This window comes from Eurosta solidaginis, chromosome 1, assembly GCF_040869045.1.
Source record: "Eurosta solidaginis isolate ZX-2024a chromosome 1, ASM4086904v1, whole genome shotgun sequence".
NCBI lineage: Eukaryota > Metazoa > Arthropoda > Insecta > Diptera > Tephritidae > Eurosta > Eurosta solidaginis.
The window spans coordinates 108,413,074-108,701,431 of NC_090319.1; the positions used below are offsets into that span (position 1 = coordinate 108,413,074).

Genomic DNA, 288,358 nt, shown 5'->3' on the forward strand with positions numbered 1-288,358 from the left:
TACTATATCTATGGGTAGTAGATTCAGTATTACATTCATAGCCTCCGTTGGCGTGTTGCGGAGGGCTACGCTTATGCATAGTAGTGCAGATCTTTGCACCTTTTGAAGAGCAAGAACCGTCGAGGATTTATTCAGGGCGGGCCACCATACCGCCACCCCGTATAGCAATATTGGCCTAACTATGGCCGTGTATATCCAATGTACTATCATAGGGGACATACCCCATTTCCCCCTTTACATGTGTAGAGGGCAACCGTGGCCTTACGGACACGTTCCGTGGTGTTTTGTGTCCAGTTCAATTTCTTATCAAATGTGAGCCCTAGATAGTTTGCGGACTCACTTAATTTAAGCACTGTGTTTGCCAGCACTGGAGTTGAGAGACGTGGTATCTTATACCTCCTCGTAAAGAACACCAGCTCCGTTTTATTTGGGTTCACGCCCAGACCATTATCAACGGCCCATGCTTCGACCCTTCTTAATTCTTAATTTTTTTTTTTTTTTTTTATCATATCGCAGAGAGTTTGTGGAAACTTCCCACTTATCACCAAGGCAAGGTCGTCAGCATATTCTATAGCTTTACAGCCCCTCCCCTCCTCCATGTCCCTTACCAGCTGATTCACCGCCAATATCCACAGCAGAGGGGATAGGACTCCTCCTTGGGGAGTTCCCCTACTGATGAACCTGCTCACCGATACCCCTGCAAGTTCTGCCTGTACTACCCTGCATAGCAGAAATTGGTACACAAGACCCACCAGCTGAGATTCGATGCCCAGATCAGTCTGTACCTTAATGATTGAGTCGGGTTTAATGTTATTGAACGCTCCTTCTATGTCTAGGAAGGCTGCCAGGCAGTATTCCTTGAAGGAGAACGATCTCTCTATGCAGGATGTAATTTCGTGCAATGCCGTTTCCGTTGATTTACCCTTCATATAGGCGTGTTGTGTTTCAGAGAGTTGGTCATTCACTGCCTCCCTGATATATGTTTCCATCAGCCTCTCCATCACCTTTAATTGAAACGAAGATAGACTGATGGGTTTGAATTCCTTAGGCTTCGCGTGGCATGCCTTGCCTGCCTTAGGAATAAACACCATTTTAGATATTTTCCATATACGTGGGATGTGGTTTAGTGCTACGACACCTCCTATTATAGCATATAGCCAGGTAGTGCTGCAATCCAGTGACTGTTGCAGTTGTATAAGTGTAACTCCGTCCGGCCCTGGTGTTTTGAACGGTTCAAAAGATTGGATCATCAGGCCTTTGCAAGCATCCTGGGCCGTATTAACCGATCTGGAAAGTACTTTCCTGAGTCTACCCCCTTCAGACACTGTTTCCATGCTGCTACAGAAATCTCGCCAGGAGGATCTTTTGGCTTTCCTTAGCTCAAACTTATAGTTTCTAAGATGTTCTTTGTATACTTCCCAATGCTGCTCATCGCCATAGGCTTTAGCTGCATTGAAAGTGGTCCTACTTAACCTGCGAAGGTTTTCGATTTGTGAATTCCACCATGGTGGCTTGTTTTTACCCCTTTGAATTCTCTTGGGACAGACTTTATCTAGTGCCTTGCGGCATGCCCCCGTTTTGTTTTTGTAATAAAGGTTGGTTCAGTTCCCCTATTGCTTATGGTTAGTCTAGAGTTTAGGATGAAATCAAAAAGTAACTCACCCCTTTCGTTTTCGTTATTACTCACCCAGGTGGAGTGGTACGCGTTTACATCTCCTCCCAGTATCAGTACACCTGATGTAGCTTCCATCAGCTTTCTGACGGTCGATGGCGGCACCGTCTTCTCATGGACTAGATAAATTGATGATAGCCTGATTTGACCCATTCTCAAGCTCAGGCTGATCGTTGTTGTGTCTTCATCACTAAATTGAGGAAGAAACAAAACATTAAGCATATATAAGACATATATAAAGACTTTCGCACTAATTTAACAATTGGTTAAGTACCAATTTAAAAGTATTTTCAGAGTAGGAAAAATCCAAAACTAACGAATTTGAGAGCAAGTTAAACTCTTTAAGAGCTCTGGAAAGAGGAGAATTTGCAGCGTAATTAGTTCTTGCCAATCCCACAAAAAAATATGCATTATTTCTTAGGCATATATGTGGAATAGAAAGGAAAATACGTTCTAAAAGGTAGGGACAACCAACAGCCCCACGTATTAAATTATAAACAAATATTAGAGTGAGAAAAGTTCTCCTGCAGTTCAAAGTCTTAAGATTGATAAGCAAACATCTGGATTCATAGGAAGATCAAAATGAAGGGGACGTAGAGCGTACTTAGTAAATACTTTTTGAATTCTTTCAAGACGATAAATATGACAAGCATAAAACGGCCGCCAAATAAGTACGGCATATTTCAATTTCGAACGTACGAAAAGAAAATAAAAAGAAAACTTGGAATCAAAGACCACCCCAAGATCAGTGACCTCGGAAACAGTGCTTAGTTGCGCGCCCCCAATGTGGTAGGAAGTAGGAATGAGTAAACGGGATTTATAATAAGAGACATGATAGCATTTTTTAATATTTAACGCAAGTTTATTATTTTTGCACCAAGTAACTACATTATCTAGGCCCTTCTGAAGTTTAATTGAATCTGAGGGGCAAATAATCTTGTTGAAAATCTTCATATCATCTGCGTATAGCAGGAATTGCGAAGATTCAAAACAGCTGGCAATATCATTAATGAAAATCACAAAAAGAATAAGGCCCAGTATGCTTCCCTGGGGAACGCCTGAAGAAGCTATGAATGGAATGAGGTCGCACCATCAACTACCACGGTACAACTACGGTTGGAGAGATATGATTTAATCCATTTCAAAAAAACAGAATGAAACCAAAGCAATGTAATTTCGATAGTAGAATACTATGATTAACTTTATCGAAGGCGTTTGAAAAGTCGGTATACATGGTATCTACTTGGGCTCGATTAGTAAAAGCGTCGATGCAGTATTCCGAAAACACTGCCGAGTTAGACGTGGTTGATCTTCCCGACATGAAACCATGCTGCTCTACAGAGATTAGACGATTTATTGAGAAAATAATTTTTTCTTTTACAATACATTCGAAAATTTTTGAGACAGTAGATAATTTAGAGATCGGTCTGTAATTAACAATATTGTTTTTATTGCCAGTTTTGAAAATGGGAGTGATACACGTAATTTTCCATGCATCAGTGAACTCTCCTTGCGCGAGGGATTTATTAAAAAGCAGCCATAGAGGGTAGGCGATAGCAGAACTGTTTTTGAAAAGGAGAGACGACAAGCCATCAACATCAGTCTGTGATGACAATTTTACTTGGTGAATCCCCCTTTCAACATCGTCTGAAGTGAGCTCGAGACCACCAAAATTTAACATAGAATCAGCAGGAGGAAGCCAATTATTACTCACGCCAGAGTCTGGGTCAAAATTTGAACTAAAAAATCAGCGAAAAGATTCGCAGTATCTGATGAATAGTCTGGTTGCTTATCATTGAAGAACACAACGGAGAGAATACTTGAACAGGATTTTATAGACTTAACATAACGCCAGAAGGCTTTGGGATTCAATTTTAAATCTGCCTCAAAGTTATGCACATATTTCTTCTTCAAATCCTTGCTCAATGACTTAAATTCTTTTAAGTATTGCAAATACTTTTCTTTATGAGAAGACAAGTTTGAACTTCTAAATTTTTTATAAAACATGTTCCTTAAATTCTTAAGTTTTTTCAACTCCTTAGTAAACCAAGGAATTTTATAAGCCCTTTTTGGCTCTCGGGATGTTGTCATTACAGATAGCTCTTAAATTATTCTTAAATATATTGTTACGAATATTAGCAAAACTAAGAGGTGCTGCCATCTCTAAGCCGATGTTAAGCAGCGCCTTGCATGCACATCAATAGATCAATCATTATGTATCTACATAAACGAATCAATCATTATGTCTACACATATGTAGGTACACGCAGCTGAGAGCAACGCACAAGCACATGCAGATATCTTATCTGCAATGCTCCTAAAGGTATGCAATTGTGATTGGGGAAGTGTCGCTCACACATACAATCGCATGGGGTATGAGAGAAGCTATAAAGATTATACATCTGTAGTTTTAGCTGAGAAATTTATAACTAACTAAGTAAATTCTGGAAGCGCCTGGAAGATGCCACGAGGAAATCACAAAGTATAAAAGCATCAGCGGTAGAGGCGCTAAGGGCAGTTTCAGTTAAGCACGCAATAAGTCAGTTTCAGTAGAGCTATCAATCAGTTTGGTTATTAAGCAAGCTATTCGTTGCAAAGTATAAGTGTTATTGTGAAGTACTTTAATAAAGGCCATTTTTTCATTATTCAATATTGGAGTTATTTATTCAACAATTTAGCGATACGAACGTTAGCAGAAGATTGCAAATAAGGGGAATTGCAGTAAACTCGTTACAATTGGTGTCAGAAGAGGAACTGTTGAATAAATTACAGAGTTGCAAAGCACAACAAGGATATGGCGAAGTTAAGTGAATTAAGGATCCAGCAACTGAAAAAGGAGTTGGACGCCCGTGGATTGAATACAACCGGCAATAAACTCGAACTTCAGGCAAGACTATGAGAGGCAATGGAAGCAGAAGGAATTAACGTGGAAGAATATGACTTTCATCTTGATGGCGACGAGACAACAAAACAAAAATTGAGGAGAAAAACGAAACACCGCAGACAATGGCGAACACAGACTTGAACACAATATTAGCTGCAATATCTGCACAAACGTCGACAGTAACATCGAAAATTGAAGCACAAGAAACACGTATTTCAGAAATGTCGACACAAATAACATCCAAGATGGAAAAACAACTAGAATCGCAGGAGAACCATATAACAGCGAAGATTTAATCACAGGAGGCACGTATCTCAGAAATGTCGTCAGAAATAACATCTAAAATTGAAGCATAAGAGGCACGTATATCAGAAATGTCGACACAAATTTCAGCACAGGTATCATCGCAGATCTCTGCACAACTAGAATCGCGTATGGAAGAACGCAGTTTCAGGAAGGGTTCAGTGGTCGACAAGATAAAACGGAGGCCGAGATAGATGCTTTAAAAGATCGTATTCAGGAGTTACAATTGAACCGTCCAATAACGTCAACGTTTACTCTGAAGGTGAAATCCCCAACGTTTGATGGTTCTGCTCCTTTCCAGGTATTTAAGCTCCAATTTGAGAAGACGTCGGCAGCGATCAACTGGAATGCTGAAGATAAAGTTGCAGCTCTGTTCGTGGCATTGAAAGGGCCAGCAGCCGAAATCCTACGATTCCCGAAGGAGAGCGGAACAACTATGAAGCATTGATGGCCGCTGTCGAGAGCCGTTATGGAAGCGAGCATAGGAAACAGATATTCAAAATTGAGTTGCAAAACCGTGACCAAAGAGCGAATGAGACTTTGCAGGAGTTTGCCTCGGATGTTGAAAGATTGGCTCATCTCGCAAATGCGGACGCACCCGTGGAATACACCGAGAGGATAAAAATCCAGAGTTTTATAAATTGCATACGGGACGTGGAAACGAAGCGAGCTACATACGCAAACCCAAAGCTGAAATTTGTGAAACGGTATCACATGCATTGACTCAGGAAATTGCCTCACTATTGAGTAAACCAGCATATAAGGCTCATCGTGTGGAAGTAGAAAGGCTAGAGTGGGTAGAGGCAATATTGGAGGCGCTGAAAGGATCGCAAAAGCGCAGTGAAAGAGTTATCAATTGCTTCAAATGGGGAAGCCCGGTCACATTGCACGTCATATAAAAGATTAAAATGCAATAAAAAGATTTGTGGCCTTAATGAGTGAATTCTGAATGTCTCTTTATTCAAATATTTCAGCTTATTTATATTAAATTATTCTAAACATATTCTTACATACATATTTACATTTAAGCATACATACTTACATGCATATCTACCTAAAGCATACATACCTACATACCTACATACAACTCGATACAAAATATGTACCTACACATCTGTGTTGAGCTGTGACTTCTATGGGAAATTGCTAGAATTAAAATTTGTTTGGTTGTGTGTTGTACACACACCTGTATTAAATCGTGTGAATGGCTATGTCAGCAATAATTATCAAATGCATATGCATTATGTGTTGATGAATATTTAGACTATTTTTGTAGCAGGGTAGCATATTAGACTGATTTAAATATTTGGGATTAAATTGTTGGCTGTTTACACTACATCTTCCTTTTTTTAAAATGCTTATGCATTTGGAGAATGCTTATGCATTTGGAGAATGCATGGGTGTTCTATTTTTATAAATTAATTCTACTTTTGTATTTTATGTTTGTAGGTTGAACATTTTCTTATTCTACTAATTTAAGTCTATTTTTGTGTATTTTTAAATTGTTATTATTTATGATATTGCTATTCTCTATGTTACTGAGAAATTTTTGCTTATCCTCATTTCCTATTCTAGATGGGATTAAAGTGTCATTATTTTTATTATTAGTATTTTCTTTTTTATAGGGTATTAGAGTAAAATTATTATTTTCATCGATTTCTTCTGCCTTATAGGGTAAAATTAAAATAATTTTTCCTATTGATCTTTTTTTTTCTACAGGTTATTAATAAAATTATTTTCCTATCGGTATTTTATATTTTACAGGTTTATAGAATTATTTTTCCTATTGATGCTTTCTATTACACAGGTCATCAATAAAATTATTTTTCTTATTGACATTTTCTATTCCGCAGGTCATTAATAAAATTACTTTTCCTATTCTACAGGGTTATTAATAACATTATTTTCCTATCGGTATTTTCAATTCTACAGGGCCCTATATGTATGTCTACTATTTATTTATATATTTATCTAAATCCAAAAATCCTATAATCTAAATTTATGACCAAACAAAGTTTTTTGTATTGGTAGTCCGTTTCAAATTAAAATTGAAACGTATAGAATAAGGTAATGGTTACAGTCATCATTGGTTGAAAATTGACATTTATCTAAAAAGCGGGATCTTTGAGCGTATGATATACAGCAGATTGGGTAAATTCAGTTGCTGCTAGCGCAAGAAGTAGTTATATAGTGATAAGTGGTTAAACAAAAGGGTAAAGTGGATGCAAACATTTTTCATATCTCTCTTATACCATTTTTCATATTTTCCAGCAATATTTTTATTAGATCTTATGTGTCATGCGATTTTCCGGGTGGCCTTCACAGATGGGATCGTCATGATATTTATGAAGAATTTTTTTTTAATTTTTGTCGACATTTGTCACATGCAAAACTTCTGCGGTCAATGCAAATATTTGATCTTTGAGAACTTGGGTACCTATTTTTTTATTTTTAAATATGCTTACTCGAGTATTCATTACTCTTGACCAATTTGTCTCCTAAGGGACAACTGTCTTTTTCTCTTACAAGTCCTAGATTGCCGGCATTTTTAAGCCTGGTTGAATATTGTCCTAAGTCAATAACTTCCTCAACAATCTGGTTGCTTGTATTACGCTACAATTTTTCTATCCATTTGGATGAAAGCGAGCGTGACATGTCTAATTGCAAATTTATTTATTAAGCGCTTTATTTATAATAAGGTTCTCTTTGTGACTTTTTATTTTCTTCATTCTGGCTGGTTTTGAAGTATCCGATCTTGTGGTAATTTTAGGTATTTTGCATATTTCCACTTACGTAAGGTTTTTAGGCAAGCATTATGTTGCGAAAGGTTTGTGGTATAAATCTTCTACTTTGACAGCTACTGCTGTGAATTAGCAAATTCATGAACTTAGACAGTGCTAATGAAGCTGTCTTAATAAATTCTTCTATTGAGTGAGGCATTTTGCAGTGATTCATTTGTAATATTTACTGTCGAAATTGTGTTGAATTTAGGGGATTTAGGGTGCTAAATTTGAATATTATATCAATAGCACGATTCCGCAGGTTGAAACTGCTAGCCAAACATCTCAAATGTTTGGGTTAATTTTTGGCTCTGGTTCAGCTGGTGGTTTATATTCTATTCTATGATGTTTCAGAGTTTCTTTTTCCTACCTCGTAACCAGCTATGAGGTTAATTTTTGTCCACGAAGACATTTTAAAGAGATGATATGATTGAAAGAGAAAATTAAAGAGAAATTAGAAATGTATTCCCTTTTCTTTGGGGGTGGGGGAAAAATGCAAATTTATGCTTATTTCTTTGTTTTTTATGTTTATTATATTCAGCATCCAATTTTAGCTTTATTATTTTTTCCTTATTTAGTTAGCATTATATAAGTTATTATTTAAAAGGTTTATTTCTAAAAATGTTTGTTCTTAAGGAACAATTTGTTTATTTTAACTTTTTTGACATTTTTAAATTTTCTTACAAAATCTTCTGAATTTTTTTTTTCAGATGATGAATTGTTAAATACAGTTTACTTTTTCTTTTTTAACTATTAAAAATTAATTCCTATGCTATTTTCTTTTTTTTTCATTTTCTTTTCTCTTTTTGTATTTTGGTAAAACATCTTTAAACATTTCAAAAAAAAATTTTTTTTCACACCCTAATGTTTACATTGCTGGAAATTTATATTTAGTCTAACTAATTTGTCGAAAATTTGGTCAAATTGGCTATGAATTATATGTCCTCTTCTGGGAACATATCATAAAAATTAGGAAAAAAAAAAAGGTTTTTATAAGTAGCAGAAATTTTAATTTTTGCTTGTCAATAGGCAGCCGTTAGGTTGCCGAATATTTTTCCTGCTTAAAAATAATGTCTAAATTGTTAAAAGTAATTCAAAATTAAGCAGATTATACTTATTATGCATACTTATACTTATGCTGCCAGTCCTGTTGTTATACCACCTTATCACCGTTTATACCACCTTATCACCGTTTTGTCCCTTCCAAGGTAATATCAATATTTTTACTGGTCATATCCACTGCTCCTGCATCATTTCGATTATAAAGCCCGTAAATTATCATAAAAATTGCTAAATGGCGTCATTTTGGAGTGCTCCAAATTGGTCAAATCCACTGCTCCTGCATCAGTTCGATTACAAAGCCCATAAATTGCTAAATGGTGTCATTCTTGAGTGCTCCAAATTGGTCATATCCACTGCTCCTGCATCAGTTCGATTATAAAGCCCGTGAATTATCATAAAAATTGCTAAACACCATTTGCTTCTTTTACAAGGCTTAGGCTGTAATCAGCCGGTAAAATCCTTGCCAGCTATGAAATTAGGCTGAAAATTCAGCCAGTAGAATCTCCTGGCAGGATCGCCATATAAAAGATTAAAATGCAATAAAAAGAGTTGTGACCTTAATGAGTGAATTCTGAATGTCTCTTTATTCAAATATTTCAGCTTATTTATATTAAATTATTCTAAACATATTCTTACATACATATTAGCATACATACATTTAAGCACACATACTTACATGCATATCTACCTTAAGCATACATACCTACATACAAATCGATACAAAATATGTACATCTGTGTTGAGCTGTGACTTCTATGGGAAATGCAATGTCTGAAAATTTGCTAGAATTGAAATTTGTTTGGTTGTGTGTTGTACACACACCTGTATTAAATCGTGTGAATGGCTATGTCAGCAATAATTATCAAATGCATATTTATGTGTTGATGAACATCTAGACTATTTTTGTAGCAGGGTAGCATATTAGACTGATTTAAATATTTGGGATTAAATTGTTGGCTGTTTACACTACAGTCATTGCGATCTTGGTCCTGGTAGTTCCAACTTGGGTGGCCGTAAACGCAAAGCTGGAGGAGATGAGCAAGAGCGTGCCAGATGTAAAAATCGAGAGCTAGCTCCAACTATTGAATGTCCTGTGATATCTGTGTCGCAAATTTGAAGGAAATCAAGCAGTCTTACCGTCAGAGGGAATGTGGATTGCAAGGAGCGTGTACTAACTGTAGTTACGGGCGCATCTCATTCCTTGATTCGATCTGATTTAGTCAACAGGAGAGTAAACCCTTACCTGGAGCAAGGTTGCGTACGGTCACAGGCGAGTATAGCCAAGTCCAGAGAGAAGTGATATGTGAATTGGGAAGGTCATGGTTCTACACAAATTCGTTGTGGCGGAGATCGTTGATGAAGTCATATTGGGAGTTGACCATGACATCAGAATCGATATGCCAAGAAAGATTATGCGCGATGAGAACCAGGATGTGCCACTTAACTTCAGTTTGGAAGAAGGGTTCAGCAGTAATAGAGTGCTGGTGAAAGAGATCCTACAAAAACCGCAAAAGCCAAAGGCAGCAGATCGGGCAAGGGTTGATAGAACGAATGGGCCAAACAAATCAAAACCGAAGGTACCTGTGAGAGAAACACTGGCATTGAAAAACCCTAACGCACGTACTAAAACGAAGGAAAGAATTTCGCAGAAAGAATGCAAGGGTGGTTTCAAGCCAGGGCACACCACTGTTGTGAAGCGTCGGAACGATACTGATTATGCAAAGCAAATGGTCCAGCGCAAGCTCTACGAAATAGTTCATTAGCGAAAAAACAGAGTGTGAAGGAACGAACCAGGGTATTGAGTGGTACGATGAAACACAGGTACGATGAGAACAATAATTTGAAAGGTTTCTTGGCGGGAGATTTGGTACTGTTATACAACCCTCACCGGCGGAAAGGTGTTCGCTCCAAATTTTGGGGCTGTTTTGAAGGCCCGTACAAAGTTGTGAAGAAGATCAGTGACACCATCTACCGCATACAAACAATTGGGAAACCCGGAAGTAGAAGGGTGGTTCATTTGGAGATGCTAGCAGCGTTTATATCGAGATATTTGTCTGATGGGGACGATCAGACTTAGGTGGAGGGCAGTGTTATGAATATTAGCAAAACTAAGGGTTGCTGCCATCTCTAAGCCGATGCTTAGCAGCGCCTTGCATGCACATCAATAGATCAATCATTATGTATCTACATCAACGAATCAATCATTATGTCTACACATATGTAGGTACACGCAGCTGAGAGCAACGCACAAGCACATGCAGATATCTTATCTGCAATGCTCCTAAAGGTATGCAATTGTGATTGTGGAAGTGTCGCTCACACATACGAGCGCATGGGGTATGAGAGAAGCTATAAAGATTATACATCTGGAGTTGTAGCTGAGAAATTTATAACTAACTAAGTAAATTCTGGAAGCGCCTAGAAGATGCCACAAGGAAATCACAGAGTTAGAGCTATCAATCAGTTTGGTTATTAAGAAAGCTATTCGTTGCAAAGTATAAGTGTTATTGTGAAGTACTTTAATAAAGGCCATTTTTCCATTATTCAATATTGGAGTTATTTATTCAACAATTTAGCGATACGAACGTTAGCAGAAGATTGCAAATAAGGGGAATTGCAGTAAATTCGTTACAATATCAAAACAACCTGAGACTGCAACCCCAGTAAATAGCAGATCCCAGTCAATATAATCAATTGCCGTATTGACTACATCGACATCGTAATTTTTAAAGCAAAAGTTTGAAAAAGAGTCCTCACAATAAGTATTAAACTCATAAAACTCCAAATGAGGAACAAGCGGTACATGATGCAAACCAGGAGTAGACAAAGGGTCGAGGCACTCCTGGATGGAAAAATTTATATCGCTTAAAAAGATAAGGTCTTCTAATTCTATGAAACGTATTATAAAAACTGTTGACTTGACTAAGGTCACATTTTGAAAACCTGTCAATCAAGTATATTTCAGCAAAAGTATTAGAAGATTTTGGGTAGAGCCCAAGGCTACGGTTTATATTAGACCACTCTAATTTGCTAAGGTTGAAATCTCCGATTACGCAAACGTTTTCGTGATCAGATGCTAAGGCTACAATATTATCAACATGATTTTTGTAAAGCAAATCCCCACTAGTTGGCGGTATGTAAGAAGCACAAATTAATAGTTTAGAAGATCCATGTACTGTAATGCACAGCTGATCCAAGAGAGTATCTTGATTGGGTAGTCGCATCAATGTTCAACGATATTTTCGCTGAACAGCAATTAAGACGCCCCATCCTCTTGAGAGACCAGTTTTAGAAAAGTCACGATTTTTACGAAAAGCATAGTATAATTTCTCATCAAAAAACTCACTATCCAGGAAATTGTCATTTAACCACGACTCAACAAGAACAAAGATGTCGTAATCCACAGTATGAAGATAGTAAGACTTCGTCCTGAGGCCTGATACATTTTGATAATAGATTTTATGATCCTTAGGAGGAATAATATGCGTTTCAGCACTAACTACGGAACTTGACGAGGTGTCCCGTCCTTGCGAAAAGACCGGAACGGCCGAAATTGGACATTTGTAGGCCAGATACTAGCATTAACTACTTTATTATAGTAGCAGTGCGGTACGCCAAGTTTAAAGTTAACTTTAATTAGTTCTTTTAAGCTGTTATCTTTTTTGACAAGTGCATAAGACGACAAATTTTTTGTAAATTTCGGCGTGCTTTGAAATATACGCTACAATTTCTGCACTGGTCACATTTGGAGAGAATGATGATAGATGCAGCCATGCCAATCCGGGGGCAACAAGTAATTCTTGATTTTCACTATATCCAATCACAAGTGGCTTACTTAAGGTTATTTGTGAACTATGCACAGATTTCCTATTGGCTACTTTTTTAACAGAAGATGTAGCCGAATTCGCTACGTTAGCATTCTCTACCGTATTCAGTTGAGCGAAAGGATCAGGATAGACAGGCATAACTGAGGCAGCAGCAGAGATAGTCGGCTTCGACGTCAGTTTCGCTTGCGAGGAAGCAGAGGCCAAAAGCGAATACGCATTACCAAGAGAGCCGGCCACAGTAGCAAATGTTTGCATATTGTTACGAATATTAGCAAACTAATGGGTGCTGCTATCTCTAAGCCGATGCTAAACAGTGATATCATGCACATCCATAGATCAATCATTATGTATCTACATAAACGAAACAATAATTGCGTCTACACATGTGTACCATGTATGTATACGAGCAGCAGAGAATCAATGCACAAACACATGCATATATCTGAGATACTCCTGAAAGTATGCAATGAGAGAAGCTATAAAATCGTGCAATTGTAGTTACAGCTGAGAAGTTTGAGAGCTGATGGCATCTAGTAGATTCTGGAAATGGAAGCGCCTAGAAGATGCGAACGTTGAAATCAGAGAGTATAAAGGCAGCAAATGTAGAGGCGGTGGAATTCAGTTTGAGTTGAGCTATCAAGCAGTTATTGATTAAGCACGCAATCTGGCGGGCAATAGTAGAGTTTCATTTGAGCTGTCAATCTGTTTGGTTGTTAAGCAAGCTAGTTGCAAAGTATAAGTGTTATTGTGAAGTACTTTAATAAAGGCCATTTTTCCATTATTCAATATTGGAGTTATTTTTTCAACAGTTTAGTGATGCGAACGTAAGAAGCAAGTTGAAAATAAGGGGAGTTACAGTAAATTCGTTACAATATTATTATTTAGAGCAGCGACGCCGACAGCGGTATTAGCAGCAGAAGCGATTGTAGTGTTAGCTGTAGACGGCGAAAGCAAACTTTGCGTATTTGTACCAACAGAAATGTCACTATCCACTTAATATGCTTTGGTCGATCAACATTGTTTGTTTTGTTTTTTGAACCAACACTGGATTTTGATGTTTTCAAATTAGCACCAACATCAGCAGTATCACCAACAGCAGCAGTAGCTGGTTGAGGTGAGAAATTAGCATTTCTCGTTGAGACACTAGCAGAATTTTTACTGCCTTTAACCATCGAGCAAGTAACAATAGTTTTTTTTTGTTGTTATTTGCATTTACATCAGAAAACATCTCTCGCCCACACTCACAGACAATTATTTAAAGAAGTCACATTAATTATTTAAGTTTGATAAAGTTTCTGCAACTAATTCTTTACTTAATGAAAATCCCAAACACTGGGCAGCACAATTAGAGCACATTGACATTATTTTGAAATTTGTAGATATCAAAGTTTATTAAAAATTTGCCTCTAAATGGAGAGCAAAAAACACACGTCCGTTCGCTACAAACTCAAAGTGTGCACGGTAGCTCTATTTTCCAGTATTTATTTGTTTACTGTATTACAAAAGTATTAAATATTTACTGCTTAATTTTTCGTACAAAATTCCCCAACAAATTCGTTTTCTACAAAAATGTTTCTATATTCTTTTGGAGAACACAAAGTTACTTTAATGTTTTTGGCTAAACAATTCTAGTAGCCGCTTGTATAGTTAAAATATTTCTAAAATCTACTCCGATCATAGTAGAACTCACAGGCAGTTGTGTATGATAGACAACCCTCTAAAATATTGTAACGAATTTAGTGCAATTCCGCTTATTTGCAACCTCCTGCTAACGTTCGAATCACTAAACTGTAAATAACTCCAATATTCAATAATGCAAAATGGTATTAAATTACTTCACAATAACACTTCTACTTCTCAACAGATAGCGTGCTTAAATCAAACTGATTCCATGCCTCAGCTGGTGTTGATTTTATACTCTTCGGTTTCCTCGTTTGCATATTTCTAGGCGTTTCTAGAATTTACTATTTGTTTACCAGCTATAACTACAGATGCACTATTATAGCTTCTCGCATAGCCATATGCGCCGATGATTGCCTACATTTGGGAGTATCTCAGATATATGCATGTGCTTGTGCGTTTCTCTCCGCCGCTTGTATGGACATATGTGTAGACATAATGATTAATTTGTTTACGTACATACAAGTGTGGCAGCTTGCTTTATTGTTGTTGTGGCTTTATTTACTTAGTTTCAGATTAGTGATGTAAGTATCACTTAGTGTCACTAATATTCGTCACACTGCCCTCCACCTAAGTCTGATCGTCCCCATCAGACAAATCTCTCGATCTAACCGCTGCTAGCCTCTCTAAATGAACCACCCTACTATTTCGTGGTTTCCCAATTGTTTGTATGCGGTAGATGACTTCATTGATCCTCTTCACAACTCTGCACGGGCCTTCCCAACTGCCCCAAAATTTGGATGGAACACCTTTCCGCCAGTGAGGGTTGTATAACAGTACCAAATCTCCCTCCAAGAAACCTTCCGAATTGTCGTTCTTGTCAAACCTGTGTTTCATCTTTCTACTCAATACCCTGGTTCGTTCCCTCACACTCTGTTGTTTGGACAATGAACTACTTCGTAGAGCTTGCGCTTGACGGATTCACAACAGTAGTGTGCCCTGGCTTGAAACCACCGCTGCAGTCTTTCTGCGAAATTCTTTCCTTTGTTCTAGTGCGTCCATTTGGGTTTGTCAATACCAGTGTTTCTCTCGCAGGTATCTTTGAGTTTGCTTTGTTTGGCTCATTCGTTCCATCAACCTTTACCTTTGCCTTTCGTGGTCTTTGTCGACTCTTCTCCACCAATACTCGATTACTGCTGAACCCTTTTTCCAAACTGAAGTTAAGTAGCACATCCTGGATCTCATAGCGCATAATCCTTCTCTGCATATCGATTCTGCTGTCATGGTCAACTAAGAAGTCCACTCCCAATATGACTTCATCAACGATCTCCGCCACAACGAATTTGTGTAAAACCATGACCTTCCCAATTAAAACATCACAGATCACTTCTCCCTGGACTTGGTTACACTCGCCAGTAATCGTACGCAATCTTGCTCCAGGTAATGGCTTTACTCTCCTGTTGACCAAATCAAATCGGATAAAGGAATGAGATGCGCCCGTATCTACAGTCAGTACACTGAAAGAAAAAGACTGGTAAAATCAACTGAAATACGGGTCAATTCAACCGAAATTTCTGTTAATTTTTATCCATCGCAACAAGATGTTGAATCAACTGCGGCCAAATCGTTGATTCGTAATTAACCGTTTTAGTAGTCAACTGAACAAAAAAATTGTTGCGACAGCTTTGTACGAAAGTACCTATGTTGCCATATACATAAATAAATAAATAAATGTAAGGCGCGATAACCTCCCAAGAGATCTAAGGCCGAGCTTCTCTTCCAATTTGCGAAATGCTCCTATTGATTTTCCTTACAAATTGGCCGGACGTGACCTACATGTTTTATGCCGACTCCGAACGGCATCTGCAAGGCAGATGAGTTTTCACTGAGAGCTTTTCATGGCAGAAGTATACGTGGAGCGCTTGCCAAACACTGCCGAGGGGCGACCCCGCTTAGAAAAATTTTCTTCTAATTCAAAAACCTTATTTCTAAAATTTCGATATTGCTTTGCCCGGGGTGCGAACCCAGGGCATAAGGTGTGGCAGGCGGAGCACGCTACCATCACACCACGGTGGCACTTACTAACCGAACGTCAATTGGGTTACATCAAATATGCTGGCACACATTAAACATTATACACTTAATTATTTTGTTTTATTAAACGCACTTTCACCAAATTTTATATTTTATAATTTATTTAATGTTCAAACAAAAATTTTGCAACAAGAGGCGCAAATTTTGCATTTCGCTTGAAGGAGACGTTGCAAAATTGTACCCGATATATATGTCCCGGTATCTCATAATTTTTCCACAGTAAATTCAAAAAAGGGTTTTTTCGTTTTGTATTGATAACCGAAAAACTAGTTTTTTGTTGTTCTCCCATTTTGTGTGTTTTTTCGATTTGATGGTTTTCTTATTTTGGTGTTTTTTTTTTTAACAAGTGGCACCATCGTCATAAATACAAAGTAGAGATTCGCTCTCTGAGCTTAAAATTCTCTTTGAAATTTGCTCATGTATTGACAGTTGATCGCCGTTGAAATGACCTGTAAGATCAATTGTGTTACAGAAAAATCAGTTAAATTGACCAGGAATCTGTCAATTTTACAGAATTTTGTATGATTTAATCGGGGATTGCCCGTATTGCTTTTTTTAAATGTATGGAAACATTTATTTGAATCAATTTTTAATTTTATAATTTATTTAATAATTTGGGAAAAATTTAAACAACGTGACGTCAGGACGGACAAGGCGACAGCTGTTTCGATTATACCTTGTAAATCTCTTCAAAATTATTAAATAAATTTCCCAAATTATTAAATAAATTTACAGAATTTTGTTAACTTAAGAGCGACAATTTCTCTTCTGTTGAAATGACTAAACTAATTTGTTCGTTTGACAAAGAACTCGGTCGAATTAACCATAATTCGATCAATTTCACCGAATCTCCGTTAAGTCAAGAAAAACAGAACCGATTTTTTGATTTTACTAGCACCATTTCTTTCAGTGTACACGTTCCTTGCCATCCACATTCCCTCTGACAGCAAGACTGCTTGATTTCCTTCCAATTTGCGACACAGATATCACAGGACATTCAATAGCTGGAGCTAGCTCTCGATCTCTCAATTTTACTAGCTCTTGCTCATCCCCTCCAGCTTTGTTATTAAGACCACCCATGCTGTTGAAACCACTAGGATCAAGATCGCAATGACGTGCAATGTGACCGGGCTTCCCGCATTTGATAACTATTTCACTCCGCTTTTGCGATCCTTTCAGCGCCTCCAATATTGTGTTCACCCAGTCTGGCCTTTCTACCTCCACACGGCGTGCTTTGAACGCTGGCTTACACAGAAGCGATGCTGTTTCCTGAATCAGAGCATATGATACCGTTTCTGCAAATGTTGGCTTTGGGTTTGCGTATGTGGCTCGGTTCGTTTTGACGTCTCGTATGCCATTTATAAAGCTCTGAATTTTTACCCTTTCGGTGTATTCCACGGGTGCGTCGGCATTCGCCAAATGTGCAAGCCTTCGACATCTGACGCAAACTCCTGCAAAGTCTCATTAGCTTTTTGGTAGCAGTTTTGCAACTCTATTTGTTATATCTGCCTCCTGTGTTCGCTTTCGTGTTGCCCCTCTAGAGCGCTCATCAATATTTCGTAGTTGTTCCGCTCTCCCTCGGGAATAGTCTGTAGGATTTCAGCAGCAGATCCTTTCAATGCCTCGTATAGTACAGCAACTTTATCTTCAGCACTGCAGTTGTTCACTGCTGCGGTCTTATCAAACTGAAACTTAAACACCTGGAAAGGAACAGAGCCGTGAAAGAATGGCGTTTTTACCTTTGGATTACTCGCTGAAACTGCTGGGCGATTTAGTTGCAACTCTTGTATACGACCTCTTAATGTTTCAATCTCGGCATAAATTTTGTCTTCGAGTTATAAAATTGTTGTATCTTGCGCCTCCAACTTCGAGGAAATACGTCCTTCTTGCACTTCCAGTTGAGCAGAATTCTGCGATTATAACTGTGCTGAAATTTGCGCCGACAGTTCGGATATTTGTGCCTCTTGTGCTTCAATCTTAGATGTAATCTGTGTCGACATTTCTGAAATACGCGTTTCCTGTGCTTCCATCTTAGATGTTATACGTGTCTCCTGTGATTCCAGTTGAGATGCCATTGTCGATGTTTGAGCAGATATTGCAGCCAAAATCATGTTCAAGTCTGTGCTCGTAACTGTCTGTGATGTTTCGTTTTTTTCTTCAATTTTTGTTGTTGTCTCGTCCCCATCAGGATGAAAGACATCATCGTCCACATTAATTCCTTCCGACTCCATAGCGTCTCGTAGTCGTGCCTGAAGTTCAAGTTTATTGCCGGTTGTATTCAATCCACGGCTCTCCAACTCCTCCTTCAGTTGCTGGATCCTCAATTCACTCAATTTTTCCATGTCCAAGTTGTATTCAAAATCTTCGGAATTTATTTAACAATTCTTCCTCTGACAGCAATTGTTACGAATATTCAATTCCGCTTATTTGCAATCTTCTGCTAACGTTCGAATAACGAAACTGTTGAATAAATAACTCCAATATTCAATAATGCAAAATGGTCTTTATTAAATTACTTCACAATAACACTTCTACTTCTCAACAGATAGCGTGCTTAAACCAAACTGATTCCATGCCTCAGCTGATGTTGCTTTTATACTCTTCGGTTTCCTCGTTTGCATATTTCTAGGCGTTTCTAGAATTTACTATTTGTTTATCAGCTATAAACTCACCAGCTATAACTACAGATGCACCATTATAGCTTCTCGCATAGCCATATGCGCGTGAGTGATACTTCCACCGATGATTGCCTACTCTTGGGAGTATCTTAGATATATGCATGTGTTTGTGCGTTTCTCTCCGCTGCTTGTATGGACATATGTGTAGACATAATGATTAATTTGTTTACGTACATACAAGTGTGGCAGCTTGCTTTATTGTTGTTGTGGCTTTATTTACTTTGTTTCAGATTAGTGATGTGAGTATCACTTAGTGTCACTAATATTCGTCACATTATACATGCTCAACTTGTCAGAATAAGGGAAAACGTCAACGGGATAAGAACACCTGAATATTCATTTCATCATGCATGTTTTAAAGTTTACACTGGAAATTGCGTTAACATTAACATTTTGATTCTGTTTTCAATCAGTGTACGTTTTAAAGATTTTCACAGTTAGAGAATTCCTCCACCCCTGATCCGGATGGGTCCAATGAGATTTGATCGTGATCCATAGCTGGATGGCTCATTGGAACGCCCTAAACGACTACTCAACATTTGAATAGTTTATTATTAGCTGTGTTTTTTTTTCACGTCTATATACGTTTACGCTTAAACTTTATATGGAGTGCTAAGCGGCAAACTTTAAATACACCTCTGAAATCGCTACGCATAAAATTAGTACTACTAATAGGTAAATTCTGTAAGCTGTCTCTAGTCACTAATAGAGACATTTCGTGGTCAAATTTAGTTTTGAGACAATCTGGTATTCAGCAAACTGTCTCCCATCTCAAGTCTCAAAAAAACAGTCACTATTTTGTGAGGTGGTTTAAAGTCGGTCACAAAAACCAAAACATGGAGGAAGAAACGTATATTTTGTATCTAATTTTACAAAAACGTAAAAATGAGGAAAGGTAATAGTGTTAAAGCGTAAAAAATTTTTGTAATTAATAGTTTTTTATTGATAAACCATAGTTTACGAAAGTTTCGGTGAAACTAGTAACTTGTTTATGCTATTATTCATTGCCAAAACTTTTGTTTACAAAAACTATTAATTAAAAGCATTATTTATAAAAGTTCTGGTTATTTGCGATGTAGAAATTTCCGCAGGCTTAAGCTGGCTAGTTTGCGGGACACGGAAGACCCTTTTTTGCTGCAGGAAGAAACTTTCCAGAGGTTTTTGCGATTTCCCAAGACGCTGTGCTGGGAACTTATTCAAGAGTTAAAGCCGCATGACAACTATGTGCGGAACTCAAGAATTCCGTTTGAGATACGAGTAAGGAAAAAGCATTTATAAAACGTATGCACATCACTTAAAACTTTGTTTTTTTAAGTTTATTTCAGTGCTTTATTTCCTAGCCAATGGATCATACCAAAGCTGCGTAGGAAACAGCCATTTTGTAGCTGTTAGCCAAAAATGCTGAAATTAGTTTTCCAAACACGGCTGAGCATTACAACAGCATTAAAAGAGGGTAATTTGGGTTTAACATTTACAGGATTACCTTAATTCAAGCTTTTTTAGTTTTCATAGCAAATTTGGAATTAAAGGCGTAATAGGTGCTATTGACTGCACACATGTTGCCATAATTGCGCCGTCGTCTTCGACTGTTGGTGTAGTGCCTCACGATTACATGAACAGGAAGGGTTACTACAGCGTGAACGTTGAAGCTGTAAGTATACAAAATGCATGCTTCCATAAAAACACGTTGAAGTATTTACAGTTAAATAACGTTATTCATAGATTTGCGATGATGAGCTTATTTTCCGCCATGTTAACGCGCGATTTCCTGGCTCATGCCAGGACGCCGGTATATGGACGACATCGCCAGTACGTATTAAGCTCATAAGGGAGCATGTTGCGGGGTCCTTCACATGGCTCTTGGGGGACTCAGGCTACCCATTGGAACCGTGGCTGCTTACTCCAATAGGAACCCCTTCGTCAGACAATGAAGAACGGTATAACAAGGTACACGTCAAGGCAAGAAACCCAATAGAGCAAGCCTATGGGGTACTAAAGTCACGCTTTAGGTGGTTGTCCAAAGAGCGCGTTCTCAGGTACACCCACATAAATGCCGCTTTTATTATTTATACTTGTGCTATATTGCACAACGTTCTAATAAAACGTGGCATTACTCTGTCAGAGGATGTAATGGCAGAAAGCACAGCTCCTGGTGATGCAGGCACGGCCACTTCATTTGCATCGACGGAGTATTACGCCGAAGGTAGAAGGGCACGTCAGAGCTGCCTAAACGCTCTGGGGATGTAAGTCGTAGCCACTACCCAGTGGGAAAGTGGGTAATGTATTACCTCTTTCATCAATAAAAAGAAGCATGAAGCAGTATTCAATGAAAACATCTTTGAAAAAGCAAGCGAATGTATAAAATGTAATGTATGCTGTAAGGTTTATGTCATATGCATTACTTTCGTATGACATCGCTGTAGAAAAATTCATGCATATTTTCGTTCACAAAGTAATTTTTGGCAATGTAAGCTATGAACGAAAACAGGCATGAATTTTTCTACAGCGATGTCATACGAAAGTAATGCATATGACATAAACCTTACAGCATACATTACATTTTATAGATTCGCTTGCTTTTTCAAAGATATTTTCATTGATTACTGCTTCATGCTTCTTTTCATTGATGAAAAAGGTAATGCATTACTCAGTTTCCCACTGGGTGGCTTATAAGAATACATTTAAGAAAAAAAAGTTAGACGTAACAAATTTGGTATAGCTTACAAATTTGTATATTTTCAATGAAATATAAAAATAAAATGAAATGCTTTTGAAAACAGCTTTATTATTCATAGCTTTAAAGTTTAAACATTTCAATTCCATTTTTGATAAATATTATATTATATAATAAATAAAAATTATATTATTAAACACAGTCACTTATAGTTTTAATTGTCTTATTGCTTATTCAGGTTCCGAAGATGGTCTCACACTGTAGCCGAAATATTGACCGAATAAAATTAGAATATAAAATTTGTTTGTTTCAAAATATTGGCCTACAGCTCAACAAAAACTCAACAGGTTATTTCAATTCAATAGTAATATCTTAACTACATAAAGAAAACAAATGGATTCAAGCCTTTAAACATTTCATTTTGATAAAGGAAACATCGGATTTATCTACTATTATTTTTAGCGTAGATGTATGTAATACTTCTTTTATGTTGCTAAAAAGCACATAGTATATCAAAGTACAGAAATAGAAAAACAATACAATAACAAATTCACAACCGGTATATAAAATGACAGTTTTTAAAAAATCCTTGATGAAAAAAAATTGCTTACATATGATATCAAAAATACCTAAATGAATATAAAAATATTCAGGGAATTCATTTCAACTTATAAAAGCCACTTCATAGAAGTTTACACACTTTATACTGTTTATAAGCTTTACAAGGTTGTTCTACGCTTATATGAATCCGCTGATTTAAAAAACTGACAGTCGCTTACAATATTCAATGTATATGGATTGTCATGTTGTAATTTTGCTTATACTTCCTTCCGTTTCAGTTTTCATTTTTGTCTAAATTAATTGCAAGTTAATAGCCGTATAAATCTACGCTCGATATTTTTTTCAATTTAAAAAACATTTTGAACGTAAATTTATATGGCTATTAACTTGAAATTAATTAAGACACAAATGAAAATTGAAACGGAAGTATAGGCAAAATTAAAAAAATACGAGTGACCTTATAATTATGTAACGGCGTATAGAAATATTACGTATATTAAAAACAGAAATGGCTTCAAGCCTTACGATCATTAAAAAAAATAATAATAATTAGAGGTACTGAGCAGTCTTATATTTAATATACATGTGCAAGAGTGCTCATGTGATGATATACAAAATTTAAAACTATTTTATTCGTAACATACAGCATATCACGAAAATCTAATTCGCTTGAATATTTCGCTATTTTTTTATGAAAATATACGTAAAAATAAATTATAAATACAAAAAATTAAATAATAAATAAATAAAAAAGTTAAGCTTCAGGTAATTTGGTTAGCGGCGTAAGAATATTATTTTATTGTACTAGAATTCAATGAGCTACAAATCTACTTTTATTGTATTTTCAGGTACATTTTCATAAAAAATTTTGCGAAATTATTTAAAAAGAAGTAATTTTTGGTAATTTAACAAAAGTAATTACCGAAAATAAATATTGGCACACCCTATTTTTCAATTTTCACTAATTTCTTCTTCAGTAAAATTATTTTAAATAATTTTGTTAAAAACTGTGTATTAAGATTCAATACAAAAACTATAAACTTTGTTTTAAAATTGTTTAAAAAAAAAAAAATAAATGTAAGGCGCGATAACCTCCGAAGAGATCTAAGGCCGAGCTTCTCTTCCAATTTGCGTCGTGCTCCTCTTGATTTTTCCCTACAAATTGGCCGGACGGGACCTACATGTTTTATGCCGACTCCGAACGGCATCTGCAAGGCAGATGAGTTTTCACTGAGAGCTTTTCATGGCAGAAATACAATCGGAGCGCTTGCCAGACACTGCCGAGGGGCGACCCCGCTTAGAAAAATTTTCTTCTAATTGAAAAATCTTATTTCTAAAATTTTGATGTTGCTTTGCCCGGGAGTTGAACCCAGGGCATACGGTATGATAGGCGGAGCACGCTACCATCACACCACGGTGGCCAACTGGTTTGCCAAACTTTTTTCTCAGACTTTCTTAAACTTTTTTCTCAGAATTTTTTGGCGTATGTAGTTTTGCAGCCCATTTAATTTTTTTGTGTCTTAGAATTTAATGGGTTACAAAACTGCATACCCAAAAAATTTGGCGAATTTTGCAAACATTTTTTAAACAAAGTTTATAGTTTTTGCAATGAGTCTTAATATATAGCTTCTTAAAAAATTATTCAAAATAATTTTATTGAGGAAGAAATTAGTGAAAATTGCAAAAATAAGGTGTGACAAAATTTTTTTCGGCACTGTACACACAGTATTTTACGAAGAATATAATTTTCTATTTTGAACGTATTGGTGTGGACGGTTGGTATTTTCGTTCCAGTTTGATTATCGTCAATCCATTTCACTTCATCCCTAGTTGTTGATTTGGGATTGCGTAAGGGACAATACTGCATTGGCCATGTTGTTCATGGCAGCGCAAAACTCTGTCATGCAGTTCAGTGACTCTTGCCGAAATAGTTGTTCCGCTTCATTTCTTCGTTGAATACTTTCCATCATCTTAGAAAACATCTCTTCAGAAGTTGACGATGATTTGTTGCGGCGACGTGAAGTGGTCGGAGTCCCAACAATGGCGTCATGTACCTCACCCGGTGGACTAAAAGGGTGACATGATGGGGACGGGGTCTCAATAATGGGTGCATCGAACTCAACCGGTGGACTGAGAGGGTCGCATGTAATTACAATTTCAGTCTAAAAAAAATCAAAGAAGAATGTTAGTTTTTTATTCATATACATTTTATGGGAGTAAAGTCGTACCTCTGTACCAATAGTTGGTACGCCTGGTTCCCCAAGTACTACCGTCGTACCGATGGCATTTAATGCCCTTTGCTCACTCTGAGAAACATCTTCTTCTACCAACGGTCCTCCTCCCGTTACCAATCGATTGGCTTTGTTTTTCCTCGCCCTGGATCGCACCTGGTTTTTCCAATGATTAAGAGACTGAAATAAAAATGATTTGAATAGGACTAATTTTACTGTATATTTTAGGGGGTTTTTATATTTTTCAAGTTCTAAGCCTTCAATCGGCAGCATGTTAAAGTGCAGGAAGATTACATCACAATGGGGATTGTACGAGGCCACGAAATCAGGGAGCAGGGGCACGCCGCAGGGAGGGGAGCTATCACCTCTGCTACCCCAGCGGGATAGGGGGTCAGAATATACCCGCGGTAGGTACACGCATGAGTTACAGGAAAGTCTCCGGTAATTATATACGACAGAACTTAAGTGTTAAAACACGTCGGAAAAGGTATCAAAATATGCGTGTTGGAGACATGAACTCCAATTTGATTGAATTTTAAAAAATTTTCCTAATTATTCAATTATAATAATAATGAACTTAATATGAAAGAAACGAATTTACAATAAATTTAAACGTATATATGCATATCCTTACCTTAGAATAACTCACCTTGTAAAATTTAACTAAAACATTCACTTCTTAAAACCACATATGTACTTACCTTAAATTCCTTAAATCTACTTAAATCATTTTTCTAAAATACTTACCTATGCTAAGATACACACCCTTTGTTAAAATACCTAGATTTACTTAAATTAACTTACTTAACTCACCTTTTTCAAGCACCCTGAAAAATAAGAATTTACTTACTGTTTTCTGCATTTTTTATACTCTTTGTACATTTTCATATTAACATACATACATACATACATACTTACCGTTTTCCTGCTGCGCAGGAGACTTAGGAAATTTGCCAAATCAGTTCGTCTGTAACTATCGCCCGCTAACGTTTATGATTGTTCTCGAGTTAAAGAGTTATTTGAGTGCCGCTAAGAAAGTTTAGCTAGAGTTATTAAATAGTTTAAATAAAATATATATTAAAAATATATTAAATATTTTATTAAGTTAATTTAAGTAAATCTAGGTATTTTAACAAAGGGTGTGTATCTTAGCACAGGTAAGTATTTTAGAAAAATGATTTAAGTAGATTTAAGGAATTTAAGGTAAGTACATATGTGGTTTTAAGATGTGAATGTTTTAGTTAAATTTTACAAGGTGAGTTATTCTAAGGTAAGGATATGCATATATAAGTTTAAATTCATTGTAAATTCGTTTCTTTCATATTAAGTTCATTATTATTATAATTGAATAATTAGGGAAATTTTTTAAAATTCAATCAAATTGGAGTTCATGTCTCCAACATGGCGGCCGGCCTGCTCCGATGAAGGAAGCAGCAACTCCTGCATCTCTGCCAAGGTGGATACTGCTGTGCAGAACAGGGTTTTCAAGCGCCGCTGAGTGTCCTTGCGTCCTTCCCTCTTCTTTTTCGGCTTTGCAATGACCACTCGTCGACTAGTGGGTTTCTCCTTCGGTTTCGGTACATTGCGTCGGTTCTTCTGCTTCTTGGCAGGTTTATCTTGCTGCCGATGTAGCAGCGTGTGGTGTGCAAGGCCGCATTTGCGGCAACGGTCCAGGGAGTTGCATGCGCCCGTAACATGGGATGTTGCCAAACAATTGATACAATATTTATGAGCCCGCACCGACTCATAGCGTTCTTCAGGGGTCATAGCCATGAAGGCGTTGCAATAGCGCAAAGAGTGCTTTTGGCAACAGAGCCGACAAGTGCTGTAACTCTCGTAGCGTCTGTAATGAGAATAAAAAGAGAGAGAAATATTTTGTGAGGTGAGTAGGGGGCTAACGATAGGGTTTTATGGATATCCTAGATTTTATATGCCACGGTGAGATCGCTAGAGTGAGGGTAGAGATATTATTCTGCTGGGGGAAGTGCGCAAAGTTTTGCAATGGGTCGTGTATATATTCCGCTTTGAGTGCGGACATCTACAACTCGAACATTTTCGTCCGATCCGGGATGAAGACGAGTGACACGTCCGAGTCGCCACTCATTCGGGGGGAAAAGGTCATCTTTCACGACGACTAGATCACCTTCTTTGATGTTTGTCTGCTGAGTTTTCCATTTAGTACGCTTATGAAGTTCTTTGAGATATTCATTTTTCCAGCGCGTACTAAATTGATGGTGTAGAACTTGTAGTTTTTGCCATATGTTGATGAGCGAGAGGTTCTCGGAGTTGGGTTCGGGTAACGCGAGTAGTGGAGCACCACGGAGGAAATGTCCGGGAGTTAGAGCGAGTAAATCATTTGGATCTTGCGACATCGGAGCTAGCGGTCTAGAGTTGAGAACCGCTTCGATTCGAGTGAGTAGGGTAGTAAATTCTTCAAATGTGAATTTTTGACTGCCTGCAACTTTAAGGAAATGGGTTTTAAAGCTTTTAACTGCCGCTTCCCATAATCCGCCCATGTGAGGAGCATATGGTGGGATGAATTGCCAGGACAGTCCATGAGTAGCATATTTTTGAGCTATGTCAGTTGCGGCTTCCTTGAGAAAAGAAGAAAGCTCCTTTTGAATGACACGACTTGCTCCAATAAAGGTTTTACCATTGTCTGACATTATTTTGTGTGGGAGTCCACGACGACTAACAAAACGAGCAAATGCTGCTTTAAAAGCAGCGGTCGTCAGATCTGAGCAGACTTCCAGATGGACTGCTTTTGTTGAGAAACATACGAATACACAAACGTATGCCTTTGAGTAAGGGGCCTTCCGTAAGATTGATGTTTTAACGAGAAAAGGTTCAGCAAAGTCGATACCGGTCGTGTGAAATGGGAGAGAGTGCGGCCATTATTTGGGATTTAGCCTGTTGTTTGTAGATCGTGCATATCTTACAATGGAATATGCACTTCTTCACCTTTTGTTTGAGTCGAGGGATGTAGTATTCCTGTTGTATCATGCGGATCATCAGTTGTTTTTCGGCATGCAACAAGGTAGAGTGACTAAATTCTAAGAGTAAACAGCAAAACCGAGAGTTATCGGGAATTATAATGGGATAACGCTCGTTGTAACTAAGATTGGCTTTTGCGAGCCGACCATTCACCCGCATTATGCCTGATTCGTCGAGCATAGGGTTTAGAGGTAACAATGAACTCTTTTTGTGGAGTGGTTTGTTGGACTGTAGATCTGCAATTTCGGCAGAGAAGTATTTATGTTGCGTCAACAGGATCAAACGAACTTTCGCTTGATGAACTTCCTCTTGGGTTAGCGTGATCGTTTTCAAAGTATCAAGACCTTGTGCTCTGTGTATAAATCGGTACATATAAGCAACGACTCGTAGAGCTCTTGAGTAGGAAGAAAAGCGTTCGAGTAGATCAGGCACATCTACAGCATGAAATGCATGGGTGCGCTTTTGTTCCGGTGGAGTAGGGGTTTGTGTCACTGGTTTCGGCCAGGACGTTGGGGATTTGGCCAACCACTCTGGCCCCTTCCACCAAAGGGAGCAGAGTTAGGTGTGAGCGAATTTGTTTTATTAATTTTGTGAGTAGTACTGCTCCACAGAGTTCTAGACGAGGGAGGCTCACGGTTTTCACGGGAGCCACTTTGCTCTTTGCCACGAGTAGGTGAGTAGAAAACGTGTCCTTGCTATTCTGTACTCGCAGGTACACACAAGCGCAGAATGCTTTTTCAGATGCATCTGAGAATCCATGCATCTGAAAGGGTTTATTGGGTGAAAATTGAACCCATCGAGGTATTTTAATTTCATTTATCGCGGAGAGATTTTCGCGAAATATGTTCCATTTGTGGAAAGCGCTGGGTTTGACTTGTTCATCCCAGTCAGTTCCTTCTAACCAGAGTTGCTGGAGGAGAGTCTTGGCTAGTATCATTATTGGCGATAGCCATCCTGCCGGGTCAAACAATTTCGCAACCGCCGATAAAATTCGCGTCTTTGTGTTCGAGTTTTCTGCGGGCATAGGGTCGTAAGAGAAAGAGTCGTTTATAGCATTCCATTTTATGCCGATGGTCTTTGTTGAGCTGGCATCGTGAAATTTGAGGAAATCTGCATCTAGGAGATCAGATTCTGGGATGGATTCCAACAATTTTGGGTGATTTGCCGTTATTTTCTTGAGTGGAAAACCGGCTGATTTCAACGCTTCGATAACCTGGTGTAGAGAGTCGTGAGCGGACTGTATACTATGTTCGCCCGAAAGTATATCGTCTACGTAGGTTTCGTGTAGCAATATATCATAGGCGAGTGGGTGGGTGGGCTTTGTGTCTTCTGCGAGTTGGTGCAGAGTCCGTATCGCGAGATATGGGGCACAGTTGACGCCGAACGTCACTGTCTTTAATTTGAAGTCCTCCATCGGTAGCTGTGGAGATCTTCGGAAGAGAATTCTTTGAAAATTCTGATCTTCTTTATGAACGAGTATTTGGCGGTACATCTTTTCGATGTTGCCGTTAAATACGTACTTAAAAAATCTCCATTTGAGTAGGACGAGCATTAGGTCGTTTTGGAGTATGGGGCCTGTGTGCAACACATCGTTTAACGAGTTGCCAGAGTGGGTAGTTCTAGACGCGTTGAAAACAACGCGTACCTTTGTTGTTTTGCTGTCGGGTTTTAAGACAGCGTGGTGGGGGAGGTAGAACGACGAGTACTTTCCGTTCTCGATGACTTCGCGTGATGAAGTTGCCTCCATGTGGCCCATGGTGAGGTATTCCTCCAAAACTTCTGAGTATTTTTCTCTCAATTCTGGTCTTTTCTCCAAGGATCGCTCGACGCTGATGCATTGCTGCTGTGCTGCAATTCTCGAGTGTCCAAGGGCAAGGGTGTCGTCTGGGTTTTCAATAACTTGGGTGGAGAATGCGTTCACTTGTTCTTTAATAGGCCCGCTGAGTATCCACCCAAATATTGTATTTTGGGCTAACAAGGAACCACTTACGTTGGCTTGTAGCCCCTGGAGTATTATTTGGGGTGTGAGATCGCTACCTATAACCATGTCGATTCGCGAAGGGGTAAAACAGTTAGGGTCCGCGAGTGGCCATGTGGCAATTTCTTGCAAATCTATTTTTGACACTTTAATGCTGGGTAAGAAATGGGTCAGTTTAGGCAATAATATCGCTTGGGTGTTTATTTTTGTTTTGAGATCCGACGAGCAGAGTGTTATCTCGCAGATCTGGTCTGAGTTTTGAACTACCGATCCGCCCATTCCCGAGATCTTATAATGGGTTTTCTTGGTTGGTAGTTTCAAGAGCTTCTGGATTCGAGACGCTACAAATGTCTTTTCCGAGCCCTGATCTATTAGTGCACGGATCTTGTGGTGTTCGCCATTTGCTTTCACCGTGACTAAAGCTGTTGGTAAAAGAGTAGTTTCGCTACTACTCGCGAAGTGAGTTGAGGTTGAGTTTTTCTTAAAAGGGTTTTGAGTGGCTTGGGTTTGGCTGGCCTCTTTTGAGGTTGACGCCCTGTTCGGGTCTTCAGCTGGAGGTGGCAGACCTTGAGGGGTTATGTGCGTCCTGTTCCTCTGCTGCCTGGGTCTGCTGTCTGGGTGGGATTTTCCTTGGAAGTGGAGTAGCGAATGATGTCGTTTTTGGCAATACACGCATGTGAAATTGCTACCACAATCTCTTTCCAAGTGAGAGCAAGCTAAACAATTTGTGCAATAATTGTTTTCTTTTACGAATTTGCTTCGCTCTTGGGTTGAGAGATCTCTGAATTTTATACAGTTCATTAATGAGTGATTCAGATTGCAGAGTTTGCATGAGTGTTGCCTCTTTGAGTCCACATGGAATGTTTGCGTCTTATTCCTAAAGTTCGATGAGGTTTGGGGTGTTGAGGATCTGTGGGCGAAGCTAGAGTTGGGGTTACGGGTTTTGCTCGGCCTATACGTACCAAGTCTTTCTACTACTTCGTACCTTGTCGTGAGAAATTTGTCCATCTCCGACCAAAGTGGAAGTTCTTTCCTGGAGTCGAGTGATTGTTCCCACAGTGCCAGGGTTTCATCAGGTAATTTTGATGAGCATAAGAATACGAGAATGGGGTCCCAGTTATCAGTTGAGACATCGCTCGCATTTAGGGTCGAGATACAGTTATTTATGGTGGTTTGAATTTCTTGAATTCTTTCACCATTTTCAGAATAAACTGTGGGCATAATAAATAGAGGTCTTTCTTGTAGAAAATGGGGTGCCAATACCTCAGAGCCGTCCCGTGCTCGCCTCCATATCACATTTTAAAGGGTTCTTCAAATAGAGGATGAGGTGGCTCAGTAGAGCGAAGCCTCAGAGCCCCCAGTGCTCGCCCCCAAATTAAATAAATAAAAGGTGTACCGATGCTATACATCCTCCCATGACTTAAACACACCAATAACACTAAAACTACCCAACTTAATAAACTGAATCCCTTAAAATAAACACAAATAAATAAATAAAGGTGTACTGATGCTATGCATCCTCCCATGACTTAAATACACCAATAACACTAAAACTACCCAACTCAATAAATGGAATACATTAAATCAAAAACCCCATAAACTCAATACAGTCCATTAATAATAATAATTTATAAATTAAAAAAAAAGGAATGCTTGGTGGGAGTTGAACCCGCAACCCCGGGCGTTTTGTCGGGTACGTCAGCCACTGTGCCACGAATCATACGCTTACAAGCACATAAAATTACTCATTTATAACTCTTATTAAACTGCTCGCCCTCAATTGCCCAAAGCTTAGACATGGTCCTTCGAGCCGGATCACTGGCTCGTATGGAAGTTTCATTAGACGACTAAGCCGTCTAAGGGGGGAGTATGTTTAAGCGACTTAAACTATGAACATTTTTCGTTCGTTTGTTTCAGTAGCCATGGAGTGTGCTTGTAATTCTCAACTGGTTAGTGAAATATTCTAAAGACATAGTTTGAGTTTTTTAATTAAAATCGAGGTTCTTCGGATGGTGTGCTAATACATCAGAGCCCAGTGCTCGCCTCCATATCACACTTTGAAGGGGTTCTTCAAATAGAAGATGAGGTGGCTCATTAGAGCGAAACCTCAGAGTGCCCAACGCTCGCCCCAAATTAAATAAATAGAGGTTTTTCTTGTAGAATGCGTTTTGCCCTTGATGTTAATAGTCCGAAAGTGAAGATTCGTTTGTTTATTTCTGTCTAGAGATATTTGCAATGGAAGTTGACAATTTTCTGTCAATTCCAATTTTGTGTGAATTTCTTATTGGTGTCATCACACATAAGGATCTTTCGCATCAATTTTTTTTTGCCAATAACTTTTCACTAAAAGAAAAAATGGTAATAGTGCAGTTTACGGTACCCACCGAAATTTGGGCCAAAATTTTCGAGTGAGGTATCAGAAGACGCGTATTCACGTCTAGATCAAGAATCCGAAAGCGGAAGTTAACTTTTTTTACCCGTTCAAAAGATATTAACGAAAACCCAAAAAAATACCCCGGGTCCCTCCGAAACCGGGGGTGGGATCCATAGTATTTTTGCGCAGAACACCTTTCTGCGTTGGCGCCCTTCGGCCGCGCTTATAAAAAATAACCCTGGGCTACGCCATGCCAAGTCCGGGTGTGTGATATAACAGTGGCTACCGCCACGGTGATGCACAATTTTTTTGTGGGTATAAAGACAACAACAACCACATTAAAATCGCCAACTTCAACTGCAAATATTTCCGGACAGAGATAAAATTTTTCTTTGCCGCCTTCGGATTATTGTTCTCGATATTTATACGCGTCTTTTGATACCCCACTCGAAAATCTTGGCCCAACTTTAGGGTGGGTACCGTAAACTGCACTACTACCGAAAAAATTACTTCCGCTTTTTGATTAATGATATCGAGGTCAAAACACGCCTTTTGATACCCCTCTCAACATTTCCGGCCGTGCTTTAGCAGTTGCAAGCTGTATTATAAAATTAGCTACACGACATTCATAGGTTCATTTTATTTTTCACTATTTCATAATTATATAGCAACTTACCTCTTTCCATTTCGCCGGAGTTCGCGTCGGTCCCCTTAGTGCGTTAAGGTGCTCTGCCAATTCCGCCCACAGCTCCTCCATTCTCTTAGGATTCGTGGGGTCGTTTTTGTTTTGCCTTATACGGGGGTGGCTTTGGACAAAGGACAAATAGCAGTCTATTTGTTCCTTGCTTGTCCGATACTGTTTATCCATAACTGTAAAAGAATATATATTATTTATTTGCATAAAAATTAACAAAATGTAAACGTTTTACATTTGTTTACATTACTTACCATTTCCAGCCATTTTTTGCAGCACATAAAATTATAATGATACAATGCGAATAGTGATGCAAACCGGCTGTTATCGATTACTAATTTTCTGGCCCCATGGCATTCGTTCAATTCATCGATTCGGGCTAAACGTTTTTTAAACACACATTTCAATCGTGTTTGTGTACATGCTTATTACAAATCATATTCTTCAAGTTTTAAATAAATAATTTTGTTTATTACATGTGTTTGAAAACCTATTTTCATATGAAATCGATAAAAAATCATTTTGTTGTCATCTTCAATGTAAGATGCAAACAGCTGACTGTCTCAGTGTGTTCTCACCTCATATAATTGGTGAATTTCTTGTGATTTGGCCTTATAGAATACCAAGTCACAAAAATTGTCTCTAAAGAAAAATCTCAAATTTAGTGACTTGAGATGAGACTGAATTACAGAATCCAGCCATAAATTTCAATACGCATTATACTCAGATGTAACTGAAATATGTGTCCATGTTTCACTCTGTGCACTAATTCCATGTATTCTATGCGCGTCCACTATATATCACAACTGATTCAGCTAAATGTTATACACATAAATACAACAGAGGGTTGTGTCTCCGCTTTTCGGTACACCCTGTAGCTGTAGCTAGTTGTTTAACCACTGCCGCTAGATGGGTCTCCTAAGCATTATCTAAGCGAGGATAGGCGTTTTTTTCACGCGCAAACGAAACGTATACGCCGGTAAAAAAAACAAGGCTATTAACAAGCACATGTCCACCTTTGGCCAAAAATTACATTTTGAATGCAATGTATTCTTTTAATCAGCGCCTTTTTTTATTGATTTAATTTACATATACGATTATATAGGCGATGGAATTTTGCATTTATTTTTAAAGGGACTTGTCCTGTACTTGTGGCATTTTAATAATTAACACATTGTACCAAAAAATGTTCAACAACAAAAGTTTGACCTTGCTCTCATACGTTAGGTTAGGTTACTCCCTACTTCCGAAGAAGAATGTTTAGACCCCAGAGAGGCTAAACCAGCGCATTTGCCTGATGAAACGCAATATCTCGTTTATGTTTGCAAATTCAAGCTCCGCAAGGCACCCAAGGGAGTGTCTGTGGAGGCATCGGTACCTGGTTTTCGACAGTGCGGGACAGTGACACAGATAGTGCTCTACGCTTTCTATCTCCTCTTCGTACCTACAGCTGCGGCAGAAGTCATTTGTCTGAAGGCCCATATAGGCACCGTGAGTGCCCATGAGACAGTGACCTGTAAGAAGGCCCACTAGTGGGCTTATAGAGATACGGCTTAACAATATCACCGATTGCGATCTCGTTTCATCCAGTTTAGGCCAGATTTGCTTGGATATACTACATGTAGGTTCCATGGCCAATCTGGCGTTTGATTGATCCGTGAAAAGAGATCGCAGACAGTGTTTGCAGGTGTTTAGAGGGGGGCTGGCCCAACCTCTCATACGTACTTCTGAGTCTTTATTTCTCGAGTAAGAGAGAGTGAATTCAACATTAAGTTTTTTCGGAGCGAATTTTTGAGCACTTGGTGAATTTTTAGTCACGAACTGATAGTCCCAGTTTAGACGAAAGGGACATTGTGGATCAATACAAGTGAGTTGGCTTCATTCTCACAGGCACTCCGTAAAGTTGGGGTAACTGGAAAATCTAGGTTGCCATTGCTGTTTCGGTAGAAAACGGTCAATTAAGGTTCTGTGAAGGGACGTAAATCATTGAAACAGGGTTGTTGAAGTCACAAAGTATGGTACACAATGGAAAGGGAGACGGCTATTGACAAATCCGTACCAATTAGCTTGTTTACAAGCCAACCTAATATAAACGCACGCAAGTCATTTTCTGTCAAAAATGTCTCATGCACATACAACTTGTATGAGAGCAACTCAAATTGAATTTGCTGGGTGAAAACCTAACTCGATTTCCAATTTTTGTTCTGCGTGACATTTAGATTTGACGTTTGGGTTAGGGCAAAAAACGCCGGTTGTTTGCGTGCGCTAAAAAAACGCAGTGCTGTTTTATTAGGTTGGCTTGTTAGTCGAGCTCTCGCCCACTAATTGGGTGAAAAGAAATGTGTTGCTGACACAGTATTTTCCACATCGTGGTGATAGTTACCTATCATGCGATAGACATTGTGGATGCATAAGAAAACATTCAAAAACACCGTTCAAAGATCGAATATATACCCCACTTCAATATTCAAACATAATCGACGAATCATCTAATGAAATAAAATCAACTCTTCTGAATAACAATGACAAAATTTTGGATTTTATTAAGTTGAGGCCTAAATATAAAAAAAAAAAAATACCATTATCAACAGAAGGGACACGAATTATTATAGATCACCGAATACTCTTACTTCGAGATGGCTGATCGAGGCCTCACAGCATTTTAATGGAAACTACCTTTAAGCTAACTCGACACAATTCACGTGTTACAGATTTTCTTACAGAAAGGGCCTTTTCTTCTGGAATGGATCCATTCATTGAACGAAAATTAAGGGCATTTGAAAGGTAATCCAATACTATATTTCCCAAAATATAAGGAATTCTACGACATTATCGTTGCGTGGCCACCTTCAACCAGGTCGTCTGACTTAAATTATAAAAATTAGTTCAACCATTCTGCATCTTTAGCATTTTAAAAACACGTATTTTTTGTAGAAAATATATTTAAAGCATTATAATGACGTTTTTTTTAAAATAAATTACTTACTTATTATTAAAAGGCAAAGGCCAAAACACTCAAAAAGCCACCAAAAACGAGCGAAATTATTAAAAAAAACTGATTTCCTGTTATCTAAAACCTGCTATTAATAATAACTGAAAAGAAATATAAAGAAAATATTTGCAGTGCTTAGTGTGTCTGGTGAAAAATTTGGAAATGTGGACACGTGTCCTTTTAATAATAATCGATTCATTTGTTTTTGCTGAAAGTGCTCGGTGCTGATTAACTTTCTCTTGTTGGGTTTTCTCAAAAAAAAAAAAAAAAAAAAACAAAAAGACTAAAAAATATTTATAAAAATTTATCGTTTATATATGTATTATATTATTATAATCATAAATTATTACAAAAAAGTATTTAACTTAATAGTAAGATCCTTCGAAATCAGGATTAAGATGATTTGCAAAGATATTCTTGAATAAATTATATTCATTCAATATACAACCATACATACATACTCCTCTCCCCATATACATTTGTATATATATATATATGCTCAAATAAGAATATATTTACTTAAACATATGTAAGTAAAATGTATTGTCACAGAGGCAGTAAAAAAGAGAGTATACAAATACATATTTAAGTACATCTTATGCGAAAGAAAATATTTTTGGTCTTAATGCAGTTCGAATAATTAAATAGTAATTATTTTATTTTAAATGCGCAGATTTGGATTTGTGTAACGTATATATTTCAGTAGTGCATCGTTTTCTTCACACACGAACGGTTTTTTGTGATGGCAGGCGACGTCGTGCCAGTTTACACCATCGTTGTAAAACTGATTGAGCAAAGCAAGGCAGTTTTCGGGAGCACCGTTTTGTTTATATTCACGATTATCAGGTTGGGGCAGACCAATGCCACCGGTGGGTGACCAATCACCTTGGGAACGTTCACTTGTAGGGGCTAACTTTTGTAAGGTTGCGGTCCAGAACCAACCATTTATATTAGTAGGCTGCAAATCGGGGCGTTCACAGCCCTTGAAGTCACACAAACGACCGCTGGTCCAAATATATTTCACCTGTAATTAGAAAAAATCAAAGCATTACACGAATTGCAGTAGATATCGTATATATAAGAATTAGTCTTTGTTTGATTTTACTTTATTAAAAATCTGTGAAAATATTCGTCGGATTGTAAAAAAACCTCAACTTGTTGCCTGCACTTCAAATTATTTCAAAATGAGGAGGCGCCGCACAATGTTGCGAAGCGGCGAAAAGTTCATGGGTGGATTTTTTGATAAAACCTTACCAAACGCTGTGGGATATAGAGACTTGCGCGCTTTGAATAGTACTTCCACAAACCTGGAATTCGAGTCGATAGTTTTGGCCTCGTTTTAGCTCAAAAAAAGTAACAAAAACCAACTCAAACTCGGGTATTTTTCGTGAATGGAAATACTTACCTTAAATGAGTTTTTTAGTCTTTTTGGAAGTGTTCCCTACGTGTCAATCCTAATATTTTTGTTTATTCATCGATTAGGTGATGACTACCGTTACTTTCTAAAAGCACCAAAAACTAAATGCATTTTAATACTAAGTTGTTACCTTACAAAAGAATAATAAAGGAGCACCTAATACTATGTTCAAACAGAAAAATAAATTGAGGAAATTTCGATTTGAATTGAGTGCTGTTCATACAACTCGATTTAGCTTACACAATAGTAATTTGACAGCTGGTTGGCTCATCTCTACAGCAAGAGCATACCTTTGTTCAGACTGTCAAAATGTGCGTGTTGGTATTAGGCGAATGATATGGAATGAAAACATAAAACTTTGAAATTTTTGTGTGTTGTAAAAAATGTGTTCAATGTTTTGGTTTCATTTTGAGTTTGCCATCTTCTTTTGACAATCCCTACTCCAGTGAAATGAAAGACATAAGATCAGCTGATGAGATGAGCCAACCATATAGTTCAGCCATGCGTAAGTGACTTTTAAATATACTCGATAAACACACTTTAAAATGTTGCATTTGTAGTTTGAAACAATTTATTACGCAATTTTTTTTAAATTGGCAATTTATTATTACAATTTATTATATGACAAATTGCGTAATAAATTGCCCAAATAGTATAAATTGCCAATTTGGTGTGTGTGTGAACCTAGTATAAAGGCACAGCAGTTTTTTGATAATTTTTCGCAGGTATTGCTAACTCAAATTTAAGGGCATCATTCTGTATTGCGAACGAAAACCCAGACGAACGATTCGTCTCTCGACGATTTCCTTAAGCAATCATATTCTCTATCGCTTTCGTTAGACGTTTATGTTTCTTAAGTTATTTCAAAGGAAAACAAAAGCAATTGTCAGATGATATACATATAGCCATATCCAATTTATTTCATAAGATTATAAGCACCTTTTAAGTTTTTAAAAAATTGTATGTTATTTTGCTAAATTTTAGCAGGCCAGGAACTCTAAACTGGCTTGTTTACATTAAAATTTGAATGCATTTTAAAAAAAGAAATAGGAAATTCCAAATTTATTTAAATAAACCATGATGATATTAATAATATGATAAATATTTAGGTGCATTGTGGAAAACAAGTGTGATATCTTATCTGTCAACTGCCTCACAGGATGTTCAAGACGACTAATTTTTATCGTTTTGGCAGCGTTTTGACAAGATGTTCCATATGGCGGCGCATAGGGCCAGCTTTCATCAGCGATTGATAGAAAGAGATACAGAATGAGACAGCGATAGTCAATTAAAAATCAGGTGATCCGTTCTATTTGTAATTTAGACTTGTATGCAGAAGTTATCACACTTGTTCCACAAATCACGCACACAATTGCGCATTGCGCAAGTAAACAAAAGATCAGCTGTCTTTTATGGGCAATTTTTACGTAATTTTCCTTTAGCTCTTGTTTTTTTCTCTCTTTCTTTCATTCGCACAAGCAATCAAGTGTGACGTAGATGCGCAGGACGAAGCAATGTGAATGCGCTATCTTCTGTGTGTGATTTGTGCACTTGTTTTATCCACACTGTTTAGGCAAAGAGGATAAATACAATAAGAGGCGTCATTCGTTATTTTTTTGGCATTTACTCGATGTATACTGAGAGGTAGTCGCTACTTTTTTTTTGGGCGAGATGTTTATAAATGTCTTCTATACATTTTCGTGGAGTATTTGTGTTTATTTTTCGACTGTATTTAATTATTTAATTTAATTCTCTTCCCAAAAATCACAGTTGCACAAGGGGCCTACACGGCATGGATAAATGCGAGACAATTAAAAATGTCCCTCTCAGAAAACATTAGGCATCAATTTTTTCAATTTACAGCGAGATACTCGCCAAAAAATAACGAGTGACGGCTCTTATTGTATTTATCCTCTTTGGTTTAGGCAAAGAAGATAAATACAATAAGAGCCGTCACTCGTTATTTTTTTGTCATTTACTCGATGTATACTGAGAGGTAATCGCTACTTTTTTTTGGGCAAGATGTTTATAAATGTCTTCTATACATTTTCGTTGGGTATTTGTGTTTATTTTTCGACTGTATTTAATTAACTTATTTAATTCTCTTTCCAAAAATCACAGTTGCACAAGGGGCCTACACGGCATGGATAAATGCGAGACAATTAAAAATGTCCCTCTCAGAAAACATTCGGCATCAATTTTTTCAATTTCCAGCGAGATACTCGCCACAAAATAACGAGTGACGGCTCTTATTGTATTTATCCTCTTTGGTTTAGGTCACTGGAAACTGTACCAAGTAGCGCAACTAACAGCTGGTCGCTCAAAATTAGCACACACACACAAACATCACTAATGGCCATATTACGGAAATCTTTAGGGAAATTCAAATTAAATTTTTAAACAGACATAAAATGTTATAATTTTGGAATGTATAGCATCTAGGACACCTTAATTGCAGTAATTGAAGGAAAATTTTTGCTTATACTTAAGTATTTAATTATTTTTTCTAAATTTATCTTTAATATGATACAATGATCGAAGGTATATTGATCCAATGCAACTCTGCTCTTCCTACTGTTCTTCATTCCACTCCATTCGAGAGTCCTCTTTCACTGAATTCGAGTGCCTTCCACTCTATTCGCAACATAACCTCAATTTAAGCTGCCAAACTATATAGTAAACAATGGTTTAGGTGTTCTCATCCCGTTGACGTTTTCCCTTATTCTGGCAAGTTCGGCATGCATATTTTAGGGGACTGTCTATCATACAAAACTGCCTTTAAATTTTACTACGATCGGAGTAGATTTAACTATACTCTTAGAAATATTATAACTATAAAGCCGCTACTAGATTTGTTTAGCTAAAAAGATAAACGTTGCTTTTTGTTCCCTAAAAGAAAATGGAAACAATTTTTCAGAAAACACACTTTTTGCTGAATTTTGTACGAAAAATGAAGCAACCAAATTTAATACTTTTGTAATACAAGTAAATAGCGGAAAATCGAGCTACCGAGGTTGGCTATGCGGGATTTGGAGTCAACGCCTTCGAAAAATGTCCCTCCTTTGCAAGTCAACCTGTCGCTAAAATGTCTTTTATGACAATTCAAAATGGTCCTGGTAAGAGTGAAACAAATATTTGTGCATGAAAAGCTCATAGAATGATTGAATCCAAAAATCTGCTCATCCTAATCTTGCTGATGACCGTAGGGGTTACCGAAGCAATGTAAAACCGATTCGGGTCAAACTTTTCAAATATATAAATGTTGCTCCATGCGGGTCAGACAAAATGTGTTTTCGTCCCACTATGTTACGTGTTTTCTTTGTTTTTGTGACATCTCGCCATAGCTTATTCTCATATCTTCCGTTATTGTCAAGTAAGGATCAGCTGTTCTTGTCTTTTGTTATGATCGTTTAACATAATACAAACAGGCAAACAAACGATTTGTCTCTGACAAAACAAGCGTTAATGTTGCAATAGAAAATGAGGCCCTAAGACTCATTGTGGATAAGACAAGTGTGATAGATTCTGCGTAGACCTCAAAATTACAAATAGAACCGATAACTTGATTCATGGTGGTAAACAGTCAACACATTTTACCAAGCTTTCTCTGACGGTGCACATCTTTAAGCCCAATCAGGGATTCGCTTCCAAGTTGCGTACATGTGCCGATGCATTTGAGATCCATTAACGGGAATGGCGCCCGATAGGTTGATATCTGGATAGCAGACGCTGACACCATCGCCATCAAAAAGATGCAGACGGGAGTCTACTGCTATTGTCGGGAGTGGTCAATTGAGCGTCATAACCTTGGAAGCAACAATCAGTAAAGAGATATATGGCTGCAAACAAAGCTAAAAATTGTCAAGTGGTTATTTTGATAATTTAGCTGTTATGAAGAAATTTATTTTGCGTGGATATAATTTTGATCCCCAAACCAGTGTTGGACCCACTCAGGGTAATTTTTGAAACCACAGGTGAAGGTTGCTCATGCCGAAAGATGCGCGCAAAAGTATTATGGATTCAACCCGTAGTTCCGGAGCGATCCGGGCCATTTTTCGGTCTTTGCTATATCTTATGATAGATGTGTTTTTTTCGACATCTCCCTCGAAATTTTTAGACATGTATTAGCAGAAGACGGCCACCGTGGTGTGATGGTAGCGTGCTAGGCCTACCACACCGTATGCTCTGGGTTCACACCCCGGGCAAAATTTTAGAAATAAGGTTTTTCAATTAGAAGAAAATTTTTCTAAGCGGGGTCGCCCCTCGGCAGTGTTTTGCAAGCGCTCCGAGTGTATTTCTGCCATGAAAAGCTCTCAATGAAAACTCATCTGCTTTTCAGATGCCGTTCGGAGTCGGCATAAAACATGTAGGTCCCGTCCGGTCAATTTGTGGGAAAACCAAGAGGAGCACGACGCAAACTGGAAAAGAAGCTCGGCCTAAAATCTCTTCGGAGGTTATCGCGCCTTACATTTATTTATTTATTTTTATTAGCAGAAGACCACTAGGGTATGTTATTACCGTTAGTGTTACACCCAGTCACGTTAGCAGGAGAGGGTATGTAAAAACTGCGGATATCATGCGAAGGCTTCACTACCAAGCACTTTCATTCACGGTCGTGGACTAACATCCCCTCATGATATTATGATGGAGAACATTGTGAAGAGGACGCAAGAGCGCCTGCAATGCATATATATGCACATTATACATATGTATAAGTTGTAATTGGTGACTGCAATGCCAGAATCGAAGAATAATGCGTATTTAGCCTCGTTTTCAGAGTTTTCAGCCTCCACTAATAGGCCTCTTGCAATGCATTGATGTTGATTGTCTTTGTCGGTGCCCTAGACATGTTCTCATCCAGCATCATATTTAAACAAAAAAATGTCCACATGTCCGTCTCCGGGTACCAACAAAACCTACGAAGAAAGCTGTGAAAACATGTTTAAAACAATTGTTATCTAACTATCATTTAACGCCTCAAACAAAATTATTGTAAACAGAGTACGCCAGTAACCTCGTCCTAGAAATAACTGACGAGAGTAGACGCAAAGCTTTTTCAAAACGTTTGAACTGCGTAAAAAGGCGTTGCAATGTATTTTAAGACGTCCTTACAAGATAGTTCATCAAAAATTTTAGTATTGTAGCTTTACAATTTGCGGAGATAACACGTCATGTGAGTCTAAAAACCTTTCTTTTTTTTAGGGTGAGTGGGCGTAATCGTCAACTGAATTGCGTAAATTTTATCAAAATTTCTTTGAATTAGGAAGGGGCATAACAAATTTCATCACAGTTTCCTTAAACGTTTTCAAGATATCTCTACTGAAAGCCAATAAAAACCTGCCACCCCCACTTTTTTAGTTTTTTATGCAAATAGACTTAAATTACTTTTGAAATATCGAAGAATTATATTTATGGGATAAATTTGATATACAAAAAGGTGGCGCAGTTACATTCCGATTACACCTTTTTTGGTAGGAGCTTCACTTGTGGCCAGAATAAGTTGTATGGAAATTTACGATATCTTTATTTAAATGAATTTATTGCAAAAAGCACGTGAGTTGGTGGTACCGTCGGACAAGGTTAATTGCCTTCGCCCTATGGGTATCAGCTTTTTCAGGTATGAGATCGGAAAAAACACCAAGTGCCTTGGCTATCTCTTGATCAAAAAGCCAAAAACCAAAACTATGGCTGAGTGATGAATCATTGACAACATGATCGATGTCAGGCATACGGACTTTATAAGGTCCAAATATCGACTGCGACCATCATCTTGGGCATCAAATACTGAAAATCTATTTTTTCGCAAAAGCATGATTTGAAGGCTGATGGGAACAATGAACAAATATGCAATGAGAAAAGTTCGCGAATGACGAAAAGTTTAAAAAACGAAGAGCAGAGTGTAATTAAGTTATGGAGGTAACACTTTTTCTCATTGCTAGCAGCGAGGGAGATGGAACATATCGTAGTTAAAACTATTTTCCTATTTCCACCGAAAAAAATATTTATTGTTCATAATGATTTATTTTCTTTTCTTCTATTGGTAATCAAAAGAAATAATTTCTTAACTATAGATTGGTATCAAAAACCAACAGCCTCGGGGAGGCTTATAAACTTTCACTCACAACATGAAAAGAGAACAATTTTGAACACGGCCAACAACTTCGTCAGACGAGTTCTATCCATCAGCAACAATATTTATCACGATAAAAACTATCAAAAAGATTCTAGAAAACAACAACTTTCCCATAAAGTTAACATCGAAAATAATTCGTGATTATTATTCCCGACCCAGTGATGTAGGTAATAAAGAGACTAGAGATGCCAAAATTTACAAGTCTGCAACGTATGTCCCGAAATTATCGGAGAGAATAAAATATTCAAATATGTACAATAAAGAGAACGTGCGGTTAGCTTTCACGTATGACAACACCCTACGAAAAATTTTTAGCAACCTTAAAGATAAAATGTCAACACATGAAATATCGGATGTAGTTTACAAGATTCCTTGCAATGGCGACTGGTCCCACGTATGCGAGAAAGTATATGTGGGGACTACAAAAACAAAATTGAAGACAAGGATATCCGCACATAGATCTAATATAAAATTAAGGAACAATTTTTCAGACAACAAAATGGCTTTAACATCCCACTGCCAAGAAACAGGACATTATCCAGACTTTGACAATGTAACCACTTTAGAAGTAGAGAAAAATTATAACAAACGCTTCACTTTATAAATGCTTCATATAGTGGACACCCCTAATAATACGGGGATGAATTTGAAAATGGACATCGCGAATTGTTCTCACGTCTACCGCAACCTTATAAAAAAAACAACAAAAGCGTGTGATGCATTTTTACAGACCCGCATAAACATAAAAAGTTTTCGTCTTCGTTTCACAACAACACTGTAATGCCAAATATATATGTATGTATCGATGTACTATTCGCCGTCTAACAATTTGTTGTTTTATAGTTGTTGTTTACAATTACGGTTTTTCATTTGTTTACTCTGTTTCAAGCCAACCTAATAAAACCGCACCGCGTTTTTTTAGCGCACGCAAACAACTGGCGTTTTTTGCCCTAACCCAAATAAGCATGCGTTGCGACAATGTAAAGCATGTGTGTAAACGTCAAATCTAAATGTCACGCAGAACAAAAATTAGAAATCGAGTTAGGTTTTCACGCAGCAAATTCAATTTGAGTTGCTCTCATACAAGTTGTATGTGCATGAGACATTTTTGACAGAAAATGACTTGCGTGCGTTTGTATTAGGTTGGTTTGTTTGTTTAGATTTTTAATCGCTGTTTATTTTTATAATTGTTATGTTAAATGTTAGTGTTAAAAGCGATTTGAAGATGTAAGTGGTGTGGATGCATAAATGAATGTTTTTAATTTATTATTAAAATTACGTATTGTTTTTTGCAGTCAGTCCTGATGATGACTTCAGAGTGAAGTCGAAATATTGACAAATAATTAAAATAAACCAAATCAAATTAAAAAATTAAAATTGTTTCATTTAATCCGGCCTTGAGCTCAAAAACATAAAATATATTGTTCATAATAATTATAGAGCAACGTAAAAAATAAACGTTGACTTATAACATACTAGCGTACCCTTGCACGCTTCGCTAGGCGAAAAATTCAATGATTTGCTGAAAGGGAATAAAATTAATACGAAACAAAGGATATTCTTTGATACAATTTCATTCGAACTTTATTGCAACAATTTTTCGTAGACAACGCTTTTGGTTTTTCATCTTTCGCGTAAATGAATAATGAAAATTGTTGCTTCGATAACGTCACCCATTAGCTTCTTCACAGCGAGTCTGGTACCGTTGATCATGGCACCTCCAAAGACTGTTTGGCTTCCTCTTAGATCTGTCAAAGATTTCTTGCGTGCCATAGTACACTCGTCCCATACGATGAGCTTACATACTTTAAGAACTTTTGCCATTCCAGATGTTTTCGAAATATTACATGCTCGTGTTTCATTTACCTGCATATTCAAAATAAAAAAAAAATAATGCAGAATGTGCTGTGCGACCGCTTTCCAGTAATGTAGCCGCAATGCCGGAAGAAGCGAGAGCCAATGCAACGTTATTATCTGATGGAATTCTTGCTAATATCAATGAAATCAAAAAGGTCTTGCCTGTTCCCCCAGGAGCATCCAAGAAAAACAATCCACCAGTTCCATTGCTAACATTATTCATGATTGTAACATAAACATGTTGCTGTTGGTCTTTCAATTTCGTTAAATTTGATGTTACAAATGTGTTTAGTTCATTACAATCATAATGGTATTCATGCTCCAGTTCTCAATTGAACATATCATGCATTAGACGATTTGCTGCTGGCCATAGTGTACAAGTACAAGTGTGTTGACTTATCTGTCAAGCATTCTGACAGGCACTCGCTGGATTCGGAATGACAGCGAATTCAAAATGGATACCATTACCGAGTGCGCCGAATGATTGAAAAATTGAAAAAGTCGATACGATTGGTAGTCAAAAATGTTGTCGTTGAGACCAAAAATGCGACTCTAGACCTGAGATTTCCATCAGGTGAGCGAGGCTGTTTGTAGTTTTGACGTTTATCGCTTAGTGAACACACTTGTATAGGTACACTATGCTGCTGGCATGCCCAATTGTACTAACGATTTGTTTGACATCGACAAACAACTGTCGTAAATCCTTATCAATGTTTCATTGTAAATTTCCAATGTGAATTCCAACTCATACTATTTCGACGCATTTGGTTTAAAATATCATCTGCCATATAATCTTTGAAATTATTCCATAATTGCAATGGATTAGATGGGGAGCACATCGCAATTATTATCGAAAATAATGTTCGTATTTGATGTGAACTGGCTATTACAGTTGAAACAGCAAACGTATCTTCCCAATGTTTATCACCCTCCAACAAATTTAATTGTTGACATGCTTCACAATATATAGGGCACAATTCATCATTAATTGTTCTTAAAGCTTGGAATGATGTTTGGCCATGAACATCAATTAACAACAATCGCAAGTAAAAACACTCGGCATTATTTGGATGAACTGCATAAATGCGTCCTAATGCATCTGTTGAGAACACATTAGGATGACCTTGAACTGGTTTTCCTTGTTTTCGCCTTTGAAATGTTTTCCTGGATTTATCCCATGTGAAATATTGTGGCACTTCTGCATATATCAATGTTATTGCAAAATCGTCCGATTGACATAAATAAAAAGAGGCAGTCAAAGTTGTAGATGGTGCACTTTCAGGAGTACAATAAAGGCATTGGCCATTTTCAAGGTGAACCGCTAAATGAACGACTGTTGGATGTCTTTCGTGTATTGGGAATGAAAAAATTCGCCATATCGCTTCGTTACTGCTTATATAACGCCCCATTTGATATTTTTTAATCTCGTCGTTGTCATTTTGAACTACACCGAATACAGCCATATCGCTTCCTTTATTTACATATTTGCAAATGTATTTAATTGATTTAACGGAATTACAGTATTCCACGTTAATATGCGCTTTGAATGTTTTAGACAACAATGGACAATACGGAACAATCCAACCATTGTTAACTTCAACATTTTTATTTCCCATCTAAATTATCGTTGATTTACCATTGTCATCAGTGGATCGACGACGATATGCCGGATATCCATCGTCACCTGTGGTTGTCGCTTCGAACATTTCCCATCAATCATGCAAGGTCCATGTATCATGTTTTTTGTGACGACTTCGAACAAATCTGGTTCAATTGTTTGATCCGGTATTGCAGCTGATATCACACTATCAATTTGATCCGGTGTAATTTAATCAACCAACCAAATCAAAATGTGTGCGTGCGATAATCCCCGCTTTTGCCATTCAACGGAATACATATAACAACGCAACTCTCCAACCACTCTATGTTTGACAATAAAGTCCATAAGTGATTTTATTTTTAGTTTGAAAATACGTGCAGTTATGTCGTGTTGATCAATTGGGGATTGGCCAGGAAACAAATGGTCTTTGATTTCACTCCATTGCGGATTGCATGTAAAAGTAATAAACAGATCCACATTCACATTTCCATCGTTATTCACTGCATCCCGTAAGTGAATGTATTCCTCGGACCGTAACTTAGTCTGGTTGAATTTGATATAGTTTAAGCGCTCGGTCTCAATTTTTGCATACATACCCACGACAAATTGGTGGAACAATCTTCTGTATTTCAGAATATGAGATTCTTCATTTTCACGAATCATTAATCGATATGAATAATAATTCATAGCGCTAACTTTTTTATTCGTTTCTGCGCCTGGATTAAAGAAAATCACATTTGTAAGATTATTATCATAAGTGAATATTTTTGATGTGTAATCATCTTTGCTCACGATATGGGGGAATTTTGAATTTAAGATGTACACGTAAGATATAAGATGTAAGATATAAGATGTAAGGTATGGGTGTGTATGGGTATGTATATGGAGGATGGTATGGATATGTGATACTTCATTTTCACGAATCATTAATCGATACGAATAATAATTCACAGCGCTAACTTTTTTATTCGTTTCTGCGCCTGAATTAAAAAAATCACTTTTGGGAGATTGTTATTATCATATGTGAATATTGATACCAGTGTTGCCAGGTGATGAAAAAAAAAGAAGTTACATTGGCAAAAAAAAAGGTTAGAAAAAGCTAAATTTAGAAAAAAAAGCAGCTAAAAAAAGGCCAAACATTTTTTTGGTTAATTCATTAAATTTTTTTTTTATATTTTAGTTTACACATTTGAAAATAAAAACTTATAAAAATAACTTCTAGTTTCAAAACATATCACGCACATTTTCCTTGACTAGCACATGGAATTACTTTAAATGATTGCATATGTGTATATACAAAAAAAAATATTACAAACTAATTATTTATATAAAATATTCCCCGTCTGAAGAATCAGAAGAGCTTAGGTCAGCGTATAAAGTTTGGCTATTTACCATAGATATGAGATCATCGGTAATTTCAAAATCATTACAACATTTAGATAAGCGTTTTAACGAGCATCTAATATTAAGCAGCGCATTAAACATTTTAATTTTTAGTTTGTTCCTTAATTTAGTTTTAAGAATTTTCATGCCACTAAAAATTCTTTCAACCTCCGCGTTATTGAGTGGTAATACTAAAAAACTAAATATGAATTCGACAAGTTCTAAAAAAGGAGGTTCGTTTAATGCATTTTTATGTTCTCGGACTTCGGACCAAAATTCCATGGTGGAGTGTACAATTTTCCATTGTACAGTTATAAGTTTTCGCCACTGCAGCTCTATTAATGCTATTTGACTTGAAGAATAACTACACTTCTCTTTTTCAAAGTAAGAAAATACATCTGGCTTTGAAACTTTCAACGAATTTTCAGCAGAAAAAGAATTAATCTTTTGTAGAGAACTCATATTATTAGGTATTAGGTGTTCACAGCAACTATTGAAATTATTTTATTTTAGAAATTATTAAAAATACATTCGGAGTAAAAAAGGCTAGAAAAAAGTCACGGAGCTAAATCCAAAATTTCGAGGCTAAAGGCAAAAACAAAAGGCTAAATCTAGCCTCGAAAAGGCTAACCTGGCAACACTGATTGATACCTATAATGTTAAAACACACCTAAGGTTATCCTGATCCAATATGGGCAATATCTCGAGACCCTACACTCAAAGAAAAAATCGTTCTAAAACTAACGAAACACGTTCAAAATTAAGAACATTCGTTGACAAAAGTCTGTTAAGTACGTTTTTTCTTAACTCGTGACCGATGGGCTTGTTTTAAGAACGGTTTTTCCAAGCACACCGTTCGTATTTTATGACCAGTTTGGTATTTATGTGTGAGCCTTCTGTGCTCATTTCAAGCACTATTTGGGCTTGATTTAAGATTTTCCGTTCTCGCGCTTCGAGAACAATTTGTGGTCGATTTAACATTTTTAGGTCTCAATTCTTGAACGGTTTGGGCTTGACCTTTGGGGAGAGTGGGGAAAATAATTTTTTTTAGTAGCACCCATTCATTTATTTTTTTTTATTAATAAATAATTTGTTGCCATTAATAAAAAATATTAATAACAAAACAAATTATTATTAAAATTCCAAAAGGTTTGAAAAAACGAATAATATGTATTTTTTATATATTTCTCTTATCGAGAAATTTTTCTTATTTGATGATGTAATTTGAATATATATTTAAAACATTTCATAACAAGGTTGAGAATTATCTGTGCATATGTGAATGGAGCTGAACGAAAAATAAGATTTAAAAAATAGAATATAAAAAAATTTTTTAAAAAAACTTCAGAGTTTGACGGCCATCGAACTCGCGCCACACGATCGCAACCGCAACATCATAACCGCTGGGCCACTACAACTGCTTCATAGCTTGTGCCAAATGCTGCATTTAACATTGTAGTGCACACACACGAATTGTACCGTTTCTTTTTTCTTAAACTTAATTTAAGAACATTGTTCTCATTAATAGAATGTTTGTTCATATTTTAAGACCAGCCGTTCTCTTTTCAAGAAAATGGTTGTCAGTTCAAGAACAAGGTTGTTGTTTTGAGAACAGGTCGTTCGTTTTTCAAGAACAAAAAAGGAAGAACATAAAAAGCTTGAATTGAGTCCGGTGGTGCTGGATTTTAGAACGGTGTTTTTCTCTGAGTGTAGTCACCCAGATGTATGAAAATTACCCTCTTCTAAAGAACTCATCAACAGCTTTCATTTGATATCCATATTGTATAAACACATTCTAGGGGTATCTGGGTCCACGTTTTGGCCTATATCTCAAGACCCTAGTCACCCAGGGGAACGAAAAATTATCATGTACTAAAGCTCTCATCAACAGCTTTCATTTGATATCCATATTGTATAAACACATTCTTGGGGTACCCGGGTTCACACTTTTGCCCATATCTCGAGACCCTAGTCACCTAGGGGTACAAAAAGTACCCCATATTAAAGTACTTATCGGAAGCTTCCATTTGATACCCATATTATACAAACACATTGTAGGGTTATCCGGGTCCACGTTTTGACCTATATCTCAAGACCCTAGAAATTAAAAAAAATTTTTTTTGCTAAAAACCTTCCCCTATTTGATCCCTATAATATGAAAAAAGAACGAATAAAATTGGCCTCGTATCGGCCCCAAAAAATGGATAGGAACGAACATCATTTCATTTTTATATATGTATATAGATATGTATATATGTAATACCAAAGTGATTTTCACAAAGTGTGATTGACAGTTGAATATGATTCTCTGGTAAGGGATTATTATGTCAAACAAATGAATTAACCCTATGTAGTGTATCAAGCATTTTATCACTTCCGTTTTTTTTTTGTATTCTGTGTGAAAGCAAAATTTTTGACTAAAAAAATGTATATGGTAACTTCAAAAGTCGACTTAATAAAGCCAAACACGCAAACTACACCTGACGCCGATTGGTCGCACCAGGGGAATTGAAATCGATTTCAACCTGGTTTTTCCAGCGGCGGGGGGCCGCCTTCGTCTTGTTTTATAAACGGGTTCCGATAAAAATACTGTCTTAGCTGGAGCATCATCTTTCATTCGCATAACATGGCCTAGCCAGTGTAGCCGCTGTGTTTTAATTCCCTGAACTATGTCGATGTCTGCGTAAAGCCCGTACAGCTCATCATTAACTCCTCCTCAGTACTCGCCATCGCCAAGGCATAGAGGTCCGTAATTCTTTGGAAGATCTTTTCTGTCGAATATTCTCATAGCCACCTGAACTGATGTTGAAATGGTCCATGCTTCTGCACCATATAGAACGACGGGCACGATAGGTGATTAGTAGGACAAGATTTTCGTTTGCCAAGAGAGGAATTTACTTTTCAATTGCCTACCTAGTCCAAAGTAGCTTTTATGAAGATTAATGGATATGGGAGATTTAAATTTGCAAACTGTTAAGTCTACTATTTATGGTAATTTCCGTTAAAAAAAAAAACATAGAACTTTTTTTGCACCGAACACGAATTTTTCGTTGTTGTTGTATTAACAGTGCTTTGTAATAACAGCGAATTTTCTAGTATTGTGGATTTTATTAGACAAATGGAATAGAAGTGAATTGTGGCAAAATTAGTTTGCCTTTCATCTAAGTTAACTTAAATCATGCAAAGCTTAAACAGTCATTCAAATCACCGGTGGAACTCACTGCAATTTGAAAATCACAGTAGCGCATTTGGCATCGATTGTAAAATCACAGTTTTGCTCAACACAACTAATTCCTATTCATGTTTTCAGAAGAGTTAAGAAACGAACCCTAATTCAAAGTTTCTAGGTAAGTAATGTATATGAAACTAAAATGGCTGTATATTTAAAGCAAGAAGTATATATGCATATATGTAAGTTTGGCCATTTAAAAAGCTTACGCGGACTGACTTTACTTTAGTTATTGTTGCATACTGGGGAATATATTATAATATAATATATTATAATATAATATATTATAACCATAAAAGTGATGTTGACATCGAATTCGATAGCGAGTATGTTTGAACCACCATGAATATAAAAGGGAAATGTGAATAGAATTTATAATGCATACACAAATTTGTGACGTTTTCATTACCACGACCAGCCAAATGCATGAGAGAGCAATAGCTTTTTAGGCCTAAAGCTGTGAACAAAATGACAACTTCTCATAAGTCAAATAACAAAAAAAAAAACAAAAATGGGCATAAGACAACAAGCATAGTTGTGTACTCGAAATGAAATTTCGTAGCTGACGACACAAAATATGCTAAATCCATTCAACGAAATTAAAAAAAAAAACGACGGAGAGACTCAGTTCAATGAAATCGTTGAAATTTCAAAAAGTTTCCTTATTTTTAAAATGGCAGCTTCTCACAATTTTTTGGACTTATCAGATTTTATTTGAAGTAATTTTTAACGTTTCTGGACAACAAATATGCCCTTTTTTATAAACATGTGCAGGAATCGGTCCCCATTCCATCAGTATTCAAAGTCGTTTTGAATGAAAAGTGGAGTCAGCAGCTTTTATCGCGGCGTCGACGATATGTTGGTTACAATGGAAAATATTTCAGTCAACTCGGTGCAATGGAAAGTAGCGGAATAAAATTGTATATATGCAAAATAAATTTATCAATAAAATAAACGCAAAAATTGTAGCACATAAGTTCTTCATGTCGGCAATACGAAAATTAACTCTTTCAAAATGTTGAAAGCAAACAAACTCCTTCGGCCTATGGCTGACGAAAACTAGCAATTTCGTTTTGTGGGTGTCGAAATCCAGCAATTTTACTTTGAGGCTGACTGGTAAAAGTAAAAAACCCTTGGGATATTTTGGTTAACAACGAGGTTCTGATGTATAATCAGTGACATGTAATAGTGTCAATGGAACTACAGCGTTATCGATTACAGGACGAATAGGCTACCTGGTTCCGTATCTGCGCTTCGAAGGGGCTATTAGAGCCACAATAGAGGTGGGTGGTTGGCGAAAGGGTGCCCAATTGGCGGACGAGATGATAAACGTGTACAGCGATGGTTACAAAGTAGTGGAGGGAGTAGGGTGGGCGGTATATTGTGCTGATCCGGCAGAAGTAGTAGCCGTAACCAAAGCAGTAGAAACAGCTTAGACAGCTGCCGTATACACTTTTATATTGACAGCCAAGCAGCAAGGCGATATTCTCGCATAGCACGACATCTAAAAGTGTGTTAGAGTTGCAGGAAGTGCAGGTTGGAGGAGAAAACGATCGAGCACGCTTGCCAGGCTAAAACTCTACCTATTAGGAGTGATACAGTTGTTATATCTAGAGCCAGCAAGTGGAATAGGTCCTAGAAAGCTTCTAGAATTTGCCAAGAGGGCGGATGTATTTTATAACTTAGGTCCTGGTTTTTGATAAAGTTGTTCAGTTTGATCGTTAAATAAACTGCTGGTAACACTACGGATTAATTCAGCCTCTGTGAGGTCCTCATGGAGCAACTTAACCTAGCGTCAATTGACATTAGTTCTTTTTGGAAAGGGAAATGATGTCAATGATACAAACTCCAAACCTGAAAGAGAACTAATGTTAATTGACTTTAGGACGCAAAGAGGAGCTAGGAGTAATAAGAATGTGAATTGTGTTGCGGTTGTTAGACCGTTTAAAAAGTACTGTGGTTGGTGTATCTGGCGTTGAGTCGGTCAAATTTATATTTTATATTAAGATACGCTTTTAAGATTATTATTCGCACTAATCTCCAAAATTATTAAAAAACGAAGAAACGCCGCAAGCGAAAATATGGTATTAAAAATCGCGCGATTTTTAAATCCAAATTTTCTATTCATATTACGATACGATATCAATATATTTTTTGGAATTCATATTCGTATATATATTTATATTTATAATTCAATGGCAGAAGTTTAGTCACTAAATTGACAATTTTATAATTTAATTCAAGGATTAGATACATTTTCTCTATAGTAAGAAACAATACGTTACTTAAACAAAGAGCTGAGCATTGCAAAATCAAGATCTTGTGAGAGGGGCAAAGCTAAGGTTATTTTTTCTCAAAACTTCAATGTACATATAATGCATTATGAGGGCGTAGAAATCTATTAGGAACATGAAAATTTAACTGCCCAACAGACCAGTGTCATCTATGGTACCCGAGATAATATCATAAATAACCATTAAAAGTTGTACCTGGCGTCTGATATTAATTTCCAAAGCGGCGCCTTTTTTCAACTTTCGAAAAAATATATTAGTGTCATATCATAATATGCAATTCTTACTTTCACAAATCCTTTTCTCTTCAATATTTCTTTTTAAATTGCTAATACTTTTGCAGTATAATGATTTATATTTGATTTTTAGCTATATATAAATGAATACAGGGCGCGATAACCTACGAAGAGATTTTTTAGACCGAGCTTCTCTTCCAAATTAGCGTCTAGTGTTCCTTTTAATTTTTCCTACAAATTGGCGGGACGGGACCTTTAGGTTTCACGCCGACCTCGAACGGCATCTACAAGGCAGATGTGTTTTTACTGAGTTTCATAGTAGAAATACACTTGGAGATTTCGCCAAACAACTGCACCGCTTAGAAAAACACTGTTTTCTTTTTGAAAAAGCTAAGTTTATAAGTTTTTGATGCTGCTTTGTCTGGGGATGGAACCGAGGATCTTCGGTGCGGTAGGCGGAGAACGCCCCACGGCGAGATTTTTATTTGAAAACATGAATATTTGCTGCTTCATTTTGAATGAATTAAAAAAATTGTTTAGAAAAAAATATTAAGGAAATGTCAAAAAGTCACATGAAGAGAGTTGCCGTGTGTAAATGGAATGCGAACAACAAAAAAGAAATTGCCGATAGAGAGCAATAAAAATATTCGTTTATAAGCTCGGTCAAATGCTACTTTCGTTTTGTGAATATACAGTAAAATCTCGAAAAGTTAACCAAAAAAGACCCAAGAACTTTTTACTTCTCCAATTTGGAAAAATACAGTAATAAACATAATTTTATTGAATTATTATTATTTGGTTACTGCTTCGAAAATTTCATCATATTGTTTTATTATTAAAAGTTTTATAAATCGTAATTCAACTTTTTTATTTTTTTCCGGTTTCTTTCAAGTGCAGAAACTTTTAACCATGAGTAAACTTTTCATAGCGCTACGTGGTTGCTTAAGTTTGGTTATCCTAGCCAGGCGATTAATTTTCTTGAGGGTTGACTTTTGCGCGATTCAACTGTACTTACAAACTTACTCATACATTTTTACATAAATATGTATCGATAATTACAGTTAAATCATTTGTGACTTTGTTACATGAAATGTGCGTTAGCCTTATGGCTGAACCACAATGCGGTTGTTCATATGGATGCGTCCAAAGCAATCTTATGCATTCCAGTAACATCGCCACAATCAACAAATATGTTGCCTTTGTAAATATAAAAGAACTTCAGACTTGCCAATTGAGGTTTATTTTGCCTTGCCCATTCACATACAAAATAGCGCGAAGCACTGTTGTAAACATTCTCACTATACAAGAAAAATTTTTGCTAACATATGTATTTTGTGTTCTATACATTTTTTAAATTGCAGTTTTTAACTGTGAAAATTTTTAGAAAAGTATCAACATGTGGGAAAAATAATTTCACTTGCAAAGTGTGAAAGCACTCTTAGCCAAATGAAATGTCAAATTCTTCTTCATTTGCTTTGCTTGCGACAAAAGTTGAAAGATTGCTACTTTTTCATGGCACTAGTGTCGCAATCTACTCATAATGCATAAGATTGCGTTAAACGCATGTATATGAAAAACTGCTTATGTGACGAGGATTTTTCAACTGTTTCTAAACTAAAGTAACGTATCTATAAAAAACAGTGTTCGCTGAGAGCGCCCATTGTTTATCCGTTCATGTACATATATTGAGTTAATCGCAAAGTACCCTGCAAAAAACGTGATTAGTCTAGGATGAGTCCGGGATGAGGCGCAAAGGAGAATGCGACTAATGCCAGTTTGGATCTCTTTGTGTGCATTGAACTGTTTCCTTTTGTATGAGCATGCCCTATGAAGAGACTAATTTTACCCATTCATACCCGAATTTTAACGATAGGACTAATCCCCTTTGTACCCATATGAGAACGAAGGAAGTTTAATCTCTTTTCTCATCAAAAAGTGTTCGTTTTCGTATGGTAAGAGATTATGTCCATTTTAAAAGTAATATTAAAACTTGCAAAAAATTGTAAGATACATCTACATGTAAAAAAATTATTAAGTCGCCAAATCATTCCAAGAGATATGGGTCGACGATAATGGAACATATGGTCCAAGTCATTTAGGTTCGGTATAGGGCTCCGCATTTTTTTAAATAATTCGATTCAATCACCTAGAACCTTTTTTATTTAAATCACTTCGTTGCCCCTTTTATATGTTTCTTAAAATCGGCTACATTGAGTTTAACCGGACTAATCCCAACTGTACCCAAAAGGCACACGCGGGGATCAATTATGCCCCGATGTAGACAAAAGAGATCAATGGGAGACCGCTCTCTTTGGGAATAAGGCGCACTATTTTTTGCAGGGTATATACAAATATTTGTATGTATATCCAAATATTTGTTAAGCACTTTCTCTTAAGAGGCATACAGCGAATAGGCGACAAAAGCTTAGACAATAAAAAGTGTGATAAAAATGGTACTCAACTAAAGGGTCAACAAAAAATTGCGTTTTTTACTGCGGAAATGTGTAACTACAGGGGATGGCAAAATCATTACTAGTTTGTTCAATACTTTTTAAGTCAAAACTTACGCGTCAATCCGTAGGGAAAATTAAATATTTTGCTTTATAAAATATGTACAGAAATAAGTAAGGAAGGCTAAGTTCGGGTGTAACCGAACATTACATACTCAGCTGAGAGCTTAGCTGCGTTGATTTCGTAGGGCTTCGTAAATGGTTTATAAGTGGTTTTTAATTCCATATCACATACGTTTGGGAAATATCGACCAAATTGTAGACCAAGGGTGACGTTTTTTGGAACGATTTTCCTTCATCCTTTGTCAAATAAGGGAAAATCACCATGTAATAAAATGAACCCAGGGTAACCCTGAAATGTGTTTGTATGACATGGGTATCAAATGAAGGACATAAAAGAATATTTTAAAAGAAATGGGGCCTTAGTGCGTGATGGTAGCGTACTCCGCCTACCACACCGTATGCCCTGGGTTCGCACCCCGGGCAAAGCAACATCAAAATTTAGAAATAAGGTTTTTAAATTAGAAGAAAATTTGTCTAAGCGGGGTCGCCCCTCGGCAGTGTTTGGCAAGCGCTCCGGGTGTATTTCTGCCATGAAAAGCTCTCAGTGAAAACTCATCTGCCTTGCAGATGCCGTTCGGAGTCGGCATAAAATCATGTAGGTCCCGTCCGGCCAATTTGTAGGGAAAATGAAGAGGAGCACGACGCAAATTGGAAGAGAAGCTCGGCCTTAGATCTCTTCGGAGGTTATCGCGCCTTACATTTATTTTTTTATTTTTTAATGGGGCCTTAGTTCTATGGTTGGACGCCTTTTCGAGATATCGCCATAAAGGTGGACTAGGGGTGACTCTAGAATGTGTTTGTACTATATGGGTATAAAATGAAGGCATTAGAGAATATTTTTTAGTTGTATATGTGAAAGCGTTTTCAAAATATCGACCAAAATGTGGACCAAGGTGACCCAGAACATCATCTGTCGGGTACCGCTAATTTATTTATATATGTAATACCACGAACAGTATTCCTGCCATGATTCAAAGGGCTTTAGATTTCGCTCTGCAGAACTTTTTCATTTTCTTCTACTTAATATGATAGGTCTCCCGCTCATTTTACAAAGTTTTTCTAAAGTTATATTTTGCGTCAAAAAACCAATCCAATCACCATGTTTCATCCCTTTTTTCGTATCTGGTATAGAATTATGGCATTTTTTTTCATTTTTCGAAATTTTCGATATCGAAAAAGTGGGCGTGTTCATAGTCGGATTTCGCCCATTTTTAATACCAAGATAAAGTGAGTTCAGATAAGTACGTGAACTAAGTTTAGTAAAGACATACCCATTTTTGCTCAAGTTATCGTGTTAACGGCCGAGCCGAAGGACAGAAGGTCGACTGTGTATAAAAACTAGGCGTGGCTTCAACCAATTTCGCCCATTTTCACAAAAAACAGTTATTGTCATAAAAGCTATGGCCTCTATGCCCTTACCAAATTTCACAAGGATTGGTAAATTTTTGTTCGACTTATGGCATTAAAAGTATTTTAGACAAATTAAATGAAAAAGGGCGGGGCCGGCCATAGTTCTACAGGTGGACGCCTTTTCGAGATATCGCCATAAAGGTGGACCAGGGGCGACTCTAGAGTTTGTTTGTACAATATGGTGTCAAATGAAAGGTGTTAATGAGTATTTTAAAAGAGCGTAGGCCTTAGTTCTATAGGTGGACGCCTTTTCGAGATATCGCCATAAAGGTGGACCAGGGGCGACTCTAGAATTTGTTTGTACGATATGGTGTCAAATGAAAGATGGTTATGAGTATTTTAAAAGGGAGTGGGCCATAGTTCTACAGGTGGACGCCTTTTCGAGATATCGCCATAAAGGTGGACCAGGGGCGACTCTAGAGTTTGTTTGTACAATATGGTGTCAAATGAAAGGTGTTAATGAGTATTTTAAAAGAGCGTAGGCCTTAGTTCTATAGGTGGACGCCTTTTCGAGATATCGCCATAAAGGTGGACCAGGGGCGACTCTAGAATTTGTTTGTACGATATGGTGTCAAATGAAAGATGGTTATGAGTATTTTAAAAGGGAGTGGGCCATAGTTCTACAGGTGGACGCCTTTTCGAGATATCGCCATAAAGGTGGACCAGGGGCGACTCTAGAGTTTGTTTGTACAATATGGTGTCAAATGAAAGGTGTTAATGAGTATTTTAAAAGAGCGTAGGCCTTAGTTCTATAGGTGGACGCCTTTTCGAGATATCGCCATAAAGGTGGACCAGGGGCGACTCTAGAGTTTGTTTGTACGATATGGTGTCAAATGAAAGATGGTTATGAGTATTTTAAAAGGGCGTGGGCCTTAGTTCTACAGGTGGACGCCTTTTCGAGATATCGCCATAAAGGTGGACCAGGGGCGACTCTAGAGTTTGTTTGTACGATATGGTGTCAAATGAAAGACGGTTATGAGTATTTTAAAAGAGAGTGGGCCATAGTTCTACAGGTGGACGCCTTTTCGAGATATCGCCATAAAGGTGGACCAGGGGCGACTCTAGAATTTGTTTGTACGATATGGGTATCAAATGAAAGGTTTTTATGAGTATTTTAAAAGGCAGTGGGTCATAGTTCTATAGGTGGACGCCTCTTCGAGATATCGCCATAAAGGTGGACCAGGGGCGACTCTAGAATTTGTTTGTACGATATGCGTATCAAATGAAAGGTGTTAAAGAGTATTTTAAAAGGGAGTGGGCCTTAGTTCTATAGGTGGACGCCTTTTCGAGATATCGCCATAAAGGTGGATCATGGGTGACTCTAGAGTTTCTTTGTACGATATGATGTCAAATGAAAGGTGTTAATGAGTATTTTGAAAGGCCGTGGGCCTTAGTGCTGCAGGTGGACGTATTTTCGAGATATCGCCATAAAGGTGGACCAGGGACGACTCTAGAGATTGTTTGTACGATATGGTGTCAAATGAAACGTGTTAATGAGTATTTTAAAAGGGCGTGGGACTTAGTGCTACAGGTGGACGCCTTTTCGAGATATCGCCATAAAGGTGGCCCAGGGGCGACTCTAGAATTTGTTTGTAAGATATGGTGTCAAATGAAAGATGGTTATGAGTATTTTAAAAGGGAGTGGGCCATAGTTCTACAGGTGGACGCCTTTTCGAGATATCGCCATAAAGGTGGACCAGGGGCGACTCTAGAGTTTGTTTGTACGATATGGTGTCTAATGAAAGGTGTTAATGAGTATTTTAAAAGGGCGTGGGCCTTAGTTCTACAGGTGGACGCTTTTTCGAGATATCGCCATAAAGGTGGACCAGGGGCGACTCTAGAGTTTGTTTGTACGATATGGTGTCAAATGAAAGGTGTTAATGAGTATTTTAAAAGGGCGTGGGCCTTAGTGCTACAGGTGGACGCCTTTTCGAGATATCGCCATAAAGGTGGACCGGGGGCGACTCTAGAGTTTGTTTGTACGATATGGTGTCAAATGAAAGGTGTTAATGAGTATTTTAAAAGGGCGTGGGCCTTAGTTCTACAGGTGGACGCCTTTTCGAGATATCGCCATAAAGGTGGACCAGGGGCGACTCTAGAGTTTGTTTGTACGATATGGTGTCAAATGAAAGGTGTTAATGAGTATTTTAAAAGGGTGTGGGCCTTAGTGCTTCAGGTGGACGCCTTTTCGAGATATCGCCATAAAGGTGGACCAGGGGCGACTCTAGAGTCTGTTTGTACGATACGGTGTCAAATGAAAGATGGTTATGAGTATTTTAAAAGGGCGTGGGCCTTAGTTCTACAGGTGGACGCCTTTTCGAGATATCGCCATAAAGGTGGGCCAGGGGCGACTCTAGAGTTTGTTTGTACGATATGGTGTCAAATGAAAGGTGTTAATGAGTATTTTAAAAGGGTGTGGGCCTTAGTGCTTCAGGTGGACGCCTTTTCGAGATATCGCCATAAAGGTGGACCAGGGGCGACTCTAGAGTTTGTACGATATGGTGTCAAATGAAAGGTGTTAATGAGTATTTTAAAAGGGCGTGGGCCTTAGTGCTACAGGTGGACGCCTTTTCGAGGTATCGCCATAAAGGTGGACCAGGGGCGACTCTAGAGTTTGTACGATATGGTGTCAAATGAAAGGTGTTAATGAGTATTTTAAAAGGGCGTGGGCCTTAGTTCTACAGGTGGACGCCTTTTCGAGATATCGCCATAAAGGTGGACCAGGGGCGACTCTAGAATTTGTTTGTACGATATGGTGTCAAATGAAAGATGGTTATGAGTATTTTAAAAGGGCGTGGGCCTTAGTTCTACAGGTGGACGCCTTTTCGAGATATCGCCATAAAGGTGGACCAGGAGCGACTCTAGAGTTTGTTTGTACGATATGGTGTCAAATGAAAGGTGTTAATGAGTATTTTAAAAGGGTGTGGGCCTTAGTTCTACAGGTGGACGCCTTTTCGAGATATCGCCATAAAGGTGGACCAGGGGCGACTCTAGAATTTGTTTGTACGATATGGTGTCAAATGAAAGATGGTTATGAGTATTTTAAAAGGGCGTGGGCCTTAGTTCTACAGGTGGACGCCTTTTCGAGATATCGCCATAAAGGTGGACCAGGAGCGACTCTAGAGTTTGTTTGTACGATATGGTGTCAAATGAAAGGTGTTAATGAGTATTTTAAAAGGGTGTGGGCCTTAGTTCTACAGGTGGACGCCTTTTCGAGATATCGCCATAAAGGTGGCCCAGGGGCGACTCTAGAATTTGTTTGTAAGATATGGTGTCAAATGAAAGATGGTTATGAGTATTTTAAAAGGGAGTGGGCCATAGTTCTACAGGTGGACGCCTTTTCGAGATATCGCCATAAAGGTGGACCAGGGACGACTCTAGAATTTGTTTGTACGATATGGTGTCAAATGAAAGGTGTTAATGAGTATTTTAAAAGGGCGTGGGCCTTAGTTCTACAGGTGGACGCCTTTTCGAGATATCGCCATAAAGGTGGACCAGGGGCGACTCTAGAATTTGTTTGTACGATATGGTGTCAAATGAAAGATGGTTATGAGTATTTTAAAAGGGCGTGGGCCTTAGTTCTACAGGTGGACGCCTTTTCGAGATATCGCCATAAAGGTGGACCAGGAGCGACTCTAGAGTTTGTTTGTACGATATGGTGTCAAATGAAAGGTGTTAATGAGTATTTTAAAAGGGTGTGGGCCTTAGTGCTTCAGGTGGACGCCTTTTCGAGATATCGCCATAAAGGTGGACCAGGGGCGACTCTAGAGTTTGTACGATATGGTGTCAAATGAAAGGTGTTAATGAGTATTTTAAAAGGGCGTGGGCCTTAGTGCTACAGGTGGACGCCTTTTCGAGGTATCGCCATAAAGGTGGACCAGGGGCGACTCTAGAGTCTGTTTGTACGATACGGTGTCAAATGAAAGATGGTTATGAGTATTTTAAAAGGGCGTGGGCCTTAGTTCTACAGGTGGACGCCTTTTCGAGATATCGCCATAAAGGTGGGCCAGGGGCGACTCTAGAGTTTGTTTGTACGATATGGTGTCAAATGAAAGGTGTTAATGAGTATTTTAAAAGGGCGTGGGCCTTAGTTCTACAGGTGGACGCCTTTTCGAGATATCGCCATAAAGGTGGACCAGGGGTGACTCTAGAATTTGCTTGTACGATATGCGTATCAAATGAAAGGTGTTAAAGAGTATTTTAAAAGGGAGTGGGCCTTAGTTCTATAGGTGGACCCTTTTCGAGATATCGCCATAAAGGTGGATCAGGGGCGACTCTAGAGTTTGTTTGTATGATATGGTGTCAAATGAAAGGTGTTAATGAGTATTTTAAAAGGCCGTGGGCCTTAGTTCTACAGGTGGTCGCCATAAAGGTGGACCAGGGGCGACTCTAGAATTTGTTTGTACGATATGGTGTCAAATGAAAGGTGTTAATGAGTATTTTAAAAGGGAGTGGGCCATAGTTCTACAGGTGGACGCCTTTTCGAGATATCGCCATAAAGGTGGACCAGGGGCGACTCTAGAATTTGTTTGTACGATATGATGTCAAATGAAAGGTGTTAAAGAGTATTTTAAAAGGGAGTGGGCCATAGTTCTACAGGTGGACGCCTTTTGGAGATATCGCCATAAAGGTGGACCAGGGGCGACTCTAGAGTTTGTTTGTAGGATATGGTGTCAAATGAAAGGTGTTAATGAGTATTTTAAAAGGGCGTGGGCCTTAGTTCTTTAGGTGGACGCCTTTTCGAGATATCGCCATAAAGGTGGACCAGGGGTGACTCTAGAGTTTGTTTGTACGATATGGTGTCAAATGAAAGGTGTTAATGAGTATTTTAAAAGGGCGTGGGCCTTAGTTCTACAGGTGGACGCCTTTTCGAGATATCGCCATAAAGGTGGACCAGGGCGACTCTAGAGTTTGTTTGTACGATATGGCGTCAAATGAAAGGTGTTAATGAGTATTTTAAAAGGGCGTGGGCCTTAGTTCTACAGTGGACGCCTTTTCGAGATATCGCCATAAAGGTGGACCAGGGGCGACTATAGAGTTTGTTTGTACGATATGGTGTCAAATGAAATATGGTTATGAGTATTTTAAAAGGGAGTGGGCCATAGTTCTACAGGTGGACGCCTTTTCGAGATATCGCCATAAAGGTGGACCAGGGGCGACTCTAGAATTTGTTTGTACGATATGGTGTCAAATGAAAGATGGTTATGAGTATTTTAAAAGGGAGTGGGCCATAGTTCTACAGGTGGACGGCTTTTCGATATATCGCCATAAAGGTGGACCAGGGGCGACTCTAGAGTTTGTGTGTACGATATGATGTCAAATGAAAAATGGTTATGAGTATTCTAAAAGGACGTGGGTCTTAGTTCTACAGGTGGACGCCTTTTCGAGATATCGCCATAAAGGTGGACCAGGGGCGACTCTAGAGTTTGTTTGTACGATATGGTGTCAAATGAAAGGTGTTAATGAGTATTTTAAAAGGGCGTAGGCCTTAGTTCTATAGGTGGACGCCTTTTCGAGATATCGCCATAAAGGTGGACCAGGGGCGACTCTAGAATTTGTTTGTACGATATGGTGTCAAATGAAAGATGGTTATGAGTATTTTAAAAGGAAGTGGGCCATAGTTCTACAGGTGGACGCCTTTTCGATATATCGTCATAAAGGTGGACCAGGGGCGACTCTAGAGTTTGTTTGTGCGATATGGTGTCAAATGAAAGGTGTTAATGAGTATTTTAAAAGGGCGTGGGCCTTAGTGCTACACGTGGACGCCTTTTCGAGATATCGCCATAAATGTGGACAAGGGGTGACTCTAGAGTTTGTTTGTACGATATGGTGTCAAATGAAAGGTGTTAATGAGTATTTTAAAAGGGCGTGGGCCTTAGTGCTACAGGTGGACGCCTTTTCGAGATATCATCATAAAGGTGGACCAGGGGCGACTCTAGAGTTTGTTTGTACGATATGGTGTCAAATGAAAAATGGTTATGAGTATTTTAAAAGGGAGTGGGACATAGTTCTACAGGTGGACGCCTTTTCGAGATATCGCCATAAAGGTGGACCAGGGGCGACTCTAGAGTTTGTTTGTACGATATGGTGTCAAATGAAAGGTGTTAATGAGTATTTTAAAAGGGCGTGGGCCTTAGTGCTACAGGTGGACGCCTTTTCGAGATATCGCCATAAAGGTGGACCAGGGGCGACTCTAGAATTTGTTTGTACGATATGGTGCCAAATGAAAGGTGTTAATGAGTATTTTAAAAGGGCGTGGGCCTTAGTTGTACAGGTGGACGCCTTTTCGAGACATCGCCATAAAGGTGGACCAGGGGCGACTCTAGAGTTTGTTTGTACGTTATGGTGTCAAATGAAAGGTGTTAATGAGTATTTTAAAAGGGCGTGGGCCTTAGTGCTACAGGTGGACGCCTTTTCGAGATATCGCCATAAAGGTGGACCAGGGGCGACTCTAGAGTTTGTTTGTACGATATGGTGTCAAATGAAAGATGGTTATGAGTATTTTAAAAGGGAGTGGGCCATAGTTCTACAGGTGGACGCCTTTTCGAGATATCGCCATAAAGGTGGACCAGGGGCGACTCTAGAATTTGTTTGTACGATATGGTGTCAAATGAAAGGTGTTAATGAGTATTTTAAAAGGGCGTGGGCCTTAGTGCTACAGGTGGACGCCTTTTCGAGATATCGCCATAGAGGTGGACCAAGGGCGACTCTAGAGTTTGTTTGTACGATATGGTGTCAAATGAAAGGCGTTAATGAGTATTTTAAAAGGGCGTGGGCCTTAGTTCTATAGGTGGACGCCTTTTCGAGATATCGCCATAAAGGTGGACCAGGGGCGACTCTAGAATTTGTTTGTACGATATGATGTCAAATGAAAGGTGTTAATGAGTATTTTAAAAGGGAGTGGGCCATAGTTCTACAGGTGGACGCCTTTTGGAGATATCGCCATAAAGGTGGATCAGGGGCCACTCTAGAGTTTGTTTGTACGATATGGTGACAAATGAAAGGTGTTAATGAGTATTTTAAAAGGGGGTGGGCCTTAGTTCTTTAGGTGGATGCCTTTTCGAGATATAGCCATAAAGGTGGACCAGGGGTGACTCTAGATTTTGTTTGTACGATATGGTGTCAAATGAAAGGTGTTAATGAGTATTTTAAAAGGTCGTGGGCCTTAGTTCTACAGGTGGAAGCCTTTTCGAGATATCGCCATAAAGGTGGACCAGGGACGACTCTAGAGTTTGTTTGTACGATATGGTGTCAAATGAAAGGTGTTAATGAGTATTTTAAAAGGGCGTGGGCCTTAGTTCTACAGGTGGACGCCTTTCCGAGATATCGCCATAAAGGTGGACCAGGGGCGACTATAGAGTTTGTTTGTACGATATGGTGTCAAATGAAAGATGGTTATGAGTATTTTAAAAGGGAGTGGGCCATAGTTCTACAGGTGGACGCCTTTTCGAGATATCGCCATAAAGGTGGACCAGGGGCGACTCTAGAGTTTGTTTGTACGATATGGTGTCAAATGAAAGGTGTTAATGAGTATTTTAAAAGGGCGTAGGCCTTAGTTCTATAGGTGGACGCTTTTCGAGATATCGCTATAAAGGTGGACCAGGGGCGACTCTAGAATTTGTTTGTACGATATGGTGTCAAATGAAAGATGGTTATGAGTATTTTAAAAGGGAGTGGGCCATAGTTCGCCAGGTGGACGCCTTTTCGAGATATCGCCATAAAGATGGACCAGGGGCGACTCTAGAATTTGTTTGCACGATATGGTGTCAAGTGAAAGGTGTTAATGAGTATTTTAAAAGGGAGTGGGCCATAGTTCTACAGGTGGACGCCTTTTCGAGATATCGCCATAAAGGTGGACCAGGGGCGACTCTAGAATTTGTTTGTACGATATGGTGCCAAATGAAAGGTGTTAATGAGTATTTTAAAAGGGCGTGGGCCTTAGTTGTACAGGTGGAGGCCTTTTTGAGATATCGCCATAAAGGTGGACCAGGGGTGACTCTAGAATTTGCTTGTACGATATGCGTATCAAATGAAAGGTGTTAAAGAGTATTTTAAAAGAGAGTGGGCCTTAGTTCTATAGGTGGACGCCTTTTCGAGATATCGCCATAAAGGTGGATCAGGGGCGACTCTAGAGTTTGTTTGTATGATATGGTGTCAAATGAAAGATGTTAGTGAGTATTTTAAAAGGCCGTGGGCCTTAGTTCTACAGGTGGTCGCCTTTTCGAGATATCGCCATAAAGGTGGATCAGGGGCGACTCTAGAGTTTGTTTGTATGATATGGTGTCAAATGAAAGATGTTAATGAGTATTTTAAAAGGGCGTGGGCCTTAGTTGTACAGGTGGAGGCCTTTTTGAGATATCGCCATAAAGGTGGACCAGGGGTGACTCTAGAATTTGCTTGTACGATATGCGTATCAAATGAAAGGTGTTAAAGAGTATTTTAAAAGAGAGTGGGCCTTAGTTCTATAGGTGGACGCCATTTCGAGATATCGCCATAAAGGTGGATCAGGGGCGACTCTAGAATTTGTTTGTACGATATGGTGTCAAATGAAAGGTGTTAATGAGTATTTTAAAAGGGAGTGGGCCATAGTTCTACAGGTGGACGCCTTTTCGAGATATCGCCATAAAGGTGGACCAAGGGCGTCTCTAGAGTTTGTTTGTACGATATGGTGTCAAATGAAAGGCGTTAATGAGTATTTTAAAAGGGCGTGGGCCTTAGTTCTATTGGTGGTCGCCTTTTCGAGATATCGCCATAAAGGTGGACCAGGGGCGACTCTAGAATTTGTTTGTACGATATGATGTCAAATGAAAGGTGTTAATTAGTATTTTAAAAGGGCGTGGGCCTTAGTTCTTTAGGTGGACGCCTTTTCGAGATATTGCCATAAAGGTGGACCAGGGGTGACTCTAGAATTTGTTTGTACGATATGGTGTCAAATGAAAGGTGTTAATGAGTATTTTAAAAGGGCGTGGGCCTTAGTTCTACTGGTGGACGCCTTTTCGAGATATCGCCATAAAGGTGGACCAGGGGCGACTCTAGAATTTGTTTGTACGATATGGTGTCAAATGAAAGGTGTTAATGAGTATTTTAAAAAGGCGTGGGCCATAGTTCTACAGGTGGACGCCTTTTGGAGATATCGCCATAAAGGTGGACCAGGGGCGACTCTAGAGTTTGTTTGTACGATATGGTGTCAAATGAAAGGTGTTAATAAGTATTTTAAAAGGGCGTGGGCCTTAGTTTTTTAGGTGGACGCCTTTTCGAGATATCGCCATAAAGGTGGACCAGGGGTAACTCTAGAGTTTGTTTGTACGATATGGTGTCAAATGAAAGGTGTTAATGAGTATTTTAAAAGGGCGTGGGCCTTAGTTCTACAGGTGGACGCCTTTTCGAGATATCGCCATAAAGGTGGACCAGGGGCGACTCTAGAGTTTGTTTGTACGATATGGTGTCAAATGATAGATGGTTATGAGTATTTTAAAAGGGCGTGGGCCTTAGTTCTACAGGTGGACGCCTTTTCGAGATATCGCCATAAATGTGGACCAGGGGCGACTCTAGAGTTTGTTTGTACGATATGGTGTCAAATGAAAGATGGTTATGAGTATTTTAAAAGGGAGTGGGCCATAGTTCTACAGGTGGACGCCTTTTCGAGATATCGCCATAAAGGTGGACCAGGGGCGACTCTAGAATTTGTATGTACGATATGCTGTCAAACGAAAGATGGTTATGAGTATTTTAAAAGGGAGTGGGCAATAGTTCTACAGGTGGACGCCTTTTCGAGATATCGCCATAAAGGTGAACCAGGGGCGACTCTAGAATTTGCTTGTACGATATGGTGTCAAATGAAAGGTGTTAATGAGTATTTTAAAAGGGCGTGGGGCTTAGTTCTACAGGTGGACGCCTTTTCGAGATATCGCCATAAAGGTGGACCAGGGGTGACTCTAGAATTTGCTTGTACGATATGCGTATCAAATGAAAGGTGTTAAAGAGTATTTTAAAAGGGAGTGGGCCTTAGTTCTATAGGTGGACTCCTTTTCGAGATATCGCCATTAAGGTGGATCAGGGGCGACTCTAGAATTTGTTTGTATGATATGGTGTCAAATGAAAGGTGTTAATGAGTATTTTAAAAGGCCGTGGGCCTTAGTTTTACAGGTGGTCGCCTTTTCGAGATATCGCCATAAAGGTGGATCAGGGGCGACTCTAGAATTTGTTTGTACGATATGGTGTCAAACGAAAGGTGTTAATGAGTATTTTAAAAGGGAGTGGGCCATAGTTCTACAGGTGGACGCCTTTTCGAGATATCGCCATAAAGGTGGACCAAGGGCATCTCAAGAGTTTGTTTGTACGATATGGTGTCAACTAAAATGCGTTAATGAGTATATTAAAAGGGCGTGGGCCTTAGTTCTATTGGTGGTCGCCTTTTCGAGATATCGCCATAAAGGTGGACCAGGGGCGACTCTAGAATTTATTTGAACGATATGATGTCAAATGAAAGGTGTTAATGAGTATTTTAAAAGGGAGTGGGCCATAGTTCTACAGGTGGAAGCCTTTTGGAGATATCGCCATAAAGGTGGACCAGGGGCGACTCTAGAATTTGTTTGTACGATATGGTGTCAAATGAAAGGTGTTAATGAGTATTTTAAAAGGGCGTAGGCCTTAGATCTATAGGTGGACGCCTTTTCGAGATATCGCCATAAAGGTGGACCAGGGGCGACTCTAGAATTTGTTTGTACGATATGGTGTCAAATGAAAGATGGTTATGAGTATTTTAAAAGGGAGTGGGCCAGAGTTTGTTTGTACGATATGGTGTCAGATGAAAGGTGTTAATCAGTATTTTAAAAGGGCGTGGGCCTTAGTTCTTTAGGTGGACGCCTTTTCGAGATATCGCCATAAAGGTGGACCAGGGGTGACTCTAGAATTTGTTTGTACGATATGGTGTCAAATGAAAGGTGTTAATGAGTATTTTAAAAGGGCGTAGGCCTTAGATCTATAGGTGGACGCCTTTTCGAGATATCGCCATAAAGGTGGACCAGGGGCGACTCTAGAATTTGTTTGTACGATATGGTGTCAAATGAAAGATGGTTATGAGTATTTTAAAAGGGAGTGGGCCATAGTTCTACAGGTGGACGCCTTTTCGAGATATCGCCATAAAGGTGGACCAGGGGCGACTCTAGAGTTTGTTTGTACGATATGGTGTCAAATGAAAGGTGTTAACGAGTATTTTAAAAGGGCGTGGGCCTTAGTGCTACAGGTGGACGCCTTTTCGAGATATCGCCATAAAGGTGGACCAGGGGCGACTCTAGAGTTTGTTTGTACGATATGGTGTCAAATGAAAGATGGTTATGAGTATTTTAAAAGGGCGTGGGCGTTAGTTCTACAGGTGGACGCCTTTTAGAGATATCGCCATAAAGGTGGACCAGGGGCGACTCTAGAGTTTGTTTGTACGATATGGTGTCAAATGAAAGGTGTTAATGAGTATTTTAAAAGGGCGTAGGCCTTAGTTCTATAGGTGGGCGCCTTTTCGAGATATCGCTATAAAGGTGGACCAGGGGCGACTCTAGAATTTGTTTGTACGATATGGTGTCAAATGAAAGATGGTTATGAGTATTTTAAAAGGGAGTGGGCCATAGTTCGACAGGTGGACGCCTTTTCGAGATATCGCCATAAAGATGGACCAGGGGCGACTCTAGAGTTTGTTTGTACGATATGGTGTCAAGTGAAAGGTGTTAATGAGTATTTTAAAAGGGCGTGGGCCTTAGTTCTACTGGTGGACGCCTTTTCTAGAATTTGTTTGTACGATATGGTGTCAAACGAAAGGTGTTAATGAGTATTTTAAAAGGGCGTGGGCCTTAGTTCTTTAGGTGGACGCCTTTTCGAGATATCGCCATAAAGGTGGACCAGGGGTGACTCTAGAGTTTGTTTGTACGATATGGTGTCAAATGAAAGGTGTTAATGAGTATTTTAAAAGGGCGTGGGCCTTAGTTCTACTGGTGGACGCCTTTTCGAGATATCGCCATAAAGGTGGACCAGGGGCGACTCTAGAATTTGTTTGTACGATATGGTGTCAAATGAAAGGTGTTAATGAGTATTTTAAAAAGGCGTGGGCCATAGTTCTACAGGTGGACGCCTTTTGGAGATATCGCCATAAAGGTGGACCAGGGGCGACTCTAGAGTTTGTTTGTACGATATGGTGTCAAATGAAAGGTGTTAATAAGTATTTTAAAAGGGCGTGGGCCTTAGTTCTTTAGGTGGACGCCTTTTCGAGATATCGCCATAAAGGTGGACCAGGGGTAACTCTAGAGTTTGTTTGTACGATATGGTGTCAAATGAAAGGTGTTAATGAGTATTTTAAAAGGGCGTGGGCCTTAGTTCTACAGGTGGACGCCTTTTCGAGATATCGCCATAAAGGTGGACCAAGGGCGACTCTAGAGTTTGTTTGTACGATATGGTGTCAAATGAAAGATGGTTATGAGTATTTTAAAAGGGCGTGGGCCTTAGTTCTACAGGTAGACGCCTTTTCGAGATATCGCCATAAATGTGGACCAGGGGCGACTCTAGAATTTGTTTGTACGATATGGTGTCAAATGAAAGATGGTTATGAGTATTTTAAAAGGGAGTGGGCCATAGTTCTACAGGTGGACGCCTTTTCGAGATATCGCCATAAAGGTGGACCAGGGGCGACTCTAGAATTTGTATGTACGATATGCTGTCAAACGAAAGATGGTTATGAGTATTTTAAAAGGGAGTGGGCAATAGTTCTACAGGTGGAACCCTTTTCGAGATATCGCTATAAAGGTGGACCAGGGGCGACTCTAGAATTTGTATGTACGATATGCTGTCAAACGAAAGATGGTTATGAGTATTTTAAAAGGGAGTGGGCAATAGTTCTACAGGTGGACGCCTTTTCGAGATATCGCCATAAATGTGGACCAGGGGCGACTCTAGAATTTGTTTGTACGATATGGTGTCAAATGAAAGATGGTTATGAGTATTTTAAAAGGGAGTGGGCCATAGTTCTACAGGTGGACGCCTTTTCGAGATATCGCCATAAAGGTGGACCAGGGGCGACTCTAGAATTTGTTTGTACGATATGGTGTCAAATGAAAGATGGTTATGAGTATTTTAAAAGGGAGTGGGCCATAGTTCTACAGGTGGACGCCTTTTCGAGATATCGCCATAAAGGTGGACCAGGGGCGACTCTAGAATTTGTATGTACGATATGCTGTCAAACGAAAGATGGTTATGAGTATTTTAAAAGGGAGTGGGCAATAGTTCTACAGGTGGACGCCTTTTCGAGATATCGCCATAAAGGAGAACCAGGGGCGACTCTAGAGTTTGCTTGTACGATATGGTGTCAAATGAAAGGTGTTAATGAGTATTTTAAAAGGGCGTGGGCCTTAGTTCTACAGGTGGACGCCTTTTCGAGATATCGCCATAAAGGTGGACCAGGGGTGACTCTAGAATTTGCTTGTACGATATGCGTATCAAATGAAAGGTGTTAAAGAGTATTTTAAAAGGGAGTGGGCCTTAGTTCTATAGGTGGACGCCTTTTCGAGATATCGCCATAAAGGTGGATCAGGGGCCACTCTAGAGTTTGTTTGTATGATATGGTGTCAAATGAAAGGTGTTAATGAGTATTTTAAAAGGCCGTGGGCCTTAGTTTTACAGGTGGTCGCCTTTTCGAGATATCGCCATAAAGGTGGACCAGGGGCGACTCTAGAATTTGTTTGTACGATATGGTGTCAAACGAAAGGTGTTAATGAGTATTTTAAAAGGGAGTGGGCCATAGTTCTACAGGTGGACGCCTTTTCGAGATAACGCCATAAAGGTGGACCAGGGGCGTCTCAAGAGTTTGTTTGTACGATATGGTGTCAACTGAAAGGCGTTAATGAGTATATTAAAAGGGCGTGGGCCTTAGTTCTATTGGTGGTCGCCTTTTCGAGATATCGCCATAAAGGTGGACCAGGGGCGACTCTAGAATTTGTTTGTACGATATGATGTCAAATGAAAGGTGTTAATGAGTATTTTAAAAGGGAGTGGGCCATAGTTCTACAGGTGGACGCCTTTTGGAGATATCGCCATAAAGGTGGACCAGGGGCGACTCTAGAGTTTGTTTGTACGATATGGTGTCAAATGAAAGGTGTTAATGAGTATTTTAAAAGGGCGTGGGCCTTAGTTCTTTAGGTGGACGCCTTTTCGAGATATCGCTAAAAAGGTGGACCAGGGGTGACTCTAGAATTTGTTTGTACGATATGGTGTCAAATGAAAGGTGTTAATGAGTATTTTAAAAGGGCGTAGGCCTTAGATCTATAGGTGGACGCCTTTTCGAGATATCGCCATAAAGGTGGACCAGGGGCGACTCTAGAATTTGTTTGTACGATATGGTGTCAAATGAAAGATGGTTATGAGTATTCTAAAAGGGAGTGGGCCATAGTTCTACAGGTGGACGCCTTTTCGAGATATCGCCATAAAGGTGGACCAGGGGCGACTCTAGAGTTTGTTTGTACGATATGGTGTCAAATGAAAGGTGTTAATGAGTATTTTAAAAGGGCGTGGGCCTTAGTGCTACAGGTGGACGCCTTTTCGAGATATCGCCATAAAGGTGGACCAGGGGCGACTCTAGAGTTTGTTTGTACGATATGGTGTCAAATGAAAGATGGTTATGAGTATTTTAAAAGGGCGTGGGCGTTAGTTCTACAGGTGGACGCCTTTTCGAGATATCGCCATAAAGGTGGACCAGGGGCGACTCTAGAGTTTGTTTGTACGATATGGTGTCAAATGGAAGGTGTTAATGAGTATTTTAAAAGGGCGTAGGCCCTAGTTCTATAGGTGGACGCCTTTTCGAGATATCGCCATAAAGGTGGACCAGGGGCGACTCTAAAATTTGTTTGTACGATATGGTGTCAAATGAAAGATGGTTATGAGTATTTTAAAAGGGAGTGGGCCATAGTTCTACAGGTGGACGCCTTTTTGAGATATCGCCATAAAGGTGGACCAGGGCGACTCTAGAGTTTGTTTGTACGATATGGTGTCAAATGAAAGGTGTTAATGAGTATTTTAAAAGGGCGTGGGCCTTAGTGCTACAGGTGGACGCCTTTTCGAGAAGTCGCCATAAAGGTGGACCAGGGGTGACTCTAGAATTTGTTTGTACGATATGTCTAGAATTTGTTTGTAGGATATGGTGTCAAATGAAAGGTGTTAATGAGTATTTTAAAAGGGAGTGGGCCATAGTTCTACAGGTGGACGCCTTTTCGAGATATCGCCATAAAGGTGGACCAGGGGCGTCTCTAGAGTTTGTGTGTACGATATGGTGTCAAATGAAAGGTGTTAATGAGTATTTTAAAAGGGCGTGGGCCTTAGTTCTATAGGTGGACGCCTTTTCGAGATATCGCCATAAAGGTGGACCAGGGGCGACTCTAGAGTTTGTTTGTACGATATGGTGTCAAATGAAAGGTGTTAATGAATATTTTAAAAGGGAGTGGGCCATAGTTCTCACAGGTGGACGGCTTTTCGAGATATTGCCATAAAGGTGGACCAGGGGCGACTCTAGAATTTGTTTGTACGATATGGTGTCAAATGAAAGGTGTTAATGAGTATTTTAAAAGGGCATGGGCCTTAGTTCTATAGGTGGACGCCTTTTCAAGATATCGCCATAAAGGTGGACCAGGGGCGACTCTAGAATTTGTTTGTACGATATGGTGTCAAATGAAAGGTGTTAATGAGTATTTTAAAAGGGCATGGGCCTTAGTTCTATAGGTGGACGCCTTTTCGAGATATCGCCATAAAGGTGGACCAGGGGCGACTCAAGAATTTGTTTGTACGATATGGTGTCAAATGAAAGGTGTTAATGAGTATTTTAAAAGGGCATGGACCTTAGTTCTATAGGTGGACGCCTTTTCGAGATATCGCCATAAAGGTGGACCTGGGGCGACTCTAGAATTTGTTTGTACGATATGGTGTCAAATGAAAGGTGTTAATGAGTATTTTAAAAGGGCGTGGGCCTTAGTTCTACAAGTGCACGCCCTTTCGAGATATCGCCATAAAGGTGCACCAGGGCCGACTCTAGAATTTGTTTGTACGATATGTTGTCAAATGAAAGGTGTTAATGAGTATTTTAAAAGGCCGTGGGCCTTAGTTCTACAGGTGCACGCCTTTTCGAGATATCGCCATAAAGGTGGACCAGGGGCGACTCTAGAATTTGTTTGTACGATATGGTGTCAAATGAAAGGTGTTAATGAGTATTTTAAAAGCCCATGGGCCTTAGTTCTACAGGTGGACGCCTTTTCGAGATATCGCCATAAAGGTGGACCAGGGGTGACTCTAGAATTTGCTTGTACGATATGCGTATAAAATGAAAGGTGCTAAAGAGTATTTTAAAAGGGAGTGGGTCTTAGTTCTATAGGTGGACACCTTTTCGAGATATCGCCATAAAGGTGGACCAGGGGCGACTCTAGAATTTGTTTGTACGATATGGTGTCAAATGAAAGGTGTTAATGAGTATTTTAAAAGGGCATGGGCCTTAGTTCTATAGGTGGACGCCTTTTCGAGATATCGCCATAAAGGTGGACCAGGGGCGACTCAAGAATTTGTTTGTACGATATGGTGTCAAATGAAAGGTGTTAATGAGTATTTTAAAAGGGCATGGGCCTTAGTTCTATAGGTGGACGCCTTTTCGAGATATCGCCATAAAGGTGGACCAGAGGCGACTCTGGAATTTGTTTGTACGATATGGTGTCAAATGAAAGGTGTTAATGAGTATTTTAAAAGGGCATGGGCCTTAGTTCTATAGGTGGACGCCTTTTCGAGATATCGCCATAAAGGTGGACCAGGGGCGACTCTAGAATTTGTTTGTACGATATGGTGTCAAATGAAAGGTGTTAATGAGTATTCTAAAAGGGAGTGGGCCATAGTTCTACAGGTGGACGCCTTTTCGAGATATCACCATAAAGGTGGACCAGGGGCGACTCTAGAGTTTGTTTGTACGATATGGTGTCAAATGAAAGGTGTTAATGAGTATTTTAAAAGGGCGTGGGCCTTAGTTCTATAGGTGGACGCCTTTTCGAGATATCGCCATAAAGGTGGACGAGGGGGACTCTAGAATTTGTTTGTACGATATGGTGTCAAATGAAAGGTGTTAATGAGTATTTTAAAAGGGAGTGGGCCATAGTTCTCACAGGTGGACGCCTTTTCGAGATATCGCCATAAAGGTGGACCAGGGGCGACTCTAGAGTTTGTTTGTACGATATGGTGTCAAATGAAAGGTGTTAATGAGTATTTTAAAAGGGCGTGGGCCTTAGTTCTACAGGTGGACGCCTTTTCGAGATATCGCCATAAAGGTGGACCAGGGGTGACTCTAGAATTTGTTTGTACGATATCGGTATCAAATGAAAGGTGTTAATGAGTATTTTAAAAGGGAGTGGGCCATAGTTCTATAGGTGGACGCCTTTTCGAGATATCGCCATAAAGGTGGACCAGGGGCGACTCTAGAATTTGTTTGTACGATATGGTGTCAAATGAAAGGTGTTAATGAGTATTTTAAAAGGGAGTGGACCTTAGTTCTACAGGTGGACGCCTTTTCGAGATATCGCCATAGAGGTGGATCAGGGGCGACTCTAGAGTTTCTTTGTACGATATGGTGTCAAATGAAAGGTGTTAATGAGTATTTTAAAAGCCCGTGGGCCTTAGTTCTACAGGTGGACGCCTTTTCGAGATATCGCCATAAAGGTGGAACAGGGGTGACTCTAGAATTTGCTTGTACGATATGCGTATCAAATGAAAGGTGTTAATGAGTATTTTAAAAGGGAGTGGGCCATAGTTCTATAGGTGGACGCCTCTTCGAGATATCGCCATAAAGGTGGACCAGGGGCGACTCTAGAATTTGTTTGTAAGATATGGTGTCAAATGAAAGGTGTTAATGAGTATTTTAAAAGGGAGTGGGCCATAGTTCTACAGGTGGACGCCTTTTCGAGATATCGCCATAAAGGTGGGCCAGGGGCGACTCTAGAATTTGTTTGTACGATATGGTGTCAAATGAAAGGTGTTAATGAGTATTTTAAAAGGGCGTGGGCCTTAGTTCTATAGGTGGACGCCTTTTCGAGATATCGCCATAAAGATGGACCAGGGGCGACTCTTGAATTTGTTTGTACGATATGTCTAGAATTTGTTTGTACGATATGGTGTCAAATGAAAGGTGTTAATGAGTATTTTAAAAGGGAGTGGGCCATAGTTCTATAGGTGGACGCCTTTTCGAGATATCGCCATAAAGGTGGACCAGGGGCGACTCTAGAATTTGTTTGTACGATATGGTGTCAAATGAAAGGTGTTAATGAGTATTTTAAAAGGGAGTGGGCCATAGTTCCACAGGTGGACGCCTTTTCGAGATATCGCCATAAAGGTGGATCAGGGGCGACTCTAGAGTTTGTTTGTACGATATGGTGTCAAATGAAAGGTGTTAATGAGTATTTTAAAAGCCCATGGGCCTTAGTTCTACAGGTGGACGCCTTTTCGAGATATCGCCATAAAGGTGGACCAGGGGTGACTCTAGAATTTGCTTGTACGATATGCGTATAAAATGAAAGGTGTTAAAGAGTATTTTAAAAGGGAGTGGGTCTTAGTTCTATAGGTGGACACCTTTTCGAGATATCGCCCTAAAGGTGGATCAGGGGCGACTCTAGAGTTTGTTTGTATGATATGGTGTCAAATGAAAGGTGTTAATAAGTATTTTAAAAGGCCGTGGGCCTTATTTCTACAGGTGGACGCCTTTTCGAGATATCGCCATAAAGGTGGACCAGGGGCGACTCTAGAGTTTGTTTGTAGGATATGGTGTCAAATTAAAGGTGTTAATGAGTATTTTAAAAGGGCGTAGGCCTTAGTTCTATAGGCGGACGCCTTTTCGAGATATCGCCATAAAGGTGGACCAGGGCCGACTTTAGAATTTGTTTGTACGATATGGTGTCAAATGAAAGATGGTTATGAGTATTTTAAAAGAGAGTGGGCCATAGTTCTACAGGTGGACGCCTTTTCGAGATATCGCCATAAAGGTGGACCAGGGGCGACTCTAGAGTTTGTTTGTAGGATATGGTGTCAAATGAAAGGTGTTAATGAGTATTTTAAAAGGGCGTAGGCCTTAGTTCTATAGGCGGACGCCTTTTCGAGATATCGCCATAAAGGTGGACCAGGGGTGACTCTAGAATTTGTTTGTACGATATGTCTAGAATTTGTTTGTACGATATGCGTATAAAATGAAAGGTGTTAAAGAGTATTTTAAAAGGGAGTGGGTCTTAGTTCTATAGGTGGACACCTTTTCGAGATATCGCCATAAAGGTGGACCAGGGGCGACTCTAGAGTTTGTTTGTAGGATATGGTGTCAAATGAAAGGTGTTAATGAGTATTTTAAAAGGGCGTAGGCCTTAGTTCTATAGGCGGACGCCTTTTCGAGATATCGCCATAAAGGTGGACCAGGGGCGACTCTAGAGTTTGTTTGTACGATATGGTGTCAAATGAAAGGTGTTAATGAGTATTTTAAAAGGGCGTGGGCCTTAGTGCTACAGGTGGACGCCTTTTCGAGATGTCGCCATAAAGGTGGACCAGGGGTGACTCTAGAATTTGTTTGTACGATATGGTGTCAAATGAAAGGTGTTAATGAGTATTTTAAAAGGGCGTGGGCCTTAGTGCTACAGGTGGACGCCTTTTCGAGATGTCGCCATAAAGGTGGACCAGGGGTGACTCTAGAATTTGTTTGTACGATATGCATATAAAATGAAAGGTGTTAAAGAGTATTTTAAAAGGGAGTGGGTCTTAGTTCTATAGGTGGACACCTTTTCGAGATATCGCCATAAAGGTGGACCAGGGGCGACTCTAGAGTTTGTTTGTAGGATATGGTGTCAAATGAAAGGTGTTAATGAGTATTTTAAAAGGGCGTAGGCCTTAGTTCTATAGGCGGACGCCTTTTCGAGATATCGCCATAAAGGTGGACCAGGGGTGACTCTAGAATTTGCTTGTACGATATGCGTATAAAATGAAAGGTGTTAAAGAGTATTTTAAAAGGGAGTGGGTCTTAGTTCTATAGGTGGACACCTTTTCCAGATATCGCCCTAAAGGTGGACCAGGGGCGACTCTACAATTTGTTTGTACGATATGGTGTCAAATGAAAGATGGTTATGAGTATTTTAAAAGGGAGTGGGCCATAGTTCTACAGGTGGACGCCTTTTCGAGATATCGCCATAAAGGTGGACCAGGGGCGACTCTAGATTTTGTTTGTAGGATATGGTGTCAAATGAAAGGTGTTAATGAGTATTTTAAAAGGGCGTAGGCCTTAGTTCTATAGGCGGACGCCTTTTCGAGATATCGCCATAAAGGTGGACCAGGGGCGACTCTAGAATTTGTTTGTACGATATGGTGTCAAATGAAAGGTGTTAATGAGTATTTTAAAAGGGCGTAGGCCTTAGTTCTATAGGCGGACGCCTTTTCGAGATATCGCCATAAAGGTGGACCAGGGGCGACTCTAGAATTTGTTTGTACGATATGGTGTCAAATGAAAGGTGTTAATGAGTATTTTAAAAGGGCGTAGGCCTTAGTTCTATAGGCGGACGCCTTTTCGAGATATCGCCATAAAGGTGGACCAGGGGTGACTCTAGAATTTGTTTGTACGATATGTCTAGAATTTGTTTGTACGATATGCGTATAAAATGAAAGGTGTTAAAGAGTATTTTAAAAGGGAGTGGGTCTTAGTTCTATAGGTGGACACCTTTTCGAGATATCGCCATAAAGGTGGACCAGGGGCGACTCTAGAGTTTGTTTGTAGGATATGGTGTCAAATGAAAGGTGTTAATGAGTATTTTAAAAGGGCGTAGGCCTTAGTTCTATAGGCGGACGCCTTTTCGAGATATCGCCATAAAGGTGGACCAGGGGCGACTCTAGAGTTTGTTTGTAGGATATGGTGTCAAATGAAAGGTGTTAATGAGTATTTTAAAAGGGCGTAGGCCTTAGTTCTATAGGTGGACGCCTTTTCGAGATACCGCCATAAAGGTGGACCAGGGGTGACTCTAGAATTTGCTTGTACGATATGCGTATCATATGAAAGGTTTTAAAAAGTATTTTAAAAGGGAGTGGACCTTAGTTCTATAGGTCGACGCCTTTTCGAGATATCGCCCTAAAGGTGGATCAGGGGCGACTCTAGAGTTTGTTTGTATGATATGGTGTCAAATGAAAGGTGTTAATGAGTATTTTAAAAGGGCGTGGGCCTTAGTTCTATAGGTCGACGCCTTTTCGAGATATCGCCCTAAAGGTGGATCAGGGGCGACTCTAGAGTTTGTTTGTATGATATGGTGTCAAATGAAAGGTGTTAATGAGTATTTTAAAAGGGCGTGGGCCTTAGTTCTACAGGTGGACGCCTTTTCGAGATATCGCCATAAAGGTGGACCAGGGGTGACTCTAGAATTTGTTTGTACGATATGGTGTCAAATGAAAGATGTTAATGAGTATTTTAAAAGGAGTGGGCCATAGTTCTACAGGTGGACGCCTTTTCGAGATATCGCCATAAAGGTGGACCAGGGGTGACTCTAGAGTTTGTTTGTACGATATGCGTATCAAATGAAAGGTGTTAAAAAGTATTTTAAAAGGGAGTGGGCCTTAGTTCTATAGGTGGACGCCTTTTCGAGATATCGCCATAAAGGTGGATCAGGGGCGACTCTAGAGTTTGTTTGTACGATATGGGGTCAAATGAAAGGTGTTAGTGAGTATTTTAAAAGGCCGTGGGCCTTGGTTCTACAGGTGGACGCCTTTTCGAGATATCGCCATAAAGGTGGACCAGGGGTGACTCTAGAGTTTGTTTGTACGATATGGTGTCAAATGAAAGATGTTAATGAGTATTTTAAAAGGAGTGGGCCATAGTTCTACAGGTGGACGCCTTTTCGAGATATCGCCATAAAGGTGGACCAGGGGTGACTCTAGAGTTTGTTTGTACGATATGGTGTCAAATGAAAGATGTTAATGAGTATTTTAAAAGGAGTGGGCCATAGTTCTACAGGTGGACGCCTTTTCGAGATATCGCCATAAAGGTGGACCAGGGGCGACTCTAGAGTTTGTTTGTACGATATGCGTATCAAATGAAAGGTGTTAAAGAGTATTTTAAAAGGGAGTGGGCCTTAGTTCTATAGATGGACGCCTTTTCGAGATATCGCCATAAAGGTGGATCAGGGGTGACTCTAGAGTTTGTTTGTACGATATGGTGTCAAATGAAAGGTGTTAGTGAGTATTTTAAAAGGCCGTGGGCCTTGGTTCTACAGGTGGACGCCTTTTCGAAATATCGCCATAAAGGTGGACCAGGGGCGACTCTAGAGTTTGTTTGTACGATATGGTGTCAAATGAAAGATGTTAATGAGTATTTTAAAAAGGCGTGGGCCTTAGTTCTACAGGTGGGCGCCTTTTCGAGATATCGCCATAAAGGTGGACCAGGGGTGACTCTAGAGTTTGTTTGTACGATATGGTGTCAAATGAAAGATGTTAATGAGTATTTTAAAAGGAGTGGGCCATAGTTCTACAGGTGGACGCCTTTTCGAGATATCGCCATAAAGGTGGACCAGGGGCGACTCTAGAGTTTGTTTGTACGATATGCGTATCAAATGAAAGGTGTTAAAGAGTATTTTAAAAGGGAGTGGGCCTTAGTTCTATAGGTGGACGCCTTTTCGAGATATCGCCATAAAGGTGGATCAGGGGCGACTCTAGAATTTGTTTGTACGATATGGTGTCAAATAAAAGGTGTTAGTGAGTATTTTAAAAGGAGTGAGCCATAGTTCTACAGGTGGACGCCTTTTCGAGATATCGCCATAAAGGTGGACCAGGGGCGACTCTAGAATTTGTTTGTACTATATGGTGTCAAATGGAAGGTGTTAATGAGTATTTTAAAAGGGTGTGGGCCTCAGTTCTACAGGTGGACGCCTTTTCGAGATATCGCCATAAAGGTGGACCAGGGGTGACTCTAGAATTTGTTTGTACGATATGAGTATCAAATGAAAGGTGTTAAAGAGTATTTTAAAGGGAGTGGGCCTTAGTTCTATAGGTGGACGCCTTTTCGAGATATCGCCATAAAGGTGGACCAGGGGCGACTCTAGAGTTTGTTTGTACGATATGGTGTCAAATGAGAGGTGTTAATGAGTATTTGAAAAGGGCGTGGGCCTTAGTTCTACATGTTGACGCCTTTTCGAGATATCGCCATAAAGGTGGACCAGGGGTGACTCTAGAATTTGTTTGTACGATATGGGTATCAAATGAAAGGTGTTAATGAGTATTTTAAAAGGGAGTGGGCCATAGTTCTATAGGTGGACGCCTTTTCGAGATATCGCCATAAATGTGGACCAGGGGCGACTCTAGAATTTGTTTTTACGATATGGTGGCAAATGAAAGGTGTTAATGAGTATTTTAAAAGGGAGTGGGCCATAGTTCCACAGGAGGACGCCTTTTCGAGATATCGCCCTAAAGGTGGACCAGGGGTGACTCTAGAATTTGTTTGTACGATATGCGTATCAAATGAAAGGTGTTAAAGAGTATTTTATAAGGGAGTGGGCCTTAGTTCTATAGGTGGACGCCTTTTCGAGATATCGCCATAAAGGTGGATCAGGGGCGACTCTAGAGTTTGTTTGTACGATATGGTGTCAAATGAAAGGTGTTAATGAGTATTTTAAATGCCCGTGGGCCTTAGTTCTACAGGTGGACGCCTTTTCGAGATATCGCCATAAAGGTGGACCAGGGGTGACTCTAGAATTTGTTTGTACGATATGCGTATCAAATGAAAGGTGTTAAAGAGTATTTTAAAAGGGAGTGGGCCTTAGTTCTATAGGTGGACGCCTTTTCGAGATATCGCCATAAAGGTGGACCAGGTGCGACTCTAGAATTTTTTTGTACGATATGGTGTCAAATGAAAGGTGTTAATGAGTATTTTAAAAGGGCGTGGGCCTTAGTTCTACAGGTGGATGCCTTTTCGAGATATCGCCATAAAGGTGGACCAGGGGTGACTCTAGAATTTGTTTGTACGATATGGGTATCAAATGAAAGGTGTTAAAGAGTGTTTTAAAAGGGAGTGGGCCTTAGTTCTATAGGTGGACGCCTTTTCGAGATATCGCCATAAAGGTGGACCAGGGGTGACTCTAGAGTTTGTTTGTACGATATGGTGTCAAATGAAAGGTGTTAAAGAGTATCTTAAAAGGGAGTGGGCCATAGTTCTATAGGTGGACGCCTTTTCGAGATATCGCCATAAAGGTGGACCAGGGGCGACTCTAGAATTTGTTTGTACGATATGGTGTCAAATGAAAGGTGTTAATGAGTATTTTAAAAGGGAGTGGGCCATAGTTCCACAGGTGGACGCCTTTTCGAGATATCGCCCTAAAGGTGAACCAGGGGTGACTCTAGAATTTGTTTGTACGATATGGGTATCAAATGAAAGGTGTTAAAGAGTATTTTAAAAGGGAGTGGGCCTTAGTTCTATAGGTGGACGCCTTTTCGAGATATCGCCATAAAGGTGGACCAGGCGCGACTCTAGAATTTGTTTGTACGATATGGTGTCAAACGAAAGGTGTTAATGAGTATTTTAAAAGGGCGTGGGCCTTAGTTCTACAGGTGGATGCCTTTTCGAGATATCGCCATAAAGGTGGACCAGGGGTGACTCTAGAATTTGTTTGTACGATATGGGTATCAAATGAAAGGTGTTAAAGAGTATTTTAAAAGGGAGTGGGCCTTAGTTCTATAGGTTGACGCCTTTTCGAGATATCGCCATAAAGGTGGACCATTGGCGACTCTAGAATTTGTTTGTACGATATGGTGTCAAATGAAAGGTGTTAATGAGTATTTTAAAAGGGAGTGGGCCATAATTCCACAGGTGGACGCCTTTCCGAGATATCGCCCTAAAGGTGGACCAGGGGTGACTCTAGAATTTGTTTGTACGATATGCGTATCAAATGAAAGGTGTTAAAGAGTATTTTAAAAGGGAGTGGGCCTTAGTTCTATAGGTGGACACCTTTTCGAGATATCGCCATAAAGGTGGATCAGGGGCGACTCTAGAGTTTGTTTGTACGATATGGTGTCAAATGAAAGGTGTTAAAGAGTATTTTAAAAGGGAGTGGGCCATAGTTCTATAGGTGGACGCCTTTTCGAGATATCGCCATAAAGGTGGACCAGGGGCGACTCTAGAATTTGTTTGTACGATATGGTGTCAAATGAAAGGTGTTAATGAGTATTTTAAAAGGGAGTGGGCCATAGTTCCACAGGTGGACGCCTGTTCGAGATATCGCCCTAAAGGTGGACCAGGGGCGACTCTAGAGTTTGTTTGTACGATATGGTGTCAAATGAAAGGTGTTAATGAGTATTTTAAAAGGGCGTAGGCCTTAGTTCTATAGGCGGACGCCTTTTCGAGATATCGCCATAAAGGTGGACCAGGGGCGACTCTAGAATTTGTTTGTACGATATGGTGTCAAATGAAAGGTGTTAATGAGTATTTTAAAAGGGCGTAGGCCTTAGTTCTATAGGCGGACGCCTTTTCGAGATATCGCCATAAAGGTGGACCAGGGGCGACTCTAGAGTTTGTTTGTACGATATGGTGTCAAATGAAAGGTGTTAATGAGTATTTTAAAAGGGCGTGGGCCATAGTTCTACAGGTGGACGCCTTTTCGAGATATCGCCATAAAGGTGGACCAGGGGCGACTCTAGAGTTTGTTTGTACGATATGGTATCAAATGAAAGGTGTTAAAGAGTATTTTAAAAGGGAGTGGGCCATAGTTCTATAGGTGGACGCCTTTTCGAGATATCGCCATAAAGGTGGACCAGGGGCGACTCTAGAATTTGTTTGTACGATATGGTGTCAAATGAAAGGTGTTAATGAGTATTTTAAAAGGGAGTGGGCCATAGTTCCACAGGTGGACGCCTTTTCGAGATATCGCCCTAAAGGTGAACCAGGGGTGACTCTAGAATTTGTTTGTACGATATGAAAGGTCTTAAAGAGTATTTTAAAAGGGAGTGGGCCTTAGTTCTATAGGTGGACGCCTTTTCGAGATATCGCCATAAAGGTGGACCAGGGGTGACCCTAGAATTTGTTTGTACGATATGCGTATCAAATGAAAGGTGTTAAAGAGTATTTTAAAAGGGAGTGGGCCTTAGTTCTATAGGTGGACGCCTTTTCGAGATATCGCCATAAAGGTGGATCAGGGGCGACTCTAGAGTTTGTTTGTACGATATGGTGTCAAATGAAAGGTGTTAATGAGTATTTTAAAAGCCCGTGGGCCTTAGTTCTACAGGTGGACGCCTTTTCGAGATATCGCCATAAAGGTGGACCAGGGGTGACTCTAGAATTTGCTTGTACGATATGCGTATCATATGAAAGGTTTTAAAAAGTATTTTAAAAGGGAGTGGGCCTTAGTTCTATAGGTGGACGCCTTTTCGAGATATCGCCCTAAAGGTGGATCAGGGGCGACTCTAGAGTTTGTTTGTATGATATGGTGTCAAATGAAAGGTGTTAATGAGTATTTTAAAAGGGCGTGGGCCTTAGTTCTACAGGTGGACGCCTTTTCGAGATATCGCCATAAAGGTGGACCAGGGGCGACTCTAGAGTTTGTTTGTACGATATGGTGTCAAATGAAGAGTGTTAATGAGTATTTTAAAAAGACGTGGGCCTTAGTTCTACAGGTGGGCGCCTTTTCGAGATATCGCCATAAAGGTGGACCAGGGGTGACTCTAGAGTTTGTTTGTACGATATGGTGTCAAATGAAAGATGTTAATGAGTATTTTAAAAGGAGTGGGCCATAGTTCTACAGGTGGACGCCTTTTCGAGATATCGCCATAAAGGTGGACCAGGGGCGACTCTAGAGTTTGTTTGTACGATATGCGTATCAAATGAAAGGTGTTAAAGAGTATTTTAAAAGGGAGAGGGCCTTAGTTCTATAGGTGGACGCCTTTTCGAGATATCGCCATAAAGGTGGATCAGGGGCGACTCTAGAGTTTGTTTGTACGATATGGTGTCAAATGAAAGGTGTTAGTGAGTATTTTAAAAGGCCGTGGGCCTTGGTTCTACATGTGGACGCCTTTTCGAGATATCGCCATAAAGGTGGACCAGGGGCGACTCTAGAATTTGTTTGTACGATATGGTGTCAAATGAAAGGTGTTAATGAGTATTTTAAAAGGGAGTGAACCATAGTTCTACAGGTGGACGCCTTTTCGAGATATCGCCATAAAGGTGGACCAGGGGCGACTCTAGAATTTGTTTGTACGATATGGTGTCAAATGGAAGGTGTTAATAAGTATTTTAAAAGGGTGTGGGCCTTAGTTCTACAGGTGGACGCCTTTTAGAGATATCGCCATAAAGGTGGACCAGGGGTGACTCTAGAATTTGTTTGTACGATATGGGTATCAAATGAAAGGTGTTAAAGAGTATTTTAAAGGGAGTGGGCCTTAGTTCTATAGGTGGACGCCTTTTCGAGATATCGCCATAAAGGTGGACCAGGGGCGACTCTAGAGTTTGTTTGTACGATATGGTGTCAAATGAGAGGTGTTAATGAGTATTTTAAAAGGGCGTGGGCCTTAGTTCTACAGGTGGACGCCTTTTCGAGATATCGCCATAAAGGTGGACCAGGGGTGACTATAGAATTTGTTTGTACGATATGGGTATCAAATGAAAGGTGTTAATGAGTATTTTAAAAGGGAGTGGGCCATAGTTCTATAGGTGGACGCCTTTTCGAGATATCGCCATAAATGTGGACCAGGAGCGACTCTAGAATTTGTTTTTACGATATGGTGGCAAATGAAAGGTGTTAATGAGTATTTTAAAAGGGAGTGGGCCATAGTTCCACAGGTGGACGCCTTTTCGAGATATCGCCCTAAAGGTGGACCAGGGGTGACTCTAGAATTTGTTTGTACGATATGCGTATCAATTGAAAGGTGTTAAAGAGTATTTTATAAGGGAGTGGGCCTTAGTTCTATAGGTGGACGCCTTTTCGAGATATCGCCCTAAAGGTGGATCAGGGGCGACTCTAGAGTTTGTTTGTATGATATAGTGTCAAATGAAAGGTGTTAATGAGTATTTTAAAAGGGCGTGGGCCTTAGTTCTACAGGTGGACGCCTTTTCGAGATATCGCCATAAAGGTGGACCAGGGGCGACTCTAGAGTTTGTTTGTACGATATGGTGTCAAATGAAGAGTGTTAATGAGTATTTTAAAAAGACGTGGGCCTTAGTTCTACAGGTGGGCGCCTTTTCGAGATATCGCCATAAAGGTGGACCAGGGGTGACTCTAGAATTTGTTTGTACGATATGGTGTCAAATGAAAGATGTTAATGAGTATTTTAAAAGGAGTGGGCCATAGTTCTACAGGTGGACGCCTTTTCGAGATATCGCCATAAAGGTGGACCAGGGGCGACTCTAGAGTTTGTTTGTACGATATGCGTATCAAATGAAAGGTGTTAAAGAGTATTTTAAAAGGGAGTGGGCCTTAGTTCTATAGGTGGACGCCTTTTCGAGATATCGCCATAAAGGTGGATCAGGGGCGACTCTAGAGTTTGTTTGTACGATATGGTGTCAAATGAAAGGTGTTAGTGAGTATTTTAAAAGGCCGTGGGCCTTGGTTCTACATGTGGACGCCTTTTCGAGATATCGCCATAAAGGTGGACCAGGGGCGACTCTAGAATTTGTTTGTACGATATGGTGTCAAATGAAAGGTGTTAATGAGTATTTTAAAAGGGAGTGAGCCATAGTTCTACAGGTGGACGCCTTTTCGAGATATCGCCATAAAGGTGGACCAGGGGCGACTCTAGAGTTTGTTTGTACGATATGGTGTCAAATGAAAGGTGTTAGTGAGTATTTTAAAAGGCCGTGGGCCTTGGTTCTACATGTGGACGCCTTTTCGAGATATCGCCATAAAGGTGGACCAGGGGCGACTCTAGAGTTTGTTTGTACGATATGGTGTCAAATGAAAGGTGTTAGTGAGTATTTTAAAAGGCCGTGGGCCTTGGTTCTACATGTGGACGCCTTTTCGAGATATCGCCATAAAGGTGGACCAGGGGTGACTCTAGAATTTGTTTGTACGATATGGTGTCAAATGAAAGGTGTTAAAGAGTATTTTAAAAGGGAGTGGGCCTTAGTTCTATAGGTGGACGCCTTTTCGAGATATCGCCATAAAGGTGGATCAGGGGCGACTCTAGAGTTTGTTTGTACGATATGGTGTCAAATGAAAGGTGTTAGTGAGTATTTTAAAAGGCCGTGGGCCTTGGTTCTACATGTGGACGCCTTTTCGAGATATCGCCATAAAGGTGGACCAGGGGCGACTCTAGAATTTGTTTGTACTATATGGTGTCAAATGGAAGGTGTTAATGAGTATTTTAAAAGGGTGTGGGCCTCAGTTCTACAGGTGGACGCCTTTTCGAGATATCGCCATAAAGGTGGACCAGGGGTGACTCTAGAATTTGTTTGTACGATATGGGTATCAAATGAAAGGTGTTAAAGAGTATTTTAAAGGGAGTGGGCCTTAGTTCTATAGGTGGACGCCTTTTCGAGATAGCGCCATAAAGGTGGACCAGGGGCGACTCTAGAGTTTGTTTGTACGATATGGTGTCAAATGAGAGGTGTTAATGAGTATTTGAAAAGGGCGTGGGCCTTAGTTCTACATGTTGACGCCTTTTCGAGATATCGCCATAAAGGTGGACCAGGGGTGACTCTAGAATTTGTTTATACGATATGGGTATCAAATGAAAGGTGTTAATGAGTATTTTAAAAGGGAGTGGGCCATAGTTCTATAGGTGGACGCCTTTTCGAGATATCGCCATAAATGTGGACCAGGGGCGACTCTAGAATTTGTTTTTACGATATGGTGGCAAATGAAAGGTGTTAATGAGTATTTTAAAAGGGAGTGGGCCATAGTTCCACAGGAGGACGCCTTTTCGAGATATCGCCCTAAAGGTGGACCAGGGGTGACTCTAGAATTTGTTTGTACGATATGCGTATCAAATGAAAGGTGTTAAAGAGTATTTTATAAGGGAGTGGGCCTTAGTTCTATAGGTGGACGCCTTTTCGAGATATCGCCATAAAGGTGGATCAGGGGCGACTCTAGAGTTTGTTTGTACGATATGGTGTCAAATGAAAGGTGTTAATGAGTATTTTAAATGCCCGTGGGCCTTAGTTCTACAGGTGGACGCCTTTTCGAGATATCGCCATAAAGGTGGACCAGGGGTGACTCTAGAATTTGTTTGTACGATATGCGTATCAAATGAAAGGTGTTAAAGAGTATTTTAAAAGGGGTGGGCCTTAGTTCTATAGGTGGACGCCTTTTCGAGATATCCCATAAAGGTGGACCAGTTGCGACTCTAGAATTTTTTTGTACGATATGGTGTCAAATGAAAGGTGTTAATGAGTATTTTAAAAGGGCGTGGGCCTTAGTTCTACAGGTGGATGCCTTTTCGAGATATCGCCATAAAGGTGGACCAGGGGTGACTCTAGAATTTGTTTGTACGATATGGGTATCAAATGAAAGGTGTTACAGAGTGTTTTAAAAGGGAGTGGGCCTTAGTTCTATAGGTGGACGCCTTTTCGAGATATCGCCATAAAGGTGGACCAGGGGCGACTCTAGAGTTTGCTTGTACGATATGGTGTCAAATGAAAGGTGTTAAAGAGTATTTTAAAAGGGAGTGGGCCATAGTTCTATAGGTGGACGCCTTTTCGAGATATCGCCATAAAGGTGGATCAGGGGCGACTCTAGAGTTTGTTTGTACGATATGGTGTCAAATGAAAGGTGTTAATGAGTATTTTAAATGCCCGTGGGCCTTAGTTCTACAGGTGGACGCCTTTTCGAGATATCGCCATAAAGGTGGACCAGGGGTGACTCTAGAATTTGTTTGTAGGATATGGTGTCAAATGAAAGGTGTTAATGAGTATTTTAAAAGGGCGTAGGCCTTAGTTCTATAGGCGGACGCCTTTTCGAGATATCGCCATAAAGGTGGACAAGGGGTGACTCTAGAATTTGCTTGTACGATATGCGTATAAAATGAAAGGTGTTAAAGAGTATTTTAAAAGGGAGTGGGTCTTAGTTCTATAGGTGGACACCTTTTCGAGATATCGCCCTAAAGGTGGACCAGGGGCGACTCTACAATTTGTTTGTACGATATGGTGTCAAATGAAAGATGGTTATGAGTATTTTAAAAGGGAGTGGGCCATAGTTCTACAGGTGGACGCCTTTTCGAGATATCGCCATAAAGGTGGACCAGGGGCGACTCTAGAGTTTGTTTGTAGGATATGGTGTCAAATGAAAGGTGTTAATGAGTATTTTAAAAGGGCGTAGGCCTTAGTTCTATAGGCGGACGCCTTTTCGAGATATCGCCATAAAGGTGGACCAGGGGCGACTCTAGAATTTGTTTGTACGATATGGTGTCAAATGAAAGGTGTTAATGAGTATTTTAAAAGGGCGTAGGCCTTAGTTCTATAGGCGGACGCCTTTTCGAGATATCGCCATAAAGGTGGACCAGGGGCGACTCTAGAGTTTGTTTGTACGATATGGTGTCAAATGAAAGGTGTTAATGAGTATTTTAAAAGGGCGTGGGCCATAGTTCTACAGGTGGACGCCTTTTCGAGATATCGCCATAAAGGTGGACCAGGGGCGACTCTAGAGTTTGTTTGTACGATATGGTGTCAAATGAAAGGTGTTAAAGAGTATTTTAAAAGGGAGTGGACCATAGTTCTATAGGTGGACGCCTTTTCGAGATATCGCCATAAAGGTGGACCAGGGGCGACTCTAGAATTTGTTTGTACGATATGGTGTCAAATGAAAAGTGTTAATGAGTATTTTAAAAGGGAGTGGGCCATAGTTCCACAGGTGGACGCCTTTTCGAGATATCGCCCTAAAGGTGAACCAGGGGTGACTCTAGAATTTGTTTGTACGATATGAAAGGTCTTAAAGAATATTTTAAAAGGGAGTGGGCCTTAGTTCTATAGGTGGACGCCTTTTCGAGATATCGCCATAAAGGTGGACCAGGGGTGACTCTAGAATTTGTTTGTACGATATGCGTATCAAATGAAAGGTGTTAAAGAGTAGTTTAAAAGGGAGTGGGCCTTAGTTCTATAGGTGGACGCCTTTTCGAGATATCGCCATAAAGGTGGATCAGGGGCGACTCTAGAGTTTGTTTGTACGATATGGTGTCAAATGAAAGGTGTTAATGAGTATTTTAAAAGCCCGTGGGCCTTAGTTCTACAGGTGGACGCCTTTTCGAGATATCGCCATAAAGGTGGACCAGGGGTGACTCTAGAATTTGCTTGTACGATATGCGTATCATATGAAAGGTTTTAAAAAGTATTTTAAAAGGGAGTGGGCCTTAGTTCTATAGGTCGACGCCTTTTCGAGATATCGCCCTAAAGGTGGATCAGGGGCGACTCTAGAGTTTGTTTGTATGATATGGTGTCAAATGAAAGGTGTTAATGAGTATTTTAAAAGGGCGTGGGCCTTAGTTCTACAGGTGGACGCCTTTTCGAGATATCGCCATAAAGGTGGACCAGGGGCGACTCTAGAGTTTGTTTGTACGATATGGTGTCAAATGAAAGATGTTAATGAGTATTTTAAAAAGGCGTGGGCCTAGTTCTACAGGTGGGCGCCTTTTCGAGATATCGCCATAAAGGTGGACCAGGGGTGACTCTAGAATTTGTTTGTACGATATGGTGTCAAATGAAAGATGTTAATGAGTATTTTAAAAGGAGTGGGCCATAGTTCTACAGGTGGACGCCTTTTCGAGATATCGCCATAAAGGTGGACCAGGGGCGACTCTAGAGTTTGTTTGTACGATATGCGTATCAAATGAAAGGTGTTAAAGAGTATTTTAAAAGGGAGTGGGCCTTAGTTCTATAGGTGGACGCCTTTTCGAGATATCGCCATAAAGGTGGATCAGGGGCGACTCTAGAGTTTGTTTGTACGATATGGGGTCAAATGAAAGGTGTTAGTGAGTATTTTAAAAGGCCGTGGGCCTTGGTTCTACAGGTGGACGCCTTTTCGAGATATCGCCATAAAGGTGGACCAGGGGTGACTCTAGAGTTTGTTTGTACGATATGGTGTCAAATGAAAGATGTTAATGAGTATTTTAAAAGGAGTGGGCCATAGTTCTACAGGTGGACGCCTTTTCGAGATATCGCCATAAAGGTGGACCAGGGGTGACTCTAGAGTTTGTTTGTACGATATGGTGTCAAATGAAAGATGTTAATGAGTATTTTAAAAGGAGTGGGCCATAGTTCTACAGGTGGACGCCTTTTCGAGATATCGCCATAAAGGTGGACCAGGGGCGACTCTAGAGTTTGTTTGTACGATATGCGTATCAAATGAAAGGTGTTAAAGAGTATTTTAAAAGGGAGTGGGCCTTAGTTCTATAGATGGACGCCTTTTCGAGATATCGCCATAAAGGTGGATCAGGGGTGACTCTAGAGTTTGTTTGTACGATATGGTGTCAAATGAAAGGTGTTAGTGAGTATTTTAAATGCCCGTGGGCCTTAGTTCTACAGGTGGACGCCTTTTCGAGATATCGCCATAAAGGTGGACCAGGGGTGACTCTAGAATTTGTTTGTACGATATGCGTATCAAATGAAAGGTGTTAAAGAGTATTTTAAAAGGGAGTGGGCCTTAGTTCTATAGGTGGACGCCTTTTCGAGATATCGCCATAAAGGTGGACCAGGTGCGACTCTAGAATTTTTTTGTACGATATGGAGTCAAATGAAAGGTGTTAATGAGTATTTTAAAAGGGCGTGGGCCTTAGTTCTACAGGTGGATGCCTTTTCGAGATATCGCCATAAAGGTGGACCAGGGGTGACTCTAGAATTTGTTTGTACGATATGGGTATCAAATGAAAGGTGTTAAAGAGTGTTTTAAAAGGGAGTGGGCCTTAGTTCTATAGGTGGACGCCTTTTCGAGATATCGCCATAAAGGTGGAACAGGGGTGACTCTAGAATTTGTTTGTACGATATGGGTATCAAATGAAAGGTGTTAAAGAGTATTTTAAAGGGAGTGGGCCTTAGTTCTATAGGTGGACGCCTTTTCGAGATATCGCCATAAAGGTGGACCAGGGGCGACTCTAGAGTTTGTTTGTACGATATGGTGTCAAATGAAAGGTGTTAATGAGTATTTTAAAAGGGAGTGGGCCATAGTTCCACAGGAGGACGCCTTTTCGAGATATCGCCCTAAAGGTGGACCAGGGGTGACTCTAGAATTTGTTTGTACGATATGGGTATCAAATGAAAGGTGTTAATGAGTATTTTAAAAGGGAGTGGGCCATAGTTCTATAGGTGGACGCCTTTTCGAGATATCGCCATAAATGTGGACCAGGGGCGACTCTAGAATTTGTTTTTACGATATGGTGGCAAATGAAAGGTGTTAATGAGTATTTTAAAAGGGAGTGGGCCATAGTTCCACAGGAGGACGCCTTTTCGAGATATCGCCCTAAAGGTGGACCAGGGGTGACTCTAGAATTTGTTTGTACGATATGCGTATCAAATGAAAGGTGTTAAAGAGTATTTTATAAGGGAGTGGGCCTTAGTTCTATAGGTGGACGCCTTTTCGAGATATCGCCATAAATGTGGACCAGGGGCGACTCTAGAATTTGTTTTTACGATATGGTGGCAAATGAAAGGTGTTAATGAGTATTTTAAAAGGGAGTGGGCCATAGTTCCACAGGAGGACGCCTTTTCGAGATATCGCCCTAAAGGTGGACCAGGGGTGACTCTAGAATTTGTTTGTACGATATGCGTATCAAATGAAAGGTGTTAAAGAGTATTTTATAAGGGAGTGGGCCTTAGTTCTATAGGTGGACGCCTTTTCGAGATATCGCCATAAAGGTGGATCAGGGGCGACTCTAGAGTTTGTTTGTACGATATGGTGTCAAATGAAAGGTGTTAATGAGTATTTTAAATGCCCGTGGGCCTTAGTTCTACAGGTGGACGCCTTTTCGAGATATCGCCATAAAGGTGGACCAGGGGTGACTCTAGAATTTGTTTGTACGATATGGGTATCAAATGAAAGGTGTTAATGAGTATTTTAAAAGGGAGTGGGCCATAGTTCTATAGGTGGACGCCTTTTCGAGATATCGCCATAAATGTGGACCAGGGGCGACTCTAGAATTTGTTTTTACGATATGGTGGCAAATGAAAGGTGTTAATGAGTATTTTAAAAGGGAGTGGGCCATAGTTCCACAGGTGGACGCCTTTTCGAGATATCGCCCTAAAGGTGGACCAGGGGTGACTCTAGAATTTGTTTGTACGATATGGGTATCAAATGAAAGGTGTTAATGAGTATTTTAAAAGGGAGTGGGCCATAGTTCTATAGGTGGAGGCCTTTTCGAGATATCGCCATAAATGTGGACCAGGGGCGACTCTAGAATTTGTTTTTACGATATGGTGGCAAATGAAAGGTGTTAATGAGTATTTTAAAAGGGAGTGGGCCATAGTTCCACAGGAGGACGCCTTTTCGAGATATCGCCCTAAAGGTGGACCAGGGGTGACTCTAGAATTTGTTTGTACGATATGCGTATCAAATGAAAGGTGTTAAAGAGTATTTTATAAGGGAGTGGGCCATAGTTCTATAGGTGGATGCCTTTTCGAGATATCGCCATAAATGTGGACCAGGGGCGACTCTAGAATTTGTTTTTACGATATGGTGGCAAATGAAAGGTGTTAATGAGTATTTTAAAAGGGAGTGGGCCATAGTTCCACAGGAGGACGCCTTTTCGAGATATCGCCATAAAGGTGGATCAGGGGCGACTCTAGAGTTTGTTTGTACGATATGGTGTCAAATGAAAGGTGTTAATGAGTATTTTAAATGCCCGTGGGCCTTAGTTCTACAGGTGGACGCCTTTTCGAGATATCGCCATAAAGGTGGACCAGGGGTGACTCTAGAATTTGTTTGTACGATATGGGTATCAAATGAAAGGTGTTAATGAGTATTTTAAAAGGGAGTGGGCCATAGTTCTATAGGTGGACGCCTTTTCGAGATATCGCCATAAAGGTGGATCAGGGGCGACTCTAGAGTTTGTTTGTACGATATGGTGTCAAATGAAAGGTGTTAATGAGTATTTTAAATGCCCGTGGGCCTTAGTTCTACAGGTGGACGCCTTTTCGAGATATCGCCATAAAGGTGGACCAGGGGTGACTCTAGAATTTGTTTGTACGATATGCGTATCAAATGAAAGGTGTTAAAGAGTATTTTAAAAGGGAGTGGGCCTTAGTTCTATAGGTGGACGCCTTTTCGAGATATCGCCATAAAGGTGGACCAGGTGCGACTCTAGAATTTTTTTGTACGATATGGTGTCAAATGAAAGGTGTTAATGAGTATTTTAAAAGGGCGTGGGCCTTAGTTCTACAGGTGGATGCCTTTTCGAGATATCGCCATAAGGGTGGACCAGGGGTGACTCTAGAATTTGTTTGTACGATATGGGTATCAAATGAAAGGTGTTAAAGAGTGTTTTAAAAGGGAGTGGGCCTTAGTTCTATAGGTGGACGCCTTTTCGAGATATCGCCATAAAGGTGGACCAGGGGCGACTCTAGAGTTTGTTTGTACGATATGGTGTCAAATGAAAGGTGTTAAAGAGTATTTTAAAAGGGAGTGGGCCATAGTTCTATAGGTGGACGCCTTTTCGAGATATCGCCATAAAGGTGGACCAGGGGCGACTCTAGAATTTGTTTGCACGATATGGTGTCAAATGAAAGGTGTTAATGAGTATTTTAAAAGGGAGTGGGCCATAGTTCCACAGGTGGACGCCTTTTCGAGATATCGCCCTAAAGGTGAACCAGGGGTGACTCTAGAATTTGTTTGTACGATATGGGTATCAAATGAAAGGTGTTAAAGAGTATTTTAAAAGGGAGTGGGCCTTAGTTCTATAGGTGGACGCCTTTTCGAGATAAGGGGCGACTCTAGAGTTTGTTTGTACGATATGGTGTCAAATGAAAGGTGTTAATGAGTATTTTAAAAGGGCGTGGGCCATAGTTCTACAGGTGGACGCCTTTTCGAGATATCGCCATAAAGGTGGACCAGGGGCGACTCTAGAGTTTGTTTGTACGATATGGTATCAAATGAAAGGTGTTAAAGAGTATTTTAAAAGGGAGTGGGCCATAGTTCTATAGGTGGACGCCTTTTCGAGATATCGCCATAAAGGTGGACCAGGGGCGACTCTAGAATTTGTTTGTACGATATGGTGTCAAATGAAAGGTGTTAATGAGTATTTTAAAAGGGAGTGGGCCATAGTTCCACAGGTGGACGCCTTTTCGAGATATCGCCCTAAAGGTGAACCAGGGGTGACTCTAGAATTTGTTTGTACGATATGAAAGGTCTTAAAGAGTATTTTAAAAGGGAGTGGGTCTTAGTTCTATAGGTGGACGCCTTTTCGAGATATCGCCATAAAGGTGGACCAGGGGTGACCCTAGGTGGACGCCTTTTCGAGATATCGCCATAAAGGTGGATCAGGGGCGACTCTAGAGTTTGTTTGTACGATATGGTGTCAAATGAAAGGTGTTAATGAGTATTTTAAAAGCCCGTGGGCCTTAGTTCTACAGGTGGACGCCTTTTCGAGATATCGCCATAAAGGTGGACCAGGGGTGACTCTAGAATTTGCTTGTACGATATGCGTATCATATGAAAGGTTTTAAAAAGTATTTTAAAAGGGAGTGGGCCTTAGTTCTATAGGTGGACGCCTTTTCGAGATATCGCCCTAAAGGTGGATCAGGGGCGACTCTAGAGTTTGTTTGTATGATATGGTGTCAAATGAAAGGTGTTAATGAGTATTTTAAAAGGGCGTGGGCCTTAGTTCTACAGGTGGACGCCTTTTCGAGATATCGCCATAAAGGTGGACCAGGGGCGACTCTAGAGTTTGTTTGTACGATATGGTGTCAAATGAAGAGTGTTAATGAGTATTTTAAAAAGACGTGGGCCTTAGTTCTACAGGTGGGCGCCTTTTCGAGATATCGCCATAAAGGTGGACCAGGGGTGACTCTAGAGTTTGTTTGTACGATATGGTGTCAAATGAAAGATGTTAATGAGTATTTTAAAAGGAGTGGGCCATAGTTCTACAGGTGGACGCCTTTTCGAGATATCGCCATAAAGGTGGACCAGGGGCGACTCTAGAGTTTGTTTGTACGATATGCGTATCAAATGAAAGGTGTTAAAGAGTATTTTAAAAGGGAGTGGGCCTTAGTTCTATAGGTGGACGCCTTTTCGAGATATCGCCATAAAGGTGGATCAGGGGCGACTCTAGAGTTTGTTTGTACGATATGGTGTCAAATGAAAGGTGTTAGTGAGTATTTTAAAAGGCCGTGGGCCTTGGTTCTACATGTGGACGCCTTTTCGAGATATCGCCATAAAGGTGGACCAGGGGCGACTCTAGAATTTGTTTGTACGATATGGTGTCAAATGAAAGGTGTTAATGAGTATTTTAAAAGGGAGTGAGCCATAGTTCTACAGGTGGACGCCTTTTCGAGATATCGCCATAAAGGTGGACCAGGGGCGACTCTAGAATTTGTTTGTACGATATGGTGTCAAATGGAAGGTGTTAATGAGTATTTTAAAAGGGTGTGGGCCTTAGTTCTACAGGTGGACGCCTTTTAGAGATATCGCCATAAAGGTGGACCAGGGGTGACTCTAGAATTTGTTTGTACGATATGGGTATCAAATGAAAGGTGTTAAAGAGTATTTTAAAGGGAGTGGGCCTTAGTTCTATAGGTGGACGCCTTTTCGAGATATCGCCATAAAGGTGGACCAGGGGCGACTCTAGCGTTTGTTTGTACGATATGGTGTCAAATGAGAGGTGTTAATGAGTATTTTAAAAGGGCGTGGGCCTTAGTTCTACAGGTGGACGCCTTTTCGAGATATCGCCATAAAGGTGGACCAGGGGTGACTATAGAATTTGTTTGTACGATATGGGTATCAAATGAAAGGTGTTAATAAGTATTTTAAAAGGGAGTGGGCCATAGTTCTATAGGTGGACGCCTTTTCGAGATATCGCCATAAATGTGGACCAGGAGCGACTCTAGAATTTGTTTTTACGATATGGTGGCAAATGAAAGGTGTTAATGAGTATTTTAAAAGGGAGTGGGCCATAGTTCCACAGGTGGACGCCTTTTCGAGATATCGCCCTAAAGGTGGACCAGGGGTGACTCTAGAATTTGTTTGTACGATATGCGTATCAATTGAAAGGTGTTAAAGAGTATTTTATAAGGGAGTGGGCCTTAGTTCTATAGGTGGACGCCTTTTCGAGATATCGCCATAAAGGTGGATCAGGGGCGACTCTAGAGTTTGTTTGTACGATATGGTGTCAAATGAAAGGTGTTAATGAGTATTATAAATGCCCGTGGGCCTTAGTTCTACAGGTGGACGCCTTTTCGAGATATCGCCATAAAGGTGGACCAGGGGTGACTCTAGAATTTGTTTGTACGATATGCGTATCAAATGAAAGGTGTTAAAGAGTATTTTAAAAGGGAGTGGGCCTTAGTTCTATAGGTGGACGCCTTTTCGAGATATCGCCATAAAGGTGGACCAGGCGCGACTCTAGAATTTTTTTGTACGATATGGTGTCAAATGAAAGGTGTTAATGCGTATTTTAAAAGGGCGTGGGCCTTAGTTCTACAGGTGGATGCCTTTTCGAGATATCGCCATAAAGGTGGACCAGGGGTGACTCTAGAATTTGTTTGTACGATATGGGTATCAAATGAAAGGTGTTAAAGAGTGTTTTAAAAGGGAGTGGGCCTTAGTTCTATAGGTGGACGCCTTTTCGAGATATCGCCATAAAGGTGGACCAGGGGCGACTCTAGAGTTTGTTTGTACGATATGGTGTCAAATGAAAGGTGTTAAAGAGTATTTTAAAAGGGAGTGGGCCATAGTTCTATAGGTGGACGCCTTTTCGAGATATCGCCATAAAGGTGGACCAGGGGCGACTCTAGAATTTGTTTGTACGATATGGTGTCAAATGAAAGGTGTTTATGAGTATTTTAAAAGGGAGTGGGCCATAGTTCCACAGGTGGACGCCTTTTCGAGATATCGCCCTAAAGGTGAACCAGGGGTGACTCTAGAATTTGTTTGTACGATATGGGTATCAAATGAAAGGTGTTAAAGAGTATTTTAAAAGGGAGTGGGCCTTAGTTCTATAGGTGGACGCCTTTTCGAGATATCGCCATAAAGGTGGACCAGGCGCGACTCTAGAATTTGTTTGTACGATATGGTGTCAAATGAAAGGTGTTAATGAGTATTTTAAAAGGGCGTGGGCCTTAGTCCTACAGGTGGATGCCTTTTCGAGATATCGCCATAAAGGTGGACCAGGGGTGACTCTAGAATTTGTTTGTACGATATGGGTATCAAATGAAAGGTGTTAAAGAGTATTTTAAAAGGGAGTGGGCCTTAGTTCTATAGGTTGACGCCTTTTCGAGATATCGCCATAAAGGTGGACCATTGGCGACTCTAGAATTTGTTTGTACGATATGGTGTCAAATGAAAGGTGTTAATGAGTATTTTAAAAGGGAGTGGGCCATAATTCCACAGGTGGACGCCTTTCCGAGATATCGCCCTAAAGGTGGACCAGGGGTGACTCTAGAATTTGTTTGTACGATATGCGTATCAAATGAAAGGTGTTAAAGAGTATTTTAAAAGGGAGTGGGCCTTAGTTCTATAGGTGGACACCTTTTCGAGATATCGCCATAAAGGTGGATCAGGGGCGACTCTAGAGTTTGTTTGTACGATATGGTGTCAAATGAAAGGTGTTAAAGAGTATTTTAAAAGGGAGTGGGCCATAGTTCTATAGGTGGACGCCTTTTCGAGATATCGCCATAAAGGTGGACCAGGGGCGACTCTAGAATTTGTTTGTACGATATGGTGTCAAATGAAAGGTGTTAATGAGTATTTTAAAAGGGAGTGGGCCATAGTTCCACAGGTGGACGCCTTTTCGAGATATCGCCCTAAAGGTGGACCAGGGGCGACTCTAGAGTTTGTTTGTACGATATGGTGTCAAATGAAAGGTGTTAATGAGTATTTTAAAAGGGATTGGGCCATAGTTCCACAGGTGGACGCCTTTTCGAGATATCGCCATAAAGGTGGACCAGGGGCGACTCTAGAATTTGTTTGTACGATTATGGTGTCAAATGAAAGGTGTTAAAGAGTATTTTAAAAGGGAGTGGGCCATAGTTCTATAGGTGGACGCCTTTTCGAGATATCGTCATAAAGGTGGACCAGGGGCGACTCTAGAATTTGTTTGTACGATATGGTGTCAAATGAAAGGTGTTAATGAGTATTTTAAAAGGGAGAGGGCCATAGTTCCACAGGTGGACGCCTTTTCGAGATATCGCCATAAAGGTGGATCAGGGGCGACTCTAGAGTTTGTTTGTACGATATGGGTATCACATGAAAGGTGTTAATGAGTATTTTAAAAGGGAGTGGGCCATAGTTCTATAGGTGGACGCCTTTTCGAGATATCGCCATAACGTTGGACCAGGGGCGACTCTAGAATTTGTTTGTACGATATGGTGTCAAATGAAAGGTGTTAATGAGTATTTTAAAAGGGAGTGGGCCATAGTTCTATACGTGGACGCTTTTTCGAGATATCGCCTTAAAGGTGGATCAGGGGCGACTCTAGAGTTTGTTTGTACGATATGGTGTCAAATGAAAGGTGTTAATGAGTATTTTAAAAGGGAGTGGGCCATAGTTCCACAGGTGGACGCCTTTTCGAGATATCGCCCTAAAGGTGGACCAGGGGTGACTCTAGAATTTGTTTGTACGATATGCGTATCAATTGAAAGGTGTTAAAGAGTATTTTATAAGGGAGTGGGCCTTAGTTCTATAGGTGGACGCCTTTTCGAGATATCGCCATAAAGGTGGATCAGGGGCGACTCTAGAGTTTGTTTGTACGATATGGTGTCAAATGAAAGGTGTTAATGAGTATTTTAAATGCCCGTGGGCCTTAGTTCTACAGGTGGACGCCTTTTCGAGATATCGCCATAAAGGTGGACCAGGGGTGACTATAGAATTTGTTTGTACGATATGGGTATCAAATGAAAGGTGTTAATGAGTATTTTAAAAGGGAGTGGGCCATAGTTCTATAGGTGGACGCCTTTTCGAGATATCGCCATAAAGGTGGACCATTGGCGACTCTAGAATTTGTTTGTACGATATGGTGTCAAATGAAAGGTGTTAATGAGTATTTTAAAAGGGAGTGGGCCATAATTCCACAGGTGGACGCCTTTCCGAGATATCGCCCTAAAGGTGGACCAGGGGTGACTCTAGAATTTGTTTGTACGATATGCGTATCAATTGAAAGGTGTTAAAGAGTATTTTATAAGGGAGTGGGCCTTAGTTCTATAGGTGGACGCCTTTTCGAGATATCGCCATAAAGGTGGATCAGGGGCGACTCTAGAGTTTGTTTGTACGATATGGTGTCAAATGAAAGGTGTTAATGAGTATTTAAATGCCCGTGGGCCTTAGTTCTACAGGTGGACGCCTTTTCGAGATATCGCCATAAAGGTGGACCAGGGGTGACTCTAGAATTTGTTTGTACGATATGCGTATCAAATGAAAGGTGTTAAAGAGTATTTTAAAAGGGAGTGGGCCTTAGTTCTATAGGTGGACGCCTTTTCGATATATCGCCATAAAGGTGGACCAGGCGCGACTCTAGAATTTTTTTGTACGATATGGTGTCAAATGAAAGGTGTTAATGCGTATTTTAAAAGGGCGTGGGCCTTAGTTCTACAGGTGGATGCCTTTTCGAGATATCGCCATAAAGGTGGACCAGGGGTGACTCTAGAATTTGTTTGTACGATATGGGTATCAAATGAAAGGTGTTAAAGAGTGTTTTAAAAGGGAGTGGGCCTTAGTTCTATAGGTGGACGCCTTTTCGAGATATCGCCATAAAGGTGGACCAGGGGCGACTCTAGAGTTTGTTTGTACGATATGGTGTCAAATGAAAGGTGTTAAAGAGTATTTTAAAAGGGAGTGGGCCATAGTTCTATAGGTGGACGCCTTTTCGAGATATCGCCATAAAGGTGGACCAGGGGCGACTCTAGAATTTGTTTGTACGATATGGTGTCAAATGAAAGGTGTTTATGAGTATTTTAAAAGGGAGTGGGCCATAGTTCCACAGGTGGACGCCTTTTCGAGATATCGCCCTAAAGGTGAACCAGGGGTGACTCTAGAATTTGTTTGTACGATATGGGTATCAAATGAAAGGTGTTAAAGAGTATTTTAAAAGGGAGTGGGCCTTAGTTCTATAGGTGGACGCCTTTTCGAGATATCGCCATAAAGGTGGACCAGGCGCGACTCTAGAATTTGTTTGTACGATATGGTGTCAAATGAAAGGTGTTAATGAGTATTTTAAAAGGGCGTGGGCCTTAGTCCTACAGGTGGATGCCTTTTCGAGATATCGCCATAAAGGTGGACCAGGGGTGACTCTAGAATTTGTTTGTACGATATGGGTATCAAATGAAAGGTGTTAAAGAGTATTTTAAAAGGGAGTGGGCCTTAGTTCTATAGGTTGACGCCTTTTCGAGATATCGCCATAAAGGTGGACCATTGGCGACTCTAGAATTTGTTTGTACGATATGGTGTCAAATGAAAGGTGTTAATGAGTATTTTAAAAGGGAGTGGGCCATAATTCCACAGGTGGACGCCTTTCCGAGATATCGCCCTAAAGGTGGACCAGGGGTGACTCTAGAATTTGTTTGTACGATATGCGTATCAAATGAAAGGTGTTAAAGAGTATTTTAAAAGGGAGTGGGCCTTAGTTCTATAGGTGGACACCTTTTCGAGATATCGCCATAAAGGTGGATCAGGGGCGACTCTAGAGTTTGTTTGTACGATATGGTGTCAAATGAAAGGTGTTAAAGAGTATTTTAAAAGGGAGTGGGCCATAGTTCTATAGGTGGACGCCTTTTCGAGATATCGCCATAAAGGTGGACCAGGGGCGACTCTAGAATTTGTTTGTACGATATGGTGTCAAATGAAAGGTGTTAATGAGTATTTTAAAAGGGAGCGGGCCATAGTTCCACAGGTGGACGCCTTTTCGAGATATCGCCCTAAAGGTGGACCAGGGGCGACTCTAGAGTTTGTTTGTACGATATGGTGTCAAATGAAAGGTGTTAATGAGTATTTTAAAAGGGATTGGGCCATAGTTCCACAGGTGGACGCCTTTTCGAGATATCGCCATAAAGGTGGACCAGGGGCGACTCTAGAATTTGTTTGTACGATTATGGTGTCAAATGAAAGGTGTTAAAGAGTATTTTAAAAGGGAGTGGGCCATAGTTCTATAGGTGGACGCCTTTTCGAGATATCGCCATAAAGGTGGACCAGGGGCGACTCTAGAATTTGTTTGTACGATATGGTGTCAAATGAAAGGTGTTAATGAGTATTTTAAAAGGGAGAGGGCCATAGTTCCACAGGTGGACGCCTTTTCGAGATATCGCCATAAAGGTGGATCAGGGGCGACTCTAGAGTTTGTTTGTACGATATGGGTATCACATGAAAGGTGTTAATGAGTATTTTAAAAGGGAGTGGGCCATAGTTCTATAGGTGGACGCCTTTTCGAGATATCGCCATAACGTTGGACCAGGGGCGACTCTAGAATTTGTTTGTACGATATGGTGTCAAATGAAAGGTGTTAATGAGTATTTTAAAAGGGAGTGGGCCATAGTTCTATACGTGGACGCTTTTTCGAGATATCGCCATAAAGGTGGATCAGGGGCGACTCTAGAGTTTGTTTGTACGATATGGTGTCAAATGAAAGGTGTTAATGAGTATTTTAAAAGGGAGTGGGCCATAGTTCCACAGGTGGACGCCTTTTCGAGATATCGCCCTAAAGGTGGACCAGGGGTGACTCTAGAATTTGTTTGTACGATATGCGTATCAATTGAAAGGTGTTAAAGAGTATTTTATAAGGGAGTGGGCCTTAGTTCTATAGGTGGACGCCTTTTCGAGATATCGCCATAAAGGTGGATCAGGGGCGACTCTAGAGTTTGTTTGTACGATATGGTGTCAAATGAAAGGTGTTAATGAGTATTTTAAATGCCCGTGGGCCTTAGTTCTACAGGTGGACGCCTTTTCGAGATATCGCCATAAAGGTGGACCAGGGGTGACTATAGAATTTGTTTGTACGATATGGGTATCAAATGAAAGGTGTTAATGAGTATTTTAAAAGGGAGTGGGCCATAGTTCTATAGGTGGCCGCCTTTTCGAGATATCGCCATAAAGGTGGACCATTGGCGACTCTAGAATTTGTTTGTACGATATGGTGTCAAATGAAAGGTGTTAATGAGTATTTTAAAAGGGAGTGGGCCATAATTCCACAGGTGGACGCCTTTCCGAGATATCGCCCTAAAGGTGGACCAGGGGTGACTCTAGAATTTGTTTGTACGATATGCGTATCAATTGAAAGGTGTTAAAGAGTATTTTATAAGGGAGTGGGCCTTAGTTCTATAGGTGGACGCCTTTTCGAGATATCGCCATAAAGGTGGATCAGGGGCGACTCTAGAGTTTGTTTGTACGATATGGTGTCAAATGAAAGGTGTTAATGAGTATTTTAAATGCCCGTGGGCCTTAGTTCTACAGGTGGACGCCTTTTCGAGATATCGCCATAAAGGTGGACCAGGGGTGACTCTAGAATTTGTTTGTACGATATGCGTATCAAATGAAAGGTGTTAAAGAGTATTTTAAAAGGGAGTGGGCCTTAGTTCTATAGGTGGACGCCTTTTCGAGATATCGCCATAAAGGTGGACCAGGCGCGACTCTAGAATTTTTTTGTACGATATGGTGTCAAATGAAAGGTGTTAATGCGTATTTTAAAAGGGCGTGGGCCTTAGTTCTACAGGTGGATGCCTTTTCGAGATATCGCCATAAAGGTGGACCAGGGGTGACTCTAGAATTTGTTTGTACGATATGGGTATCAAATGAAAGGTGTTAAAGAGTGTTTTAAAAGGGAGTGGGCCTTAGTTCTATAGGTGGACGCCTTTTCGAGATATCGCCATAAAGGTGGACCAGGGGCGACTCTAGAGTTTGTTTGTACGATATGGTGTCAAATGAAAGGTGTTAAAGAGTATTTTAAAAGGGAGTGGGCCATAGTTCTATAGGTGGACGCCTTTTCGAGATATCGCCATAAAGGTGGACCAGGGGCGACTCTAGAATTTGTTTGTACGATATGGTGTCAAATGAAAGGTGTTTATGAGTATTTTAAAAGGGAGTGGGCCATAGTTCCACAGGTGGACGCCTTTTCGAGATATCGCCCTAAAGGTGAACCAGGGGTGACTCTAGAATTTGTTTGTACGATATGGGTATCAAATGAAAGGTGTTAAAGAGTATTTTAAAAGGGAGTGGGCCTTAGTTCTATAGGTGGACGCCTTTTCGAGATATCGCCATAAAGGTGGACCAGGCGCGACTCTAGAATTTGTTTGTACGATATGGTGTCAAATGAAAGGTGTTAATGAGTATTTTAAAAGGGCGTGGGCCTTAGTCCTACAGGTGGATGCCTTTTCGAGATATCGCCATAAAGGTGGACCAGGGGTGACTCTAGGATTTGTTTGTACGATATGGGTATCAAATGAAAGGTGTTAAAGAGTATTTTAAAAGGGAGTGGGCCTTAGTTCTATAGGTTGACGCCTTTTCGAGATATCGCCATAAAGGTGGACCATTGGCGACTCTAGAATTTGTTTGTACGATATGGTGTCAAATGAAAGGTGTTAATGAGTATTTTAAAAGGGAGTGGGCCATAATTCTACAGGTGGACGCCTTTCCGAGATATCGCCCTAAAGGTGGACCAGGGGTGACTCTAGAATTTGTTTGTACGATATGCGTATCAAATGAAAGGTGTTAAAGAGTATTTTAAAAGGGAGTGGGCCTTAGTTCTATAGGTGGACACCTTTTCGAGATATCGCCATAAAGGTGGATCAGGGGCGACTCTAGAGTTTGTTTGTACGATATGGTGTCAAATGAAAGGTGTTAAAGAGTATTTTAAAAGGGAGTGGGCCATAGTTCTATAGGTGGACGCCTTTTCGAGATATCGCCATAAAGGTGGACCAGGGGCGACTCTAGAATTTGTTTGTACGATATGGTGTCAAATGAAAGGTGTTAATGAGTATTTTAAAAGGGAGTGGGCCATAGTTCCACAGGTGGACGCCTTTTCGAGATATCGCCCTAAAGGTGGACCAGGGGCGACTCTAGAGTTTGTTTGTACGATATGGTGTCAAATGAAAGGTGTTAATGAGTATTTTAAAAGGGCGTGGGCCTTAGTCCTACAGGTGGATGCCTTTTCGAGATATCGCCATAAAGGTTGACCAGGGGCGACTCTAGAATTTGTTTGTACGATATGGTGTCAAATGAAAGGTGTTAATGAGTATTTTAAAAGGGAGAGGGCCATAGTTCCACAGGTGGACGCCTTTTCGAGATATCGCCATAAAGGTGGATCAGGGGCGACTCTAGAGTTTGTTTGTACGATATGGGTATCACATGAAAGGTGTTAATGAGTATTTTAAAAGGGAGTGGGCCATAGTTCTATAGGTGGACGCCTTTTCGAGATATCGCCATAACGTTGGACCAGGGGCGACTCTAGAATTTGTTTGTACGATATGGTGTCAAATGAAAGGTGTTAATGAGTATTTTAAAAGGGAGTGGGCCATAGTTCTATACGTGGACGCTTTTTCGAGATATCGCCATAAAGGTGGATCAGGGGCGACTCTAGAGTTTGTTTGTACGATATGGTGTCAAATGAAAGGTGTTAATGAGTATTTTAAAAGGGAGTGGGCCATAGTTCTATAGGTGGACGGCTTTCCGAGATATCGCCATAAAGGTGGGTCAGGGGCGACTCTAGAGTTTGTTTGTACGATATGGTGTCAAATGAAAGGTGTTAAAGAGTATTTTAAAAGGGAGTGGGCCATAGTTCTATAGGTGGACGCCTTTTCGAGATATCGCCATAAAGGTGGACCAGGGGCGACTCTAGAATTTGTTTGTACGATATGGTGTCAAATGAAAGGCGTTAATGAGTATTTTAAAAGGGAGTGGGCCATAGTTCCACAGGTGGACGCCCTTTCGAGATATCGCCCTAAAGGTGAACCAGGGGTGACTCTAGAATTTGTTTGTACGATATGCGTATCAAATGAAAGGTGTTAAAGAGTATTTTAAAAGGGAGTGGGCCTTAGTTCTATAGGTGGACGCCTTTTCGAGATATCGCCATAAAGGTGGACCAGGGGTGACTCTAGAATTTGTTTGTACGATATGCGTATCAAATGGAAGGTGTTAAAGAGTATTTTAAAAGGGAGTGGGCCTTAGTTCTATAGGTGGACGCCTTTTCGAGATATCGCCATAAAGGTGGATCAGGGGCGACTCTAGAGTTTGTTTGTACGATATGGTGTCAAATGAAAGGCGTTAATGAGTATTTTAAAAGCCCGTGGGCCTTAGTTCTACAGGTGGACGCCTTTTCGAGATATCGCCATAAAGGTGGACCAGGGGTGACTCTAGAATTTGCTTGTACGATATGCGTATCAAATGAAAGGTGTTAAAGAGTATTTTAAAAGGGAGTGGGCCTTAGTTCTATAGGTGGACGCCTTTTCGAGATATCGCCCTAAAGGTGGATCAGGGGCGACTCTAGAGTTTGTTTGTATGATATGGTGTCAAATGAAAGGTGTTAATGAGTATTTTAAAAGGCCGTGGGCCTTAGTTCTACAGGCGGTCGCCTTTTCGAGATATCGCCATAAAGGTGGACCAGGGGCGACTCTAGAATTTGTTTGTACGATATGGTGTCAAATGAAAGGTGTTAATGAGTATTTTAAAAGGGAGTGGGCCATAGTTCTACAGGTGGACGCCTTTTCGAGATATCGCCATAAAGGTGGACCAGGGGCGCCTCTAGAGATTGTTTGTACGATATGGTGTCAAATGAAAGGTGTTAATGAGTATTTTAAAAGGGCGTGGGCCTTAGTTCGACAGGTGGACGCCTTTTCGAGATATCGCCATAAAGGTGGACCAGGGGCGACTCTAGAGTTTGTTTGTACGATATGGTGTCAAATGAAGAGTGTTAATGAGTATTTTAAAAAGGCGTGGGCCTTAGTTCTACAGGTGGGCGCCTTTTGGAGATATCGCCATAAAGGTGGACCAGGGGTGACTCTAGAGTTTGTTTGTACGATATGGTGTCAAATGAAAGATGTTAATGAGTATTTTAAAAGGGAGTAGGCCATAGTTCTACAGGTGGACGCCTTTTCGAGATATCGCCATAAAGGTGGACCAGGGGCGACTCTAAAGTTTGTTTGTACGATATGCGTATCAAATGAAAGGTGTTAAAGAGTATTTTAAAAGGGAGTGGGCCTTAGTTCTATAGGTGGACGCCTTGTCGAGATATCGCCATAAAGGTGGATCAGGGGCGACTCTAGAGTTTGTTTGTACGATATGGTGTCAAATGAAAGGTGTTAATGAGTATTTTAAAAGGGAGTAGGCCATAGTTCTACAGGTGGACGCCTTTTCGAGATATCGCCATAAAGGTGGACCAGGGGCGACTCTAAAGTTTGTTTGTACGATATGCGTATCAAATGAAAGGTGTTAAAGAGTATTTTAAAAGGGAGTGGGCCTTAGTTCTATAGGTGGACGCCTTGTCGAGATATCGCCATAAAGGTGGATCAGGGGCGACTCTAGAGTTTGTTTGTACGATATGGTGTCAAATGAAAGGTGTTAGTGAGTATTTTAAAAGGCCGTGGGTCTTAGTTCTACAGGTGGACGCCTTTTCGAGATATCGTTATAAAGGTGGACCAGGGGCGACTCTAGAATTTGTTTGTACGATATGGTGTCAAATGAAATGTGTTAATGAGTATTTTAAAAGGGAGTGAGCCATAGTTCTACAGGTGGACGCCTTTTCGAGATATCGCCATAAAGGTGGACCAGGGGCGACTCTAGAGTTTGTTTGTACGATATGGTGTCAAATGAAGAGTGTTAATGAGTATTTTAAAAAGGCGTGGGCCTTAGTTCTACAGGTGGGCGCCTTTTGGAGATATCGCCATAAAGGTGGACCAGGGGCGACTCTAAAGTTTGTTTGTACGATATGCGTATCAAATGAAAGGTGTTAAAGAGTATTTTAAAAGGGAGTGGGCCTTAGTTCTATAGGTGGACGCCTTTTCGAGATATCGCCATAAAGGTGGACCAGGGGCGACTCTAGAGTTTGTTTGTACGATATGGTGTCAAATGAAGAGTGTTAATGAGTATTTTAAAAAGGCGTGGGCCTTAGTTCTACAGGTGGGCGCCTTTTGGAGATGTCGCCATAAAGGTGGACCAGGGGTGACTCTAGAGTTTGTTTGTACGATATGGTGTCAAATGAAAGATGTTAATGAGTATTTTAAAAGGGAGTAGGCCATAGTTCTACAGGTGGACGCCTTTTCGAGATATCGCCATAAAGGTGGACCAGGGGCGACTCTAAAGTTTGTTTGTACGATATGCGTATCAAATGAAAGGTGTTAAAGAGTATTTTAAAAGGGAGTGGGCCTTAGTTCTATAGGTGGACGCCTTGTCGAGATATCGCCATAAAGGTGGATCAGGGGCGACTCTAGAGTTTGTTTGTACGATATGGTGTCAAATGAAAGGTGTTAGTGAGTATTTTAAAAGGCCGTGGGTCTTAGTTCTACAGGTGGACGCCTTTTCGAGATATCGTTATAAAGGTGGACCAGGGGCGACTCTAGAATTTGTTTGTACGATATGGTGTCAAATGAAATGTGTTAATGAGTATTTTAAAAGGGAGTGAGCCATAGTTCTACAGGTGGACGCCTTTTCGAGATATCGCCATAATGGTGGACCAGGGGCGACTCTAGAATTTGTTTGTACGATATGGTGTCAAATGAAAGGTGTTAATGAGTATTTTAAAAGGGCGTGGGCCTTAGTTCTACAGGTGGACGCCTTTTCGAGATATCGCCATAAAGGTGGACCAGGGGTGACTCTAGAATTTGTTTGTACGATATGGGTATCAAATGAAAGGTGTTAAAGAGTATTTTAAAGGGAGTGGGCCTTAGTTCTATAGGTGGACGCCTTTTCGAGATATCGCCATAAAGGTGGACCAGGGGCGACTCTAGAGTTTGTTTGTACGATATGGTGTCAAATGAAAGGTGTTAATGAGTATTTTAAAAGGGCGTGGGCCTTAGTTCTACAGGTGGACGCCTTTTCGAGATATCGCCATAAAGGTGGACCAGGGGTGACTCTAGAATTTGTTTGTACGATATGGGTATCAAATGAAAGGTGTTAATGAGTATTTTAAAAGGGAGTGGGCCATAGTTCTATAGGTGGACGCCTTTTCGAGATATCGCCATAAAGGTGGACCAGGGGCGACTCTAGAATTTGTTTTTACGATATGGTGGCAAATGAAAGGTGTTAATGAGTATTTTAAAAGGGAGTGGGCCATAGTTCCACAGGTGGACGCCTTTTCGAGATATCGCCCTAAAGGTGGACCAGGGGTGACTCTAGAATTTGTTTGTACGATATGCGTATCAAATGAAAGGTGTTAAAGAGTATTTTAAAAGGGAGTGGGCCTTAGTTCTATAGGTGGACGCCTTTTCGAGATATCGCCATAAAGGTGGACCAGGGGTGACTCTAGAATTTGTTTGTACGATATGCGTATCAAATGAAAGGTGTTAAAGAGTATTTTAAAAGGGAGTGGGCCTTAGTTCTATAGGTGGACGCCTTTTCGAGTTATCGCCATAAAGGTGGACCAGGCGCGACTCTAGAATTTGTTTGTACGATATGGTGTCAAATGAAAGGTGTTAATGAGTATTTTAAAAGGGCGTGGGCCTTAGTTCTACAGGTGGACGCCTTTTCGAGATATCGCCATAAAGGTGGACCAGGGGTGACTCTAGAATTTGTTTGTACGATATGGGTATCAAATGAAAGGTGTTAAAGGGTATTTTAAAAGGGAGTGGGCCTTAGTTCTATAGGTGGACACGTTTTCGAGATATCGACATAAAGGTGGACCAGGGGCGACTCTAGAGTTTGCTTGTACGATATGGTGTCAAATGAAAGGTGTTAATGAGTATTTTAAAAGGGCGTGGGCCTTAGTTCTACAGATGGACGCCTTTTCGAGATATCGCCATAAAGGTGGATCAGGGGCGACTCTACAGTTTGTTTGTACGATATGGTGTCAAATGAAAGGTGTTAATGAGTATTTTAAAAGGGCGTGGGCCTTAGTTCTACAGGTGGACGCCTTTTCGAGATATCGCCATAAAGGTGGACCAGGGGCGACTCTAGAATTGGTTTTTCGATATGGTGGCAAATGAAAGGTGTTAATGAGTATTTTAAATGCCCGTGGGCCTTAGTTTTTCAGGTGGACGCCTTTTCGAGATATCGCCATAAAGGTGGACCAGGGGTGACTCTAGAATTTGTTTGTACGATATGGGTATCAAATGAAAGGTGTTAAAGGGTATTTTAAAAGGGAGTGGGCCTTAGTTCTATAGGTGGACACCTTTTCGAGATATCGACATAAAGGTGGACCAGGGGCGACTCTAGAGTTTGTTTGTACGATATGGTGTCAAATGAAAGGTGTTAATGAGTATTTTAAAAGGGCGTGGGCCTTAGTTCTACAGGTGGACGCCTTTTCGAGATATCGCCATAAAGGTGGACCAGGGGTGACTCTAGAAATTGTTTGTACGATATGGGTATCAAACGAAAGGTGATAATGAGTATTTTGAACGGGAGTGGTGGTAGTTGTATATGTGAAGGCGGTTTCGAGATATTGACCAAAATGTGGACCAGCGTGACCCAGAACATCATCTGCCTGGTACCGCTAATTTATTTATATATGTAATACCACGAACAGTATTCCTGCCAAGATTCCAAGAGCTTTTGATTTCGCCTTACAGAACTTTTTCATTTTCTTCTACTTAATATGGTAGGTGTCACACCCATTTTGCAAAGTTTTTTTCTAAAGTTATATTTTGCGTCAATAAACCAATCCAATTACCGTGTTTCATCCCTTTTTTCTAATTTGGTATAGAATTATGTTATTTTTTTTATTTTTCATAACTTTCGATATCGAAAAAGTGGGCGTGGTCATAGTCGGATTTCGGCCATTTTTTACACCAATACAAAGTGAGTTCAGATAAGTACGTGAACTGAGTTTAGTAAAGAGATATCGATTTTCGCTCAAGTTGTCGTGTTAACGGTCGAGCGGAAGGATAGACGGTCGACTGTGTATAAAAACTGGGCGTGGCTGCAACCGATTTCGCCCTTTTTCACAAAAAACAGTTATCGTTCTAGAGTCTAAGCCCCTACCAAATTTCACAAGGATTGGTAAATTTTTGTTCGAATTATGCCATTAAAAGTATCCTAAACAAATTAAATGAAAAAGAGCGGAGCCACGCCCATTTTGAAATTTTCTTTTATTTTTGTATTTTGTTGCACCGTATCATTACTGGAGTTGAATGTTGACATAATTGACTTATATAGTGTAAAGATATTAAATTTTTTGTTAAAATTTGACTTAAAAAAATTTTTTTTAAAAGTCGGCGTGGTCGTTCTCCGATTTTGCTAATTTTTATTAAGCATACAAATAGTAATAGGAGTAACGTTCGTGCCAAATTTCAACATGATATCTTCAACGACTGCTAAATTACAGATTGCAAAACTTTTAAATTAACTTCTTTTAAAAGTGGCCAGCGCCACTCCGATTATATAGAATTTTCCTAATTTTCTATTTGGCGTCATAAGTTCAACTCACCTACCAAGTTTCATCGCTTTATCCGTCTTTGGTATTGAATTATCGCACTTTTTCCGTTTTTCGATATTTTCGATATCGAAAAAGTGGGCGTGGTTATAGTCCGATATCGTTCATTTTAAATAGCGATTTGAGATGAGTGCCCAGGAACCTACATACCAAATTTCATCAACATACCCCAAAATTTACTCAAGTTATCGTGTTAACGGACAGACGGACGGACATGGCTCAATCAAATTTTTTTTCGATACTGATGATATGGAAGTCTATATCTATCTCGATTCATTTATACCTGTACAACCAACCGTTATCCAATCAAAGTTAATATACTCTGTGAGCTCTGCTCAACTGAGTATAAAAATATGTAGGTGCTTTGTGTGAGGATGCAAAGTTTCAGGTTTTTTGTGGTCTGCATGTAAAAACTATGACTACGAATCACGTATTTCAACAATATATGACGTAAACATAACTATTTGATGAAATTTGTTGAAATTTGATGCTTCTAGCCGTAAAAAACGGACAAAAATTACAGTTTATATGGGGTATATAATATATACCACCGATCTCTATGATATATGCTATATACGTAAATAATTGGTGAAATTTTAAGGTTGTAGCTATTAAAATGGGGCAGAAATTGCGCAAAGTTTCTTATCTGAACAATCGGTTGTATGAGATATATACTATATATACCACCGATCTCTATGATTTTTTCAGACAACAATATATGCTATATACGTAAGCATTTGGTGAAATTTGAAGCTTCTAGCTGTTAAAATGGGGCTGAAATGGCGAATATATATATATATACTATATATACCACCGTGGTGTGATGGTAGCGTGCTCCGCCTATCACACCGTATGCCCTGGGTTCAACTCCCGGGCAAAGCAACATCAAAATTTTAGAAATAAGGTTTTTCAATTAGAAGAAAATTTTTCTAAGCGGGGTCGCCCCTCGGCAGTGTTTGGCAAGCGCTCCGGGTGTATTTCTGCCATGAAAAGCTCTCAGTGAAAACTCATCTGCCATGCAGATGCCGTTCGGAGTCGGCATAAAACATGTAGGTCCCGTCCGGTCAATTTGTAGGGAAAATCAAGAGGAGCACGACGCAAATTGGAAGAGAAGCTCGGCCTTAGATCTCTTCGGAGGTTATCGCGCCTTAAATTTATTTTTTATTTTTATATATACCACCATATATATACTATATATACCACCGATCTTTATAATTTTTTCAGACAACAATACATGCTATATACGTAAGCACTCGTTGAAATTTGAAGCCTCTAGCTCTTAAAATAGGGCAGTAATTACGAAAAGTTTCTTATCTGTACAATCGGTTGTGGGGATATATACTATATATACGACCGATCTCATCAACCGATTTCATCAATTTCAATTTCAGACAACAATATGCGCAATATACGGAAGTACATGGTGAAGTTTGAAGCTTCAATCTTATAAATTGAGGAAGATATGACAAAAATCCTCTTTTTCTGAGAAATCGTTTGTATGGAGGATATATGATGTAGTGGTCCGATCTGGCCTGTTCCGACAAATATCTAATCGGACACCCAAATACACCCGCTCACCAAATTTTATCAAGATATCTCAAAAATTGAGGGACTAGTTTGCATACAAACAGACAGACGGATATGGCTAAATCAACTCAGCTCTTCTTCCTGATTATTTCGGTATACTTAACGGTGGGTCTATCAATTTTCCTTTAAGGACTTAAAATTTTGAAATTCGTGACGAAATTAATATATCATTTCATTTTCATGAAAGGTATAAAAAGGGATGAAACATGGTGATTGGATTGGATATAACTTTAGAAAAAACTTTGTAAAATGGGTGTGACACGTACCATATTAAGTAGAAGAAAATAAAAAAGGTTCTGCAGGGCGAAATCAAAAGCCCTTGGAATCATGACAGGAATACTGTTTGTGGTATTACATATGTATATAAATAAATTAGCGATACCCGACAGATGCTGTTCTTGGTCACCCTGGTCCATATTTTGGTCAATATCTCGAAAACGCCTTAACATATACAACTGAGGGCCACTCCCTTTTAAAACCCTCATTAACACCATATAGTACAAAGATATTATAGAGTCACTCCTGGTCCACGTTTATGGCGATATCTCGAAAAGGCGTCCACCTATAGAACTATGGACCACTCCCTTTTAAAATACTCTGTAATACGTTCCATTTGATACCCATGTCATGCAAACACTTTCCAGGGTTACCCTACCTAGGTTCATTTTCCTAAATGGTGATTTTCCCTTATTTTGTGTCCAAAGCTCTCAGCTGAGTATGTGATGTTCGGTTACACCAGAACTTAGTTTTCCTTACTTGTTGATTTAAACTATGAAAAGAATCTTAGGAAAATTTTTGATAATTTTTTTAACTCTCAAAAAGCATGCAACGTTTGTTTAGCCCATAAATTTTATAGCCACTGCTGAAATTAACCCTGGCTCTTAGTTACTAACTATTAGTGTAAAGATTTCCTATATTAGTTTCAATGACGATGTTTCAACTGTAACTGTCAGTCATTTCGCGCCAGGAAATGGGTGGAACTTTCCATGATAAAATATTGCAATCAAAACCAAACTGCATACCTGATTAAAAAATGGTTAAAACGTTCTAATTCAGAGTTGGTTACACATTAGGGTGGGTCGATTTGTATGGACAAAAGTTAACCGATATCGCGCCACCGATTCTTCGATAGGATTTGGGCTCAGGAAAAAAAGTTCCACTACGCATACCCAAAAAAATAATTTTCGAGCCTGCGAAATTTCATTTTTTTGACTTTTTTTTTGACCTACTAAAAAAATTTTTATTTGATTGTAAAATTTTCATAACGATATTTTTTATTTTTTTTAAAAACTGTTATCGACAACGTTTTTAGCTGGCATTTTTGGGTCGGACAGGGTATACATAAATCGACCCAGTCTTTTACACATATGAATTTGGCTAAAGTTAAGATATACATACAAATGTAAGTATTCGTCCAAATTTTAAGATTTTTTCCATAGCGGAAGGCAGAGCGTCTTCCAACGTTATTCGTGTCGAAACTTCAATTCCTTATAACTGTATGTCAGTGCACGGACTTTTAAAAGGAGAATGTTGGTAGACGAAAAATGAAAATAGTGGTAAAAGTTGGTACATTTTTTTTCAAAAAACAATAGCTACAGTTCATATTTGTACAAAACAATTCATAACTTATTGTACAACAAATAATGCCCATTTCAAGGAAATAACACGTTTAAAAAACATGTAAACAAAACGAAAAAATACATGTAAATTTGTATATACATAGCTTATGCCTATATGAGGCTTGCTTTTTTCCGGTATTTCGGGCTTGAAATACTGACGAAAATTTACCGAAACTTATAATAACAACAACAATTTTCCAATGTACCAAAAATACTGCCAAAAATAACCGACTTCGGCATGTTATCGTTTATTTAAAACTTTTTTTATTTTCGTTCAAAATTATTCACAAAAAACTGATGAAAATAGCGCAGGAAAATATTTGCGTGCTCAATTACTACATCTATTACATAAACAAATTTATTTCTTGTTTGAATTTGTGCACAAATTTTTCGAAATGGTTAGTGTCACCTCTTAAAGTTATTTGGGTGTGCTTGGCAATTAAATACGTTTGCCTAATGATCGCAGTATTTGGTTTCAATGCGAATTTATTGAAATGTTGGTAGATTGTTGGGCTTTGGTGGTAGAAGTGGTAGAAAATGAAAATGGGCAAAACAGTTGGTAGATCTACCAATAAAGTGGAAAAGTCCGTGCACCGCTGTATGTTTATCTTCCATATTCGCCTACTGCATATTCGAAAAATCCCATGATTTATAGCTCCTAGTTCTTATGAAATTTCTTTTATTTCCGCAATGCATAATATGCTTAGTAAATTTTCGATTTAATTGAATTGCAAAATTTTGCGTGCATTTTCACGTTCAATTTATTATGAGTACCAATATACCACACGTACATACACCAACATACTTACATACATATGTTTATATCCAGGTTTATTCAAGTTTATTCACAACATGAAAAATCAATTTTGCCCAACCGTGAATGCTTCATACATACATATTCATACATACATATGTATAAGACATTGTAAAAAGCTATTTGAGTATGTGAACAAGCTTTTGTATACAAATATATACATATACATATGTACACAAGTGCAACACCTCCTCGACAAATCACGCAGTTGCCCCTGTCCGAACTATAATAACCATTGCACATTTGAAGTGATGATTTTACTATATCCCTGCAAAAATCGCGAGTACTCCATGCATGCATGTATGGAGTTCTCGCTATGGACCAAGCGAGTGCTCCAAAATTAACCACAATTCATACAAAAAATATGGTCCAATTAACATTGCGATGTCCTAGGACTGGACTATATACTCCAGCTCCGCATTAGATCAGAGTAAAGCGGGAGTCATTGGTGCCGTATGTCGTATCAGCTGTTTATCGTTACGACGGTAAACCAAAAACCAATTGGTTGGCTACGATACGGTTACGACCTTAGCGGCACCAATAATCGATTGCATTGATTCTCATAAGGTTGGTCGAATCAGCTGTTATAAGGTTACCGATATGGTTACCGATAAAGCACCAATGTCTGCGGCTTAATCCATGGAGTACCCACAGTCCAATAAACATCGTGTAGTGATTACAATCGTTAAACACGAGCAATGATCGGCTTACAATATGTTCTGGTAGAAACATGAGTTGGTCCATTGCTGCATTACAGTGGAGTAAGTACTCCAGTGGACCACATGATCCAACGATTTTTGCAGGGATATTACACATGACACACACACACATTGAACTTTATAAAATGAAAATAAAATAAAATTCGGGTAACAAAGAATAAAACGCATGATCCGTAATCAGGATCGAAAACAAATGTGTCCGAACGAAAAATGTCCCTGAACAAAATAAATCAGAATTGAACATCTCATACTTTGCAGTTTTGTGATAGCCGAAAAAAAGGTGTAGATGTGAATGGCTCGAGAGCTTTCTTCGCCTGCACTCGACTCCATGGCACAATATGGGGCTATCTCCCAAAGTAGTATACTGGACATTTAATCCGGCACTGAATTTTGTAGTGTCCATTGTGGACAGAACTCATTGGAAAACAGGGAATCTATATACTGACCCTGACTCAGATGTCTGATTCATGGATGGATCGAAATTTGTTGATGGAAAAACGATTGCTGGCATCCATGAGTCTAACTTCAAGAAATTGATATGATTGGGATTCTTACTCACTAATTTTCGACAGAAATTCATACAATAGAAGTTTGCGGCAGAGAATGTCTACGAAAGAGCTTATTGTCGAGGAGTATCCTCATTATGTCCGACACCCAGGCAGCCTTACGTGCCTGGCAGTCTTACACAATAACTTCTAAACTATTGTATGACTCCAGTGGATTCCTAAATGATCTGGGAGCCAAAAACAAGGTGTTTCTTTAGGATGGGTACCCAGACATCAGGGACATGAAGGTAATGAACAGGCAGACTACCTTGCCGAGCAGGGTCCTTTGGAAACATCCTATGGGCCAGAGTCCTTATGTTGAGTAACAGAGGCACAGCCTAGGGAAATCATTAGTGATTGGGAAACAAAGCAGTTCAGATGACACTGGATTGGATTCCCAGGACAAAGGCAAGCCAAGTTGTTGATATTCCCAGCAAAAAGAGTATCTGCCAATCTAAGCAGCGAGGACGTACGAGCTATCACTGGGTACTATAGGATACCACCAAAGTAAGTTAAATCTATCCGATACACAAATATGTAGCTTGTGTTGGCTGGGGGATAAAATATAGGTTAACATTTTTGCAAATACGGCGCTCTGGCAAGGCAGAGTCTCTCCACATACAGTAATTGGCTGCAAGGTCAAGTACAATAGGTTTGAATGAAGGTCGATGTGCATCGAGGCCTAATAATAATAAAAGCCACAAAAAGACACCACGGATAAAAAACTGGAGTTAAATGATTGTCTTTCAATGCATGAAAAGCGTGAAGATGTCATATAAATCCTCTAGGAATCCTCTTTTATTGAGTTTTTTAGTTTCATTAAATATAAACTAATTTTCACAAAAAAGGCCATTGAAATTTATTCACGAGTGAAATTTTCTAAAGTGTATCACAATTTTTTGATGGTTGACCTTTTGAATTCTTTAAATATTTTTCGGTTGAAATGGATGAAAAATACATGATGTAATAATAAATTTGATGCCAGTCACATAAGTCACATGCCATTCATAGTCACTTTTCGGTAGCTCTATTTCTAGTATTTAATTGTATTACAAAAGTATTAAATTTTGATTGCTTCATTTTTCGTGCAAAATTCAGCAAAAAGTGTGTTTTCATTCAAACAATTTTCCATATTCTTTTGGGGAACACAAAGTTATGTTTATATTTTTGGCTAAACAATTCTAGTAGGGGCTTATATAGTTATAATATTTCTAAACGTATGTATGTATATAAAAATGATCCGATCGTAGTAGAATTTAAAGGCAGTTCTGTATGATAGACAAACCCTAAAATATGCATCTGAACTTGTCGGAATAAGGGAAAACGTCAACGGGATGAGAACACCTGAATATTCATTTCGTCATGGAAAAATATACCATCATTGTGGATAAAACATAAAAAAAATAAATGTAAGGCGCGATAACCTCCGAAGAGATCTAAGGCCGAGCTTCTCTTCCAATTTGCGTCGTGCTCCTCTTGATTTTCCCTAAAAATTGGCCGGACGGGACCTACATGTTTATGCCGACTCCGAACGGCATCTGCAAGGCAGATGAGTTTTCACTGAGAGCTTTTCATGGCAGAAATACACCCGGAGCGCTTGCCAAACACTGCCGAGGGGCGACCCCGCTTAGAAAAATTTTCTTCTAATTGAAAAACCTTATTTCTAAAATTTTGATGTTGTTTTGCCCGGGGTGTGAACCCAGGGCATACGGTGTGATAGGCGGAGCACGCTACCATCACACCACGGTGGCCGTCGTGGATAAAACAAGTGTGATATATTATCCGTCAACTGCCTGACAGGATGTTCAAGATTACTACTTTCTGGCCTTTTGGCAACGTTTTAACGGGATGTTCTATATGGCGGCCACGATAGTCAATTAAAGATCAGGTGATCGGTTATATTTGCAATTTTGACGTCTATGAATTGTTTTATCCACAATGCATCATTTTTTGTTAGAAAGGAGAACTAAATGTATTAAGATTAGAGAAAAATATAAAGAAATTGATGTTATAGAGAATACTGCTGTTTTAGTGTCTGGAAACCATACCGTTGGTGATCATATTGTAAACGGGTTTAACTCGTTATTTTAAAAATCAAACGAATATTAATAATGTTACCTATGAAAATATATATATATGTAAAAACCAGTGATTGAAAATGCTATGTTACTCTGGACTTTATGTTTTGCTATTGCTCCGGCTCTGAACATGAGCATAGAGAAGAGCCTTAGCATAAAAAGTGATAGCGTTTCTTATGCTCTGCTACGAGCTACATCGTGATTTAAAGCGGAATAAATCTTCTATACATTTTATAAAATAAAGTCTCGAAACCAAATTTGACAAGGAATGACGGAAAATCGTCCCAATATACATCGCTAAATATCGTTGTACGCCCATCACTGTAGGTACACAGAATGCTCACATTTGTAATATATATAATAGAGGCGTGGCAGTAAGCAACAATGTAGTAAAAAATCATAAAATTTTTGTTAACACAGCTATAACTCAAAAGCAGATGGATCGATTTTAATATTTCTTATTTGCAGTAAAGCTTTGAAGTTATAAACTTCTGCTTAAGGAAAAAATAAATGCAGATACCTTTATATATGAGCAAAATTGTTTAAAAAAAGTAACTTTTTTCAAAAAAATGCAATGCGTGTGTTTGTTCGCTGTGAACTGTGCGAGAAAACTAGCTTTGAGCGGGACATTCACAACATCACATTATGCGTCACATACATACATACTTAGCGTTCGCTAGCTAGGAGTACATTTATAGGTATGTTTGTATGTATTTTGGTATATGCTAATGTTTGTGTACTAAGGAGATTTAATCTATCTATCTCTAAATACATAAAGAAGGATGTACGTTTGTATGCAGCTTATGAACTATGAAACCACTGCTTCGATTTAGTGCAAAATTGCAGGGTCGCTTCACAGCAACGCGAAGAATGTTCCTGTGAAGTTTCTTCCCGGAAAGTGGACCAGGGACCGATCTATTTGAAAAAAATTATATTCACAGTTCGATTTGTCTGAAGTTTGGTATATAGGTAGCCCTTTGCCTAGATTAGTATTTACGAGAGTTTTTTTTATGGGAAATGGACCATTGAACGGCTGGTACTGGTATTGGGACTGCTACTGGGACTAGGACTGGGATTAAGACTGGGACTGAGACTTGGATTTGCGCTGGGACTGCAACGGGAAATGGACCTGGGACCGACTGGGACTGCGAGCGGGACTGGGACAAGGATCGGGACTTGCACTGGGACTAGGACTGGGACTGGTTCTGGGATTAGGAATTGGACTGCATCGGGACTGCGACTGGAACTGAAAGTTGGACTTGGGCTGGAAATAAGCGATAAGGAAGAATAAGAAGAACTAAGGAGAAGAGAAAAGAAGGAAGGAAAAAGAGATTGAGAAAGAGATAGAGTTGACGAAGGTAGACAGATAGGGGTAGATGGTTGGAAAAGAAGTGAGGGAAAAGACTGAGAAAGAGAAAGGTAGAAGGCGGAGTGAAAAAAAGGATAAGGAAAAGGGGGAGATAGGGAGAGTAAGGGGTAAACACTTCTTAAAACTTATACAGATAGACAAAAGTAAGGGCGGAACAACGTCTGCGATTCTGCTAGTAGTAGAATAAAAACTCCAGACGAAATGCTAGTTGAAATGGAGTGGTAGCAAGCAAAACATTTATTGCTTTTTGTTATGTTTTTGTTACTTGTTCTAACGATGACCCTTCAATTCGACAAATTCATTTTTCATGTTTACAAAGAAAATTGCATTCTTCTGAGGAAATAATTTCTATTACAATGAGGAAATTTATTATAACTAATCGAGCGCATTTGAGAGTTTTCCTTTGATGCACATTTTTAATTTTTACTTACATTTTCGTTTACAACGCGCTGTTTGATCCATTCGTTTTCTAGACTAGTTTCTAAAGATACTGAGTCCATGCACCGTCTTCGGCAGAAGTTTCTCGCTGTCAGCCAGTCCTCTTCTACACCTTTTAGTTGTGGATCTCGCCATGAGAAGAAGTAGCTGCAAAAAGAGAAGGAGAGTTAAATTAACAAACTGCGTTCGCTAAAAAATATAAGTAAATATCTTATTTGTGCTATGTAGTGTCTGTACGATATATTTCTAGCAACGATCAGGACATTGCTAACTTATTTGCAGGATTCAAATACAAATACTCAAAAGATACTTATAATTTATCTTCTGAATATCTGCAGGCATTTAACTCTGTAAGTAGTCGCAAGTAACATTATGGAAGTACTCAGTTTATATGAGATTCTTGGCGACCGTCCAGTTCAGCCTAACTTAACTTCAGCCAATTTGGAATCCTTACTTTTCATTTACAAAAAAGTGATACTAAGTAGTAACCTTTTTATTCCTGAAAATTTATCTAACAAAAATGTCGTTCTATGTGCATCACACTACAAGACTTCTTAAGCTTGATTACATATTTGTCTAACGGAAAATAGGTTTCATTCGGGGGGCTATTTTTTCAACCGATTAAACTGATATATATGCTCACACTTTGTCCGCTTACGAGGTGTTCGCGTTCGCCCAAGGAGGTTTTGATTGATTTGTTATGAAAGCAGGATTTCAGTAGAGGTTTTTCATCCCATTTTACAGCAAATAACTGTTCACGTTCGGCCAAGGAACAGCTAAGGACACATTTAGCGGTACTTCATTACACAGCAAATTATTCTTTGCATACATTCTTATGGATCAATTCACAACTAGCGCCACAGCACGAAGCGACGCGGCAATAAGCGACAATATGGATTAAAGCTGGTGCACAACAAATTTTCTAGTTTTAAATTGCTCTAAATGTAAGCATATGACATTTCACCGAATGAAGACAGTTTTGAAGGTTGGAGTGTATATCTACCTATTGCCCATGATCTGCATATTTCGTTTATTTCCAACAAAGCGTTGGGTCTTCTTCGATTTGCTAAAAGGTGGGCTACAAGTTTCGATGATCCGTACATTACTAAGATTCTATATACATCGTACACACACGGCATATTTCTTCTGGCTTTGGCTAAATGTGTTTGTGCCATTTCAACCATCGAGTTCACGGCAGACAAAGTTTTAAAGAAATTTTCGAGATACATATAATCTAACCAACTGTCTCCTTGCCCTGATGTCACGTTGTTTAAATTTTTCTCAAATTATTTAATGAATTAACAATAATTTGCTCTAAAAAAATGGGCTTTAAAAGCTGTAAAGGGGCACTTTTCGCTTAATGATACATAAAAATTTAAGTTTTAAGTTTTACAATTTTTTTTTATAACACATAACTGGGGTAAAGTATATCAACCGTTCCACTTAAAAGCTTCATCGTTTCGATTTGAATGAAATTTGGTGAAATTGCTGTGCTATATAGTAGTGTTAATTTCACTTAACTTCGCTCCTAAATTTTGGATGGTTGCGGAGATATAAGCGTCTGAATTCTCAATTTTTTTTTGTGGAAGCCTTGTTTCCATAAATCTTAAGTCGTGTAATTGGCTTTCTAAGAAGAAATGAATAAAACGGTTAGTATTTTTTCCATTCTTTTCAAATATAAATATAAAAAAATTTTTTAGAAAAATTTTAGTGAACATTTTATTAAAAAAAAAAATTTTTTTCAAAGAGGGGCATTTTTCATATTTTTATTTTTAATTAAAAACTTGATATTTTTCCTTTAAAATGATACCTGTTTTATTTTGGCACGCGAAAATTTCTTTAATACATTTTTATTTTAAATATATATAGTTCCAGCTAAAATTCACCCATAAATTTTATAATTAAAATTTTTTATTTTTTTGTCAAATTTGAACATTTTATGTATTTTTTTTTCTATCTTTAAATAAAAGCTTGATATTTTTCCTTTAAAATGATACCTATCTTGTTATGCTGCCCGAAAATTTCTTTGATACATTTTTTTTTTTAACATAGAGGTACAGATAAAAATTCACCCACATAATGCCATTATATTAATTTTATAATCACTTGAACACCTCTATATTATTCTGTGTATAAAACCATTTTATTTATTTCATTCTACAGGTTGTACTTACAGACTATTGCTAGTTTAGTGAATAAATTTAATCAAAAATTATACATACTGGCATTAAAATCTATTCAGTTCAAAGTCAATATAGTAGAGTTGTACATACTAATGTTTTTTTTTTTGTTTTTAGGAAATTCTTGGCTGCTAGTATGAAGGGAAAACCTTTTTACTTCAAGCTGTGTTGTAGAAGCAGGAATAAATGAATGAAATTTTTGTGTTCCAGGTATTGGTTCAACTGAATGAAAACGATCTTTTAATTCGTTGCCTGTTTTTGCATGACTCTCCTTAGAACTGAACAAAATCTCTGTTTGAAGTAAATTTCCTTTGACCCACTGATAAAAAGAATCGCAATTAAGAATTTTACTTTCCGGTGATATATTGATACAAATTGATACATTTATCTGTACCTCTATGTTAAAAAAAAAAAAAAATGTATCAAAGAAATTTTCGGGCAGCATAACAACATAGGTATCATTTTAAAGGAAAAATATCAAGCTTTTATTTAAGAATAGAAATAAAAATACGTAAAATGTGCAAACTTGAAAAAAAAAAAAATAAAAAATAAAAATTATAAAATTTATGGGTGAATTTTAGCTGGAACTATATATATTTAAAATAAAAATGTATTAAAGAAATTTTCGCGTGCCAAAATAAAACAGATATCATTTTAAAGGAAGAATATCAAGTTTTTGTTTAAAAATAAAAATAAAAATATGAAAAATGCCCCTCTTTGAAAAAAAATAAAAAAAAAAATTTTAATAAAATGTTTAATAAAATTTTTCTAAAAATTTTTTTTATATTTATATTCGAAAAGAATGGAAAAATTCTTTAGAAACCGTTTTATTCATTTCTTCTTAGAAAGCCAATTACACGACTTATTATTTATAGAGACAAGGCTTCCACAAGAAAAATTGAGAATTCAGACGCTTATATATCCGTAACCATCCAAAATTTAGGAGCGAACTTAAGTGAAATTAACACTACTACATAGCACAGCAATTTCACCAAATTTCATTCAAATCGAAGCGATGAAGCTTTTTAAGTGGAACGGTTGATATACTTTACCCCAACTATCAAATAAAAATTAAAACAAATAAAAGTGAGTATTTTTTTTTTAATATTGCTTTTAATGTATGAAAACATTTTTTTAAAGTAATTTGTTTTTCTTTTTTGGGATTCATTAAATACTTCTCTAAAAATTGAAGCAACGTGACATGAGGACGGACAAGGCGACAGCGGTTTCGATTATATCTTGTAAATCTTTTCAACGCCATTTCTCCCGGTAGCTAAATGTCGACATGCGCCCTTTTGACAATAAGTGATATTCACGAAAGCCTGCTTAACTGGTTATTATAATTTAAATTTTGTTAAAAACCATACGGAAGTCCCATGATCTTGGTAGGATAGCAAGACACCTCATTAGTATTTTTTAAATCATAAGGTAGCCCTTTCCCGATCTCCGATCTCACAAAATAACTTCACTTTAGAGTTTGCGAGCAAACTCAAACTCGTAGCTTGACATTCTCCACTTTTAAGGTGCAATTAATGTACTGCATTATTGAACCGCTCATTTGTATTCTGCTTTAGAACCGATACTTTCGGAATATAATATCATATTTTACGGCTTATAAAGACCTTAAATGCATGGGATTCAAGGGGTTGATAAGCGCAATACAAAGCTTTATATATATTCAAAGCTTCCGCAACCCAATTGTCAACCTCATCTACGCGAGGGGAATCCTGTTACAAATATGAACGTATCATACTCATATTTAGCAGGCGAGGCTCTGGCGACCCCAAGTTCCTAGGAGGTGGAGAGCGGGATGGCCTAGAAGGTTTCATGTAGTCATATAAATCGTTCCCGAGTTGGTCGGGCTAGTACCTTAATAGGGCTTTGTTACCGGAACATACCGGATCTATATCCGGCAAAGGACCATCAGCATGGATAACACTACCCAAAACCTTTTGGGAGTGTCTTTGTCGTTAATACAACAACAACAACAACAAGAACAACCTTAAATGCGTATTTTTAGACATAAATTTAGACTTTAATGGCATTTTACAAGGGCCCGTATTACGTCTTACGATCCGTGATCGAAACTAGTTTGATAAATTATAATAGCTATGAAATAGTGGATCGGATTAATGACATATGTGAACTAGCGATAAATAGTACTCTGTAGATCCATAACTTATTATATTTTTAAAAGTAGTTTAACAGTTGGATAGTTATCGTTTGAGTCAAAATAGCTTTTAGTCAATGATCGTGAAATATAATACGCGCCCAGTGTTTTTTTGCATCTTTTTGGCCTGACGTATGACAGAAATCTTTTCAAGCCTGTATATATTGGCAAATCTTGGTTTTCGACAGGCTCAGGTTCAATACCACAACAATTCTACAAATTTTCATCGAAATTGGAAATTTGTGTGGTACACCTTGGACATTTTACCCAATTTTTAAGAATGAGGAAAATCTTTCCTGGAAATATATATTTAAAATTGACATAAGTGTGAGTTTCAAATATTGTTTTCTTTTATTTAACTTTTTGGCTCTAAATAAAATTTGCTAAATTTGTTTGCAATTTTCTATACCTAGTAATTTTATTCATCATAGCTTTCATAAAACACAATTATTATTCACTGAGGCACAATTAAAATATATTTTTTTTTAACATATGGCTTATATGAATTCGTATATATTGCCATAAGATAACAAACAAGGCACAAATTATATCGCTGTTGTTTCAATTACTCACCCTTTGCCATCGGGTGTTTTGTCGTGAATAATCCTTTGAGCGCAAAGTTGTGGATTTGGCGGATCTAATATCCTCCCATTTGAAAATTGGGCAGAACTTAAACTGATTATACTAAGCACATAAATACTGGATACAGTAAACGATTTCATTTTAAGCACTTGCTATATTGAACTTTTTTTTAATAGTTTAAATAAATTTTTCCTATATAAAATTTGTTTTTTATTTTACACTTTCGTTTTCGTTACAAACAATCGCGACCAACACCACAGCGTACCAATCAATTGTTAATGTATGCGAAAGGCCGTAATTTTTAAAATGACACCAAAATGTATAAGCCACTCTGCTTTATATGCGAGCTAACAGCCACAAGAATTAGCAGTGGTATTGAGTGAGTATTTCTGTTGTGCGTAGTACGTTGGTCTGTCATAGTCAACTCTCCCCCAATCAACGTTGCCATAAGTGAAGATTTATTTTCAAAATGTAAATATTTTTGTATTTCTACATCGCAACGAAACTTCAAATTAAAATGTCTCATATTTCCAAAACTGGCACTGATTGTATCAAAAGATGTTTGGTTTCGGATACAAATAGACCTACAGGTCAATTCCTTTCCTTAATATTGTTACGAAGCAAAACTAAGGAGTGCTGCCGTCTCTAAGCCGATGCTAAGCAGTGACGTCAATGCACATCAATAATTCAATCATTATGTATCTACATAAACGAAACAATAACTACATCTACATCTCTGTACCATGTACGTATACGAGCAGCGGAGAGTCAATTCACTAACACATGCATATATCTGAGATACTCCTATAAGTATGCAATGAGAAAAACTATAAAATTGTGCAATTGTAGTTACAGCTGAGAAGTTTGAGAGCTACTGGACTAGTAGATTCTGGAAGCGCCTAGAAGATGTATAAAATTGTGCAATTGTAGTTACAGCTGAGAAGTTTGAGAGCTCATGGACAATGCTAGTAGATTCTAGAAGATGCGAACGAGGAAACCAGAGAGTATAAAAGGCCGCAGATGCAGAGGCGCTGGAATTTAGTTTGATTTGAGTTGTCAAGCAGTTACGACTAAGACGATATCTAGCGAGCAATAGCAGTATTATTTTGAAAGTCAGTTTCATGTAAGCTATCAGTTTGGTTATTAAGCTATTCGTTGTGAAGTATTTTAATAAAGGCCATTTTTCCATTATTCAATATCGGAGTTATTTATTCAACAGTTTAGCGATACGAACCTAGCAAAAGGGCAAATAAGAGGATTTGCAAGTAAATTCGTTACAATTGGTAGAAGAGGAATTGTTGAACAAATTCCGGAGGACAACAAGGACATGGCAAAGTTCAGTGAATTGAAGATCCAGCAACTGAAGAAGGAGTTGGAGAGCCGTAGATTGAATACAAGCGGCGTTAAACTCGAACTTCAGGCACGGCTACGACAGGCAATGGAAGCAGAAGGAATTGATGTGGACGAGTATGTCTTTTATCCTGATGGGGACGAGACAACAACAAACATTTAAAGGTAAAACGAAACATCGCAGACAATTACCAGCACAGACTTGAACATGATATTGGCTGCAATAACTGCTCAAACATCGACAGTAACATCCAAGATGGAAACACAGCTCGAAGAACAGAAGACATATATGGTATCACAATTGGAAGAACAGAAAACACACATGGCGTCACAAATTGCAGAACAATTTAAAGAACAAGAGGCACGCATAAAATTACAGCTCGAAGCACAAGAAGAACGTATCTCAACAAAGCTGGCGGCACAGGAGATGCGAACGGGGAAACCAGAGAGTATAAAAGGCCGCAGATGTAGAGGCGCTGGAATTCAGATTGATTTGAGTTGTCAAGCAGTTACGACTAAGACGATATCTAGCGAGCAATAGCAGTATTATTTTGAAAGTCAGTTTCATATAAGCTATCAGTTTGGTTATTAAGCTATTCGTTGCACAGTTTGAGTGATATTGTGAAGTATTTTAATAAAGGCCATTTTTCCATTATTCAATATTGGAGTTATTTATTCAACAGTTTAGCGATACGAACCTAGCAAAAGGGCAAAAAAGAGGATTTGCAAGTAAATTCGTTACAATATGTTATTCATTTCAAAGTTCAAGCATGTTGTATACTGAAGGAAAAGCCTTGGCTGTTGTGTCAATTTCGCTATTGATTGCGACGTGTTTGACGCGATATCTATTTGGAATGAACAAGTTATTAGTCGATATTTTTAAGGTATAGATCGACAGTCGCTGATCACTGACAACACCTGCCCGAATCACATTTTATTACAAAACTTAAATAATCGACAAATAATTTCCTGGCCGATACAATGACGATTAATCGGTCGGATACTCCTCAGCGGGTTAGGGAGATTATAACAGGCATGCTTAACTAACGAACCGATATCATTTCGTTACGATAATTAACGTTAATAAAAGAAACAAATTAACGTTAATTTGACGTTCTTAACGTTAATAAACGAAACGAAATGACTTTGTTTCGTTTATTACCGTTGATTATCGTAACGAAATGATATCGGTTCGTTGGTTAAGCATGCCTGGATTAGAATATACTCTTGGCAGGTATGCCTGTCGTAGGAGGTGACTAATATACCCAAAGAATTCAAGATATTGTGTAGCGCACCTTTTCAAGAGGTTGCAAGCGTAATTTATAGCTTCTCCAACCCAATTGTCAACGGCACCTACTCGTCTTGAATACTGTTTCGTCAGCTCTAGGGGCCACAAGATCATTATGGATCGATAACAATCCCGAAAACCTTCGGGGATTGTCATTATCGCAACAACAACAAGAACAACAATTGGTAGGACCCTACGTGCTGAGTATCTCTTTCCTGTTACTACAAGTGCTTTAACGTATTACCATATAACGAAACCCTACTTATTCTGGATCCATGTCGTGGCGTCTAGCCCCTCTGTTTTCTGAGATGTTCCCACTCATACGCCGCTTGAGTATATCGTTCTATACTGGCTTCATATTGTAAAATTTGCAGAACGCCCCATGAACTTCGTGCATATCTCCAAATACTTGTGACTCTAACAGAGTTCCACACATTCTCTTTTCTTACGCGCATTTAACTTGACTTGCAATTTGTGCAATTTGCCGGGTGAGTTCCTCTTGGCGTATATTTATAAATATAGTTGCGACTCATATTGTTTTCAGACTTTTTTAATATTTTCCTCTAAATTATCAGTTGGCAGCTGCTCTTCATGATCAAATCCACATAAGTGTTCTGCACCTTGGCTGCAATTTTTAAAATGTATTAAAATGTTTGGCTGTCGTTGTTTGGAAAAAGAGTCCAGGCCTACCATAAAGAACTTGCCATGATAAAGTCCCGGGAAATGTTCCATCGAAATTCTTTAGAAAAACGAAAATGAAAAGGTTCTCAGCAAATGCGAAAAATCGTCTACCTTGAAGATGAAGTTTGGAGTGGGTATAAAACATTTAAACCGAACATTATATACCCAGCTGTACACTTGAAGTGCTGTTGTTGTTTTGTGTGCTTAATAGTGTTACAGGGCTGCGCAATAATACATATACATATGGTTCTATTCTCAAATAAATTTTCTCATCGGCGTAAGAATGTCGCATCAAGTTATTATTATTATTAGTATTGTTGTTCGAAGATACAAAAGTTAGACAATTCGAAAGGATTCAGCCTATTACAAATCAGCAACGTAAGTGAATTGTAAACGTAGTACTATTTAAACATTTTAATAAGTTGGTATGAGATATAGTTTTTCTTTTAATAAAAGTGGGAAAAGGCCAATACAAAAGATATTCTTTGGGAACGACTAACTGAAGATTTTTGAGTTTAAAAAGATTTTCTTTATTTTTTAAATGAATATTTAAGTATATATGTTTGGCAACGCTGCCCACGAGTGATCGCTCACTCAATCGAGTGGCTGTTGAGATTTTCGTATGCAATGCTAAATATTTTTTGTAAACATTACATACATTAGATGCATATACGTATGTACATTAGGGCGATGTACTTTTTCGGAATAATTTTTAAGAAAAATTTTGTTGCATAGACGAACTTTACTCTCACGGTATTTTTCTGACCATATACAATTTTGTTTTAAGTTGGCGGTGCCACGCCAGAATCGTTGCGATATGATGTCGTATAAGACCGATCTCAACCTTGGATAAATCCTGCCTACAGCGATCTTCATCCGGTTCAGTTGTACTGATGCGGGCTAATGCCCCTATTACGGTTTACAACTTAGTTGTATTGTAATTAATGCCCCTATTACGGTTTACAACTCAACTCTCTTTCAGTTGAAATTTTGAAATTTGGTAATACAGGATACAACTCAACCTGTCGGTTGAAGTTGTCTAGTCTTACAACTTCTGTGGCATTAGATACCGTTTACAACTTTGTGTTGGTGTAGTTGTCAAAGACATCAAAATGTGACAACTGATTACTACCAGTTGCCTAAGAAAATTTTGAAGTTGTTTAAAAAAATATTATAAAAAAATGGAAAGCCGGTAATTAAACCTTTTAAAATTAATTTAAAAAAATTTATAATCGACAATTTTATACACAGTTATTGAAAAAACAAGGTTTTAACGAAGGATTACATTGAAAAACTTATTGGACTTTATGGAGCGACATCCCGCAAATGGACGAAGCAAGCCGCAGTTCGGTTGCAGCCAAAATAGGTGAAATTATCCGAACGTGAGTCTCATCGATACTACCCACTACAACTGGGAATCCTGTTTTAGAGTAAAATGCGAGTTTTTAAACGCTTTGTTCCTCTACATTCATTCAGGTTTTAATCCACTTCGCACAAATATGCTCCTCAATAATATCTAAAACCTCTATAAAAACTGTAGATGTTTTCCAGTCGAACGCTTCAATCATTTCCACAGCATTTTTTATAGCTTCCGTCAGCAAGGAATCAGAGTACAGCGCATAATTTTAAAATAGATGCACAGCCGTCCTTAGAATGCGTTTGCGGTAAAGGTCCTTAATCATACTTGCTTTTTTCCTGTATTTTGAGCTTGAAATACTGAGGAAATTTTACCGATACGTATCATTACAACAACACTTTTCCAATGTGCCAGTATTTTTCTGCCACAAAATAACCGACTTTGGCATGTTATCGTTTACTTAAAACTTTTTTATTTTCGTTCAAAATTATTCATAAAAAACTGATGAAAATATCACAGGAAAATATTTGCGAGCTCATTTACTACATTTTTTTATAAGAAACTTTTTTATTTTCGTTCAAAATTATTCATAAAAAACTGATGAAAATATCACAGGAAAATATTTGCGAGCTCATTTACTACATTTTTTTATAAAGAAATTTATTTCTTATTTGAATTTGTGCACAAATTTTTCAAAATAAAAACCGAATTTCAACAAAAAAATTGTCAGAAAAAAACGAAAGAAAAATCTAGTTCCATATGGGTGTTATTAAATACAAGGAACAAAATTACCTTCTACAAAGTAAAATTTTTTATAAAATCTTATTAATTTAACTAGAGGCTGAAATAAGGTCCGTCCGATACAATATTCTTTTATTAATATTTTATTGGAAATGCTTTGAATTTTTAATCCATTACGCTTGGCGGTTTTTATGTCGTTCATTATCGAGAACTACCTTTCTGCGGCTGCACTACTGTGAGGTAATATTGCTAAGGAGCACATTTATTCACTCCAATTTTCTTTTAGAAGACTTCTTTCAGTTCCCAATTTTATCCATCCTTTAAGAATATCGTTGGAAAATATCTTTTCTATTATTTTCTTATCATATAAAATTAATGATCGCCATTCGTTGTTAAGAATTTACATGGAAGTCTTGTGAAATGGAAAAGGTACTAGCCCGACCATCTCGGGAACGATTTGGTATGACCATATAAGAACTTCTAGGCCATACCGTCTTTCTGCCCCCTAGATCAATCAGGAATTCAGGTCGCCAGAGCCTCGGCTGTTAATGAGAAAGGATTCGCCACGGGTAGGTGAGGTTGACAATTGGGCTGGAGAAGCTATATATTGCGCTGGTAACCCCTTGAGTGGGTTGCGCTACACAACCCTTTGAAACAATTTGGTATTTTAGTCGCCTCTTACAACAGGCATACCTACCGCGGGTATATTCTAAGCCCCCTAATCCGCTGGGGTTGAACTTTTGTCGGCCTGTGTTATTTACGGCTTTTGAACAAAGCGAAGTATTTGAATAAATAAACCCTTTCGCTTTTTCAAATCAACACAATCACTTTCAATCACAAATATCGGATGATTAATTAACGAGGCTGCCGTGTTGTGGTGGTTGCGTGCTCCACCTTCCACACCTGAGTTCAAGCCCCGGGCAAAGTCGCATCGAAAATTTATAAATAAAATAATTGTAAAGTGCGATAACCTCTGAAGAGATTTAAGACCGAGCTTCTCTTCCAATTTGCGTCGTGCTCCTTTTAATTGTTCCTACACATTTGCGGGAAGGGACCTTAAGTTTTCACTGAGCAGCTTTTCATGGCAGAAATACACTCGGAGTGCTTGCCAAATCACTGCCGAGGGGCGACCTCGCTGAGAAAAACTTTCTTCTAATTGAAAAAACCTGTTTCTAAAATTTGTATGTTCCCTTGTCCGGGACGTGATCCTGGGCTTCGGTGTGGTAGGTGAAGCACGCTGCCATTTAAAATTTGGACAAGTTTTATAAATTGCGAAAAGTGGTTTGGCAATGTAAAGCTTCTTAGTGAAAATGCATCTACCTTGCAGATGCCGTTCGGAGTCGGCGCAAAACACTTAGGTCCCGTCTCGCCATTTTGTAGGAAATATTAAAAGGAGTACGACGCAAATTGGAAGAGAAGCTCGGCCTAAAGTCTCTTCGGTGGTTATGCCGACATGAATTTTTTTATATCTATTAACTTAATGTTTATTTGTAGTTTTAAAAAAATCAAAATTTCTTTTCTGAAAACTAGTATCTAAATTGTAAAGTGGTATTTATATGGTGAGTGTGCCCTCGGAGAATCCTATATCGGAACTTATGTTTCGGACACTATTCGATAAAAAATTTTATATAAAAAATATTTCAAATATAAAAAAAAATAAGTTGTCTTGCGAAATGACCGATCTTCCCTCTGAAACGCGCGTCAGTCTGGCACAACTTAGATCTGGATAATGTATCTTCAAATGACACCAACCGTCTTAGAAATTGCAACTGGAACCAACGCCTCAACACCCATGGCTGTTTGGTCCAACCCTTTTGAAAGTGCAACCTTCGTTGCACTACCACTTTGCAATTCGGAGGGCGAATAGTTATTTATTATAATTTTAATAATTGTTATTTTAGTGGATTGTGCGTTATTTTATTTGATTGTTCTAGAAGAAGAACAGAGAATGCCAAGCACCGGTTACACCTATGTACATTGTATTCATTGGGGGTGAGCCTTGACCCCGATTTGGTATAAAAACTTTAAACTTTGTCTATTTCACCAACTAGTTGAGAATTATAAGCGCACTCAATTGCTAATGAGGCAAAGGGAAGAAAAATTAATTCACTTAAGCAATGATGATGTGTGAGTCATCGCATTTATTGGATGGGACGATGCACTGCTACTACCACTACCCCACCAAAAGCCTGCCGGTAGTTGAACTCCTCTAACGCTATTAACTTCCGGGATATGATTTTTTGAGTGAAAGTCACTTAAATGCTTACTTGACTAATTTCTTCAGATCAAAGCGCAAGGCGGTACCGAAGAGTACATGATAACAGTTTATACATCGATTAGTTTGTGAAACATAAGTTAAAGGTTTCTCTCTGGAAGCACTCATGTCATTTAAATCCGGGAACTTTTTTCGACATCAAACTTCTTGCAAAAGGCAAATTCAGCAAGAACATTTTGCAAACAATTTTCCAAATCGTGTTATTTGGTTAGTAGGCTAGAAGTGTTTATGCATTGATGATCGTGACAAATTAAGTTAACTTTTTCATACTTCGTTAGTTCAACTCTTTAAATTTCCTAATTATTATCCTTTAAGTTTTTTAAATATATGGCCGTCCAAGAACTTGCTTCTTCGTTGTGTTAACTTAAGCCAATTGGTGACACCAAGTAGGGGCCCCCTCTTTCTCTGTTTACATAGGAGGGTTCCGATAAGGATACTTTTTTGGCCGGAGCAACATCTTTCATTCGCATAACATGACACAGCCTAAATGTACAAGAAACGGTGAAAGTTACCATTTTATATACTTACTATACGGTCCAAAACTCTTCCAATTGGAATAGAAGCTTGCACAGCTTCCTTTTAGACCAAAATCTACCTTGGTGCACGCGTATAAATAAACTTCCAAAACGCCTTCAAATATCCAACAGTCTAATATACATAATCATATTTGCATATGTGTACAAAATTATTGCTGCTTGGAGACGTGATGAGACTGCGCAAAATGTGCATAATATTGCGTCAAGCTATTGAATGGATTCGGTTACTCATATTTTAAGTGAGGCTAAAAAATATAATATTTACTGAGACGGCTAAAAAACTATTATCAAGAGAAAACGAAAAACTATAGAAAGAAAGACATTCAAAAGAGGGAAAAACGGCTAAGATTGTTTAAGACGTGATTGTTTAAGACGTGATTGTTGGCATATATTTGCTGTTGACCATTTCAATTTAGTTTGATGTCGATTAATGCATGTTGGTCTTTTTTTCATATTAAGTATTTTGAACTAGAAGAGGAGTTGAAAGATGAGTCCGTGTATAGAAGTTCACGCAAGGGGGCGAAGCTTTACCAACGCACCACCATTTGCACCTATTATTAACGCCATCCAAGAGACGCGTTGGACGGGACATGGAAATATTAGCATTTAAATGTATGATATTGGCTGGAGCCGTCATGGAGAACCGCATTTTCTTCGTCGGATTCGGTATAGGAGAGAGACGTTGTTGCGAAGCACTCTCATTCAAGTACATATGTGTGTGGATGCATGTCTCACCAATATCAGCATAAAGGCAACATTTTGTATTATGTCATTGAAATGCACCCATGCACCGCCAATGTAGAAGGACGAAGGAACAAAGCGTTGCCATTATATGAAAGTCGTGCTTGGCGACATCAACTCTGGGTGGGCAAAGAAGGTGTATTTGAACACACAATCGGAAAATTTAGCACCTCAGACCTCACTTAATGAATCGAGACCGATCAACTTCGGGAGCTCCCGCGACATAGTTAAATCCAGCAGCAGCTTTAAATCAAATACGAAACTGATCGGCGATGTTGCGGTAGGCGATCGGCATACCTAGATGCCCCAACATTGATTCGTATCACCACCTCGTTGCGGTCAAAATCGCTTACTGTCTCTGCGCAGCTGAAAGAAACTAGAAAGCTAGACGTTAAAAACTGCAATCGCGGAAAATGTTTCTGACATGTGAGTGATAGAAATTTAGTTTTATGAACGACGAGTTAAGCCAACTGTCAAATGAAACAATTATTCTTAATAATAAGGAATAGGACTTATTAAATTTTTCACACTTTACCACAGTGTACGGCCTTAAAAAAAATGATTCATCGGCGATGAAATATGAAAATAGTGGTAGAAGTTGGTCGAGTTTTTTGTAAGAAGACACAGCCATTTAAATAAAAACTGCACCATGGCTTTTGCTTAAAATTTTAGACCACCAAAACTACGGAGGTTTGCCGCTTTAAAAAAAAGATTGACAAAAAAAGCAAAACAAAACAAAAACTAAATACAACGAGCAATATATCTCCGAGAAAATTTAGGCCGAGATTTCCTTCCAATTGGCGGGACAGGACCTATGTACATGTTTTATGGCGACACCCAACGGCATCTCTAAGCAGTCGATTTTTGTCTGAGCAGCTTTTAATGGAAGAAATACACTCGGAGTGTTTGCCAAACAACAGCTGTGGGCGACACCGCTTTTTTATACTCAGTTGAGCAGAGCTCGCAGAGTATATTAACTTTGATTGGATAACGGTTGGTTGTACAGGTATAAAGGAATCATCAGTATCGAAAAAAAATTTGATTGAGCCATGTCCGTCCGTCCGTCCGCCCGTTAACACGATAACTTGAGTAAATTTTGAGGTATCTTGACGAAATTTGGTATGTAGGTTCCTGGGCACTCATCTCAGATCGCTATTTAAAATGAACGATATCGGACTATAACCACGCCCACTTTTTCGATATCGAAAATTTCGAAAAATCGAAAAAGTGCGGTAATTCATTACCAAAGACGGATAAAGCGATGAAATTTGGTAGGTGGGTTGAACTTATGACTCAGAATTGAAAATAAGTAAAATTTTTGACAATGGGCGTGGCACCGCCTACCTTTAAAAGAAGGTAATTTAGAAGTTTTGCAAACTGTAATTTGGCAGTCGTTGAAGATATCATTATGAAATTTGGCACGAACTTTACTTGTATTACTATATGTATGCTTAATAAAAATTAGCAAAATCGGAGGACGACCACGCCCACTTTAAAAAAATTTTTTTTTAAAGTGAAATTTTTACAAAAAATTTAATATCTTTACAGTATATAAGTAAATTATGTCAACATTCAACTCCAGTAATGATATGGTACAACAAAATACAAAAACAAAAGAAAATTTCAAAATGGGCGTGGTTCCGCCCTTTTTCATTTGATTTGTCTAGGATACATTTAATGCCATAAGTCGAACAAATATTTACCCATCCTTGTGAAATTTGGTAGGCGCTTAGATTCTAGGACGATAACTGTTTTCTGTGAAAAAGAGCGAAATCGGTTGAAGCCACGCCGAGTTTTTATACACAGTAGATCGTCTGTCCTTCCGCTCGACCGTCAACACGATAACTTGAGCAAAAATCGCTATATCTTTACTAAACTCAGTTCACATAATTATCTGAACACAATTTGTATTGGTGTAAAAAATGGCCGAAATCCGACTATGACGACGCCCACTTTTTCGATTTCGAAAATTACGAAAAATGAAAAAAATGCCATAATTCTATACCAAATACGAAAAAAGGGACGAAACATGGTAATTGCATTGGTTTATTGACGCAAAATATAACTTTAGAAAAAAACTTTGTAAAATGGGTGTGACACCTACCATATTAAGTAGAAGAAAATGAAAAAGTTCTGCAGGGCGAAATCGAAAGCCCTTGGAATCGTGGCAGGAATACTGTTCGTGGTATTACATATATAAATAAATTAGCGGTACCCGACAGATGATGTTCTGGGTCACCCTGGTCCACATTTTGGTCGAAATCTCGAAAACGCCTTCACATATACAACTACCACAACTCCCTTTTAAAATTCTTATTAATACCTTTAATTTGACACCCATATTGTACAAACACATTATAGAGTCACCCTTGGTCCACCTTTATGGCGATATATCGAAAAGGCGTCCACCTATAGAACTAAGGCCCACTCCCTTTTAAAATACTCATTAACACCTTTCATTTGATACCAATATCGTACAAACAAATTCTAAAGTCACCCCTGGTCCACCTTTATGGGGATATCTCGAAAAGGCGTCCACCTATAGAACTAAGGCCGACTCCCTTTTAAAACACTCATTAACAACTTTCATTTGACACCCATATTGTACAAACGCATTCTAGAGTCACCCCTGGTCCACCTTTATTGCGATACCTCGAAAAGGCGTCCACCTATAGAACTAAGCCCCACTCCCTTTTAAAACCCTCATTAACACCTTTCATTTGATACCCATATCGTAAACAAATTCTAAAGTCACCCCTGGTCCACCTTTATGGCGATATCCTGAAAAGGCGTCCACCTATAGAACTAAGCCCACTCCCTTTTAAAATACTCATTAACACCTTTCATTTGATACCCATATCGTAAACAAATTCTAAAGTCACCCCTGGTCCACCTTTATGGGGATATCTCGAAAAGGCGTCCACCTATAGAACTAAGGCCGACTCCCTTTTAAAACACTCATTAACAACTTTCATTTGACACCCATATTGTACAAACGCATTCTAGAGTCACCCCTGGTCCACCTTTATTGCGATACCTCGAAAAGGCGTCCACCTATAAAACTAAGCCCCACTCCCTTTTAAAACCCTCATTAACACCTTTCATTTGATACCAATATCGTACAAACAAATTCTAGTGTGACCCCTGGTCCATCTTTATGGCGATATCTCGAAAAGGCGTCCACCTATAGAACTAAGGCCCACTCCCTTTTAAAATAATCATTAACACCTTTCATTTGATACCCATATCGTACAAACAAATTCTAGTGTGACCCCTGGTCCACCTTTATGGCGATATTTCGAAAAAGCGTCCACCTATAAAACTAAGGCCCACTCCCTTTTAAAATACTCATTAACACCTTTCATTTGATACCCATATCGTACAAACAAATTCTAGTGTGACCCCTGGTCCACCTTTATGGCGATATCTCGAAAAGGCGTCCACCTATAGAACTAAGGCCAATCCCTTTTAAAACACTCATTAACAACTTTCATTTGATACCCATATCGTACAAACAAATTCTAGTGTGACCCCTGGTCCACCTTTATGGCGATATCTCGAAAAGCCGTCCGCCTATAGAACTAAGGCCCACTCCCTTTTAAAATACTCATTAACACCTTTCAATTGATACCCATATCGTACAAACAAATTCTAGAGTCACCACTGGTCCACCTCTATGGCGATATCTCGAAAAGCCGTTCGCCTATAGAACTAAGGCCCCCTCCCTTTTAAAATACTCATTAAACCTTTCGTTTGATACTCATATCGTACAAACAAATTCTAGTGTGACCCCTGGTCCACCTTTATGGCGATATCTCGAAAAGGCGTCCACCTATAGAACTAAGGCCCACGCCCTTTTAAAATACTCATTAACACCTTTCATTTGATACCCATATCGTACAAACAAATTCTAGAGTCACCCCTGGTCCACCTTTATGGAGATATCTCGAAAAGGCGTCCACCTACAGAACTAAGGCCCACGCCTTTTTAAAATATTCATTAACACCTTTCATTTGGTATCCATATCGTACAAACAACACATTCCAGGGTTACCCTAGGTTCATTTTCCTACATGGTGAATTTCCCTTATTTTGTCTCCATAGCTCTCAACTGAGTATGTAATGTTCGGGTACACCCGAACTTAGCCTTCCTTACTTGTTTTTAATTGAAAATGTTTCTTTTCCCAGGCCTTGATCCCAGGACCTTCGGTGTGTGTGTCACAGAATATGGTCAGTGCCTGCCCGACAATTGAAATTAAGGTACTGCAAATGATCAAAACTGCGAAATCAGCCTTATTAACATAGCACACATTGTCCGCCCAGGCATATTGTGACAAAGATTGAATCCCACCGAGAACCGAGTTATTGGATTTCGTTAGTGCGGCCTTAGGCTTGATAAATATATCACCGATCAGATTTTCACCAAGCGCCAATATTGGAAACAACTCGTGAAACATTAATTAAAGGGATGACGTAGCTTAACCCTTTCAAGGGGTTTCCAGCGCAATTTATAGCTTCTCCTCCGTTATTGTTAATCTCATTCTCCCTGTTTCTTTCCAGGCGAAGCTCTGGCAGTCCCATGTTTGTAAAGGAAGGTTCAAAGTGGTCATATGGGTACCTTAATGCAGCTATTTTTTGAAACTTACAGGATCAATATCCGGCGAAGAACCATCAACATCGATAATAATCCCCAAAACCTTCGATAGTTCAAAAAGTTCAAAAAGTCCGGCCTATATTCTCCTATGGAATAACAGAATAAAAGAAAATGATGGTTGTGACTTGGTGTTGTGGGATTTGATTGGTTTTCGTAGGGATTGCGTACTTATTTCTTATACAGGTTCACATACCAGAAAGTCTCGAACGCTTCCAAAACAACTAACTATACAAGAATCGTAGAGGTTCTCAAAAGAAAAGTAATCACTTTTAGGTGTTATGTGGGTAGATATCATATCATTTTTGACTCCCAAATTTTCAGTGGGAAATATCGATATCGCCGCCATAAAGTGAATTATAGATAGATGGATAGCAACATCAATATTTTTATACCTCCACGCTGCAAATGTCGCGTAGTGGGTTTAACATATTTTATTTATAGGACACAAATTGGAAGAGAAGCTTGGCCCTAGTCTCGTCGGAAATAAATTGCGTCAAGCGTTTATTTATTTTGTATTTACTTTCAACTCGGTAGTGGTTAAGGTGTTATTTGAGTGTTGAATACCTAATTGATTTGGAGTCACGCTATTAATACAAAAGTTTCTCTTAAAACTCTGTTTTTGTTTTTGTTGCGTTAGGCTCCTTTCCTGTTTGGGTTTCGGTGGTAAATATTTGAAACTAATTTACGTTGTGATGCTTATGCATTTTTTTACTGCCTTAGGCCGGATTTACATAACGGCTTTGGTCGCGTTCGTTTTAACGCCTTTACAGCGCCTTCAGATAACAATATAACTTTGCTCTTAGATTATCATGCAGATTTGCTAGTGATACAAAAACATACGTTGCTGTAAACGAAAAAAGGCATACAGAAAAAAAAAAAAAAACTGACATTATTAAATGCTAACCAAGATGCAAAATGGAGATTTTCTGTTGGGAATTCGGATTTTGAGGGTTTGCATTTTGGGGACTCGATTTTAGGGATACAGAGCCTAACCCGGTTTTGGCATCATATCGGAGCCATTTCATTTTAGGAATCGTCTCTAAACTATTTCGAGATAATTTTGAGATCATTGGTCATTGAATCGCAATATTTTGTGTTATAATTGGCGACTATTTCGAGACCGTTTCGAAACTTTTTCTGAACTGTTTCGGAATTATCTGATGGACTATTTCGGATTCGTTTTAGGATTATACTGTAACGAATTCTGGGAATTTCCTGATAATTATACACCTGCTAACGTTCGAGTCGCTCTACTTTCGGATAAATATCTCCAATATTCAGTATTGCAAAATGGTCTTTATTAGACTACTTTACAATTATACTTCACTAATAGCGTGAATAAATCAAACTGATTACCTACTCCTCAGCTTGCGCTGCATTTATACCCTCGTTTACATCGTTCGCCCATTTATCCTAAGGTCTAGACCTTTCACATACATACCTTCGAGAACAGTTGTATCTCATGCTTGGTTATTTAGCTATATACATGTATATCTGTAGTTTATGTTTTCCTTCTAGCTATATGCGTATGTAAGTGTAAGTTACTACTTCTGCTCTTAGCTGCCGGCTACATAAATGTATGTGAAATAATCTCTATGCTTCAAGCTGCGGGTTATGTGTATGGAATATTCTTCGTTGCCTTTTACATAAGTGTGGCTGCTTGCTTTAATGTATACATGTACATAACTGAGGCTACTTGCTGTTTTTGTTGTTGTGATTATTTACTAACAGCATAGTGATGCTTATATTCGTTGTAATACCACACAACTTACGTGATTGAATTTTCACTTTTACTTCAACGAAATTTCATATTTTATATTCTTTGTGTGGACGGACAAAATATGGTAATGCTACAAAATCAAAAAAAACTAAAACTTCTGACAGTAAGAAAAGATTGGCCCGGATACTTAAGTAAGGAAACCAAGTACCGTATAAAAATCAAGAACCGCAGAAATAGTAAAACTGTTTTCCTACAAAAATATTTGTAATAAACTTCATAAAATATTTATAACCGTAAAAAGAAAAACTGATTTTTTGATATGAGAGACGAAATGGTTGAATAAATTGTTTGATATATTATGTAAAAACTTATACATATTTTGGCTAAATTTAACTTGAAATATTTTTAATCTAGGAAACCTGCAGTCTCAACAGGTATGGACCAAAGGAATAAGGGCGTTAGAGGCGTTGGTTCCATATTGCTATGAAAAGGTGGATGGTGTTATGTGGGAACACGTTACAAACAGGATATATCGGGGATGATTCTAGATAACTAACAGTCAAACCGACTACTATATCCAGATCAGATCCGGGCAACTGTTGGTATATTAAGGATGCGTAAACGCTCATAATTATCACGAGATGTATTCTTATGTCTCCAGAACATAATCTACAAATCGAGGCAAGAATAGTCCCTTTAAATGAGAGAAATGAAATGCTGTACAATCAGTTTCTGCCAACTACACGGGCCCGTAAGGTATTTCTATCGACAGTAGACAGCTCCATTTTGTACCATACTTAGTGCGTTAACTAAGCGACAAACATCGAAATTAAAAACAGCCTGGCTCGCCTGATGATCATTCGAAGCCAGTCGCCGTACGAATTAATAGAAATTTTGTTTGTGTTAACAAACCTACTTGGACCCCAACATAAAAAGCATTAACAAATAAGCAAGAGCATATCTAGTGTTTCCTGGAGGCATTGTGAAAATGAGTTTTATTTTCAACCCGGTTAGCTTCCGATTTAAATTTTTATTTGGAACATAATTAAAATGGTATTAAAATAGTTGTTGACAACATAAAATGACAAAAAATAAATTATTAATCCGAATAAGTAAACATAAACCATGTGAAACAATAATCGTCTATAAACACAAACACGAAGCAGGACGTTTCTCATTCAACTCAAATATAATAAGATAAGTAAGCGCAATAAAATCTTCAAATTACATTTCTCGTGTACATTTTGGCCTTTACGATTTCTCCAAGCCGCGCCTTTCTTTATCTGAATCGTTTAGCAGGTGAACTTAACAAACACACAAAATATCATAACAAAAGACTTAAGACACAAACTACCCAGCGAAAACAGGCATACGCAATTGTAAGCAATAAGAAATGCTTGTTTCACTATTAACATATAAACCTTAGAATAAGGTAAATAAAGTACATATTACGCCTTATTTTAGGCTTATTGGCGCTACAAAGAACCTGTATCCCTAATGTAAATATGTAAAAGTAAAAAATAAATGTTGCCCAAATGTATATCTCCACTTAGATCTTTATTCGAGGTTTAGGCATTTGAAAGGATTAAACGTTAAATTTTGCGAGTTTTATGATACTAAATTGAATCTCGAAACGCAGAAGGTTTAAGTTAAATCTTCAATCATTTGTTCAATCACTACAATATTTCAGGTATGGAAACCTAAAAATCATATGTCATGTAATTTTTTGATGGGAAAATATATTAAGGTAGGAGTTGTTTTTATAGTCATGAGTGACAGATTTTTTTGAAGATTTTGAAGTATAGATTATTGAAATAACATTGCAAAATTGTTGGTAAATCAATCCATAGTGACTGGTGGGATATTTGACCCCGGAGTCTTATCAGTCATAAGCAACAATTATGCGATAAAAACGTATATAATAATGAAATTTCTCCTACTATATAGAGGAATAGCTATTTAATAAAATCCATTTGAAAAAAACCTAGATTATTTTTTCAGTTTATTGCAATTATCACTTAAATGGGTGTAACTTGTGGAACACCAAAAAATCCCTCTCTCATACCGCCGCCAAATTGCAGGAGGATCACTAAGCTTTTAAGGAATATTCCCTTCATAATACAAAATATATCAAACTTCATAACATTTTCATAAAGAATTAAACTGATTAGCTATGAATAAATAAAATGTAGTAAAAACAAGTAAGGAAGGTTAAGTTCGGGTGTAACCGAACATTACATACTCAGTTGAGAGCTATGGTGACAACACAAGGGAAAATAACCATGTAGGAAAATGAACCGAGGGTAATCCTGGAATGTGTTTGTATGACATGTGTATCAAATGAAAGGTATTAAAGAGAATTTTATGAGGGAGTGGGCCATAGTTCTATAAGTGGACGCCATTTAAGGATATCGCCACAAAGGTGGATCAGGGTTGACTCTAGAAAGTGTTTGTACGATATGAGTATCAAATTAAAGGAATTAATGAGGGTTTTAAAAGGGAGTGGTGGTAGTTGTATAGGTGGTCTCTTTTTCGAGATATCGGCATAAAGGGGGACCAGGGGTGACTCTAGAATTTGTTTGTACGATATGGGTATCAAATGAAAGGTGTTAATGAGTATTTTAAAAGGGCGTGGGGCTAAGTTCTATAGGTGGGCGCCTTTTCGAGATATCGCCATAAAGGTGGACCATGGGTGACTCTAGAATGTTTTTGTACGATATGGGTATCAAATTAAAGGTATTAATGAGGGTTTTAAAAGGGAGTGGTGGTAGTTGTATAGGTGGTCGCCTTTTCGAGATATCGGCATAAAGGTGGACCAGGGGTGACTCTAGAATTTGTTTGTAAAATATGGGTATCAAATGAAAGGTGTTAATGAGGGTTTTAAAAGGGAGTGGGGCTTAGTTCTATAGGTAGACGCCTTTTCGAGATATCGCCATAAAGGTGGACCATAGGTTACTCTAGAAAGTGTTTGTACGATATGGGTATCAAATTAAAGGTATTAATGAGGGTTTTAAAATGGAATGGTGGTAGTTGTATAGATGGTCGCCTTTTCGAGATATAGGCATAAAGGTGGACCAGGGGTGACTCTAGAATTTGTTTGTACGATATGGGTATCAAATGAAAGGTGTTAATGAGTATTTCAAAAGGGCCTGGGGTTTAGTTCTATAGGTGGACGCCTTTTCGAGATATCGCCATTAAGGTGGACCAGGGGTGTCTCTAGAATTTGTTTGTAAAATATGGGTATCAAATGAAAGGTGTTAATGAGGGTTTTTAAAGGGAGTGGGGCTTAGTTCTATAGGTAGACGCCTTTTCGAGATATCGCAATAAAGGTGGACCATGGGTTACTCTAGAATGTGTTTGTACGATATGGGTATCAAATTAAAGGTATTAATGAGGGTTTTAAAAGGGAGTGGTGGTAGTTGTATAGGTGGTCGCCTTTTCGAGATATAGGCATAAAGGTGGGCCAGGGGTGACTCTAGAATTTGTTTGTACAATATGGGTATCAAACGAAAGGTGTTAATGAGTATTTTAAAAGGGCGTGGGGCTTAGTTCTATAGGTAGACGCCTTTTCGAGATAACGCCATAAAGGTGGACCAGGGTTGACCCTAGAATTGGTTTGTACGATATGGGTATGAAATGAAAGGTGTTAATGAGTATTTTAAAAGGGAGTGATCCTTAGTTCCATAGGTGGACGCCGTTTCGGGATGTCGCCATAAAGGTGGACCAGGGGTGACTCTAGAATGCGTTTGCATAATATGGTTATCAAACGAAAGGTGTTAATGAGTATTTCAAAAGGGCGTGGGGCTTAGTTCTATAGGTAGACGCCTTTTCGAGATAACGCCATAAAGGTGGACCAGGGGTGACCCTAGAATTTGTTTGTACGATATGGGTATCAAATGAAAGGGGTTAATGAGATTTTAAAAGGGATTGGGCCTTAGTTCTATAGGTGGACGCCTTTTCGAGATATCGCCATAAAGGCGGACCAGGGGTGACTCTAGAATGCGTTTGCACAATATGGGTATTAAACGAAAGGTGTTAATGAGTATTTCAAAAGGGAGTGGGGTTTAGTTCTATAGGTGGACGCCTTTTCGAGATATCGCCATAAAGGTGGACGAGGGGTGACTCTAGAATATGTGTGTACGATATGGGTATCAAATTAAAGGTATTAATGAGGCTTTTAAAAGGGAGTGGTGGTAGTTTTATATCGACCAAAATGTGGACCAGGGTGACACAGAACATCATCTGTTGGACACCGCTAATTTATTTATATTTATAATACCACGAACAGTATTCCTGCGAAGATTTCAAGGGTTTTTTATTTCGCCCTGCAGAACTTTTTCTTTTCATTCTACTTAATATGGTATGTGTCACACCCATTTTACAAAGTTTTTTCCTAAAGTTATATTTTGCGTCAATAAACCTATTCAAATACCATGTTTCATCCCTTTTTTCGAATTTGGTATAGAATTATGGCATTTTTTTCGTTTTTGGTAATTTTCGATATCGGTAAAGTGGGCGTGGTTATGGTCGGATTTCGGCCATTTTTTATACCAATACAAAGTGAATTCAGTTTAGTGAACTGAACGTGAACTAAGTTTAGTAAAGATATATCGATTTTTGGTCAAGTTATCGTGTTAACGGCCGAGCGGAAGGACAGACGGTCGACTGTGTATAAAAACTGGGCGTGGCTTCAACCGATTTCGCCCTTTTTCACAGAAAACAGTTATCGTCCTAGAATCTAAGCCCTCACCAAATTTCACAAGGAGTGGTAAATTTTTGTTCCACTTACGGCATTAAAAGTATCCTAAACAAATTAAATGAAAAAGGGCGGAGCCACGCCCATTTTGAAATTTTCTTTTATTTTTGCATTTTGTTGCACCATATCACTACTGGAGTGGAATGTTGACATAATTTACTTATATACTGTAAAGATATTAAATTTTTTGTTAAAATTTGACTTTAAAAAAATCGTTCTCCGATTTTGCTAATAATTAATTAAGCATACATATAGTAATAGGAATACCGCTCCTGCCAAATTTCATCATTATATCTTCAACGAATGCCAAATTACAGCTTGCAAAAGTTTTAAATTACCTTCTTTTAAAAGTGGCGGTGCCACGCCCATTGTCCAAAATTTTACTAATTTTCTATTCTGCGTCAACAGTTCAACTCACCTACCAAGTTTCATCGCTTGATCCGTCTTTGGTAATGAATTATCCCACTTTTTAGGTTTTTTGAAATTTTCGATATTGAAAAAGTGGGCATGGTTATAGTCCGACATTGTTCATTTTAAATAGCGATCTGAGATGAGTGCTCAGGAACCTACATACCAAATTTCATCAAGATACCTCAAAATTTACTCAAGTTATCTTGTTAACGGACAGACGGACGGACGGACGGACATGGCTCAATAAAATTTTTTTTCGATCCTGATGATTTTGATATATGGAAGTCTATATCTATCTCGATTCCTTTATACCTGTACAACCAACTGTTATCCAATTAAAGTTAATATACTCTGTGAGCTCTGTTCAACTGAGTATAAAAACGTAGTTGTGCCTGGGGCACAGGCATTTGTGACTGACGGGACAAGTACAAAATGTGTACATGAAGTTGTTTATTAAGAAAACTTTAATATTCCATTAACCTCAGAAACATTATTATTTGTTAACTATAAATTAATTTAAATAAATAAAACAGCCAATAAAGAGAACATAAGAAAAGAATTCAGCATGCTGATAACATGATCTCAGCAACTAAGAGCGAAGAAGAAAGAGAAACAGTCAAAAATATATAAAATCCCAGCGGCGAAAGTATGCATTACGTAATCCAATACTTCTCCAACACTTGGAATTCAGTATGCAATACAGAATCAATTACAATCAATATTAATTTTCCATAAGCATGGCCGCTTTGTGGACAGAACTGATTACTTACATCATTACTGGAAATGGAGTAAGTAAACGATATCCGAACAATTTTCGGATGTTTATTACTCTAAGGCATACTTTTCTGAAATTGTAATCGGCATTGTAGAGAGGTCACCCACATAATGATACACCATTTCTAAAGAGTAAAGAACCTTGTAATACAGCCACTATACAAATTCGTGTACTTGTAATCGAAGTGGTAAAGTATAGTGAACACATTGCACATTATATTTATGCAATTGTAATCGGCATTGTAGAGAGGTCACCCACATAACGATACACAAATCTGAAATGGTAAGTGCTCTTGGAACAGAATCACTGTACAACTTAGTGTACAATTCAAAGGCAGGGTAACAGCAAAGTAAGTTATGTATTTTCATTCATACCATTTTTAAAATGTTTATTTTATTTAGTCATTTTAGAAATTATCAAATTTATGTGAAATATTTCAACAAAAAAGCTTCAAAAACTAAAGTAGCATCCACAAACCTAACCTACATACATATATACATACTCTTTCTTATAATTAATAAAAAAACTGAAATATTCTTTGAGAAAAAAACGTCAAAAAGATAAAAGAACAAACAAAAATACGAAGTCCATATTATGCACATATTTTTCTTATTACTATATCTTTACTAATTTGGTGACTTTTTATGTGTTCCCAGCACTTCCAATATTTTCCTAATTTTTATAATGTTTAAATGTATTGTCGTACTTTTGTTTTGCTAATCGACCCTTTTGCGTTTTGAGTGCTTGTCGAATAGTTTGTTTATATATGCGCTCATTGGTGCCATCAACTTTTAAAGCATCTGAAAATTAAACAAAAATTAGGACTTGATTTGCATATGTATATATGCTGGAACTCCACAATGCACACACTAAATAAGAAGAAACCTATTATTATAATATGTAAATCTAAGTAATTACCTGAAAAACTCTCTTAAATAGTTTAAATTTGTTTTTTATTATTTATTGGCTGAGGTTTTTTGCTTTTAAATTTTTTCACTACTATTTACAGCGCAAAATCTTCACACGAATAATCGACTGAAGCGTGCCACAAAACGATCTACATGTACATTGGACTGGGTCGAAACAAAAAGTTGCTAATGCCCGCCCCTAAATTTGAAGATTATGTTGAGAGGGTTTGGGAAAACATTTTTTTAAATTTTTTCTGATCCTTCGAAATACAGGCAAAACGGTTTTTTCGTTGTAACTTGGTTATTTGACGTCCGATTTTTAAAATTGATATATCATTATTTTGGCTTTGAGAAGCTTCACATTTCCGTTTAAGGTCCTTTTAAGCTATGAAGTCGTTTTCACATGATTAGGTCAGCTAACAAAATTTTACCCCCCTAATGTATGCTTTTTTCCTTACCAAACGAAAGTACTTAAAAATTCAAGAAAATGTTGCGTTGAAACCATATTACTAAAATAATAAACAAAGAAGTTATAGCACTTTCAATATTTATTGCAACTGTTATTTTACCTGATCCTTATTATACTTAGACCTGAAACTCATGATATTTTTGGAGGAAAAATTGCAGGGTTTGCATTGGAAAGTTAATAAAGATATGCCAAATATCATGAATAGGGGAAGTCAAAGTAAATGAGTGAGTCAAAGCTGTTGTTTCGTATTTATAATAATAACACTATGCGACAAAATCAACTTTTTTTCTGGGTATTGGACAAACCCACTTTTTCGTAGAGATTGAGGCTTAAGTTAACAAAGTACTATCTCCGTTTTTCGAACTTAGCCTCCAAAAAATAGATATCGGCTTACGAAGTTTGAAGTTCGAAATTCTACATTTCGTAATTTTATTTTATTTTTGTTAACGCGTTCAGAAAATTGAACAAGTAAAAATGTGGGCGTGGTCCGCCCTTTTCCCTTATTAGAAGGGCTGGATTCTTTTTTTGAGAAATGTAGTATAACAGCTGTTATAGGAGGTGAAAAGTCATGCTCTGACTTCTGAATACAGTCAGAGGCTAAGTTCGAAAACCGGAGATAGTACTTTGTTTACTTAAGCCTCAATCTCTACGAAAAAGTGGGTTTGTCCAGTACCCAGAAAAAAAAGTTGATTTTGTCGCATAGTGTTATTATTATAAATATGAAACAACAGGTTTGACTCACTTATTTACTTTGACTTCCCCTATTCATCATATTTGGCATATCTTTATTAACTTTCCAATGCAAACCCTGCAATTTTTCCTCCAAAAATATCATGAGTTTCAGTTTCATTTTTCCGAAACCCTCTCAACAAAATCTTCAAATTTAGGGGCAGACATTAGCAACTTTTTTTTTTGTATGGGGACCAATCCAGTCTAATGTACATATATATATAAATGTATGAACATACATATGTATGTATATATGTGTTTTATACGAAACTTCACGAAGTTTTAAAATCTATATTACGAAGAATGCATAGAAATGTCTTCATTACAAGTCAGCATACAATCTAAGTGAATGTAATACATTACTTGTAAGGGTTTCGTAATGCATAACGTGGAAGGATCGCAGACTCACTTCGCCGCTGGGATCAGCAGCTAAGAGGGAAGACGGCATTACTCACACAAACCCACTGTATAAATGAGCGAAGATGATATTACTCACCCATATACATTAGGATGGCCCTCATTTTCCAAAGTGCTCAGATTCTCGTTCTGTTCTGTTCCATCGAAATCTGTATTATAAAATTCACCCAAGGTCTTACAATTTCTTTCTAAGTCGTTATTTTCCCTGTTTAACAAATTTCCAACGTCTAAGAATTTCACATTCTGCGGAAAGACCAACATCTCTAGCCGATTCTCCGTGCATTTTTCGGCGCCTTCTTCACAGAGAGTGTCTCGAATTTTGGATAGTTCAGTCGCTGGTGATTTAAGATCATGATATGCTTCTCTAAAATTCATCCCCAGGATTTCCTAATCTGAGCTGCACACGATAAATCCTCCTTAAAGTTTCATACCAGAAATGAACTCATGTTATGAAACTAAAGTTTAGTATATTTTGCAACAGAATTGTAGTTTCGCTTCTGGTGTCACTTGTGGTATTAGTGTCCTCTGCTAATTGTTCTTCTTAAGTGTTCTACTACATTCTCTAGCCCATCGACGACAACGCTAACCGCTTGTATTCTGGCGCTCCATCGTGTTTCAGATTCACGTTTGACAGTTTTCTTTAAGGCATTTTTTAATAATTCGTAACTTTGAACATGAGCAAAAAAGATATATGCATTCAATTATTCCACAATCTGTCGCAAGTGTTCCGGATATATGCATGCATTTTTAGTATAGACAATTTTTTCCAGAAATCAGTTATAATAAAAATACAAATTATCCAGGAAGCTCTGCTTTGCGGAAAGTATGGCGCCCCCTGTGAGTAGCGCCCGGGGCAAAATACCCCGGGACCTACATGTTTTATGCTGACTGCGAACAGCATCTGTAAGGCAGATGAGTTTTCACTGAGGAGATTTTCATGGCAGAAATATACTCAGATTCCTTGCCAAATCACTGCCGAGGGGCGAACCCGCTAAGAAAAACTTTCTTCAAACAAAAATTGGTCAAATAATATAGAATTTGTAAAATAGAAGAGGTATCGACTTCTGCTTAATTTTGAGAATTATTTCCGTGACGGGTGCTGCTCATTTTCTTCCTTACAATGAATGAGGAAACATTTTTTTCATTTAGTCGATAGCTCTATTATTAATGGACTGATTTCTTAGATTGTAGTCATTTAAAAAAAGTACAGAATAAAAGACATACGAATTGCTTTGAAAAGATGTAAATCTTTATAATACAAAGAAATATTAAATTAAAACTCGTCCTTTTCAGGATTTCAATCCCCTTACGCAACCTCTAAATCTTTATAGATTGGCACAAGATTTTGTATACACTTGTCGTTGCGCTATTCGTGTTTTTCTAGGGGTTGAGATAGAAAATCTAAACACTGTTTTTTCTAGGGATTCAAGGGGTTGTGTAGCGCAATATATAGCTTCTCCAACCCAATTGTCAACCTCACCTTCGAGCGGCGAATCCCGTTTCACTAACAGACGAGGCTCTGGCGACTTCAAGCTCCTCAAGCAACTTGAAGGTGGGGAGGAGGGATGGTTTGAAGGTTTAATGTGGCCATATAAATCGTTCCCGAGATGGTCGGGCTAGTGCCTTAAGGGTGCTGTGTTACCGGAGCGTACCGGATCTGTATCCGAAAAAGGACATCACATCGATAACACTCTCCGAAGCCTTCGGGGAGTAACCTTACCGCTACAACAATAACAACAACTGCTTTCTCTCCATATAACAAAGGGCCAATATCCATACATGTATGTAGCATCTATGACATACATAAATGAGAAATATATAAGCAATTATTCGAGAAGGCTGTTCGCGAAAAGTCGAGACCCAAGGAGAAATTGGCGAATCAGTCAACTGAAAGTATAAAAGCAGCGCAGGCTAAGGAATACTTAGGTAAGATGCATACGAGGCGTAGCTTGATAGACGCGTACAAGATATTGAACAAAAAATTAAATTATTTCAGGTATATTCGTCCCCGAAACTAAAACAAAGGAGGTATACAAATTGTGTGCGTTCACTTGCTTTTGTAAATTATGAAACTCAACTTTACACTACCGCGGATTAGAGAAAAAAGTGATTTCTAGTTGCCAACACTTTTTAGCATTTTAATCGATTCAATAATATGTAACCAAACTATTTGGTGTTAAATACTCTTTTTAACTTCGGTACTATGCACTTTATGTACTTTTATTTACTAAAATAGCATTTTCTAACAAATTACACAAGTTTGCACACAAAAACATTTAAAAAAAACTTCTTGTTCTTCCTTTTTTCCAAGCGTACGTAGGCTTAGCGACCAACGTTGCTGTACATGAAGCTTTCATGCAGCTTACGCCCTGTGCAGCTCTCTATTCCAATAAATGTGTTCGACATATAGATTTTCTTTATGCTGTGTCTAATACGCGTTTCCCTCAGTCAATCAGTTTGATCTTAATTTGCTATAAGTGAAGTACGCAAGTAATTAATTGTGAAGTACTACTACTAAAGTAGTGTTATATGCAAATAAAGAAAATTTTGTTATACTAAATATTTGAGCTATTTATTCGACAGTTCAACGATTCGAACGAAAAAAATGTGCAGGATAACCAAGATTTTCCCAAAATTCGCTACAGTATTGTTACGGGTTTACAAAATTTATCCCTATATTGCCAATCGAATAAATCTCAAATAAAATTTATATAAGAAAAAATGATTCTTTATTAAAAACGAGCGAATTCAAAAAAGCGAATCGTCTTGCCCAAATCCTTCGGAATTGATTGCTTTATCATATCTCGTTTTCATTTTGTCACTTGTGATCTTTGTTCATTTTCTCACTTGATCGTGGATTCCATTCATTATTTCTCTTAGCTTTTTAACATAATCATTGCTTTCGTTGCTCGGTATGACACTTGAACTAAATTTGAAATCCGAAGGTAAACGAAAATTACTGCCAAAGATCACCGTTTCTGGAGTCTGACCGGTGGTGCCATGTACTGCAGAACGTCATGCTATTAGGAACAAAGGAATGTGACCATCCCAATCTCGCTGTTCTTTTTCCACCACTTCTCCCAAATTTTCTTCCAGTGTCCGGTTAAACCTTTCCACCATACCATCCGAGTAACAATAGGGGGCTGTTGTATGAGTTTTCTGAATTCCCAGAATATTGCACACTTCCTTAAATACAGCGGGCTCAAGATTTCTGGCCTGATCAAAATGCACCTGTAAAGGCACACCAAATCTAGATATCCAACTCCTCACAAAAACTTCTGCTACTGTTGTGGCTTCCTGTTTGGGAATCGGATAAATCTCCGGCCATTTACTTAAATAGGCACTTGGTCCCTTATGTAATTCATGAAGAAGGTCTTGTATTGGTACTTTTGGGACAACAATTAACCATTTGGAGCTTTGGCCGTCTTCACTTTACCATATTCGATAAAGGCAGCCAAATACTGATTTTTTCCTCACTTGAAGTGTCGGGTTTTCTCAGCAAGATCAAGAATACTACTCGCGATGTTGGCAAAGTATGGAACAAATCGACGATAATACGTGCACAATCCAAGGAAGCATCGAAGATGATGCTGTTAAAGTATAAATGATGCATTTATTATTTCCTTCAGCTATAAAATGATAGTGTCTATGTATATGGCAGCATGTTTAAATGCTTTGCCATCTCTTGCCAAGATTGGTCTGATTTTCTTAAATATTGCTGCATCAACAAACAAAATATGCATTCCACTGATATCTTTTTACAATAAGTACTCACAGCAGTCTTTACTCATAGCAGTCTTTGACATGTTTATAAAGACTCCATAAAAGGAATGTCTTCTTACGTGCATTTATGCACCAATACACACGCATACGCTTTAATTAAAACACACATACACGTATTTATATTAATATTTTATTTAATAATTAAAATGTATTTTTTAAAATTTGGTTATTAATTTGCATATCAGATGAACACGATTCTTTACATTCGAGCACATCAAAATCAAATTCCAAAAAACCCTCTCAAATTATTTTTTCACCTCGCCTACTATGCATTTGAAAAATCCAAATATTTTCAATTGCATACTAAGCTCAATACACACAAGTGCGCAAGGTGGAAGTGTATTATATCACCCTCCTTTCGAAAAGAAGGATGTGACAAAATGATCAGTTTTGTCACGTCATTCTTGCTTATTCAGCTGCAAGATTAATTGTTTTGAATGAACGAATATGCATTATTTACGGGTACCTTCCCTTCCTAAAATTCGATCATTCAGAACAATTTGTATTAAAACAAAAAAAAAAAAAAAACAAAAAAAAACCAGACTAACTTATTTATTAATTATTATTATTACTACTATGTTAATACTATATTAGGTTAATACTACATTAAGTAATTTACAAATAATTACTAACTTATATTCTAAACATTATGTTAATAATTCAAATATTAAATTCAATTTGTATTAGTAAACAATTTATTTATTTTTTTTTTTTTTTGAGTTTTTTAATTTTTATTAATCCAACAACTAAATTTTAGTCTATGCTAAAACTAAAATATAAAAATATTTATTTTATCTTATGTATTCTATTTTTATGTACTAATTTTTTTTTTTAATTTTGTTATCAAAAATTGTTACATTAACTCCATCAATTTTTGTTATAGTGTAGGGGCCCTGATATATGTTTGCATGTTTATCTCTAGGTTCTTTTTTTATTAGAACTCGATCATTTATATTAATAGTCAAAGGTTTTGTTGTGTTATCGTAAACATTTTTATTTCTAATTTTATGTTTATTAATTAATTCTTTTGCAAGCAGATGTGACTTTTGCATACGATATTTTACCTCTTTTGCATAATTTTCAACATTATAAATTGGATCTATATTTTGCTTCTTTAACTCATTTGGCAAAGTAACTTTTCTACCAAATACTAATTCAAAAGGTGTAAATAGATTATCGAAAACAGTACTTGTTGTTGTATTATGCAAAAATGTAAAATATTATGCAAAAATGAATCGTCAAGGTAAACTCTTAAATATTCGTTAAATACACGATGATTCCTTTCAATAGTACCAACAGTTTCATGATGATAAGGTGTTGAAAAATTATGCTCAATTTTCAAAAGTTTAGTCAATTCCGCAAAAATTTCATTTTTAAATTCTGTACCTAAATCTGATTTAATAGATTTCATTATTCCATAAATTAAAATAAAACTTTCAAAAATTGCAGATGCAACTGTTTTTGCACTCTTATCTGGAATAGCTATTGTAACTAAATATTTGCTCAAATCGCACATAATGGTAACTGCGAACTTATTCCCATTATTCGACTCAGGCAAAGGTCCTATCGTGTCTATAACTACTATATCAAAAGGCTTGCAAGGTGTTGGTGTAAGCACCATATTTTCTTTTGTTTTGGGCTTAACTTTGTTTAACAGGCATTTTTCACAATTTTTCACAAATTTAACAATATCGCGCGTCATATTTTTCCAAAAATATTTTGTACGTATTTTCGCGTATAACTTCTTATATCCACAATGACCACCTGATATTGGATCATTATGATAAACTGTCATAAGTTTTAATTTCGTGTCTTCATCAGTTACCGTCTCTACTGGCTCTGTCAATATAATTATTAAATGTTTTAAAATTTTATTCCCGGTTTCTTTAAAATTTGCAATAGTAAAATGATGAAAAATATTATCATCTTTCTGCCATTCAATATTCTTAATATTGTGATTGCCGGCATTATGTTCCAGCCTCAAAAGTAGCTCATCTAAATTCACTATTTTGTTAACAATCACAAAATTAAGTAGCTCGAGCTTTTTATGTTTTAAGTGCGCACATATTTCTATATTACTAATATCACCATTCTTATCATAATTTATATTCGACTTTATTCTCGGGATTTTATTTGAAAAATTATAAGCAAATTTGGCGTAAACTTGTAATGTTTCTGTCTGTATTTGTCGGTTATCGTTTTGTATCTGTATTTCCTCTTTTTGCTTTGTCATTGACCTTGTTTGTACTGCCAATATATGTTTAGTCGAATTTTTTAACTTATCTATAGTTATACGAGAAAGAGCATCTGCACCTACATTCGCTTTACCTTTTATATACTCTATAGTAAAATTATACTCAGATAACTCTAAACGTATTCTAGACAGTTTTGACGTAGGATCTTTCATATTAAATAAATAAACTAACGGCCGATGATCTGATCTCACTATGAAGTGTGTACCATAAACGTATGGCTGAAACTGCTTAACTGCAAAATATATTGCCAAAAGTTCTAATTCGATAATTGCTTTATTTTGTTCAGACTTGCTAAATGCTTTTGAAGCGAAACAAATTGGTAAATCGTTACCATTATGATCTTGACTCAATATCGCACCACACCCAATTTTCGAAGCATCAACTGTTATTAGAAATTCTTTAGTGAAATCTGGATATTGCAAAAGTTTTGGAGACATTAAACTTTTTCTTAGTTTCTCAAATGCCAGCTCGCACGAGGTATCCCAATTAAATTCAACATTTTTCCGACTCAAACGATTCAAAGGTGCCGCTAAACAAGCAAAATTAGGTATAAATCTCCTATAATAGTTTGCAAATGCAACAAATCTTCTAACTGCGTCTTTGTCACGCGGCTTAGGATACTTTTTAATTGCCTCTATTTTTGAATCATCAGGTAACAAACCCTTTGCTGAACATTTATGCCCCAAAAATGTTACCTCAGATCTAAGAAAATTACATTTATTAGGATTAAGCCGCAAATTAAACTTTCTGCATGTCTCAAAAACTTTCTCCAAATTTTTTAAATGATGGGTCTCACTACATCCAATGACTATAATATCGTCTATATACATAAAGGCTTGATTAGGTGCAATACCGGAAAATGCTATTGACATCATTCTTGAAAATGAGTTAGGAGCAACATTTAGTCCAAATGGTAAAACTTTCCAACGAAAAGATCCACGATCTGTACTAAATGATGTTATATCTCTCGAATCTTTATGTAATGGAATTTGATGGAAACCCGAAAAAAGATCCAAAGTCGAAAAATATTTAGCTCGACCAAGGTTATCCAAAATATCATCAACACGTGCCAAAGGAAATTTATCTGCAACAAGTTTTTTATTGACTGCTCTAAAGTCTACGCACATTCGACATGCTTTTTGTCCAGTTGGGTCGTTTTTCGGTACTAAAATCAATGGAATCTAAAATTGTTATTGTATCCGAAATTATTATTACCTCTAAAATTCCCGCGAAAACTATTAGATCTTATCGGACGTGAGCGATACGCTAACACCTGCCGCTCTTTTACCTCCTGTTCACGCTCAATAATCATTTTAGCAACAACATCCTTTGAATCCTTAAAAGTTGTTGATGCAAGGATAGACTTCACCATATCTGAACGACTGTTCAACCTACAAACAGTAACAGTTTGCTCAACCGCCATCTCATGAGCTTTTGCCTGTGTCATACCTTCGATGATCAAAGAGCGTTCTAGCGAATCAGAAAGATCTTCTACTTGTTTTGAAAAATCAGTAAAATTATTATTGTTTACCCTTAAGGCCGCAATTTTACCCGCAACAACCTTCGAGTTATCTGGCCTAATTCTGCTACGTAAAGCATCTTTAATCTGACTAATAGAATCTATTTGCGTTGGTAGAGCTTCGCGAGCTTTGCCTTCGAGTTTCGACTTTAAAAATGATATAAATGTAGTAGTTAAAGATACATCAGTTAAATCTTCTATTAAATCAATTTTATCTATAAACGAGGCAAGTGATAACGGATCACCGCTATAGTTTTCTCTAATAATCGAGGCACAAGTACTAATGAATGACCTCTTTTGCTCAAGAGTAGCCATGTTTAAATCGTTAAAATTTGAAATAGTATCAGAAGTAAAATAAGAATTAGAATTTGAAGTTAGGTCAAAATTAGAAATCGAACTAGAAGATGAAGTTTGCATAGAATGATTTGTGTTATCAAACCCTAAAAAGTCTTCAAATAAAGAATCTCTATCTGCACTAAATTCTATTCTAGCATTTGAAAATGTATGTGGACTATTTGAATCGCACATGTAAAAGAAAAACAAAACAAAAGCAAACTAAATTGAATATTGAATATGTAATAGTAAAAGAATTACCGTGTAATTTATCGTAATAAAATGAAATTTAAGCTTAGCTTACAAAATTTGGGGGAAAAAAAAAACATTGTTTCGGAGACATTAAAATTTTAATACTATATATATAAATAAATTTTTTTATATTACTGACGCATCGCTTTCAAGCCACATCTTTGAAAATTGTATCGCTTTATTTCAAAAGTAACATATTCATTTTACGCACACACTGCCTTATATAAAAAGCTTGTATTAAATTAGTAAAAATTTTACCACATGTGAATATAGGACAGTAGGGCAAAAGTAAATTTTCAAAAAGAAAAATTTAATAATTTGAATTCAATTATTTATTTCAATTATTTTGTTTTAATTTTGTCTTCAAAAACAAATAAAAACAAAAAGAAATATTTTAAAATTTTCATTAACACCAGCCCACTGTCATTAACACGTACACTTGTACATACATATGTTAATATATTTTAATATATTTAAAATAAAGTTTAGTAAAATGTTAATTATTATTATTATTATTTAAATTTTATTTCTTTTTTTTTAATTTTTTTTATTGTTAAATATTTAGATAAATTATATTAGTAATAGTTTGTATGTAAATATGTAATGAGTACATGTGTGTGGTGGTACTATAATAAATGTGCAAAAGTGTAAATAATATAAATTAAGAAAATTTTAGTTCAAGAAAAAAAAATTTATTTTATATTTGCTAAACTACATGTTTCGTACACTGTGCGCCATACCCAATTCTGCAATCATTATTAGTTCCGCTGTTGTTGTTGTAGTAGTGTATGATTTCCGCTCGTAATATATTGTTTCATTATTGCTAATATTCAGTGCTGACTTGTTCCATTCAATAGTTGACTACCCTGTTGCAGTTTAGTTGAGGGACATTATTGATTTCAGTAGCTTCCTTTTTCCAAAATTCTTCCACTAATTTTCACTTTCCGATTTCGTTTTGTTCCGCTCACGACTGTTTACTGAATATTTTTATGTTTCTTTGACATTTCCGTTCGCATTTAGTTCCTTTTCTTTTTATACCATTGTTAATATTAGTATTTCTCTCAGTTCCGCTTTTCGTTCACTTAATATATTAATATTAGTATTTCTCTATGTTCCTCTTTCGTTCACTTAATATGTTAATATTAGTATTTCTCTTCGTTCCGCTTTTCGTTTTGTTCTACTGTAAACAGTATTCACAGATTATTGTTACAGCTCAAAGATAATATTTTTTTTTATATACGAATATATATTTATATATTTAAGTTTTCTGAAACGTGGATATTAGTTCATATATTAGCTCTTATTAACTTATTTCTTTTGTAAAATCTTTATTTTCATAGATTTTTTTTTTTTTTTTTTTTGTAAGATTTAAATTTAATTTTGTATTTCGATAGTATAAAACTTTTTTTTTTAAATTTTTTTTTTTTGTCTTTTTTTTTATTACGTCACAACACATATACACATATAATTTGCATTAATTCATTTTCAATGCAATTCTTCAAACTTCATAACTTTTCTTATTGTAGGGCTCCGGCCCACGGTCGCCATATAAAGACTCCATAAAAGGAATGTCTTCTTACGTGCATTTATGCACCAATACACACGCATACGCTTTAATTAAAACACACATACACGTATATTTTATAACTATTTATATTAATATTTTATTTAATAATTAAAATGTATTTTTTAAAATTTGGTTATTAATTTGCATATCAGATGAACACGATTCTTTACATTCGAGCACATCAAAATCAAATTCCAAAAAACCCTCTCAAATTATTTTTTCACCTCGCCTACTATGCATTTGAAAAATCCAAATATTTTCAATTGCATACTAAGCTCAATACACACAAGTGCGCAAGGTGGAAGTGTATTATATGTTTAATTACTGCTTTTTTTGTCATAATAGCAGCCCTAAGAGTTATTTTTGTTATTGCTCCGAGAGTTAGTATTGTTGACACCCCCACTGAGTTGGGAGAGGCAGGTGGAGGAAGACTTGGCCTTCCTTGGTGCTCCCAATTGGCATCAGTTATCTCGAAGCAGGGATAGCTGATGTGACTTGTTACGAAACGACCAAAATTGCTTAGGCGGCTAAGCGCAAATCAATGATATGATGCCTGGAATATCCCTAATGTAAAATCCATCGGTAAATTTTATAAAATAGGAGACTAAATAAAGTTAAAAATTATGATTAAATAAACCGGCAACGTTGTCAGGTCATTAGAAAAGGGCGGACAGTATTCGTTGTTTGTTGTACAAAAGTCTAGAGATATGATAACAAAACATTAAAACAATTATTTTAATGTTAATGTAAATCTGTTATTTTAACAGTTTTCATTGGTATTCTTACGGTGACATTAACAATAGTTAGTTAACAGATCCTAGTTAGGCGTCCACCGTAGTGTTATGGTAGCTTGCTATGCCTATCACACGGAAAGCCTGGAAAAAGCATCAATACCTTCAGAAAAAAGTTTTATTTTTTATTTTTTTTTTTAACAGAGCTGTGGCCTACATTTTATGAAGTTATTTTTTTTTGATTTGGTTGTTGAAACACTCAATTCAGAATCAACAATTTGTGCGAAATTGATTCAACAGCTATTTGCAATGGATAAAAATTTACAGAAATAGCGGTTGAATTGCTCTGTAGTTCGGTTGATTTTACCAGCGTTTTTCTTTCAGTGTACATATAAAGTATGCTTACTGTTTACTAAAATATATGCGAGCTAGTGTTAAGCCCGACTATTTTATAATTTGTGAACTTAATTGGTGGCACTTTTATAAAACTAACGGTTTACATATTTGGGCCTACGCCCATTCTGCATTTTAAATAGTCTATTAGCGTACTCATGTAAAGTTGAGATAACGGTTTTTATTTATGTTTTGTTTGTTTTAATTACTACGACGGCACTAACATACGTTCGTTTAGGTGACCAAAGAAAACAAATGATTTTTGTTTTCGTTAAATTTCGTTTTATATATCTTATTTATGTGCACAGTCGCTTTATATTCAATACTAATCATATAAGTTATATTCCCGTCGATTCTCAAGGTATCATCTCTTCATTGCCGAGAAAAGTTAAAAGAGAAGCGAATGGTTCTCATAGATCAAATATTCTTCGCCAATTATTCTTATACTAAAGTTGCCCCGCTGCCCGATCCCGAATTTAATTATTAAAATAGTGGTGTTTTTTTCGGACCTAAGATAAAATTCATAAAACAAACCTCATCCTCTGTCAGAAGAAACCGTTCCATAGGCACCCAGGAATTCATGAATATTTCGACGATTGAGTAAATTATATCAATATTTAGGGCTCCACCTCGAAAACGCCTTATCTCAGATTTAGTTTAAAGAATGCCACACATCCTACAGGCTGCCAGATTACTACAGCGTCTTTCAGAAGGAAAGTATAGCCGTGAAGAAAGCAGCAGAAATTCTGAAGGAAGCGTGCTTAAGCTGCAGTCCCGTCAATATATGTATTGGTAATTAGGCGACGATTAAGACAATCATCTCACACAGTACTTCGTCAAGAAGTGTCTTGGAATGCAACGAAAAACCTCGCTCAGACCGGACCATACACTATACTGACTTCCTGGCCATAAAGGGGTAGAAGACCGATGAGTTGACAAAGGAGGGTGCACCACTCCCTGCACCTTGGGACGGCAGACGTGCCATTCCCTTTCGGAGAAATCAAAAGAAGACAGGAGTTGCAAATGATCCATCAAACTGGAAAAGCCTGGACAGAAGTGCGGGGCTCACAGGGTGGCTCATACCTCTGAAAAGAGAAGATTTCAGGCTCACGGTGATCATACTAACTGAATACTTCCTTCTGGCGTCAGTAACAACAGATATACGAAGTGCGAGCAGCAGGAAGAAACGGCTGAGCACGTTCTGTGTTCGTGTCCTGCACTCGTCAGGTCAAGGCTTCAGCTTGGTAGGAGGTTCTTTAAAATAATTCTGGTATAGGACGTTTTTCAAAAGTTTATTGGTTGAGATAGAACGTTTTTGAAACAACAGTGAATTAATTTTACTCTGGAAACCAGCGAATTTACGTTTGTGTTGGTCTGACCTATCATTAAAAATTTCTAAGACTTTCAATATTTTTAGTATTATTTAAGAATTCATGAGCTTAACACCGGCTTATAATAATTGAATAAATTGGAAAAAATTAATATAGAGCCAGAATGTCTCAATTGTGTTGTTAGTGTAGAAATGAGATAAACTGAATTAAGCAAGGAAACAAATACAAGCAGGATAGCTAGTGGCTAAGGCAACTGCAGTTTCACCGTGTGATTCGCGGTTCGAATCTCGGTGAAACCTTTGATAACATTACGAAATTAAAATGTTATTTAGAAGTGTTGAATCCAGCGAACTTTTGTTATTACCCTACCTAGTACCTACTTGGTAACAAAGGGAAATTTTTACTAAATTTATTCCGGTTTTTGCTATTTTAATGACAACCCATTAGCTTTTGAACACGCGCCTTCTTTTTGAATGAATCCGATTGGCATGCATGAATTGTAGTTGACAGCATCAGTGGCGTTTTGTTTGTTTTTGGTTTTACAATATCTCAGTTTCGTACAAGTTTTCGGTAATGAAAAAACATGAATAATTATATTATTTAAATTTTGTTGTTTATCTTATCGACATTGTTTCAGTTAAACAACTTTACAAGCGCATTTCATCGCAAAATTTTCTAAAGAGACTTAACGCCCTTCCGTTGATGAATTTTTATATTGCACATAGTATATACAAACGCATACACATATAATTGTGTCGCAGCTGAGCAAGTTGTATGATTGGGTGGCTCGAAAAGCGTTGTTTTCTTAAAGCTACGCTCTGAGATCATTGAACATACTCTTGCACCGAAATACCTAATCAAATTCTTGTATGCATGTAGTTAAACCCGTTTTTTCCTTTCCTGAAGATTTTTGATTTTGTCACTTACAAAGTTTTTCGAGCCACTCATTCGTATGTTTACTTGATTTTGTGAATTTAGGTGAAATTATTTTATAATATTTAGTTGGTGAAGAGCCACATGCTTATTGACCTTGGTAGGTAGACATGATAAATATTTTAAAATCCCGTTTTTACATAACTCCACAACAACAACAACAACATTGTGAATAGCCTAGATTGAAAGTGAATCTGAATTTGACATGGCAGTAAAAAATCTGTTCCGTGTGTACATATGAGTCGTTTATTTTGAAAGTGGTTTAAGTCCATTAAAAAAAAAAAAGAGTTAATGATAACAATAATCACAATCCTATATAATCTTTTTTTATAAACAATTTAAGTATAGTATCATTAAAACCGCTATGATTTTGGGGACTTGAAAATTAGTTAGCTAACAAAATCCAAAAAAAAAAAATTATTTTGAAACCGGTTTAAGTCCACTGAATTAAAATTTATTATTTAATATTTATTTAAAATTGATTATTTAATAATTTAGATATGGCATCTTTTGTGTTATAAAACTCCGAAAAAATGCATCACTGCACAGTACAGCAATAAAAAAAATTATAAGTTGGCATTTCTTGTAATTATAAATTTTAATATGTCTGATGAAGATTGCACTAGAACAACAGGTAACAAAAAAGAGTTTACTTATATATTTATAATTAAAATAACTTGTGTAATTATCGGTCATTATTTTCAATAGAAATCTACCCTGAGCAAAGAAATAAAAATTCAAGAATTTTGGATTCAGAAAGTGAAGATGATTTAGAAAACAATAATTCTAATAGTACTATAAAGAGAAAAAGAATCAGAAAATTACTTGTCATCAGATGATGATGGAGTGCCATGTGATTTCAGCACAAATTCTCTAAAAGAGAATGAAACACCAGAAAGAAATGGTGATATATTCGCAAAAAATTAAGAAAATCTTACAGGAATACAGGAAAGAAATATTACACTGTAGCTGGAAAAAAATATTCCAACACAAATACTGCCATTGTTCAAAGAATTGCATAAATCTTATTAATGTAGAAGAAATAAAAAATATTTTTGGTAACTTTTGGAAATTGGGGGATTTTAATAAACATATATGTTTAGATTGAGCTACAGATCAGCTTAATGTGTATTGGAAATGTTTCAGTATGTAAAAAATTCTTTATGAGTACTTTTAATATATCAGCAGACATATTTTACAATATAAAAATATTGGAAATGATTTGCGTGGACGTATGCCAGGATCTTCTAGGAAAATTCATGAAGAGGATAGAGAAGCCGTAACAAATCATATTAAATATTTTCCTCAATATGAATCTCATTACAAATGGTCTCATAATCCAAGAGAATTAAATGTTAATAAAATGTTTAGTCTATACCTGGAGGAGTGTAAACAAAAAAAAAAAATTTAAGCAATGTTAATGAGTGGACACATAGAACAATTTTTATACTCAGTTGAGCAGAGCTCACAGAGTATATTAACTTTGATTGGATAACGGTTGGTTGTACAGGTATAAAGGAATCGAGATAGATATAGACTTCCATATATCAAAATCATCAGTATCGAAAAAAAATTTGATTGAGCCATGTCCGTCCGTCCGTCCGTCCGTCCGTCTGTCCGTTAACACGATAACTTGAGTAAATTTTGAGGTATCTTGATGAAATTTAGTATGTAGATACCTGATATTATATATATATATTTGTCGATATCGAAAATTTCGAAAAACCGAAAAAATTCGATAATTCATTGCCAAAGGCGGATAAAGCGATGAAACTTGGTAGATGGGTTGACGTTATGACGCAGAATACAAAATTAGTAAGATTTTGGACAATGGGCGTGGCACCGCCCACTTTTACAAGAAGGTAATTTAAAAGTTTTGCAAGCTGTAATTTGGCAGTCGTTGAAGACATTATGATGAAATTTGGCAGGAACGTTACTACTTTTACTATATATGCGCTAAATATATATTAGAAAAAGTGGATGAAGAACACGCCCACTTTTTAAAAAAAAAAATTTTTTAAATCAAATTTTAACAAAAAATTTAATATCTTTACTGTATATAAGTAAATTAAGTCAAAATTCAACTCCAGTAATGATATGATGCAACAAAATAGAAAAATAAAAGAAAATTTCAAAATGGGCGTGGCTCCGCCCATTTTCATTTAGTTTGTCTATATGCCATAAGTCGAACAAAAATTTACCAATCCTTCTTAAATTTGGTAGGGGCATAGATTCTATGACGGTAACTGTTTTCTGTGAAAATGGGCGAAATCGGTGGAAGCCACGCCCAGTTTTTAAACACAGTCCACCGTCTGTCCTTCCGCTCGGCCGTTAACACAATAACTTGAGCAAAAACCGATATATCTTTACTAAAATTAGTCCACGTACTTATCTGAACTCACTTTATCTTGGTATAAAAAATGGCCGAAATCCGACCATAACCACGCCCACTTTACCGATATCGAAAATTACGAAAAATGAAAAAAATGCCATAATTCTATACCAAATACGAAAAAAGGGATGAAACATGGTAATTGGATTGGTTTATTGACGCAAAATATAACTTTGGAAAAAAACTTTGATACCCATATCGTACAAACATTCTAGAGTCACCCCTGGCCCACCCTAATGGCGATATCTCGAAAAGGCGCCCACCTATAGACCTAATGCCCACTCCCTCTTAAAATGCTCAGTAACACCTTTCGTTTGATACCCATATCGTACAAACACATTCTAGAGTCACCCCTGTCCCACCCTAATGGCGATATCTCGAAAAGGCGTCCACCTATAGACCTAATGCCCACTCCCTCTTAAAATGCCCAGTAACACCTTTAGTTTGATACCCATATCGTACAAACAAATTATAGAGTCAGCCCTGGTCCACCTTTATGGCGATATCCCTAAATGGCGTCCATCCATAGAAATATGGCCCACTCCCTCATAAAATACTCTTTAATACCTTCCATTTGATACACATGTCATACAACCACATTCCAGGGTTACCCTAGGCTCATTTTCCTACATGGTGATTTTCCTTATTTTGTCTCTATAGCTCTCAACTGAGTATGTAATGTTCGGTTACACCCGAACTTAGCCTTCCTTACTTGTTAAACCCGAATTTAATTTGCATTTTCATCAGCCACAAAAAGATACTTGCCAATAATGTGATCAATTGAATATTAAAATTAAAGCATCATGTAATACGGAAGAAAAGGGAAACCTGACGGAAGAGCATAATATTCATTTAAGATGTGCTGAATTGGCCAGAAAACCATTAAAAGAAGATAAAGATTTGGCACGAAATTATACAAATTTATATTTCACTTTTTCACTCGACTTAGAAAAGGCGTTACCTTTTCCAAAATTGTTTCCATCGCCTGTCACAAACGTAATATGTACACTTACAACCTAGGTTGTCATAATTTTCACGATAAGGAAGTTTATATGTATGCCTGCGATGAAACTGTGGCATCGAGAGGTTCTCAAGAAGTCGGATCTTAAAACACCTCCAAAAACTTAGAAATCATAAACATACCATAGCTTTCAGCGATATGTGCACTGGGCAGAGCAGGAATATAAATTTGACATTAACATGGTTAAAAATTGTGCAATTGGCAGAAAATAATGCAGATATTATTGATCAAAAGTTTTTACTATCAGGTCATTAATTTTCGCCAAATGATAGTGATTTTGGAGTGATAGACATGGATTTGAGGAAAAATAATTTAATGTATGTCCAACCGGATTACTATGAGACCTTAAAAAAATGTCGAAAGAGTAACAAATTTAAATTAAGTAAAATGAAACGTGAAGATTTTTTTTCTACAAATCCTCTGGAAGAAGCAATTCATAAAAGATTAAGAAAACTAAAAAGAATCTATGGAAATGGATAAAGAATTCAAAATACTTGATTTATTACCTTATTGGGGAAGACCAAGGAACTTCAACAAAATAAAATTAACACCATTATACAAAAATGTACGTCCCATTTCAACTCCTAAGTATAAGGGTATGATGGAGTTACTAAGGTATATACCGCCTACGCACCATGAATATTTTAACAACCCCACACATAATCTAAATGAGGAGAAATAATATGGCAAAATCTTTAATATTGTCCTTAATAAATAAGTGGATGTAAATTAAATTTTTTAATAAATGAATTAAATGAATTAATATTTATTTCTAAAATTATTATTTATTATTAATTGCATAAATAAAAATCTGTATCTAAATTGAAAACTTCATTATTTATTTTAAAGCTATTACATTGATCTACATCAAACACAAAATATTTACAATTTCTATTATTTAATTTCTTAAAAATAAGTGGACTTATTCCTTTTCACAAACAAAACAGTCATTTTATTAATTTTGAAAGTGATTTAAGTCCATTTTAGGTTCTGAAACACAGCTTATTATACTCAGCGTGCTTTGCACACAGAGCATATTAACTTTGATTTAATAACGGTTGATTGTACAGGTATAAGGGAATCGAGATAGATATAGACTTCCATATATCAAAATAATCAGTATCGAAAAAAAATTTGGTTGAGCCATGTCCGTCCGTCCGTCCGATGAAACTTGGTAGGTGGGTTGACCTTATGACACAGAATAGTAAAATTTTGGACAAAGGGCGTGACACCGCCCACTTTTAAAAGAAGGTAATTTAAAAGTTTTGCAAGCTGTAATTTGGCGTTGAAGATATTATGATGAAATTTGGCAGGAACGTTACTACTATTATTATATGTGTGCTGAATGAAAATTAGCAAAATCGGATGAAGAACACGCCCACAAAAAAACAAAATTTTAAAAGTCAAATTTTAACAAAAAATTGAATATCTTTACATTATATAAGTAAATTATGTCAAGATTCAACTCTAGTAATGATATGGTGCAACAAAATGCAAAAATAAAAGAAAATGTCAAAATGGGCGTAGCTCCGCCCTTTTTCATTTAATTTGTCTAGAATACTTTTAATGCCATAAGTCGAAAAAAATTTACCAATCCTTGTGAAATTTGGTAGGGCCATAGACTCTATGACGATAACTGTTTTCTGTGAAAATTGGCGAAATCGGTTGAAGCGACGCCCAGTTTTTATACACAGTCGACCGTCTGTCCTTCCGCTCGGTCGTTAACACGATAACTTGAGCAAAAATCGATATATCTTTACTAAACTTAGTTCCTGTACTTATCTAAACTGACTTTATCTTGGTATAAAAAATGGCCGAAATCTGACTATTACCACGCCCACTTTTTCGATATCGAAAATTACGAAAAATGAAAAAAATGCCATAATTCTATACCAAATACGAAAAAAGGGATGAAAAATGGTAACTGGATTGGTTTATTCACGCAAAATATAACTTTAGAAAAAACTTTGTAAAATGGGTGAAACCTACCATATTAAGTAGAAGAAAATGAAAAAGTTCTGCAGGGCGAAATCAAAAGCTCTTGGAATCTTGCCAGGAATACTGTTCGTGGTATTACATATATAAATAAATTAGCGGTGCCCGACAGACGATGTTCTGGGTCACCCTGGTGCACATTTTGGTCGATATCTCGAAAACGCCTCCACATATAAAACTAAGGGCCACTCCCTTTTAAATAATCATTAACACCTTTCATTTTATTCCCATATCGTACAACCCAACCCGGTTTCGCAGGGACCCAGGGCAATTTTTCGGTTTTTCGTTAATATCTTTTGAACCAGCTAAAATTTTTATTTTCCGCCTTGGGATTATTGTTGTCGAGGTCAATACGCATCGTTCGACACTTCTTGGGCGTGTATTAGCAGTCGAACTCTGTTTTAGACTATTACCCAAAATTTTAAAAGCTTGGATTTTTTCGTAAAAAAAATAAAGATAAGATGTTTAAAATAATTACGGTAATTCAAATTCTCATCACTTTTTCACAAGTTGGTATTCTCATTTCCTTTTCCAAGTAATCTGCCGCGAGTCGGATGCCGATTTCGGCATCAAAATATGTCTTCCACCTGTAGCAATCTTGTTTATTCTTTCGACCGGAAGGCGGGACAGGAGTATAAAACAATGTCTCGGTCACAGGCAAGTAGATCAGTCTCAGTTCATTGCAAGAGGTATTGTTCGTCCCTTCTGGCGTTGAAGTTGGCAAACACGACACGAATCCGAAACCAAGCCTGCTTTCGTTTGCTTGACCACTCCCATTGGTCATATTTACTTTATCGGGGCATGGAATCTCTGGATCTTGTAATGTTTTCATTGGAATGTGCTTTTACGAAGCAGATGCTCATAGGGCATAACGCGGCTTGACATGTAAAGTGTAACATCACACATTTGTATTGCTAGATGCCACTGGCCGCTGCTCAAGTTACCCAGATGCTGCCAACGAATTGCACAAGTGAAAGGCAATAAAAGGTTTTCCCCGTGGGTGAACTTCTGCATACGATCCCAACCTCATAGGAACTGTGAGTCGCCAGAATATCATCGCACCACTGGTTCGCTACTTAGTACTGATTAAAGGATGGAGCTATAAGACTTGCGACACATAATGTAGACGTCACCCAATTTGATGGTGGTGATAAACCAACAATGCCCAAAACAATAAGTAATGTCTCCACTCGGCTTATGAGCAATTATAGCAGCCCTGCCAGATCTACATTGACGGACACTTTCAATTCGCCCAAAAGAGATCAGCCTAACATGGACGACGCTGCGGTGATCGGGCAACCCAATTTTCCGGCTAACACCGAGCTCATGGCAGAATGCTCTACCCCCAACCCTCCCGTCCAGCCTAGATCCATCCGTAATCAGGTTTACCAGACTCTCGTCCATATTAATTCCCAACTTCATTCATCCCTTAATGAAATATGAGTGTTGAATGTAGACAGATATTGATCCGGCCCGCACCGGAAACTAGCAACATTAAGGTAATAGCCTCTCGAGAACGATTTGATATCACCGGGTTGAACCATAGGTTCGGTGATTTTAGTCGCCCCTTACGACAGACATGCCTACCACGTGAATATCCTAAGCCCCTTAGACCAATTAAAGAAGTTTCGAATTTAAAAAGAGCTCTCGGCGCTCTTAAAAAACGTCCGAGATATCGCAAGTGACTTTGGCTATGTAGCTGCTTATTTTACGACCAGCTTACTCTACTATGTGGAATAGCCGGCATATTAGGGGAGGAGTGTGGTCCTCATTTAGTTACCCCATACTGTATGCTGACTTAATCTTCTTGTGATTTATTTTGCGCTTCGGAACAAAAACTAAGCAAAAGATCTCAAGTTTGCGATATACACCCGAATTCAAGAACATTACGTCCAAGAAGCCTTTAAGGAAGGATAGTGAACTATTTTAAGTGATCGGTCTGTATGTCTTATGCAACCTTTGAACAGCATCTGCTAGGGCTGCTGAATTCTCTTTCAGAAACTTTTTATAGCAGAACTAGACGATTATTCAGAGAGCCTGCCAATAATATCATCTTATATATTATTTGTAATTGCTGTTTTTATGTACAGGTCCCTTTTTCGCTCTTATTTGGAATCCAAATCTATAAATAAAGTTTTGGTTGTAAAGATGGAGATTCGGGCTATTAGCGAGATTTGGCAATTTTGGTCGTAGTGCTTTTGTTTAGCTATATTTTATTAAAATAATTTGTTATAAATATACGATTGTGAGCACACAAAGAAATCTATTTGTACTATGGCAGTATTGTGAATATTTGCACTGCATTACCGGTAGTTGCTACCATACGCCAGATGGCAGCGCAAGCTGTAAGCTGTAAGCTGCTGTAAGTTTTAATTGATTGATAGAACAGATAATTTCTGTTGATATTTGATAAGAGACCTTTATATTGCCCTTCAAAAAACGCGAGTACTCCATAAATAGTGTAAGGAATACTCCTTTGGGAGTATAGGAGCGTTCCAAAACTAATCTGTATTCACACAAAAAATGTGCTCCAATTAACATTGCGATGTCCTAGGAGAGGAGTACGTGATCCCACTCTCGCTTTGTTTGTGAGTATTCCATAGAGTACATACGTGAGAGTACTTTCCAAAGTACTTTCACTGTAGTACTCCATGGAGCACCCACAGAGGATGATATGCCAAACTACTAAAGAGGAATTGTGTTGTCGGAAAGAATTATCGGAGTGAATTTAATTTAAAACAAGTAAGGAAGGTTAAGTTCGGGTGTAACCGAACATTACATACTCAGTTGAGAGCTATGGTGACCACATAAGGGAAAATAACCATGTAGGAAAATGAACCGAGGGAAACCCTGGAATGTGTTTGTATGACATGTGTATCAAATGAAAGGTATTAAAGAGTATTTTATGAGGGAGTGGGCCATAGTTCTATAGGTGAACGCCATTTACGGATATAGCCATAAAGGTGGACCAGGGGTGACTCTAGAATGCATTTGTACGATATGGGTATCAAATGAAAGGTGTTAATGAGTATTTTAAAAGGGAGTGGGCCTTAGTTCTATAGGCGGACGTCTTTTCGAGGTATCGCAATAAAGGTGGACCAGGGGTGACTCTAGACTTTGTTTGTACGATATGGGTATCAAATGAAAGGTGTTAATGAGTATTTTAAAAGGGCGTGGTGCTTAGTTCTATAGGCGGACGCCTTTTCGATATATCGTCATAAAGGTGGACCAGGGGTGACTCTAGAATGAGTTTGTACGATATGGGTATCAAATTAAAGGTATTAATGAGAGTTTTAAAAGGGAGTGGTGGTAGTTGTATATGTGAAGGCTTTTTCCAGATATCAACCAAAATGTGGACCAGGGTGACCTAGAACATCATCTGTTGGATACCGCTAATTTATTTATATATGTAATACCTGCCAAAATTTTAAGGGTTTTTTATTTCGCCCTGCAGAACTTTTTCATTTTCTTCTACTTAATATGGTAGGTGTCACAACCATTTTATAAAGTTGTTTCTAAAGTTATATTTCGCGTCAACAAAACAATCCAATTACCTTACCATGTTTCATCCCTTTTTTCGTATTTGGTATAGAATTATGGCATTTTTTCATTTTTCGTAATTTTCGATATCGAAAAAGTGGGCGTGGTCATAGTCGCATTTCGTTCATTTTTCATACCAATATAAAGTGAGTTCAAGTAAAGATAAGTTCATTAAAGATATGTCGATTTTTGCTCAAGTTATCGTGTTAACGGCCATGCGGAAGGACAGACGGACGACTGTGTATAAAAACTGGGCGTGGCATCAACCGATTTCGCCCATTTTCACAGAAAACAGTTAACGTCACAAAATCTATGCCCCTACCAAATTTCAAAAGGATTGGTTAATTTTTGTTCGACTTATGGCGTTAAAAGTATCCTAGACCAGTTAAATGAAAAAGGGCGGAGCCACGCCCATTTTAAAAATTGTATTTTATTTTTGTATTTTGTTGCACCATATCATTACTGGAGTTGAATGTTGACATAATTTACTTATATACTGTAAATATATTAAATTTTTTGTTAAAATTTGACTTTAAAAAAATTTTTTTTTAAAGTGGGCGTGGTCCTTCTCCGATTTTTCTAATTTTTATTAAGTGTACATATAGTAATAGGAGTAACGTTCCTGCCAAATTTCATCATGATATCTTCAACGGCTGCCAAATTACAGCTTGGAAAAATTTTAAATTACCTTCTTTTAAAAGTGGGCGGTGCCACGCCCATTGTCCAAACTTTTACTAATTTTCTATTCTGCGTCATAACTTCAACTCATCTACCAAGTTTCGTCGCTTTATCTGTCTTTTGTAATGAATTATCGCACTTTTTCGGTTTTTCGAAATTTTTGATATCGAAAAAGTGGGCGTGGTTATAGTCCGATATCGTTCATTTTAAATAGCGATCTGAGATGAGTGCTCAGGAACCTACGTACCAAATTTCATCAAGATACCTCAAAATGTACTCAAGTTATCGTGTTAACGGACGGACGGAGGGACGGACATGGCTTAATCAAATTTTTTTTCGATCCAGATTATTTTGATATATGGAAGTCTATATCTATCTCGATTCCTTTATATATGTACAACCAACCGTTATCCAATCAAACTTAATATACTCTGTGAGCTCTGCTCAACTGAGTGTAAAAATAAATACTCTTGTCAGTGTTTCACTTGCAAAGGATGGTTGCATCGGACAGGTTGCTCTGGGCTAGATTCCAAAATCCAGCGTCCTCGTAACTTTTATAAATATTTTGTGGCTCATGTTGTTCACAGCCTCATTACATTATGAGGAAATACGGCACCTGAGAACACAGCCGTATGAAGCTAAAAAACACAATCATGTCTTCAGTGAACTCCACAAACAGGCGTCGGACCTCTATGCCGGTGATTCCTGTACTCAAAGAACAAAACTAGAAGAGGGGGAACGCTCTCTCCCTAGGGAAAGGAGAGTAGTCACTCTAGCTCAACTTCGAGCTGGATAACGTAACAGGTTAAACTCTTACCTATCCAGAATCAACCCCGACATACAAAACATTGTCCTGCTTGTAATGTGTCCCCACATGACACCAACCATCTCTTTAACTGTATTGTGGAACCAACGCCTCTAACACTCCTCTCATTATGGTCCGCCCATGTTGAAACAGAAAGTTTCCTTGGACTCCCGTTAGAAGACATTGATGACAATTTGTGATCGGTCGCACCTATTGGATGGGACGAAGAACTGCTATAACAACAACAGCAGGCGGACAACCCATAAAGAGAGGCAGCAACTGCATGACCCATCGATCCCGAGCCGTTCCTGGCAGTTGGCTTACTCAATAAATGCCCCTAATAGTAGAAGGGAGGGAAAAGAGAGAACACTGGCGCAATATGCCAGGCCTGAGTCAATCTAAGTTACTGTTAGGGGGTTACAGCACAACTCGATATAGGGCATTAATAGGCTTCTCAAAAAGATAACCTAAGAATCCTAACGGCTATTCTTACAAGACACTGTAGACTGAACAGTCACATGCAAAAGCTGGGTATAATATCGAACTACACATACCGATTTTGTGATGGATCAGCAGACGGCGGACCATATCCTTCTAGATTGCGGCGCAATTTCAAGACGTAGGGCTAAGTTTATGGGCTCACCATGGCCAGAGCATTCCCACATTTAATCCCTCAAGCCAAGAACACTGCTGGGGTTCATCAAGGAAGTCGGCTAGGATGAGGTGCTGTGAAAGAGATGTGCAAGTCACTGTGCAATCCTCAATAAATTATCTATCTATCCACGTTCCGGTAACAAGCACCATTGTGGTACTAGCCCCACCATCTCGGGAACTATTGACATGACTACATTAAACCTTCTAGGGATTGAATATTAATAATGACCGCAATGCGAAAGTCTGCCAAAATGTACCATTCTCCATGGAATGCTCGATATATAACTTTCCACGTTTTCCACTGTTGATGTCCTCTGTTAACGCAATATAATGACAACTGCGACGCAGGAAAATGGAAAAAATCCTTAAGAGAGCGTGCTTAACGCGAACCATATCATGTTATGGCACACCTTTGGTGATGCATACAATCAGACATTTCTGCTTCTAATGCTTCTAGGATAGCAGCAGCAGCTCCCGGTGGCGCCACATAAATAACAGTTGCATGCCGATCAGTTGCCTTTTTGCTCTGGCTACCTATTCAATTTTAATTCACATTACATTATCTACTATTGCAATTTTTAGTCAATACAAATCAATATAAATTACCGAAGCAAATACTGGCAAACCAAGATGCGTAGTTCCCCCTTTTTTTATGGAAATACATCCAACCAGTTTGGTACCGTATTCCAAAGCATGTTGGTTGTAAAGTACCTTGTATCCTTGGCAAATGACACGTGAATCTGCATTTAATTGTAGATTTCCTTTGATTTTGGCATATTCTGAGCTGCATCGCAACCCGGCGGAGATGCTATCTATTAGAATAATATAACATTTTTTTATTATTTAAAAATGCACATACGTATGAATGAAAATCAGAAAGTAAAGGTAGTAGTGCAGTTTACGGTACCCACCCTAAAGTTGGGCCAAGATTTTCGAGTGAGGTATCAAAAGACGCGTATTAATCTCGAGAACAATAATCCGAAGGTGGAAAAGAAAAATTGTATCTCTGTCCGGAGATATTTGCAGTTGAATTTGGAGATTTTAATGTGGTTGTTGTTGTGTTCGTACCCACAAAAAAAAATTTTGCATCACCCTGGCGGTAGCCACGGTTATACCACACACCCGGACTTGGCATGGCGTAGCCCAGGGTTATATCTTATAAGCGCGGCCGAAGGCCGCCAACGCAGAAAGATGTTCTGCGCAAAAATACTATGGATCCCACCCCCGGTTTCGGAGGGACCCGCGGGTTCCCGGTTTTTCGTTAATATCTTTTGAACGGGTAAAAAAAGTTAACTTCTGCGGGTTCTTGATCTAAACGTGAATACGCGTCTTTTGATACCTCACTCGAAAATTTTGGCCCAAATTTCGGTGGGTACCGTACTGCACTATTACCAAAGTAAATAATGTTGTTGTTGTTGTAGCGATAAGGACACTCCCCGTTATCGACTTTGTTGGTCCTTTGCCGGATGCAGATCGGGTACGTTCCGGGAACAATTAAGGTACTAGCTCAACCATATCGGGAGCGATTTAATATGACATGAAACCTTGTAGGCCATCCCGTCGATTCTATACAACTTAATATGGTAACGATTTAAAAGACGGTGCACCACCTAATTTTTATCAAAAATTATCAAACGGGGAATCAAAAGACGCGCCTCGAGCTCCGTTTTTATTATTATTTGATATTTTTAAATTAGATGGTGCAGCGTCTTGTAAAACGTTACCCTTAATATTATTTTGGGCGAAGCCCGCCAACGCAAAAAGATGGTCTCTGCAACAAAATTTTTAATTTCCGTCACATGTCACAACTAAAAGCACAAGATATTTTTCGTTGTAAACAATGCTATTTTTTCTCCGTTTCAAAGTTTCCTGGAATAATTAATGAACTGTCATTTCGATGACAGCATGAAACGTCGATGTGTTAGTGGAGAGCGAAAAAAGCTTTGAATGTGTGGGTGAACTAGTTACCTCCGTCTTGTAGGGTAGCAGTTGTCTCATACAATTTTGCAGTTGTTTGGAAAAAAGGTAACGTTTTACAAGACGGTTCACCATCTAATTTTTAACAAAAATTTTCAAAGTTGGTATCAAAAGACACGTTTCGACCTCCGTTTTTAGAATCCGAAAGCAAAAATTAAAAATTTCATTTCTGTCCAAATTTTCACTTCGTTGTTGTATTTTGCCAAATTTTTTGTACACTTTAATGCAGAAAGGTGTTGGACCCACCCAGTGTTATTTTTACAAATCGCGGCCAAAGGCCGCCAACGCAAAAAGGTGTTCTGTGCAAAAAAAACTATGGATCGGGCCTCATATTTCGGACCCTCTCGGGCCATTTTATGGGTTTTTGTAAATATCTTTCAATAGAAATACAATTTTTAATTTCCGCTTTCGGATTCTTAAAACGGATGTCGAAACATGTCTTTTGATACCACCTCTTGATACTTTTTAAAAAAACTTTCTTGTAAAACGTTGTCGTAAAAAAATTTTAAAAAAATGTAAAGCGAGTAATTAAACCTTTTTTAAATTAATTTAAACAAACTTTATAATCAGCAATTTTGTACACATTTATAGAAAAAACGAATTTACATTGAACAAATTTTTAACCTTCTGGAGCGACATCCCGAAGTTGGACGAGGAAAGGTGCAGTTCGGATGCAGCCAAAATAGGTGCAATTATGCGAACGTGAGTCCCATCGATACTACCCTGGAAATCCTGTTTTATGCTATGTTCAAACAGAAAAATAAATTGAGGCAATATAAATTCAAATCGAGTGGTGTTCATACAACTCAATTTAGCTTACACAATAGTAATTTGATGGCCGGTTGGCTCATCTCTACAGCAACAACATACCTGTGTTCAGAATGTCAAAATGTGCGTGTTGGAATTAGGTGAATGGAATGGAATGAAAACATAAAACTTTAAAATTTTTGTGTGTTGTAAGATAATGTGTTCAATGTTTTGGTTTCATTTTGAGTTTGCCATCCTCTTTTGACAACTCCTACTCCAGTAAAATGAAAAAAATAATATCAGCTGATGAGATGAGCCAACCATATAGTTGAGCCATGCGCAGCTGACGTTTAAATCTACTCAATAAACACACTTTACAAGGTTGTATTTACAGTTTGAAACAATTTATTACGCAATTTTTTTTAAATTGGCAATTTGTTATTACAATTTATTATATGATAAATTGCGTAATAAATTGCCCAAATGGTATAAATTGCCAATATGGCGTGTGTTTGTACCTAGTATTAGAGTAAAATGCGGTTTTTGTAGGGCTTTGCTCTGGAGTCATGTGGGTTTTAATCCACTTCGCACAAATATGTTCCTCAATATCTCTCAATACCTCTTTATTAACTGTAGATGTTGTCCTGTCCAACATTAAAATCAATTCCACAGCATTTTTGATAGCTGCCGTCAGCAAGGAGTGTAGTTTTAAAGTAGGGTACAGCCCTCGAGCAATATTCTTCCTAATTTAACCGAAATTAACTTACAAATCTGCAAAATAATTTCATTAGAAGCTCATTATTTGTCACTTAAACGTTTTCTTACTTGGTGCGTGTAGTTCCAAGGGATTGGAGAATTTTCGTCGTTATAAAATAAATCTAATATTATTTAATTGATATCCATTTTCATATTAATAAAAAAATCACTTTTGCAAATGCTTGAATTTCCGCCACAAATTTGAGCAGTTGTTCATTTATCTGTCAAATCATCACTTTTTTAGGTTGGCAATATCAATTCAACTTCAACTGAAATAAGTTGCAATTCGTAATACCAAACAGGAGTTCACTTGTCTTAAAGTTGAGTTGTTTTAATTACAACGCACCTAAGTTGAGTTGTAAACCGTAATAGGGGCATTAATTTAATAAGACAATTTTTAGTTTTATTTTCATAACCTCAATTTATGGCTTCTTGCAAATATATCGATATGGAAAATCGAATAGCTGGTATTCATATATTTCAAATGGTATCTTAATGTTGCTCTCCACGGAGTTTGGACCCAGCTATTTCGGTGTGATAGGACACCACCACACGGCGCTACTTCCACCACTGGAATTTGGGGCGTGAGCAAAGTCCATTGATACCATGCATTTGTTGTTGTTGTAGCGATAAGATTACTCCCCGAAGACTTGGGGGAGTCTTATCGATGTTATGGTCCTTTGCCGGATACAGATCCGGTACGCTCCGGTAACATAGCACCATTAAGATGCTAGCCCGACCATCTCGGGAACGATTTATATGTCCACATTAAACCTTTAGGCCATTCCTCCCTCCCCTCTGCCAAGTTCCATGAGGAGCTTGGGTCGCCAGAGCCCCGTCTGTTAGTGAAACAGGATTCGCCGCGGATAGGGGAGGTTGACAATTGGGTTTGTAGAAGCTATATATTGCGCTGGCAACCTGAAGGGTTGCGCTACACAGCCCCTTGAATCTGGTATTTTAGTCGCCTCGTACGACAGGCATACCCACCACGGGTATATTCTGACCCCCCCTAACCCGCTGGCGTATACCCAGCATTTCACTGTTTGCCTTACAAAATGAAACACCCTAATGCATATATGTACTAGTGATGATACGAAAGTGAGTATATCGGAATCGGAATGGACTGGTGTTATGACTTGGGGAGCAAATGAAAGGGTGAATCAATTGGTTTTCCGCTGTCCTTGCACTATTCGCCATTATGGTCGATTTTCTATTCGACAGCCATAAAACCAGCAGAAATTATAATTTGGTACTTCTTACTCTAGTACTTAAGAGTATACACTGTAATCAAGTGACACTAAAAGAAGAAAGTTATATTTACTGATAAATAGATCGACCTCTATTATAACTTCTCTTATAAACTGAGCCGAAATCGGACCAGTCTTAATCAACCGGAAATTTTCCGAACCGAAGTTCCGTAGCATCCATAATACATACATATATACTTATTCGTACTTCGAACAGGGAACATATTTGCACTTGAAAATATGTATAGAAATACTAGCAGACCCGGCAGACGTTGTTCTGCCCTAAATTTGTATATCTGCATACCTTTTAATAAGCTTTTTCCGTCAAACACTCCCTCGCCCCTCTACACTTTTTCCTAATCTTTGTATTAACTCCTCCCTCCGTCTTTTTCGCTTCACCTATCACCATCTTCGTCTCATTCTATCTCTTTCTCAGTCTCCTTCTCTCTTTTCTCTTCTCTCAAGTTTTCCTCATTCTTCTTCATATCTTAATGCCAGTCCCATAGGGTGGTATGTATTTTGTTCCAGTCCCATTCCGAGTCTCAGTCCCAGTCCCACTCCGAGTCTCAGTCACAGTCCCAGTTCTAATCCCAGCCCCAGTCCGTCTCTGGTCTACTTCCCGGAAAAAAGCATCGGAAATACTAATATAGGCACATTTATATACCAAATTCAGGCAAATCGAATAGGACGTATGTAAATAGGTATGTAGGTATTATTAATTCATGCCTTTATTTCGGCTTCGCATGCATATTTATCAGTTTTGCCAGGTTGATGCGACTAAATCGAATATCACAATGAAAATTACTTAAAAGCTCTCAGCAACAGCTTTCATTTGATATCCAAAATACACACACTTTCTAGGGGTGCCCGGGTCCACGTTTTGGCCTATATCTCGAGACCCTAGTCACCAATAGGTATAAAAACTACCCTGTACTAAAGCACTCATCAACAGCTTTCATTTGATATCCATATTGTATAAACACTTTCTAGGGGTGCCCGGGCCCACGTTCTGGCCTATATCTCGAGACCCTAGTCACCGATAGGTATGAAAACTACCCTGTACTAAAGCACTAATCAACAGCTTTCATTTGATATCCATATTGTATAAACACATTCTAGGGGTGCCCGGGTCCAATTTTTGGTCTATATCTCGTGACCCTAGTCACCAATAGGTATGAAAACTACCCTGTAATAAAGCACTCATCAGCAGCTTTCATTTACAATCCATATTGTATAAACACATTCTAGGGGCGCCCGGGCCCACTTTTTGTCCTATTTCTCGAGACCCTAGTCACCAATATGTATCCTGGTCCACTTCCCGGAAGGAAAATTATCCGAAATTTTATTCTAGATATAACGCTATCTACATACCAAATTGCAGGCAAATCGAGCCATATATACGACAGTTTAGAATAAATCGGTCCCTGGTCCACTTCCCGAAAAAAAAACTTTTCACAAACACTCTCCGGGTTCCTATTAAGTTATCCTAAAAAATTTCATGGCAATCTTTCTATCCGTTCTCGAGTTATGGAGTGAATCAATATGTACACTTCTTTTTATATATACCATAGATTTTGTCGTATGTAAAAATCGTAGTTATTACACATTGCTCATTCCGTACATACCCGAGCAAGTAATATCCGCATTACCACACCAATTATGTATTCATTATCGCCTTGAATATTGTTATCGGTGTTTGCAGTCGCAAGTGCCTGCATAAACATGTGTATGCATCTGCCACAGTTTTTTGGGTAAAAAAGTTTTAAGAGGCATTGGATCACAAAATTTTCTTTGTTATAAACGACATTCGTAGACCTCTATCCAACCCCAAAGAAATATTTACCGAAAGCGATGCACAGATCCTTTATAGCGCCCTAAAGTTAGTTCGGATGTTTCGAAAACGTACTTTTTTTTTCCTAGTATACCCTGACTTTAAAGTGCATATAACAAATGATATGTTCATATTTTATAGTAGGTTAGGTTGTTTCTTATTAAATGTCCAAAATTGTGCTGAAAATCGCATTAAATCTTTCATAATTAATTTTCAACTTCACCACTCAGATAAGAGAAAATCTGTTTCAAATAAATTTATAAAGAAATAAGAGAACATTTTTTATAAGCGCTCGGACGTCCCGGCTTTTGACATTTTTACAACCTTGACTGCCAATGTTTTTCGTGTTTGTTTGATTAACCTTTAATATTTTCTATATGAGCCAAATAATCGGATCTATACTTAATGTAAATGCGGCTTGCGATTACCGCCCATAAAATTTTCGAAAAGTTTATTTGTTTGCTTTTGGCTAACACTTCTACGGAAACACCCATATGCAGTCCATGAAAGTTTGAAATTAAATCCCATGTGCAATCGAAAAAATTTTTCTGTCATGAGTTGTTTTCACAATATATATCAAGTTGTTCATGGTTCAGCATTTGCGTGTAAGGGCCGTATTCATACAGTGACACACAGTCACGACTAGGGCTGGGACTATCCGCATATTCGAATATCCGTTGACACGGATAAAATCCGGATGGCATGGATATCGTTTGTGAAGCTATCCGGATATCCGCATTTATCTTTTTGGATATCCAGTGAAAACAACAAATTGATGTACCATATATGTTTATTTAACATTAATCACAATACATTTGTGGAGCATTTAAATCAATTAACAGTGAATATAAACAAGTAAAGGTGTCTAAATTCGGGTGTAACCGAACTTTATATACTCAGCGTGAGTTTAAATTGTACATTTCATTGCAGATAAATTACTTTTCTACATAACACGTGGCACCGCCTATTTAAAAAAAATGTCTCCCCATTTCCTCTTACAATAAAACTTGATAAGTGAAATATCATTGATTCAAAACTATTTTTTGCTAAGTTATAGCTTATTATTCTAGTCTACGACTTGTTTTATATCTAAGTTGCCGTGGTCTTTAACGGATCCTGTCCATTTTTACTAGAAATATTTTCTGCTTTAAGGAAAATACGTGTACACAATTTTATTACGATATGTTAATTTTTCTTCGAGTTATGGCTCCCGAAACATAGAAAATTGCTTAGTCATAGCAGGCGGTGCCACCCCATTTTTTTTTTTAATTTGAAGTGTTTCCTATTTTTTGTTATAAATCCACTTGGGAAATGAAATACCATTGATATAAAGTTGTTTTGTTTTGCAAGGTATAGCTTATTTTATTCGGCCACGACGGTCTTTAACCGATTTTGTTAATTTTTCTTCAAAGCATTCCTTATAGGGCAACCTCTCTGCCGAATTTTATTACGATAGGTTTAACGATTTTTGATTTATGATTAATAATATTTGTAAAATTGATTTTATCATAAGTGGGCGGTGCCACGCCCGTTTTAAAATTCTCTATTCTCTTTCTAATTTTTAGCAAGTGTCTCAGTATCAGTCCACACGTCAAATTTCAACATTCTAGGTGTATTATTTACTAAATAATCAGTTTTTTGTATGTTTCCGAAATGTTATAAATATAAAAAGTGGGCGTGGTTATCATCCGATTTCACTCATTTTCAATACCAATCTATTCTGGGTCCAGATAAGCTCGTGTACCAAATTTGGTGAAGATATCTCAATCTTTGCTCAAGTTATCGTGTTAACGGACAGACGGACGGACGGACGTGGCTCAATACAATTTTTTTTCGATACTCATGATTTTGCTATATGAAAGTCTATATCTATCTCGATTCCTTTATACCTGTACAACCAACCGTTATCCAATCAAAGTTAAAACACTCTGTGTGTAAAGCACTCTGAGTATAAAAAGGCCCGTATTGAGAAATACATATGTAATATGATGTTTAACTATTTTCTCAATAATAATTTAGTAATCTACAAACATATTTTGTGAATAATTTTTCGATGTTTGCTTCGTTCAATTCTGATATGCAGATATTGAACTTTTATTCCAGTATCCGGACATACGGATATCCGGATTTTCCGTTTACGTATCCGGATATCCGGATAGCCGGATTTTTTGCTTAGCTATACGGTTATTCGAATATCCTGTTTATCCGGATAGTTGAAAAATCCGGATGCAGTTCACAGCCCTAGTCACTACACCTTTTTCAGTTTAAGTTCAGAAAATTACAATTCAAGTTCAGAAAGTTTGCCAGGATTTTTTTCCTTAATGTAACGGAAATAAAAGTATGTAAGATGGTAAATGTTAGCGCTAATAATTTTTTTCTGAACTTGAATTGTAATTTTCTGAACTTAAACTGGAAAAGGTGTACATATTTCCCCAGTCTCATAATTTGAAACAATCCGATAGGGAAAATAACTTAACTTCAATAACATTAAATAAATTACTACATAGATGGGCAGGAAGTTCGCTTTAAAAGTCCGGTTTGTGTTTGTTTAAGTGACTTAAACTATGAACATTTTTCGTTCGTTTGTTTCATTAGCCATTGAGTGTGCTTGTAAGTTTAAAATGTTTATCCCAAAGCGGGGTTTTTCAAAGCAAAACAAGGTGGCTCAACCCGCAGCCAATACATTGGAGCGACCAATGCTCGCCCCAATGAATAAATACAAGGTGTAACAGGTCCACTTATAATTTTCTGAATTTGAATTTTAATTTCCTGAACTTGAAATGCAATTTTCTGAACTTGAAATGAAAATTCTCAACTTGAATTGTAATTTTCTGAACTTGAATTGTAATCTGAACTTGAAGTCTCGAACATATGTTTTCTGAATTTAAATTGGAATATCTGAACTTCAGATGGAATTTTCTGAACTTGAATCGGAAATTCTGATCATAAATTGTAATTTTCTGAACTTGAATTGGAAATTCTGAACTTGAACTGTAATTGCAACTTGAATTGCAATTTTCTGAACTTGAATTGTAAATTTTTTAACTTAAACTGGAAAAGGTGTAGAGAATGTGTAAGTGTATGCGAAATTTTTGGTATTAATATGCTGTATGGACTAATAAAGAATGAGAGCGTAAGTATAGTCACTGCACGTGGTGGGGTAATAGCCTGCTCCGCCTACCACACTGTAGATCGTGGGTTCAACTCCCGGTCAAAGTAACATCGAAAATTTATAAAAAAAGTGTTTTCAATTAGAAAAAAGTTTTTCTAAGCGGGGTCGCCCTCCGGCAGTGATTTGGAAAACACTACGAGTGTATTTCTGCTTCTCAGTGAAAATTCATCTGCCGTTCGGAGTCGACATAAAACATGTAGGTACTGTCCCGCCAATTTGTAGGAAAATGAAAAGGAGCACGACCTAAAATCTCTTCGGAGGTTATCGCGCCTTGCATTTATTTATTTATTTAATTAATTTAAAATTTATTAAACTAAGTTAAATTAAGTTAATTTAAATAAAATGAAATTTAATTAAATCGATTTTAATGGACGAACTGTCCGTTTGTTATTAAAAGGATAGCTATATGTTTTTGGAAACTTATAGGTTCGTTATCGGAGCGTTAGCAAATTGTTATTGGTGTGTTATCGAAAAGTGATCGGTTTTTTTTATAAAAATGTATCGAGTTGCTATCAAAAATGTATATATATTTTTATCGAAGTGTTACCATTTTTTACCGGCTGGTTTTCGAGATGTTAATGTCGACTATGAAACGCATAACTGAAAATAAAATCGATGACCCACATATAACTCTTCGATAGCAAGCCGTTAAGATACAAATAAGATGGCAATGAACAAGCGATACAAATTCGATAGCAAGCTGATAATAAATCGAAGTCTTGAGCATATGTTTCGCTATCCATAAAAACACGATAGCTTGTCCATATCGTTTGTTCCCGAAGAGCAACCGACGGAGCTCTTATCAAAACGCTCTAAGTTAACTTAAACACATTGGCGCATAATCATAGTCAAAATAAAATAGATTTTAAATTTAATTGCAGCTTTTTGACATAATTTTCTATGAGATATCTGTCAAAAAAGCTGAAACTAAATTTAAAACCTATTTTATTTTGACTATGATTATGCGCCATTATATTTTTATATGTACACCTGTGTGTTTCCACATCGAACTTCACGAGTACTTGGTACTCACACCTTTTTTCGTTATGGCAAACAACAACATGAAATTCGACAGATTATTTTTAAAATCAAAACTATTGTAACAACGCTTACATAACTGTGCCAATTTGAACTAATTTAACGTAATTTAATTGTATTAAAATAGTGATATCCGCTGTGTTAGGTACTCTTTTCAGAATGTACCTTGACCGTCCATCTTAGTTGGTAGAAATCAGGCATCGGCAAAATCAAAATGCAGATGTGTTAGGTTAGGTTAGGTTGAACTAGCCCGTCCATGAGGACCTCACATAGACTGAATAAGTCCGTAGTGTCACCAGAAGTTTGTTTTAACGACGAAACTGAAAAACCCTATAAAAAACCAGGACTTATGTTATAAAATAACTCTGTCCTCTTGGCAAATACTAGAAGCTTCCTAGGATTTAAACCCACTTGCTGCTTCTAGATCTGACAGCTGTATCACTCCTAATAGCTGAAGTCTTAGCCTGGCAAGCGCAGGGCAAGAGCACAGCACGTGCTCGATCGTTTCCTCCTCCAGCCCGCACTTCCTAATCACTGACCAAGCCTAATTTAAAGGCATATGACGCCAGAAGACAGTATCCAGTTAGAATACCCGTCATGAGTCTACAGTCTTCTCTTTTTAATGATAGAAGCAACTTTGTTAGTCTAAGGTTGTAAGAACTGCACATAATCTTCGACAATTTACAGCCCCGCGCTTGAACCCACGCCTTTCCTGCTTGGTCGATCATGTGCACCTCTCGCCTTCCCTTAATTTCGCCCAGTCTAATTGGGACGTATACGGAGCAAGCTTCAAGAGATGCGCCCTTTTAATCTAATTGATCCGCTTTTTCATTCCCATCTATTCCCTTATGCGCTGGGACCCAATATAGATGTATGCTTCTCCCTGTCCCGATTCTCTCCAGGGACTGCTTACACTCTAACACGCATTTAGATGCTGTCGTATGCGAGATTATTGCCTTAATTGCTGCTTAACTGTCAATATAAAAGTTAACACGATTGCAGCTTGGGATATTTTCTTGCAGGGTTTCTACTGCTTTGGTTACGGCTAATATTTCCGCTTGGAAAACGCTACAGTAATCCGGCAGCCTGTAGGATCTGCTTATTTCCGGATCAGCACAGCATACCGCAGACCCTACTCCTTTCACTACTTTGGAACCATCTGTGTACACATATATCGCCTCGTCCGCCATTTGAGCACCCTTGCGCCAACCGTCCACCTCTATTGTGGCCTTAAGATCGCCCTTGAAGCGCAGATAAGGAATCAGGTAGTCTGTTCGTCTTGTGATTGATGACGCTATACTACTATGGCCGTATGGTCGGCGCTCAAGCTGCCCCGAGGCACCGAGCCTGGTTGCAGTTCTTTGCTACCAGGTCTACAGGTGGAATGTGCAGAATGGCATATAGTGCAGCTTGCGGGGTTGTTTTCAGGGCTCCCGCAATGCTAAGCATTGATAGTCTGAATACCCTCTCTAATATTTTGAGGTAGGTTGCTTTTTGTGTGGCTTTCCACCAAACAAGAACTCCATAGTATAGGATAGAGCTTACAATCGCTGTAAAAACCCAATGAGATAGAGAGGCCAATAAGCCCCACGTACACCCCAGCATTCTTTTACATGCATAAAGTGCCGTTGAAGCCTTCTTCACCCTCTCCTCCACGTTGAGCTTCCATGACAGCTTACTGCCTAGGATGATTCCTAGATACTTTGTGCAAGGTTTCTCCTGTAGGGTCGCCCCTCCTAACTTAGGCCTGATCCCATTTGGGACCTTGTACCTCTTTGAAAACAAGACCATATCCGTCTTATCTGCGTTGACTTTCAACCCGACATTTGATGCCCAGGTATGAATATACCGAAGCGCCCGATCCATCAAAGAGCTAATCGTTGGAAGGCACTTTCCACTTATGACAATTGCAACGTCATCCGCGTAAGCCGTAAGTTTTACGGGTCCCTCATCAAATCGCCTGAGCAGTTGGTTGACGACCAGCGTCCACAGCAGAGGTGATAGCACCCCTCCCTGCGGCGTTCCCCTGTCCACTGATTTCGTGGCCTCGTACAATCCCCATTGTGATGTAATCTTCCTGCAATTTAACATGCAGCCGATCCATCTGGTTAAGGCTGGATGTACTTTAATGTAATTAAGACCATCCATAATCGCTCATTTAGAGACATTATTGAACGCCCCGGCAATGTCTAAGAAGACTCCTGGAGCATATTCCTTATATTCCAGGGCTTTCTCTACGCTTATTACCACCCTATGCAATGCGATGTCTACCGACTTGCCTTTGGTGTACGCATGTTGTGTTGTGGAGAGCAGCTTTTCATCCACGTTGGAATTTATGTACACATCTATCAGCCTCTCAAAGGTTTTGAGCAGAAATGATATTCATCTAATGGGTCTATAATCTTTGGCATACACGTGACCGATCTTTCCCGCCTTTGGCATGAAATCTACACGAGCAGTTCTCCAAGAGTGCGGTACATGATTCAGTCTTATGCACCCATCGAATATTATTTTAAGCCATTCCACGACCGCCGTACTTGAAACTTGTAGCATGGCCGGGAATATACCATCTGGGCCCGGCGATTTAAACTTAGAAAACGTCTTCACTGCCCACTCGATCTTGGTATCGGTCACCAAGCCGGGCACTACCTGATCCGTGATCGAAGTGTGAGTGCTGTTTGCTGGCTCTTCTAAACCATCTCCCGATGGGAAATGCGTATCGAGAAGCACCTCAAGGGATTCCTCACTATTACGTGACCATTCCCCGTTCTCTTTCTTTTTTAGTCCCTGGACTATATTTCCCTTTGCTAGGACTTTTCTCAACCGTGCTGTTTCGGTGGAGCACTATATGTCTGTACAGAAACTTTTCCATGAGATTCTCTTCGGCCTAGAAATTAGCGCGGTATTTGCTAGCTTAAACAATTCTTTTACCTGTCTTCTTAGAATACTCAGCTCATTGCTCCACCATAGCGGCTTTGCTTTTCCTCTGAATCTTCTTAGAGGGCAAGCTTTGTTATACGCAGTCATAAGCGTCCTAGTTAGGAATTCATTAAACTCCTCCAGTTCTTCCACATTGGCAACCTCTTTGGGTTGTCCCAGTTTCGTTTCTACCTGTTTCTGGAATTTAGTCCAGTTTGTTGACCTAGGGTTTCTAAAGGTTCCTCCCTTCTCTATCCTCTTTAGGGGGATGCTGATGCTGATATACGCATGGTCGGAGAAGGATGGTCTATCAAGAACCATCCAATCATACCATGATATATCACGTTGGGAGCTCAGTGTAATATCCAAAACATTGCTGGATGTTGGATCAATGTATGTAGGGACTGTTCGGCCTGGGTGCGTCTGGAACCGGCAGTGGGTAGGCGCACACGGGTCGATCTTGGAGTGGATGGTTCGCTCAAAAGAAATAAATAAAAACACAGGAGGAATTCCTCGTTATAAAATAATACTTTAATTTAGAGTGATGCAATATAAGATATACAGTGTTGATACAATATTACCTTGGCGCTTTAAGTGACGATGGTGATCCTTGAGATGTGTGCTGGTTGGCGGTCGATCGAAAAAGAGACCGGTTATCCCGTTGAGGACAACCGCTAAGCCGCGAAAAAGTCCTCTGGTATTAAGGAGGGGAAAAAAAGCCACACACACAACAGCCCCCACATATACGTGCATGGGTGCTGACAACCCGCACACACACGTGCATGCGTATGAAACGCATGCATGTGCATGCATGCACACAAATGCGGCGTGAGTGTGGGTGGCTGGAAATATTATTAAAACGTTAGGGAGGGGCGCCGTCAATCAGATAAAAGTTAGGCATTGGGCCTAAACATGCCGCCCCCCTTGCGGTACGCAACCTCACAGTCCGCCAAGGATCACCGACCGTGAAGAAGAGAAAAAAAATAAAAAACTTATAATTAATTATATCTAACTTAACATAATGCCGGACAGTCCGCCGGCTTGGCGGCACGCAAAATGGTGGGAGCTTGGTTGCTGCTGCCTCGGTCATTCACCAATTTTCCCGTTATGGTGTAAGGCGTGAGCCAGGTTTGCCTAGAGCTAGGGATTGCGAAAAGAAGTAAGAAGATATACGTGTTCATATTTCTTGCCGTTTATTACCAATTCATTGGAAATTCTATGCTTGTGAATTTTGTATGAAGAAAATTCAAAAAAAAAGAACTTATTGTAATGATACAAGATTTTAAACGCACACCTCCATTGTGAATTCAATAAAAAATAAAAAAAGTGTAAAAATTCATGGATTTCGGTCGTTACCGAACATTTTCATGTTAGGCCTTGGTTGTGCCCGAGAGTACCCAACCGAAGATGGTACTCTGAGCCAGCAAAGGGCCAAACGTGGTGGGCAGAATCCCTGGTAGCATTATTTCGGCATATACGTCTGTCCCTAGTACGAGGCGGATCGGGGCAGATGAATAAAACTGTAGATCCGCCAGACGGAGATGTGCGTACGGGGATGCGATGGCGCTGTCGACGCTGGTCGTGGGGGCCATTCGCCGAAAATTGGACACGACCGCCGCATGGGTTGCAATTCGTTTATTTTGGCCGTGTCTTCCTCGTATGCGTAGTAGGCATCCTGCTTGTCCGCCAATGGTGCTGGTAGGGAGTTGGAGCTCCCGGGCTAGCTCATCTGCGATAACGGTGGTGGGGGAGCATCCGTCAATCTAGGCACGGACGAGGTGTAGCCGCCCCCCAGCTTCTATCTTCACGACCGCGGTGGGTGTGATCGCTACCGTTGGTATCATGGTGGCGGTGGCTGCTGAATGCTGGGCTACAAGCCCTGACCGGAAGGCGGACACGGTGGTGAGCTGCAGCGTGTTGCCTCCGTGGCTGCGATCTTGTGGCTGATGTCGTTGATGCAGGCGAAGAGGCCTTGTCTCCGCTCTGCGGTCGCGCGGATGTCGTCTCCGTTGGGGGTTCCTGGGTTGCCGGCGAAGAGACCGGGTCTCCGCTCGGCCGTTATATGTATGGCGCTGTGCTGTCGCTGTCCCTTGTTGGAGCCGCTTCCTCTCGTGCTGCAGAAGTGGTCGAAATGATTTGGCTGTAGATGGTATGGTCGGGCGAAGAGACCGCGTCTCCGCTCCGGTTCGGCTGGCATCTCGGTTTTGGTGTGGACGAAGAGGTCCAGTCTCCGTTCCAGCGTCCGACGCATATAACGATATGGAGTCGTCTATCCGCTCTCGGGGTGAATCTAGCTCCTCTTCCACTTGGACGCTCCATGGCTTGGAGCGGGCTTCTTGTAATAGCTGCTCCTCTTCGTCGATCGAGGCGATGTGCAGCATCGTGTGGTGCTTCTCGCCGCACCGTTTGCATCGCCCTTGGCTCGGGCACGCGTTAGAGCGGTGATCAGGTGCCAGACAATTTCCGCAGTAGCTTTCGCGAATGGTTACGTAGAGGCGCTCTTCTGGTCTTTTCGCCCGAAAGGCTGGGCACAAGCGGATAGGGTGTCGCTCAAGACACACTCGGCATTCCGACGAATAACGCGCTGCGTTCGTGGCAGCATTACGTTTTAAAGCGGCAAAACGACCCATTTTTCTGAAAGGAGTGAAATAGGTTTCAATGGGTCGGGTCATTGTCAAAGTGCAGGGGCGAGTGGTCCCTAATTGTATTGTTGAGATTTGGGATATTTTAGTAGCGCTTGCGTAGGGGGCAAACATCTGTAGCAGTATAAAAATATTTGTATTTGGCGCACATCATGTGCATGGCCTCTTTCAACCCACGTTATGTGCCTGGGTCTTTAGTGCCTTACTTTGTTTATTTTGTGTCACCCGGCAGCGTTTTAGTTGGCCACGTGCACACTAGTGCTGCAGAAAATGAGCATTTACGATTTTCGGTTCACACATTCTGGTGCCGAACCGGGTAGAAAGTGTATAGCGTGGGTTCTTTTGAGTCGCTGTTATTTGTGTTGTTGGTGCTAAAACCCAACAACTTCCCTGCCCGCCACAAAAAAAATGTTTGGACAGCACAATTGTATGCGATGTAAAGAAAAAAATAAAAAAATGTTCGTTTTGGATGAGGAGAATCATTTGTAGAATGTGTCATTTTTCTCTTTTTGTATTACCTTTCGGTAATTTATGAGAGTTGTTTATTCAATTTTTTTTCCAAGTACGCTTCTAGTCCGGTTTAATTGATGGCCTTTAGCAAATGGCACGGTTCCCGAAGGGTATTTGGCTCCGGTACCGATTTTTCGAAAACGGGTTCTTCGGTACCCGTTTGCATCATTTTATGCATCCCTAATATAATGTAGATTTAAAACTCGGCATGTATGTACATACGTTGGTATAAGTATATGGGCAGTCAGTGCCCATACTTTACCGCATTGGTAGTTTGACATACCTTTTTGGCCCATTTTTCATTTTCTACTACTACCGCTACCAAAACCTAGATTCTACCAATATTTCAGTATTTTCGCACTGAAAACGTATACTGTATACTGCGATAATTTTAAAGTATTGAATTGCAGAGCCCACCCAACTACCATTAGGGGGCGATACTGATCAAATCAATAAATTTTGAAAAAATTTGTGAAGAACTTAAACAGGAAATAAATTTTTGAGTGGAGAAATATAATGACTGAGTACGCGAATATTTTCTGCGCTATTTTTCTCAGTTTTTTTTTTTTGTTTCTTTTTGTGAATAATTTGAAGGAAAATAAAAAGTTTTACGTAAACGATAGCAAGCTGACCTTGGTTATTTGGCGGCAGTAATTTTGGTACCTTGGAAAATGGTTGTGGTAGGTAGACGTTTTGGGATGTGATTTATTTGTGATTTGTTTGTTTTACGATAAATTGGGAATTTTTTGGTACCAATATAAACCGTAGTTATCGTTTTCACGAAACTTCTACTACCATTTTCAGTGCCCCAACATTTTGCCTTTACAAAAGTCCATGCACTGGTAGATATTTACCAGCCGCAAAGACAAAAAAAATTGTGCACATTCATACACACCCGTGTATAGAATGTAAATTTCTCAGAATTGAAACAAACGGGACTAATCGAAAGAATTTTTCCGTTGTTTCATTATTTTTACTACGGCGCGTGGCCGTAGTACAATCGCTTGCTAATTTTTTAATTGAGTAGACGTGTTCCTGCTGTGGTGTAAATTTATCTCGCTTTCCGATCACACCAGTGTGATATTTGCGATATCTTTCAAGGTAAAACCTTTTGACAAGAGATTTCTTCGTTTATTTAATCACAGATCCGAAATTTGAAGATGCCTGAGCTACCGTGTTGGGTTGCTCCAAGTCGATACGCTGTAAAAATGGGCCAAAAACATGGCATAAGAAAACCAATTGTGGTTCAGTGCGTGCGCAAGGTTTCAGCTTCTCAGCGATATATTTTGTCATTGACGCTAACTTAAAGCCACCCATGTGATGGAAAATAGAATGCCCTACAGCCAATATTAGCGCATAAGTTTTGTCAATCATTGATTCGCATACAGTCTTAAAATTGAATAATTCGAAAGCCGAAAAACGGTAAGTCCATTTAATCATTTTGGGCGCATTTAGCGCTTCTTGTGTAAGATTTATTGGGGCTTTCCAAGCGGCCATCAAATGTGGTACCAACGGATAATCGATCCTAAATGGTGCAGCTAACGAATATTGCTGATACTTCTGATTTTCATATTGCGACATTCCACTCAGATTACCAATGCAAATATCTGCCAACCAAACTGCATTTACAATCGGTATATTCCACTCTTTGGCAGCGGTGTATTTATCACCTTCGGGTTTTTTTACAAATCAAAACTGTATTATGCTTCGATAAGTATGATGTGTATATGGCACCACATTCTTCTACCATTTGCTGTATGCGAAAGCTTTCTTCACCTTCAAATCCATGTGTTGAAATTATGTGTTTATCTAGAGGCTTCTGATATCCAAATTGACTGGGAAACGGTAGATGAAGTGCTTGCCATGGCGGCAGTAATTGTTTCTTAAAGCAAATATCACTCAACCAATATGCTGTTATGCAACGTTTGGAGTCGCGCAATGCTTGCATCACCACCCCATGACGTTGCGTACGACAGAGCACATGTGTAACGCGTTGACAATAAACGCGTTCAATATCACCACCAAATTGCCGTATCGTCTCCATCCAAATTGGCAATTCATTTGCATCGGTTTCATCATACTCCACAATATAAATGTACAGCCAACAAGGAAAAGGTCAGGTGGTAATTTTAAATTCGGATTGTGTCCGTAGAATTGCGGACGCGGTGGCAGCGGCATATTGGGGCGGCCTTGTATGAATCCAGCCTGTGTCATGACACCTTGAGGCGATTGTGTAGATTGAGGCTGGGGAACTTGTGCCACCGCAATTTGCCGCCGATCAGAGAGTTTATTTTATAGTAATTACATGGGTGAGATAGGATAACAAGTCTGCGTCATTACAGAACATTCGTCGCAAAACTTGGATATACCTGTTTATATATGTATATGTATGTATGATGGGATTTTACTTGTGCGTTAATCTAGCAATTTTAATGTTAATCGCACTGGCTGTTTTATTTTAATTTTATATTCAAAATAATATTATTCGGTTAAATTAATTTCATAATGAATTCAGTAATTAAGGATATATTAAAGATATAGTATATGTCTGTATTTATACATATTTGACACCTCCTTCAAATTTCTCAATTGCTCGCTAAATAAATTTTTATGCATCTGAAGATGTGTGTATCATTCGTTATGCCAATTATAAGCACTTAGTTCTTTTTAATAAATTTTGTTGCTATACATTGCAATATTTATGATAAATGGAACGACATGCTGCCTTCATTCGCGGCAACTTTAAGCTTTTCTCGCATCACTTCCTGACTTGAATAATCAGGCAATTTTAAATAATTTACACATGTCATCACTGATGGTAAATATTCGTTTGGATTTTGATTACCATCAAGTGTTTTGCGCACAATTGTTAGCTGTGGTGTTAAAGACTTAAAACCTCCAGTCGGTAGTCGGGGTGAGCCGGTCACAAATTGTAAAAAAAGACGCTGCTCGTCACGATTATATGAAGAGAGGATATCATATAGATATTGTATCGCCTGGGAATCTTGGGTAAACCCATGGTCAGTACGGCAACAGTCTTGAAGCATTTTAACGTCCAATCGTTGGTAGTTGCAAGCACCAGAACCACAAAAAACATTTTCCAACTCTTCAGGATAAAACATACGCAGACGTTGTGTCGGGAAAACCGAGTCAAATCCTTCTCGTAGCGCCTCAAATTGTTTCTGCACGCCTTCAACAAGGAACCACTACGTCACCAATGAGATGTACTGATGTAGATTGTGAATTGTTACTGGCGTATCACGACCACCACGGCATAGTTCTATATTTGCATAGCCTGGTAAAACGAAATCCAATCCAAGATCAGCTATGGGGCATCCATCCAAATCCAGCGATTCAATCTTTTCAGTCTTTTCCATTGCATCAAGTTTCGATTCGTTTAATATTTGATCGCGTTCAAGTACCACGTCCTGTAATCTTACCAATGTACTTTGCACTTCGGGTGCGACACGTGCCAAATCGGCTAAACCAACTGAATATTCTTCATTCAATAGCCAGCGGTAGAACGGTATTGAGAATGGTAGATCCAACATTCGACTATCCATAACAGCCTTAGCCATAAATTTTCCAAGGAATTTGAATTTTGCTTTGGCTTTTGATACTTGCGGCAATTTGGATGACTTGCCCAATGGCATGGGAAAGAGTCCGTGTGGAGTATTTACATATGCCATGGATGTGCTGGTCGTTATTGTCGCCACAGATGATACAATATCGCTAATTTCAGGTGGTGATCTATCACCTCTTTCGCGTGGCAGCTGTTGTGATAGTTGGGACTGATTTTGCTGGGTCTCGTGTTCCATTATCATGTTTAAAGCACTATCATTAGGAGCTGAAGTGATACCCACTTGATCCATATTTAATTGGCGCTGCTGATATTGCAGCTGTTGCTGATGATTGTGATGCAATATCATACCAGACTGTGGGGCATTACCAGCGACTACAACTTGATGTTGTATTATTTGCTGGGGATGCTGTTGTTGTTGAAGCGACTGTTCTGGTACTGGGGTGCCACCTGCTGCTACGACCATCGTCTGTTGCTGTTGTTGTATTTGTATTGCCCCACCATTGCTGTTACCCAAGCGACTATTCAACATGTTGGCCAGTGCAGTTTTTGTTTTCATATTCATTTGCTGTTGTTGAGTTTGTTGCAATACGCCCTGTTGTTGTGGATTATTGATTTGCTGCTGTGGCAGCTGTTGCTGCTGTTGTGGTGTTGGTTTGTCACCTTCAACAGAACCTTCTTTACCATCTTTAATTACTTTCGGCTTGTCTAAGTCAAGCAAAGTTTTGGCTGCAGATGGCTGTTGCGTCTTTTGGGGATTCAACGATTGCAAACCAGATGGTGTATCTGATAATATATGAAAATGTGAAGTGGGAGGTGGACCCATTGGTGTTGGACGTAATTCTGCATCGATTTGGTAATTTATAAGACCCCATTGTTCCAGGAATGCATGTACACGCATTATAGCGCATACATCACCAGCTAGGTTTCTGCGACAGGCGGTGCTGGTTAAGTATTCAGTTGGATTTAATCTGTAAGTATCAATCATAAAATTACGATAAGCCATATAAATTTCAGGAGGTTTTGATTTATTTTTGCCATTAAAAAATTCCGACATGGCACGTTTTTCAATAATATGGATAGAGTTGTAGTCAAACCAAGCCGAATATGAGGGTACAATAATGTGATGGGTTTGCTCGGTAACATTGTCTTCCATATCCTCTTTGGCAGAGGAAGAGAACTCTTGAGTATTACTGTTGTCACTAGTTTTACCAGTTTGTGAATTTTCACCATCGCCAGTGGAAAGCGCCGGAGCCGCGCTACCGCCTGTCATTTCATCATCTAAATCTGTCATAGTGCCACTTTTAATGGGTATCATATCATTGTCAGCACGTGATTTTCCTCCTGGTGCTGGACTAGCAGTTGACTGCATGGGCGCTGATTTTACAACCTCTTGAACATTCGGTTCTGCTGGTGGATCATCCATGTCACGTGTCAAATCTTCATCGTCATCTTCGTTACGCAATTTTTTATGCAATACGGCTGGCGAACGCTTACGTTTGCCAGGTTTCGAAGTGTTTGGTGATGGTGAACGACGTCGCTTTTGTTTACCTGTCGTAGTACCACTTACACCAGAAGAAACGCGTTTCTTTTCATCCGTTCCAAATGACATCATATCATCAACAGACATACGATGTTTATGTGTTTTCTTTTTGCCCATTTCATCGACTTCGTAATCCTCTTCGACCATCCATTCATTATATTGCTCCAAATCCAAAACCCAAGATGCCGAAACAAGCCAACGTTCTCCAGTTGAGTCTGGATTTTCGGGGACGAATTCGGGTAAATCAAAAGTATTTACTGCCCAAGAGTCGTATGATTCAGGAAAATAATACCAATGCAACATTACATGATTTCCGCGCTTAAAAACTGGTCGTGCATATTCATCTGGATGAGGATCAACCACCGGATATATAATGTGAGTAGCTTCATCCTCATCGAATACGATTTCTACACGTCTGGTAATTAGTATATCACGTAATCGTTGTGCTAAATCTTTGCTTACTTCTGGTCTGATGTAAATATAATGTATACGATAAAGATTTGCCTCAACCAACGCTTGTTCAATGTCAATCACCAATTGGATATTTGGATCTTTACGTGGTGGATTTTTACCAACGGAAAAATCAAATTTTTTTTCGCGTTGCTCGGCACGAAATCTAAACATTGTGCTGAAGATGATACATAGGCCACCGCCAGGCTTGAAATCCATAAATAAACGCATCGGGATTCGCGTTGCCGGCGGCTCCTGAGCATTTTTGCCCAACTTAGCCTCCACATATTGCAAAAATTGTATTAATAATTGTGCCAACGATTCTTTGGTTAAGTGCATCTGCGTTCTGTGGCAGACCCTGAGTCTGCGTTAGGGTTCTGGTGTCCTCGCTCGGGGTGAGTGAGTGAAATGGGGTTTGGTTGTGAAAATTAAAAATAAGTGTTTTGTGGCAGATGGGGATCTGCATTAGGGTGGTTGATTGGCCTCGGTGGGCGAGCGCTGGGTTTTGAAATTTTGAAAATTTTAAAAGGATTATGGGCCGAGTGCCTTTGCTTTCTGTGGCAGACCGAGGGTCTGCGTAAAGGCTTTTCTGGTATACTCGTTCTGGAATAACGAGTAAGTGGGATGGTTTTTTTTTTTAAATGAAAAAATAGAATTTTTTTTTTTTTTTTTTTGAACGGAGGGATGTGGAGGAACGGGGGGGATTGTTAAGCGAAGCTTTTGGTCCTCGCACAATCTATCTCCGTGGGAAGAAGGATCAGTTTGACCAAAGGTCGTCTGACTTGACCCTTCTCGGTTATGAGGTCGACTACACGTACTCGGTTATCTTCGCCGGGGTGTACGTTGACGACTCTGCCTAACCTCCATTCGTTGGGAGATAAGTTGTCCTCTTTGATGACAACTAGATCATCCACTTTAAGATTTTGCTTTGACTGTTTCCACTTCACTCGTTTTTGAAGTTCGGAAAGGTATTCAGTTTTCCAACGAAGGCAGAAGGTTTGATGGAGGGCCTTGAGCTTCTGCCATCTGTTTATTATGGAGGCCGGGCTTTCGTTCACATCCGGTTCTGGCGGCGCCAGAAGATGGCTGCCCGTTAGGAAATGTCCTGGGGTTAGTGGTTCCAGGTCCGTTGGGTCATTCGACCCCGGACTGAGAGGGCGCGAGTTGAGGCACGCCTCAATCCGGCACAAAAGTGTTTGGAACTCCTCCATAGTATATTTGTGGGGAGAAGCGATCTTTTTGAAGTGGCTTTTGAAGCTCTTCACTCCCGCTTCCCACAAGCCGCCCATATGTGGAGCGCCAGCGGGAATAAAATGCCAAGTTAATGCTTGATGGCTATACTTGGAGACTGTTTTGTCTCGGCTTTCTGCCAGGAAGGCTTTGAATTCCGATCGTAGAGATCTGGAAGCTCCGACAAAGTTCGTACCATTGTCGGAGTAGATGTTCTTCGGACATCCTCTTCTCGCGATAAAACGCGAAAAGGCCGCGAGGAAGCCTGGGGTACTAAGGTCACTAGTGGCTTCTAAATGGATGGCCTTAGTGGAAAAGCAGACAAAAAGGCATACGTAGCCTTTTGACAGTCGACATCCCCTACCGCGGTAGCTTTTGATGTCGAAAGGCCCTGCAAAGTCTACCCCGGTATTGGTGAACGCGCGGGTAAAAGTAGTCCGTTCGCAGGGAAGGGTCCCCATAAGTTGGGACTGTACCTGCTTTCGGTGAATAATGCAGGTTTTGCACTTGTGGATGATGGCTCTGATCATTGTCTTGACATTCGGTATCCAGTATTGGGTTCGGATAAGACGGAGCATGAGCTGGTTCTCGCCATGAAGGGAGTCATGATGAGCCATCATAACTGTAAGGCGAGACAGCCTACAATTGTACGGCAAGATGATCGGATGACGCTCATTGTATGACATGTCCTTTGAAGCCCCTAGCCGCCCCCCTGTTCTAATAATATCATCTTTGTCGATATATGGGTTGAGTGACAGTATTTCACTCTTTCGATCGATAGGTTCCCCATTTTTCAATTTTAAATATTCTGTCCCGTAAAATTGTTTCTGGCAGACTCGTATTAATGCTTGAGTCGTTGCCTTAATCTCATCGGCTGAGATTATGCACGACCTTTCGTGGAACATTGCTTTAGTTTTTGGGTGAGTTCGTTTATAAAATATCCTAACATAGGAAAGAACCTTTAAAGCCCTGGGTAAATTTGAAAAACGGTCGAGAATATCTACATGATCTACCCTTGTCGTGGCATATGTTTGTGCCCTCTTCTCCTCAACGGACGTTTTGTATTCGGTCTCTTGTGCTGGCCAGTGGGAATTGTCTTCTTGCAGCCAAGAAGGTCCCTGCCACCACAACGAATTGTTGGTCAACTCTGATGCAAGTAGTCCTCTGCTTCCTAGATCCGCTGGATTAGATTCCGAGTCCACGTGAAGCCAGTCCTTGCTACCGACCATATCGATGATCTTAGTGATTCGGTGTGCGACGAAGGTTGACCAGGAACAGGGCGGCTTTCTTATCCATGCGAGTACGATGGTTGAATCCGTCCAGAGGTGAACTTTTACGGGTCCCAAATGAATATTTCGGAATATTGATTCCATCATTTCTGCGAGAAGCACGGCGCCGCAGAGTTCTAAACGTGGTAGCGAGATGGTTTTCACGGGAGCTACTCTGGTTTTTGCTAAGAGTAAGTGAATGAAAAACTGATCGTCTCTTTTTACGCGCATGTATACCGCTGCCGCATATGCTTTCTCGGAAGCGTCACAGAAGCCGTGGATTTCTATGTCGTCTTCCGGTGAAAAATTTACCCACCGCGGTATCCTAATGTTATCTATTTCGCTATAGTGTTGGGTGAAATTTTCCCACCGTTCTAAGGTAGTTGGGGAGACAGGTTCATCCCACCCGGTGCCCTCTAACCAGATGTTCTGCATTAGTATTTTTGCTACTATGACCATTGGTGCAAGCCAGCCTAAAGGGTCGAAAAGTTTGGCTATAGCGGATAGGATTGCGCGTTTGGTGATGATCTCGCCATTCCTTAAAACTCCTGCGGTGAAGTAAAACATGTCTGAATGCGCGTTCCATCGTATTCCGAGTGCCTTCACCGAGCTAGCCTCTTCGAACGCTAGGAAGTCCTCGCTGAGTAGATCCGTTTTGGGGATGTCCTGAAGGATTTCCTCACAATTTGATGTCCACTTGCGCAATGGAAAGCCAGCTGAGTGTAATGCATCGCGAATCTCGTTTCTTGCTTTGATAGTTGACGCTATTGTATGCCCTCCCGATAAAACGTCGTCGACATACATACTTTCGCGTAGTATACCCGATGCTATTGGGTGGGTATTTTCTACATCATCAGCCAGTTGTAGAAGTGACCGTATCGCGAGGTAGGGGGCGCAGTTTACACCAAAGGTGACAGTCTTTAGTTCGTAAAGACTGATGGGTTCGTTGGGGGATGTTCGATGGACAATCCGTTGAAATTTGGTGTGATTTTCGTTCACCCAAATTTGCCTATACATCTTTTCGATGTCGCTATTAAAGACGAAGCGATACAGTCGCCAACGTAAAATTAAAATAGGCAAGTCTGCTTGGAGCACTGGACCTGGGTGGAGTATGTCGTTTAGACTAATTCCATTTGCCGTCGGACTTGACGCGTTGAAGACGACGCGCACCTTGGTAGTGGTACTTTCCGCCTTTACAACGGCGTGGTGGGGCAGGAAATAATTATCCGAATCGTCGGATGGTATATTATTCTTAATTTTTCTCATATGTCCAAGTGTTTCGTATTCTGACAACACCCGAACATACTCTTTTCCTAAATCTTGGTTTTTCAGTAATCGCCCCTCATTTCTGAAAAATTGTGAACATGCACGCTTTAGGGACGGTCCTAATTTAATATTCTCAGGGTAATCCTGCCTGAATGGTAGCGAAACTGTATATCTTCCACTTTCATCACGTTTTGTTGTGTCCTTAAATAATTGTTCACAATACCTTTCTTCTTCATTCAGCATTTTGTTTTTGGGAACATTTTCTACCTCCCAGAAAGCTTTTAATTGGTTGTCCAACGCAACCTCGTTGTAGAATGACATGATGCTCTTCGTTGGACTCGGTGCTTCGATGCGACCGGTTAGTATCCAACCGAACACTGTCTCTTGGGCCAAAAGTGTATTTAGTACATTCTTTTTCAGACCGCTCAGTATAATTTGGGGATATATGTCTCCTCCAAGTATGAGGTCTACGTCTTCGTTGATGTAGAACCTTTTATCTGCCAAAACCAAGTCTGGGAATGCCTGCATAGTCATGGCGTTGATATGGCAGGATGGAAGATTCCCAGTGAGTTTGGCTAGGACTAGAACGGGTGTAGTCAGGCTGAAGCAGGCATCCACTGGTGAACGTAATTCAATTTTGGATGCCTCTTTCACCTGAGCTGACACCGCATTTGTGATGCCTGAAACTTGGGCATGCATTTTTCTCGCTGGCAAATTGATTCTGCGTTTCAGTCTTTCAGTTATAAAGGAACATTCAGACCCTGAATCAATTAATGCCCGTGCGGAGAAGTCGGTACCATTATGGCGAATGTGTACGCGAGCAGTTCCTAATAGCACACCTGTGCTGGAATTCGTATGACAGGATGTCACATTTTTGTTCCCGTTTGAACCTGGTTTTTCTGATTCCTGTCTCGCTAATGCCTGTCTAGAAGTAGAGGGCCTATTATCGTAGGAGTGTTGGGGCGGGTTGTAGGTGGTGTTTTTCTGTAGGGTATCCGCATGCAGGAGCGTATGGTGACGAGAGTGGCACGTATTGCAGTTGTAGGAACTGGTGCATCTGGTCACTGTGTGTCCTGGGGATAGACAATTCAGACAACCACTCGTAGATTTTATGAATTTAATCCTTTCAGGAGGGGTTAACTCGCAAAAGCGTGAACAGTTGCGTAATCTGTGTTCAGGGGATTTACACATTTTACAAATTGATTTTATTGTTTGCTTGGATACTTTCGTTTGAAAAGCACCAAGTCTTTTCGTTGGGGTTTCTGACGATTGTCGCGACGCGTTTGGTTTTTGCACTTTCGCAGGGGCATGCCCTGTAAAACCAGACACTGTTTCAAGTGTCTGAAACCGATTAGACAGGAATTTATCCATATCCTCCCACTTGGATATGTCCATTTTATGGTCTATACTTTGCTCCCAAAGAGCCAGCGTGCTCTCTGGTAACTTGGTTGAGCATAGATAGGTCAGGATTGCGTCCCAATTGGAAGTGTCAATTTTGTGGCATTTGAGGGACGAAATACAATTATTTATATCATTTTGCAGCTTTTTTATTGAACTGCCACACTCACTTTCTACCTTTTTTAAGTTAAATAAAATTTGTAGTTGTGTGTTAACTAAGATACGTTTGTTTTCGTATCTTTCACACAAGTTTTTCCAGGCCATCTCGAAACCTTCATTTGTGAGAGGGCATTTTTTTACGATATCTTTTGCTTCGCCCTGCGTTTTGTTGTTGAGATGGAATAACTTTTCCACCCCTTTCAAACTAGAATTGTTTATATATATTGCCGTGAAAAGGTCGCGAAAAGTTGGCCAAGACAGATAATCCCCTTTAAAAACTTCCGTATCGCAAGCAGGGAGGCGAATTTTATGCCCATGAGGTTCTTGCTCAGGGTTGACGTTCTTTTCATCCTTCTTATATTTTTCTGCCTCAGCAGATATAGACGCTGAACATCGCACGTAGATTGCGTATGCTGCCTTTTGCTTCTTTCTGATCGCCATAACGTCATCCGCTGACACCTCATCAGATCCCAATAGCGAATCAAACGCAGACTTTACCTTCTTCCACAAGAGCCGCAACTCTTCCTGCTGTATTGCAAGGGTGTGTTTGCTATGGTCGCTCTCCGGAATAAGGCTGTAATCTTTATCAAACTCTGCGATTGATTCTGCTAAACGGATGTAGGTTTCCATTGTTTTATTTACGTTTATTAACGAGAAAATTTCCGATTAGAAAAATAGAACTCTTCTGAGTTAATATGCCTGCCCAGCCCTAAATAAAAACTATTGAACTTCGAGTTTATTATTTACTTTGTTTATTGCAGACTTTTTGTCTTGGTAGCGACAACAAAAAGGGTTTATTTTATGGACTTTTTGTCACAGCAGCGACAACAAAAAAAGGGACCACTCGCCACCTCCACAAATAATGGGTGTATTTTTGAGAAAGTGAAAAAATGCGTGCAATATACGAAACTAAGCGCAAGAAAAAAGTGTAAAAAGTGTTTAAAAAGTGAAGTGAGCACCGGATTAATTAAATTAAATTGAACTTGATTTCGTGTTTGTGATGTGCAAATAAACAACAACAAAAACCTATTTAGTATGGTGCGGAAAGTGAGGTTAGGTTACCCTCTTCCTTGTGTTGTGTCTGGAAAACCTTACCACTGGTGGGGGGATAGACCAGATAATCACAAGGACTGAAATAAATTAACAAATCAAGTGGTGCCCACTAAGTAATTTCACTTTTTACACTTCTTCTCGATTTCAATATTTCGCGCACAACACAGGTGTTTTCTTTATTTTTCTTCAATAACACTTAAAAAAAAAATGGCAAGAAATATAACACTTACTTCTCTTTGTGCTGTGGCTCCGGTATTTGTATAATATAATATAATCCCACTTTTCTCGCTGTTGTGTTTGGCAAATAAATCCTTTGATGAGTTTTTGTGGCAATTCGCAAGTTTTGTAGTAGGCAAAATCCTTCGGCAAAAGTTTTTGAGGTTGATAAATTGTGCTGTGTTGTGGACTGTATAACAAAGAGGCGCTTTTAGTTCCTGGTGAGGAGGACCAATGTTCGGCCTGGGTGCGTCTGGAACCGGCAGTGGGTAGGCGCACACGGGTCGATCTTGGAGTGGATGGTTCGCTCAAAAGAAATAAATAAAAACACAGGAGGAATTCCTCGTTATAAAATAATACTTTAATTTAGAGTGATGCAATATAAGATATACAGTGTTGATACAATATTACCTTGGCGCTTTAAGTGACGATGGTGATCCTTGAGATGTGTGCTGGTTGGCGGTCGATCGAAAAAGAGACCGGTTATCCCGTTGAGGACAACCGCTAAGCCGCGAAAAAGTCCTCTGGTATTAAGGAGGGGAAAAAAAGCCACACACACAACAGCCCCCACATATACGTGCATGGGTGCTGACAACCCGCACACACACGTGCATGCGTATGAAACGCATGCATGTGCATGCATGCACACAAGTGCGGCGTGAGTGTGGGTGGCTGGAAATATTATTAAAACGTTAGGGAGGGGCGCCGTCAATCAGATAAAAGTTAGGCATTGGGCCTAAACAGGGACATTTCCCCTGTTGGCTATCTGCAAATTGGTTTGCAGGATGTAACAAAATAGAGATTCACCTCTCTCGTTCGTATCTGATCCTCCCCACGCATTGTGGTGCGCATTTGCATCCGCGCCTATCACCAACCGCTCTTCGTCCTGTACTAGCCTCTTCCACTCCATCGGTGGAACCTCCGCAGCATGGGCCATGTAGCAGGATGCCAGGATAAGGCCTGCTTATTCCTCTGCTCAACGGCCACCACTACGAGGTCCTCAGTAGTGTAATTAGGCAGCATATATGAATGCAGCTGTTTCCTTACCATTACTACAGCTCGCACCCGTCCTTCCGTTTGCGCATAGTATACGCCAAATCCGCGCGCGCTAAGTCCAGAAACCTTTCCTCACGATGAGAGCCACGGCCCTGGATAAGCGCCACATCAAACGAACCCTCCTCAAGGGTTAGGAGGAGTTCGCTCGACGCCACTTTACTGTCTTGGAGGTTTATCTATAGGACTCGAAGCACCATCCCCTCCAGCACCTTCGTCGTGACGTCGTCGTCCTCCCCTTGCCCTTTGTGTTTAGAGTGTTCGAAGCTTCCTTCAGCCTCTTGTAACTTTTGTGCCGGGTGTTCCTCTGTGCGACTCACAGCACTATCTTGCTGTTGGTCCTCTTCTAACACATTCGTGGTGACGTCGGCTACCTCCACCTGTCTTTTTTCCCTTAGGCCTTTGAGATCGTTTTCGACTTCGCCCACTTCCAGCGTGTTAGGATTTTTATCCTCGGGACTTCTTTTCCTGAGTTGCATATAAATTTTGCCTGTACCGAAGGACCTTTTTCCAAGCTGCGTGTACAATATATCCTGTGTGTATCCTCCGACTTCATCACGCATGGTATCCATACCTTAACTTTTGGTACCGTGGGGATTTGCGCTTTATCCACCACCTCAAACCGCGCGTTCGTGCCTTGCCTTTGGAGGTTTGGAACCACTTCAGTCAGCCACCGCAAGCTCGCGATGTTGTCGCACGCTATCATCTTCACACCATTATACCATTCCCCCGAATCAAAGGTTGGAAGGGGCTTAGTTGGTTGTTCCCGCATCATCTTAAGCATTAAGCTAATTAGTTCGCTTCCTACAGATCTCCACCTTTCAGTAGTCATCTGTCCGAAAGGACTGCTACGATCAACCAGCGCCATAGTCAGTGACTGCTTTGCCACATCACTCGTTTTCTCGGGAAAAGCCAGAGTCTTAGTGTTAACTCCCTTTGGCACCTCTGAGAAAACTAGACTCTTAGCCTTAACTCCCTTTAGCACCTCCGAGAAAGCCGGAGTCTTAGCGTTATCCCCCTTTGGCTATCTCCTACTTCCGTAGTTGGAACTTCCCTCGGACTCGCAGCTTTCGAGTTAGTTGCTACCTCGCTATTGGGGCACATCTGTCTTACAGCTTTGGGCCTACTTGTCTTGTCTATGCGACTGCCCTGCCTCGCGGCTCTGGGACTGGGTCCTTTCTGCCTCTTGAAAGCAGGCTTGTCGCCTTCCGCCGAACATTGCCTTTTCATTCTGCCATTCGACGCTTCTTCCTCCTCGTACCGGTTGCACAACCGAGGGTTTCTAGCAGCAAACCTTTTGAACTGCCTTCGGCCTACTTCTACCGCCTCATGGGCACATTCCAAGCGCTCGATTTCCTCTTCTGTTGGGTCCACCACTGCTCCCAAGGGTTGTACAATTCTTAGTACTGCACGGTACTTCGAGAGTGCTCTTTGCTCCGTACCCTTCTCCACTCTTCTACTCCTTTTTCATTTGTGTGCTTCTCCAAAACGGAGTTCATTGAATCAGCACTACTCTCGCTCACCGAGGCCGACGCATCACTTAATGCGTATTCGACGTCCTTGGCTTGCGACTCAGTCCTCCTCTCATCATCCTCCTTATTACAGTTTGGTAATGAGTCCTTCGTCTTGGTCGTACGACCACCTGCCCGACAAGGCGGGCTCAGCGGTCTAGTATTATATACGGGGAAAGAACCGTCAGCCACAGCAGCGCCCCTTACTGTGGTAAGGCCATCAATACTTCCAGAGGTGGCCCGCTATCGGGAAGGCTCTTTTCGAATACAGCCGAATTTTTTCCCCTGTCTGCAAATCGTCCAATACGGTCCGCATAACACCCTGGATTAGGGGGGTTGGCAGTTCTTGGTCACCGACATCCCGCCGCCCTCCTATGAGGCGAAACGGCGTAGATGCCAGTCCTAAACAGCTCCGCCTCATAGTCGGGCGCTATGGAGATCGGCTAAGCCCTCACACCAACGACAAGCTGCCTAACCTAGTGAGGGTATATGTGTTAGTGAGAGCGCAATAATCGCGCACATCACTTCATGCATCGGGTTTTCGGTAGTTCATTCGCTTATTAGCAAGCAACAAGAAAGATTGTTTGTTATTATATTTTTAATGTGTACAATGGCAAGAAAAAGGTTTATACAATTAAATAGTGGCACATAATCATAGTCAAAATAAAATAGTGAAACGGATATTAGCATCACTAAATTATCCCATCACTAAGGCGATGCTAAGGCCATGCCAAGCAGTATTTACGTTAATAATTAAATCAAGTATACATATATATAAGGCAGCCCAGAGAGATGTCACACACAGATGCATTTACTTATATGCCTATGTGCGCAAACTACAAACATTCACATCAATAATTCAATCTTTATGTATCTACATAAGCGAATAAATAATTGCGTCTACACATATGTACGTATACGAGCAGCGGAGCGGCAATGCACAAACACGTGCATATATCTTATCTGAGTTGTCACAAGAGAGAGCAATAATTTGTGCACGTAGTTGTGGCTGGCAATTTGTAGCCGAAACAACTAGTAAGTTCTGGAAATCGAAGAGCCTAGAAGTATGCAGCGTAAACTATAAAAGCGGGGCAAGCGAGTAAGAAGTAATTCAGTTTGATTTGAGTTGTCAAGCAGTTTGATTAAGACGATATCTAGCGAGCAATAGCAGTGTTATTTTGAATAGTAGAGTTTCATTGAGCTATCAATCAGTGTGGTTATTAAGCAAGCTATTCGTTGCACAGTTTGTTATTGTGAAGTACTTTAATAAAGGCCATTTTGCATTATTACAAATTGGAGTTATTTATTCAACAGTTTAGTGATTCGAACTTAGCAGAGGATTGCAAATAAGAGGATTTACAAGCAAATTCGTTACAATTGTTGCCAGAAGAGGAATTGTTGAATAAATTCCAAAGGACAACAAGGACATGGCAAAGTTCGGTGAATTGAAGATCCAGCAACTAAAGAAGGAGTTGGAGACCCGTGGATTGAATACAAGCGGCGTTAAACTTGAACTTCAGGCACGGCTACGAGAGGCAATGGAAGCAGAAGGAATTGATGTGGAAGAGCATGTCTTTCATCTTGCTAGCGAGGAGACAACAAAAATTGAAGAGAAAAACGAAACATCGCAGACGGTTACCAGTACAGACTTGAACATGATTTTAGCTGCAATATCTGCTCAAACATCGATAGTGTCATCTCAACTGGCAGAACAGCAAAACGAATATAGGGATCGCAGGAGAACCGAATAACATCGAAGATTGAAGCACAACTTGAAGAACAGAAGACGTATATGGTATCCCAACTGGAGTCGCAGGAAACCCGTATAACATCCAAGATGGAAACGCAATTGGACGAACAGAAGACATATATGGCATCCCAACTGGAATCGCAGGAGACACGCATAACATCAAAGATGGAAGAACAAGAAGAGCGCTTATCATTACAGGTGGCACAAATGTCTTCACAGTTAGAAGCACAGGAAGCAAGGGTAACATCAAAGCTGGAAGCGCAGGATGCAAAAATCGCTCAATTTCAGGCAGAAGTCGATGATTTGAAGGGTCGTATGGAGCAGTTACAATTAAATCGTCCAGCAGTTTCAGCGAGTAATCCAAAGGTAAAAACACCATCCTTTGACGGTTCTGTTCCTTTCCAGGTTTTTAAGCTACAGTTTGAGAAGAGCGCAGAAGTGAACAACTGGAATGTGGAAGATAAAGTTGCCGCGCTCTTCGTAGCATTGAAAGGACTAGCTGCCGAAATCTTACAGACTATTCCAGAGTACGAACGGAACAGTTATGACGCATTGATGGCTGCTGTAGAACGACGTTATGGAAGCGAGCATAGAAAACAGATATTCCAAATTGAGTTGCAAAACCGCTACCAAAAAGCAAATGAGACATTGCAGGAGTTTGCTTGAGATGTTTAAAGGTTGGCCCATCTCGCAAATGCGGACGCACCCGTGGAATACACCGAGAGGGTAAAAATCCAGAGTTTTATAAATGGCATACGAGACGTAGAAACGAAGCGAGCTACATACGCGAACCCAAAACTGACATTTGCTGAAACGGTATCACATGCATTGACTCAGGAAACTGCCTCCCTATTAAGTAAACCAGCATATAAGGCTCATCGTGTAGAAGTAGAAAGGCCAGAATGGGTAGACACAATTTTGGAAGCACTGAAGGGATCACAACAGAAAAATGCCGGAGTTTTTAAATGTTTCAAGTGCGGCAACCTAGGTCATATTGCACGACATTGCAGCACCGGTCCCAATAGCTCCAACAATGTGGGTGGCCGTAAACGCAGAGCTGAAGGAGATGAGCAAATCTCCAAGTCCACTCAATCGTTAAACTAAAGCGAGTCAGCCGCAAGGGGCGACAGCTGGCTCCCTCAATTGAATGCCCCATATTCTCTATCTCACAAATTGGAAGAAGGTCAAACAATCTTACTGTCGGAGCACATGTGGATGGAAAGGAACGTTTACTGACTGTAGATACGGGTGCATCTCATTCCATCATTCGAGCGGATTTAGTCAACAAGAAGATAACACCATTGCATGGAGCAAGATTGCGTACAGCCACTGGAGAAGACAGCACGGTTCTAGGAGAAGTATCATGTGAAGTCGCAATTGGGAACGTCACGGTAGTACACAATTTTATAGTGGCAGAGATTGTTGATGAAATCATAATTGGAGTGGACTTCTTAATCGACCAGGGCATCAAGATCGACATGCAAAGCAAGACGATGCGATATAAGAACATGGATGTACCACTTAATTACGGCTACGAGAGAGGCTACAGCAGTAAACGAGTGCTGGTGGAAGAGAGTCAGCGAATACTACCAAAATCCGAAGCAGTCATCTGGGCAAAGGTTGATGGAGATTGTGGGAGAAACAAATTGTGGGTTGTCGAAGCAGCAAACAAATCAGCACTGAACATACCTGTAGGAAAAACCCTGGCTATGACAAAACAAGATGGACGTGTTCCAGTAAGAGTACTCAATGAGTTCAAGTCACCACTCAAACTGACTAAAGGAGCTATTTTGGGAAGATGCCAAGAGGCTGAAGTAGTTATTAACTGTGAACAGCTCCAGGAACACGTTTCAGCTAGTAATACTAATCTTTCAAATGACATCACGGCATGGACGCAGGGGCTACAGGAAGCATATCAGAGTAAGGCAAAACAGCTGCTCCTAAAGTACGCGAACATATTTGACCAGGATGGTTCTAAACCAGACCGCACCAACGTTGTGAAACATCAAATTGACACTGGAGATGCGAGGCCGATCCGTCAAGCTCCACGTAGTGTTCCACTGGCGAAGCGGGAAGTTGTGAGTCAAATCATACAAGAAATGAGCGACAGCTGCGTCATCGGACCATCAGCTAGTCCATGGAGCTCACCGGTAGTACTTGTAAAGAAGAAGGATGGAAAAATGAGGTTTTGCGTGGACTACCGGAAGTTGAATGACGTAACGAAAAAGGATAGCTACCCATTGCCAAGAATTGACGACACTCTGGACTCGCTATCTGGTACGAAATGGTTTTCCACGCTGGACTTGAAAAGCGGCTACTGGCAAGTGGAAGTGAAGGAGGAAGATAAAGAGAAAACAGCCTTCAGTGTCGGTGATGGTCTTTGGCTATTTACAGTGATGCCTTTTGGACTTTGTAATGCACCAGCTACTTTTGAGAGACTCATGAACCAGGTACTGAAAGGACTACATTGAAAAACATGCTTGGTTTACCTGGACGACATCATCATATTGGGCAAGAATTTTGATGAACATCTTAAGAACTTGGAGGAAGTTTTCCAAAGAATAGCTGGCGCTGGTCTGAAGTTAAGTCCCAAAAAGTGTGCGCTGTTTAAAAATGAAGTAAATTATTTGGGTCACAAGGTAACGACAGAGGGCATCTGCACTGCGAACGAAAAGATAGAGGCTGTAAAGGATTGGCCAAGACCACAGAACCTACATGAATTAAGAAGTTTCCTTGGGCTGTGCACATATTACCGCCGATTTGTACCAAATTTTTCCAGCGTAGCCCATAGCCTCCATGAGCTTACAAGAAAAAATAAAGCTTTTGAATGGAAGAAGGAGCAAGAAGTGGCTTTCCAAACATTGAAGGAGCGTTTGTGCACTGCCCCAATGTTAGCATATCCGATTCCAGGGGCACCATTTATTCTAGATACAGATGCGAGTGGATATGCTATAGGAGGTGTTTTATCACAATTGGTCGATGGACAGGAGAAGGTAGTTGCATATTACAGCCGTTCAATTGGAAAACCAGAGAGGAACTATTGCGTTACACGGAGAGAGCTGTTGGCATTGGTAGAGTGCATTAAACATTTTCACAAATACCTCTACGGCCAGCGATTCCGTGTCAGGACAGATCACACAGCGTTGAAATGGCTTCTGCAGTTCCGTAATCCGGAAGGACAATTGGCACGGTGGATCGAGCGACTACAAATCTATGACTTTTCCATTGAGCATCCAAAAGGTAGTACCCATGGAAATGCTGATGCAATGTCACGAAGACCATGTAGTCTGGAATGCAAGCACTGCTCAAAGGCCGAGGCTAAAGAAGACATTATAGATGTCCGGCTAATGAATATAACGTGTACGGATGAATGGGACAAGGAACAACTAAGAAAGTGTCAGCTAGAGGATACAGATCTATCACATGTTATGCAAGGGCTCGAACGAAACGAAAGACCAAGCAGAGAGGAGATGTCAGCAGAAAGTCCCATTGCGAAGTCATATTGGGCACAGTGGAAGAGTTTAGAATTGATATCCGGTTGCTTGCATCGAGTATGGGAGAGTGAGGACGGTCAATGCAAGAAGAAAATGATAGTTGTTCCCAGGAAGAGGATTCCTGACATGCTCAGCGAGCTGCACAATGGTCCAAGTGGAGGTCATCTTGGAATCACGAAGACACTCGAGAAAATTAAGCAGAGATTCTATTGGGTTGGTTGCCGTCAGTCGGTCACCGAGTGGATTGCTAACTGCGAGGTATGTAATAGAGCGAAAGGGCCGAAAACCCGAAGTCATGGCCAGATGAAGCAGTATATTTCAGGTGCACCATTTGAAAGGATCGCCATGGATGTCGCAGGTCCATTTCCTACTAGCAACCGCGGAAACAAATACGTACTGGTGGTTATGGATTATTTCAGCAAATGGCCAGAGGTATACCCAATCAAAAACCAAGAAGCAGAAACAGTGGCAGAAGTGGTTAAAAACGAAGGGGTTGCAAGGTATGGTGTACCAATGGAGTTACATTCTGACCAAGACAGGAATTTTGAATCAGCTGTGTTCCAAGAAATGTGCAAGAAGTTGGGCATTCGAAAAACACGGACAACTGCATTGCATCCTCAGTCCGATGGTATGGTGGAACGCTTCAATAGAACATTGGAGGAGCATTTAAGGAAAGTAGTAAACAAGTACCATAAGGACTGGGATAGACACATATCGTTATTTTTGATGGCCTACCGATCGGCAGTACATGACACAACGGCCCAAACTCCCGCAAAGGGAATTTTTGGCAATGACCTTCGACTGCCAGCTGATTTGAAGTATGGGATAGATGCCGATGCTGAATGCAAAGATTATGAGTGACAAGATGAAAGCGAGGTACGATAAAGCAATTAATTCGGAAGGGTTTCAGGAAGGAGATTTGGTGCTGCTATACAACCCACAACGAAAAAAAGGTTTGTCCCCGAAATTGCAGTGTAACTGGGAAGGCCCATACAAAGTTGTAAAACGGATCAACGATGTAGTGTACCGCATACAAACCATTGGCAAACCACGAACCAAAATGTAAGTGGTTCATTTGGAGAGGCTAGCAGCGGTTAAATCGAGAGATTTGTCTAATCGGGACGATCAGACTTAGGTGGAGGGAAGTGTTACGAATATTAGCAAAACTATGGAGTGCTGCCGTCTCTAAGCCGATGCTAAGCAGTGACGTGAATGCACATCAATAATTCAATCATTATGTATCTACATAAACAAAACAATAACTACATCTACATCTATGTACCATGTACGTATACGAGCAGCGGAGAGTTAATGCACTAACACATGCATATATCTGAGATAATCCTATAAGTATGCAATGAGAAAAACTATAAAATTGTGCAATTGTAGTTACAGCTGAGAAGTTTGAGAGCTCATGGACAATGCTAGTAGATTCTAGAAGATGCGAACGGGGAAACCAGAGAGTATAAAAGGCCGCAGATGTAGAGGCGCTGGAATTCAGATTGATTTAAGTTGTCAAGCAGTTACGACTAAGACGATATCTAGCGAGCAATAGCAGTATTATTTTGAAAGTCAGTTTCATGTAAGCTATCAGTTTGGTTATTAAGCTATTCGTTGCACAGTTTGAGTGATATTGTGAAGTATTTTAATAAAGGCCATTTTTCCATTATTCAATATTGGAGTTATTTATTCAACAGTTTAGCGATACGAACCTAGCAAAAGGGCAAAAAAGAGGATTTGCAAGTAAATTCGTTACAATATGTTATTCATTTCAAAGTTCAAGCATGTTGTATACTGAAGGAAAAGCCTTGGCTGTTGTGTCAATTTCGCTATTGATTGCGACGTGTTTGACGCGATATCTATTTGGAATGAACAAGTTATTAGTCGATATTTTTAAGGTATAGATCGACAGTCGCTGATCACTGACAACACCTGCCCGAATCACATTTTATTACAAAACTTAAATAATCGACAAATAATTTCCTGGCCGATACAATGACGATTAATCGGTTGGATACTCCTCAGCGGGTTAGGGAGATTATAACAGGCATGCTTAACCAACGAACCGATATCATTTCGTTACGATAATTAACGTTAATAAAAGAAACAAATTAACGTTAATAAACGAAACGAAATGACTTTGTTTCGTTTATTACCGTTGATTATCGTAACGAAATGATATCGGTTCGTTGGTTAAGCATGCCTGGATTAGAATATACTCGTGGCAGGTATGCTTGTCGTAGGAGGTGACTAATATACCCAAAGAATTCAAGATATTGTGTAGCGCACCTTTTCAAGAGGTTGCAAGCGTAATTTATAGCTTCTCCAACCCAATTGTCAACGGCACCTACTCGTCTTGAATACTGTTTCGTCAGCTCTAGGGGCCACAAGATCATTATGGATCGATAACAATCCCGAAAACCTTCGGGGATTGTCATTATCGCAACAACAACAAGAACAACAATTGGTAGGACCCTACGTGCTGAGTATCTCTTTCCTGTTACTACAAGTGCTTTAACGTATTACCATATAACGAAACCCTACTTATTCTGGGTCCATGTCGTGGCGTCTAGCCCCTCTGTTTTCTGAGATGTTCCCACTCATACGCCGCTTGAGTATATCGTTCTATACTGGCTTCATATTGTAAAATTTGCAGAACGCCCCATGAACTTCGTGCATATCTCCAAATACTTGTGACTCTAACAGAGTTCCACACATTCTCTTTTCTTACGCGCATTTAACTTGACTTGCAATTTGTGCAATTTGCCGGGTGAGTTCCTCTTGGCGTATATTTATAAATATAGTTGCGACTCATATTGTTTTCAGACTTTTTTAATATTTTCCTCTAAATTATCAGTTGGCAGCTGCTCTTCATGATCAAATCCACATAAGTGTTCTGCACCTTGGCTGCAATTTTTAAAATGTATTAAAATTTTTGGCTGTAGTTGTTTGGAAAAAGAGTCCAGGCCTACCATAAAGAACTTGCCATGATAAAGTCCCGGGAAATGTTCCATCGAAATTCTTTAGAAAAACGAAAATGAAAAGGTTCTCAGCAAATGCGAAAAATCGTCTACCTTGAAGATGAAGTTTGGAGTGGGTATAAAACATTTAAACCGAACATTATATACCCAGCTGTACACTTGAAGTGCTGTTGTTGTTTTGTGTGCTTAATAGTGTTACAGGGCTGCGCAATAATACATATACATATGGTTCTATTCTCAAATAAATTTTCTCATCGGCGTAAGAATGTCGCATCAAGTTATTATTATTATTAGTATTGTTGTTCGAAGATACAAAAGTTAGACAATTCGAAAGGATTCAGCCTATTACAAATCAACAACGTAAGTGAATTGTAAACGTAGTACTATTTAAACATTTTAATAAGTTGGTATGAGATATAGTTTTTCTTTTAATAAAAGTGGGAAAAGGCCAATATAAAAGATATTCTTTGGGAACGACTAACTGAAGATTTTTGAGTTTAAAAAGATTTTCTTTATTTTTTAAATGAATATTTAAGTATATATGTTTGGCAACGCTGCCCACGAGTGATCGCTCACTCAATCGAGTGGCTGTTGAGATTTTCGTATGCAATGCTAAATATTTTTTGTAAACATTACATACATTAGATGCATATACGTATGTACATTAGGGCGATGTACTTTTTCGGAATAATTTTTAAGAAAAATTTTGTTGCATAGACGAACTTTACTCTCACGGTATTTTTCTGACCATATACAATTTTGTTTTAAGTTGGCGGTGCCACGCCAGAATCGTTGCGATATGGTGTCGTATAAGACCGATCTCAACCTTGGATAAATCCTGCCTACAGCGATCTTCATCCGGTTCAGTTGTACTGATGCGGGATAATGCCCCTATTACGGTTTACAACTTAGGCGTCCACCTATATAACTAAGCCCCACTCCCTTTTAAAACCCTCATTAACACGATATCTCGAAAAGCCGTCCGCCTATAGAACTAAGGCCCACTCCCTTTTAAAATACTCATTAACACCTTTCAATTGATACCCATATCGTACAAACAAATTCTAGAGTCACCCCTGGTCCACGTTTATGGCGATATCTCGAAAAGGCGACATATAGAACTAAGGCCCACTCCTTTTTAAAATACTCATTAACACCTTTCATTTGATACCCATATCGTACAAACAAATTCTAGAGTCACTCCTGGTTCACGTTTATGGCGATATCTCGAAAAGGCATCCACACATAGAACTAAGGCCCACTCCTTTTTAAAATACTCATTAACACCTTTCACTTGATACCCATATAGTACAAACAAATTCTAGAGTCACCCCTGGTTCACGTTTATGGCGATATCTCGAAAAGGCGTCCACACATAGAACTAAGGCCCACTCCTTTTTAAAATACTCATTAACACTTTTCATTTGATATCAATATCGTACCAACAAATTCTAGAGTCGCCCCTGGTCCACCTTTATGACGATATTTCGAAAAGGCGTCCACCTATAGAACTAAGGCCCACGCCCTTTTAAAATACTCATTAACACCTTTCATTTGATACCCATATTGTACAAACGCATTCTAGAGTCACCCCTGGTCCACTTTTATAACGATATTCCGAAAAGGCGTCCACCTATAGAACTAAGGCCCACTCCCTTTTAAAACACTTATTAACACCTTTCGTTTGATACCCATATTGTACAAACGCATTGTAGAGTCAACTCTGATCCACTTTTATAACGATATTCCGAAAAGGCGTCCACCTATAGAACTAAGGCCCACTCCCTTTCAAAATACTCATTAACACCTTTCATTTGATACTCATATCGTACAAACAAATTCTAGAGTCACCCCTGGTCCACCTCTATGGCGATATCTCGAAAAGGCGTCCACCTATAGAACTAAGGCCCACTCCCTTTTAAAATACTCATTAACACCTTTCATTTGATACCCATATTGTACAAACGCATTCTAGAGTCACCCCTGCTCCACCTTTATGGCGATATCTCGAAAAGGTGTCCACCCATAGAACTAAGGCCCGCTCCCTTTTAAAATACTCATTAGCGCCTTTCGTTTAATACCCATATTGTACAAACGCATTCTAGATTCACCCCTGGTCCACCTTTATGGCGATATCTCGAAAAGAAGTCCATCTATAGAACTAAGGCCCACTCCCTTTTAAAATACTCATTAACACCTTTCATTTGATACCCTTATCGTACAAACAAATTCTATAGTCACCCCTGGTCCACCTTTATGACGATATCTCGGAAAGGCGTCCACCTATAGAATTAAGGCCCACACCCTTTTAAAATACTTATAAACACCTTTGATTTGATACCCATATCATACAAACAAATTCTAGAGTCAGCCCTGGTCCACCTTTATGGCGATATCCCTAAATGGCGCACACCTATAGAACCATAGCCCTCTTAAAATACTCTTTAATACCATCCATTTGATACACATGTCATGCAGACACATTCCAGGGTTACCCTAGGTTCATTTTCCTACATGGTGATTTTCCCTTACTTTGTCTCCATAGCTCTCAACTGAGTATGTAATGTTCGGTTACACCCGAACTTAGCCTTCCTTACTTGTTGCTTGCTAATAACATTCAGCAACATAACGAGCTACGAACACGATCGATGTTACTGCGCCAAATGCTCAGCGACAACTAAACTAAAGGCTCCATTACTGATACTTAGCATATACTTGACTTGACTTGGCGTAAACTTGGCAACTTAGCCACGATTATACTCCACTTGGCGCATAAAATCTGGCATCATAATCAGCGTTGAAATTTATTTTTAAATAAATGTCAATTTGTATGACAAAATGTCAAAATGAAATGGAAACAAACAAATGGCATCTCAAAATGTAAACGTCACTTAGAACTTACATAGAAAATCAAAATTCAACAGACTTCTAAGTTAAGTTAAGTCTTGAGTAATCAGAAACATGCAATGTTAATTTAACAGAACTGTAAGTGACAGTTCGCAAGCCAAGTCAAGTCTATGCTAAGTATCAGTAATGGAGCCTTAAAGCTGTAGTCATTGGTGCCGTTTGTCGTATCGCTGTAGTCGTATCCCTAACGTAATCAGCTGTTTATCGTTACGACCTTAGCGGCACCAATAACCGATTGTGTTGATTCCCATAAGGTTGGTCGAATCAGCTGTTATAAAGTTACCGATATGGTTACCGATAAAGCACCAATGTCTGCAGCTTAGAGAGAACAAGAATAGGTGTGAATTGAGTCTGCACAATTGTGCTATTATTTGCCGATATCTGGTATAAATTGAAAAAAAAAAATGTGTAAACAATTATAAACTACGTTTATAATCACAAAAGGTTCCTGTTTATCGTCCTATTCCTGTTTTGAAAAATTCATGAGCTTTCAATAATGTATCGAACTTTTTCAGTCGTTGAATTTAGGCCTAGCTTCTCTTCCAATTTGGGTCGTGCTCCTCTTAGTTTGATGAGTTAGAATGAGTTTTCGCTGAGAAGCTTTTCATGACAGAAGTACACTCGGAGTGTTTGCCAGAAGATCACTGCCGACTTAGAACAACATTTTTCTAATGAAAAAAAAAAAAAAACTTATTTCTTAACTCTTGCGTTTGCTTCGCCTGGGACGGCCACATAAGATGTACATAATTATACGGATATGAATTTGCTACGTCATGGCTAATACGCAACATCAAAAACCACAGTTTATGTTTTCTAGATTGAATAGCAAATCAGCAACTGTCAATAAAAAACAATTTATGAAAAGAAAAATTTTTAAATGAAAAAAGTTGTTCACAATCCTTAGCTTATATTTGCTATTGCAAGGTTTCCAATACACAATGCACAAAATTCAGAACTGCCATAATATTTACAGCAAGAAAAAAAGCATAAATCCAAACAGACGCAGTGATAGTCTAGCGGTTAGCTGCCACCAATTAGAACTCCGAGACCTCGAGTACGAATAAAAGTCAGAGGAAGAAACGAGTTGCTTAATTTCCATTAATACAAATTATATTGAAAAGTGACTTTGACAAGACGGCTATCTATCTTTTATCAGTTTTCCAATAAATAATAGGATAATATTGTGACGAATATTAGTATCACTAAGCGATACTACCATCACTAATCCGATACTAAGCAATATGTACGTAAACAAATCAATCATCATCTACACAAATACATACAAGGCAATAGAGAGATGCTAATAAATACTCATAAACACATGTAATCATCAGCCGAAGTAGTACTCACATATACACACGCATATGCCTATGCGAGAGACTATAAACTACAAATACACATGCATATAGCTGACAACCAAGTAGATGATTCTAGAAGGAGAAACGTCAAGACATTTGGAGGAATATGCGGACAAGGCAACAGAGAGTATAAAAGCAGAGCAAGCAGAGTGGTCAGATACAGTTTGATTTAAGCACGCTATTGGTTGTGAAGTATAAGTGTTATTTTGAAGTACCCTCAAAGTAGTCTAATAAAGACCAATTTGCATTATTGAATATTGGAGTTATTTATTCAACAGTTTAGCGATTCGAACGTTAGCAGAAGGTGGAAAAAGCGGAATTTCTCTAAATTCGTTACAATAGAATAAAAGAATAACACTAAAATGTAAATTTTAAGCTCGTCTTGAGCTCAAAGAAATTTACCAATACATATTGTATTTTAGGTTGAATAAATTGTTTCTGATAATACCGAAATTTCAATGACTTTTACAAAACATTAGCTTAGAAATGAAATTAAAAAATGCAAAATTTTATTTGTTTGTATTGTTTCAATCACTTCAGAGAGTTAAGCTCTCAACTAAAACGTATGAGTTTTCTATCATTAAACTTCACGATTTTGTGAAAACTGCGATAAAATCCGATCAGCAGATTTCAAGTTTAACGTATTCAATTTATTAAATTTTGATGAGCTCGAGGTTGTTTAAAAAATTTAAACACAGTTTAAATGTTTGTATTTCTAATTTTATTTGGTCGATATTTCGATCTCATTCTGAGATCATCTTCAGGAAACAATTGACACATAAAGAAACTTTTATGTTTATTGGGTTGGCGGAGTACCATCTAAATACGTTCATATATAAATATATGGATGTATATGAGTAGGTAATTAGACTTCACGAATATTTACAATTTATATTTGCATACGTACATACATATGAGGGTAGATAGTGCAAATATTTATTTTAGAGAAAGTGACAAAGTACCTATAGTAACCGCTTTTTTCATTGCTGAAATTATGGAATGCAGAGGCTTCTTTAATGCCATTCGGCGCTTTCAGCAAACACAACTGTTTATCAGTCGTTGAGTGACAACTCGAATATTTTTTATCCACTCCACGGTTTGGATTTTATGTCAAATTCCTGAGCATAGTACCTCACTATAGCAAGCGCCTTGTCGTTGGTGTGAGGTCTTAGCCGAACTCCATAGCAGCCCCCTAATAATGCTGAGCAGTTTAGGGCCTGCATCTACGCCGTTTCGTTTCATAGGAGGATTGCAGCCAGGGGGTTTTTTCGGCTGCATTTGAACGGAGCCTTCTCGAAACCGGACCGCTTAGGGCAATAAAGCTGGCTTTACCGCAGCAATGGGCGCTAATCCTCGGGCAGGTGGTCGTACGACCAAGATGAACTCCAAACCTTCAAAACAAAGTAAGGATAAGAAGGAAAAGGTGATGGCGTCGCAAGCCGACAAAAACTTTGCTACGAGCAATCCTAACGCTAACGCTGAGACTTCGGTTTTCACCGAGAAGAAGATGAATGAAGTAGTGAAGCAGTCCCTGATTGTGGCACTACTAGATTGCAGCAACTCCAATGGGCAGATGTCAACCGAAATGTGGAGATCCGTAGAATGGGAGCTGATTAGTAACATGATGAGATGTACTAGTAACGCGACTTTAAAATGGCTGCAGAGAGTTTCTCCAGCCCTTCAAAAATAAGTAGGCGCAAGGGTGATGTAGTGGATAGAGCACTGATCCCACGATACCAAAGGCCGAGGTTTAGATACCCCGAGTGATGAAGGTGGAAGACGCGCTTAACATGCTGCGGCGTCAAAACACAAATATACTAACACGGGATTGGAAAATACTTCATGCATCTCCGCCAGTGGAGGGGGCCAGTACTGCATCCTCCAAATTAGTAAGGAATTGTAGGATGTGTTGCACTCACAGCTTGGGAAAATGCCGTGGGGCGCAGGTAGTATTTATATGCGCCTTAAATGCGTGGCAATTATGTGCTCCAAGATAAGCCTAAAAACAAAGGGGAATGCACGGAGGGGCGGGCAGCATTATGTACTTTTTATGTGCTCAATAGTTCCAAAAAGAAATTTTTTTGACAACTTTTATTATTTTAAAAATATTTTTATTTGCGCTCAAATATTATAATTTATTAAATTTTGATGAGCTCGAGGCAGTGACAACTTTTAATGTTTTTGGAAGTGTAAAACCTAAGCTATATAAATCAACACAATTATAAATAAAATTGAATAATGAATAAAATAATTAAAAAAAAAATTTAGTTAAACGGTTTTATTGAAAACAATACTTACATTAAGTAGTAATAATACTAAAAGCTATGTAAACAAGTAAGGAAGGCTAAGTTCGGGTTTAACCGAACATTACAAACTCAGTTGAGAGCTGTGGAGACAAAGTAAGGGAAAATCACAATGTTGTAAAAAGAACCTAGGGTAACCCTGGAATGTGTTTGTATGACATGTGTATCAAATGGAAGGTATTTAAGAGAATTTTAAGAGGAAGTGGGCCATAGTTCTATAGATGGACGCCATTTAGGGATATCGCCATAAAGGTGGACCAGGCCTGACTCTAGAATTTGTTTGTACGATATGGGTATCAAATGAAATGTGTTAATGATAATTTTAAAAGGGAGTGGGCCCAAGTTCTATAGGTGGGCACCTTTTCGAGATATCGCCATAAAGGTGGACCAGGGGTGACTCTAGAATTTATTTTGTACGATATGGGTATCAAATGAAAGGTATTAATGAGTATTTTAAAAGGGCGTGGGCCTAAGTTCTATAGATGGACGCCGTTTCAAGATATCGCCATAAAGATGGACCAGGAGTGACTCTAGAATTTGTTTGTACGATATGAGTATCAAATGAAAGGTGTTAATGAGTATTTTAAGAGGACGTGGGCCTTAGTTCTATATGTGGACGCCTTTTCGAGATATCGCCATAAAGGTGGACCAGGGGTGACTCTAGAATTTGTTTGTACTATATGAGTATCAAATGAAAGGTGTTAATGAGTATTTTGAAAGGGAGTGGGCCTTAGTTCTATAGGTGGACGCCTTTTCGGAATATCGTTATAAAAGTGGATCAGGGTTGACTCTAGAATGCGTTTGTACAATATGAGTATCAAACGAAAGGTGTTAATAAGTGTTTTAAAAGGGAGTGGGCCTTAGTTCTATAGGTGGACGCCTTTTCGGAATATCGTTATAAAAGTGGACCAGGGTTGACTCTGGAATGCGTTTGTACAATATGGGTATCAAACGAAAGGTGTTAATAAATGTTTTAAAAGGGAGTGGGCCTTAGTTCTATAGGTGGACGCCTTTTCGGAATATCGTTATAAAAGTGGACCAGGGGTGACTCTAGAATGCGTTTGTACAATATGGGTATCAAATGAAAGGTGTTAATGAGTATTTTAAAAGGGCGTGGGCCTTAGTTCTATAGGTGGACGCCTTTTCGAAATATCGTCATAAAGGTGGACCAGGGGCGACTCTAGAATTTGTTTGTACGATATTGATATCAAATGAAAAGTGTTAATGCGTATTTTAAAAAGGAGTGGGCCTTAGTTCTATGTGTGGACGCCTTTTCGAGATATCGCCATAAACGTGAACCAGGGGTGACTCTAGAATTTGTTTGTACTATATGGGTATCAAGTGAAAGGTGTTAATGAGTATTTTAAAAAGGAGTGGGCCTTAGTTCTATGTGTGGACGCCTTTTCGAGATATCGCCATAAACGTGAACCAGGAGTGACTCTAGAATTTGTTTGTACGATATGGGTATCAAATGAAAGGTGTTAATGAGTATTTTAAAAAGGAGTGGGCCTTAGTTCTATATGTCGCCTTTTCGAGATATGGCCATAAACGTGGACCAGGGGTGACTCTAGAATTTGTTTGTACTATATGGGTATCAAATGAAAGGTGTTAATGAGTATTTTAAAAGGAAGTGGGCCTTAGTTCTATAGGTGGACGCCTTTTCGGAATATCGTTATAAAAGTGGACCAGGGTTGACTCTGGAATGCGTTTGTACAATATGGGTATCAAACGAAAGGTGTTAATAAGTGTTTTAAAAGGGAGTGGGCCTTAGTTCTATAGGTGGACGCCTTTTCGGAATATCGTTATAAAAGTGGACCAGGGGTGACTCTAGAATGCGTTTGTGCAATATGGGTATCAAATGAAAGGTGTTAATGAGTATTTTAAAAGGGCGTGGGCCTTAGTTCTATAGGTGGACGCCTTTTCGAAATATCGTCATAAAGGTGGACCAGGGGCGACTCTAGAATTTGTTTGTACGATATTGATATCAAATGAAAAGTGTTAATGAGTATTTTAAAAAGGAGTTGGCCTTAGTTCTATGTGTGGACGCCTTTTCGAGATATCGCCATAAACGTGAACCATGGGTGACTCTAGAATTTGTTTGTACTATATGGGTATCAAGTGAAAGGTGTTAATGAGTATTTTAAAAGGGAGTGGGCCTTAGTTCTATAGGTGGATGCCTTTTCGAGATATCGCCATAAACGTGGACCAGGGGTGACTCTAGAATTTGTTTGTACGATATGGGTAGCGAATGAAAGGTGTTAATGAGTATTTTAAAAAGGAGTGGGCCTTAGTTCTATATGTGGACGCCTTTTCGAAATATCGCCATAAACGTGGACCAGTAGCGGAATTCACTAACTTATAACGATGCGATATGTCGAGATTTTAATTGACGATTTTGTCGCTTGCCTTATCGATTGTGCTATTCACTAACTTAGTTTTAACGAATCGAAATAAATTACATTTAAATTTCGTTTTAATAGTAGAAAGGTGGCAGCACACCTTAACGAAACCTAAAAAGCACAAAAGTAGTGCCAAAAATAAATCAATTCCGCATACTAACTGCTTTTAAAAGTTTTTACATATTTTAACAAATGGTAAGTAAATGCGGTATTAATTTTTTTTCTCTGTTGATATCGCAGTTATTCTTGTACCCCTTAATTGACCATCAAGTTTAGAAATAATATCATGAGCCAAGTCTAGGGATAGTCGGTACAGCTTTAGAAACTCATTTGCATTCAAGTGGAATGGGTCATCTACTTCTCTATGAACCACTGGCGATGGACTTAGTAATTCTTCATTTTGTGATAAAACGTACGCCAAGTACTCAAATGCCATTTGATTTATAAATAAAGCAGCTTTTCGTGTTTGAAAGTATTTAATTAAAGTTCCGATTTTCTTTTTTAACTAAAATTGCCAGAAATATTAATATCGTGATTTTTAACGCAGCCAATTTACTTGCCGTTTATTTAACGACACAGCTGATCGTCGATAAACGAATATCGATACAAAATAGTTCTGAATAACAAAATCGTTATAGGTATCGATTCGCAAATAAAGCGATGGCAAATGTCGTTAAAAAGTTAGTTCCACTACAGGGGTGACTCTAGAATTTGTTTGTACGATATGGGTATCAAATGAAAGATGTTAATGAGTATTTTAAAAGGGTGTGGGCCTTAGTTCTATAGGTGGACGCCTTTTCGAAATATCGCCATAAAGGTGGGCCAGGGGTGACTCTAGAATTTGTTTGTACGATATGGGTATCAAATGAAAGGTGTTAATGAGTATTTTAGAAGGGCGTGGGCCTTAGTTCTATAGGTGGACGCCTTTTCGAAATATCGCCATAAAGGTGGACCAGGGGTGACTCTAGAATGTGTTTGTACGATATGGGTATCAAATTAAAGGTACTAATGAGGGTTTTAAAAGGGAGTGGTCCTTAGTTGTATATGTGAAGGCGTTTTCGAGATATCGACCAAAATGTGGACCAGGGTGATCCAGAACATCATCTGTCGGGTACCGCTAATTTATTTATATATGTAATACCACGAACAGTATTCCTTCCAAGATTCCAAGGGCTTTTGATTTCGCCCTGCAAAACTTTTTCATTTTCTTCTACTTAATATGGTAGGTGTCACATCCATTTTACCAAGTTTTTATCTAAAGTTATATTTTGCGTTAATAGACCAATACAATTACCATGTTTCATCCCTTTTTTCATATTAGGTATATAATTATGGCATTTTTTTCATTTTTCGTAATTTTCGATATCGAAATTCGGCCATTTTTTACACCAATACAAAGTGAGTTCAGATAAGTACGTGAACTGAGTTTAGTAAAGATATATCGATTTTTGCTCAAGTTATCGTGTTAACGGCCGAGCGGAAGGACAGGCGGTGGACTGTGTATAAAAACTGGGCGTGGCTTCAACCGATTTCGCCCTTTTTCACAGAAAACAGTTATCGTCCTAGAATCTTAGCCTCTACCAAATTGCACAAGGATTGGTAAATTTTTGTTCGACTTATGCCATTTAAAGTATCCTAGACAAATTAAATGAAAAAGGGCGGAGCCACTCCCATTTTGAAATTTTCTTTTATTTTTGTATTTTGTTGCACCATATCATTACTGGAGTTGAATGTTGACATAATTTACTTATATACTGTAAAGATATTAACTTTTCTTTTAAAATTTGAATTTAAAAAAAAATTTTTTAAAAAGTGGTCGTGGTCGTTATCCGATTTTGCTAATTTTTATTAAGCAGACATATAGTAATAAGAGTAACGTTCCTGCCAAATTTCATCATGATATCTTCAACGACTGCCAAATTACAGCTGGCAAATCTTCTAAATTACCTTCGTTTAAAAGTGGGCGGTGCCACGCCCATTGTCCAAAATTTTACTAGTTTTCTATTCCGCGTCATAAGTTCAACTCACTTACCAAGTTTCATCGCTGAATCCATATTTGGTAATGAATTATCGCACTTTTTCAATTTTTCGAAATTTTCGATATCGAAAAAGTGGGCGTGGTTATTGTCCGATATCGTTCATTTTAAATAGCGATCTGAGATGAGTGCCCAGGAACCTACATACCAAATTTCATCAAGATGCCTAAAAATTTACTCAAGTTATCGTGTTAACGGACAGACGGACGGACGGACATGGCTCAATCGAATTTTTTTTCGATACTGATGATTTTGATATATGGAAGTCTATATCTATCTCGATTCCTTTATACCTGTACAACCAACCGTTATCCAATCAAAGTTAATATACTCTGTGAGCTCTGCTCAACTGAGTATAAAAATAATTACGTAGGTCCTAGGTACAAGTCATAACACTCCTCATCAATCTAGGGAGGTGATCAGACAATTAAATAAAAGCGTTGGCCGCGTCAAATTTCTATTGATAGTCATAAGTAAGACCAACTGAACCTTAATCAGGTTATTCTACGCCTTTTAGATAGGCATCTGAATTCCTCTTCTCTGCAGTACTATATTTACGCTTTCGTGAGATGTGTTGTCAAAGGCACCCTCGGTATCAAGGAAAGCGCAAAGCACTGTTTCCTCTGCTTCGAACGCCCTTTGTATTTCAGATGATAATTGGTACAGAGCTGTGACCGTGGACCTGTTCGCTCTGTAGGCGTGTTGGCTATGATGTAGGGGCCAGCTCTTGAGGGCGTTCGACTGATTTCTTGGTCTATTATCTTTTCCATTGCCTTCAAGACAAAGGACGTTAGACTTATTGATCTAGGGACTTTGCGTGTTTACTTTATTATTACTCACATTAAGGCCCCTCACCTGTCCCTTGTATGCCCAAGGTCCTGTAGGAAGGCGATGCCCTCGTCGTAACCCGACAACCCGCTCTCACTGTCGTGTAAATATACACAAGCATCAATTTTGACAATACCTGCTCATGTACCTACAAACTATAAATACAGGACAAACGAAAATCGACACTGATGATGGCACAACGCCGAAACCGGTTTGCCTCGAAACCAAATTTGACAAGGGATGAAGGAAAATCGTCCCAATATACATCATTTATCCACCCTGTCGGAAAATCAACAAAACAATATAAGTGGTAATAAGCATAGAGAAAGCCCTGGAATACAAGCAATATCCTCTAGGTGTCTTCTTAGACATTGCCGTGGCTTTCAACAGTGTTTCTAAATGGGCGATTATGGATGGTCTTTATTACATTATAGTACATCCAGCCTTAACCAGATGGATCGGCTGCATGTTAAATTGCAGGAAGATTACATCACAATGGGGATTGTACGAGGCCACTAAAATAGTGTACAGGGGCACGCCGCAGGGAGGGGTGCTATCACCTCTGCTGTGGACGCTGGTCATACACCAACTGCTCAGGCGATTCGTCGAGGAACCCGTAAAACTAAAACTTACGGCTTACGCAGATGACGTTGCAATTGTCATAAGTGGAAAGTGCCTTCCAACGATTAGCTCTTTGATGGATCGGGCGCTTCGGGATGTTCATACCTAGGCATCTAATGTCGGGTTGAAAGCCAACGCGGAGAAGACGGATATGATCTTGTTTACAAAGAGGTACAAGGTCCCGAATTGGACCGGGCCTAAATTAAGAGGGGTGACCCTACAGGAGAAACCTTACACAAAATATCTAGGAATCATCCTAGACAGTAAGCTGTTATGGAAGCACAAGGTGGAGAAGAGGATGCCTCAACGGCACTTTGTGCATGTAAAAGAATGCTGGGGTGTACGTGGGCTTATCGCCCTCTCTTTCACATTGGGTTTTTACAGCGATTGTAAACCCTATTCTATAATATGGAGTTCTTGTTTGGTGGTAAGTCACACAAAAAACAAGTAAGAACGGGACTGTCTTCGGCTGTGCCGAAGACTTCATACCTTTCATGAATGGGGCTGAACAATAATCTTATCCCGTTCGTAATCTCCGAATAATCGGATGTATAAGATAAGAAATATATAGTGAACAGATCTACATACCTTAACGATTTTTAAGATAAATATAAAATAAAAAACGGGTAGGTACTTTGTGTGAGGATGCAAAGTTTCAGGTTTTTTGTGGTCTGCGTGTAAAAACTATGACTACGAATCACGTATTTCAAAAATATATGACGAAAACGTAACTATTTGATGAAATTTGATGAATTTTGAAGATTCTAGCCGTAAAAAAGGGGTCAAAATGACAGTTTATATGAAGTATATAATATATATACGACCGATCTCTATGATTTTTTCAGACAACAATATATGCTATATACGTAAGCATTTTGTGAAATTTGAAGCTTCTAACTGTTAAAACGGGGCAGAAATTGCGCAAAGTTTCTTATCTGAACAATCGGTTGTATGAGATATATACTATGTGTACCACCGATCTCAATGATTTTTTCAGACATCAATATATGCTATACACGTAAACAGTTGGTGAAATTTGAAGCTTCTAGCTGTTAAAATGGGGCCGAAATCGTAAAAAAAATATATATATACTATATATATATACTATATATACCATCATATATATATTATATATATCACCGATCTCTATGATTTTTTGACACAACAATACATACTATATACGTAAGCAATCGGTGAAATTTGAAGCTTATAACTGTTAAAATGGGGAAGAAATTGCGCAAAGTTTCTTATCTGAACAATCGGTTGTATGGGATATATACTATATATACCACCGGTATCTATGATTTTCTCAGACAACAATATATGCTATACACGTAAGCATTTGGTGAAATTTGAACATATCTAAACGATTTTTAAGATAAATATAAAATAAAAAATAGGTAGGTAATCTGTGTGAGGATGCAAAGCTTCACGTTTTTTGTGGTCTGCATGTAAAAACTATGGCTACGAATCACGTATTTCAAAAATATATGACGTAAACGTAACTATTTGATGAAATTTGATGAATCTTGAAGCTTCTAGCCGTAAAAAAGGGGTCAATATGACAGTTTATATGAAGTATATAATATATATACCACCGATCTCTATGATTTTTTCAGACAACAATATATGCTATATACGAAAGCATTTTGTGAAATTTGAAGCTTCTAACTGTTAAAACGGGGCAGAAATTGCGCAAAGTTTCTTATCTGAACAATCGGTTGTATGAGATATATACTATATATATCACCGATCTCAATGATTTTTTCAGACATCAATATATGCTATACACGTAAGCAGTTGGTGAAATTTGAAGCTTCTAGCTGTTAAAATGGGGTAGAAATTGCGAAAAGTTTCTTATCTGAACAATCGGTTGTATGAGATATATACTATATATACAACCGATCTCTATGATTTTTTCGGACAACAATATATGCTATATACGTAAGCAATCGGTGAAATTTGAAGCTTATAGCTGTTAAAATGGGGTAGAAATTGCGAAAAGTTTCTTATCTGAACAATCGGTTGTATGAGATATATACTATATATACAACCGATCTCTATGATTTTTTCAGACAACAATATATGCTATATAAGTAAATATTCGGTGAAATTTGAAGCTTCTATCTGTTAAAATGGGGCTAAAATTTGCGAAAATATATATACTATATATATATATACTATATATATATACTATATATACCACCATATATATACTATATATACCACCGATCTTTATGATTTTTTCAGACAACAATATATGCTATATACGTAAGCATTCGCTGAAATTTGAAGCCTCTAGCTCTTAAAATAGGGCAGTAATTACGAAAAGTTCCTTATCTGAACAATCGGTTGTGGGGGATATATACTATATATACGACCGATCTCATACATTTTTTCAGGCAACAATATGTTCAATATACGAAAGTATATGGTGAAGTTTGAAGCTTCAATCTGTTAAATTGGGTAAGATATTACAAAAATCCTCTTTTTCTGAAAAATCGGTTGTATGGAGGATATATGCTATAGTGGTCCGATCCGGTCGGTTCCGACAAATGTCTAATCGGACACCCAAATACACCTGCTCACCAACTTTTATCAAGATATCTCAAAAATTGAGGGACTAGTTTGCATACAAACAGACAGACGGACAGACGGACAGACGGACAGACGGACAGACGGACAGACGGACATGGCTAAAACAACTCAGCTCTTCAACCTGATTATTTCGGTATACTTAATGGTGGGTCTATCTATTTTCCTTTAAGGACTTACAATTTTCGGTTTCGTGACGAAATTAATATACCATTTCATTTTCATGAAAGGTATAACAACCTACCTTCAAAAATTAGAGGGGGCATGCAGACTATCAATGCTTAGCATTACAGGAGCCTTGAAAACGACCCCGACGGCTGCACTGTATGCCATTCTGCACATTCCACCTGTAGACCTGGTAGCAAAGAACATAGCGTTAACAACTGTAACCAGGCTCAGTGCTTGAGCGCCGACCATACGGCCACAGTAGTATAGCGTCCTCAATCACAAAACGAACAGACTACCTGATTCCTTATCTGCGCTTCGAGGGAGATCTTAAGGTCACAATAGAGGTGGACGGTTGGTGCAAGGGTGCTCAAATGGCGGACGAGGTGATACATGTGTACACAGATGGTTCCAAAGTAGTAGAAGGAGTGGAGTCTGCGGTATACTGTGCTGATCTGAAAATAAACAGATCCTACAGACTGCCGGATTACTGTAGAGGTGCACATGTTCGACCAAGCGGGAAAGACGTGGGCTCAAGCGCGGGACTGTAAAGTGTCGAAGATTATGTGTAGGTCTTACAAACTTAGACTAGCAAACTTGTTTCTTGTTTGACTCTAGAATTTGTTTGTACGATATGGGTATCAAATAAAAGGTGTTAATGAGTATTTTAAAAGGGCGTGGGCCTTAGTTCTATAGGTGGACGCCTTTTCGAAATATCGCCATAAAGGTGGGCCAGGGGTGACTCTAGAATTTGTTTGTACGATATGGGTATCAAATGAAAGGTGTTAATGAGTATTTTAAAAGGGCGTGGGCCTTAGTTCTATAGGTGGACGCCTTTTCGAAATATCGCCATAAAGGTGGGCCAGGGGTGACTCTAGAATTTGTTTGTACGATATGGGTATCAAATGAAAGGTGTTAGTGAGTATTTTAAAAGGGCGTGGGCCTTAGTTCTATGGGTGGACGCCTTTTCGAAATATCGCCATAAAGGTGGGCCAGGGGTGACTCTAGAATTTGTTTGTACAATATGGGTATCAAACGAAAGGTGTTAATGAGTATTTTAAAAGGACGTGGGGCTTAGTTCTATAGGTGGGCGCCTTTTTGAGATATCGCCATAAAGGTGGACCAGGGGTGACTCTAGAATGTGTTTGTACGATATGGGTATCAAATTAAAGGTATTAATGAGGGTTTTAAAAGGGAGTGGGGGTAGTTGTATAGGTGGTCGCCTTTTCGAGATATCGGCATAAAGGTGGACCAGGGGTGACTCTAGGATGCGTTTGTACAATATGGGTATCAAACGAAAGGTGTTAATGAGTATTTTAAAAGGACGTGGGGCTTAGTTCTATAGGTGGGCGCCTTTTTGAGATATCACCATAAAGGTGGACCAGGGGTGACTCTAGAATGTGTTTGTACGATATGGGTATCAAATTAAAGGTATTAATGAGGGTTTTAAAAGGGAGTGGGGGTAGTTATATAGGTGGTCGCCTTTTCGAGATATCGGCATAAAGGTGGGCCAGGGGTGACTCTAGAATGTATTTAGTTCTATAAGTGGACGCCTTTTCGAGATATCGCCATAAAGGTGGACCAGGGGTGACTCTAGAATATGTTTGTACGATATGGGTATCAAATTAAAGGTATTAATGAGGGTTTTAAAAGGGAGTGGTGGTAGTTGTATAGGTGGTCGCAATTTTCGAGATATCGGCATAAAGGTGGACCAGGGGTGACTCTAGAATGTATTTAGTTCTATAAGTGGACGCCTTTTCGAGATATCGCCATAAAGGTGGACCAGGGGTGACTCTAGAATGCGTATGTACAATATGGGTATCAAACGAAAGGTGTTAGTGAGTATTTTAAAAGGGCGTGGGGCTTAGTTCTATAGGTGGACACCTTTTCGAGATATCGCCATAAAGGTGGACTAGGGGTGACTCTAGAATATGTTTGTACGATATGGGTATCAAATTAAAGGTATTAATGAGGGGATTTAAAAGGGAGTTTTGGTAATTGTATAGGTGGTCGTCTTTTCCAGATATCGGCATAAAGGTGGACCAGGGGTGACTCTAGGATGCGTTTGTGCAATATGGGTATCAAACGAAAGGTGTTAATGAGTATTTTAAAAGGACGTGGGGCTTAGTTCTATAGGTGGGCGCCTTTTTGAGATATCGCCATAAAGGTGGACCAGGGGTGACTCTAGAATGTGTTTGTACGATATGGGTATCAAATTAAAGGTATTAATGAGGGTTTTAAAAGGGAGTGGGGTAGTTGTATAGGTGGTCGCCTTTTCGAGATATCGGCATAAAGGTGGACCAGGGGTGACTCTAGAATGTATTTGTACAATATGGGTATCAAACGAAAGGTGTTAATGAGTATTTTAAAAGGGAGTGGGCCTTAGTTCTATAGGTGGACGCCTTTTCGAGATATCGCCATAAAGGTGGACTAGGGGTGACTCTAGAATATGTTTGTACGATATGGGTATCAAACGAAAGGTGTTAATGAGTATTTTAAAAGGACGTGGGGCTTAGTTCTATAGGTGGCGCCTTTTTGAGATATCGCCATAAAGGTGGACCAGGGGTGACTCTAGAATGTGTTTGTACGATATGGGTATCAAATTAAAGGTATTAATGATGGTTTTAAAAGGGAGTGGGGGTAGTTGTATATGTGGTCGCCTTTTCGAGATATCGGCACAAAGGTGGACCAGGGGTGACTCTAGAATGTATTTGTACAATATGGGTATCAAACGAAAGGTGTTAATGAGTATTTTAACAGGGAGTGGGCCTTAGTTCTATAGGTGGACGCCTTTTCGAGATATTGCCATAAAGGTGGACCAGGGGTGACTCTATAATGTGTTTGTACAATATGGGTATCAAACGAAAGGTGTTAATGAGTATTTTAAAAGGGCGTGGGGCTTAGTTCTATAAGTGGACGCCTTTTCGAGATATCGCCATAAAGGTGGACCAGGGGTGACTCTGGAATATGTTTGTACGATATGGGTATCAAATTAAAGGTATTAATGAGGGTTTTAAAAGGGAGTGTGGTAGTTGTATAGGTGGTCGTCTTTTCGAGATATCGGCATAAAGGTGGACCAGGGGTGACTCTAGGATGCGTTTGTATAATATGGGTATCAAACGAAAGGTGTTAATGAGTATTTTAAAAGGACGTGGGGCTTAGTTCTATAGGTGCAATATGGGTATCAAACGAAAGGTGTTAATGAGTATTTTAAAAGGGAGTGGGCCTTAGTTCTATAGGGGACGCCTTTTCCAGATATCGCCATAAAGGTGGACCAGGGGTGACTCTATAATGTGTTTGTACAATATGGGTATCAAACGAAAGGTGTTAATGAGTATTTTGAAATGGCGTGTGGCTTAGTTCTATAAGTGGACGCCTTTTCGAGATAACGCCATAAAGGTGGACCAGGGGTGACTCTAGAATATGTTTATACGATACGGGTATCAAATTAAAGGCATTAATGAGGGTTTTAAAAGGAATGGTGGTAGTTGTATAGGTGGTCGCCTTTTCGAGATATCGGCAAAAGGGTGGACCAGGGGTGACTCTAGAATTTGTTTGTACGATACGGGTATCAAATGAAAGGTGTTAATGAGTATTTTAAAAGGGGTGATCCTTAGTTTTGTAGGTGGACGCCGTTTCGTGATATCGCTATAAAGGTGGACAAGGGGTGACTCTAGAATTTGTTTGTACGATATGGCTATCAAATGAAAGGTGTAAATGAGTATTTTAAAAGGGGGTGATCCTTAGTTTTATAGGTGGAAGCCGCTTCGAGATATCGCCATAAAGGTGGACCGGGGGTGACTCTAGAATTTATTTGTACGATATGGGTATCAAATGAAAAGTGTTAATGAGTATTTTAAAAGGGGGTGATCCTTAGTTTTATAGGTGGACGCCGTTTCGAGATATCGCCATAAAGGTGGACCAGGGGTGACTCTAGAATTTGCTTGTACGAAATGGGTATCAAATTAAAGGTATTAATGAGGGTTTTGGAAGGGAATGGTGGTAGTTGTATAGGTGGTCGCCTTTTCGAGATATCGCCATAAAGGTGGACCAGGGGTGACTCTGAATGTGTTTATACGATATGGGTATCAAATTAAAGGTATTAATGAAGGTTTTAAAAGGAGTGGTGGTAGTTGTATAGGTGGTCGCGTTTTCGAGATATCAGCAAAAGGGTAGACCAGGGGTGACTCTAGAATTTGTTTGTACGATATGGGTATCAAATGAAAGGTGTTAATGAGTATTTTAAAAGGGGGTGATCCTTAGTTTTATAGGTGGACGCCGTTTCGAGATATCGCCATAAAGGTGGACCAGGGGTGACTCTAGAATTTGTTTGTACGATATGGGTATCAAATTAAAGGTATTAATGAGGGTTTTGGAAGGGAATGGTGGTAGTTGTATAGGTGGTCGCCTTTACGAGATATCGCCATAAAGGTGGACCAGGGGTGACTCTAGAATGTGTTTATACGATATAGGTATCAAATTAAAGGTATTAATGAGGGTGTTAAAAGGAGTGGTGGTAGTTGTATAGGTGGTCGCCTTTTCGAGATATCGGCAAAAGGGTGGACCAGGGGTGACTCTAGAATTTGTTTGTACGATATGGGTATCAAATTAAAGGTGTTAATGAGTATTTTAAAAGGGGGTGATCCTTAGTTTTATAGGTGGACGCCGTTTCGAGATATCGCCATAAAGGTGGACCAGGGGTGACTCTAGAATTTGTTTGTACGATATGGGTATCAAATGAAAGGTGTTAATGAGTATTTTAAAAGGGGGTGATCCTTAGTTTTATAGGTGGACGCCGTTTCGAGATATCGCCATAAAGGTGGACCAGGGGTGACTCTAGAATTTGTTTGTACGATATGGGTATCAAATTAAAGGTATTAATGAGGGTTTTGGAAGGGAATGGTGGTAGTTGTATAGGTGGACGCCTTTCGATATATCGCCATAGAGGTGGACCAGGAGTGACTCTAGAATGTGTTAGTAAGATATGGGTATCAAATTAAAGGTATTAATGAGGCTTTTAAAAGGGAGTGGTGGTAGTTGTATATGTGAAGGCGTTTTCCAGATATTGACCAAAATGTGGACCAGGGTGACCCAGAACATCATCTGTTGGATACCGCTAATTTATTTATATATATTATACCACGAACAGTATTCCTGCCAAGATTTCAACGGTTTTTTATTTCGCCCTGCAGAACTTTTTCATTTCATTCTACTTAATATGGTAAGTGTGACACCCATTTTACAAAGTTTTTTTCTAAAGTTATATTTTGCGTCAATAAACCGATCCAAATACCATGTTTCATCCCTTTTTTCGTATTTGGTATAGAATTATGGAATTTTTTCGTTTTTGGTAATTTTCGATATCGAAAAAGTGGGCGTGGTCGTAGTCCGATTTCGGCCATTTTTTTTCACCAATACAAAGTGAGTTCAGATAAGTAAGTGAACTGAGTTTAGTAAAGATATATCGATTTTTGCTCAAGTTATCGTGTTAACGGCCGAGCGGAAGGACAGACGGTCGACTGTGTATAAAAACTCGGCGTGGCTTCAACCGATTTCGCCCTTTTTCACAGGAATAAGTTATCGTCCCAGAAGCTAAGCCCCTACCAAATTTCACTAGATTTGGTAAATTTTTGTTCGACTTATGGCATTAAAAGTACCCTAAACAAATTAAATGAAAAAAGGCGGAGCCACGCCCGTTTTGAAATTTTCATTTATTTTTGCATTTTGTTGCACCATATCACTACTGGAGTGGAATGTTGACATAATTTACTTATATACTGTAAAGATATTAAATTTTTTGTTAAAATTTGACTTTAAAAAAATCGTTCTCCGATTTTGCTAATAATTAATTAAGCATACATATAGTAATAGGAATACCGCTCCTGCCAAATTTCATCATTATATCTTCAACGAATGCCAAATTACAGCTTGCAAAAGTTTTAAATTACCTTCTTTTAAAAGTGGCGGTGCCACGCCCATTGTCCAAAATTTTACTAATTTTCTATTCTGCGTCAACAGTTCAACTCACCTACCAAGTTTCATCGCTTTATCCGTCTTTGGTAATGAATTATCCCACTTTTTAGGTTTTTTGAAATTGTTCATTTTAAATAGCGATATGAGATGAGTGCTCAGAAACCTGCATACCAAATTTTATCAAGATAGCTTAAAATTTACTCCAGTTATCGTGTTAACGGACGGACGGACATGGCTCAATCAAATTTTTTTTCGATCCTGATGATTTTGATATATCGAAGCCTATATCTATCTCGATTCCTTTATACCTGTATAACCAACCGTTATCCAATCAAAGTTAATATACTCTGTGAGCTCTGCTCAACTGAGTATAAAAAGAGAGGACTGAGACTCATGACGGGCATTCTGACTGGACACTGCCTTCTGGCGTCACATGCCTTTAAATTAGGCTTGGTCAGTGATAGGAAATGTAGGAAGTGCGGGTTGAAGGAGGAAACGATCGAGCACGTTCTGTGCTCGTGCCCTGCGCTTGTCAGGCTAAGACTCCAGCTATTAGGAGTGATACAGCTGTCAGATCTAGAAGCAGGAAGTGTTTTAGGTCCTAAGAAGCTTCTAGTATTTGCCTTGAGGACGGAGTTATTTTATAACATAGGTCCTGGGTTTTTATATGGTTTTTCAGTTTGGTCGTCAAAACAAACTTCTGGTAACATGGACCTGCCTGTTCAACCTAACCTTTACCGAAGTAATGGTTTGAATTAGTGAATAACTCATATTCATAATCCTGAAATGAATACCGTTTTTCTTTACCCCACAAAAAATGCAGACCCAACTTTCGGTGCGCCCAATAAACTACACAATTACTTTAGATTTCCAACTTTTATTATAAACTGTGTGCGAAGCTAGTATAGTAATAAAAGTTTACTGCCACCTCTTACAATGATTAACAAAAATTATACTTTTTAGTTTTAATTAGTTAGACTGGGTCAATTTATTAACCAATATCGCGCCATCGATTTTTCGATAGGATTTGGGCTCAGGAAAAAAAGTTCCACTAAGCATACCCAAAAAATAATTATCGAGCCTGCGAAATTTCATTTTTTTTTTTACTTTTTTCGACTTTGATTTTTAAGGTTTTTCGACCCACCCTAATGTGGTTTCCTTTTAAAACAAATTGATTTGGACTTGAATAGTTTTCTATAATGTTTCCTTGTTTCAATATCTTCATTTCATTCAAAACGAACTCCTTTTGTTTAAAGCTAAATGGGATTTAGTTCCTTTTTTCTCATATTTCTTTCACCGTTTTTTAATATGTAAACTAAACTATATTCAAAAAGTTTGTAGTATTTGGAAGTTTTACAGTTTGCTAAAAAGGGATTTTTGTAATCTGAAACACACTTTCAAGGGTATTTTTTGCATTCATTTTTATAATTTTTTTTAAATCAAGAAAAAGTGAAAAATACTGCACAATATAAGGAAAACGGAAACCGAACTTTCGGTGACGCACTATGAATTGGTATGGAACTCAGAATGTTGCACATTTGAGTCAAGCACTTTTTTATATGTCACGGTAGCTGCCGGTGGAATTCAAAGTCTTAACTGCTTTCGATTAGTGTAGGTACTTATACATATGTATGAATGTCTTCTATTTAGTACGTGCAAATCCATCTCATTGACTTATGATTGACTTCACGAATATATTTATTAATGCTAAACACAGAATTTTTAATTATTTATAAAAGTTTTTTATAAAATACATACGTATGCATATTTAATAGCTACGGTAGGTTTGAATCACAAGTTCGGCATATACGCAAAAAAAGTTTAATCATATAATGATATAATATTTCCTTTCCATTCATAGAATTTAAAATTGGTCGTGCCAGTACACCAAATGGTACACAAGGTTCCAAAACAATTAAGTAATTATGCGTTCAAAGACAACATGTGAATTTAACACATTGTGAATTTAACTTAGATAAGTATTGGCTTACCTGATACATAATTCCTCAAAATTTGTCATCATTAATTGGCGTCTAACCATCGCCTAGGTGGCCGATGCGTAACACCAATTGGGAACCCGAATACTAATTATTCCTCGACATGCCTCTTTCAACAGAGTGAAGGTCTGCTTTCAAATACGAGTTTCAATAGGAATAACTTCTGGACAGAAACGTATTCTTTTCATAGTCATAACACTACCTAGCCAGCGAAGGTTTTGGGCTTTCATTCGTTGCGGTAAACTCATACAACTCATCATTAAACCTTTATCAGTACACACTACTAACATCACGAACATAATCACAATTCCTCCGGAAAACTTTTCTCTTGAATACTTCTAAGGCCACCCCATCTCCTCTCTACACCGCCCATGATTTTGTTGCTTGTTCGTGAAGAAAAATGTTCCCTCCAAAACTTCAGCATACTCTTTTTCAGATCGCCACTATCAATCCTACAGGAATCTGCGCCGTCCTTGAAACCTTTCTTCATATTCCGGATTTTACGGATCAGCCAGCATTTGAAGCTCCTGATAGAACACATTTATTACAAAAAATTATTAAAAATCACTGTATTCTTTATCCAAATAATTTTTTTTACTCTGCAATTAAATGTGCACAATATTTTGGTTGAAAAGTTTAAAATTTTGATGAAAAATCTGTGGGGGCTAAAAAGGGGGTATGGTAAGTCCTAACGCATTTAAAACTACAGCTGTTTTTCAGTAGTTGATTAAGCTAAGCTTAAACTAAGTTTGCTTAAACTCCAGTCAAATCTAACTCCAGTTAAGTTACGGAGTAGTTTTTCAATCACAGTTTAGGCCTCCTTTTGAGCCGCCTTTTTTGTAAGACGACATTGGCTTTTTATTATCTAGATAATTTGTACATACTTATGTACGTCAACAGATGGATTTTGTTTACCCAACAAGCATGGAAAAAATATCTCTCCACCCTTGGAGATATATAAATATAGTTGTGGAGGTGATATTCAATATCATTCTTTAATTATTCTTGAGCATGATAATTCTCAGGTATCCAGCATCATTCTCCAATAACTATCCAACATTTGAGAAAATATTGTAAAATTTACAGTTCTCGAGTTGATCTCCAACGTTATTCTCAAATTATTCCCCAACCTTTGAGAGATTTTGTGAAATGTAAATTTCACAAATGAATATCCAGCACACTTCCCCAGCTGATATCCCATATTGGATATCGAGTTGAGGTAGAGTTGAAAAAAATGTTCTCCACAGTGGTACCACAAAAGCCAACACCTGTTTATTGTGAGAAAGAAACACCTGGTTGGTAGCAGTAATGAAACGTGATAAATTAGAAATAAAATAATTTTAAAAAAATGTTAAGTTAAATGGTTTTATTGAAATCAATACTTACATGAAGTAATAATATGTTATACCAAAAGCTAGAAAATAATTAGGTAGGGCCTAGGTACTAGTCATCACACTCCTCATCAATCTAGGGCGTTGATCAGACAATTAAATAAAAGCGTTGGGCGCGTGAAATTTCTAAATGTGTGAGGCGTAGCATGACCTGATTAAGGTTCAGTTGGTCTTACTTATGACTATCAATAAAATTTTTACGCGTCCAATTAATTGTCTGATCAACGCCCTAGATTTATAAGGAGTGTGATGACTAGTACCTAGGACCTACCTAATTATTTTCTAGCTTTTAGTATTACATATTATTACTTCGTGTCAGTATTGTTTTCAATAAAACCGTTTAACTTAAAATTTTTTTTATAATTATTTTATTTTCAAGTTTTTAACCTTTATTTAATTGCCTACTATTCATTTAGTGACTCATTATTACAAGAACTCTTTCCTGACAATTTGTTACAATCTAAGTCCTCAATACATAATCCTTCCAAAGACTTTACTCGACTCTGCGCCACGTATGCTTGTCCCTCCTCGAACTCCAAAATATTTTGATGTCACTTCTACCGGACTGTATGTAATATTTGTTCCAAATATGGGCCAAATCAGACATCATAGGTCGCTTTCTATTCATGTATGTATTATGTGTTCTAAACATGAACCAAATCGGACCACAAATACGACTTTTTTGAATATCTCGATCCTTGCGCCACTTAGCGGCGTTTTTTCTTCATAGGTCTCTTTCTATTATTGTATGTATTATGTGTTCCAAATATGAGCCAAATCGCAACACAAATACGATTTTTTTGAATATCTCGATCCTTGCGCCACCTACTGGCGATTTTTCTTCATTGGTCGCTTTCTATTCAAATATGTATGTATTATGTGTTCCAAATATGAACCAAATCGGACCACAAATACGATTTTTTGAAATATTTCGATCCATACGCCACCTATCGGAGTTTTTTTATTATTGCATTGTCATCGAGTTCTGAACTATATTCCAAGTTTGAAACTTGTAGCTTATAAGGAAGTTACTTAAATTTTAATTACAAAATTCGTTCACATGTCAAGCTAAATAAAAGCGTTTAATAAATTATACATTAGTTTATTTTGTCCAATTAGGAAATTACAATTGAGTACAATTTTGGAGCTATCTTTTATTCAACTCAAGTAACAGAATTTTTTGCTTCATAAAAAATCCTTTTCTGTTAAAACGCTATGATTATCAAGTTAAGCCACTGTTGAAAAAAAACTCTTGAAATTTTAGAAGTATTCTAGTTATCAACATGAGCTCTTGTGGTACTCAAGCCCAAAAACTCAGCTTAAACTTCAGTTAAAGTGGGCTAAGAAATTGCAGAATAAGTTTAAACGCAGTATAACTGACAAACCGAATTAAACTTGCACTTAATAAAGGCCGGGCCTAGGACCCAATTTTTAGCTGTAGTTTGTTTTATCGTATGCGATAAGAGCACGTTAAGACGAAGAAAAAAATTGTACAATTTTTAGAAGGCCCTATTTACATATATGCGATATAGATATATGGCGGCCGCCGTGGTGTGGTGGTAGCGTGCTCTGCCTACCACACCGAAGATCTTGGGCTCACGCCCAGGCAACGCAACATCAAAATTTTAGAAAGAGTTTTTCAATTAGGAGAAAGTTTATTTAAGCGGGATTGCCTCTCGGCTACAAGCACTCCGAGCGTATTTATGCCATGAAAATCTTCTTAGTGAAAACTCACCTGCCAGGTCCCGTCCCGCCAATTAGTAGGAAATATTAAAGGGAAGAGAAGCTCGGCTTAAAATCTCTTCGGAGGTTATGGCGCCTCACATTTATTTATATATAAAAATGAGGAATACTGTTAAACTACTGTTAAAACTATAATTATAAAAAAGACCTACTATCAACAATATGCACCAGTTGTTCCATTTATCATTATAACTTAATAACAAACAACGAAATCAAAATAACATTTTCAAAACACACATGTAGTTATTCACTCCTGCTAGTGGAATTTCTTAACGTGTATTCAACAACTTAATCTATAACAGCTGATTATACAAAAAACCATAATAATTACAAGGAATGATAATTACCGTTATATAAAAAAAAAAAAACCATAATAATTACAAGGAATGATAATTATCTTTTAAAGAATTTAAGCTTTTCTCAAAACGAAGCCAAAGAGCCGGTGTGTGCCGTCGAAAGCTTTAGCGTACATTTAGAGTTTGTTTCGTGAAATACCGAGTTTATTATAAGAATAATTCTATTCAAGGTCATTCGTACATCGAGTTTTTTTACTGGCCGCGATGTCATTAATTACTGTAATATGGTATTACGAGTATATCTTTGGTAATAAACCAAATTTATTTATTTTGTTAATTTAATTTTTGTTATGTGCTAGCAGACCCGGCAGACGTTGTTCTGCCTAAATTTGGCCTATCTGCATACATTTTAATAAGATTTTCCGTCTAACTCTGCCCTACCCCTCTACACTTTTTCCTAATCTTTTTATTCACTCCTCCCTCCGTCTTTTTCGCTTCATCTCCATCTTCGTCTCATTCTATCTCCTTCTCTCTTTTCTCGTCTCTCAAGTTTTTCTCCTTCTTCTTCATCTCTTATTGCCAGTCCCAGATGGTGGTATGTATTTTGTTCCAGTCCCATTCCGAGTCTCAGTCCCAGTCCCACTCCGAGTCTCAGTCTCAGTCCCAGTCCTAGTCCTAATCCCAGTCCCAGTCCGTCTCTGGTATACTTCCCGGAAAAAAGCATCGTAAATACTAATAGAGGCAAATTTATATACGAAATTTCAGGCAAATCGAATAGGACTTATGTAAATAGTTATGTGGGTATTATTAATTCTTGTCTTTATTTCGGCTTCGCATGCATATTTATCAGTTTTGCCAGGCTTATGCGACTAAATCGAATATCAAAATGAACTTTAGAGCTCTCAGCAACAGCTTCAATTTGATACCCATAATATAAAAACACATTCTAGGTGTATCCGGGTCCATGTTTTGGCCTATATCTTGAGACCGTAGTCACCCAGCGGCATAAAACTTAAAAATAAATAAATAAATGTAAGGCGCTATAATGTCCGAAGAGATCTAAGGCCGTGCTTCTCTTCTAATTTGCGTCGCGATCCTCTTGATTTCCCTACAAATTGGCCGGAAGGGACCTACATATTTTATGCCGACTCCGAACGGCATCTGCAAGGCAGATGAGTTTTCACTGAGAGCTTTTCATGGCAGAAATAAACCCGGAGCGCTTGCCAAACACTGCCGAGGGGCGACCCCGCTTAGAAAAATTTTCTTCTATTTGAAAAACCATATTTCTAAAATTTTGATGTTGCTTTGCCCGGGGTGCGAACCCAGGGCATACGGTGTGATGGGCGGAGCACGCTACCATCACACCACGGTGGGCGCCAAACTTGCTCTGTACTTACTCTGTACTAAAGCACACATCAACGGCTTCAATTTGATACCCGTAATGTAAAAACACATCCTAGTGTTACCCTGATCCACGTTTTGGCCTATATCTCGAGGCCCTAGTCACCAATAGGCATGAAAACTACCCTGTACTAAAGCACTCATCAACAGCTTCAATTTGATATCCATAATGTAAAAACATAGTCTAGGCGTTCACGGGCCCACGTTTGGCCTATATCTCCAGACCCTAGTCACCCAGGGGTATGAAAATTATTCTCTACTAAATCACTCATCGACAGCTTTCATTTGATATCCATATTGTATAAACACATGCAAGGGTACCCGGGTCCACGTTTTGATCTCAAGACCCTAGGCACGTAGCGAAAAAGTAGACGTTGACCGATTCTCAGACCTACCCAATATGCTCACAAAATTTCATGAGAATCGGTTCAGCCGTTTCGGAGGAGTTAAGCCTCTAACACCGTGACAGAAGAATTTTATACTATTAGACTAGCAGACCCGGCAGACGCTGTTCTGCCCTAAATTTGGTCTATCTGCATACATTTTAATAAGCTTTTTCCGTCTAACGCTGCCCTACCCCTCTACACTTCTTCCTAATCTTTTTATTCACTCCTCCCTCCGTCTTTTTCGGTTCGTCTATCTTCATCTTCGTCTCATTCTATCTCTTTCTCAGTCTCCTTTCTTTTCTCTTCTCTCAATTTCGGCTTCGCATGCATATTTATCAGTTTCTCTAGGTTGATGCGACTAAATCGAATATCACAATGAACTTTAGAGCTCTCAGCAACAGCTTTCATTTGATATCCATAATGCACATACATTCTAGGGGTATCCGTGTCCATGTTTTGGCCTATATCTCGAGACCCTAGTCACTCAGCCGTGTAAAACTTTCTCTGTATTATAGCACACATCAACAGTTTCAATTTGATACCCATAATATAAAAACACATTCTAGGTGTATCCGGGTCCATATTTTGGCCTATATCTCGAGACCGTAGTCACCCAGCGGCATAAAACTTACTCTCTACTAAAGCACACATCAACAGCTTCAATTGGATACCCATAATGTAAAAACACATTATAGGTGAATCCGGGTCCACGTTTTGGCCTACATCTCGAGAACCTAGTCACCCAGCGGCATAAAACTTAATCTCTACTGAAGCACACATCAACACCTTCAATTTGATACCCATAATGTAAAAACACATCCTAGTGTTACCCTGATGCACGTTTTGGCCTATTTCTCGAGACCCTAGTAACTATAGGTATGAAAACTACTCTGTACTAAAGCACTCATCAACAGCTTCAATTTGATACCCACAATATAAAAACATTGTCTAGGCGTTCACGGGCCCACGTTTGGCCTATATCTCCAGACCCTAGTCACCCAGGGATATAAAAATTATTCTCTACTAAATCACTCATCAAGAGCTTTCATTTGTTATCCATATTGTATAAACACATTCTAGGGGTACCCGGGTCCACGTTTTGGGCTATATCTCGAGACCCTAGCCTCACAGTTGTATGAAAATTATCCTGTACTATAGCACTCATCAACAGCTTTCATTTGATATCCATATTGTATAAACACATTCTAGGGGTACCCAGGACCCCGTTTTGGACTATATCTCGAGACCCTAGCCTCCCAGTTGTATGAAAATTATCCTGTACTATAGCACTCATCAACAGCTTTCATTTGATATCCATTTTGTATAAACACATTCTAGGGGTACCCGTGTCCCCGTTTTGATCTCAATACCCTAGGCACGTAGCGAAAAAGAAGGTAGACGTTGACCGATTCTCAGACCTACCCAGTATGCTCACAAAATTTCATGAGAATCGGTTCGGCCGTTTCGGAGGAGTTAAGCCTCTAACACCGTGACACAAGAATTTTATATATTAGATTTAGAGTTTCAATATTTTAAAAACAAATTAGAATTTTCTTTTATTTGAAGTATTCAAAAATTTTCAAGTTTAAACGAAAACAGAATTAAAAATTATTTTTAAAAATTAAAGTACAAAGTAGTTAACGCTATATATCCTTTGACAAATCACTAGGTTATATCGGCATCTATACCTAAATACATATGCATATGATACATATACATACATGTGGTAAAAGTTTGAAACTATTCAAAATTCTAGTGACTAGATACAAGGTAGTCATTTCGTTTAACCGATAGCACAATTATGGGCTTAGAGGCCAAGGTTTCAAACTGTGGTCATATTACATCATACTTTGTATCTACACCTCTCTACACCTAATAAATACATAATGTTTATGTATTGTGACCGTAAGTGAATTGAAATAACGTGTACTTACGTTATTTTTAAATATTTTTGGCGGTTAATGGTTGCAGTTATGTAGCCAATGATACGCTACTTGCATCCTAATGAGACAATTAAATTTGTTTTACTTTGCTAATATAGTACTGTAAAACTTGCATATTTTTGAATAACCAGCAAATCCTTAGAATAAGATAAATATAGTAAATCATACGCCTTTTTATAATGCCTTATTTTAGGCTTATTTACGCTAGAAATAAGTCCTATCCCAGAGATAAACCAAAAAATATAAAAAAAATTTTGCCTAAACTTAAAGGACACATGATAAATAAGTAGATCCTAGCTCTAGTTGATAAATTTTCGTCATATTTTTAAGGAAACTGGATTTTCAGTTTATTTGATAAATTAGTCCCTTTTTGTCCTTTCAATGAGCTAATAAAAGATCTGAGGTTCTATATCTCACTGTCTTACCAGGTCTATTTAAAATTTTTGGGATGCGGCTTTTTAATATTTCCCACATATTACCGTGAGCTACGTGTTTCACGCACACTCCAGTTGACATCTGGGGACTAACATCTGGCAAATGAAGTTTTGAAGAAAATATGTTCAGCGCTGAGAATATATTCAGGGCTGACCAGCCACAGCGAGAAGTGGCTCCGTTTAAAATAAAAAGTACTTTTAATGTTACTTGTCTCGTTACTTAAACGAAGAAAATTTTTTTTTACATAAATAAAGGTTTGAATAGAGTGAATATAAAGATGAATAAAGGGATTTAAAGTCAGATAAGTCCGACGTAGGCCTGATGGTTTATGTATAATAAGACTTATCGTACTGATCCTTATTCTACCTGGTTCGTAAACCTTATAATCAGGTTATTTTACTCGATGTATTATCTTATTATAACGCCTTATGTAAAGACTGATTATTAGTGGGTCATAAGCCTCTTATAAAATGTATAAGGGTTATAACTCTCAGGAATCAAGCTTACATGGGACTTATAATTAGATAGCGTCTGACTTTAGTTTCCTTTTCCTAATCTATTTTCAGTTCATACGTTCAAGTAACGGGACAATTAAAGTTAAAAATACTATCTGAAAGTTTTCCTAAACGGGGCCACAATTCCGAAGTGGTTCGGGCAGCCCGGAAAGTGTATATAAGCCCTGAAAATATTCTCAAAAATTCATATATTTCTCAACAAAAATAAAAAAAGAAATTACTAAAATTTTTCGATTATAGTTAGATTTTATTTACCCTGTATCTCATTTAAATATAGGCAACATTTATTAATTTTTTTTTTCGGATAAGGCTACAAGCGTTAATGAGCCTAAAAAACATATTATAAGGCGTATGATGTACTCTATTCACCTTATTCTAAGTTTTGTATGTCAGAAGTGAAACCGCTTATGCCAGTTTTTGCTGGGTTGCCTTCCCATAAACATCACAAATATTCCGAAATTGATCCGGATAAATAACAGGATAACATCGTTATTGTTGCATATGCTTGTTAAATTTGTATCGGGATCTCGATCATTGTTCAATGGAGCTTATTTAATATTATTTGCCTTGTGTTTTAATATCCCTTGACAGTGGACCGCCCCGCTAGAGAATTGAATGTTTAGGAATTTTGGATAGTCTCCAAACTATGTTCACCTTAGTAATTTTTGAAGGTTGCAATTTTTATGCAAATAAGTTTAAAGTATGTATTACAATATCTATGCAATAGTGCATCCAATCCCGATTCTCTACCACGGATACGTTTCCATGTCCCGAATTGCAATAACGCCTCTCGAAAATGTGAAACATAAGCAAATATCAAACAAAAATGTGCTTTTGTAGGAATGGAAACCTTTCAGCAGATTCTAGTACGATAATTCACAAACTTTTTAATAACGTAAAAGCGGTAAATTGGCTTAACAATAATTTTAACAATTGTGATATTCACCAACTTTTTTGACAGGCGTAAAAAATAATTTCAACGATTTTGCTATTCACTAACTTTTGTCAACCCCAAAATCGAAAAAATAAACCTAATAGTTGGGTCGATTTAACAATTTACACCTTATCGTGGTTTTTGTAGGAGTGGTTAAGCTTTCGTGAAAGTTGGTAACATTTATTTACTGACATAGGTCCGGTTTTTCAGTACAAGTTCAAGCTATAGTCTAAATTGACCAGAATTTTACCTTGCCACTTTGGCCGATAACATAAAATTTTACTAATCACCTCAGTATAAGCAGCCAGAGTGACAAGGACAAAATTTAGTCAACTTTAACTGAAGTTTAATCTTGCACTCTCACAGAATTTACTCTTGTAAAGAGCAAAACTTGCTAAATTTTAACGAAAACAGCTGTTTGCTTTAAAGCTTCTGTTTTTGGATACTTTTTCTTTTTATTAAATCATTGAAATTAACCAAATAAACTTAGTTCTTAGATTTGCTGACATATTTTTTTCACTAAAACACTCGAAAAATGCCTTTGCAATTTTAGAGTTTTAAAAATGTTTGGTTTTGTTGCGAAAAATTCAATCAGCTGATTTACAATGTTTTCGTGCTTGATAATTTGTGCTAGAAGAAATTTTCCCAGCACGAATTTGCCACTTCTCATCAAATGTCAAAGTTTCGCTCTCTCGTTCCAAGTTATACAAGTTTTTTGCTCACCCATAACGGAACCAGGAACAGGTGATTGCCGAAATTCAGCTGATTGGTACTGATTTTGACATAAAGGGCGCGGCACAATGAAATTTTTCATACAGATGCGCTTAACACAAGCTTATTCATTCCAGTAACATCGCCACAATCAACCAAGATGTTACTTTTATAAATATGAGGGAACTTCAGACCTGGCAATTGATGTTTGTTTCACCTTGCCCATTCACATACAAAATTTCGCGAAGCACTGTTATAAACTTTCTCCCTATACAACAAAAATACTTGCTAATAGTTTTTAATTGCGAAAAATATTAGAAAAGCTACCAACCAGTGGGAAAAATAATTTCACTTGCAAATTGTGAAAGCACCCTTAGCCAAAGCAAATTTCAAATTCTTCTTCTTATGCTTTGCTCGCACAAAAGTTGCAAGTTGGTTACTTTTCCATGTCAGATGGCGTCAGTGTCGCTCAATCTAGCGGTCTCCATAAAAATACGTGCAATTTACTCATAATGCATAAGATTGAGTTAGACGCATCTACATATATGAAAAACTGCTTATGTGACGGGACTTTTAGTTCAACGATTTAGGCAAGATGCACACGAGGCGTAGCTCCATTGAGGCGTACAAGATATGACATGGAGCTACGATTTCTCTACGACTCAAGATCTGCACACGAAGCTACTTTCGAGCGTCGCTACAAAAAGCAAACAATTATTGAAAAAAATAAGAAATTAAATTTCTTCAGGTATATCCGTCCCCGAAACCAAAGGAAAATATGTATTAAAAATTGTTTGCATCCCGGTGCCTTTGTAAATTACGAAAGGCAACTTTACAACACCGCGGACTAGAGAAAAAGATGATTTCTAGTTTCCAACACTTTTTAGCCTTTTAATCGCTTCAACAATGTCTAACCAAACTCCAAACTATTTGGTGTTAAATACTCTGTTCAGCTTCTCTTTTTACTCTTTTTATCTAACGAAGCTTCTGTGGTGTTGAATACTCTTCTTCGCTTTGGTAATATACCTTTCACGCAATTTTATAAACTAAAATAACATTTTCTAACTAATTACACAAATTTGCATACAAAAAAATTTAAACAAACACCTTGTTCTTCCTTTTTTTCAAGCGTACGTACGCTCAGCGACCAACATTGCTGTACATGAAGCTTTCATGCAGCTTACTCCTCGTGTGCAGCTCTCCATTCAAGTACATGTGTTCGACATCAAAGCGTACTGATTTCGCCTACAGCGTTTAATACGCGTCTATGACGCGTAGCCTCGTGTGCACCTTGCCTTACACAAACAAGATCCATGGAATCTTTACATGATTTTTTGTTTATAAATCATTTAGAAATAAGCGTCAAATATTCGAAACTGTTCCTTGATTTTAAGCATAAGAAATTGCTAAAATAAGGCTTTTTATATTTATTTCTTTCTTTATTTTTTATTCAGTCTAGGATTTACAATAATCTTATAGAAAATTAACAAAAAACAAGCAAGGAAGGCTAAGTTCGGGTGTAACCGAACATTACATACTCAGTTGAAAGCTATGGGGACAAAATAAGGGAAAATCACCATGTAGGAAAATGAATCTAGGGTAACCCTGGAATGTGTTGTTTGTACGATAGGGGTATCAAATGAAAGGTGTTAATGAATATTTTAAAAGGGCGTGGGCCTTAGCTCTATAGGTGGACGCCTTTTCGTGATATCGCCATAAAGGTGGACCAGGGGTGACTCTACAATTTGTTTGTACGATATGGGTATCAAATGAAAGGTGTTAATGAGTATTTTAAAAGGGAGTGGGCCTTAGTTCTATAGGCGGACGGCTTTTCGAGATATCGCCATAAAGGTGGACCAGGGGTGACTCTAGAATTTGTTTGTACGATATGGGTATCAAATGAAAGGTGTTAATGAGTATTTTAAAAGGGAGTGGGCCTTAGTTCTATAGGTGGACGCCTTTTCGAGATATCGCCATAAAGGTGGACCAGATGCCACACTAGAATTTGTTTGTACGATATGGGTATCAAATGAAAGGTGTTAATGAGTATTTTAAAAGGGAGTGGGCCTTAGTTCTATAGGTGGACGCTTTTTCAAGATATCGCCATAAAGGTGGACCAGGGATGACTCTAGAATTTGTTTGTACGACATGGGCATCAAATGAAAGGTGTTAATGAGTATTTTAAAAGGGAGTGGGCCTTAGCTCTATAGATGGACGCCTTTTCGGGATATCGTTATGAAGGTGGACCAGGGCTGACTCTAGAATACGTTTGTACAATATGGTTGTCAAACGAAAGGTGTTAATGAGTGTTTTAAAAGGGAGTGGGCCTTAGTTCTATGGGTAGACGCCTTTTCGAGATATTGCCATAAAGGTGGACCAGGGGTGACTCTAGAAATTGTTTGTACGATATGGGTATCAAATGAAAGGTGTTAATGAGTATTTAAAAAGGGAGTGGGCCTTAGTTCTATGGGTTGACGCCTTTTCGAGATATCGCCATAAAGGTGGACCAGGGGTGACTCTAGAATTTGTTTGTGCGATATGGGTATCAAATGAAAGGTATTAATGAGTATTTTAAAAGGGAGTGGGCCTTAGTTTTATAGGTGGACGCCTTTTCGAGATATCGCCATAAAGGTGGACCAGGGATGACTCTAGAATGCGTTTATACAATATGGGTATCAAACGAAAGGTGTTAATGAGTATTTTAAAAGGGAGAGGGTCTTAGTTCTATGGGTGGACGCCTTTTCGAAATATCGATATAAAGGTGGACCAGGGGTGACTCTAGAATTTGTTTGTACGATATGGGTATCAAATGAAAGGTGTTAATGAGTATTTTAAAAGGGAGTGGCGTTAGTTCTATAGGTGGACGCCTTTTCGAGATATCGCCATAAAGGTGGACAAGGGGTGTGGACGCCTTTTCGAAATATCGAAATAAAGGTGGACCAGGGGTGACTCTAGAATTTGTTTGTGCGATATGGGTATCAAACGAAAGGTGTTAATGAGTATTTTAAAAGGGAGAGGGCCTTAGTTCTATGGGTTGACGCCTTTTCGATATATCGCCATAAAGGTGGACCAGGGGTGACTCTATAATGTGTTTGTACAATATGGGTGTCAAATTAAAGGTATTAATAACGGTTTTAAAAGGGAGTGGTGGTAGTTGTATATGTGAAGGCGTTTTCGAGATTTCGACCAAAAAGTGGACCAGGGTGACCCAGAACATCATCTGTCGGGTACCGCTAATTTATTTATATATGTAATACCATGAACAGAATTCCTGCAATGATTCCAAGTGCTTTCGATTTCGCCCTGCAGAACTTTTTCATTTTCTTCTACTTAATATGGTAGGTGTCACACCCATTTTACAAAGTTTTTTTCTAAAGTTATATTTTGCGTCAATAAACCAATGAAATTACCATGTTTCATCCCTTTTTTCGTATTTGGTATAAAATTATGGCATTTTTTTCATTTTTCGTAATTTTCGAAATCTAAAAAGTGGGCGTGGTTATAGTCGGATTTCGGCCATTTTTATACCAATACAAAGTGTGTTCAGGTAATTATGTGAACTGAGTTTAGTAAAGATATATCGATTTTTACTCAAGTTATCGTGTTAACGGCCGAGCGGAAGGACAGACGATCTACTGTGTATAAAAACTGGGCGTGGCTTCAACCGATTTCGCCCTTTTTCACGGAAAACAGTTATCGTCCTAGAATCTAAGCGCCTGCCAAATTTCACAAGAATTGGTAAATATTTGTTCGACTTATGGCATTAAATGTATCCTAGACAAATCAAATGAAAAAGCGCGGAGCCACGCCCATTTTGAAATTTTATTTTGTTTTTGTATTTTGTTGCACCATATCATTACTGGAGTTGAATGTTGACATAATTTACTTATATACTGTAAAGATATTAAATTTTTTGTAAAAATTTCACTTAAAAAATTTTTTTTTTTTTTAAGTGGGCGTGGTCGTTCTCCGATTTTGCTAATTTTTATAAAGCATACATATAGTAATACAAGTAACGTTCCTGCCAAATTTCATCATGATATCTTCAACGACTGCCAAATTACAGCTTGCAAAACTTCTAAATTACCTTCTTTTAAAAGTGGGCGGTGCGACGCCCATTGTCCAAAATTTTACTTATTTTCTATTCTGCATCATAAGTTCAACCCACCTACGAAGTTTCATCGCTTTATCCGTCTTTGGTAATGAATTATCGCACTTTTTCGATTTTTCGAAATTTTCGATATCGAAAAAGTGGGCGTGGTTATCCATCCGATATCTTTCATTTTAAATAGCGATCTGAGATGAGTGCCCAGGAACCTACATACCAAATTTCGTCAAGATACCTCAAAATTTACTCAAGTTATCGTGTTAACGGACGGACGGACATGGCTCAATTAAATTTTTTTTCGATACTGATGATTTTGATATATGGAAGTCTATATCTATCTCGATTCCTTTATACCTGTACAACCAACCGTTATCCATTCAAAGTTAATATACTCTGTGAGCTCTGCTCAGCTGAGTATAAAAATTTAAAAATTTTGCAAGTTGAGAAAGTTGACAAATAAATTTTTCGTGTTTTTCTTTCTAAACATTTACAATGTACTTTAACAGTTAAAATATTTATAAGCATTTACCCTCAACGCTTACAAAATGTTTTCTGAAAAACATTAAATTATATTTAATATCGAAAATGCTTATACATATTGTTACGAATATTAGCAACACTAAGGGGTGCTGCCATCTCTAATCCGATGCTAAAACAGTGACTTCCATGCACATCCATAAATCAATCATTATGTATCTACACAAACGAATCAATAAATTATGTCTACACATATGTACGTACACGCAGGGAGAAACAGTGCACAAACACATGCATATATCTTATCTGAGATGCTCCCGAAAGTATGCAATTGTAATTGTGGAAGTGTCCCTCACAAATACGCGCGCATATGAGACACACGTGCATCTGTAGTTATAATTATATGGCAGTAACTAAGCAAATTCTAGAAAAGCCTCGAGAAATATGCAACGAGGAAATCAGACAGTATAAAAAGGCGACAACAGTAGAGGCGAGAGATCAGTTTCATTTAAGCTATCAGTCAGTTTGGTTATTAAGCAAGCTAGTTACAAAGTATAAGTGTTATTGTGAATTACTTTAATAAAGGCCATTTTTCCATTATTCAATATTGGAGTTATTTATTCAACAGTTTAGCGATACGAACGTTAGCAGAAGATTGCAAATAAGGGAAATTGCAGTAAATTCGTTACAATTGGTGTCAGAAGAGGAATTGTTGAATAAATTCCGAAGACTTCGAATACAACTTGGACATGCCAAAGTTAAGTGAATTGAAGATCCAGCAACTGAAGAAGGAGTTGGAGAGCCGTAGATTGAATACAACCGGCATTAAACTAAAACTTCAGGAACGACTACGACAGGCAATGGAATTAGAAGGAATTGACGTGGAAGAGTATGTCTTTCATCTTGATGGCGAGGAAGCAACCAAAATGGAAGAGACAGTTACGAGCACAGACTTTGACATGATTTTGGCTGCAATATCTGCACAAACATCGACAGTAACATCAATGTCGTCGCAAATGTCAGAAATGTCGTCAGAAATAACATCAAAGATTGAAGCACAAGAAACGCGTATGTCAGAAATGTCGACACAGATTACATCCAAGACGGAAACTCAGCTGGAATCGCAGGAGAACCGTATAACAGCAAAGATTGAAGCACAAGAGGCACGAATATCCGAAATGTCGGCGCAAATTTCAGCACAGATATCATCGCAGATCTCTGCTCAGCTGCAAGAGCAAGAAGGACGTATTTCCTCGAAGTTGGAGGCGCAAGATACAAAAATGTAACAGTTTGAGGAAGAAATCGAGGCCGAGGTGGATGCTTTGAGAGGACGTATCGAGCAGTTTCAACGAGTAATCTAAAGGAAAAAACACCATCCTTTTACGGTTCTGTTCCTTTTCAGGTCTTTAAGCTACAGTTTGAGAAAACCGCAGCAGTGAACAACTGGGATGCGGAAGATAAAGTTGCTGCACTGTTCGTGGCATTGAAAGGGTCTGCAGCGGAAATCTTACAGACGATTCCAGAGTACGAACCGAACAGTTATGAAGCGTTGGTGGCTGCTGTAGAACGACGTTATGGAAGCGAGCATAGAAAACAGATATTCCAAATTGAGTTGCAAAACCGCTACCAAAAAGCAAATGAGACATTGCAGGAGTTTGCTTCAGATAGTGAAAGATTGGCTTATCTTGCAAATGCGGAGGCTTCCGTGGAATACACTGAAAGGGTAAAAATCCAGAGCTTCATAAATGGCATACGAGATGTGGAAACGAAGCGAGCTACATACGCAAACCTAAAGCCAACGTTCGCAGAAACGGTGTCACAAGCTCTGATTCAGGAAACAGCGTCGCTTCTGTGTAGGCCAGTTTTCAAACCACGCCGTGTGGAAGTAGAACGGCCAGAGTGGGTAGACGCAATATTGGAGGCGCTGAAAGGATCGCACAAGCGGAGTGAAAGAGTTATCAAATGCTTGAAATGCGGGAAGCCCGGTGACATTGTACGTCATTGCGATCTTGATCCTAGTGGTTTCAACAGCATGGGTGGTCTTAATAACAAAGCTGGAGGGGATGAGCAAGAGCGAGTAAGATGTAGATGGATGTAGATGATGGTTGACATCAAGATCGATATGTAGAGAAGGGTGATGCGTTATAAGAACCAGGATATACCACTAAACTTCAGTTTGCAGAAAGGGTTCAGTAGTAATCGAGTACTGGTGGAATGGGCCAAATAAAGCAAAGTCAAAAGTACCTGCGAGAGAAACACTGGCATTGACAAAACCTAATGGACGCACAAAAACGAAGCAACGAATTTCCCAGAAAGAATGCAAGGGTGGTTTCAAGCCAGCGCGCACTAATGTTGTGAAACGTCAAGACGATACTGATGATGCAAAGTCAATCCGTCAAGATCAAGCTCTGCGAAGTAGTTCTTCATTGGCCAAGCAACAGAGTGTGAGGGAACGGCCCACGGTAATGAGAAGTAAGATGAAACACAGGTATGACAAGAACTTTAATTCGGAAGGTTTCTTGGAGGAAGATTTGGTACTGCTATACAACCCTCACCGGCGGAAAGGTGTTCCATCCAAATATCGGTGCAGTTGGGAAGGCCCGTACAGAGTTACGAAGAGGATCAGTGATGTCATCTACCGCATAAAAACCATTGGGAAATCACGGAGTAGAAGAGTGGTACATTTGAAGATGCTAGCGGCATTTATATCGGGAGATTTGTCTGATCGGGACGATCAGACAAAGGTGGAGGGCAGTGTTACGAATATTAGGAACACTAAGGGGTACTGCAATCTTTAAGCTGATGATAAAACAGTGACTTGCATGCACATCCATAAATCAATCATTATGTATGTACACAAACGAATCAATAAATTATGTCTACACATATGTACGTACACGCAGGGAGAAACAGTGCACAAACACATGCATATATCTTATCTGAGATGCTCCCGAAAGTATGCATTGTAATTGTGCGCGCATATGAGAAGCTACACACGTGCATCTGTAGTTATAATTATATGGCAGTAACCATGTAAATTCTAGAAAAGCCTAGAAATATGCAACGAGGAAATCAGACAGTATAAAAAGGCGACAACAGTAGAGGCGAGAGATCAGTTTCATTTAAGCTATCAGTCAGTTTGGTTACTAAGCAAGCTAGTTACAAAGTATAAGTGTTATTGTGAAGTACTTAATTAAAGGCCATTTTTCCATTATTCAATATTGGAGTTATTTATTCAACAGTTTAGCGATACGAACGTTAGCAGAAGATTTCAAATAAGGGGAATTGCAGTAAATTCGTTACAATATGTTGTGTAACACAGCAAGATTACCTTAAGTTACTTTTAAAAACATTTACAGAAATTCCTGTTGGGAATGTTCTCAATCCACAGACAGCGCAACGCCAAAAAAAACTGTTTAGTCTAAAAGTCCCCCCACCCCCCCTCCCACCACAAATTTATTTCTGTGTCCGCCCATGCTTTCGAAGAAATTTTCTCTCGAACACTCCCAGAGCTGTTTTATCTGATGTTGTCATGGTCCCTGCTTCTGCCCCATATAGCATGACGGGAACGATAAGTGACTTTTAGAGTATGATTTTCGTTTGCCGAGAGAGGACTTAACTTTTCAATTGCCTACCTAGTCGAAAGTAGCATTTATTGGCAAGAGTGATGGTGTTTAGGCCGATGATTCAATGTCATCAGCATATGCCACTAATTGCACGCTTTTATAGAATATTGTTCCAGAGTGGTTAAGTTCTGCAACTAGTATAATTTTCTCCAGCATCAAATTAAAGTGGCGGCCACCGTGGTGTGATGGTAGCGTGCTCCGCTTCCCACACCGTATTCCCTGGGTTCAAACCCTGGGCAAAGCAAGATCAAAATTTTAGAAATAAGATTTTTCAATTAGAAGAAAATTTTTCTAAGCGGGGTCGCCCCTCGGCAGTGTTTGGCAAGTGCTCCGGGCGTATTTCTGCCATGAAAAGCTCTCAGTGAAAACTCGTCTGCCTTGCATGTAGGTCCCGTCCGGCCAATTTGTAGGGAAAATCAAGAGCAGCACGACGCAAATTGGAAGAGAAGCTCGGCCTTAGATCTCTTCGGAGGTTATCGCGCCTTACATTTATTTTTTTTTTATCAAATTAAAGTAATCGCACGATAGGGGGTCACCCTGTCTGAAGCCTCGTTTAATTTGGAACGGCTCGGAGAGGTCCTCCCCAATTCTGACTGAGCTGATGGTCTTGCTCAACGTCATTTTGCAAAGCCGTATAAGTTTTGCGGGGAAACCAAATTCAGACATAGCGGCATATAGGCAACTCCTCTTCGTACTGTCGAAGGCGGCTTTAAAATCGACGAAGAGGTGAGGTGTGTCGATTCTTTTTTTCGCGGGTTTTTTCCAAGAGTTTTTTTCCAAGATTGGGGCCAACTCCTGCTTGATATCGCGTTTAAAGTTCTATCTAGCGTACTGTGCTAAAGACCGAAGGCCATAGTCAACAAATGATTGGACCTTATCAGTGCGGTTTCAGACCTGGTAAATCTACTATCCACCAGATTTTTACGATGCGCCAGATCCTGGAAATAAGAGAATTGACACTCGCCATCTTTCCGTTGATTTCAAAGCAGCATTTGACAACGTGAAAAGAAGCTGCTATGCACTGGCTTATGTTGATGACATTGACATTATTCACCTGAACAAACGCTCTGTGAGTTTCGCTAGCTCGGGATTAGATAAAGAAGCAAAAAAGTGGGTCTTGTGGTAAATGAGGATAAGACGAAGTACTTGCTTGCACTCTGCCAGCCACGTCACTCTTGACTGATATAAATTCGATACTGTGAAGGACTTCGTCAATTTGGGAGCCAGCATTAACAGCAAAAACAATGTCAGCTTAGAAATCAAATGGAGAATAGATCTTTCCAACAAGAGCAACTATGGACGGAGTAGGCAATTGAAAAGTAAAGTCCTCCCTCGACGACCAAAAATCGCGCTCTGCAAGTCACTGTTGTATGGTTTGGAATCATGGGCGGTGTCAAGGGAAGATGAGATGGTTCTTGCATTCGTCTAGAGAAAATTTTATGGTTCTGTCCGTGATGCCGACGGCGAATACTGAATGATGAGCCGTATAAGCTTTACGCAGATATGACGATAGTGCAGCGAATAAAAAACCCAAAACTTCGCAGAGGAAGGGGGAGAACTCCACTGAGTAGGGAGAGGCAGGTGAAGAAAGACTTGACCTCCCTTGGTGCTCTCAATTGGCCTGAGGTGTCGTGAAAAAGGGATAGCTCGCGTGACTTGTTGCGAAACGGCCAAAATTCCTTAGGCGGCTAAGCGCCAATTAATGATGATTTTGACGCAATGTCACGTGTTCTGAACTATGTTCAAAATTTCAAGACCCTAGCTCTACGAGAAGTTGCTCAAATAACAGTCGAAAGATACCAAATGTTGTAAATGGATTTTCTTAATAAATATTAACAATTCTATCCTTAATATTATAACCTAAAGGAGCCCAAAGCTTAGTTCAAAGTTTCGGATTCCAGGGTTATCTTATCAGGAAGTTCCTGAAAGCTCAAAAGAAAAATGGCCAACAATTTTTTTGTTATATCGGCCTACTGACTTGTAAGATCGCGGGTTCGAATCGGGATCAAGGCCTAACAAGAATTATTTTATCTTATTATTGTTATGATACATTTTTTCCTGAATGAAAAAATTGTTGAAATTAGAATAGAAGAAAGAAAGAATTTAGACAACTGCCAAAGCTCGTTGTATAGATCCATTTCGGGAACTGCTAAATTCCTTCATCGGCAACGTTTAGGCCTAGATAGAAGTAAAAATAATGAAGACACAAACAACCGCTGTGATAGCTGAATGGTTATAGCAGCGGCGCCTTAACATTGCCGATGAAGGAATTTAGGAGTTCCCGAAATGGATCTATACAAGGAGCTTTGGCAATTGTCTAAATTTATTCTTTCTTCTATTCTAATTTAAACAATTTTTTCATTTAAGAAAAAATGTATCATAACAATATAAAGATAAAATATTTATTGTTAGGCCTTGAGCTAGATTCGAACCCGCGATCTGAAAGTTTTCCACGTTCGGAAGTTTTTTTGAATGTTTACGATACCTGGACCAGCTAGCGAAAAGTTTTATCACTCATATTGCATTGACATGACGCTCTGAAGAATGTTCTTAGTATCAAGAACCTAGCTCAAATAGCGGTCGCAAGATTTCACATTTTGTAAATGGACTTCTTAATCATCTCGATCCCAGTCCCAACTAGCAAACTCGTTTACCTAAATACTACAACCTAATAAATGCGCATTGGTGTGTTGAAAGTGTGCTCTGTTTAACATACCGAAGATCCTGGGTTCGATTCCCGGGCAAAACAACCTGAAAAGTTTAGAAACTAGTTTTTTCAATAAGAGGGTGCTATGAAAAGCTTCCAGTAAAAACTCATTTGCCTTGCAGATGTCAATCGGAGTCGGCGTAAAACATATAGGTCCCGCCCGCCAACTTGTAGAAAAACTAGAAGGAGCACGACGCAAATTACCGCGGCTTGTATTTATTTTTTATTTTTAATAAAGCCCAAATTTTTGTTCAAACTTTCAGATCCCTGAATTATCGCGAAATTCCTTAAAACTCGAAAGCAATGATTCCAAGTTCGGACGTTTTTTAGAATTTTCACGACCCCAGGACCACCTAGGAACGCTTTTTTTCTCATGTTAAATTGCATTGGGTTCCGATGTGTGTTCCATGTTTCAAGACTCTAGGTCTCTGGGAAGTTACTTAAAAATGCATAGCAAGTCTCCAATTTTGTACGGAAATGGGCGGAAAAACGTCAAACGGAACGAACATAACCGAAGTAAAACACCTTGTCTTTTGCTTTTGTAATTGCGCCAGATAAATCCACATAGTAAGTCTGGTTCAATAAGTGGAGAGCATGATGAAATGAATATTCAGGTGATCTCATCCCGTTGGCGTTTTCCCTTATTCTGACAAGTTCGGCATGCATAATTTAGAGGGTTGTTTATCATACAGAACTGCTTTTGAGTTCTACTATGATCGTACTAGATTTTACTATACATTTAGAAATAATATAAATATGTAAGCCGTTACTATAATTGTTTAGCCAAAAAGGTTAACGTAACTTTGTATTCCCTAACAGAATATAGACAAAATTTTGCAGAAAACTAATTTATTTGAAGATATTGTAGGAAAAATTAAGCAATCCAAATTTATTACTTTTGAAATACGCGCAAATACTGGCATTTAGAGCTGCCGAAAAAGTGAGGTTATTGACATCACCTTTATTATTGCATCATGATGGAGAGTATATTGCATGGTTCAATTATATGGTTGGCTCATCTCATCAGCTGATTTTATTTATTTCATTGCATGGCCGAAGGGATTGTCAAAGGAGATGGCAAACTCAAAATGAAACCCATGGTTCAATTATGTACAGGTTGGCTCATCTCATCAGCTGATTTTATTTATGTCATTGCATGGTCGAAGGGATTGTCAAAAGGAGATGGCAAACTCAAAATGAAACCAACGCATTGGCAACATTTTACTTACACATACAAAAACTGCTAAGTTTTATGTTTCCATTCCATACCATTCGCACCAACACCAATACACAGATTTTGACAATTTGAACAGACATATTTTGTTGCTTTACAGATGAGCCAACCTGTATATAGTTGATGAAACCAGCACATTGGCAACATTTTCTTACATATCCAAAAACTGCTAATTTTTATGTTTCATTCCATACCATTCGCACCAACACCAATACACAGATTTTGATAATTTGAACAGACATATTTTGTTGCTTTACAGATGAGCCCCATATAATTGAACCATGGTATATTGTGAACAAAAAAAAATTACAATGCTCCTGAGTTTTGAAAACGATAAGAATTTTTTTAAATAAATACTAATTGGAGCAAGAGCTTATTTTGATGGTCTTCTACGCTTTGCCCTTAGGTAGGCAAGTATGACAATTCGGTTGAGGTCGTTCTAGTTAAATTTTATGTAGGAAGCCATGGAAGGAGTTTAGAATGAGTGTGAGTTTAAACCCCTCCCTTGCCCAGGATCATTTGATTTTTTAGGTCGTTACAATTCAAATATTTGATGTTTTTATGTCTATGTTAATAAATTTCTTTATAATTCTGCTACGTATTTACTTTTCTGGTGATATTATATTTTTAATATGCAAGCATATGTATGTACGAAGTGAACACTTATATTTTAATCATATTCTGTTTCATAATAATGCTGCAATTTATTAAATATACAAATGTACATGTTAACTTTTACTATAATTTCATAAAGAAGTATTCGAGTAAATTTGCCTAACGACATATATATATATATATATCAGAGAACAGCAAAAATTGAACACAACAACGTTCGATTACATTCGGCAACGTGATCGTGTTCAATGATCCTACTTGCTTAAACGAACATAATCGACATTGATCTAAAATCAGTGTTGCCAGGTGATGAAAAAAAAAGAAGCTAGATTGGCAAAAAAAAAAAGGTTAGAAAAAGCTAAATTTAGAAAAAAAAGAAGCTAAAAAAAGGCCAGAAATTTTTTTGGTTAATTCATAAAATTTTTTTTTATATTTTAGTTTACACATTTGTAAATAAAAACTTATAAACATAACTTAAACATAATTCAATTCAATTCAATTTATTTATAAGACTCGTTGGTTGAGCGTAATGTCTTTTAAGCCCATCATCATTAATTAATTTACAATAGTTTCATATATAATTAATAATAATAATATCTAATAACAATAATAATTACTGTATTTGCATATCATAAAAAATTGCATTAATTTAAATCATAATTAACAACTTATAACAAATATTTTAGATTTAGAAAGATTTATTCCTTAAAATATGAAAAACAGAAATTAAGGTCATAAGAATGAAAAAGTAAAATAAAATAGGAAGAAATATTTAGATATTTAAAAACTTAAACACTTCCAATTTAAAGCGCCTGGGATTTGTTATCGATTTAATTTTGTTTGGTAAAGAGTTCCAGAGTTTGACAGCACTGACAAAAAACGTTCGTGATGAAGTATTATAATGATGTTTTGGTACGATGAGGTTGCGTGTTCTAATCGAATGCGCAAAAGCCAACTTTTCAAAAAGGTACTTTGGATTTCTCATATTAATGAGTTTATGCATATATATAAGATTACGGTACTTCAAGTAGCAAGTCAGATTGCAATCGAGTATCTTGTAACTAAATTGTGAGATGTGGTCATACTTACGCCTACAAAACACATATGTACCTTGCACAGCTGTTTATGGCCATTGCAAGTTTTCGCTCAGATGCGCTATCTAGGTGCCCGTAGATGAGTTCGCCATAAGAAATGAGTGGAACTATAAAAGTTTTCACCAAACGTAATTTTGTGTCCTGCGGGACGAAGTTAGCTGTGTATCACAGCTTTCTTAGAATGAAATAAATTCTAGATAAGATTTGGTTTATATAATCGGAGCACCCAAGGTATGAATTAACTTTGTAACCAAGGCTAGTTACAACTGACTCGAAATTTATAGACGAGACCTCTAAAATTATTGGGGGAAAGAATTCCTCACAATTCGACCTGTGTGAAATACATATGGCTTTGGTTTTTTTTTTTGCGTTAAGACTCAAACTATTACATTTGGCCCAAATAGAGATTGATTGCAAATCATCATTGATTCTAGCTGTCAAATCTTCGAATAGTCCTGTTGGACGGGATAGATATACTTGTGCATCATCCGCATACAGGTGTATGGACACATTTTTACAGCAGTAGACCATATCATTAATAAAAATACTGAACAAAATCGGGCCCAAAATGGATCCCTGAGGTACCCCCGAATGCAATCTTCTTAGCTCAGAAGCCATATTTTTAGTCACAACCTTTTGCCAACGATTACTAAGGTAGTTTTTGAGCAGATTTACCGCGCTTTCAGAAAACCCAAAATCCTTTTCAAGCTTGTGCAAAAGTTCTTGTTTCAAAACATACCAGGCACATTTTCCTTGACTAGCACATGGAATTACTTTAAATGATTGCATATGTGTATATACACTAAAAAAAATATTACAAACTAATTATTTATATAAAATATTCCCCGTCTGAAAAATCAGAAGAGCTTAAGTCAGCGTATAAAGTTTGTCTATTTACCATAGATATGAGATCATCGGTAATTTCAAAATCATTACAACATTTAGATACGCGTTTTAACGAGCATCTAATATTAAGCAGCGCATTAAGCATTTTAATTTTTAGTTTGTTCAGAATTTTCATGCCACTAAAAATTCTTTCAACCTCCGCGTTACTGAGTGGTAATACTAAAAAACTAAATATGAATTCGACAAGTTCTAAAAAAGGTGGTTCGTTTAATGCATTTTTATGTTCTCGGACTTCCGATCAAAATTCCATGGTGGAGTGTACATTTTCCATTGTATAGTTATAGGTTTTCGCCACTGCAGCTCTATTAATGCTATTGACTTGAAGAATAACTACACTTCTTTTTTTTTTTTCAAAGTAAGAAAATACATCTGACTTTGAAACTTTCAACGAATTTTCAGCAGAAAAAGAATTAATCTTTTGTAGAGAACTCATATTATTAGGTATTAGGTGTTCACAGGAACTATTGAAATTATTTTATTTTAGAAATAATTAAAAATACATTCGGATTAAAAAAGGCTAGAAAAAATTCACGAAGCTAAACCAAAAATTTCGAGGCTAAAGGCAAAAACAAAAGGCTAAATCTAGCCTCGAAAAGGCTAACCTGGCAACACTGATCCCTACTCCAGTGAAATTAAAGACATAAAATCAGCTGATGAGATGAGCCAACCATATAGTTCAGCCATGCGTAACTGACTTTTAATATACTCAATAAACACACTTTACAATGTTGCATTTGCAGTTTGAAACAATTTATTACGCAATTTTTTTTAAATTGGCAATTTATTAGGGGGACTCATGAAAGCATATAAACTTATAAGGTGTAAAATTTTATCCATTTACACTCGCGGTTATATGAACGCACCTAGTAATACTCTTGATAACCTTGATTGTTTATCAGATGTATTATTGCAAAACAAAATTTTTTTGATTGTTATACAAATTAAAAAATGCCAATATTAAGTGAAAAATCAAAACTAAAACGCCTTTACTTGCTGTTGATGGAGGTTTCTGATGAAAATGCCTGCTGTAATGTCTGCAAGGTTGCATTCCTTTGAGTTTACCGCATTTACACAATGAAATGTGCGCGTAAATTTATACAAATTGTGTAAATGATTTTTCATACAAAATTTGACAGCTCGTTTACGCACTAGATAAATTTATACGTTTACACACTTTATAAGGCATTTATATGGTTACATGAGGCCCCCTATTATTACAATTTATTATACGACAAATTGCGTAATAAATTGCCCAAATAGTATAAATTGCCAATTTGGTGTGTTTGAACCTAGTATTACGTCACGGTGGCAAGCTACATATAAACATACATATAAACATTGCTTACGGTTATGCTTGTTTGCCGAACTAAACGATACTAATTCTCGTGCTTTGATTTTATTCTCCACATAATGTTAAATTTACAGCATTTTTTCGAAGTACACATTTCCCATTTTGAAATATAATGCAAATTTGACATTATTTTCCATGTGGAAAACACATTATTATAATGTAATATCTACGTTTTTTTCATATCAAAAACACATTTCAAAAATGTAAAATTCAAATTATTTGATAAATGAAAAAATGATGTGTTTTTCACATTTTAAAAGGTAAAAAACACATTAGTGTTTCTTCCGTGTAGATATGCCTTTTTTAAATTTAATTTTTTTTCTATTCGATCAGTTTCTTTCTTTTGAATTTTATAGACGTATACGTTAGATCTGACAACAGCAGATGAAGCGGCTTTGGGAGTGTTCGAGAGAAAAGTTCTTCGAAAGATTTATGGACCTCTACGCGTTGGCGATGGCGAGTACCGAAGAAGATTTAATGATGAGCTGTACGAGCTATACGCAGACATCAACATAGTCCAGCGAATTAAAACGCAGCGGCTGCGCTGGCTTAGCCATGTTATGCGAATGAAAGATGATGCTCCGGCCAAGAAAGTGTTTCTATCGGGACCCGCTTATGGAAGCAGAGGTAGAGGGCGGCCCCCACTCCGTTGGAAGGACCAGGTGGAAAACGATTTAAACTCCCTTGGTGTGACCAATTGGCGCCGGTTGGCGGAGCGAAGGAGCGACTGGCGCGCCTTGTTGGACGGCCATAACCGTTTAGACGGTTAAGCGCCAATTAAGTAAGTAGTAAGTAAGTAATACGTTAGATCTCATGCATAGGCTCTAAAAGCATGAATTCTACTTATTCCTGAAGGAGGTACTTCGATTTTTTTTATCAATTTATCTATGATTAATATTACAGGAATGCGATTCTGTGTCTTTTCCTAATGTTCAGATGTTGTTGAAAATCTTGTGTACGTTTTCAGTAACAACGGCAACGAACGAGAGATCTTTTTCAACTCTTAAGGCTCCATTACTGATACTTAGCATAGACTTGACTTGGCTTGCGAACTGTCACTTACAGTTCTGTTAAATGAACATTGCAAGTTACTGATTACTCAAAACTTAACTTGACTTAGAAGTCTGTTGAATTTTGATTTTCTATGTAAGTTCTAAGTGACGTTTACATTTTGAGATGTCATTTGTTTGTTTCCATTTCATTTTGACATTTTGTCATAAAATTGACATTTATTTAAAAATAAATTTCAACGCTGATTATGATGCCAGATTTTATGCGCCAAGTGGAGCATAATCGTGGCTAAGTTGCCAAGTTTACGCCAAGTCAAGTCAAGTCTATGCTAAGTGTCAGTAATGGGGGCTTTAGGCGGAGAATCCCCCTCCAAGGCAATTTTCTGGCTACGCCCCTGGTCTGCACAGTGGCGGATCTTGGGGGGTAGGGGTGGGAATGGGAGATAAAGCCCGCCCCTCCGTTCGAACTAAAAGCCTTCCGCGATTTACAACCAGATTGACTGAATTTTTGTATGTGTGCGTGTCGGGTATTTGACGCTTGCCCTGCGACTCTCAAATAAAAAGCCATCAATCAACATTTGCATTGAGAAACCGTAGCGTTCGGACATGAATATGTCGTCGTCGGATGATGACTTTTTTTTACTTGCAACTACAGCAGTTTTATTAAATAATAAAAAAATTAATAAAATGTTTATTAAATAATAATAAAAGCTTTACATTCCATAAAGCTGGTAAACATTGATAATTTTCAATAAATTTTAATATGAATTGCTTTTCTTCCGCGCACTTGTTCATTTTGAATGTCGACACAAACTAAATACAACACTGCGTTTTGTCAATCACACCCCGCGACTATCAAATAAGCTAGCGTCAAATGAAAAAATCAAAAATTTTTGATTTTCATCAACGTGTAGCCGACAACAAAAACGTGTGTCACGAAGCCACCCGACTGCACTAACACACACAAAATTCAGTCAATCTGGTTGTAAATCGCGGAAGGCTTTAAGTCATTACGTGCAAGGTTGAGGTATCATGCGTGCGAGTTACGTGCTTTTTGCACGTAACGGCATACTGAGGACACACGGTATGGTTTTAAATTTTTTATACCAAAAATTGTCTACTGGAAATATTTTTACCGAATGCATCTCGCATTTTTTACAGAAATTGAATAAAATTCACTTTCTTATGGTTAGGAAGCTCTGAAAGATGAAATAAGTGGCATAGAGGGCTCTACTCGTTAAAAACTTAACAGCATATTGTCAGCCCCGTCATTACTTGTTATAATTCTATTTATATTTTTTAATAATAAAAATACGTTAAGTAAGCAGTAATTACTTTGTTCCGCCAAATATAAGAAAAAACTTAACGCCGGCACATATGGCTCGTCTTGTCATCGAAACGACATTTCATCACTTTCATCGCTTTCTTCATTTTCGAAATTTCTGCTGTTGCCGGCACTTGATTTTTTAATAAATATCTGATAAAAAAATTCTTTTGTGGCGTTGTATGCAAAATATTTCCTTACCTTTTCATTTCTACGTTGTGTAAGTGATGACACTTGATAATCGATTAATGTTTTATTATCAGCTGATTACCAAGCTGCCACATCATCATAACGAAAAAAATAAAATAAAATTTCGATGTCATTTGATACATGCATTACAAATTTCACAATCCGAGTTGCTCAAATAGATTTGGAGCCAAAAAAGGGCAAACATTTTAAAGAGGGCCAAAAAAAAGAGCTAGGGGCTAAATTTGAAAGTGAAAAAATTGCAAGCCCTCCCAGTACCAAATCCTAGATCCGCCACTCGGTCTGCAAGGTTACATTCCTTTGAGTTTCCCGCATTTACACCATGAAATGTGCGCGTAAATTTATACAAATTATGTAAATGATTTTTTATACAAAATTTGACAGTTCGTTTACGCACTAGATAAATTTATACGTTGACACACTTTATAAGGCATGAGTCCCCCTAATGTCTTTGGCACAAGGTAGCTAAAGGCTCCATTACTGATACTTAGCATAGACGTCAAGTCTTGCGAACTGTCACTTACAGTTCTGTTAAATGAACATTGCATGTTACTGATTACTCAAAACTAATACTGTTTTCACACAGAAACTTAATGATCTCATTTCACCTGCTAATGAAATCGCAATTTTTTTGCTTTCACACAGAAGTAACTGCTCGATTAGTATGAAGGATGAGACAGACAATCATGGCGGAACGATACAAGGTGGGAGCATGGTGACATACCTACAAACAAAAAAAATTCCATGTACTTGTAAATTCGATGGACAAATGTCAAAATCGTACTGCGCCGGTAGTTGATGTTTCAAATCAAATAAAAAAGGTTATAATCAGCTGTTCGATGCGGCCACCTTGTATCGTTCCGCCATGCAGACAATGACATTTGCTTTGAAAACTAAGAAGCGGAAACGGAAGCGGAACGCTGCCAACTGAGTTGCATTGTGCTTTTGACTTCATTAGGCATTCGATTAGGGAAGATTGAGCTCAATAAGCGTCTTAATGTAGAAAACTGCCTTTATTATTCAATAAGCCGTCTGTGTGAAAACAGTACTAACTTGACTTAGAAGTTTGTTGAATTTTGATTTTCTATGTAAGTTCTAAGTGACGTTTACATTTGAGATGCCATTTGTTTGTTTCCATTTCATTTTGACATTTTGTCATACAAATTGACATTTATTTAAAAATAAATTTCAACGCTGATTGTGATGCCAGATTTTATGCGCCAAGTGGAGTATAATCATGGCTAAGTTGCTAAGTTTACGCCAAGTCAAGTCAAGTCTATGCTAAGTATCAGTAATGGAGCCTTAATAGTGTACAACGAATAAAATATATCTACCGCCTAAAAGTATGCAAGCATTCTAAAATGTCGATCCCTGACTGTCATGCCAACCTATTATAAACGCACGCAAGTCATTTTCTGTCAAAAATGTCTCATGCACATACAACTTGTATGAGAGCAACCCAAATTGAATTTGCTGCGTAAAACCTAACTCGATTTCCAATTTTTGTTGTGCGTGACATTTAGATATGACGTTTGCACACATGCTTTACATTGTCGCAACGCATGCTTATTTGGGTTTGGGCAAAAAACGACGGTTGTTTGCGTGCGCTAAAAAAACGCAGTGAGGTTTTATTAGGTTGGCATGTGTAGCACAATCGCAGTCAGCCACATAAATATAGCCTTAATAAATTAATTGATAATTTTTTTTAAATGTTTGCTTTTTATAGCAACGACTGAAAGTAGCTCTGTGTGTAAATCTTGAGGCGTAGCGGAATCGGGGACATAAAAAACATATCTTGTACGCGTCTAGTATCCCTAGAAGGCTAAATTTACCACACACAGAGGACTGAACACAAGCACCTCTTCAATTTAAAAATGCAATTAGCTGCGAAGTTGAGATATAAAATGCATATTTTCTGCAATGAAATATTTTTAGAAGCAGCTGCGCACAAATATTCTATATACATATTTGTTTTCAAAATTCAGTTTGCAACATATTTTTCAAAGCTATAAATTTACTTTTCAAATATACATGGGGTTGAGTATAGAAAATGTGGAAACGGTGGAAAATTTTTTACAATTTTGTGTGGAAAACTTTGGCTGTAAAATGGAAAACATTCTACGTTTTCTATGGTTTCTAGAAATTTTCCGCTTTCGGATTATTAATACTGATGCCAAGACGCATCTTTTGTAAAGAATTACCAAAATTTTGTATATTAAAGTAAATATTTGTGCCTGTGTGTCGCTAATGTTTCCACTAGTATATCGACTGCTAAAACACCTTCAAAAATGTCGGTAGCGTAAACTCAAAAACAGCAATTGTGCCTGTGAAATGTTTATTACCATTTTTGAATTGTTGATACCGACATTTGTGGATGTATTTTAGCTGTCGATCGCGGTCGTAAAGTACTCTAGAATTTAAGTGAAAGTTTTGATGTCCAGACGTTCGTCTTTTTGATTCAATCAAACATTTCATAACGAAACCCAGGGCAGTTTTAAATATCATTGAGTTTTTTGTTTTGTCGCGGATCGATCCGTACTCCCTCCGCAAAGCATCCGTCGGATACCGTAACAAGCACGAAAATCTTTCATTTTAAAAAACAAATTACCAGGGTCATTTTGAGCCTTATTTTGGATCATTTCCAAAAATTTAAATTGCTACATACTTTGAACGGCTATAATATACTTTTATTAAATTTTTTTTTCTACTTCCAGGCCAGTTACCAATGTAGATTCTCCTCCGCCACCAGACAAACGCCCTTCACCTCGTAAGCCGCCGAAGAAGAAAAAGGTGGATGACCTTTTTGAAAACGTTTTGATAAAGATGCGAGAAAATTACTCTGCGGCTAATACGCAAGAAGACGAAATATTTTTCTCCTTGCATAAATCTAAACTTGCAAGGCTGTCTCAATCGCAAAAGGACGAGTTGCAAGCAGACATCTTATCACTTGTTTCAAACAAATGGAAACATTATAATTTATAAATTAATATAAAAGTTATCATTCTCGACTGATTCATACACCTGAGAAAAGAAAAATAGCAGTGGCAATTTTTATCACTGAATTGATTTGAGTATGTGGTTTTGTAGCCCAATAAATTTTAGTACAACAAAGTACAAATTATAGATCTCTCATAATTCGCCTTGATTTTTGACAATTTTTTCGAGGGTGTTTCAGATTTCCGCCCATAAAATGTAAGCAATTTTTTGATGGTTGTACTAAAATTTATTGGGCTACAAAACCACATACTCAAAACAATTCAGTGATAAAAACTGCGGCTGATATTTTTCTGTTCGCAGGTGTACAGAGCCGGTAAAATAATAGCAGTTGTACTCATATTTCGCCAATTTATTTCTCTTTTTTATTTTTGATAATTTATGAAAAAACTTTTGTTAATTTTGTCGCTGAAACTATGCAAAAATTTTACGAATATTTCGAAGTTTTCGATTTAGAACTTTCAGATGTTTGTTGAGTATGCAGCTTTGTAGCCAATTCAATTTTACTCTAAAGAAGTGCCAGTGCCGGCCACCGTGGTGTGATGGTAGCGTGCTCCGCCTATCACACCGTATGCCCTGGGTTCAACTCCCGGGCAAAGCAACATCAAAATTTTAGAAATAAGATTTTTCAATTAGAAGAAAATTTTTCTAAGCGGGGTCGCCCCTCGGCAGTGTCTGGCAAGCGCTTCGATTGTATTTCTGCCATGAAAAGCTCTCAGTGAAAACTCATCTGCCTTGCAGATGCCGTTCGGAGTCGGCATAAAACATGTAGGTCCCGTCCGGCCAATTTGTAGGGAAAAATCAAGAGGAGCACGACGCAAATTGGAAGAGAAGCTCGGCCTTAGATCTCTTCGGAGGTTATCGCGCCTTACATTTATTTTTTTTTTAAAGAAGTGCAAGTTTCAAAACGCTATTGGCCAACGTTTAGTTTTGAGAATTTTTTTGTCGATGGTGTTGCTCATTTTCTTCCATATAAAATCACATTTGGTTCATTCATTATATGAAAGAAAACGATCGTTTTAAATCTTAATTTTCATTCAAATAAAATTGAATTGGCTACAAAGCTGCATACTTAACAAATATCTGAAAGCTCTAAATCGAAATCTTCGTCAAATTTTCTCGAGCTTTAGAATTTTTTTGAACTGTTTTTGAGATTGGTTTGCATAGTTTCAGCGACAAAATTAACAAAAGTTTTTTCATAAATTATCAAAAATAAAAAATTAAAGAAAAAAAAACTTTTTTAAAAATAAGCTTTTATTATTTTGGTTAATAAAATTAACTAAAAAGTAAACAATAAATTGACTCTAAAGAAATATAACACTTTATAAGTTCATTGTAAGCTTAAGCGATAATTAGGCTTTTTCGTCTGCGACAAAAAAATTCTATATTGTACATAATTATATATTTTTAACATTAAAACTTTACACCTAAATTATTAAAGCTTACAGTTTATATCACAGTCCAAATTGTTCTAATAAAAAACGTGTTAAATTTTGATGGTATAATTAAGAACATTTAGGATCTCATTTTATTGCTAACGCAATGTAACACGCTTTTATTAGAACAATTATGACTGTGATATAAACTGTAAGCTTTAATAATTTAGGTGTAAAGTTTTAATGTTAAAAATATATAATTATGTACAATATAGAATTTTTTTGTCGCAGACGAAAAAGCCTAATTATCGCTTAAGCTTACAATGAACTTATAAAGTGTTATATTTTTTTAGAGTCAATTTATTGTTTACTTTTTAGTTAATTTTATTAACCAAAATAATAAAAGCTTATTTTTAAAAAAGTTTTTTTTTCTTTAATTTTATTTTTTACTTTTTAGTTCGTTTTATTAACAAGAAAAGCCTTTTCTTAAATTTAATTTAAATATGAATTTTTTTTTTAATTTTTAGTAGGGTAAAATATTGTTTAAATTAGTTACGTAAACTTTACCTAGTTATTTGTAACGTTTCTCATTCTATCAATTTCTTTTAATGCATCAACATTACAGGGTTTCTTCGAAGTCAACTTTGAACAGTAGTTCTTCGATTCGAATACCTGCTTAAGAACTAACTCGGCTTTTGACAGAGAGCACATATAAAATTGTGTCAAACAGTGTTAACTAACTTAAAATCATATTTTATTGTGACTTGGCCTATGTGGCGTTCAGTTTACAACTACTCATTGCAGATCTCTGCTCTGTGTGTTAAATCTGTTTTAAAATAATAGCCGTATTTTTTTTTTACACGTAAACGTCTATACGCTTATAATTTATATGGACTGCCAAGCGCCAAAATTTAAATACACCTATGAAGTTGCTGCGCATAAAATGTGTAATAATAAATTCCAATACGCATTATACGTAGATGTAACTGAAATATGTGTTTTTGTTTCACTCCCTACACTAATTCTGTGTATTCTATGTGTGTCCACAATTCATCGCAACTGATTGAGCTATATGTTATACACAGGCATACAACAGAGGGTCGTGTCTCCGCTTTTCGGAACACGCTGTAGCTGTAGCTAGTTGTTTAACCACTGCCGCTAGATGGGTCTCCTAAGCATTATGTAAGCGAGGATAGGCGTTTTTTTTCACGCGCAAACGTAAACCTATACGCGTGTATAAAAAAACACGGCTAATATTCCAACTTTCGCTTAGCTAAAATTCCATTGCCAAAAATCTGTCAAACAAAATCAAGTGCGCAGAAAAGTATGCAACACTTACCGATAAGAGCCTAACCGCGTTAGCGTTCGTTGTATCACAGAATTTTTACACTTTGAAAATGACGGCTGTTGTTTGCAAGGTTGCATTCCTTTGAGTGTTCGTTTTCACCATCTGGATTAACAAAGTCATGAGCCTGGGCATTCGCGCAATTTTAGTGATGTAAATTGCAAGGGGCCAGCGCCAATGCGGTGCCAGCTCAATTGTAGCTCATTGACGAAATGACTCCAAGCGAATTTTTGACGCTACTTAGTAGTGAGTGCGTAGTACATTTTACTTGCGCTATTGAGTGAAACGACTTTTGTGTGTCAGGCACGAGTTTGGTGTTATTGGCGCTACTGGAAATGATGACACTGTGCTGTTGACGGTAGCGCTGGTAGTTCAGATTTTGGATCAGAGAAAGAATTGATGACCCGTGTAAATTATTATGGCTTTGACCGTGTAAATTATTATGGTGTATTTGTATATTTTAGATTTAATGCACAATTAATATGTGTGTGTTTGAGCGGCCTAATAATAACAGTAGTATTGCTAAAGTGCTGCTTAGTTGATGGAATGTCGCTAATTTCCTAGCGATGATCAGCAGATTGTCAATATTTCGTTCAACGGACGCGCGAAATTGCCACATCTGCTCAAATTTTCCAAGATTTTTCATTCTTTATTTAACTTAAGCTGTTATGCCAATATTTTTCAGCCAGCTTTTTTAAAATAGGTAATTTTTCCAAAATCAAAATAAATTACAGAAAAGATTACAGAGTTAAACAGCCTTAAAAATTCAGCTATGTTGGTTATACACAGAAATACAACAGAGGGTTGTGTCTCCGCTTTTCGCAAGCGTTGAGATTCACCACGCGTGACACGCGTGATTCACCACGTCCAAATATCACAATCCACGGATAGGTACCGGCGGGTTTGTATGGGACTTAGGCCGTTATGCCAAAGTAAATACAAATCTTTACCGATAACTGTGTTATCGATTAATTTATCGAATTCTAACAAAGTAATATTGCATTGTCATCGGAGTTATACATATGTGCAAAATTTCAGCTCAATCGAACACCGGGAAGTGTATCAAATTTAACTTGCAAGATTCCATTACAGACAACAAAAGTGAAACTAAATAAAAGCTTATAAAAAGAGAAATAAATTGACGAAATATGATAAAAATTACCACTGCTATTATTTTACCGGGTCTGTATATCCGTAAAGTACAAAATATATAACAAAGATGTGCCATTTGTTTGTAAAACCTTAAAAAATATAAACATAGATACAATATGTACAAATTTTGAATTTTAGTAAATAAAAAAGTTATTTATTCTCAAATTTTTATTTCATTAGTATTTAAAACAACGGTTGTTAGTATCTCATTTAATTAATTTTATTAACATATGTAGATGTCTGTATATGTGGATGTCTGAATATGTGGAGGTCTGGATATCTGGATGTCTGAATATGTAGATGTCTGAATGGCAAGTTTATCTATATTCAGTAATGTAATTACACAAAGTGATCCTGTTTTGCAATGCTTGTTGAGTGGAAGCATTTGATGTTTTCAAAACTTCGCGACTAATGCTGTTCAAATTACTTGGTGGATTAGGGTCTTGTTCTCTTGTATTCACTTTATGAAAACGAAGAAAATTGTGAAGTACAACCGTTGCTAGCGCAACCTAGGATTATAAGGTGTTAAAATATCGTATTTTAGTATGGGGAGTCTGTCAGAGATTCAGAATTGTTGCCAAATTATTTCTATTTTTTCAAGTTTTTAAATCATCGGTAGAAATGCTCTTGGCTCAAATTCTGATTCTGACAGTTTATTCCAAGTCTGAATCAGCAGTTGCATTTTTTACTTTTTTAGCATTTTCAGGCATAAGATTAATGGGGTTCTGAAATATTCTCCATTGTGCCGCCAGAATACCTGAAATAGATTGTAAATTTGTATTGAACGTAAGGTATATATAATATATATATATATATTAACCGAATGCTATTTCGATACGCATACGACCACGAGAAATATGCTTGTTGTACTTTTCTTTCTCTGGGTTAATATCCCTTGCGAAAGGTTTCATTAGGTTGCTCTTAAGTGGGAAAGCTGCATCCGCCACTAAATAAAAGGGGAATGGTGTTTCTGTTGACGGCAAATTGCAAGGAGGTGGAATTTCCAGGTCGTTGTTTAAGAACTTCCTAGCAAAAGAAGAGTTTCTGAAAACGCCCCCATCACTTTGGCTCCCACTGGCACCGATGTCAACAAGAGTGAAAGTATGATTGCTGTCGCATACTGCAAGCAAAACCTGAAAAGGATTTGAAATGGGCATACAGGTGCATTTATATTTAAAAGTCATGCAATGTAACTTACGATGCTGAAGTATTTCTTGTAATTAAAATATTGGGAACCACTGCTATTTGGGCACACTATTTGGATATGTTTCCCATCCAACCCTCCGATTCAGTTTGGCAGTCCGGTGTCTTCCTCAAACCTTCGAGAAATGTGTTCCCATTCATCTTTGTTTAGAACATTTACATACAATCTTGCAAGGTTATTCCAGATGTCGTCGCAAATTTCCAACACAACGCGTCTTGCAGTTTCTATTCCAATGTGAAACTGCAGCGACAGACTATGCAACGAGCAGCCTTGTGCTAAAAAACTGCACAAAGTACAATTTGTTAATTCTCAAATGAATTCGCAGTAACGTTTTACAAGACGGTGCACCATCTAATTTTTATCGAAAATTATCAAAGGTGGTATCAAAAGACGCGTCTCGACCTCCGTTTTAAGAATCCGAAAACGGAAATAAAAATTTTATTTCTGTCGAAAGTTATTCACAAAAAACCGTAAAATGACCCCAAGAGGGTCCGAAATATGGGAGCTGATCCATAGTTTTTTTTGCATAGAACACCTTTCTGCGTTGGCGGCCTTCGGCCGCGCTTATAAATATTACCCTGGGTGGGTCCGACACCGTTTTGTGGATCAAAACTAAATGCACGCAGAACACCTTTCTGCATTAGTGTGTGTGTGTACAACAACTCTTACAAAAAACAACCACATGAAAATTAGAACCGATTTTTTGCTTACTTCTTTTGACAGAAATAAAAATTTGATTTACGCTTCCGGATTCTAAAAACGGAGGTCGAGTCGCGCCTTTTGATACCACCTTTGATAATTTTCGATAAAAATTAGGTGGTGCACCGTCTTGTAAAACGTTACCGAATTCGCAAATACATTTTTGTATAGACTTACAAAAGCTTAGCAAAAAGACGCTGGTTCCAACAGTCTTAAAAATGTTTCGAATAGGTCGCAAGACATCCTTAAGGACTTATAAAAGAGGTCTGGATCTTTGCGCTTCAGAATATCATAGCCAGTCGCTTGGAATCCAAATTCATCCAGAGTTTTAAATAATTGGCGTCTACATCTGCGTCCGTGCTGCCTTTGATACATTTCCCGTAATAAAATAAGGTCTTCCATGTCACTTAAAATGTCCATTTTCTCTTTTTACTTTCTTTGTTAAACTGTTAACCAAACGTATAAAATTTGAACTTGGCAATAATTTTACAAACAAATTTGACAGATATGACAGCTCAGTTACGCATGCACGCATGCTTATTTGGGTTAGGGCAAAAAACACCAGTTGTTTGCGTGCGCTAAAAAGTGCGGTTTTATTAGGTTGGCATGTTAGAGGTACTATGACATTTTTTTTAATACAGGAGAGTCTTTAGTTCAGGTCAGGTCAGGTTGGGTGGTAGCTTCCCTGATGAGAGGAAGCTCACTTGGACAACATGACGGTCCGTTGTGATACCACATATAATAAACTAAACTAACGGTGACGTAGATATAACTACTTAGAGAATCGTTGGGTAGCAACGATAAAGTTCCGAATGATCCCGATCTCAACCTTGGATAGCTCCTCGGGAGATCCAAGTGAGTCACGACCAAAATACTTTCGCCTAGTTCTGGCAAAAGCTGGGCAGTCAAGCATAAAGTGATTTGGTGATTCCACCTCATCATCCTCCATACAGCTGCAGCAGGATGGAGTTTCCAATATATTGAGACGTACCGCATGGATACCCATGGGACAGTGCCCTGTCAAAACCCCAATGACCATTGATAGGTGAGCCTTAGTGAACCCAATTATTTCAGCAGACCTCCTGCCATCCACTTTCGGCCAGAAAGATCTTGATATCCTACAAGACGTAGTGTCCGCCCAACGTTTGCTGAGCTGACTCGAGGCCCAGCTATGGAAGAGCAATCCACAGGTGGCTAGCGGAATCCCGAAATCCCTACAGCCATCTTCATCCGGTTCAGTTGTACCGATTCGGGCTAAGAGATCCGCTTGACAGTTACCCGGAATATCACTATGGCCCGGGACCCAGATAATCTTAATTGTAAAATAATTCGATGCAATCGCAAGTGTGGTCAGGCACTCCCAGACCACCCTCGATCGCACTGTAGTTGAGCTCAAGGCCTTTATAGCCGCTTGGCTATCAGAGTAGATGTTAAATTCCCTAACCGTAGTAGCGCTGGATAGCATTTCATCCACCGCATCCTTAATCGCAGCAACTTCCGCTTGGAATACACTGCAGTGATCAGCCAACTTAAACTTGCGGCTTACATTTAGCTCTTGACAAAAGACCCCCCCGCCAACCTTTCCGTCCAACTTCGACCCATCCGTGAACAAGTTAACCGGTCCCATGCCCCAGATAATTCCTCTTCTCCACTCCTCCCTCGGGGGAATGACTGGGGTGAAGGTTGTATAGGGAGCGGCCACCGGCATGCAATAGTCCGTCCTGTCCGGGATAAAGTCGAAACTAGTAAGAAGGCTAGAGTGTCCGAAATCAGAAAGCATATAACCCATATCACGAAGCCTGACCAACGACCGGGCCGCGGCTGCCTTTCCCGCAATATCTACTGGATGTATATTCAGCATGACGTTCAGTGCCAAGGTAGGTGTTGTCCTCATAGCGCCACTGATTCCGATAAGCGCCGTCCGTTGCACTGACACTAGCATTTTGGAGGTGCTGGCCGTGCCCAGTGCTTTCCACCAGACCACCACCCCATATAGCAGAATCGGTTTGACAACCATCTCATAAAGCCAGTGTACTACTCCTGGCGAGAGCCCCCATCTCTTTCCGATAGCCCCCCTGCAGCAGTACAAGGCAACCGCGGCCTTCCTGGCCCTATCTTCCACATTGGGCCTCCAGGACAGCTTCTTGTCCAGAACAATTCCCAAATATTTAACCCTGTCAGTAAGTACCAACGGTACCCCTCCAATCGAAGGAGTTCTGAAGTCGGGTATCTTATATCTCCTTGTAAAAAGAACCAATTCTGTTTTTCCCGGGTTGACCGCCACTCCACATGATTCAGCCCACCTAGCCACAGTATCCAGGTATCCCTGCAGAACATCGCGCAGGGTGCCCAGAAATTTGCCCCTGACTAGGATAGCGAGGTCATCTGCATAGGCAACCACCCGACAGCCATTGGCTTCCAGCTCCACAAGAAGCTCGTTGACTACCACAACCCAGAGCAGAGGAGATAGGACACCTCCCTGTGGCGTGCCCCTGCACACCTTCCTCCTTATTATGGCTCCTCCCCACTCCGCTGCGACAATTCTGCCGCATAGAAGTTTGCTAATAAATTCAACCAGAGCCGCTTCGACTCCTAAACCCACCAGAGCTCTTTCGATTGCCCCCGGTAGAACATTGTTAAAAGCCCCCTCGATGTCTAGAAAGGCACCCAGAGCATACTCTTTATGTTCTAGAGACCCCTCTATTTGCTTTACAATCGAATGGAGAGCCGTTTCCGTCGATCTGCCTTTGCAGTACGCATGCTGTGAAGCCGACAGTAACCCCCCAGGTATCCTTTCTCGTAGGTACAGGTCAATCAGCCGCTCAAGCGTCTTAAGAAGAAACGACGAGAGACTGATTGGCCTGAAATCCTTAGGTGTTACATGAGAGCCCCTGCCGGCCTTCGGAATGAAGATGACCCTAACCGTGTGCCACGACCTAGGGATATAGTTAAGCCTGAGGCAGTTAGTGTAGATGATGGCCAACCAGCGGCAGGAAATCCCTAAAGACCTTTGAAGTTGCGCAGGAATGATGCCATCCGGACCGGGTGACTTATAGGGCTTGAACGAATTTATAGCCCAGGATATTTGACTTTCCCGTAGTGGGATGGCAGGCATTTCTGCATGGCCAGCAACCGCCGACCACGCAAGCGAAGATCCCTGCGCAACTGGGACATCGGGAAAATGATTGTCCAGTAAAAGTCTCAGGGACTCCTCGCTACTCATCGACCAGTCCCCACCATCATCTCTCAGATACCCCCGAGGGGCGGGATTCCTAGAGAGTATTTTTCTAAGCCTCGCGGATTCATTGCAGCCCTCCACGTTTTCACAGAAGCTTCGCCATGAATCCCGCTTGGCTAACCTTATTTCATATTTATAAATCCCCAGACTCACCTTATAGAGCTCCCAGTCCGAGGGTAGTCTACTCCTCCTGGCTCTATTAAAGAGCCGCCTACTGGACGCTCTTAGGTCGTCAAGGGAATCAGACCACCAGGGCGGCTTGCCCTTCCCCCTGTAAGTTTTCAGTGGGCAGGACTGTTGAAAGGCGCTATTGCCTGCCAAGGTGAAGTTTTCCACCAGATCGTCTATTTCAGATTCGGACAGGTCCGAACCAGCGATAGGCGCCTCAGGCAATAGCTCTCCCAACTTCCTACAATACAAGTCCCAGTTGGTACTTTTAGGGTTCCTAAAAGATATTTTACCGGGACGTTCTTCATTCACCGAGAACTGAATATATCGGTGATCAGAGAAAGAGTGCTCGTTGAGAACCCTCCATCCAGATATCCGATCTTCCAGTTCTCTGCTAACCAGGGTAAGGTCCAAGACCTCCTCCCTTACCGCAGTAATAAAAGTCGGGTCATTCCCCCTATTACATATACAAAGTCCCTCATCTACAATAAAAGTAAATAAAGACTCACCTCTGGTGTTCGTATCCGAGCTCCCCCATATGCTATGGTGTGCATTAGCATCGGCACCTATGATTACGCCAACACCTCTCCGCCTTGCTTCAGCGGTGATTTCGCCCAGTATCACAGGCGGTGGTCCCGTTACGTCCCCATGGGGCATATACGCTGAGACCACCCACAATTCGCTACTGCCTCGCTCGAGGCAGACCGTGGTTACGTCAGCATTGCTGAAATTAGAGAGAATAAAAGCTTTAAATTCCTTTTTAATAAGCACACAGGATCTAGGCCTACCTGCCTCCCCATGCACCAAGGTGTTGAATTTTCCCGTCCTTAATCCAGAAATTTTTCCGCCGTTACTACTCAGCCACGGCTCCTGGACAAGGACAATATCCACTCCGCCTTTCTCAAGACAGAGCAACAAGTTTGCGGAAGCCGCCTTAGAATGCTGAAGATTGATTTGACGGATTTCCATCAACACCACTCTTCTTCTTCTGCACCCCATCCTTGGCGGCTTCGCCCTCGGAGACTAGGAGATCCTCCTCCTCCCCCAACAGACGACTTACACTGATGACGGATCCCGCCATCGATGATTCGCCCTCGGAGGCCAGGAGTTCCTCCTCGGCCCTATCAGCCAGACGACTAGCACTGACGACAGATCCCGCTATTGACGGGACGTCAACAGTGCTTTCGCTGTCCAAATTAGCGGAGTCAGCATCCACAACCATGGGTACTGGCTCCCCTGCGGACGCCTCCACCTCCCGAACAGTCTCTGTGGGAGAGGAACCATCCCCCCTGGAATCGGCGTGGTAGATTTTAAGAACCACACGCTCGAGGCCATAGGAGATAACCCCCCTCGTGTCAGAGAGAGGACCGGTGGACTCTGCGTTTAGCAGAATCAGCACTTGCCGACGTGGCCCAACAGCCTCCTCTACTCTGAGGACCCTCCAGTTATGCGTCGGAAGGTTCGGGTTGCAGTAACGCATTAGTTCGAGTATTTTCTCCGGCTGAGATGGCCCGGCAGGCAACCACACCCGAGCCCTCGGTCGAAGGGGGAGATCCCTCCGTTCCACGGCCTCGAGTCTGGCCCCCCTCCAGACCTCCCCTACCAAAGAAATTATTTTCTTAAAGATACAGGCCGACCGCTCGTCAGCACAAGTAATCAGTCTAAAACCATGATACCACCCCGAGTATTCGAAGCATGGCCGCGTACCTGGGCTCTCCATAACAGCGGTCATATAGGCCGCTGATATGGCGCTGGCGACCCACGGCCACTCCTCTCGGGAGATGGCACCATCCTCCCTACTCCTATCCAGGACCCCGAGGGTGATGGAGCCTGCACGTTTAGCGATTTCGCTAAACGAAATTGCGTCCCCACCTCCTCGGGCCCTTTTTGTCGTTGAGGCATTCCGCTCATCCGACCTTTGCCGCTTCATAGCCCCCAAACCCTGCTGCTCACCCGCATCGTTCGACACCGGTGTGTGGTCGTCGCAAGCTACGACGCTCCTGGCCCACTCCAGCGTCCGGGAATGCTTCTCAGACATCTGAGCTGCATCCCTTCCGCCGTAGCGCTCCAAGATCTTCTCAGCTAAGCGCCGATCACCCAGAGCTTTCCTACGCGGCGTCGATCGCCTACCTTTCCCGGCAGGCTTCGACCCCAGGGCTCCCGTTGGGAAAGCTCCTCGCGACAGGGCTTCCTTACTAGTACTGGGCTGCTCCGTCGCATTCGTCGGACCTCTGCCTTTCCCTGTCACAGCCCCATATGGGCCTACATTGGGTGTCGGTTTCGACACCCCTCCACTAACCGAACTACCCGTACCTACGGGGTTTGAAACCAAACCCCTACGCTGATCCGTCTGATCAGCCCTTTTGACCCGCCGGGAGCTTTCCCGGCTGGCGGCGACCTGCTTCGGAGCACTCTCCGCACCTGTCGCGTCCCCCGCACCATGACGACTTTCGCCGTCACTCCTACCCTCCTTTTTCTTCGTCTTCGTGTCCATTCTAAGAAGTCCCCCCTCAAGGCCGCTATCCGGAGCCGATTGTGTAGTCGCCCTTCAACGGTCCCGTGGTTATCTATGCTACGCAGGGAGGCCACGCGAGGGTTGACGCATTACCTTATGAGTAATGCGTTCAGAGCCAGACCGGACGCAAAGCGGGAAAATCTTCAACCGCACCTACACCACCAACTTAACGGCGACGGAGCCGGAACGTACCTTGAGGCCCGCCACGGTTTTAACGGGACGTGGGCAGGTGCAGCATTAGCCTACCAGCCATTTCGATAGGGTTTCACCCCGACCTACTAAGGTGGCAGAATACTGCACCTACCAGCCCAAAGTCATCAATTCCTATCCATAGTCAAAATCAAGTCCCTAAAAATCCGGTTCGTCACCATTGAGTACCGATCTTGACCCTTAACAGGGTCCTCCCTCCCCTGAGCTCGGCACAATGACTCAGGGGTGCGGGTTTTATCGAGTTGTCCTCTCTAGATCCGCCATTATCAGTAGAAGCAGGGGCACCTCGTGCAGGACGTGACAACCAATCACGTGTGACAATTCGTCACTATGGCCGGTCTAAGACTGATACCAGTCCCTGATCCAGAGCCTGGAACCACGTATGATATCCAAGCCAAGTATCTTAACCCCCAGAGTCTTTAGTTGTTTCATGTGCAATTTTTAAGCCGAATTTCAAAAGCAACGAAAATGTGCATTTCGTTTTAATATTATAGTGAAGTGTGAAAAATAAAAATTTATATATATAAAAAGAAAGGCTAAAAAGTGCGTTAGTTGGTCGCCGGAGTTTGAATAGATGCGTCGGTCGATTTTGTTCAAACTTTCACACAAGTTGCGTAAACCTCACACAGTGGTTACTACAGGTACAGGGTCCCGAGATATAGGCCAAAACGTGGGCCAGTGAATGAATGTGTTTATACAATATGGATATCAAATGAAAGCTGTTGATGAGTGCTTTGGTACAGAGTATTATATTATCCAGAGACAGACTGGGACTGGGATTAGGACTAGGACTGGGACTGGAACTGGAATAAAATACATACCACCCTCTGGGACAGGCAATAAGGGATGCAGAAGAATGAGAAGGAATTGAGAGAAGATAAAAGAGATAAGGAGATTGAGAAAGAGATAGAATGAGGCGAAGATGGAGATAGATGAAGCGAAAAAACGAAGAGGAGTGAATAAAAGGATTAGGAAAAAGTTAAGAGGGGGGAGGGCAGAGTCAGACGGAAAAAGCTTATTAAAATGTATGCATATAGGCCAAATTTGGGACAGGACAACGTCTGCCGGGTCTTCTAGTAGGCAATAAAATATTTTTGGCCGCCTGAAACTTGAAAATCTACCTATGTGCGCTGCATGTGAAATTTGTACGCTTTGATGTCAAACGCGTGTATTTTAATGGAGGCCTACAGACGAGGTGCTACCTGTAACAAGCTTAGTTTTGAAAAAAGAAAGAACAAGAAGTGTGTTTACATTTTTGTGCCAGAAGACTTCGGTAATTACTTAGAAAATTTCTTTTAGTCATGACAAAAGCGTGAGATATGTACTTTCAAAGTGAGAAAAAGTATTTAACACAAAAAATTACTATAAAGTATTTGTTACGTTCCAATAAAGCGTGATCCAGATACGGATAGAAATTTAACATGCAAATGCAACAACAAATTGATCCATATGGGTCACATTGCTGTTCCACTTGCATGTTAAATCTCTATCCGCATCTGGATCACGTTTCATTGGAACACGAGGATTAACTAATCCGAGGTAGTAAAAAGTAGAGCTGGATTCGATTCGATTTTTTTAAGAATCGATTTTTTCGATTCGATTCTAAAAAAAATCGATTTAATCGATTAAATCGAACCAGACAAAGTTTATTTAAATTTTGCTTATTCTTTGTAACAATGTACTTGCTTACGTACTTAACCATTTTTCACGACAAATAAAGCTGGACAGTTTCTATCTCATTTCGTCGCCATCCGACAAAATTGGAAGCATCAAGGAATGCCACATAGGTCTTCACTTGATCCTTTCATCGGATTGAGATAATTCGTATAGTCTTTACCGAAATGTCATACTTTGCTTTTTTGAACCTTTTATTTCAAAATGTAGGGAAACCAACCTTAACCAATACACTTTCTTCTCTAATACTTATTATTACAATATATATAATGTTCTCGCTTCGCTTATGGCATTAGAATCAATCTATGTTCAGCGTCATATAAAAAGGAAGTATTTATTACATACGTAAGGTAACATGTTCTCAGTATACGTTTGCAGCTTTTAACCATTGGGGTATAGGTACTTTCAGTTGACAACATACGGCAATTTGTGTCATGGTTTGCGCAGTTTCAGTTAAAAACTTTATGGAAGTATTTTCTTAGCTTATTGAAAATAAAAAGGAATAAGGAATTTAATTGACGAAATTTCATAAAAATGGCCACTTCTGTTTTCGTGTTTGCCGCTGTCTATGTTATAAAAAGTATTGATTTTATATATTTGTTAAAATTGTGTTTCTTAATGTTACTCGCTAAGGCAAAACGTACCGAGGATCCAAGCATTGTTTAAAAGATCTGAATCCGTTATCTTCGACAATCCTAAAGGGTTGCATATCTGTGACAATCATTCTAATTAGTTGTTTTTTTTTTGCCCCGGCCACCGTGGTGTGATGGTAGCGTGCTCCGCCTATCACACCGTATGCCCTGGGTTCAACTCCCGGGCAAAGCAACATCAAAATTTTAGAAATAAGATTTTTCAATTAGAAGAAAATTTTTCTAAGCGGGGTCGCCCCTCGGCAGTGTCTGGCAAGCGCTCCGATTGTATTTCTGCCATGAAAGGCTCTCAGTGAAAACTCATCTGCCTTGCAGATGCCGTTCGGAGTCGGCATAAAAACATGTAGGTCCCGTCCGGCCAATTTGTAGGGAAAAATCAAGAGGAGCACGACGCAAATTGGAAGAGAAGCTCGGCCTTAGATCTCTTCGGAGGTTATCGCGCCTTACATTTATTTATTTTAGTTGTTTTTTTCGCTCACCTACAGACTGAGACTTCCTTATGTTGTTGTTATTAGGTTCAAAAAATGATTCAATAAGAGCTGTTGATGAAGACATTTCCATCAACGTTGGATGTGACCGCTTAAAGTGATTTAACAAATTGCTTGCATTTCCACCTGTTTTGCATTTTTTCCGTACGATTTGCATTTCGCAGAATGGCGCAGAATGGAATTGACTAAAATACTTCCAGACAACAGATCTGCGGATCTTTGGATTACTTATAAGATAGGGAATTCAATCTTCAGCCACTTTCAATTGGCTTACTAGAATCTAAAACTGTGCTATTAATTTCGTACTGAACACAAAACCATACCACAAAATAGATAAAATCAATATATTGCTTACCTTTCTCTCGAAGACACCAACCTAATAAAGCTCAATTTATAAAAACAAAAATTACAGAATATGTATTTCTCAAGCGTCCGTAAAGTAGATAGTGATGAAAAATTCGATGCATAAAGAATCAAACGATTTAAAAAATACATCGATTCTACATTTCTAAAAAAAAAGATCGATTAAATCGATTAAGAATCGAATCAAAATCCAGCTCTAGTAAAAAGATACTTTTCATAATTGTTAAATGCAAAGGTACGCATACAACTTTTCCCAATTAATTTTTATTTCAATGGCGAATATATCCTTAATAAATTAATTGATAATTTTTTTTTTAATGTTTGCTTTTTATAGCAACGCCTGAAAGTAACTCTGTGTTGTTATGGAATCGCATTTTCGGTGGAAGCAGTAAGGAAGGCGGTCGGCATGATGTGGTGGTGCACAGTGGCTAGTCATTGTCGGCTGGGGCAGGTCCTTGCCAACCTTACTGTTCCTGCGCCATAATCAGAAAAAAGTTCCTATCATGCCTATTCAAGACTCAGCTATCAAATTCAAAAAAACCGACAGAAGCGCAGAGACCGACTCAAAACGCTTATAAATTCAAACTAAAACAACATCCGGCCGAACCGGATGTCACGGACAGACCGTTAACATTCAAAAATTTAAAATCCAAAAAGAAATAACCGCAAAAAAAATTTACCGAACCGGACATGGCCGGTTACTAAAGCTGAAATGCAAAAAAACGCTGAAAATTAAAATAAGAAAAATAAAAGGGCCGAATATTATTTGAAGGGCACCGCGGGTGTTGTTGCGACGCCCGGTGCACATACCCACCCTCAAAAACCATGGCACCGACGCACCTATATTTCGGTGGCCCCTTACCTGGTAACCCTACGTGCCTTCTAAATGAGCCGGAACACCAGCATTCCCATTTTATTTACAAATTTTATTCAATACTCATTTCTATTAACGTACATATGTATGCTAAAAAAAAATACGATAGTGCAGGTTTCTTAACCAGGGCTACAGCATAGGCTCCAAAGCCAAAACAAGGCTGCTTATAGCATCGTCCCAAGACAAATTAAGAACGAGAAAAAAAATTATGAACTACGAATAGCTATTTACACTATGAAGATGTATGTAAGTGTGTGTAGTATATAAAGTGAGAGAAAAAAAGATGATCCAACAGTTCACACTTTATTGGGCCGAAATCGAAAACGAAATCTAATATGAATACTTAAAGCTGGAGACATTGGTGCCTTATCGGTAACCGTATCGGTAAACTTTTAACAGCTGATTCGACCAACCTTATGAGAATCAATGCAATCGATTATTGGTGCCGCTAAAGTCGTAACCGTATCGTAGCCAACCAATTGGGTTTTGGTTTACCGTCGTAACGATAAACAGCTGATTACGTTAGGGATACGGATACAGCGATACGACATACGGCACCAATGACTCCGGCTTAAGTCTGGCTAAGTTTGTTCTGTTGGGGGTTCTTTTCTTTTCTCTTACTCTTGCTCGTAATATTTCTAGTTATACATATATTTATGTCTCCCCCGTTTTTTTTTTGATAAGCGTTATAAACGCTTTGTGTGAAAAAAAAAATGTAATCAAATGTACTTATGGATAGTAAATATACTACATACAAAGTAAGAATTTGGTTGAATACCCTTTTTTTCATTCACAAAACATATTTTAGGGCTATAAAGTTTGGATACAAATTCCGATAATTGGGGCTCTCTTACAAAATTATTATGTTGTTGTAGTAGAACTTATTTTTGAGTGTAACAAAATATCAATTTGGTATAACGGCATAGTATAATGACACTAATACGTAATATGTACTAAGAAACTTTGTTATAAAAGCAATAAAGATGAAATTGTGATAGCGCTATGTATTATATGCACGTATATTATTTTCTTCTGGTTGTTCGAACGATATTGCCAGCAATAGTGAGTCATATTTGTATTTGAATGATATAAGAAAAGAAAGTTTAAATCTTCTAGCCAATTCGTGCATAAATTTTTTTCTAACAACCCACGGTTGAGCTCCAAAAATGGATCGTTAAAACGTTTCACGTGATAAGGACGGCTTATTATCAATAAAATTTATAGAGCTAACTTCAAACATTTTAAAGCGACAAAATATATTATTAAAATGATATAAAAACAAGGATGTATGCCCTTTGCTGTAAAGCTAACAATTTAAAGTATTCAATAATAAAATTTGACGAGAAAAATCGACCCTTGTTAAATGGTTCAACCGGACAGTATAAAACCCTCTAAGCATTACTTAGAAGTTCCTTAACTACCCTGCAAAAAACGCCCTCGTCATTCCACGTCATTGGACTAGTCACTTTACAGTCATAGGTTATATTCATAGTCACGTTTGTATGGCCGTGGGTAAGTTTTATGACCAAATTTTTTGTAGGGTAACTATTTTTAAGTCTATACAAGGCTGATACTTACATGGCCGCCAGAGTACGTACCATGGGCCTCTGCCGGCGTGGTTACTGGTGATGTTGACCTTGCCGGTGAAGCCGACGCTGTTGTTGGTTGTGGTGCGTGGTCTTGGGCGAGCCGTGTCGGTACTGTTGGTGGTTGTTGCGCTCTGGTCCGAGGTGATCGAGTGAACCTGGTGGCAATAAAACTTCGTGTTGACTTTTACGACCTGGATGACTTGGTGCTAATTGGGCGTTCGTTGTATTACGCTGCAGCGTACTGCTGGCCCTGGAAGCGGAGATGGTGCCGGACGCTGTTCCAAAGGTGGTGGTGTACTTCGTAGACGTAGAGAAAGGGGTTTATCTTCGGATACCAAGGGTTCTCATCACAATTAGTTTAGTGCCGTCTGAATCCGAATCGGAATCACTCGTACTTTCTTCACTAGGTGTGACTGTGAAACGCCGACCTACTTCAACTGAATATTTTATACGTTGAGTTTGTGCCAACACAGCACAACCGTTGTAATGTTTATTACCACCCAAAATATACGAGTAGAAAAGAGGTTTGTCGGAATGGACTTTGCGCTATCGACTCCTCCTAGTTTCTGGGCATTTACCTGTTTGTTCTTTGAGTAGTTGGGTTAAGGAATCGACCTGCAATTCCTCGTTGCAGTCTTTTGGTTCATCAACAATACTCACTTGAATAAGTGCACAGCCGGCGAGGGTGTTTTGCGATTACTTGAATATAGTTGGGGATGCGCAGTTGATGTGAGCAATAAAGTTACTGAAGCAGTATCGGTGCTTGACGCCTTTGCTGTAGACGTTGTGCCAATAGATGTTACACTATCCTTTTGTATAATCGCAGGGCCGCCAAAAATTAGGCTGAAGCAAATCCAAATCTTTCCACCAAATTCCGAGAATTAATGGAAGAAACACATGTTCTGTTATTCTAAGCTTCCATAAATTTAGTGACTTTCAAACGACCTTCTCGTTTGTATAACGGCTTCTTCGAGAGTTCTTTTTTTTTCTTTTCTTTTCTTCTCTCAATGTCTAAATTGGTTTATCGTTCGCCGGAAACTCATGGCAATTTTATGCTAGTGATCGCCGGTCTTTCTTTCCTGTTTTTCGATACTTTTGTATCGCAACTTTCGCCTCATCACCAGTCACTAGGTGTGTTCGCACGAAAACGCTCCCAAGTGGACCGTAACCGTAGACCATAACAGCAGACCGTAACAGTGTGTAAATCTTGAGGCGTAGTGGGATCGGGGACATAAAAAACATATCTTGTACGCGTCTAGTATCCTTAGAAGACTAAATTCACCACACACAGAGGACTGAACACAAGCACCTTCTCTTCGATTTAAAAATGCAATTAGCTGCGAAGTTGAGATATAAAATGCATATTTTCTGCAGTGAAACATTTTTAGAAGCAGCTGCGCACAAATATTCTATATATGTATATATTTGATTTTAAAATTCAGTTTGCAACATATTTTTCAAAGCTATAAATTTACTTTTCAAATATACATGGGGTTGAGTATAGAAAATGTGGAAACCGTAGAAAATTTTTTACAATTTTGTGTGGAAAGCTTTGGCTGTAAAATGGAAAACATTCTACGTTTTCTATGGTTTCTAGAAATTCTCCTTTCTGAGCTGAAAATTTTTTAGTTTATATAATTTTATTACAAAAGATCAAAATTAGATTTTACCTTTGCGTTCATTTTGGCAGGAAAGCTTCGATCGTGCGCTCTTCCAAAGTGGAGCCAGAACGACGCAAAAGTCGAATGTGTTTGAGTCTTTACCTTATTGGACCTACAAAACTTTTTTAAGAAATAAAATGTGATATTTTCAGATAGATTCCTTTATTTTACCTCGATATCGCAAGCAACGTGTCAGCTGGGCTTCTTCTCTTTTTTTTAATCAATCCGGAAACGGAAGTCACCAAAAACCCTGCTCGAGACTTCGTGCTGCCAGATTACTATATTTACATTCAGATAACTTATTCTATCCAAATATTCATAATTAGTACAATCACTTACAATTTCTTCTTCTAAATACCCATAATCTATACAATAATCATTGGACATAGAGTCATCAGGACTATCAATGTTGCCTTCCAAACCCACATTATCCACATCTTTACCAGGCTCTACCCACTTCTTCATACGACTTGAATCAATTACATTATTGTATGGTATTTGCGTAACTTGACAATTTTCAATATCTTTAACTAGATATCGGTCACAACCCAACTGCTTATGCACTACATAAGGACCTTTATACTTAGGGATTAGTTTCTTATTTTGACCAACAGTAGTGTCCACATTTTTTATTACCACCAAATCCCCTACATTAAATTCTCGTGGCGGTTTATGACTTCGTTCGAAATTGCTCTGATTATGCAACTGAGATTTTTGAATGTTAATATCAGCCTCATTTCTCAACACTTCTAAATTTCCAATGGGCCTAGAATAAATGTCATGCAAGCATTCGGTTAATCCATCAATTTGCTCCCCCCCTTTGTTCAACACCAAATATCATTTAGCTAGGAGTCTGCTTAGTTGTACAGTGCACAGTATTATTTATTGCAAACTCCAACCTAGACAAATTCCTTCTCCAATCAGCATGGCATATTGGGTCCGTTAGCTTTGATAAAATACTTTTTAACACCCTATTTACTCGTTCTACCTGGCCGTTCGACTGGGGTGAAGCTACTGCATTTAGAATATGAAACACGTTACATTCTTTACAGAAGTTCTCAAATTCATTGGAAGTAAATGCTGTTCCCCGATCACTTACGATTCTTCGTGGACGACTGTGATCTATGAAGTACTTTTTAAGCGAACATATACTCTCTTTGGAGCTTGGTCTAACCGCATATAACTTAACAAACTTCGTAAACCCATCAACAATCACCAATACATGCCCTTGTTTCGATTTTACCAACTCCAATGGTCCCAAGTTTTCAATGTGTAATGTATCAAATAGCTCCGGCCTTTTCGGAATACTGTAAAGATTTCGCTCTCTATTGCTAGGCAAACTAGAATAGTATATACACTTCAAGCAATTTCGTACAAATTTATTCAGTTTTCTCCTCATCAAAGGAAACCAATAATGCTTCTGTATTTGATTTGAGCACTTATCTATTCCTTGATGGCCAT

The 288,358-nt window shown here is 38.7% G+C and overlaps 3 protein-coding genes and 1 pseudogene across 3 annotated transcripts; 1 reads left to right on the forward strand and 3 right to left on the reverse strand.

Annotated features, from left to right (window-relative positions):
- Window positions 1–19,459: 19,459 nt before the first annotated feature.
- On the forward strand, window positions 19,460–21,261 carry LOC137237331 (putative nuclease HARBI1; annotated as a pseudogene).
- A 413-nt stretch (window positions 21,262–21,674) lies between these two features.
- On the reverse strand, window positions 21,675–32,756 carry LOC137236708 (uncharacterized). Its single transcript, XM_067759639.1, has 4 exons — window positions 32,681–32,756; window positions 32,409–32,602; window positions 24,384–24,566; window positions 21,675–24,317 (listed from the first exon to the last, which is right to left on the reverse strand). The coding sequence occupies exons 1-4, from the start codon at window positions 32,691–32,693 to the stop codon at window positions 23,982–23,984; spliced, it is 726 nt and encodes a 241-aa protein (XP_067615740.1). The 5' UTR covers window positions 32,694–32,756; the 3' UTR covers window positions 21,675–23,981.
- Window positions 32,757–35,709: 2,953 nt separating this feature from the next.
- On the reverse strand, window positions 35,710–125,639 carry LOC137236709 (uncharacterized). Its single transcript, XM_067759640.1, has 3 exons — window positions 125,313–125,639; window positions 120,383–120,536; window positions 35,710–36,442 (listed from the first exon to the last, which is right to left on the reverse strand). The coding sequence occupies exons 1-3, from the start codon at window positions 125,459–125,461 to the stop codon at window positions 36,080–36,082; spliced, it is 666 nt and encodes a 221-aa protein (XP_067615741.1). The 5' UTR covers window positions 125,462–125,639; the 3' UTR covers window positions 35,710–36,079.
- Window positions 125,640–192,833: 67,194 nt separating this feature from the next.
- Window positions 192,834–196,080, reverse strand: LOC137238607 (uncharacterized). Its single transcript, XM_067763775.1, is given in 1 exon segment — window positions 192,834–196,080. A coding segment is annotated over 1 exon segment (3,213 nt). The 5' UTR covers window positions 196,062–196,080; the 3' UTR covers window positions 192,834–192,848.
- Between the last annotated feature and the right edge of the window lie 92,278 nt (window positions 196,081–288,358).

Bases quoted from the DNA above. Each gene is read 5' to 3' on its own strand.
- LOC137236709 (XM_067759640.1), bottom strand. From the start codon at position 125,461: ATGAAATCGTTTACTGTATCCAGTATTTATGTGCTTAGTATAATCAGT. The intron at 120,537-125,312 runs GTGAGTAATTGA...CTCTTTTTGCAG, and splicing joins AAAACACCCGATGGCAAAGG to CTACTTCTTCTCATGGCGAG. The intron at 36,443-120,382 runs GTAAGTAAAAAT...TTCTAATTACAG, and splicing joins AGCGCGTTGTAAACGAAAAT to GTGAAATATATTTGGACCAG.
- LOC137236708 (XM_067759639.1), bottom strand. The intron at 24,567-32,408 runs GTAAGTTGCTAT...TTTTTATTTCAG, and splicing joins CTCCGGCGAAATGGAAAGAG to TCTCTTAATCATTGGAAAAA. The intron at 24,318-24,383 runs GTACGACTTTAC...GATTTTTTTTAG, and splicing joins TACCAACTATTGGTACAGAG to ACTGAAATTGTAATTACATG.